Below are 246,105 nucleotides of genomic sequence, written 5' to 3'. Positions count from 1 at the left end.
TTATTCTTGTTCTTCAGATGGGAATGGCAGCGGACTTAATAGAGTTTGACAAAGGCCAGATTGTAATGGCCGGACGACTGGGGCATTTTTTTTGTTTTCATTTATTAATTACACAATATACAGTCTCAATATTATGTACATCAAAGTATATACATGATTTATATACAAGATATATTTACATATAATTATATGCTCTGCCCATATCATTAAACACTCGTGTGTGTGTTCTTTAATTAGGGTAGCTCCCAGTCATAAGCCCAACTCTGCCTTGAGAACTTGTAAATATATAGTCTTTACAAAGCAGTCCTGGAAAAGTATGTTGAATTACCTGGGTCTGATTTTACTGTAGCGCAATTCGCGCATGAAATCCTGCACCCAATGGAGGTAGTGCAATACCAGTGAGTGCCTGCGCCCTAGGTTGCCCATACCAGAGAGCCAGCAGGGAAAAAAATATATATATATAATAAAACAACAACAATAATATTCAATAGTCTGGATGGCACAACCATAAACTTGAAAAATTACAGTTCGACTGAATATTTCCTCATTTGCTGTTCTGCATGCACTAGAACCTCCAAACCCAATAAAGGTACTGTCCAGTAAATCTCCAAGTATATGACATGGATAATAGAACCATTAGAGCACCAGACTCGACAATGAATCAGGTCCAGAAGAGAGTATTCATGATCGCAGCACAAAAGACAACTAACCAGACTCAACACCGTGAATCAGGTCCAGCACTCCAGCTGCTAGCCAGAGGTAGAAACGAATAGTAAAACTCCATGAAAACAATCCAGTCACCAGGTTTGCCTCTCAAAGAGAGGCTCTGACAACACTTCTTGCAAAAACAATAAGTAAATGTGCTGTATCAAACGATAAGCTGGGAATATGTGCCATCAAAGTATTTGGTCTTCATACTCCCGCCATAAAAAAATTACATGCATCCAAGTCTCCTGTTCGCTGCATGTACAGAAAGGATCTGCCTCTAATCCTCTCTCATATAATTTGGCCCTAAGTGAGCCATGTCCTGTTAACAAAAAAGAAGTATACATAGAAGGTGCAAACCAAGATGCCATGGTTTTTGATAATGCATAGTTCACCTGGGGACTATATTTCCTCGTTACAGCTCCAACATCACCACTTTCCCATTTGCTCTGCTATAAATCCATTAATTTATTCCATCTTCGTTGTTTTTCTTTAATATTATTCTCCAAATCGATTGTGATACCCAAAAACGTTAACAACATACTCTTTTTCAATTTGTACAAAAAAACCTCTGTTGACAATAAATAAATCCAATTGCATAGTACTAGCAAATACCTGTAGCGTGTTTGTAGACGCTATATGCCACTATCTGGAGAAAAATTGTCTTATAATACAATGACAACACCCTTTTATTCAATCCGCAATCCTTGTGAGAAGTCCTAGCAATGGAGGCTGTAATGTGTCTTACTTTTACATTCAGGTGTGAAATATGTGGCAAAAAGGAAAGTTTGCCATCTGTGATTAATCCCAAATACTTAGTTTTAGCAAATAAGGAATCTGAACTCCACCTAAAAGAACTCTTGGAGGTGTGCCGTAATCAAATTGTTTCTTAAAAACCATAAAAAAGTCTTACTTGCAGAGATCTTCAATTTGTTCAATTCCGCCCACCGCATTAAATTATTTAAAACTGACTATTTTTCCTTCCAATATAAGTCTGGAGCGCCCAGCATCTCCAATCACAAGGTCATCAGCATAGGTTATCATAACGAACTCTGTACCTTCCTTAACAAGCCACTGATCTAAAACTGCATTCCAAAAGAGAGGTCCCAAAACCGAACCTTGAGGACAACCTCTTGAGACACCGGCACTATATGACAGATAACATGCACGCACAATAATAAATCTGTCCTCAAAATATGACCTTATAGTGTTAAATATGTAACTATTACACTGTGCAAGCACAAGAGATCGAATGCCACTTTCCCACCATACCGAATCAAATGCTCCTTCAAAGTTTATAAAGTCCATAAGAACATATTTATCAGAAGAATCCTTGTAGTTTAAAAGGGATGTTATGGCGTTCTCTGTAGAGTGCCCCTTCTTAAATCCATGTTGATCAGCAGAACACAGATGCTTATCCTCTAACATCGCAGAAATTCTAGAGCAAGTAACCTTTCATAAACCTTACCCATGTTCGCCACGAGAGAAATTGGTCTGTATGCTGTCGAATCAGTCCTAGGCTTATGCAATATCTTCATCAGTGCCATGGTCTTGGAAAAGTACCCTCAATGAAACATTTATTAAATAAGTTTAACGTAATTTGAGGAACATAACCATAAAACTTAATGATTACTTGATTTTCAATTAAGTCCAAACCTGGACATTTCTTAACGTTCAATTTAGCTACTGCTGCACCCAACTCCACCAAACTGAACATTTCAGCATCAGAGTCACCTGCTCCTGTAAACTCAGAGTTCATCCGGTGGATCTCCGCTTGTTCAGGTGAATCATCTTGAGGAAGATTCTGAGTAAATAGTCTTCTAACAATCGTTTCCACAGTAGAAGACCAATCCGATGTCTCATCATTATTGTTCAATACAGTGTTGAACAAAGCAATTTATTACGAGAAATTTTATACACGAGACCCTAGGGATTTGTGTTACCAACCTCATTAACCAAATTTTGCCAACAAGTTCTCTTGCTCTCAGTAAAGTAATAGCCTTATGAAAAGCCTTGCTTCTCTCTTTATAGGCATTTTTAAATGATTCCACATCAACACTAGAGAGAGAGATGTCTATTTCTTTGGTATACTTTCCTAGCCTGGCATACCTGAGATCTCAGAGTAGACAAAGCAGGAGTCCACCACGCCACAGACAACTTTTTATTCTGGTGGAGTGCACACAAGCCTGGAAAATATGATACTGTACATAGTTTACATATTCATAAGCTGAACTCTCTCCAGGTATCTCACTATTATCACTATCGAAAACTGTAGTCAAATAATTTTTAAAATTGTTCCAGTTAATACGGTCCATACAAAATCTAGACAGATCACTCGTAGCGAAGCTCTTTTCCCCTACTTCGAAACAGTGACCAAATGAAATTGGGCCGCAGTGATCACTATTTACTAAGCAGAATTGACTTCCCAATTCAGAATAGAATCGCATATTTTAGGAAGGATGTCGATTTGCTTGCGTGTGTACAGAGAAGGGCAACAAGAGTGGTGAGGGGAATGAAGGGATCCTCTTACCAAGAGAGGCTTAAGTTCTGAAAATTGCAGTGGCTGGAGATCAGACACCTGCGCGGTGATCTGATTGAGGTGTATAAGGCCTTGAATTGGTTGAGCACGCTGAATTCTGATGGGATCCTTCCACTTGTTCATATTACGAACCTAAGGGGGCATAAATTCAAATTAAGAAAAGACAGATGTAGAATAGATGTGCGGAAATTTGCCTTTAGCCAGCGGGTGGTTCATCGCTGGAACAAACTTCCATCTGTCGTTGTGGAAGTTGATAGGGTGAATAAATTTAAGGAGGAACTAGACAGGCATTTGGAGGGAATGGTGTGATTTTTTTTTTTTTTTTGGCTGATGCTGCATAAGCTCGTACACTTGCTTTCTTGCATCACATGCCACTACTACATATGAAGAGATGTCACAGTAACGTCAATATTAGACTCTCCATTTACGTTTGTGAACGGCTTATTTGGAAGGTTTTGAAGAACTAGATTATGAGATAAGAGGTCTTCAAATTGGTTCCCTCTCACATCAGTATATCCCACTGTGCCAAAAATGTGATTTTGCATTAAAATCAGCAGTCAAAGTGAGATTATGGGATGCATATCTTAAACAAATATTTTCCAAATTATGAAGCGCTAGCTGAATATCTTTAGATGGAGGGCAATACAGTGACACAAGGCAGAAAGAAGAAACTTGTGAAGACACAAGCATTCTAGCCATACACACTGAGCACAAACCCGTGAATGGTGTTACAACAAGGTCTTGATTAAAAATTACAATAGCGGATTTTGGAGGAACATCCACAGCTGCTACTATTCTAGTAGAAGAAGGAAAACCCATAATCTTATGGGCTGCCCCTCCCACTTGTGAGGAATAAAATGGCTCCTGGAGACTGGGTCAAGGTGTGTTTGTTTTAATTGCGGTCTCCAGGGTTCCCCCTATATGCCGCTGTAGCATCTGCAAAGGCCAGGCCGGCAAGTGTATATATATAGGTGTGTAAGTATGTGTCTTGTTATTGTGAGACTCTTACTAGCGCTATCAGGCAAGCCTGGGAGCCCAAGGTATTTAAAGAAAGGAAAAGGGATATAGGAGTAGTATAGAAAATGGATAGAAAGCAAGGGGACGAGAGAAATAGGCATCCCCGGAAAAGAAGCAAAGTAGGAAGAAAGGAGTAAAGTTATTAATGAAAAGACAATTTTTAAACTAAGAAATTAATCTTATAGAGCAATAACTGTCTACCTGACAGCAGTACTAAGAAAATTAACGTCACAGCTGCAACAATCAAATACCAAGACATAATTTTCAATTGACTTGGTTAAAACTGTTAACATTAAGTCTTGATATTATTATTAACACAAGACCATGTAGTGAAGAAAAGACAAGAGGTTAAGGTACTAGCTAATGGAGATTTCCCCAGCCAGTAAGAAAGAAATTTATGCAATTGAAAACATCCAATTATTATACTGAACACGCAGCAACAACTACGTTAAACCAGAAATCACTGTCTTGTGATAATCGAATAACCTCTTTATCCCCATCACTACAGGTCAACTCGATTGAAATTTGATCTCAATCTAAGATATAAATTTGTCAACAAACAGCTCAATATCTCTAACAAAATTTCACAGTGATCTGAATTTCAATTTAGCAAGTCAGAAATCCTGATCTCACAACAAGAAAATGGTAAGTCAGATAATAGACCATACCCAAAATACTACAACCAATCTAAGATTTCAGCAATATGAAGCTGCAAGGCAATATTTTCTTTCCAAGATCTGTCATCATCCCGCGTGGGAAGTCAGTTCAAGTAAATTATGTCCAGAGCCACCCAGATACACAAGAACAACCATTTACAAAAGGCCAACTGCATGAGCACACAAGGTACTCATTTTAACATTTTCATAGGTTCAATATATACAGGGCGATTCACTACCAGTGCGACAAACTTGCAGGAGGTGTAGGGGGCACAAAGACGAATCGGAATCACATAGCACTGCAGGGTCCGAAATGCCTTCGTCATGCGGTAGAGGACGTTGAACGGGAGGTCGCGTGAACAGCGATCCTGCTGGAAGTCAGCATTTGCGAACCGTTTCTGTTGAAGAAACCAAGTAGCATAAGTCCTTCGGAGTGGATAATCGGCAGGCTCCAATGATTGGACGCGTTGCAGATGGTATGAACTCATTTGGTTTGTTGACAGTATCCTCCATACAGTGGACTGGGAAATACCCAATCGTTGGCCTATCGCTCGAGTACTCGTACTCGGATTGCCTTCTGAAAGACGTAGGACATTCTCCTCATTGTCTGGCGTCCTCGTCGTTCGCTCTCGATTCATGGTACTTCTCGTGAAACAACCAGTCTCCCGTAACCTTCTGTGCACAGGTGCGAAAATCGTATGATGAGGAACATGCCTGTGCGGGAAACGTTCCTGGTACAAGCGAGAGCGGCGCGCCCGTTACAGTCCGCAGCTCCATACACGAGTCGCATGTCGTGTATGGAGCTGCGGACTGTAACGGCATACACGAGTTGCATGTCGGCCAGTTCAACGTTTGAGTACTCGTCCATCCTACTGCCTCAGGAACCGGTTCACAAATGCTGACTTCCAGAGGGATCGCTGTTCACGCGACCTCCCGTTCAACATCCTCTACTGCATGACGAAGGCATTTTGGACCCTGCAATGCTATGTGATTCCGATTCGTCTTTGTGCCCCCTACACCTCCTGCAAGTTTGTCCCACTGGTAGTGAATCACCCTGTATTTTATCACCAATCTTTAATTGACTTGATCCAGTCTTGTCTATAATTAAGCAAAATTCAAAATTGCTGAAAACCTCAGTAATGAAAGCTTTATCATTACTTTCTAATTGAGACAGTCTCAATTTTGTTTTTTTTTTTTATACACAATTTTTCCCAAGTCTGTTGAGGAATCAAAATACCAAGCACAACCTCTGTGCTCAGTACAAACATAATAGAGAACATCATGTTGTTCTCAAGGGACACAATTGTTTTTGCTAAGGATTAGTTCCATTCAGTCTTTTCCTTCGCCTAAAGATCTTATCTGCAAATTCCGCCAAAGCAAGACTGGGTCAGAGCATATCCAAAACCGCACAGCTGGTGGGTGCTCGTGGTTAGTACGGTATCTACCAAAAGTGGTCTGAGGAGGGAAAACCCACAAACCGCTGGCAAGGTGTTAGACAACTACAGCTCATCGATGCTCGATGTGAGCGAAGGCTCTCCCGGATGGTACGTGGCTACAGAAGTGCGACTGTGACCCAACTCGCCGGTAATTGGAATGCTGGTGACGGGAGTAATGTGTCACAAAACAGTACATTGAACCCTGCTGAAAATGGGGCTGCATAGCCGCAGGCCACTCAGAGTGCCCATGGTTCACGGCGACAGCGCACACAATGGGTACGCGAGCATCGAAACTGGACCTTGAGTGATTGGAAGAAGGTCGCCTGGTCCGATGAATCACGTTTCCTGTTGCACCATGTGGACGACCGGGTACGTGTGCGTCGTTTACCTGGGGCAGTGATGGTGCCTGGATGCACCATATGATGAAAACAAGCCAGTGGCGGCGGTGTCATGCTTTGGACGATGTTCTGCTGGGATACCCTGGGTCCAGTCATCCATGTGCCAGGCACTCTGACATCTAACACCTACCTAAACATCATCAAGAGCCAATATGGCAGCCTTACTAGTCGGACGTGCTGATCAACGCTCATGAAAAATCTGCTTAAATATGCGTTTTAATTATAGTTATTGCCCCAAAAAAGTGTTCTCACCTAAAGAAGTCAACTAGTGGACTCCCATGGTAAGAAATTTTTAAATTTCAATTGGGAATTTAGCAGGCTATTTGCGTTATCATCTGTATCTTTTGTTTGCGAGACCGCAGTGGTCACCATGTGGCTGGCAGCAAGGATATAAAGAGGCGCCAATATAAAGCGGCGGCCACGTAAATACCCTGCATTTAACTGGGGAGGTGCCCCAACTTGTGCCAAACCCGAGCTGCAAGAGTGCTCCATCATCTGGGCTGAATTACCTTTACTGTGCTAGTGAAACATGTATTTTGTGTCTTCCCCCCCTCTGCAATAAACATACTGTGGACAGAATGGATCTTAGCAAATATACGTGTAGTGCAAAAACTGATGTCACCAGTGTTATCGACGCCAACAAAAATCCCCAAAGAAAGTAATCCCGTTTTCCTAGGTCCACTTATATACTAGGCTGTCCCCCCCCAGTCGATACTGCCAGTGGGGGATAGCCCAAATCTTCGCCTGCAGATCACACGGCAACAAATATACCCACGGACTAGTGGTTTATATCCTCCAACAGCTCTCAGAGCCCTCTAACAAAATAACGCGTCTAGAACTCACTAATACGGATAACTTCGAAAATCCGAAATGTATACAAACATGGTGGGAGAACCACACAAAAAAGACTGTGACCAGCCTGAGATGCCACAACTTGATTCTGACTGCGAACAATTTAACAATGAACATCAATTCCATACTCAAGAAGTTAAACCGACACCTCTGGCTAAAAGAAAAAATAAAAATCAAATAGTCTCTAATTCGGACAGACCAACTAGGAGCCAGAGCCAACCAAAGGACGCTCATAATGATCCTGGCTCCCTACAACCAGGAAAACAAGTTGAAACCAAGTCGAAGGATTCCCCCCTGGACCCTACACTCCCAGAGGGATCCCCCTTGGATCAAGCACGCACTCTCAAGACAGCCCTAGAAGACCTATTTAGGGACCAGAGCAATAGAATCTCTGCAGGCCTCAGAGGCCAAATTGTTACTTTATGGAATAAAATGGAGTCCGTTTTATTCCAAACATACTTAGAATCCGAAATAGCCACAGCTAAACTGGAGGCTTATAAGGTAGGGGGAGCAAAAAATATGCCACAGCGCGCTCCCTCCTATGCAGATGCGCTGAGGACACCGGCTCAGTGTGACCACACAGCCACTCAACCAATACAAGCCAAGGAGAAATCCACCACTCGGCCACCTAACCTTGTAGTGTTGATACCCCTTAATAAAGAGGACAAACATTCTAGTGAAGGTATTAAGCAGGCAATAATTGATAAACTCTCCGATGACTTAAGGACCACGAAAATAAAATTGGTGCGAAAGACAAGGAATCCAAGCGTGGTCATCGAAACAGAGACTACAGAGGAAATAAACAAAATAATAGCCAACCCCAAGGTCGCAACCCTGGGGCTCAGAGCTGAACCCCCAAGAAGGAAGGGGCCCTCCATCCTTATATACGACCTAGATAAGGATATCAAACCCGAGGAGGTCGCAAGAGAATTGTTTGGCAGAAATCTGTCCAAACATTTGCCAGATCAAAATCTAAATGATCATGTGACACACCATGAAGACCAAGTCCTCGAGCACAGTCAACTGGTCTGTAGAACTGAGCCCGATAGCTTGAAAAATACTTATAAATCAGATTAGAGTTTATATACATTGGGGTGGCCACCGATTCCGCGAACATGGGGCTGTCATCAAATGCTACAACTGCTGCAAGTTCGGACACGTCACACATATTCTTCCAGGCTGTGCGAACCTGCGGCCACTGCGCTGGCAACAGCCACAACTTCACCGACTACCCAAATAAGAGCACAGACGCCGTTTGTGCTAACTGCAGAAGTCAGAAAATGGATGCCTCCCATTCCCTCAGAGAGAGCATGTGTCCCATATACCAAAAATACAAGAGCTGGACCCAATCCAGAGCAGATTATGGCACCATCATCTGTGCTGAATTACCTTTACTGTGCTAGTGAAACATGTATTTTGTGTCTTCCCCCCCTCTGCAATAGACATACTGTGGACAGAATGGATCTTAGCAAATATACGTGTAGTGCAAAAACTGATGTCACCAGTGTTATCGACGCCAACAAAAATCCCCAAAGAAAGTAATCCCGTTTTCCTAGGTCCACTTATATACTAGGCTGTCCCCCCCCAGTCGATACTGCCAGTGGGGGATAGCCCAAATCTTCGCCTGCAGATCACACGGCAACAAATATACCCACGGACTAGTGGTTTATATCCTCCAACAGCTCTCAGAGCCCTCTAACAAAATAACGCGTCTAGAACTCACTAATACGGATAACTTCGAAAATCCGAAAAACAATTCATAAACAATTCAACACTAAAGTAATCAAATTCTTCCAGCTAAACGCTCATAGAACCAGGACAGTGGCCGACCAGGTCAAGATGAAAGCCGACGACGAAAATATAGATATCATCATACTCCAAGAACCACACGCAGCTGCCAATCAAGTAAGGGGATACCCCCTACAATACAAGATCATACAGCCTGAAAATGAAATCCCCCTGGGCCGCTATTGTGGTCAGAAACCCAGATATAACAGTTACCAGGATCACTCACCTCTGCACGGCCTGGGCAGTCTCTGCACATCTTATCTCAGCACTGGGAGCCTTCTGTGTCGTAGCCCTTTATTGCCGCCCTGGAGAGGACATAACAATGGCTACCAGATACCTAGAACATGTAACAAATATCCTCCCTGACCAGAAACTAATAATAGAAGCGGACATGAACTGCAGGTCACCAGCTTGGTACAGTCATACCCCCGGACAGGCAGGGGACAAGGAATGGGCAGCGCCTGGAGGAATTCCTAGCAATATCAACGATAACAGTGCTAAACCAACCTAATCAACTACGGACTTACTGCAACCTACAATGGGAATCAACCATCAATGTCTCTCTAGCCACTAGGAACATTGTTGGCAATATAACAGACTGGACGGTTCAGGATGCCTGGATAACATCCGACCACAGGATCCTGATCTTCCAACTCAACAGAGACCATGAGGGACAATATCCTGAGAGAAAAATGCTGCACAGATATGTGCTGAACACTGCAAACTGGAACCAATTCAGAGACACTCTAATAGCAGAAAAAGATACACAGCAAGCTGTAATTCAAACAACCCAAGACCCTGACCAACTCCCAAAAACAGTCACAGCGATCATCACTAAAGCAGCGAATGCTGCCATAAAACGAAGAAAACTTGCTTCAGGTGCTGTACCATGGTGGAGTCTGGAGCTCTAGAGGCTCCGAAGAGAAGTCCAGGACAAACGAAAAGCATTCCAGAGAGCCACGCTCTTGGCCTGCCCCTGAAGTGGATGCACTGCGTGAGATCTAGGAGGCCAGAAACCAGTACACCTCGTTCATACGCAGAAGTAAACAACTCTCGTAGGAAAATCTGATCGCAACCACTGGCAACACTGACCCCTGGGTCTACAAAGTAACCACTAATAAACTCCCCAGGGGAGAGGTAATTTCAACCACCATAACACCACAGGGAGATGCTACCATTTCTTGGGAGGCATCTGTTAACAATATTTTGGACGCAACCTTCCACCCTCATGTAGACCTGCAGACACCCCAACAAATAAAGATGTGCACAGAGAATGACGAATGCCGAACACAGGGAACCGGATTTCACAATAGAGGAATTACAAGCGGCTGCGCACCTTATTAAAAGTAAGAAATGTCTGGGTCCGGACCTCTTGGAACCGGAAATCATCAGGAAGGTGGTGGAGATAGCCCCTGATATGCTACTGAACCTCTTCAATCTATGTCTCCAAACTGGGACCCATCCGAAGGACTGGTCCTTCGGATAGGTCCATAATTAAAAACCCGACAAAACGACCAGACCAACTGACTTCCTACAGACCGATGGCCCTACTAACAGTCTGCAGTAAACTCTTGGAACGACTCCTGTTAACCAGAATATAGGCTGCAAACCTAATGTTCCCAAACCAGTACGGCTTTAGACCGGGAACGTCGACTGTAGATGCCCTGAAGAACCTCCTTGCACGTGCAGCTGCCACAGAAAACAAATATTTCCTGGCTATCTCTACCGACTTCGCTGGGGCGTTCGACACCCTTTGGTGGCCAAGCGTCCTGGCCCAGCTCCGGGGGTGTGGGATGCCAGGCAACCTCTATCGAGTAATCCAAAGCTACCTCTCCAGTAGACTCATCATGGTGAATGCTCCACATGAAATACTCATCAGAAAAAATCAACAGAGGCTGTCCACAGGGCTCCGTTTTAGGACCCACGTTATGGAACATCGTCTTGGATGAATTCCTAAATACCGATATTGGAGAGGTGTCTTAACAAGTCTTTGCAGACGACCTCATCCTGATGATATAGGCAAACAGCAGAATCCAGCTGGAAAGAAAGGAAATCATGCCCTTAAAATCCTACAAGAGTGGACCAATATCCACTTCCTTAGGATCTTTGCAACCAAAACGGACTCCATTCTCCTCAAGGGTGCCCTAGATTACAGGAGACCCCCACTAGATTAAGACTGGTGGTATCACACTATGACTGTCCAAGGAATTTAGATACCTGGGAGTAATACTGGACCCCACTCTCTCCTTCCAGACACACTTGAAATACATCCGTAAGAAGACACGGGGCTATACAGCCCTTGTTACCAGAGTCGCAAAAAAGGGACTGGGGATTGAAAAAGAAGACCCTCAAGCTGTTTTACAAAGCCACCTTCCTGCCGATAGCTACCTATGCTTCCAGAGCATGGTACCCTAAAGTCACCTTGGCTGTAAATTGCAGAATCCTCAACTCTATCCATAGAGCCATGCTGCTCGCCATAACCCAGGCCTGCAGCACAGTTAGCACCCACGTGCTGCAGGTGTCGGCGGGAACCCTACCTTTAGACCTCGAAGTAGCTAAATGTGGAGTATTATATGAACTCTCCAAGGGAAGAGCCTGTGGCTTCGACGCAGATTCTACCACAAACCGTTTGACTGAGAAAAAGAGACTTACAAATCACCTCTTGCAAACCTGGCAAACCAGATGGGAGAATTCCCCAAAGGGAGAAGTCACCAAACGATTCTTCCCCAACGTTGGAAAACTCTATCCAATGGCTCCAGCATGGTTCACACCGGGTCTCCACACGACCTTCCTGGTAACAGGACATGGTGCCTTTAAGGGCTAAACTTACAGCTCTGGGCATTACAGATGACCCTACTTGCTGCTGTGGAGAGTTGGAGAGCTGGCACCACCTCATGCATGAATGCCAGCTTTATGATGACCTCCGCTGCCAGCTCATCACCCGGATCACCTTTTTGCCCAGAGATAGAGACAAACACCTCCTGGACGGGAGGCAGGAATATATTGCCTTCTCAAAGTTCGCTGAAGCTTTATATAGAAGAGGGGACCTGAATGCACACTAGCCGCATAATGGCTAGAAGGACGCATAGCAGCCGTTCTGGCGGCCTGAGCCAAGCACTAGCCTGGCTCTCCTTTAATACCCCTTCCTGGCAGGAGCACGAGACGACCAGTCGCCTCTTCCCCCCGCTACCCCACCTTTCCTTCTGGTGAGGCATGGGCATGCCTCACTGACCACCTGGGGGAATCTCCTCTGTGTCCCCCATACTTCTGCCTTTCCCCCAAACTTCTTCCTTCCCTTCTGGTGAGGCATGGGCATGTCTCACTGACCACCTGGGGGAATCTCCTCCGTGTCCCCCAAACTTCTTCCCTCCCTCCCCCACTCTATCTATACATGACGCGAGCGCCCTACACATTAAATTTAATCTAGCCCAAAAATAATCTTCGTCCAGTCTCGGCCTAATTATCCTACGCACTGCCCTACTCCTGCCATATGAATGCATGCACACATGCTGTATGCAAACATCCAAAGTAATTACGACTGCATGGATGTGTATATATTATGTATCACTGTTGTGTATATGTGCATATATATGTATGTTCTTATATGTGTATGTGTACGTAAGTTTTTTTTTTTTTTTTTTTTTAGGTCCTAGCCGCTGAAATCTCAGGAAATTACGCGGCAGGACCTGCCAAAGTAACTTAAGTCTACTGGGTTCCTGGTCTGCCTCCACGGGGCGAAGGCGGGGTAATACTGGGCTCCAGCAGGGGTACAGCGGCTAAATGACCAGATGAACAACGGTACACGACATTACACAGGTACAATACCCACACACTTTTAAACCTCTGGCATTCCCAGGAAACTGGTACACCCACAAAGAAAGCAACACGGAGATGGGGGAAGCCCCTGGTGCCGCATGACAACAATATACCTTACACCTTACCTAAACATCATTGCCATATTACAAGAAGAAATGAAGCGGCTAATGGGAGAAACTCCAGGCTGCGCTCAGGCAACCCAACACACACCTAAACATCATTGCTGACCAGGTACACCCTTTCATGGCAACGGTCTTCCCCTCTGGCGGTGTCGTCTTTCAGCAGGATAATGCGCCATGCCACGCCACACCACTCGGATTGTTCGAGACTAGTTCGTGGAACATGAGGAAAACTTCCAAGTATTGCCTAGCCTCCAAATTCCCCAGACTTCAATCCCATCAAGTATCTGTGGATTGTGTTGAAACAGCAACTGCGATCTGCGGCGTCTCAGATCGGAGTTGCTGACCTTACAGGAATTAAAGGATCTGCTGGTTACGTGTTGGTACCAGATACCACAAGACACATTTAGATATCTTGTAGCGTCCATGCCTCGCTGAGTAGAGCTGTTTTGGCTACACGTGGAGGACCAACATCATATTAGGTAGGTGGTCATAATGTTTTGGCTCGTCGGTGTATATGTATATAAATGGATATACAGTACTAACATTGGTTCTGTTCATATACCGGCACTACAATAACCGTTTTAAATACCATAAAATTTTGTCTAATTTCCATCTGCATAATCGGACCTCAACTTAAAAGGAAATATTAAGTCAACTAGCAATTGCGAACCGTTGAAATCAATTCCAGTGAATTCAGATCAAGGACTGCAAGAAAACATTAAATTTTGGGGCAGAGTATTGCCTAAAGTCTTACAGAAATGCTTATCTACATTTTTTCCCGATAAAAATTCAAAGATAAAAGAGATTTCGCTGTCCTTAGAATCTTATTAAAAGCGATATTTGAGTACAATTTTCCGTAATTGAGAGCGTTGATGTTATGCTAATAAAAGTGGGCATTAAAATATGTAATAATCTTGAACAACTTTATTTTTCTATGTTGTAAGGCTGAAAGGCAGTGATGCTTCTAAGCATTCATATCGGGGGGAAGGGGGATAACGGCGTAGACTGAGAGAGCTGTTCTGCTTAGATGTAATGCAACAGAATTTGCATTATAGTACTATAGAAACCTCAAAACCTCACAGCCTGGTTCCAGCTTTAAAACACCAATTTAAATTGAACGTATAGTTTTCCTCCCTTTTATTTTAACGAAGTTGAATCCTGTGCTGTTCAATCAGCATGGATTGATTGAGGGTCGGGAATCTAGAATAATTATGGACACGGATAATCTATGGGGGAAAAAGCAAAAGATAAGTTTATTACATTATAAGGTTAAAGGGGTTAAAAGCCAACTTCCCTTTATGATCAAAATGAGGTTGCTGGGTTTTTTTTTCTATTACCGCTACATGATGATTTTCCTAAACACTGATTTAGACCCCTTCCCTTAAAACCACTCCTCCCTAGAATCGATAAACCAGTGCCACAATTAACAACGAACCGTGCTGTTTGAAGTAGTGTACTGATTCGATCGTGCAATATGCACATTCTGACTATGTATATTATTACAGAGCCACCACCTGTCCTGTTAAATAACTTTAACAGTACGCTGACCTATAGATCCTGTACAGATATTTAAACATCAGGAAGAATGCATCTTCTTTACGTTTGTTTTGTTTCCGTTTGTGATAACGGTGGTGTAGTAGTAGCAGTAGTATAGCTGTGAACAGCCTGGTGACCTACATTCTTGCAATTGGCACAAGCAAGCAGAAAAACTCCCCTTAATGACGTGACATTGTAGGACTTGAATGGATCCTGTTATCTCACTTGTGGCTGCAGTTGTGTGGAGCAAAATGACTTGTCAGGTTCATTGCACTTTCGTTATTCAGCGTGCGAATTATTTATCCAGTTTTCAGCGGTGAGTATTTCCTAGTCGGGAAATAGAACTTTATAAAGAAGACTAGATTTCATATTGTCTGTCACACTTATCTCACCCTACTTAGTTCAATACATTTAAATTCTGGATGTTAGAAATCAGCAGGATTATCCAGTAATTTTCATACTATAATAACTATGATAGACAAGCAAGTGCGAGAAATTTTCCATTATGACAGATTAACATGAAATTTATCGAACGTAAGTAAAGATTCCCGAGTTACCCTGAGAGAGAGAAGTAGAAGAGAATCACCAAGAAAGAGAAGAATGATGATATCCAGCTCAGGACCCTGGGTGTGTCAAGCCCATTAGTTATTATCTAAGTAATAAATTACGTATCACTTAGCAGCAGTTATCAGTTATACTTTACCGTTAAGTTGACCTGTTATCCTTATAAAACACGAACTGTCTTTCTCTAGCGACAGTGGGCAAATAATGTTATATACAGCTAGTGACGTACCGGAAATAGGTATTTGGGAGGAATACAGGCGGGTCATAAATTACTTAACACTCCTTTCAAAAGAGTGTTAAGTAATTTATGACCTTCCATGCCTATAATATCTGGACGCCTTCATATCTATAACTTACAGGAAAACTAATAAGATGTGCTGCAATCTTTAGCCTTTGTCACCTCTAGTCTTAGTGATATATTTACCACTAGTGTGTTTTTATTTTTTTGTAAATTTCTTCGGATATTTTCAGCCTTCAAAGCGGCGACCAGTTTAGCTCTGCATTTTGAATAATCTCTCCTCACACGCATCCGACGATCCAATTCATCCCAGAGGTTCTCTATAGGATTTAGGTCAGAGATTTAGGATGGACATTCTAATTTTTCGACGCTCATGTCCTCAAACCAGTTCGTCGAAATACGAGCAGTATGTCATGGAGCATTGTCCTGCTAATACAAGTGGGGGCGGGCCTTCCCCGACCTGCTATCATAACATAAAGCAATGTTCCAGGAAGTCTAGACAAAACTCAGCATTCATAGTTTTGTCCAAAACAATCAATTTCCCAGGCCGAACAATGAGAAACATCCTCAGACCATCACGCTTCCTCTGCCAAACTTCATGGTGGACGAGAAGATAGCGTTCTCTGGGCATCCTCACACCCAGGAATGTCAGTCAGGTATGGTAGACTATGTACCACGACGTGTACTCTAAAGCATAGCTTTCCATTGGATCCAAGAACAGGGCCTTATACCAAGTTAGCCTAACATCTGGCATTAGTCGGGGTGACTATTGGTCTGTAGACGGCTGTCCGATCGTGGTAACCCATATCATGCAGCGTCTGCGCATTGTACTGGTGCTGACATGTCATAATCTGAAGAAATACTGCTGTAAATAAAGGAATACAGCTAGACGTGGCTGTAAATACTGAGAGAACGGGCATATTCCCTGCTTGACTTCCATTGCGTGGAGAATCTTGGAAGAAGTCTATGTTGGATAAATTGAAATTTCTGAAGAAACTGTTAAGGGGAGTATGCTTCGTGATATCAGAGTTTGAAGAGGAGACGTGAAATGTAGTTATATTCTGAACTCTTCTTGAGGGCACATGGATACTTACTTTATAGAGGACGTCAGGGAACCTTATGCCCCTGAAAATACTTTTGTCAAAAGTTTGTTTCGGCTGTTATTTTTCTGATGTTTAGAGGTGTCAGACTAAATTATCGTGTAGTAAATCGTGTGGTAAAAAACAAAGCAGGTTCCTGGAGGTTAAATAGTGAACAAAGTTTTTTTGTACTGCTTCAGTTTTGTCAGAATGTGTTTTCCGGTGGGGGATTCCAGACAGGAGAGGCAAACTCAATAATTCTGTAGAGAATAACAGCACAAATCTGAACGTGTTTCCTCTTGAACCTCTGGACTTTTAGAACCGTTGGTTCTAAAACATAATAAGAAGTTAGTTTATTATGTGCTTTTATCTATCACTAAACTTATTACAAAAGTAACGTTTCAAGTTCCTTGCCATCATTTTAGTTCGAAATTATAAAAACTTGTAACTTACTGTGAACTTCGTACCTCGTTACTTAAACAAGAACTTTTTTTTTTTTTTTTAATAAACTAACTTCATATTATCCTCATGTTGAAAGATTAGTTCATTTCTTGTAAAAGTAAAGGATTCACGTTATGTGAATTCGGAAGTGACCCATATACGTATCCTTAACAAAACTAAATCTAAATTAAAAATTAATTTATTATTAGCCATATAGTGCAAGGAAGCCTGAGGCTTATGCTGCACTGACCAAAGAAAATTTTCCGAGTTACCCAGAGAGAGAGAGAGAGAGAGAGAGAGAGAGAGAGAGAGAGGAATCACCAAGAAAGAGAAGAATGATGATATCCAGCTCAGGACCCTGGGTGTGCTAAGCCCATACTCACCAGATGTGAGTTCCCTGGAGTTAACAGCTTATCAAATAATTAGCGGGTATTAGAGTTTCATGAGGCTTTTGCCCTAAACTTCTTAAGTTATAATATTTGAAAGTAACTTATTTATTTATCTGAAATTACTTAAAAGTTGTTCTGAGAAAACAGCCAACTTTAAGTGAAGTCAAAATTACGTCATACTAGTTTGTTTATTGGCTGCAGAATTGAAACCCAACAGGGAATTCACCTCCCATTGCTTTGAAACTAAAGAGATATTTGTTTTAAAACTGATTAAAATATTTGAGGCAAATTTTATGATAAATAAAAAAATGTTTTTAAACACTATGTATTACAACTTATTTGTTGTATAGTTCTTTGTAAAAAGCACCGATAATTGAGTAGGCAATATTTCGAATCCCTTCCTATACTGAGGGCAATATTTCGAATCCCTTCCTACTTACACTTATGTTCATGAACATCAAAGATCTTGTATGAAACTTTTAAGTCCTTATGCAGAAAGCAACGCACACTCGTGTTTTAATATGTTAAACGTTATTGCATGCCTGACAGCAGAACACTGGACTTCGTTCAACAAATACTCTCATTCTCTCAACCTTTATGGGACACGTGCTGTAGTTGCTTATCAAGGTTTTTATTTCATTGCGGAAGCAATTCCCTGGATGTTCTGAACTCATATCTTTATTCGAGACGATATACACTGGTGTTCAAAGAAAGTGCATCACCCCTTAAAATTGTAATTGTCGTCTGAATAACGTAGGTATATGGTAATATTTCGTAGATCGCATGAGATAAGATTGACACGCGTAGGCGTTGACGTAATATTGCATCAGCTGTTACTTTCAGCTATATAAGCACGTTCTGCAAGAGTTACATTCCTTGCTTGTGTCAGGATGGCGAGTTACGTTCAGTTGAGGCCACGAAGAAAGAGTGCTATTGTTGCTTTATGTGAGGAAGGATGGTCTTCTCGTCATATTGCTTATAGAGTGTCTTGTAATCAGTCAACAGTGGGTAGATTTCTTTCCAAACTCAAGAATACTGGTACTGCTGATAGGGAAAAAAGGAACCGGACGCAAACGAGTCTCTATACCAAAACAGGACCGCATTTTGAAGCCCTTATGCCTTAAAAACCGTAAAGCTGCTTCGTCTGAGCTGAAAAGACAATGAGAAGAACATACAAGAGTGGTAGCAAGTGCAGTAACAGTCAGAAGACGCCTCTTCAAAATGGACTTGTAGCCCGTCATCCTAAGAAGAAGCCCCGCCTCACACAAAAAAATGAAAAAGGCCCGATTAATTTGGTGTAAGGAGCATGTCAAATGGACCCCTGAGCAGTGGAAGTCAGTTATTTTCTCGGATGAGAAGAAATTCAACCTGCAGGGCTCTGATGGGAGACAAACGATTCGCCGTAGACGTGGTAAAGAATACCATTCAGCTGTATGGTATCTACAGTGAAATTCCCTACCAGCTAAATGATATGGGAGTGCATTTCGTATCGCAGAGTAGGCCACCTGAAGTTTATAAAATGTTCCGTAAATGCCAATAGATATTTGGCTATATTGGAAGGCAAATTGCTGCCAACCATTAGAGACCATTTCAAACTGCCAAGTAACTGCATCTTTCAGGACGACTGTGCTCCTTGTCATCGGGCGAAAAGTGTAAGTAGGCACTTCTGCAGTTACTTTAGCTTCATTTCTGCATTAGAGGTTCGACAGTAATGTGTTTACATTTGTTACAGTAAAAAAATGGTTGGAAGAACGGTCCATTACAACTCTTAGCTGACCAGGAAACAGCCCAGACCCGAATCCTATAGAGAACTGTTGGCATCGTGTGGAATCTGCAGTTGCCAGTAAGAACCCAAAGACCCTTCGTGAACTTCAGGAAGCCATAATTTGTGTTTGAAATCACGAACTATCTTTCTTCACGATTCTATCACGATTATCTTCAGAAATTGAGCTTGTCAATGCCTTAACGGTGTGCTGCTGTCATCAGGGTCAGAGGCGATTCAACTAAATATTAGTTTGCACCTGGTGAACTTTTCATTTTCTTTTCCATTTAAAATGATAATCTGAAGCAAATTGATGGCTTCTGATAACATTTCAGCCATAATTGTCGTGTTTACCAAAACTGTTGTAGAAAGGTTGAAATGCTCATTTTGGAATATTTTGAGAGCATCTGTCAAATATTTCTTAGCTTTGCCTTAACTATTAATAAATATCTTTTGTTTATATTTCTATTTGTGATGCTAGTCATTAATGTAACATACCATCCTTAAAAAGGGTTAGAAATGTGAAATTCCAGGGTGATGCACTTTCTTTGAACACTAGTGTAGGTCTATCAAAAAAAAAAAAAAAAAAAAACAATTTTTATGCGCGAACCGAGAAAATTTCGTTTGTGCGCATGCACCACATTCCCCATTCATTTCTACAATCAGCTCACGGCAACAAACATGATATCCAGTGCTTCAGCTACAGTATAGGGCACATAGATAGCCTATGTGATATGTATGAAACAAAAAATAATAATAAATGATAATTTCCGGATTTCTATTGGTCTGATTTTAATGAAATTTGGGAATGTCAGACAAAGGGTTCTAACAGAGCGAAAATTAAAATTTCATGAAACTCCATCCACTGGGAGTATAGTTGCGTGCACATATCATTAGAGTTTAATATGCGGATGGACATAATGAAAACAATAGGCGCATTATGCATTTATACTAACAAGCCTAAAAAGTGGAGGAACTATGCTAATACATATCGCATGTTATCATCTAAACAGATAAATTACTGATTTTTTGTAAATGAATGCACTTGTATATTTTTTATGATTCTCCTCTTCAACAGACTCGATTAACCGACCAACACCGATCCTGATCACATCGGATAAGTGAGCTTCTACTATACTATAAAAGTAAGTTTACGAGGCTAATTCGAAAATTAAAAGCAATTTATATATTAAACTCTGATAATATGTGGGAACTCGTTCTTATGAACTTCATGTGTACTTCTAGGCAAATTTAAACACATGATGTTGGGTTACAGTTTGTTTAGTGTGGCTTGTGTTGCTATGACTTGAACATGTCGAGGCCGATTTCAATTTTTTTTTTGGTCTGAGAGAGTGAAATCTTTGCAAATTCACAGCCAAACGTTAGCTCAGTAAGGGATAAAAACGTATTACGCAAAGAAAGGTGTGTGTGGGTGGAAAGATTCAAAAGTTGCAGAACAAGTGCGGTCGGCAAGCGTGTGTTGGAACACGTTCGGCCTTCGTTAACCACACTTGTTCTGCCACTTTTACTATAGCAAAGCTTCCCCTTATACAATTGGTAATTAGGTCTTCAACTTGCACCTCAACATTTACACGCGTACCGTATGAGGTTTTCATAGTTCAACTTCCACTTTTTTTCCTGTGTTTGAGGTCTAACTACGCAACTCCAATTTGTATATGGACCACTACTGATGTAGGCTAATAGTTTCAATTTAAATCAGGGAGTCCATATTAACAATACGATTTTCCTTGCCCCAATAACTCTAGATATAATCAAAATATTCAGTAAAACCTTTCTATCTGACAAAACACAATCGGTGTTTTTTTCCGACTGGGTGAGGGGAAGGAGGATATAATCTTATACTCAAATTAGATTAATAACACATATCGTTACAGTCATGGAAATAACTTTCATGCCTCTAAAAAGTCGAAAGATGGAGTTTATTTTTTAAACAATTCATTTCTCAATTAAAAAATAAATGTGATTTGTCATTTTTCACCTGGAAACTGAATTACTTAAAGTACCTAGATTTAATAAATGATCCTCTGATTTTGATACTTTCGCCTCTTTAGTTTTTTATTCTTTTTTTTAAGAAGAAAAAAGAAAAAAGCAGTTGTAGAGGTATTAAGAGCTGCGTGAATATATGTAAAATAATTTTGAAACTTAATCGATTAAAAAAAAATAGTTAAAATTTGGCACATTGAACAAAAGTTCAACCTATGCCCATTCCGTATAAGGTTTCAAACGAAAATTCCGTTGATTATCAAATCTGTAAAGACTGGAGGTAGCAAGGAGGAAAATAAATTACGCAGTTACTCACCTTTATGTTGCGCAATAAGTTCAACGAATTCTACGTTCTTCTTAACTGGAGGCGATGAATGACCTTTTTGTTTCGCATCGGTAAGATTGATAACGAACGCATACAAGTTCAAAGTGATTGGGATACAGAGATAACCTGAACTGTTGATGATCATTCAAAGAAGGTGCAAGCAAATTTTCACAGTGCAGCAAGCTACAAAATATTCAATAGAAAAGAAAAGGGAAGAAATATTTAGGAAATATCATGAGGTTCACAAACTATCTCTAAAGATGTTATTCTAGCTACAACGGTTCTAATCATTCCATGAACAGACACAATCGGTTTTTCCCACATTCTTGAGGGCAACGGTTGGTATAAGCTGCTGTTCAAGAATAGGAGGTAGGGGGCTCCGGATTCTCAGTTGCGCCTCTACTCCAGTTTGTAAAGCAAGGGAACGGGTGTGATAAAATGAACATAATTTTTTCATAAGAAAAAAGAATTATGTGATCTTCGTTTCATTATGTAATGATCGAAGATTGGCATTAGCAGGGCACATGATGCATGAAAACAAGCTTATATAGCATCAGCTAAAAAAAAAAACAAAAAAAAAAACAGACCCCTTCTCATTTCACCCATCCACTCACTCCAAATTTTTGTTTAGTTCTGACTTGAATCTGTTTAAGCTATCAACTTCTAAGCTATAGATGGAAGTTTGTTCCAGCAATCAACCACCCTCTGGCTAAAGGCAAACTTTCGCACATCTATCCTACAACTCTTTCCTCAATTTGAATTTATGCCCTCTCAGGCGATTATTTTGAGAAAGAGGAAGAATCCCATCAGCATTGAGTAAGCTCAAACCATTCAAAGCTTTATACACCTCAATCAGGTCATCTCGCAAGGTCCTGGTCTCCAGACTGTAATTTGCAAAGCTTAAGCCTTTCTTCGTAAGAGCAACCTTTTGTTCCATTCACCAATCTTGTTGCCCTTCTCTGTACTCGTTCCAACAGCTCTACATCCTTCTTAAAATGAGGCCTCCAGACCTGTATACAGTACTCAAGGTAATAATGAGGAAAGGGGATTTTCTGAGCTATTGTTATGAAATGTTACTGGGGGAGTTTAAAGATAACTTTTCGTAATTTATGAATAGCCTAATATTGGCCATTGGCTTAGGCTAGTATCACTTTAACTAGAAAATATATAAAGTTTATAAGGTTAAATTTCAGTAATGTATTTCTTAGTCAATGGAACAAGGTGCTAAATCAAGCCTGCTATTGTGACAGGATTGGTTTTGGGGTTTTCTTCCGGTCCTATAGAAAACATGAATGGAAAGTGAAAACACAACAGCATCCAAAAAAACTTGAATAAATGGCGGGCTTAATTGTTTTCAGAATGGCCTAATATTGATATAAACTATATTTAAAGAATCATGAATCCCTACCAACGAGAATTCGTTTTTGTTATATTATATTATATTTTAAAATGTAAATTTTATTTAATAGAAAAGGCAAATTCATATATAAATAAGGCATAATTCATATAAAAAAAAAATACTGAATTTCAAAACTTGAAACCATATGCTACACGATTGGTTACATTTGCGCTTGGCGTTGAAGAGGACGCCTCTTTAGCAGCAGACAAGTGTGAGTGACGTAATGCGTTTAATGACGTAACCTTTACGTATTTAATGTCATTACGTTTTCTTAGTATGAATTTTCGCAGAACCAGGCACAAGTTTACTACGAAAGATTGAGCATGACATTTCTTTTTCATGTTTTCAGCTTACAATGCTGACATCTACCAATCTTTACTGTGGGAGTAAATACTGAAAACTACTAAGTAAATAATTCTCTATTTAAAAAATAACATAATTTGGCTCTCATTGTACCTAACCTTTTTATGGAAGGAGTCAATTACGCATTGCAAAATTTAGAACATTTTGGACATGTCCTAAATTTCTTCAACCACTTAAGAGATCGTATTTTTAGAATTTCATCGGGTGATTATCGTTTATTACGCAACCAAACAGAATGACATAAGCTCAATACAGATTGATATATATGTGGCTGTAGAAGTGGTCATCCTAGTTTTTAACAACTCGTTGGATTATTCTTTATATGCTTTGTAAGACGAAAAACCTGGAATACTTAACGAAAGAAACTTCATTCTCTGCCTGATATTTGTTAACTGCAGTCCCGTGCGAAAAGGCCTTTTAGAATTGGCTGTCATCGATAGTATTTGAATTCGTTAACATCTGAATAAAAATGTTAACAATTAAGTTCATATAACTAATAGTAACCAATTAATACAAAATAATAAAAAATAAATACAAACGGACTTTCTGTATAATCTGAAAAACTTTTACTAAGGTCAGATTGAACCGAGATGCAATGGTGCAGTTGCTCCAGGGCCCAGGTCGTGGAGAGTCCCTTATTTTAGGCATATAAAAATATATGCACTAAGGCTCCCCGACTACTTAAATCTGACTCCGGTTGGCTGACGGTGGTAAAATCGTCTGAAACTCCTGGAGAAAATATTACTACCAGCTTAATTGGCACATCTATTCCCATTGCAGCCATCGGAGATTCATTATACCTTCAAAAACAGCGACCATAAAGAATCAGCCGAATTTACTTCAGATCACCAACGAGGTTTATAAGCAAATATCAAAATAATAATGAAACGTCCTACTATTAGTTTTATTACTATCCGCTTTAAGATCCCATAAAAAAATAAAAGGAAACTAGATTTAGGTTACTAAGTTAAAATTCAAGCTGACGTTTTGTTGGGCAAAGATAAATACAATAATGTACAAACAGCAAATATACGCTAAGTGGACAGAAATCATGGGATGTCTACCCAGTAACAGGTAAGCTCACCTTTCGCCCAGATAAGGATAATCACAGAACGAGGCATTGAGTCCCCTAGTTCACGATAGCGTTCCGCAGGTATTTCTTAGCATGCTTGCTGCACCGCTGTTCATAATTCTGTCGCATTCCTGGGTGGAGGATCCAAAGCTCAAACGGACCTTTCCACAGCATCCCAAAGATGCTCCACAGGGTTCATGTCCGATGAACGGGAAGGCCATTCCATGCTGATAAAATCTACGGAATGCTCTTCAAACCATATTCTAGTTACCACGGCTCTGGGGAGGCACATTGGCCTGCTGAAAGAGCCCATTGCCCTCTGTCTTGGTGGAGACGTTCCTGGCACTCCCTCGTTGAAGTCAGCGTTGATTTGTGCCACTGTCGCTCTCCGGTTGGCTGAAACAATGCGAGACAGACGTCGACGTCCACGTTCATCCACCACTTTTCTCCCTCCAAAGCGCTGTCCACGATGAGATGTCATTCCGGAAACGGCATATTCCCGATACACTCTTGATACTGTCGAATGGGGATGGTGCAATTTCTGTACCACCCCCGCAATAAAGTGACCCATGTGCCTGACACCATTATCACCCCTCTTTCAAAGTCGGTTAACTTGCAAATGGAATGGGCAAGTAAGCGTCAATGCCTTATTATGGGTGATTTCAATTTGCCTCTAATTGATTGGAGTAAACGGGAAGGAAACTCGACATGGGGAACAAAATTTTTAAATCAACTAGATGACTGTTATTTGTATCAACATGTCAGGGAAAGTACTAGAGAAAAGAATATCCTAGACCTCATCATCACACATGAATCAGATGACATAACAGGGCTGACAGTAGAGGAACCAGTAGCAGGAAGTGATCACGGAGTTCTACGGTGGATGATGACGAGAGAGGTAGCAGAAGTAAAAGGCAAAGGAATGGGTTTTAATTTCAGAAAAGGAAATTATGATGCCTTAAGATACTACATGGCTTCTATTAACTGGGTAGATATCGCGCTGAGAATAAATACAATTGAACTGTGGTACGCTTTTAAAACATTAATCACAGATGCCTTGAATGCGTATATACCATTAAAAAAATACTCCACGAGAAGGGTTCCAAGTTGGATGAATAGTGAAGTTTCCACATTACTTGAGCAGAAAAAGGTGGCATGGAAAGGTTACAGAGCAATAAAAAGTACTGAAGCCTATAACAGCTACAAGGTGATGTGTAATAGAGCCACAGAAAAGGTTCGACAGGCAAAGGCAGTTTATGAGAAATCACTAGCAAACAGAGCAAAGAGGGGGGATAAAGAATTCTTCACATATATAAATGCCAAGAAGAGCAGGACAAACCAGATCGGACCTTTACGTAAGGGAAAGGGGATAGTAATAAATACACCAGCTGCCGTTGCAAATGAACTCAACAGTTATTTTGCATCGATATTTACAAATGAAAAGCCTTTTGTGGCAATGGGAAATTGTGGGAGCGAAGTTAAAAAATATGTAATTAATGATATTGAAATTTCGCAAGATTATTTAATGAAAAAACTTTCGAGCCTACAGACCAGTAAAGCTCCTGGAGTTGATGGTGTGGGGGGGGATATTTTTTTTTATCTTATCTTCTTTATTTTTTATATTTTAGACCTTATTTTTTTATCTATCCCTTAGCTATTTCTTTCCCCCTTTTTCTTGGAACCATAAAGGCTGTTGTTGTTATTTTCTTTATTCCTTTAAACAGGAGGGTCCTCACTTCCCTTCCAAGACCCACAAGCTATCTGCTGCGCAGTTAATCGGCACCCTTCTTACTCACTCCCTTGTCATTAAGGTTTTTTTGTATCAGAAGATCCAAGTTGGAGGAAATACTAATTTTCTCTTATTTGTGTTATTATCTCCCCGTGCTAGAATAGTTCCCGTGACTTACAGTTAATGCTTGGTGTCAATATCACACATAAAGCTCAAGATAAAACAAACTAGATTTATTTACTTATTTATACAAGATATTTACACACACTATATAATTCATAATATCCAATTTCTTACAACTAATTATTAATATACAAGGGGTGATTCAATTAAGTTTCACCTTCATCCTATATACTCTAGAGAGGAATATTCTACAGAATAAATATTATACACTGTTATTACTAGTTATACATTCCATAAACTTGACCCTTTTCAGGTTTAACAACTTTCCTTATTTTTCAGATACTTCTAATCACAGATGAGTAACACTCACACACTTTCTTTCTCTCTTTCTCCCTAGTTAGTGACTTTAATTTCTATCACTTACGATAGTGTTCATCTGGTTTCAGTTCTTTACTGACTGTCCTGTCCATTACTTTTTCTTTCGTTTATTTCTTTATAACACCGTTTCTGTTAATAAATATTTTACATAAACTTATTTGCTTTCCTTTTCTACCACCTGGATGAGTTTTCCTTCTTTGTTTCTTCCGCTATTTCTTCGCTGGACTTGGCCACCGCAAACTCGCTAGATGTGCTCCCGGCTCGACCTCAGACGTTCCTATTGCACACAGGATCTTCTTCCAGGACTGTTGCTTTTTTCCTCAGTGGATAACTCGAACGACCTTCCTTACTCTGACCCTTCCGCCCTTTTTTTTTTTACTATTATTCTACCCACTATACTTTCATTTTTTCGGAACTTTCTATATGCGCTCCCCGCACTCCCAAAAATATCTTTCCGCCACTCTCACGCCTCTCCCCGGAATTTCCTCCGGATTTTTCCCTTCCAGGCTTTGGGACTCTGACTTTCGGGCTCTGGCTCCGTCTTCTTCCTGCATCTGAGTTTTGTTTTCAACTCTCCCTTATTTTTCGTCCAATCATAGTTTTCTCTCCCTCTTCATCTTTAATTTCATTCGCTTATTTTTTTTCTCGTCGTCCGGACCCGCGTCTGGTAGGTCGAGCTCCCTTCTTTGTGTCGAGAACATCTGGGCACTAAGCAATCTGTAGAATTATCTTTGGGATGCCCGCTACCACTTACCTCTTCCTTCACGCTTCCTTCCAAGACACCGCCTGTGAAATTTGTGAGAGTGCCTCCCGTGTCGGCCTGTTTGTACTTTGTTTACAGCACGGACACGGTGAGCTCTCTGATCTGGGTCTTCCCTTTGGATGGAGTACCGAACCACTTTAGGGGTGTGGGCCTTCTTTTGTCCCCCGCTACCGTCAGTAGCCACATCCCTTTTTCTGTACACATGAACTGTGTCAAACTGGCCTACCCATTGTATCACAGTTCGGTCAGCGTCCCCCCTGCTGTTAAGCTAATCTCTCAGTATTGAAAGGTGCACCGCACAAGCAAATCTGCTGAGTGCTTATCTGTTAAAAACATTAGATATTGTAAATTATAAATTCCAAAAAAATATATGTAAGAATAGTTCTTACAATGGAATATACCCTATAATCTTAAGAGAGGCGGCAAGCGAGTGCATTGAACCACTGAGGCTAATTATGCGAGCATCACTAGACTCTGGGGAGATTCCGTTGGATTGGAAAAGTGCAAATGTATCTCCCATACATAAGGGTGGCTCTAAAAGTGAAGTTGGAAATTATCGACCTGTCAGTCTGACTTCAGTAGTAGGGAAAATCATGGAGGCAATGATCATGGGTGGAATTCAGGATCATTTGGATTGAATTGAAATTCTCAAGGATACTCAGCATGGTATTGTAAAGGGAAAATCATGTTTAACAAATCTGGTTCGCTATTTTGAAAGGGTCACTCACGAGCTGGATTTAGGGAATAATTTCGACATTGTTTATTTAGATTTCAGCAAAGCTTTTGACTCAGTCCCACATGAGCGGTTGCTTTATAAGCTGGAACAGGTTGGAATCACTGGGAAAATCCTTAGATGGATAGAAGGGTGGCTTCAGGGCAGGAGGCAGAGGGTTGTGATAAATGGCTATTCCTCAGATTGGGTTGATGTAAGAAGTGGGGTTCTCCAAGGACCACTGTTGTTTTTAATTTTCATAAACGACATTGATGAAGGGATAGAGGGCGTGATGTCTAAATTTGCAGATGATGTTAAAATTGGTAGAGTAGTTAATGATCACTGTCAAGCTGAGCTTCTTCAGAGAGACCTAGATAGACTTCACCACCAAGTGAATAAGGCAAAATGGCAGCTGTGCTTTAATCCAACAAAGTGTAAGGTATTACACCTGGGAAACAGTAATCCCAAAAAAACTTATTCACTTGGTGGTGTTCAACTAAACCCAGTACTGGAGGAAAGGGACTTGGGTGTTATGATACGTTCAGACATGAAATTCTCTGAGCATTGTAAACAGGTTGCAAGGAAGGCCCATGGTGTCCTATCGATGATCTATCGAACCTTTGCAAGTAGAGATAGGGACGTGATAATCCCATTATATAAGGCCTATGTTAGACCACACTTGGAATACTGTGTTCAAGTATGGAGACCGTACCTAAAGAAAGACATCGAGCTTCTTGAAAGGGTGCAAAGAAGGGTAACTCGCCTGGTGAGATCGGCAAAAGGGCGTCCTTATGAAGAAAAACTTCGAATATGTGGGTTGCAGAGTTTGGAAACTAGACACCTTAGAGGAGATTTGATTGAGGTGTTTAAGGCTCTGAGAGGCATCAGTAAAATGAATGAGGACAAAATTTTCAAGATTATAAATTATGCTAGAACTAGGGGACATAAATTCAAGTTACGGGGGGGGGGATGTTTAGATTGGACTGCAGGAAGTTTTATTTTAGCCAGCAAGTTATAAATTACTGGAATAAGTTGCCTTCATGGGTGGTAGAGGCCGAAAGTTTGGGGAAATTCAAAGGTCATCTGGATAGTACTTTCGGGTAAAGGAAGCGCATTTATTTTATTTTATTTTATTTTTTTTTTTATTTATCAGTTATTATTATTTATTTATTTATTTATTTTTTGTTTTTATCATTGTTATGTTCGGATTTTTTTTTTTTTTTTTTTTTGGCTGGTGCAGCATAAGCCATAGGCTTTCTTGCACCATGCGGCCGTTACTAATACTAATACTAACTTACGGCGTTGATCCATACTGTCATTGAATTTCCGTCTACGTGAATGCAGTGTACCTGTATATCTTCCAAGATGTGGTTTCGTCCGCTAGCGAGAGGGGTGATAGCATCGCGTTGCCCAGGAACCAGGTATTATTATTATTATTAGCTATATGGTGCAAGGAAGCCTGAGGCTTATGCTGCACCAGCCAAAAAAAATTTCTCAATTACCCTCTCAGAGAGAGAGAGAGAGAGAGAGAGAGAGAGAGAGAGAGAGAGATTGTTATTTGGTTTTTAGGAATGTATAATTTATAAAGACTGATTTGTAAAAATTATAAATAGATAATTATGTATAACGTATATTTGTATATATGAATGTGCACCCCCTGGTTAATAGCTGTAAGCGGGTGTCTCTTAGGAGAAAATAAAGATAATAAAATATGCGGTGGTCATTCCCTGACCTTTCCGCATCCTCCGTATTTGGTGGTCACGGGCTCGAGGTCTATTCAAGAAGCATGTGCTGCTCCTGACCACCTGGCTACGGAGGCGCCGAGAGAGGGAGAGGGGGGAAATCACTAAGAAAGAGAAGAATGATGATATCCAGCTCAGGACCCTGGGTGTGCCAAGCCCATACTCACCAGATATGAGCCCCTGGGGTTTCCCATGAATTCCTTTCAGTGTACATACACTGCGCACGTGTAAGAATTTCTGGTTGTGTCTCTGCAAGTAGAGATCCACATAATCGTTTAGTTTCAAGTTTATCTTCGTATGACACTGACAAATAGGATTTTTTTTTATTGCTATTTTAATAAATTATCTTATTCAGTGCGAAAATCATTAGCAGAAGCACGCGCGACTAAAAACGGGAACCAGTCTTGCTGTGGCGCATTCATTCATTCCTTAAAATGAAAGTACAGTAGTTCTAAAGCATCGCTGTACGCTCATGAGTCATTTATTAGCTTCTCTACACAATGAGAACCAATTTTAAAGTGGATTTGCTTTTAGCTGTTACTAATATGTTATGTAACACTCAATCATTTATACCATAATAAATCAGTTTGTAGTAATTACAAAAAAAAATATTTACTTTTTTCACTGATATTAATGTGGCAATGCTATAGCTCAAAGGCAATTAATAGCCAGCCGCCACTGCCTATACCTACTTGCAGACAAGTTATACAGGGAGGGTTATCTGTTCTGCAGACTCGGCTATTAATTCCCAGCATGTCTCAGCTGTTTATTCGAAAACTCCATGTTTCATTTGATCGATCTTAATATTTAAATCTAGCAAAGTGTGTCACCTCAGGACAACTACAAAATTCAAGATTTGTAGGAAATAATGTAAATACTGCTCTTTTGGAATTCCTTATTCAAAAAAATAATACTATTTAACGGGCTCCTGCAAACATGAAAAGTTTTTATAAATTAAGTATCCTAATTTTTTTTTTTTTATCCAGGAGTGGATAAGCGATCAGAACTGTTATACAAGGTGCTAAACTGAATAAAGTTTGGCTTAAAATAATGATTTATAATATGCTAAAGTTAGAAGTTGAATAAAAGAATTATGGATATCCATAATACGTGAAATAGTGATAATCAGTTGTCCATGTGAAAGAATTGTCCGTGTGCACCATTCTGTTTCGCCGAACTGTTCTTTCTACAAGTCTGCCAGCATTCCCGTCGACCAACTGTCAGATGTGCCTAGCATCGATCCTTACAGATGAAAATCCTTTTATGGTGAGGAGAAACTGTGCTAGTGGACTTGAACACTATAAACTTGGCGGTATAGAATTACAATAGCTTGTTTACTATAAAAACTCTTGAGGATGAAGGTAAGGTCCCACTTATTTTAGGAAAGCAGCGAGGAAGTGCATCAGACTGGTTAATTATGAGGGCTTCGTTGGACTGCGGAGTTCCTTGTATTCGAGAAGCGCGGAGTTATCATCAGTACATAAAAGTGGTACAAAAAATTAATACAAACTAAAGAATGTGAGTAGCTAAAGAATGGTCACTCTAATTTCAGTGGTAAAGAAAATCATGAGAAGGTCATTTAGAATGATATATGATATTCTAGGAAACGCAACATGGTTTTGTAAAGGGAAAATCTTGATTAACTTACCTGGTAAACTATTAGGAAAGTATCTCTCATGAACTGTATATAAGAAATAACTTTTGATATTGCTTATTCGTACTTGAGCAAAACTCTGTTGACAGCAGGGGGGAGGTTATGAGTTTTAAATTTAACTCAGTTAACTGAAAAAATACATATTTTACCATATGTGAAATTGTATAAGTGATTTATCGAAATTTAACATCTCAGTACAAACTTAATACAAGGTATTTTAAACTGGTTTGATTCTTTTTCTCAAATATTAAAGAGGCAAATAACGTATTTAGTGAATTTTTAAGTAGGCCTAACTCATTCGATAGTTTTGCATAATACTTGTATGAATTCAATCTCGAATGAAACCCAGTTCATCTAAAATGAAAGACAGTTCGTTTAAAATTAAAGACAATTGGTTATTTCAGCTTTCATTTGATGTTGTTTCAGTCAATGACATAAAAAACTTGAAGTTGTAAGCCATTAGTCTGTTTCAAAAAATAAAATCATGCTGGTTAGAAACTTCTTTTAATATTTATGAATTCAAAACTACTGTTAGTAAACAAACATAACTAATGTTGCTATGGTTATGAAACGAAACGAAGGCCGACCATGGAGGTTACAGCAGCTATTTTAAGATGTCCTCGTGTGTAGTTTCAAGGATTGCCAGCAAGGTTAATTTAGTTGCGTATTAAATATATTGGACATCCTCATAAACTGAACACAGGTTTGGAGTACGCATTTTATACAATGACAGGCAAACAGGTCAATAAAAAATAATAAGTTACAAAAACAGAATAAAAAATGAATAAATCAATAGCTTATCTTTTTGATCTTGTTTTATTAGGACAAATGATAGTTTTGAGCATTAATGTGCAGTTGAATGTACTTTATTTACTGACCAAAGTCTCTAAAACAAGAGTCTTTCCCTATAAATAATTATCCAAAACCTGTACAAGCAATTGCTAATAAGAGTGCATATAACTATTAAAAATTGTATACACTCAAATAATATATCACATATATATCTCATGAATATCGCAAATATTGCAAAATATTACCAATTTTGAATCTATATGAATATTTAGCTTAGATTTTTATGGCTATTAGTCGATGATCCAAATTTATTGTAGGCCCAACCGGCGGCGATCGTCACTCGGCTGCCTGGGGCAGTCCGCCCATGTATGGGGAAAGGATACTAAGGTAGCTAAAGCCACGAGGTATCAGCATATTGGGTTTGTATTTGATAATTCGATGTTAGGTCTCTATTTGGATCTTATGTTAGAACTCATTACTACTATGGTAGTGACAGGGCACGGCTTAAAATGCAGACTGAGTGAGTTAGGGGGTTGAAGGAAACGCTGATTATGCTTGTGTAATGTTGGAGGACACTGGATAAAAAGCATTGCGTTTTATATGAGGATTTAAGTATAATATTTCTCCAGAAAATTGGCACTGAATTTGTGGAGGTGCAGGAGCTCTTTAAGGAAAGAGTGAAGTATGAGATGTTTCTGGACTTCTGAGGAGTCGTTTGTCTGAGAAAAAAGAATGCCCTCGTTATAAATAAATATGTAAATAGTGTATATATCTGTCTGAGTTTTATAGTTTAAAAATTTTATGTATATTGATGTATTTATGGTTTTAGTTTTACGTAGTTTGAGAGTTTAAAGTTTTTTTCGATCCAGAAGAGTTGAAGATTCCACTAGATGTTTTGGTAAAAGAATCAAATTTTTAAGTTATGTTAGTAGAGATCCGTCTCTTCTAGCGGATTTCTAATATTTAACACTTCTTACTCTACTTAAATATTTTTAACAGTATTGCTCCTAATGACATTGAACCATAAAGCATGATGACGAATACAAGCAAAATCTTCACATTTCATGTCCACTCATAATAGCATTTTTACGAAATCTCTAAATGTCCATCCTTAGTAGGAACAAGGATGTTCGAGCAGCTGTACCAACATATAAATGTTCAAAAGCCAGCCAATACTGAGCGAGTAAGAAATCATGATTTAGCAGTGTTATAAACGGCAAGTCATGCCACCCCATCGATAATAACAGTTGTGCCTGAGGGAATAATTTTATTTTTATTATGGGTTTGATGTTTAGTAATGCGAATGTATTGTATGCAGTAATCAGGTTTATGCACCTTGAAAAAAAAAAGATTATTTCAGATAATATTCTTTGGAGAAGAAGGAACTTCCAACGGCAGAACAAGGCAGAAATTTCGCTTGACTACTGAACAAACAGGAAGTCACGTGGTAGGACTGGTAAAGATTTACCAAGCACGAAACGATATCTGATCCTTCCTGCACTAAAAAGGAGAACGCGCATTTCATAAATGTCCAATTTAGTTTTCATCTCCGATTAAATATCAAAAATGAATACAATGATAAATATAGAGGAAATGGCGTATTTAAGGTTAAAACGGATAAACAATGGAAATTTAATTATTAAAATTGATAGTCCATAAGCTAGGAATATCAGATTTTCGCGAATAGTCAAAGGAATAATTTTGCATGTTTATTTATTTGATGATTTATAAATCCCAAGTTATTCTTAATAATACATAGTATAGGTCAACAGTAGTAAATTAGGGTTGCAAAACAGTAATCTGTATGCACGTCATGTAGTTCTACTATTAAGACATAGTACGAATGATATTTGATTATACTTTTAAAAATATGAACTATATCATGACTGGGAACTGTTATGTTTACATCGTAGATTAATTAAAGAAACAAAATGTACTTAATAAATATTAGTGCATGTGTATGCATGGACTAATTGGATTATTAATTAATATAACTGATCCCCCATTTCACTAAATGCCTCGGAAATGTTGTTATCGGCGTCAGAGTGTGATAAGAACAAACTCTTGAGTCATGGAATATTGGATTCTGCATTGGCTGAGCAGATAAGGGGAAATCCAGTCACCCATCTTACAGGCCAACATGGAAATGCTCAATGGAGACGGTGATACTTATTACGAGTCTACTTATACTCGTAAAACTTCTGGGGTTGCTAGGTACGTCCCCTCAGCGAACAATATCATGGGTCAAGCTATGATGCTGGTCATCATGGACTAGGATCAAAGACCAGCCAACAGATGTCAACCCATCTAGTCACGCAGCTGTACATACAGGAGATGAAAACCAGATTAATAAACGTTACTCTCCGACACATCCTAAAAACCAGAGATACCTGAATGAAATATTCCTCGCAAATATCATCAGCTTGGTCAGTTATCTAGGCATCGATGCTTACAAGTATGTCGAGAACAAAAAGTTTCCGCGGCCTAATCTCAAATGTACTGCTCTACAAAATTAACAGAACAAAATGTTTTTCATGAATATTTTACTGTGAACAGTGTCGTCGAATATTTGATGTAATAGGCATGTGCGTGTTCTGCTAATTTCGTCAAGCAGTGTATATATATGCTCAACAACCAGAGGCAAAACTCTGAGAGATTTTCAAATGGACTCTAAGCGATCTCTAACAACCACACAAAATCAGCTATCGGAAATCTTGACTCTTCGAGTGCCTCCATGGTGGCAGACCTAGCAGTATTTCAATTTCGCCACTGTCAACAACCCGTAAACCAATTAAACATATATCATAGCTAATCTTATTGTCAACTTTTCGCAGTTTTAAAACCGGACACATTGATCTGGATGATTTTAAAAATCTACCATCGACCTGAAATGGTCATCATTTTCATAGAAATCATCTACTTTTTTTCTTTTCTTTTTTTTTTTTTTTTTTTTTTTTTTTTTTTGAGTAGAGACAAAAGAATTTTCTAGTAGAGACAGAAGCATCCAACTGGAAATAAATCAATCCTGGAACTAAATATACACGTATACAGATGCATGAGAGCATTCACTGAATTTTATTTTTCCAATTTTATGACATTGTCATTTATGCTAAATCAAAAAAATTACTTTGCAAAATTTGAGGTCTAATTTAGCCAAGTGGCCAATATGGGAGTGTTTTAGTGGTAGCAGAACACACATTTGAGTTGACCGTGGTCTTCGCTTAATTAATTGCTAAATACGTAATTTACAGTTTAATGATATGGTACGCTCTGGGGAGACGCCTAGCGGCACGTCCACACCCACCAGAAAATGTTCACCAGCTGAAGATGGCGCTGACAGAGGAATGGATGATGTTACCGCAAGAACTTATGAACAACATTGTTCTAAGTACGGACAGGGGGTGCAAAGTCTGCATCGACATTAGGGGTGGCCATATCTCCTGCCGAGGACCACCTCTTCCCTTTGTTGCTTTGGCAGTGATGCAAAATCACTATCATGGCAGCCAGTGCTATGTTGCCATTTTTGAATGAAGTCCCTCTGTACCGTTTTGTTTCCGTTGTTGTGTCGGTGTTGCTTCCTTCATCATTTCTGAACCTCACGAGGTTCCTTTGGTATGCTTTTCCCATATCCAGGCCACTCCTATGAGAAGCTACAGATGAAAACCTGACTGGTCCTTAAATTTTGCACAAAATCCTTGTTTTATAACTAAAACAAGGATCGCATTTGATGAAGATTGCAAATAAACAAAAAAATGCCAAAAATATGGAATTTTTATTTCTTATTATGGTTACGCAACGAATTTTTAGCCTTTTAATCCCGTATGTGGTAAACTGTAAAGTGTTCATCTCCGTGATGTGTACTCTGTTTGTGAAACACAGAACACTGTGAAAGCCAGAGATTTAAAAAGTGTAAGGTTGTTGTGTTGTTTCTCTGACCTAGTGGTTCCCAACGGGGTCGATGAAAATTTGAAAGGGTTCAATGAACTATTACGGGTCGATTAAATAAGATCTATGTTGTATTATTATATTTAATTTTTTTATACATTTGTCTTAACTAAATTCATTTATTTTAAAAATTTAATATTGTTCAGAAGTCTGGTTTAGTATTTTGTGCAGCTAGCAAGTTGTACAATGTAATACGGGCCCTTTAGGCCCGCCTACTGTTCACGTGAACACTACGTGACCATCACGTGCAATTTCTCTTGTTTCAGTGACCAGAGTTATAGTAAGGGTTTCGAGTGCAACGAGTAAGGTCGAAATTCAAACATACATTAGTTTTATATTTATTTTATGGTAGATGCAGTTTATAAAAATACATTAATTTGTGCGAATAGTTGTAAGTATATATATTATAATTTTTTGTCAGACGTGAGCGCTTCATTATTTTTGATTATTTTTATTTAATTTTAAGGAATTTAAATAAATATGTCAGTACCAAAAAGAAAGCGCCGGCAGTATTCCCAAGAATATTTAAGCTCAGGTTTTATTTCTACGCCAGGAAATAATACAATGCCACTTTTAATTGCAAAAGGAGGATATCCTCATACAAGTTGGTGAAAAATTAATTTTACCTGCTGTAAGAGAGGTAATAACTACTGTAATGAAGATAGACCCAGAAGTCAGATCTAATATTAAAAAATATTCTGCTGAGTAATAACACAGTGCAACGTCACGTCGATGAAATGGCCGATGTTATTAAAAAAGTCTTTATTATTTGATCTACAAACAAATAAATTTGCCATTCATTTAGACGAGGCAACTTTCAGAAGAATGAGCATATTGATGATTTATGTTGGCTATTATAGCCCAAGAAAAGAAGAAATAACAGAAGGATTTCTTACTGCTGAGCAGTTAAAGACTTACACGACAGGTGAAATTATTTTTGATTGTTTTGAAAAATTTTTATACAAATATAAAATACCTATTTCCAATGTAATTGCGGCGGCTTATGATGGAGCGCCTGCAATGATTGGAAAATATAGAGAATTTCTAGCTCATCTGAAGAAAAGAGTCCAGAACGTTCGAAGTGCATTGTTTTCCACAGACAACATTTAGTTGCAAAAATAATTAATGAAAAACTTCATGATGTTCTAGATTTGTGCATAAAAACTATAAATATTTTAAAATCGAAATGTTTAAATGATCGTATTTTTTGCACAATTGTGTGATAGCAATGACGAAATATATAATTTGTTGTTTCACTCACATGTGAGCTGGCTGTTTACAGAGATTAGTAGAAATTTTCGATACAGTTGTAGAATTTCTCCTTCAAATTGATGAACTTATGGGAATGCAATTATTAGATTTAAAAATGCATATATTTTACTTAGCAGATATGTTTTCCCAATTTAACAATATCCAAAATAAGTTACAAGGAAAAGAATTGATCTTTTTTTATCCACACTAAACCAATCGGATTTTCGTTATTTTGGAAATTTAAGACAACTATCTATTCTCGAAAAAGATAATTTCTGCTGCCGATACACTATAACTTACCGATTATTTAAAAAAAATTGAAAGAAGATATGAATGTTTGCTTTAAAGATCTCAAACTTGGACGTACCATCATGGATTGTTGAGCCATTTGAATGTGTCAACCGGAATAGATATTTCTTTACAAGAATTAATTGAAATTAGAGAAGATCTCGAATTAAAAGTTTTGTTCAAAACAAATGGATATGCAAAATTTTGGAATTCAAAAAATATACGGCAAAAAAAAATGCCCAGGATTAAAACATATACTTGAACCCTTATTGGGTTCAGAGTTCTTATTTATTGGAAGCAGATTTTAGCCACCTGAATAATTTATTAAGAAAAAGTAGAAGTAGATTAAATATATCAGAACGCGGTGATTTACCAATAATATTAAGTAATTTTAAATCAAACATTATATCTAAACATCAAACCAAACCATCTCATTAATGATATAAATATGATATTATTTTCTTTTATTTTTATATACTTTTTGTACTATTGTTCATAAATATTTTTTTTACGTTTACTATTATTGACTTCATACTTGTATGTAATATTATTGGAACATTTTTGCTTATTTCAATCAGTCGAACAAAATTTTATTAGAGATAATATAATATACCACTGATTAAAAAATCCAAACACTTATCATAATTATCTTGAAATTTTTAACAATATGTGTTTTGGGGTGCTATATAGAGGGAAATGCCCACTCTAAGAATCCTGTTTGTTTCCGTTTAAGATAATTAGGCATTAAAAATAGTCAACAATTTTGTGTTGAAGACTAAAAAAAAAGTTTATAAAATTCTACTCGTACGTAGATTGTCCTTCCATCTGAATAAAATCTAAATTCAGGGGGTCGATGGAAATTTTTTTTTTCTTGTAAGGGGTCGATGCTTGAAAAAGGTTGGGAACTCCTGCTCTGACCTTTTAGCCGTTGGGCCCCTAGTGGGACCCCTCGTTGTGCGGTTTATAAGTTAAATCGAAGGATTTTTTATTTTCGGACGCTACACATCTTTCAATTAACAAATTTTACGCGGACTGCCAATGTCTTTTACACCTTAGGTTTTACTTAAATCTAGGTAAAAAGCCCCAAGCTATGAAAGCTATAAAAAGTCAATGTACATGACAGGCATAGCCTATTTCTGTACATAGCTTTGAGCAAACTGGGTTTGCTACTTAGTGCATCGATCTCATATTGTAGAGGTATTTCGCCAGGAGTTTCCTTGGTATTGCACTACTCTAAATAAAAGGCACTGCTCCAATGGAGAAGTATACTGCTGTTTACTTAAAGTATATACCGTTACCCGCACCAATGTTTAGATCCTGATTGGAATCTCTTCAGTATGTAGGCAGGTACTGTGACCACCAGAACAGCCCAGTGACTAGATAAATCCATTTAGGTGAGATTCAGGACAGTGCAATAAATGAAGTAGGCATAATTATGGCTAGGGCAAAATCTGTAGGCTATGAAAGCTATAAAACTGTACTGTACATGTCCGGTTGGTTGGTTGATTGATTTAGATTTTTATTGGCGCATTAGCATCTAAGGCTATAATGCGCCAAGACCAGGTAATAGTACATGTCCGGCATACCCTCTTTCTGTACATATCTTTTAGCTACTCCACTGAACTGCTTTTAATTTGCAGACATAATGTGTATTATGTTTGTAAATTGTCGATATTATGTCTGGTCGTATTGGTTGCTTTGCTTGGCTTTGCTGGATTAGGGAAACCCGGGATTACGAGAGAAAAGTCCTTGCCCGAGACCGACTATCTCAACCACGAATATGAAAAAGACCCATAAAAGTTTCCTTGCGTCCTTGACGGGATTCATATCCACACTTTTTACCACACAGTGTGTGGGGAGGACGCTGATTATAACCACTGTGCTACTACCACCGAGGGCCTTTTAAAAACAAATGCTGCAAACTTTCTATATCCGTAAACTGATTCTACTTTTCCTAAAAAAAGAAAAAGTAGAATCAGTTTACGGATCTTTGATTAACCTGCTAAGTGCTCGCGGACTAAGAAACTGTCTTAGATCATGAATGATGATGCATTTTATCTTTAGGCAACTGTGCAGCAGCCTGTAAATTTTCAACATCTTGAAAAAAACTGACTTTAGGGAATTTCGTATTAAGTAAGAATCGTAAAAGCAAATGCAAATGTTTTTAAAATAGCTATATTTTTATTATATTTAATATACATTACATAGGGTAATTTATTTGCTTGATTTGCATTTATCTTTATTCTCAAAACAAAAGAACTACTTCTCAAGACACTAGAACAAAATCATTTCTCTGTTTCCTTTTATTTTTTGTTGTTTTTGTTTAGTAATAACCACTAAAAAAAAAGTAAGAAAGAAAACAGGGAAAAGACCATTTTACAGACAGCTTAATTACAACAGCTCATAGTTGTTTGCCTTTATGGCACGAAAGCGTGACAGGCAATTACTTCCTCAAAGAGAAGAAATGTAAAGTCGGCCACCTAACTTTACAAACCATAAAGTATTTAAAAACAAAAAATACTTTCTTATCTAATCTTTCATATATTTTTAGATTATTAACTCTTTACACGTAAAGATTAAATTATATTGCACAGACATTTTTAGAATTTAATATTGTGCTATTTATGTCGTATATACAGAAAACTCAGAAATCAGGACCATTTTACAAAAAGACAAAAAAAAAAAAAAAAAAAAAAAAACCGTCATTTTGCAATTCTGAAATACTATAAAAAAAAAAAAAAAAAAAGCAGTTAGGCACTTGTATCATATTTTATATTTAAGAATCCAAAAAAAAGGTGCCATTTATTTATTTAAAAACAAAACACTGAAAGAACAGAACTCATGGGACACCTGGTTCTTGGGGAACGCGACGCTGTCATCTCTCTCGCCAGTGGAAGAACCCACCTTTTGGAACGTATATAGGTACACTGCTTCACTGCTTCACTGCATTCACGTAGACGGTAATTCGATGTGATAAACGTTGTGAGTTAACCGACTTTGAAAGAAGGATGATAGTGGGTGCCCGACGCTTAGGTCACTCAATATTGGAAGTGGTACAGAAAAGGCACTATCTCCGTTCGACATTATCAACAGTGTATCGGGAATACTGTACTCCATTTCCGGAATAACAACTCATCGTGGACAGCACTGTGGATGGAGAAAGGTGCTGGATGAACGTGGCCGTCTGTCTCGCATTGTTTCAGCCAACCAGAGAGCGACAGTGGCACAAAAATCACCGCCGACTTCAACGAGGGAGGTGTCAGAAACGTCTCCACCAAGACCAGCAAGCTATCATCAGGCAGCAATAGGTTATGGGAGCCGTCGACCAACCAGAGTTCCATTGCTAACACCACGACACAGGACTCTACGCCTCAACTGGAGAAATAACATATAACATCGGCACTAGACTTGGATGATTGGAGACGGGTCTCCTAGTCCGATGAGTCCCGTTTCCAGTTATTTTGAGCGGACGGGAGGGTGCGTATCTGGCGGAAACTGCACGAAGCTATGCACCCGTCATGTTAACAAGGAACTGTTCAGGCAGATCGGTAATGGTCTGGGCGTGTTCAACTGTCACACGTTGGACCTCTGGTACGTCTAGACGCATCTCTGAACGGTCGAGGTTACGTGTCCATCCTTGCATCCGTTCATAGTCATCATGAACCCACAGGGCAATGGACTTTTCCAGCAGGACAATGCGCGTCCCCACAGAGCCGTGGTGACTAGGACATGGTTCGAAGAGAATCCGCAGATTTTACCACCATGGAATGGCCTCCCCGTTCACCGGAATGAACTCCGTGGAGCATCTTTGGGATGCTGTGGAAAGTTCGTTCGAATTTTGGATGCTCCACCCAAGAATGAGACGGAATTATGGACACCACTGCAGCAAACATGGATGGAAAAACTTGGGGAAAGTTTTCGTAAACTATTGGAATCAATTCCTCGCCGTGTGACTGCCCTTATTCGTGCGAAAGGTGGGCCTACCAGTTACTAGGTAGGTATCCCATGATTTCTGTCCACTCAGTGTACATACACAACAGTGAAACCAATAACAGTATATGTTTAAAAAAAACTCAATACAGTTTCACATTTTTAAGTCAATTTAAAAATTGAAGGAAAAAAGAAAAAGAAATAATCAGTTAATTAAAATTAGAAGAGATAAACAAAAAAAAAAAAAAAAAAAAAATAGAAGTAGACGTGGCAGTCAGCTCCACTGGAAATACTGAGAGAACTGGCATATTCACTGATAGAGACTTGCACTATGTGAGGATCTTTTTGCGTGAAGTCTACGTGTAATGAATTTGGCATTTCTGAAGAGTCTGTTAAGGATACTGTGCTTCATGATGTTAGAATTTCAAGAGGAGTAGGGGCGGTGCTATCATTAGGCCAACTGAGCAGCCACCTAGGGCGCAGACCTCAGAGGGCGCAGTACTGACCCTTGAGGAGCACAGTTTTATAGAGATTAGTTTTTTTTAACTCGTGTAAAAATGCAACTTACAAAATTTATATTTTTTATTTCAGGATAAATACCACAATAGTGCTATGAATTATAATTAATTATAAAGACTTATAAAAAAATTTCTATACTCTGCTTTTTTATTTATCCTTTTTATATGTTGTTCTATTTTTCTTTTTGAAATTTAATGAAATTTGGCAAAGACAAAAAATTTTATATTCCTCTTAGTTGGCAAAGTGTTGTTTACAGCTGAATACGTTACGTCATGCTGTTGTTGAGTAACAGCGTGTTTGTGCAATTTTCGCGTAATTTTTGTTATATCTTATAAATTTCTGATAATATTTTACTTTTATTTTATATTTTGAAGAATTTTATTATTTTTGAAGGCGATATCAATTGGACATGCCCAAGCTTCAGCACTTTACCTGAAGGAATTGGTGACAAAATTTGCAAAGGAAAAGGCACGCAAAGTGAGATTATGCCTGAAATTGAAACTTTTAAGAGACTTAAAGTTTAACATCACAATTCACAAGGTTATTCAAAATGATTTGTGTGCTAAAATAACTTCTTTTGTATGAGAGAAAGATAATCAAAAATTGTTGTATTACTTATTCTTGCAATTTAAAATAAATTTAGCAGCTTCAAGTTTTGTGTTTTTCACATTTTATACAAGACATCTGTTTTTGAAAATTCAAGTTGGCAATTTTTTGTGGGTGTGCAAGTAATTAGCCTTACCTATGACGCAAAATAGTCGGCACTGAAGAGGAGACATGAAATTTATTATTATTATTATCGTAATTGTATTGTATTTGTATCGTTATTGTATTGTATTGTATTATATTATTAGCCATATGGTGCAAAGAAGCCCGAGGCGTTTGCTTCACCACCAAAAAAAAAAAAAAAAAAAATGCTGAATTATTCTAAAAGAGAAAAAGAGTCAGAAGTAGAAGGGAATCAGGACCCTGGGTGTGATAAGCTCATACTCACCAGATGTGAGCCCCTGGGGTTAATGTAGTTATATTCCGAACGTTTCTTGAGGACACATGGAAGTTTACTTTATGGAGGACTTCATGGCATCACAAGCTCCTGATAATACTTGAAGTTTCAGACTATACTGGTCTCAGTTCATTTGAATCCATTTAGGCCTGTATCTTGAACAGTATTTTTTAGTTGGTATGAAAAGCCTAGTAGCTTCTATGATTGATTCCTTGAATGCTTCCCATCTAAAATTTGCTCATGGTAACATCATCAGTTGGTAACACTGTATAGAATTTAAAAACTGTCTGAGACCGCTGTAGTCAACTAGTCAACTTTACGAAAGCAAAAACCCTTCCCTTTACCCTTGATGGTAGTTGCATCTTTAAGTAAATCCCACTGCTGATAATCCGATCAAGAGTATTACTCCCTCTTGCTGCCTCTCGAACATGCTGCTCTAGAAAACAATCATCCAATAAATCCACAAAAGTCTTGTTGTGTGCCAGTGACCAATCACAAGTTCTTCAAATTCTGCTCGTTCCAATAGAAGCAGTGCAAGAATCACTTTCACCCTTGCCTCCGGCAATTGTTAATCTACAGTATCAAACTGTGTATACCCCCAAGCTAGCAGTTTTCCGACCCACCTAACACTGCCTCGATCACATCAGCTTCCTGCGCCCTTTCTATTTAAGTGTATCCTTTTTCTCTAGAAGTAGTCTGATCTGTGAACAAGCACAGACCACTCTGAAAAAAATTCTACCCAATGAGACGTGCATTCTCTCCAGAACCGCATGGATTGAGAAGGCTCTCATCATTCCCTCCTATCGTGTCTGGGCAGAATTGTAGACACCTTCAAATTTAATCATATATCGCGACGTTTTAAAGTGAAAACATCTTTGGCGGCACCTACTAAATTTCGGACTGATGTAAAACTAATGTCACGAAAATGTGAAACGGAAATGACGCAAATTACGTATTTCCGTTTCACATTTTCGCGACGAATTCGGTACATATTCGTAACAAATTCGGAATTGATTCACGTTGATTCGGTAGAGTAAGTAGCGGGCTCACGCCAGCTACTTACTCTACCGAATCAACGTTAGTGACTGCATTAGCGTCATTTAGAAAGGGATGTCATGTGATTCATTTCCGTCTCGTCACATTTTCGTCAAAGATGTTTTCACCTAAAACACCTTTCGTGCGTACAGGGTAAACACGCACTTTTTTTTTTTTCCTCAAAAGAACCAATTTTAATGTAAAATTCAAAAACTTTGGCGGAAATATGACAAAAAAAAAAAAAAATAGGCTCAGACAACATCAAATAGCCTAAAAATAAGCAAGATGGATCCTGGTGACAGTTAAGTGAAATATCCTGGTTACATACAGCAGTGACGCATTATCATATAGGCAAAAACAAAAAAGACATCTGCCTATGGCTCCGATCAGAGGGGGCCCTCCAAAATTGTTGTTTTTTTTTTCTAATATTTTAAGTGATTTTTATCGGGAACTGAATTTTCTACTTGCTAAGGTCAATGAACTTTAAGATTAACTTGAAAATTACGTTTTTTTCAAAAAATGATTTTACCTATTTTGATGTAATTTTATATTTAGTTCTTATATCATATAATTTGTTTGTATTGTTGTCCCAATAAAATGAAATCGAAAATGTTCTTTATTAGTTTTTTATTTATATGTGGCCCCCAAATTCCATTTTGCCTCGGGTTCCATGAAGGTATAAATGGGGCCCCAAAATTTCATTTTGCCTTTTGTCCCCATGAAGGATTAACGCGCCACTGACTCAGTGTATATACAGCAGTGTTCAAAAAAGTTGCGTTACCCTAATTTTTTTAAGTTGTTTGTCTTTATATTGGCAGCTAATCTTTTAGAAATAGCTGAAAGGACATAAGTAATAACAATGAGCATATGAAACTATTAATTGAATTGCAGCAAAATTTACTTTTATGCCTTTATGTGTAAATTTACAATGAAATAAAGTACTCTTCTTTAAAAAAACAGCGTGTTACTTGTGTTTCCTATAATAACAAAAAAATCTTTGAAAGCAATGCTTTTTTTTTTCATTACTTTGCTCATACTAAGACGACAGGCAGCTATAAAAACTAAAAAAACAATAACATTCACACTAATATTTTGTGTTTTGTTATTGAAAATTAGTGACACACCGGATACTGATACTCAGTCCATAGTGCTCCAGTTCCAGACCCATCTCTTGCTTTGATAACTGTTGCACATTGTTGTAGTATCGACTGGTAAGGTTCTGAATGTATTCCTGAAATTTCATGGTACCAAACAATTTTCAATTGGATTTACATCTGGACTGTTCTCAGGCCATGCTATTGTGCTAACTGATTAATCCTTTAACCATTTATGTGCCTGTGGATAGTAAAGATAATGAAACAAATTACATTTTATTTAAGCAAGAGTACGAGGTTTTATAAATTTAAAACCTTTGCTAATCCTATGAAGTAGTAGTTACGGTTTTGGCTCTATGACATGGAGCAGAGTTGTCCTTAAAAATGCAATTGACAGCATCCCAATAGTGATCTCTAATTGTAGGAACTAATTTTGGCTCAAGGATGTCCTTGTTCACCTTAGTGTTCACTGTACAATTCTTTGCGGAGGGAGCAGGGCGATCATCGTGAATTATTCCGGGTTTTCAGTTCGCACAACATGCATGTCAGCCAGAGGATTGTCGGGGTAGGGTTGGGGTAAGGAAATAAGCTTTTGCGGACAGGGACATCATGAAAGGGAGCAGAATTTGGGTCCGTGCTATATATATGGGAAGAATCGCTGACCGGCCTATTGAAGCTGCTTTTTACAGGGCCTGTGTTACTCTCGACAGCTCTGGTCAGTCGAGAACTTACACTTCTATAGACAAAATATAATACAAATCGTAACAAGTGGAGTATCATTGGAACTGGAGCACTATGGCCTGAGTATCAGTATCCAGTGTGTCACTAATTTTCAATATGAAGTACAAGGCTCATGGTTATCAAAGGTAATATAAACGAGACTGCCAGTCTTTCTCACATTTTTGTGATCATGTCATGAGCCTTCTTCCATGATGTAGAACTCTGCTGTTTGGTCCTTGTTTCTGGATCATAATGGTTGCACCGTGATTCATCTCCAGCAACAATCTGCTGGTGGAAGTCAATCTGTCTCTCTTACTTGTAATGCAAAACATGTTGCAAGCAGAGAATGAGAAAGACGCCCAGAATTATGAATCAACCTTTACATTATTCTGGCAGTCTGTAAGCAAATTTTGAACACTTATTTGCGATAATGCAAGTGTCGTGCACTGTCTCTGCTAATAACTTGCATTTGACAAAAAAATGTCTCACAAAATACACTCCCACTACTACCAGAAACTGCGTTGCAACATTTTATGCTAAGTTTGACGGATCTATTTTGTGTAATCAACCTTACAAATCGTTACCACGCTTCACATACTACGCTCCACGCTATACTGAACCAATATATGAATTTCTAGCATGTACATATGGGGCTTCTCCGTTCGACAAACGTTCCTTTTACAATCCCCAATTCATTAGAGTAATTCTTATATTAGCTTACTAGTGACGTTGTTTCAGCATAAAATTCCTTCAAGCTAATTATCGAGAATTGGTTAGCCAAAATTTATTCATCAAGAATGAATTAGCCAAAATTCCTTTAGGCTGTTTATCAAGAATTAGCTTAAGCGTTGTATACTGAATAGAACAGCCTAACTATTTGTAGCTATGCCTATAATGCAGAAGATAGCACGAAGCGTAATGAATTTAAGCAAAAAGAAACGAATGGTGATTCTTGCTATATTACAAAACCTAACTGTCCTTCACTGGTTATCAAAATGATTGCTTCTTTGAATACGGCCATGAGCTTCCATCCAGGAACTTAGGTTTGTAGATGTATGTGAGCGACAACGCACTGATACCTTCCAGCAATAATAACTTTAAGTAGCGAGACTGGGTTACTCAGATATGTACGTTGGGTGAATATTTAGGCCAATGCTCTCTAGATGAACTGTTATTCCCTAGGTAAGCTCAATAATAAGAACAAAAGTGCGTCTGTGGAAATCTGCTCGAGTAGTTTATTAGACTGTCAGCATACCGCATCTTGAAAGTATCTAGGCCAAGAAACAGTTTGGATGAACTGGAGACACAATTAGTCACGGATTTCTAGTTGAGATGTATGTAAAATGCTCGATACATCTGTTAATCTTTCAAGTGAAAATGATCACACAAGATAATAATGAATAAGACGTAAAACTTTAGGCATTATATATACTGCATTTATAAAATATAATTATCTTAAACTGAGACTGTTTAAATTTCATACACTATCTGAACTTAACTTTCTTTTGATAACACATTAGTACAGATATACGTGGCCTTACTTCTCTAAATATGTGACTAAATTTTTTAGAATGAATAATGCATTTATATCGAAATCAGTTTATTTTTCTAAGAAGATATTGCAACACATTGCAATATATTTAAGATTCAAATATCAAGAGAGAGAGAGAGAAGGAAACGCTTTCCTGGGATTCGAATAGAAAGAAAAAACTGGATTGGCGGGTGGACGACACCTTGGAGCGAAAGCTAACCATAAACAAACTGGGGACGTTGGGGATGATAAATATGAATTTTTCTGTTGATATGATTAATCATGGTAATTATGATTCAGAATGCTTCAGTACAGCCTTACAGAGGCAGGGAGAGCTTATAGCATTTATAATAACGGGAAAGAAAACGTTCTGCCCAAGTTACTACACTATTTTGAATCTCGCCACATATTACAGTTTCAGTATAATTGGCGTGAATTCTGCAAAATTTACTGACTGAATAAATATCAAACAGTGGCCGATAGGTATTTGTTGTAATTTTAAATCATTGCTGTAGAAATAATTCCTCTAATTTTTTTCCAACAATGAGAGTGGTAGACTACGCTCCGTATGATAATATGCATCCTGCAGTGGTTGTAGACTACGCTTTTCACATGTATTGTAGAGTGTACACGATTGTTAAATTTCTTTAAAATTTGGCAGATTTTATTAGATATATCAGTGGACCCAATCCATTCTATGAGAACATTCTCCTCACAATTATTCTTCCTTCCGCACTTTGTGAAGAGAAGGGGCAGATGGCGAACCCATCGCATCATGAAGGTTGCCTTCACATTATTCCTACCGCCTGTATAAAAGAATGTAAAAGAGTGTAAACTGTTTCCAATTCTCGCCAGTCTAGTCGGGTCGACTCAAATACCACTAAAGATTTTATTTCAGATTTTGACTAAAACAAACCTTTTACTTATTGGGTGATGGCTACTGAAAACGGTTTCCTAAGAAAACGGATGTCCTTTCTCAGCTACTCTTTTTTTTAATTCTGGATATTGTAACACTTTTCAATCCCGTGATTTTCATAGTGGGTCCATCATTTTGCGCATCAACAACAAACCTTATATTGAAAATCAGTTATATCATTAGTCATGTCAAGTTTAGGTTGATGCTAATGCTAATGTCCTCGTGTAGCACAGTGTCTGAAATTATTGTCGTCCTCACACAAGGTGAAAATGCCCAAGTTCGAATTCTGTCAATGAGGCGAGGAACTTTTATAGGCTTTTTGCATTCCGTGGCTGAGTTAGTCGGTCTCAGACCAGAACAACAAGGGTTTTTCCACAGGAGATACTCGGGTTTTTTTCGTCCAGAATGGCAGGCAAACCGATCAGAGAATATACTCATTTTATGGACATAATACGCATGAGTGTATGAGTTTCTTCTCGGTAATCCTAATGACATTTTTTAAATGCTAATGCTATTGGTACAGTCATCAAATATATTAGAATATATAAGAAAATTCGAAACTTAAGTTAAAGAAATTTAATAAGTTTAAGCAGAAAGAACAGTTTGAGTCCTGTTTTATTTCAAAACTTGGCCGTTCTTCATATATGGCCGATTGTGTAATTCCCTGATATTAATATATTACCTTGCACTATTCAATGCAAATAGGATAGAGTGCCTAATATTTTGGTTGGGCATATATTACGAACGTTTATTCTTTGCCATTTTTCGGTATAATAAATATAACTGAGTAGAGAAAAATGCATTTTTCGATTAGAGAAAAGCCTGAGATGATGTAACGGAATAGTAATAATAGAGGCATGTGATGCAAGAAAGCAAGCGTATGAACTTATGTAGCATTAGCCAAGAAAAATAAAAAATAATTTCACAGATCCATTCCCTCTAAAAGTTTGTCCAGTTCCTTCTTGAATTTATTGAAGCTATCAACTTCCAGAACGACAGATGGAAGTTTGTTCCAGCAATAACTAAATGCAAATTTCCGCACATCCATTCTACAATTATCTTTCCTCAATTTGAATTTATGTCCCCTCAGGTTCGTAATCTGAGCAAGCGGAAGAAACCCATCAGAATTCAGCGTGCTCAACCCATTTAAAGCCTTATATACCTCCTAGTCTCCAACCGCTGCAATTTGCAGAACTTAAGCCTTTCTTGGTAAGAAGATCCCCCTTCGCTCCCCTCACCAATCTTGTTGCCCTTCTCTATACACGCTCAAGCAACTCTACATCCTTCCTAAAACGAAAATGCATATTATTTATTAAACTAGAACTTTATCCTTTTTCAATCTGTCTATGAAATATTGAAAAAATAGTTAGAAACACGCATCTTGTTAGCTGTTCAATTGAAACGGTTAGTGGTATGATAACAATGGCCTGCAAATCTGAAACAACAACAACAACAACATTGTTTTCATTCCATACGTTACTTCCCAGAGTTATGTACTGCTGATTTTAATTTACCAGGAATATTGCTAGCAGTCGGTCAAGCTAGCACGAACCAATTGTTTGATTTTAGATGATTCGATTCCTCTATTAAGATAGCGGCAAAATTAGTTGGTATCAGTTAGCGAGGCAGTTGATAATTTTCGCAAGTCCTCTGTCAGTTGACTGCCAACTCACCGCTGGTTATTACTACCTCTACTCAAGGAAGTTTCTATCGAAAACTAGAAGAGGCTGCATCTCAAGGGTGACAAAAGGAACCCATCCCTTTCATGTGTGTGATGGAGCAGCAAAAAACTGAACACTGATACCTTTATTTATTTATATATATATATATTTTTTTTTTTTTGGAGAAGGTGTAGCACATTTATTTATTTATTATCATTTTTTTTTTTTTTCGTCGCCGAGTTCAGTGTACAAATTCTTCTTTGCATCTCGGTGATTAAAAGTCTTGACACAATATATATTTCGTCTTTAAGTACAGTCGGTCCTCGTATAACACGTGTTTGCATTACACGAATTCGATCATACACGATTTATAAATAGGGGAACGTTATCTTATATAACACGAACCGAATTCGCTTATACACGATTCGCCTTTGTGTTTACAAGAAATGGCAGTCGAACGCGGAATCACCCCAACTGAACGCAACACGATAGGAATAAAGAAGATTCTGAAAATGTATTTATGTGTTTTATATCAGTGAAGGGGAAACACATTTCACCATAATAACGTAAAAACCAACACAATTCCAGCTATCGATATAATCGCAAATGCAATTAGATGGAGTTTACTACCAGTTTATAACAGGTTCCACTAGCAGAAACGCAACTGGAAATTGTTTTTATTGTTTTATGGTAGTAACCCCTAGAAATGTGCTTTAGTAAAATGTGAGGTGCTAATAGTGTATCTCTGCCTTTATGGTGTTGTTTATTCAGTTGCTACACCCGCGCAGCTTTGTTTATGTATATCAAGCGTGCCTCCTCGTTTTGTAATTGTGCTTTATTCCCTAAAAATGAGTAAAATACTTAAAAGGTGTTAAAAGGAAACGTCCTGGTGAAGACACTGCAGATTCAGAGAGAAAAAGAAAAGCAATATCGATAAACAGAGGCGGACTGGGTCAAAAATTCTTACCCGGGAAAATTTATAGTGGCCTCACACTACGGTTTATGGCCAAAATCACACCGGCCTCCGGCCCACCGTGGTTTCCCCCGTAAGGCTTATGGCCAGTCCGCTTCTGTCAATAGAGAAAAAATATGAAATTGTGAAACACTTTGAGTGAAATGAAAGACCATGTGATATTGCACGTGCTACAGACATAAATGAAGCAACGCCGAGAATTACAAAGAATGCAGAGAAAATAAAAACAACTTTTATAGCGGGAACAACTCAAAGGGTAATTAAAATCCATTAGATTAAGACACAAGAATTGGAAGAGATGGAACGGCTGTCATCTCTTTGGATAGAAAATCAAACAAAAAGCAAGTTTGCTTACGATAGAAGCAAAAGCATTAGCAATATTTTATTACGACTTACGTATTATAATTTATACTTACGTATTATAAAATACGTAAGTATTTTATTACGACTATTTTATTTAATATAATAAATTTTTTACGAATAAAATACGTATTTTATTCGTAAAAAATACTTTTTTAGTATTAAAAAATACTAAAAATACTTTATTATAATATAATATTATTTTTATTACGTATTTTAATCGTTATAAAATACGTAAGTATTTTATAACGATTAAAATTACCCGATTATTTATTGTGTTTGGTAATGTTTTGGTTCCAAATGTGTGTTCAATCTTGGGTGGTCGGCACCTAACCCCACTTTTCCAATAGGGCCTGTTGTTTATATTGCACGATTTTGCATTGCACGAGGATTTCTAGGAACGCAACTATCGTGCTATACGAGGACAGACTGTATTCGATTTCGATTCTAACTTTTTTAAAAAAAGTATGTGAAATTGTTTACAAAATTGTGAAGTATTTTTCTGCCTTTGATTTTATTACAAATATTGTTTGTAAAAAAATTCAAAAAATTCTTTACCAGTCAGCCTGTTTTTAAAAACTTTATTGTAAATAACCTTATCTGTTTATAAATAAACCAGTCAAGTATACATAACAAACAATTAGCGAATTCTAGAAAGTATTCCTGCAGTCTGTGCCAGAGACTGTACTTTCTACATCTGAAAGTATGTATATCCTGAAAGTAGCCTGTCTCTGGTTAGGAGTTAAGTAAAACAAAATAGGGACTTGCACTGATGACCTGTCTTTGGCATCTTACTGTCGCTGTCTATGTATGATTATTTATTTTTTATGTTCTCTTCAACTAGCGTTTAATATTAATGTTGCAGAAATGTTGGCTAATCTTTGACGCTCTTACCTTATCTAAATTACCTTCGCTGCTCTTATTCTAGATAGCAGTATGTTTCAATTTTAACTGATTACGAAAATAACAACAAAAGAGAAGTGTATCAGAGCAAATGCGCAGAGTTTCTGCGCATTGATAGTAATGTCTTGTACAGTTTACAAACAAACAGTCGAGTATAACATGCCAGTTTGACCTACTTTCCGAACCGGTAAGCAGTATTTTATTTTATTTATTTATTTATTATTATTATTTTTTTAGTTGTAGAGATTAGCGCACGAATTCTACTTTGTATAACACCTCCATCTAGTGAGCAGAGATGAAAACGTTGTGGTTCTGCTATTCGAATTCCGTGATATTGCCTGCAGTTCGAAAAAAAAGAAGCAACGTCATATTGCATTCTCGAAACCTATTACATTTTATATTTTATACAGGTCAGCCGTCAGAATTAGTAAGATGATTAACTTTTATATGAGTTTTACAATATAGCGCTAACGTTTTGTTTATTTACTATGTAAGGGATATTATTTATTTATATATTTGCTAAGATGCATTTAGGGCTAAAGCCTCAAGTTGCGAGCAAATTTAGACTATGTATATATTAAGTACACTTAATATATACATAGTTTATATACAGTATTTGCTTAATCAGTTTTTTACCCATCCAGTAAGGGTTTACCGCCTGGAAATATTGGGATTTAGAGGTGAGGATTCAAAAGAATGAATTTTTCTTTAAAAATCGAATGAATCATTAACACATGTAATGATTCATTCGATTTTTAAAGAAAAGCATATGGGGATATAACCCCTATCCTAAAAGGCATATTCTTTTATTTATTTTTCCCAGCTTTTTTATCAACCCCCTGGACAGCTCACACGCCAGAAGGGTGTATATGGCGCTCCTCCCTTATTTCAACTGCCTCCATAAGCTTTGCAACAATGATATAAGGCGCAATTGATATACCCCAGTTACAAGTATGCCTGGTATACCACGTAACGTCTAAATTATGCATATACGAGTACTATGTACGTGTATAATGAAAAATAAGGTTGGTCAATCTTTTCAAGCAGCAGATCAACTGTTGGAAATGACCTCGCGCGTGCCACCTAGGGGAAGATCCAGAAGCTACTGAAATCAAAAATATATTCCCCTTGACGGATCCGCGCATAGCGCCACTAAATGTTGGTAACTATGCAAAGGAATTTTACACTAAGCTCTTGGAATAAAAATATTAAAACGATTTTATGCTCATAAAATAAATTTAATATAGATTAATAAAGTCAATGATCGTCCATACAGAATCGGTGTTAAGAGGATCTCACTAAATCTCCTTCTTTGTAGCATTAAATTAACCCTAGATATGTACTGTGGCTCACGTCACGTTGAAACCCGGGTTATACCTGTTGGCAATTAAAATGGAATTTAAGCTGTATGTGTTTGTCTCCATTTATGATTTTTAAAATCAGTTGTATAATTTTTTACGTTTAATTTCCGCAAATCTAGAGGCTGGCCACTTGTGACACGCCTCTCGCAAGTTGCCCATCCTTTATTCTATAAAGTTTTAGTTGTGATTTGGCTGATGCAAATCAGTTGTTGATATGCTAACTTATGATTTTATACATCAAGAAATATATATATATAATAGGAATATAGTATTTATATACTAAATACAATAAATAATGATATTCTGGATATTATAGTAGTGCGCAAAAAAATTCCATCACCACGTTTTTTGGTTGTTTGTGTTTATTACGGCAGCTAATCTTTTAGAAATAGCTGAAAGAACATAAATAAGTGATGATAATAATACATATCTGAAACTATTAATTGCAGAAATTTACTTTTAAGCTTCACGGATAAAATATATCATGAAATAAGCACTTTTCTCCAAAATAACAGCATGTTACTTATGTTTCATATAATAATTCTAAATACTTATGTTTCATAAGTATTCAGAATTAATAATACTTATGTTTTATATAATAAAATATTAATAAGTATTAATCATAAATATTAATACTGCTTATGTTATATATAATAAAAATTCTGTGAGAGCAGTGTTTTTTTTTTTTTTTTTTTTTTTTTTTTTCATTCATGACTTTGTGCATACTAGACAGGCAGCTATATATACAGTGGCTGACAGAAAAACTGCATCACCTTAAAAAAAGTAACATTTGTAGTGAAACGTATAAGATATTGTTTGATTACAGTCATTTTATTTGTCGCAAAGCAACGGTGCATCAGATAAAGCTTCTATTGCATCAGACAGTAATTGCAAGGTATTGCATCAGCAGTTTCAATAAATACGGCGTTGGAAGGGTATACACGCTCATTAGTATCCTGTTTTGCGGAGGTGTAAGCATGGCTTCATATGTTCAGTTAATATGAACACTGCAAGAAAAAAAAGTGTAGCTGTTGCTCTGTCCCAGGAAGGGCTTTCTGCGCGTGCTATCGCTGATAAAATAGGCTGCCACCAGTCAACAGTATCCCGGGTGCTGAAATTAAAGCGTGAAACCGGTGATGTGAAGAGAAGACCAGGATCAGGCCATAAGAGAATGACTATGCCTTCCCAAGATTGATATTTGAAATGGCTATGCCTTCGTAATCGCCGTGCTAGTGCTCCTGATCTAAAACTGGACTTTGAGACGGCCTCTGGTGTTGAAACAAGTGCACGAACTATCCAAAGACGGCTTTCGGAATGTGGTGTGCATACCTATCGGCCCAAGAAGAAGCCTTTGTTGACCCAACAAATGAGGAAGAAGCGACTTGCTTGGGCTAAAACGCATGTTTCATGGACAAAAGACCAATGGGACACAGTCATCTTTTCTGACGAATCGAAATTCAACCTGCATGGCTCGGATGGGAAGCAATATGTCAGAAGACGAAAATCTGAGGCATATCATCCTGCCTGCATAACACCGACTGTAAAGTTCCCCGCCGGTCATATGGTCTGGGGATGCATAACAAGAAAAGGGATGGAGCGAATTAAGTTTATTAACGGAAAGGTGAATGCAGACTGCTATGTTGAAGAAGTGCCTGAAACCCGTTATTAGGGATCACCACACAGTCGTCCAAAACTGCATTTTTCAACAGGACTCAGCACCTTGCTACACAGCAAAATTGGTAAGTTTTATACTATTTAGATTTAATGATGAGTTTGTCTTCTTGTCTCACAAGGCTTAAAACATACTAACACCAATGTTTTCCCTCGTTTTTCTCCCTTAAGGTGCAGTCATACCTCAAAAATGCTGGCATTAGAACCCTATTGAAAATTGCTGGTACATAATGCCATCTAAAATTTCTCAGAAAAAGCCAACAAGTAAGATTCAGCTGCAGGAGAGCATTATAAGGGTGTGGTACCACGACATTGGGCAACCGTATATCCAGAAGTTGATTAACTCTATGCCAGATCATTGCAAGGCTGTAAATGCAGCTTGAGGAACAACAACAAAATCTTGACGACTATTACGTTAACATGTAAATGTAAATGCAATAAAATGTAGTAGTAGTGGAAGTAGTGGCATGTGATACAAGAAAGCAAGTGTATGAGCTTATGCAGCATCAGCCAAAAAAAAAAAAAAAAAAAAAAAATCACACCATTCCCTCCAATGCCTGTCCAGTTCCTCCTTAAATTTATTTAACCAATCAACTTCCATAACGACAGATGGAAGTTTGTTCCAGCAATTAACCACCCACTAGCTAAAGGCAAATTTCCGCACATCTGTTCTACATCTGTCTTTTCTTAATTTGAATTTATGCCCCCTTAGGTTCGTAATCTGAAGTGGAAGGATCCCATCAGAATTCAGCGTGCTCAACCCATTCAAGGCCTTATACACCTCAATCAGATCACTTCTTCAACCACTTCTTAGCCCATCTGCCCAAATGCTTGGTCTAGTCTGGTCTCCAGCCACTGCAATTTGCAGAACTTAAGCTTCTCTTGATAAGAGGATCCCTTCATTCCCCTCACCAATCTTGTTGCCCTTCTCTGTACACCCTCAAGCAAATCTACATCCTTCCTAAAATGAGACCTCCAGACCTGTACGCAGTGCTCAAGGCGTGGCCTGACCATTGCCTTATACAGAGGGACAATCACCTCCTTTTCCCTGCTAGCAAAATTCCTATATATCATTGACAAAACCCCATGACCTGCCCTGGCAGACTGTCTGCATTGCTCAGAAAACTTCATATCTGACTGCACAATTACTCCCAGGTCTTTTTCATTTTCTACCACCTTAAGTGTAGTACCACAGAGTTGATACGTTTCTCCGGGGTTACTTCTACCCATATGCAATACTTTGCATTTGTCAAGGTTAAACTTCAGTTGCCACTTCTTAGCCCATCTGCCCAAATTATCTAGATCCTGTTGCAGTAGCACACTGCCATTACTGTCATTAACAATCCTGCCAATCTTTGTATCATCTTCAAACTTCGACACTAAGCCTGATATACCTCATCAATATCACTGATAAATATACAAAACAACAGTGGACCCAACACCAAACCCTGTGGGACTCCACTAATAACATTAGTCCACGAAGAGCAGCACCCATTGATTACCACCCTCCGTCTTCTCCCACTCAATCATCCTTTTATCCATTGTAGCAACTTTCCCTTAATGCCATTCTGCTGCAATTTGTACAATAGTCTTCCATGCGCAACAGTCAAAAGCTTTCCTGAAATCTAAATATATGATTTCAAAATTATTTTTTGCATCCAGCTCCTTTGTAACCACATCATACCATGCTGTGTCTGAATTATTGCTGCAGTCTTGTCTAGATGATCCTGCAATGCATCATTAACCAGTGACTCTATTATTTTACCCGGAACAGAAGTTACACTAACTGGTCTGTAATTACTCGTGTCACCCTTCGATCCCCCTTTGTGAATTGGGGATACATTTGCACATCTCCAGTCCGTGGGGACCTCCCCTGAGTCCAAGGATGCTCTCATAATTATGGCTAATGGTTTGCTTAGTTGCTTTGCCGCGTCCTTTAATATAACTGGATAGATCCCATCCACCCCAGGTGCCTTTCTTATGTTTAACTTCAACTATTTCTCCTCCACTTTGCTCTTAGTTATTACAAAATCATTAAGCCCCCGCTACAATTTGATAACCTTCTGCCATTTTCAAAACTTTACTCCTCATGTCTCAATGTAGATGCAAAATACTCATTCAGTTTGTTTGCTATCTGAGCAGGATCATCAACAGTCGAACCATCGATGTCAAGTGGACCAATTAGATTCATCCCATTCCTTTTAGAGTTTATATAAGTAAAGAAATCCTTGCTATTTTTCTTAGCATCCTTTGCCAAACATTTCTCGTAATCTGCCTTCGCCTGCCTAACCTCCTTTGTGACCTGATTACAGACTAGCATTATATCTGCCGTAGGCTTCTGAATCGCTTGATAATTTATATGCATCCCATGCATTTTTCTTCTCTGTTACGAGTCTCATTAGTTCATTTAATAACCATTTCGGCCTAAACCTTGAACAATATTTCTTAATAGGTATGAAACTTTTAGTATGTGTGTTTGGTTGTTATGAATTCCATTTGCATGATTTCTCATATTTTCATTAATTACTAATTTTACCCTTTTTGGAAGATATTTATGGCAATTAGGTATATCAGGTGCAGTCTTTTTATTGGATTTCATTCACAGAGATATACAGTATATTCCATCTAACAAATGCATTTCGAACATTTCTACAATCTACAATGCAGCGCAAAACATTTGCAAAATTCACAAGTGATCCAGTTTTTTTTGTCCGCCACTGTAACTAAAAAAAAACGCAAAAAAATGCATACTAATATTTAGTTGGCCCCCTCCTTACTTTGATGACTGCTATACTTGCTGTGGCATCGATTGGATAATGTTCTGAATGTATTCTTGGGAAATCTTATGGTACCAAACAATTTTCAATTGGATTGCGGTATGGACTGTGCCCAGCTATGTTATTGTGATAACTGATTTAATCCTTCACCATTTTTGTACCTGTGGATAGTAAAGACAGCGAAGTAAATTACATTTATTTAAGCAAGAGTGCGACGTTTCGTAAATTTAAAACTCTTGCTAATTTTATGAAGCAGTAGTTGTTGTAGTGGGATTTTAGGAGCATCGGCGACTAAGGCCATATTGCTTCATGTATATTTTCTGTAATTTGCGTGTGTTCTGAGGTCGATTTTTTGTTTGTTGAACAAAACCCCGAGTTTCCGGAAAAAAACCGTGCTGTCCTCACCTGAGGCCGACTAACTCAGCCACGATGTGAAAAGGCCCAAAAAATTCCTCACGTCATCGAAATAGGTCTTTTCGATCCGGTGTAGAGAGAGGACGGCGATTCTACCAACTGTGCTACCCACGGGGGCATATGAAGTGGTAGCTACAGTTGTGGCTCTGTGCCATGGAGCAGAGTCGTCTTGAAAAATGAAATTGGCAACATCCTCATAGTGATCTCTAATTTTGGGATGTAATTTTGGCTCAAGAATGTCTTTGTACACTGTACAGTTCAAAAATTCAGGACGACCAACTCTATGGGAAATACAGCCCTATACCAGAATGTTTCACTGGAGATGATACAGTGAGGATGAAATTATTCTCCTTTTCTTCATCTAACAGTCTTCTGGACGACTGGAAAAGAGTCGCCCAGTCTTATGAATCAAAGTTCGAGCTCCATCATGCCGATGAACGGGTGTTATTTGAAGGTGAGTAAGTGAGCAGCTGCAATCAGACTGCACGGCTGGACGAAAACAGGCCGACAGCAGTGGTGTCATGGTTTGGAGGTTGTTTTCACGGATGTCACTTGTCTCCTGGATGTGAGGAGGTACTCATTTCTATTAATAATTTCCACCCCTTCAAACGCTCTGCGATGCTGATTTTATTCGTAGGAAGATCTTCAACTCCAATTTTAATGCAAGCAATCGAATTGAAAACACATTATAAATGTAAACACAACCTGTTGCCTCGTCTGTCGTTTCGATGACCTAATAAACAAAATTTTTGCTGCTTTTTCAAGAACATGCCAAGAAGGTTTTTAACAAATGCTGCATTTCTCTGTTTTCTCCTTTATTAAGCTTCTCCGCAGCCCAGTCCTGTAGTACTACCATCAGCAACTAGTGAATTCTGATATCAGTCCAGATTAACTGATTTACATTTTGAACTTGTTATTCCTTGCTGGACTGATTTTTTGGATAATTTTCCTGCTGTTATTTAATTGAAGTTTTACCCTTTGTTGCCCAAAATTATACTTTGGGCAACGCTAGACGAAGAAACGGTCGTGCAGTATCCTTTCTCGTATTCCACTTTCTTTCTTTTTTTTTTTTTTTTCTTTTATGCTATTTTCTTCTTTTTTCATTTTCGGCTGTCCTGTGTCCTGAGTGAAAGGGAATGATTGTGTGTGTCTGCTGGTGCTGGCTTTCTGATATGAATTTTTGTTATGGTTATAAGCTCGCTTTGGACATTCAGTGCGTGATAGTCGAGGTTGGCCACGGTACATGTGTGGTTGTGGCCCATCTTGAGGTGTAGACAGGCAGGCTTTTCAAGTGGTCACCTTCTGGTGGCAAAGTGGTAGAATCAAATAATACAACAACACTAATACTTTGCAAGCATAATATTACACATTTTTCCAGGCTGAGTTGAACTGACGTTCAGGTGCCACACCACACGAGATACTATACAAGTCGACCAGCGTCACTGGATCCCCATTGAACACAACCTCACTCAAAAAAAATTCAAATTATTTTATTAGAATCACCCAGAATTTCTATATACTCATTTATGTAATATTCTGTAAATTGCGTGTGTTCTCTGTTCGATTTGCCTTTTTTGCTGGACGAAAAACCCCAATTTCTGGGGAAAAAGCTTGCTGTCCACTCCCGAGACCTACTAACTCAGTCACGAAGTGAAAAAAGCCCATTAAAGTTTCTAGCGTAATCGACAGGATTTGAACCCGGGCCTTTTCCACCCGGTGTGGGAAGGACAGTGACGATGCCACTGTGTTACCTGCGCAGACTAACACACCCTCACTGTCATATGCTACCTCGGCATTGTTTCAGACCAAGTTCTCACCTACGTGGTGACTGAGTATTCAGATACTCTTTCAACAAGATAAGTTCATTATCCCCTTGTATAAGGCAATGGTCAGGCCACACCTTGAGTTCTGCGTACAGGTGTGGAAACCTCATTTTAGGAAGGATGTAGAGTTGCTAGAGCGCGTACAGAGAAGGGCAAGAAGACTGGTGAAGGGAACAAAGAGGTGCTCTTATGAAGAAGGGCTTAAGTTCTGCAAATTACAGCTTCTCAGACTAGGCACCTGCGTGGCGATCTGATTGAAGTGTATAAGGCCTTGAATGGATTGAGCAGGCTTAATGCTAATGGGATTCTTCCTTTTGCTCAGATTACAAACCTGAGGGGCCGTAGATTTAAACTGAGGAAAGACAGTTGTAGAACAGATGTGTGGAGATTTGCCTTTAGCCAGCAGGTAGTTGATTGCCAGAACAAACTTCCATCTGTTCTTGTGGAAGTTGATAGCTTAAATAAATTCAAGGTAGAATTAGACAAACATTTGAAATGAATGGATCAGTTAAAGGAGAAGTTTTTTTTTTTTTGGCTGATGCTGTATAAGCTTGCTTTCTTGCATCATGTGCTTCTGCTAATGCTAACCTAAACTCACTTAATGCTGCTGAGTTAGCTTCAGGGATCTTTATTTAGAGCTCTTGACTTTTCTGCAGAGATGAAGGTAAGAAGACCTACTCAATTCTCAAGGTTGTCTACTGAATTAAATCATTTAAAGAAACAAGTTAACAGTGTGCAGAAACATTTGCAGCGTAACTGTTGCTAGCCGGAAGATGAAGTGACAATTCCTAAAAATGTCTATAAGGACAAGAGGAAGGCTTAGTTTAATGCAATTTTAGAACACAAACTGAATTCCTGCCAGAATCTAGTCTCCCAAGTTCGTAATTCTGATCCTTGTGGGTTGGTGTGGACATGTGGACATGTGTATATGTAAAGGGCGGCTCGTAGAACGTTTGTTCAACTCCGCCTCGTATCTCTGTGAAGAACAGTAGCACTACAAATGGGCCAGATATGTGTGTGACGTCGGTTTGTGTGTATTATGTGTGTGTTTTGTTGTTCTGTTCTGGCCGCTTGGCTACCCAGAAGCATCAGTCACCTGGACAGATGATTCTGGGTACTTGTCCACACCACGGGAAGGTGGGCCAGTCCATGTAAAACACGTACTGTCTCAAGAGAGACTCTGACCCACCTAATGTTGTCAGAAGGTAGGCCACGATCCTCTGGGGGCCCATTCCAGAGGGAAAAAAAAATGATCACCCGTGGTGCTGGATTTGGAACCAAAATTATTAAAATAAAACATTTATATAAATAAAAAATAAAATAAATAAAATTAAATTAAAAAATATATAAATAAAAATAAATAAATAAATAAATAAAATTAAAAAAAAAAAAAAGGAAGAAAGCACTTAATTTTGTCTGCAGGCCGAGGAAAATTTCATTTCTTGAGGATTTCAGTTTATGTATTATTAAAGGAGATCTAACCAGCTATGCATCAGCAGGACCGTTGTGCTGCATCCTGTTGAGATCTGTCGACACTGAACGCCTTCGAAGAAATACGCCTTGAGCGAAAGTCTGAAGAATCTAAAATGACTCCGAGCTTTGAAGCAGAGACGACTCCTGTCCTGATTGAAAATTAGGAAGTGCTTGAAGAGGAAGTCTGAGATCGTCATACAGGGAGCAATGAAACAAGATGTGATCCCAACTCTCTGGCGATCCACACAAACAGAGGTCTGTTTGTGATAAATTGAACCTAAGAAGACTCTGGTTCATCGATCCATGTCCTGTCAACAGGTACGACGTGAATATGTCCATGCAGAACCACAATCGAACACTTTTATCAAGGAGAAATGAAACTTGTGGTATAAATTTTCTCGTTGTTGCACCAACGGGAGCTGTATCCCATCGAGACTGCCAAATGTTTACTAACTCGTTCCACAGTCTCCTTCTTTCTCTTTTAGCATCATCTTGAAGGTTGATGGTTATTCCAAGAAATTCGGTCTCAATCTGCCTTTTCAGTCTGTATAAAAAGCCTCTATAAGTAACTTGCAAGTCTAAAGGTAATGTTCCGGCTAGTACTTGCAGAGCTTGCGTCGAGACTGTCCTGCATGCCTTAACTAAACACCGCAAAATGGTTCTCTGCAATGAGGCGAGTTTTGTAATGAAGTGTTTGAGCCGTGCCCTGTGAAACCATGCACCGGCAGCATACGTGATTAGAGGGAGGAAAACTGCATTGTAATAAATCCTTAAAGTTTTTCTGGAGAGCCCCCATTCAACACGGGACACCCTAACAATTGCACCAGTAAATCTACGTATTTTAGATGATAAGTTTGTCAAATGAGGAATAAAATTGAGACTGGAATCAATTACCACTCCTAGAACCTTGTACTCTTTAACTATGGGGAGACGAATGTTGTTGATCTTGACCAACGGAGGACGAGTGATATCCAACTTTGATCCAAGAATCATCATCTTTGTTTTTGACAAGCTGATTTTAAGCTTATTGGCCACAGTCCAATCGTAGAGATCCCGGAGAACAAAATTTGCGGTATTTTCAAGATCGGCCCTAGAGTTACCATTTACCAAGATGGTGAGATCGTCTGCATACGCTATTATTTTGACGTTACCGAAAGATCGGGAGAGCCACTGCTGCAGCACCATGTTCCATGTAAAAGGACCCAATATAGAGCCTTGTGGGCACCCTCTAGATACTGATCTTGATACTTGCCTATGTTTAGCCTTGACTATTATGGTTCTATTGGCAAAGTAATTGCGGATTAAAAGGTAAAGGTGGTTGGAGCACCTAGCCGATCGCAGACGCTCCAGGACGCTCTCCCACCAAAGGGAGTCGAAGGCACCCTCGAAGTCGATGAAAACGGCCAGGGTATATTTATGTACCGAGTTTTGAACTGAAGAGACAAAGTCCACAAGAGCATCCTCGCAGGAACGTCCGGGACAGAACCCATATTGACTTCTTGAAAGCAGATATGGGTTCTGTCCCGGACGTTCCTGCGAGGATGCTCTTGTGGACTTTGTCTCTTCAGTTCAAAACTCGGTTGGTGTATAAAATCATCTTTCAAAATAAGATCGAAAGTAATGACATTTTTAACACAGTACACTCAATAATCTGGAATCCACTGATTGGCTTTCAGCCATTGTGTGCAACAACCTTTCCCAGAAGATATCCGGCTTCTACATTTTCTGGCACAAGCTGAGATACGAATTGAAAATGAAAACATATCAAGCACAAACTGAATCAGATCTATTTACTATTAATGAACTGAAATTGCAGTTTTCAAGTAGATACCCAAAAATTCCATGATATTGGTTTTATTGAGAACGCTGCAATTAAAAAGAATATATATCTGATCCTTCCGCATATTCGTTAAACTTATGCAACAAATGTCTACTTGACGGAACATTTCCAAACATCTTGAAGATTGCTTTTGAAAATTCTTCACAAACTGGGAAAGCCATCAACTGACCCAAAGGCATATGTGCCAATTTCCCTACTTGCCAACATTGGAAAACAATACGAACGGGCTTATTGCTTTCCGTCTTCAGACGTTATTGCAGTCCCAAGTTATTTATACTGAAAAAAAAAAACTATTATATTTAGACTACCTGAATAATTAAATTCATCTGCCGTGCATTGTGTATTATGTCTGTATTCTATGGTCGATTTGCCTGTTTTGTTGGACGAAAATCCCCAAGTTTCTGGGGGGAGGAACCTTGCTATCTACTTCTGAGACTGACTAACTCAGCGACGGAGTGAAAAAAGTCCATTAAATTCATCAGATTCCTCGCGTCATCGACTGGATTCGAACCCGGGCCTTTTCCACCTAGTGTGGGAAGGACGGTGATGATAGCACTGTGCTACCCACCCAGACAAGTTATTTATACTACCAACCAGTTTGGTTTTAAACAGGGGTGCTCAGTGGAAGGCACCACTCCTTGTGCATCACATTAATCACTGAAAACAATCGACAACTGTCGATTCTTATGTGTATGAAATGATTATCTTTATTGACTTTGATGGCATTTTCGACTCCCTTGGAAGTCGAAAATGCCATCAAAGAGTGGAAGAGCCCTCTCGGATCAGTTCACAATGCCGACTGTGACCTGCAATTATTTCAAGTCATTAGATACAATTTTTAATATCATATAATCAAAGTTGTAGCCCAACATAATTCATTCACTAAATCTATTTCCAGAGGATACCCTCAAGGATCTGTCCTTGGACCTCTCCTCTGGAATGTTATTCTAGACCAGTGGATCTGAAGAAGATTTTAATATTCATTTAGTGTTACTTATGTTGATGAATCACTTATAAGTTTATCAAGTGGAAATCTGCTGTACACCAATGGAAACAGTGAAAGGAGTGAAGGTGGAGTTGGGTTTCTGGTCCATAAAGATTTTAAAAACAACATTTTGGAATTCAAAAGTACATCACCAAGGGTGTCAAGACTAATACTCAAGATTTCTAAGAGGTACAAGCTAAAGATTATAATGATTTATGCACCAACATCGAGCCATGATGATGAAGAGGTTGAAGGAATGTACACCGAAATTGAGAGTCTTCTAGATGAGCAGAAAACCCACTACACTATTATTATGGGGGACTTCAATGCTAAGGTTGGAAAAAGGCAAAACAGCACAGAAAGAGGAACTATAGGAAATTTTGGAATTGGTGAAAGAAATAAAAGAGGTGAAAGACTTGTGGAATTTGCAGAATCTCAAGGAATGTCAGTAATGAACACTTTTTTCAAGAAAAGGGTGAACAGAAAGTGGACATGGAAGAGTCCAAATGGATTAACAACTAATGAAATCGACTTCATCCTCACTAACAGAAGATATATTGTGAATGATGTTACCGTCCTGAATAAGGTAAATATTGGAAGTGATCACAGAATGGTAAGATGTACACTTGATATAGATGTAGGAAAGGAAAGGAAAAAACTGACTCGAGTAAATAATACAAAGGTCTTTGAAATAACAGAGGAGGAGAAAAAGCAGTATGTACTGGAACTTAAGAACAAGTTTGAGCTTCTGCAGACTGCTCAGGACCAAGATATTGATGAGGAATATTACAACTTTCTGAAAGTGATAAAGCCCAAGAAACCTATAGGGAAACAGAAATCCAAAGAAGAAAAAATTAGTCAAGAAACACTTGTCATGATGAACCAAAGACGACAAATGAAGAGCAAGAAAAACACTGACAGGGAGAAAATTGAGTATACTGAGTTATGCAAAGCCATTAGAAAGAGACTCAGAGCGGACATAAGAAGATTTAACACAAGAAAAGTAGAACAAGCATTAAGGGAAAACAAAGGATTTAAATCAGCAGCCATGAGCAGTAATACAGAAAGACAAATGATACTGAAACTGAAGAATAGCGATGGTGTACTTATAAACAGCAGAGAAGGCATAATTCAAATAGCAGAAGACTACTATAGAGAACTATACAAGGAGCGAGGGAATGATACCAGCAGTGGGGAAGATGGATTGCAAAGTAGCAACACATACGACATACCCGATATTCTTCCTGATGAGGTAGAACATGCATTGAAGAAAATGAAGAATCGGAAAGCCCCGGGGGAAGATGAAGTTACTGTAGAGTTGTTAAAATTGGGAGGAAGAGACATAACACAAAAACTGGCAAGGCTCTTCACAAAGTGCATTAGAAAAGGTGTGATGCCTAAGCAGTGGAATAATGCAATCATAGTTTTGCTGCATAAGAAAGGAGATAAATCAGAAATTGGAAATTATAGACCAGTTAGCTTGTTATCCCATATCTACAAGTTGTTCACAAGGGTCATTACTAACAGATTAGAAAGAATACTTGATGAGAATCAACCGAAAGAGCAAGCTGGCTTTAGGACGGGTTTCTCAACTATGGATCACCTTCACGTAATATCACAGCTAATGGAGAAAGCAAATGAATATAAAACACCATTATGCCTGGCATTTGTGGATTATGAAAAGGCATTTGACTCCATACAGCATAAGGCAATGTTTCGGGCACTGGAAAGACAAGGCATAGATACTCCATATATTATGATTTTGAAGAAAATATATGAGAGTGCTACATCCTTTATTAGACTAGACAAAGACAGTAGCAAATTTAAAATCGAGAAAGGAGTTCGACAAGGAGACACAATATCTCCGAAGCTGTTTACTGCTGCCCTTGAGGAAGCTTTCAGAAGATTAGACTGGTCGCAGAAAGGAGTCAATGTGAACGGAGAGTACCTAAACCATTTACGATTTGCAGATGACATTGTGGTCATAAGCCACGATCCCAAAGAATTAGAGGAAAATCTTAATCAGTTATGCACAGTTAGTAAGGAATTTGGACTAAAGATGAATATGGCTAAAACAAAAGTAATGATGAACAAGTATGCCACGGAAAGGGAAATAATGATTGATGGAGCAGTAATTGAAAAGGTGGAGTCATATACTTATCTGGGACAAGTTATTAGCTGTAATAATGATAAATGGCTGGAAGTCAAGAGAAGAATAAATTTTGGATGGATAGCATTCAGGAAATATAGTCACATACTGAAGAGCAATATCCCACTTTGTCTGAAACGTAAAATAATGAATCAATGTATACTCCCCACCATGACTTATGGAAGTGAAACTTGGGCACTCACCAAAAGAATGGAAGAGAAGCTAAGAACTACACAGCGAAGAATGGAACGAATTATATTGGGAATCAGACTGTTAGATAAGAAGAGAAACACATGGATTAGGCAGCAAACTCAAATAAAGGACATTCTTATCAAAACTAAAGAACTAAAATGGTCTTGGGCAGGACACATAGCTCGAAGACATGATGACAGATGGACTAAGAAAATAACAGAATGGTACCCAAGAGGAGCTAGAAGAAAACCTGGAAGACAAAGGCGGAGATGGATAGATGAAATTCATGAGTTTTTGAGTAGTAAATGGATGGCCAGTGCTCAAAACAGAAGGAACTGGAAAGTTGCTGGAGAGGCCTTCATCCTGCAGTGGATTGAAAATGGCTGATGATGATGATGATGATGTTGATGACTCGGTCATTTGTGTTTCAGAACGGTTTAGGAAAACTAGAGGAACGTGCACAACCTTGTCCTCCATGATTTATTGGATTGGACTTCTGTCAACAAATTAAAAATTTCCTCAAGTAAGACAAAACTCATGATTTTGAACGGAAAATTAGTTTACAGAAGGGCAACAGAATCCAAATTGACGGAAAAGAAGTACCTTTTGTGTCTCAGACGAAAAACCTCGGGATTCTTTCCAATTTGACAAGCTAACAAACCAAATAGAGAATTTCGTGGCATTTGTTATTAGAATATCTCGTTCAGAATGGGGTCTGAACAAGAGAACATTAGCACTTTATTACAAAGCCATATTCTTGCCCATTGTTTCGTATGCTTCAGAAATTGGTTCCACGAAATAGTCAACGTCAAGATACAAGCTAAACTTATTTCAGACAACTAATAATGCTATGGAGCACAGTTGGTAGGATCACCGTCCTTCCCACTCCGGGTGGAAAAGAGCTGAGTTCGAGTCCCGTCGATGACGTGGAATTTTTATGGGCTTTTTCACAACGTGGCTGAGTTAGTCTCAGGGAAAAAAAGGACCATGGTTTTTTCTCCCGGAAACTGGAGTTTTACCTCTAGAAAAACAGAAAATCGATCACAGAACACAATATACACAAAGCAATATGGGTCAGTGGCTGATGCTCATAAAACCCTACTATAAGCCTAACGTATGTTCTATGGTTGGTGATGATCTCTTTCCTGGACGAAAATGCCGATTTTCCCGGATAAAACCCATGCTACCCCTACTGCGTAGTGAAAAAACCACAAGAATTCCTTGCGCCATTGATGGGATTGGAACTCAGCTCTTTTCTGCCCGGTGTGGAGAGAACGGCGATTCTACCAACTGTGCTAACCACGAGGGCTTTGACCTTAACTACAAGATGTTATGAATATACTGTATTAACTAAATTTTCCATTCATCGGGGCGCAGTGTTTTAAATTGATGTTGGTTATGTCGACGAAAACTGCTCCCTTTCATGAGAAGGGTAGGTGTGCCTAAAATCGGCCGATCGCTGTAGACTCCGGAGTCTGCGCGTTTAGCATAGTGGTATCGTCACCGTCCTCCCCATACCGAGTGGAAAAGGCTCGGGTTCGAATCCCGTCGATGACGCGAGGAACTTTAAGGGCTTTTTTCACTTCGTGGCTGAGTTAGTCGGTCTCAGGCGTAGATAGCAAGGGTTTTTCCCCAGAAACTGGGGTTTTTCGTCCAGAAAACAGAGAAATCGACCATAGAACACACGCAATTAACAGACGTAAGACACAGCATGGCAGATGAATTAGATTATTCGGGTGGCCTAAATATAATAATTTTGTTTTTCTTGTAGACTCTGCGAGATTTAATTGCTTAATCACTACATACATCACTACACTGCTCCACAAAATTAACAGAACATGTAGAAAACATGGCTTATCTCGCACATCTTGCGATGAAATGGGACAAAATTTCGTATGGTGGTGTGCCATAGGATACCAATGAAATGAGGAGACAGCAAGAAACTTCGGATGGGTATAAGAGACGTTTATAGGGGTTGTATAGGAATTACCAAAAATGTCACATTACAGAAGTCGACACACGATGCTCGAAAATATAGTCACGTGACATCAATACTGAGTGTGATCTCCAATGGCTAAACAGGCCAGACAGCAATGAACCATGCTTGATAAAGGTATCTATAGATTTCTTGGCAACAAATCCCATTCTTCCACTAGTGCAGACCTTGCTCACCAAGTGACCGTGTCGGCGCGCAATGCAGCACCGAAGGGCGTCTCACTCAGGTTCGATCGGATTTAAGTCTGATGATCGCGATGGCCACGGAAGTCGTTGGAAATCTGCAGTTTCAAGATATTTTTCACCACTTGGGCTCTGTGTGCAGTGACATTGTCGTGCATGAATAGAAAATCTGGGCCAAATGCACCCCTAAAAATTGGCATATAGGGTTCGAAGAGTTCTCAGTAACTCTACGCAGTTACAGTACCCTATCAAAAACATTAAGATGGGTGCGTCGTTGATCATTATTCCGCCCCATACGAGAACATCTCCTTCCACCGTAAGTATCCCATTCTTTGATGTTGAAGAATGGTACCGCATTCCTCGTTATCTCCAGATTAAATAACGTCTAGAGTCTCTTTGTAGGCTAAAAAGGGACTCAACAGAGAATAGAACTATACTCCATTTGTCAGGGCTCCATGTCACATGTTCATGGGGCCAGTTTCGACGAGCTCTGTGATGGTTTAGATTTAATAGGATTCAAAAAATTCAAATTACATTACACTAATGTTGCCCGTAATTTAATATATAAACCCGTATTTCTGTCTGTAAAAATTGCGCGTTCTCGGGTCGATTTGCCTGTTTTGCTGGTCGTAAAAACCCCAGTTTCTGGGGGAAAAAACGTGCTATCTACGCCTGAGGCCTACTAACTCAGCCACTGGGCGAAAAAAGCCCATTAAAGTTCCTCGCCTCATCGACAGGATTGGAACCCGGGCATTTTCTACCCCGGTGTGTGGACGGTGACAATACCACTGTACTACACGCGCAGACAGATTTAATGAGATCAAATAAAAAAAAATAATAATCAGATTATTATATTAGGGCCACCTGTAATTTCTTACATATACCTGTGTATGTATTATGTGTTTGCGTGGATAGCACAGTGCTATCATCACCGTCCTCAACACACCGGGTGTAAAAGGCCTGGGTTCGAATCCCGTCGAAGATGTTAGGAACTTTAATGGGCTTTTTTCACTCCGTGGCTGAATTAGTCGGTCTCAGGCGTAGATAGCAGGGTTCTCCCCCTTAGAAACTGGGGATGTTTGTCCAGCAAAACAGGCAAATCGACGACGGAACACACACAATTTATAGACAGAACGCATAAATGGGTACATATAATGATTTTCCAGAGACCCTAATATAATAATTTGATTTTTTTTTTTGTATGGATAATGTCTGTAAATTGCATGTGTTCTCTGGTCGATTTGCCTGTTTATCTGGGAGAAAAACCTTGCTATCTACGCCCGAGACCGACTAACTCAGCGACGAGATTTAATGGGATACAAACTACTGACTTCCCTGCATAGAGTCCACTTGAATAGATCCTTCTGAACACATTCCAGTTGTTTTCACCTGTGGCTGCAGCAATCTCAAGAGACAGTTGATGACAGCGTATGCCCTGTGGGGCATACGCTGGCGGGCAGATAGAGAGGGAGAGGAGACTGAAGACTGGGGGGGGGGAGAAAGACAGAAGAAATGGGATCAATAGAGGAGACTACCCCATTACAAGTCAGTGGGGCATTCTGAGCCCCATCTGGAGGAAATCTGGGTTGACTAGGAGGGGAGGAGGCAGAAGAGACAGCCTCCTGCTCTTCCCCTACTGCCGAGGGTGGGGGAAAGAAAGATGGGTCCAGCAAGAGTGCTGGCATCGATTGCCATTATGGCTGGAATATGAAGAACGTTCTGCGGTCTCATTGGGCTAGTTGGAATTCAGCTGAGTAGAAAATCACTCATGAGGCTGCGTCCCGTCCGGGCGAGGTCGTCATATGGTTATGCATTTCATGGTTGTTGCTGTTGTGGTGGTGGATGCAGGAGAGTGCGTCTTCTTGTGAGCGGTGTTGTGCATATTGAGTGAAGGCACTATAGGTATCTTTTTCAGTTAGTATCAGATATTCCTGGTCTCGTAGCATTATTTGGGTGGTAGTTATAAATCGGCAGCGGAGATCCTTGTACAGTGGGCAGTCGTACATCAAATTCCCCCATGTCTCGCTTAGACCGCAGTGGCATGGGGGGGGGGTGTCACTTAATCCGAATCCATGGAGTTTTTCTCTTATGGCGCCATGGCCGGTCAACAGGTAGGTGGTGAGAAGTCCAGGAGAAAGCCAAGGTGGATAGTTTGGGTACACCAGTTGGATATTGGGAATAAATTTTTTGGTGATTTCACCTTTGGTTGATGTCTGCGTTCCACTTTGTGGTTGGTTTCAGGGTTCATGGTGAAGTTCAGGTGGTTAGCCTCTCGTCCCTTGGAGAGTTGATACGTTAGGCCGCGGAAGACTATTTCCAGGTCTAGGGGAAGAGTCCCCGTCAGGCCTGGAGAGCGTGCGTGCTTACAATATTGCAAGCTCTTGTTATTGTAAGTAATATATATATACCACTGCATGGTGTCCATTTTTCTTCTGTTGACAGCCGTGGTGCCCTTCCGGTACCACACGCCAGCGGCATACGTTATGGCAAGCAGGAATACGGTTTTATAGAATAGCTTGAGGGATCTCCTCCGCAGGCCCCAATCCTTGCGGGAGACCCTCATGAACAGAGCAGAGTATCTTCTGATCTTTTTCTGTATGTAGGTCAGATGAGGGTGAATGAGAGGTTATTTTCTAGGACAACCCCGAGGTGTTTCAATTCCTTTGTGAGCTTAATTGTTGTGCCTTGGATGCGGATTTGGGGTGGTCTCCTGATGTCCAGGGTACATTTTAGCAGTACTGAGTTGGTCTTCATTGAGGATATGCAGAGATTGTTATCATCGGTCCAATTCTGTAAGGTGTCAACACGAGTAGCAGAAGTTTCTAGCATGGCTCTGCTGTCCTCTCGCAGTACCAGGGTCAAGTCGTCCGCATATGCCTGAGTTGCCACACGACCTAGGTCTAGGTTTAGAAAACCGTCGAGAACCAACCATGTTCCAGAAGAGCGAAGACAAGACTGAGCCCTGTTGGCAGTCTCTGAAGATCTGTCTGGTAATAGAACGATATAGAGTTTCTATGACAACCATTCTGTTGCCAAAATATGTTTTGATGCATTGGTATAGGTTAGCCGGGATGTTGGCCTTCCGGAGTCTGCCAAGGACACTTGGCCACCATAGGGTGTCAAATTCCCTGGCAAAACCTATTGCGATTACAAGTAGATATTTATGGTTTGTTGTTTCAGCAGCTCTGGTAATGTTTTCCAGGGCATCCAGAGTGGAGCAGCCCCTTCTAAAGCCGAATTGATTCTGTGATTGAAGGCCTGCAGCCATGTCGCAGGTTTCGATTCTATCTTTGAGGAGGTGTTCAAAGAGTTTACTTAGTACTGAGAGAAGGACTATCGGTCGGTATGACTCCGGAAGGTCCTGTTGCTTGTTTGGTCTTTTTAGGATTAAGCGAAATTGGCAGTTCTCCAAGCTTGTGGAAAGCATCTCTTATTAAGGCAGTGATTAAAGAGGGTGTGGTCTCGATGGCTTGACGATTTTAGGCTACAGTAGGTCGATACCCGGTGATTTCTTGTTGCGCAATTTTGCTGCAGCAGTGTGAAGTTCAATGATAGTCAGCGGTTCTTCCTTATTGGTGGTAGTATTGGTATCATTGTCTTGACATAATTGTTGCTGTTCTGGTGTAGTGGGAGTAATATGTCCAAGATGTTGTTATTATCTTGCCAGGTCTTGGTATAAGTCCCTAGCGGCGTCTTTGTTGCGGGGATGACTTCTCCCCTGGGGAGTTTATTTGTTGTTATTCTGTATACAACCCCCCAGGGGTGAATTAGAGCCAACCCAAAGGTCGCGGGTTCGAATTCCGCCTCGGGCTTGGATCAGAGTAAAATACAAAAACTTTGGGAAGTGTATTATGGCCACAGAAGCCGATGCGACAGCAACTAACAAAAAAAAAAAAAAAAAAAAAAAAAGACAGGACATCGTAGGGGTCCATCTTGCTGTTAGAGCCAGATAGCAGTGTGTTCTGGTTGACGTAGCCCTCTGGCGACCTTGATCAGCTCTTCTTGGAATGGTTACTGTCTCCTGAAACTGCTTCCACAGTGCCCTGATGACATTGCATGTCACATTAAATCAATGTACCACCTCTGCCTGCGACTGCCCAGCTTCAAGTCGCCGAACTGCCTGCCATTTCAAAGAATCATCTAAACGACGATGACTGGGCATCCTGAATATTGGAGATGTGGCTACCCACTGAGCAAGCGAAAAAACGGGAATGAAATGATGTGTATTATGCTGCACCAGCCAAAAAAAAAAAAAAAAAAAATACGCATTACCCTGAGAGAGAGAGAGAAAGAGAAGCATGATGATATCCAGCTCAGGATCCTGGGTTTGCCAAGCCCATAGAGGGCGCGGTACTTTAATGTATTTGTTGATGATAATCGGTATTCTCTTTAAATCAGTTTATTTATTTATAGAAGCCTACGAGTAGTGTAACTACACTATAAAATTAATGAAAGCCTACATTATAAATTAATGAAAGCCTTATGTTCAGTAATTGAATTATAGAAGCCTCATGATTACACAAATTAACAATTTAAAAAACTGAAGTTAGAGATGATGGAAAAACATGTGGACAGTTGCAGCATCAAATAAGAAGTTCAAAGGGTAAATAAATAGCAATGCAATAAAATAACATTTTTTTACTGTTTGCTTGCTCTTGATGCCTCTCTCTTTTTTGTTGCAGTTTGCTGTGTATTAAGATTTGATATATTTCTTGCCGTAGTTTGTGGTAATATATATGATATATCGCTCACTGGCTGGAATAGTGGCACAACTAAAAAATTCTTAATTTTTGAGTTGATGCAACTAATGAAGTTGGGATAGTGGACTCTACATTTATGCAATAACAGTACAAAGTGAGTCGATATTTCCTCGCTAATTGGCACAAGTGTCGTTATGCCGTTGTAGTTTTTACAGCATCGAGAAGCGTCGACAGTGGTACTTCTTCAGTGTGCCCCCTACCTTGGGACTGAATAGAGCGCGGTCTGTGTACAGCAGTGACCATTTTTGAGTTGTGCCAGTATTGCAGTGTAATAGGACCTTCTTGCTTATAATATCAGTTGCCATTATTGTACTCAAAGTAGTTTACGTTATTTTGTGCTACTTAGTTTTATTCAGACAACTGTGGGGGGGGGGGAGAACAACAGAAGAACATATTTATTATAACTGCCTATTTGTATGCTGTGGCAAACTTTCGAATTAAAACCATTGCATACAAATATCGTGTTGTAGCTCATACGCAAAACGAGGGTGACTGTGCACACTCATTAATAAAGAGTGTGCACTGTATTCATCCCATCACAATATGTTACATTAGCTAGAACTGCCAGAAGGATAGGAAACCCTTTCAAGGTGACAGAGAAGGGTGATGACAATTTTTACAACCTGAAAGATTTGGCCCGACATACTTCTATGAAATTTAACGAAAATGCTGATGAAGCTATGAATGTAATGACATTGCTATCTTTAAAGTAGAAAAACCTCTTTCTTTTATAAAACATCATACAAACAGAACGATTATAAATCAGTTAATATTAAAGCTAGTAAAACAAGAAAACCTTGTGGAGTCATTTGTAGATTTTGAATTGAAAAAAGCCTACAAGAATTACATTCCAATTTCAAAAAAGAAGCACAGCGAATTCCAATGTTTGCCAAACAATAACACAGTTCCCAAATGTCATGCTGGTTTTTATAAGTCTAAAAGTTAATTTATGGAAGGATTAAATTTTTCTAAGAATGACTATAAATTTTTCCAAATTTTTGCTTGTTTGTACACCAATAATTTCATACTAACTTCTTGTTCTTATTTATGCTTTACCACAATTATGTTCTCAAAGATTAAAGTGTAGTCGTACATGTTCCCGAGTTTAGGAATATAAACAAAGTTCTTGTTTAATGTTTTTTTTTTTTTTTTTTTTTTTTTGTTCTGTTCTTCATCCTAATTACCTTCTACCTTGAGGAGACTCAAGTCATAAATTTTGAGTGTTTGTTGATGCAGTAGTGGCACAATTCAAAAGGGGGGTTAAATTTTTGAAATTCTGGTTACCCATAAGGGAATCAACATTCCCTTATGGGTAACCTTGATCAACATTCCTAGGGGAATGTTGATCAAGCCATCCCAATTTTGAGTATCACTGAGTATGATGAGATGAATCACAATATATTTCAGCAATCACATAATTTCTTTGTTTCTAAGGAAACTCATTTTAAAAGCCAAATTTTTCTCATAGATTATCTCAGAATTGCGATTTTTGAGTAATGCTCTATTGCAGCCAGTGAGTGATGTGTGTGTGTATCTATATATCATGGAGTATTTTTTGAAATTTAAAATTTAATGAGCAAGTTAATCCATGTACCACAGTGCGATGGTACACAAAACGTTTTGTAATTTCGAAGAAAGAGGTCTATCAGGATAACAGATTAAATGTATGATAACAAAATGAAGTAAACAAAAAAAAAAAAAAAAAAGAAAAAAGACAGTTGGATTCCAGTCATGATGAGCTAGGATATGTGTGTATCCTGTTTCTATATTTGCTGTCTTAGAACTTTTTTTATACTAGAGTTCTGTACTGTATACTGTTTGCCAGTCATGTACTCAATGAAACTGGTTCAATATTTAAAATTTGATAAGTTTATGTTTATTAATCTCTAATTTTTTTTTTTACATAATTAACCGAGATTCTTTTGCTTTTTTATGCTAATTGGTAAGATCAAAGGTGTCATCGATATCAGAAAGCACATTCAAAATATTGGGATTAGAATGCTGAACAGGTTTTTAGAGATGGGGTTAGCAGAAGTATATCAAAATTTGCTTGGGGGTTAAATGATTTTATAATAACAAAAAGTAAGATGGAAGAGAAATTACAGTAGTTAAAAGTGAACAAAGTATCTGGAGATAGATTCTATTCAGTCATATTAAAATAAGATGTGGAGGTAATTAAACCCTTAGCCATAACGATGAGTGCATTCCTAGATTCAGGAGAAGCCCCTATCGATTGGAGAAGTGCAAATCTTATCTCCTATTCACAACAGCAGTTTTGAAGGGTGAAGTGAGTAACAACATACCTGTAAGTTTGACCTCTCTGCCAAGTAAAATAATGGAATCAATAATTAAAGAAGTATTGCAAGATCATCTTGATAGGAGTGGAACCATAAAACAATCACAGCATTGGATTGTTAAAAGTAAATCATGCCTGATTCTGATTAGCTACTGATGTCATGACGAAGGAACTGTATCGAAAAAATAATTTTGACAACGCTGACTCCTATGGTGTTGTATGACAACACCATAGGAGTCGGTGTTGGGAGTCCCTTACTGTTTTTAATATTTATTAATGACATTGATGTAGGCATTTCAAGTTTTATGTATAAATTTGCTGATGATACAAAGATGGGTATAATGGTTAATGACAGTAATCAGGGAATGCACTTCAAGAAGATCTGGATAGACATAAGTAGATGGGCTGAAAAATGGCAATTAAGTTTTAATATTGATAAATATAAAACACTGCAGTTGGATAGCAATAATCCCAGAATAACTTACCATTTGGGTTGTACCAAACTCAAAGTAATTTATAAGAAAAAAAACCTAGGGGTAATTGTACAATTTCTTTATTTTTTTATTATGAAAACCCCAAACACGAGAGGTATTAGACCCTCTCGTGTTTGGGGTATTAGAACCTATATGTGCATGGGTTGGAGGTTGAGAAGATGAAAGAAGGTATAAAATACATCTTCTTTCATAAAATATAAAAAAAGATATATTTGACACAAAATTCTCTGAATAGTGCAAACAGGCAGTGAGGTATTTTCCTGACCAACACTATTTCTAAAGGTTACAACCACAACTTCTTTACTTAAGGTACTCTTTACTGATGAGAGTAGATTCAGTCTCAGCAGCGATTCTGGACGTCAGCTAATCTGGCAAGAGGTTAGCACACGGTATCACCCTGCAAACATCACTGAAAGGGATCGATATGGTGGTCGAGGTGTTCTCATCTGGGGAGGTGTTATCTTGGATAGACATACACAACTCCAGATACTGGAAAGTGGTACTGTAACTGGTGCACGCTACTGTACTGAGGTAATCCTTCCCCATGTGCATCTGTTCTGAGGTGCCATTGCCCCGAGTTCGTGTTTATGGATGATAACGCCACACCCCATTGCACTGCAGCTGTTGAGCTTTTGGAAAGTGAGGACATTGTTTGTATGGATTGGCCTGCCTGTTCCACCGATCTAAATCCCATCGAACACATATGGTATGCTCTGGGAAGATGCCTAGCGGCACGTCCACACCCACCAGAAAATGTTCACCAGCTGAAGATAGCGCTGACAGAGGAATGGATGATGTTATGCAAGAACTTATCAACAACATTGTTCTAAGTATGGACAGGCAGTGCAAAGCCTGCCTTGACATTAGGGGTGGCCATATCTCCTACTGAGGACCACCTCTTCCCTTTGTTCCATCTTTGGCAGGGATGCATCCGTATCATGAAGCCAGTGCTATGTTGCCATTTTTGAATAAAATCCCTCCATGCTGTTTTGTTTCCATTGTTGTTTCTTTCATCATTTCTGTACCTCATGAGGTTCCTTTGGTATGCTTTTCCCATATCCAGGTCACTCCTATGAGAAGCTACAGATGAAAATCTGACTGGTCCTTAAATTTTGCACACCAGTGTATAATAATGGTACACTATTTTCAGGTTATGCAATGGCAATAAATACTATTTTAGGTTATGTTATGTAGTTATGTTATCAAATCACATTTGCATTGCTAGAAATTTATAGTTTATAAAGTTAAAGGAACGTTTTTTATAATTAATTAATATTAATTAATTATACTCCTAAGGGATTATATAGAACAATACCAAATAGTATTTATATCGTTTTACTTTAATATTTGAAAAAAATATTAATTTTTGAATTGTGTTTAGAATTTGCTAATGCTTGACCTTCTACCAGTAGGTAGCAATGCTTATTAATGTTATTTCTGCATTATTTTAATAATAATTGAAATTTTGTGTTTGTTTTTTGGCCACTAAAAGTACTGATTAGTTTTAATTAAAAAAAAAAAGTTTATTAATTATACTTAAATTTTCAGAAAAATGTTTGTAGCATAGAACAGAAACATGAAACGATTAATCTCTGTCATATTTAAATTTGTGTAGGCATTTGCTAATGCTTGACTAATTGAACAAAACTTCAACATTACTCCAACAAAATAAATTGAGCCAGTATTTAAAAAAAAAAATCTTGAAATTAATGTGTTTCAGTGAAAAAGAAATAATAAATTTATATTAATTCTGTTTATGTATATAATGTGTATTAAAAACATGAAATTCAAACAAGATAACAAGATAAACAAGGTTTTTCCCCTTAAATTAAATGTATACAGGGTGTTTCAAAAGCGATGATCAATAATTTAAAGGTGAACTATACAGATTACAATATGCAAAAAAACCTAGTAAACATGGATTCTTAAGTGAATCGTTTTTGAGATATTGCACATTTCTAGTTAGGATCCACCACTGACAAGGTGAACTGTACAGAGTTGGGATCCACCACTGACTTGTTTGTTTAGGTTAGGTTATGCTCATTCTCTCCCTTTCCCCTCTCTCAACACTCTGAGACGTAGCAGGCATACTAGTACTTGTCAAAGGATAGTCAACGTGGAAAGAGGTTACAGCAATGAAGAGTATGTGGACATGCACTTCATGTATGGTAAAGCCAATGGCAGTGCACTTGAGGCTGCATGTTTGTACCAAGAAGCATTTTCCTGCGGAAGGCAGCCCAACAGGCTCACATTCATCAGGGTACATCAACCTTAGAGAACATGGGCACTTTGCACATGAAGTACGAGCAGGTAAGCCCAGAAGCATAACACCTAATGTCGAGGAAAGGGTGTTAGAAAGAATAAAACAAAATCCAGGAATTTCGACAAGGAGGGTTGCTCTGCAAGAGTGTGTGCTGAGTCATAGCAGCATGTGGTGAATTTTACATCGCCAGTTACTGTATCCCTACCATATCCAGCGTGTAGAAGAACTCAGCAATACAGACTACCCTTCCAGAGTCAGTGGCAGATCTTAACAGAAAATGTGCATTATCTCGAAAATGGTTCATTTGCTGCCCAACGTTCACTGGGACTTTTTTGCTTATTTTAGTTTGTACTTTTCACCTTTAAATTATTGACCATCATTTTTGAAACACCCTGTATAATGTATATTAAATTTAGACATGAAATTAGCATTAGTAGAGGCATATGATGCAAGAAAGCAAGCTTATGCAGCATCAGCCAAAAAAAAACAAAAAAAAAAACCACTTCCATTTCACCCCTCCGTTCATTCGAAATACCTGTCCAGCTCAGCCTTAAATTTATTTAGGCTATCAACTTCCACAACAAGGGATGGAAGTCTGTTCCACCAACCAACTACCCGCTGGCTAAAGGCAAATTTTCGCACATCTATCCTACATCTGTCTTTCCTCAATCTGAATTTATGCCCTCTCAGGTGATTATTCTGAGCAAGAGGAAGAATCCCATCAGCATTGAGCATGCTCAAACCATTCAAGGCTTTATACACCTCTAGCAGATCACCTCACCGGTGTCTAGTCTCCAGACACTGTAATTTGCAAAACTTAAGCCTTTTTTTGTAAGAGCAACCCTCTGTTCCATTCACTAATCTTGTTGCCCTTCTCTGCACTCATTCCAGCAGCTCTATATCCTTCTTGAAATGAGGCCTCCAGACCTGTATACAGTACTCAAGGTGTGGCCTGACCATTGCCTTATACAAGGGAATAATCATCTCCTTATCCCTGCTAGAAAAATTCCTGTATATCATTGACAAGACACCATGAGCTACTCTTGCAGCCCATCTGCACTGCTCAGAGAACTTCATATCTGCCTGCACAATTACCCCCAGATCCTTTTCATTCTCTACCACTGTCAGTGTAGTACCACAGAGTTGATACATTGCTCTGGGGTTGCTGTTTCCCATATGTAGTACTTTACATTTGTCAATGTTAAACTTCATTTGCCTCCTCTCAGCCCATCTGCTCAACCTTTCCAGACCCTGTTGCAGCAGCATAGCGTCAGTAGTGTCCTTAACAATTCTGCCAACCTTCGTATCGTCTGCAAACTTGGACATTAAGCTTGATATACCATCATCAATATCATTTATAAATACAGAAAACAATAATGGACCCAACACTGAACCCTGAGGGACTCCACTAATAACATTAGTCCACGATGAGCAGTGTAAACAAGATAGCATTTAGCATTAGCATTAGTAGAGGCATTTGATGCAAGAAAGCAAGCTTATGCAGCATCAGCCAAAAAAAAAAAAAAAAAAAAAAACCCACTTCCACTTCACCCCTCTGTTCGTTCAAAATACCTGTCCAGCTGAGCCTTAAACTTATTTAGGCTATCAACCTCCACCACAAGGGATGGCAGTCTGTTCCACCAACCAACCACCCGCTGGCTAAAGGCAAATTTCCGCATGTCTATCCTACATCTGTCTTTCCTCAATTTGAATTTATGCCCTCTCAGGTGATTTTTCTGAGCTAGAGGAAGAATCCCATCAGCATTGAGCATGCTTAAACCATTCAAGGCTTTATACACCTCTATCAGATCCCCTCGCTGGTGCCTAGTCTCCAGACACTGTAATTTGCAAAACTTAAGCCTTTCTTCGTAAGAGCACCCCTTTGTTCCATTCACTAATCTTGTTGCCCTTCTCTGTACTCGTTCCAGCAGCTCTACATCCTTCTTGAAATGAGGCCTCCAGACCTGTATACAGTACTCTAGGTGTGGCCTGACCATTGCCTTATACAATGGAATGATCACCTCCTTATCCCTGCTGGAAAAATTCCTGTATATCATTGACAATACTCCATGAGCTACTCTTGCAGCCCGTCTGCACTGCTCAGAGAACTTCATATCTGCCTGCACAATCACCCCCAAGTCCCTTTCATTCTCTACCACTGTCAGTGTAGTACCACAGAGTTGATACGTTGCTCTGGGGTTGCTTTTTCCCATGTGTAGTACTTTACATTTGTCAATGTTAAACTTCATTTGCCACCTCTCAGCCCATCTGCTCAACCTTTCCAGATCCTGTTGCAGCAGCATAGTGTCAGTAGTGTCCTTGACAACCCTGCCAACCTTTGTATCATCTGCAAACTTGGACATTAAGCTTGATATACCATCATCAATATCATTTATAAATACAGAAAACAATAATGGACCCAACACTGAGCCCTGAGGGACTCCACTAATAACATTAGTCCACGATGAGCAGTGTCCATTGATTACCACTCTCTGTCTTCTCCCCCTCAACCACCCCTTTATCCATAGCAGCAATTTGCCTCCAATGTCACACTGCTCCAATTTGTGTAGCAGTCTTCCATGTGCAACAGTATCAAAAGCCTTTCTAAGATCCAAGTATATAATATCAAAGTTATTCCCTGCATCCAGTTCTTTTGTGACTGCATCATAGTATCCAATCAAGTTGGTCAGGCAAGACTTCCCCTTAACAAAACCATGCTGTGTCTGAGCTATAACTGAAGTCTTGTCTAAATCTAAATGATCCTGCAGTGCTTCTTTAACCAGTGCCTCCATTAATTTTCCTGGAACAGAAGTTAAGCTCACAGGTCTATAATTACTTGTGTCAGCCTTTGATCCTCCTTTGTGAATTGGGGTCACATTTGCACATTTCCAGTCTATGGGTACCTCCCCTGAGTCCAAGGAAGCTCTCATAATTATGGCTAAGGGTTTGCTTACTTCCTTTGCTGCCTCCTTTAATATAACTGGATAGATCCCATCCACCCCGGGTGCCTTTCTTGTGTTTATCTTCAACAGTTTCTCCTCCACTTTACTCCCAGTTATTTCAAGATTCTGTAGCTTACTGCTAGAGTTGAATACACCTCTGGCATTCCCCTTGCTGAATAACTCCTCATGTGTGAATGTCGATGCAAAATGTTCATTTAGTTTGTTAGCTACCTGAGCAGGATCATCAACAGTTGACCCATCAATATCAAGTGGACCAATCTGATTCATCCCCTTCCTTCTAGAGTTTACATAAGTAAAGAACTCTTTGCTGTTTTTCTTTGCATCCCTTGCCAAGGATTTCTCGTAATCTGCCTTCGCCTGCCTAACCTCCTTTGTAACTTGGTTGCATATCAACTTGTATCTATCATAGGCTTCTGTGTCATGTGTTAATTTGTAAGTATCCCATGCATTTTTCTTCTCTGCCATATGCCTCATTAGTTCATCTGACATCCATTTTGGCCTAAACCTTGAACAATATTTTTTAGTTGGTATGTAAAGCCTAGTAGCTTCCAAGATAAGTTCTTTGAATGCTTCCCATTTTGAATTTGCTGTTGGTAACATCATCAGTTGGTCCCACTGTATAGAATTTAAATACTGTCTCAGTCCATCGTAGTCGCCTTTACGGAAGCAATAACCCTTCCCTTTACCCCTAATGGTAGTTACCTCTTTCAGTAAATCCCACTTCAGCACACTGTGATCACTGCCACCTAGTGGTTCATTTATCTGCAGATTCTTAATGCATGAAGAATCACTGCTGATAATCAAATCAAGAGTATTACTCCCTCTAGTTGCCTCCCGAACATGCTGATGTAGAAAACAATCATCCAATAAATCCACAAAAGCCCTGCTAGTGTGTGAGTAACCAGCCCCCAAATTCCAGTCAATATCTGGGAAATTAAAATCTCCCATTATAAGACTCTCTGATTTACTGGCCCACTCTATTTCCCTGTACAGTTCCTTATTATACTCATCAGAGTCATTAGGCCTATAGCACACTCCTACTCTCAATTTTGATCTCCCAATGCTTATGTCACACCAAACTGACTCAACACTGCACTGTCCAGCGATGTCGACTGGCTTCACTTCCTTGGTTTTTATGTGTTTCTTAACTAATAGCATAACCCCTCCCCCCTTCCTATCCTGTCTATCCTTTCTGTAGACGTTGTACTCCCCAAATTGCATTTCTGCATCCCTTATATCTGTGTGACACCACGTCTCTGATATCCCAACAATATCGGCCTTTGATGTTTTGAGCAATACCTCAAATTCATCAAATTTATTTACTAAACTCCTAGCATTGGTGTACACGCAAGTATACCTGCACCTGTTTCTATTCTTAGCTACCCTAACACAACCCATGTGTTTACTTGTACTGCAATGGCTCCCAGCAGTCTCTGAAATACCATGCATCTTGTTTTTCAGGCTTCTGCTCATTCTAATAGAAGCAGTGCAAGAATCTCTCATAGCATTCATATCCTTTTTTTCTAAGGTTCTTGTAACATTAATTCTATGAAAATTCTCTGGGGTTAACTGAGTTGCTGTTTTTGGTAACAAACTGTACTGGAATTTCTCTTAGTTTCTGCAATAATACCCACATAGCCAAGTGTTGAACTTTGAGTAGCTTTTGGATTGTAGAAAACCTGCCATTGTGATGAAAAGCAGTTTTTCACTATATTTTTATTATTATTATTATTATTAGCTGCATGGTGCAAGGAACCTTGAGGCTTATGCTGCACCAGCCAAAAAAAAAAAAAAAAAAATCCTGAGTTACCCTGAGAGAGAGAGTGAGAGTGAGTGAGTGAGTGAGGTATGAGGTATTGAGGGTCTAGCGGCTCCTGGGATTTCTCCCATCTCCGCGAATGTTCTATGTATCGGTGACAGTACCCTGTCAAAGCCAGAGATTTAGAAGTGTGTGGGTCATGAGTAGTGTTATATGTTGTGCCCATTGTTTCTCCGGCTTATTGGCCGCCAGGCCCCTAATGGGACCAGACGTTGCCCATACCTCGCCACGTGGAGGCTAGCCGGGTGTTACCATTGAGTCAATTGTACTCTGGCAGGTCCTGCCACTTACTTTCCTGGGATTTTAGTGGCTAGGACCTAAAATAAAATTGGAACGACCGCGGTTGATTTTAAATCACTTACATTAAAGCACTAATATGGGGTTTGACGCTGAAAGCCTGTTCTAAAGTGCCTAAAAGGTTGGGCGAAAATTTTTGGTGTATTTTAAATTTGGACGTGTAGGGCTATACGCTGTGCAAGAAAAAGTGCTGGGAGGGGAGAGTGAAGGCTGGGGGGTGAAATAGGAAGAAGAGGGTCGATAGGGTAGGTGACCCCCAATTTTTCAGTGAGGCATGCCCATGCCCCACCAGAGGGAAGAAATGGTGTGGCAGGGAAGAGAGGCGACAGCAAGCCGTCACCTCCCTCCCCTGCCGGGAGTGGGAGTAAAAGAATTGCACTGCACAAGAGAGTGCAGAGCATAGAGCCAATATGGCTCCGTTGAGGCAGCAACTTGGAGTTTCTCTATCTTCGTTGGTCTTCTCTGTCATTGATAGCCATATTTTTCCTCAGCTAGGAACACTGGTCAGGTCCATTGTTGGTCTGTTAGCTATGGCTGTGGTTCTCTTCATCATGGAAAGATCCGCAGCTCCATGGGGTTATTCTTGCGATAGCTGGTTTTAGATGATTAGTAGTAAGCAGGTTCCTGGGCGAGGTTCTCCTTGAGTCATCTCCACGCGTGTTCTGTGTCTCCTTTTTTTTTTTTTTTTTTTTTATCTTCTTCTGTAGATGGCTATCAGTGTTTTACGCCTACCAAATAGTTTTTGGGCATATTCCTTTAGCTCCCTGTATTCCTCAAGTGAGTCCAATAGATGTGATTCCAAGTTCTTGGGGAGGTAGTGTATTGCAGTGATCAGTCTGCACCTGAGGTCCTCATAATGGTTGCAATCATACATAATGTGCTCCCAGCACTCAAGCTCCCCACAGGAACATCTCGGATCCACCTCAATCCCCAGCGCTGCCAGCTTGGCTTTAAAGGCCCCGTGACCAGTCAATAAATAGGTGGTATATAAGCCAGGTTGAAACCAAGTTGGGGGACTGGGGTACATCCTGTCGATTTTCGGAATGAATTTCCTGGTGATATTTCCCTTATTTGAGTTGGCCCAACGCTCCTGCCAAACTTGCATCAGGTGTTTTTGCAGCCTTGTCTTTTCATTTTTTTGTGGTGCATTAACGTCCACAGTATAGCCATGGTATGTACAAGGTATTCCTTTCTCTATGTGGTAGTTCATTCCCCTACGCATGATCTCTAAGTCAAGGGGAAGAGCTCCGGCCAAGACCTGCAGCGCGTGGGTACTGGTTGTCCTACAAGCACGTGTAACTGTCAGTAGGATTGTTCTTTGCGTTGCATCAAGGATGCGTCGGTTTACTACAGTTCCTGTTTTGGAAAACCATATTGCTGAGGCGTAAGTGATGATCGGTAGGAAGGTTGTTTTATAAAACAATGACAGGGTGCGTTGGTTTAACCCCCAGTCCCGCCTGACGATCCTAGCCACCAATCCAGAGTATCTTTTGATTTTGGCTCTGATATAAGTTAGATGGTGTTTAAAGGTAAGATTACCATCCAGTATAACTCCTAAATATTTTAACTGGGTCACTAATTTTATTGTGGTAGGTCCCACCTTTATTTGTGGCGGTCTACGTATATCAAGCTTGCCTTTTAGCAGGACGGAGGACGTCTTTGTTGTTGATATCGTCAGGCAGTGGAGTGAGTGAGTGTGTGTGTGTGTATCAAAAGTAGAAGGGAATTACCAAGAAAGGGAAGAATGATGATATCCAGCCAGCTCAGGACCCTGGGTGCACCAAGCCCATACTCACCAGATGTGAGCCCCTGGTGTTATGTCTCATAGCCTCACAGGTCCTCTAGTTTATACAAAGTGAACAAAAATATAAACAGACAAAAAAAAAAAAAAAAAGCACTTAGAAGACTAAAGACACCATTAAGAAAGTATAAAAGTAACAACTACTAATTCCTGACCATCATACTCATATTTCTGTTCTCATTTTTCCTTATTTGTTGTGTGAGTCAGCAGGATTAAATATTTTTCCCACAGGGCTTGTCAGGTAATGCAATACTACTGCCAGGTTAAAAACAAATTACATGTCTGTTTTTTTTTTTTTTTTTTAAATTTTCTATGCATTCTTGTCAGGATATTTTTACTAAAACATAACCAAAATATTAACATATAATATTAACAAATTATTTGTAGGCCATGAAAAATGGAAAAGATTTATTTTGTTGTATGTGTTGTAGTCTGTTAATTATTCCTACTGTAACTATGAAAATTTGATGATATTAATATACAGTATTTGATAATTCATGCTAATAAGATTTCACAGTTCATGTGATGAAATTGTTCAAAAGCCAGTTATCAACAAGTGTGAAATACACTGCACATGTATATAATTTTAGTAAATTTTAATATTTTTCTATATATATATATATATATATATATGTGTGTGTGTGTGTGTGTATGTGCTCTCATATTTCTTTTTTGTTGTGTAGACCACTTGGATCATATAATAGCTTGACAGATCAGCATCTTGCTCGTTATTTTAGCAGTCCTACTATCAGATCCCATCTCCTGAAAGTGGGATTGGTATGTATTATTGTTGTTTACTTATGATTGTTTGCTATGTAAACCAAACAAGTCAGTTAATGTACACTATATGTTAAATTTCTGGTGTGTTCCATTTTTTTTTCTTTAAATTAAATGATTTTTTTCATTTTCTGTGATTAATAGAAATGAAAAATAAATTTAGTTATCTCCTTATCAATTAATTACTAATAATAGAAATTAATTTTTCTGTTAATAACAATTAATAGAAAGATTATAACTCTATAGACCATTTGATAAAACTCCAAGTTTATGTTCTCTAAACTTAGCCATTTAATTAAATTACAGATGTATAATATTTATTACTCTCCTTCCATATCTCCTTTTATTTTTTTTTAAGTCTCTTTTCTCTCTTTTTTCCTTTCTCTCTTCACAAGTGACGTCACATCCATGAATTCATAACAGTACACATGAAGCATGCACAGATTGTTTAAAGCTAACAATATTGCATTAAAACTGCATTTAGCCTATGAATTTCTTTTTCAATACAAAGTTTATGGAAAAAATAAATAATAATTGCCAGAATTCTGTTTGCTGATTTTAGTGAAATTTGACGTAGCCTGACAAATATTTTTAACAAGCCCAAATACAAAATCCATCCTCTGAGAGTCCCTCTATTACATGCAGATGGACATGGTGAAGTCAGTAGGTGCATAGCATATATATATGTATATATGTGAGCATGCCTAAAAATAGATTCTCTTCTTAAATATATATTTTGTCAAATGATATATTAATGTTGAAATACTGAGTATAGAATATTATGAAGATTTTCTGGGTAACTGTTTGCTTTTTTCACAAGTTAAAGCAGTACCACTGCTTTGCTTGTTGGAGGTCATATTTGGACTCCAGAGGGGTTAATAACAAAAACAGACTAAGGAACTGACTTAACATATCTTTTGATCTTGATATAGTTTGTAATTGATGGATTTGTATTGTAATTTGGATATCTAATAACATATTAGGAAGGCTATATTTAGTTTTCTCTGTTGATTTTTAAAATTTTATAATCAGTTATATGTTATTATCACAGCCATTTTTGAATAAGTTTATCTACAGATACATTTATCTGTAGATAATACTAGTAATACAGTTGCATCTACAGATATGTTATTTGTAAGATATTAATGATGTTAACCAGAATTAAATCAGTTAATGCAAAATTAGCTAAATTGAATAGTTATTTTTATTGTCAAGTTGTGTGATTCACCTACTCACTGTTGTAACATGGCAGTAAAGCTAAATAAGGGAGTTATAAACAGTTTAGTAACAGGAAGCATAGTAGTACAGTGCAGGTAATGAGTTTAGCATTAGTAGTGGCATATGATGCAAGAAAGCAAGCTTATACAGCATCAGCCAAAAAAAATGAAAAAAACCTTCCCATTTCACCTATTCATTCGCTCCAAAAGTTTGTCCAGTTCTTCTTTGCATTTATTTAAGCTATCAACTCCCACAATGACAGATGGAAGTTTGTTCCAGCAATCAACCACCTACTAGCTAAAGGCAAATTTCCGTGTAATCTGAGCAAGAGGAAGAATCTCATCAGCATTGGGCTTGCTCAGACCATTCAAAGCCTCAATCAGATCACCTCATAGGTGTCTATTCTCCAGATACTGCAATTTGCAGAACTGAAGCCTTTCTTGGTAAGAGCACCCCTTTATTCCCTTCATCAATCTCATTGCCCTTTGTACTTTATTATTATTATTATTATTATTATTGCTAGCTATATGGTGCAAGGAAGCTTGAGGCTTATGCTGCACCAGCCAAAAAACAATTCCCGAGTTACCCTGAGAGAGAGAGAGAGAGAGAGAGAGAGAGTGTCAAAAGGAAATCACCAAGAAAGAGAAGAATGATGATATCCAGCTTAGGACCCTGGGTGTGCCAAGCCCATACTCACCAGATGTGAGCCTGTTCCAGCAGCTCTACATCCTTCCTAAAATGAGGCCTCCAGACCTGTATGCAGTACTCAAGGTGTGGCCTGAATATTGCCTTATACAAAGGGATAATCACCTCCTGATCCTTGCTAGTAAAGTTACTGTATATCATTGACAAGATCCCATCAGCTGCTCTGGCAGCCTGTCTGCACTGCTCTCTGAAACTTCATATCTGACTGTACAATTACCCCCAGGTCTTTTTCATTCTTCATTACCCCGAGTGTAGAATTGCACAGTTGGTACATTACTCTGGGGCTACTGCTACCCATATGCAGTACTTTGCATTTGTCAATGTTAAACTTCAGTTGCCACTTTTCAGCCCATTTGCCCAACTTTTCTATATTCTGTTGCAGCAGTGTACCATCAGTACTGTCATTAACAACCCTACCAACTTTTGTATCATTTGCAAACTTGGACATTAAGCCTGATATACCTTCATTAATATCATTGATAAATATAGAAAACAACAATGGGCCCAACACTGAACTCTAGGGGATCCACTAATAACATTTGTCCACAAAAAGCAATGTCCATTGAATACCACTTACTTTCTTCTTCCATGCAGCCATCCCTTTATCCATAGCAGCAATGCTATGGATAAAGGGATGGCTGCATAGCAGCAATGCTATGGATAATGTTGTTGTTGTTATTTGGTTTTTAGAGCATTAGCAACTAAGGCCATATTGCTCCGGGGATATGCGGTGGTCATTCCCTGACCTTTCCGCATCCTCCGTATTTGGTGGTCACAGGCTCAAACACCGGTCTAATCAAGAAGCGTGTGCTACGCACTGCTGTTCCTGTCCACCTGGCTACAGAGGCGCCTCAATGCTATGGATAAAGGGATGGCCTTAATGCCATAGTGCTCTGATTTGTACAAGCAGTCTTTTATGTGCAACAATATCAAAAGCTTTCCTGAAATTCAATACAAGCAATCCTTGTATAGCACTGTACTTCTACAACACAGTTTTTCTCCAACATGGTTTGAAAATTGCAGCAATCCTTGTACTTCTACAGCAAGGTTTCACTCTAATACGGTTTGAGAATTGCTGGAAATCTCGCATAGCATGGTATTTTTGAGCTTTTGTGTTGAGAAAACCCTGCTGTAATTTTCAATGTTAGATGTAATTTTCAACATTTCCATTCCTTTCTGTGAATCCCTGCTGTTGATTCGCTAGTTGTTATTGCCTTCGTGATATTTTTCTAAAGCACATTTCTGGAGGTCACTACCATAAAACAATAAAAACAATTTGCACTTTCCGGTTTATTGATCTTTTCTGTTAGTGTAATCAATTTAAATGGACAGTAAACTCGATCTCCTTGCATTTGCTATAGTACCGACAGCTGGAATTCTGTGGGTTTTCTTGTTATTGTGGTGAAATGTGTTTCCCCTTCCATGAAATATTCAAACATATTAAAAACATAAATAAATTTTCAGAAACTCATTACTCTGTATCGTATTTTTTGCAACTTGTTCATGCCATGTTCTTTGTTATTAATTGCTTATCATTTTTACTGTTTTCAATTTTACAACCAAAGGAAAAGAAAAAAAAAAGTCCGTAAACAGAAATATCAATTAGTATGTACATATTATAGTACATATTAATTAAGCTATGTATGTAAGGATAATTTATTTTTATTTTGCTAACTGGAAAATATTCTTCTGATCTCCACGTATCATTTAAAGTGGGGGTCCATTGTACAGTATTTTGTTGGGAGATCTCGTGGGTTCTGTGCTATTGAACTTGTGCTTGTTTGAGATCATAAAAAATAATTATGACTTTGAAGAGTGCAGTTCGTGACTTTTAAAGAGAGCAGCTGGTACACGAAATCTTGATGCTGCCGAAGAGATTGTGCTTAGCAGCGATGAAGAGGAAGAAAATTAAATGAACTTACATTATCTCACATATAAGTATCACAGTTTGTAAGGTTTGTTCAGTTATTACTATTTAAGTTCCTACTATTATAAAAATAAAGTTAAAATATTAAGTTATTACTACTATAAAAATTAAGTTTTCGATAGTTATAAAAAAAATGGCATATTTTTGTTAGATTTTGGAACGTAACCCCCCTTTTTGTACTGGTTCCTAGTCCCGTATAACACGGTTTTGCATTACACGAGATTTTGTACGAACCAAACTACCGTGTTATACAAGGGCTACCTGTATATGATATCAAAATTATTTTTTGCTTCTTGTTCCTTTGTGACGACATTTTACTATCCAATCAAATTGATCACACAAGATTTCCCATTAACTAACCCATGGTGTGTCTGAACTATAACTGCACTCTTGTTTAGATGATCTTGCATTACTTCTTTAACCAGTGATTCCGTTATTTTCCTCGGAATAGAAGTTAAACTAGCAGGTCTGTAATTACTTGTGTCACTCTTTTTATCCTGCTTTGTGAATTAGGGATACATTTGCACATCTCCAGTCAATGGGGACTTCTGTGGGATTTTTGTGCAGTGTAGTTGTTTCTTGGTTTACTAATTCAATTGTAGAAATTAAGCATTTCCTCCCTCCTTCTATTTTAATAAAATAGGAGTAGGAGGAAAAATAAAGGAGTGACAAATGAGAGAGATGAATGAGAAAGATTATCATTGGGAATAGAGACTATGTTAAAATGTAACACAATTTCATTATAACAAATAACTACACTATTCAAACAGTTTATGCAGAAATGCTGAATAACAATGTATATGGATTTGTGAAGGGCACAGCATGGGTAGATAAAATTTAAAGCCATAAAAACACAATTTCGTGTGATAAACAGTCATAATTATAGTTTATTGGTTCTTAAGTATAGTGCAGGCACACTATGAAGTAAGTTCCAAATAATCTTGCCCTAAATTGGATGACATTTTGAATCCTCTTTGGGCTCTGTCATCAAGTCTAAAATCAGTAAAAGAGAAGAAAGGAGGGATAATACAGGTGTTTAAAAGTAGTACAGACCTTAATTAAAAACAAAGCATTTTGATGTTTCTAATGTAACTAAATTATAAAACTAAAAAAATGAAGCAATTGGATTTCTTAAAATGGATCAAAAGGTTTATTGAGTGAATGCAATCTGCAGAAATTAATTAGCTCATTTACTAAATCTAAATAATAAGAAGAAAAACTTATCAGACACAATAACTGCAGTCAGGGCCACCACAAGTGGGTAGGGGAGGTATGTGTTACTTATGGTCGGCAGTTCAAGAGGATGCTGAAATTTTTTTCGATATTGTTTTCTGATTGGTTAACACTTAGTATTCAACATTTAAGGCAAATATTATTTTGCTTACTGGTGGCACACAGGAACGCAGCCCTACTAACTGCAATGGAATGCACCAACTGTCTATGACTGAAACTTTATTAAAATAAAACAAGACAGGATAAAATTTTGTTGTAAAAATAAAATACACTGACAACTGTAGAGTTAAAAGTGATAAAATTAAAATATATGAAATATTACAAATTAAAAGTGATAAAACAACAATAGCTTTCAAAGGCGACTGCTTCCTTTATCAACAGTAAAACTTGACTGTCGCAGTACATACTTAAGCTTGTAATAGTAGAGGCATGTGATGCAAGAAAGCAAGGCATCAGCCAAAAAAAAAAAAAAAATCCATTTCACACATCCATTACCCCTAAAAGTTTCTCCAGTTCCTCCTTGAATTTATTTAAGCTATCAACTTCCACAATGATAGATGGAAATTTGTTTGTTCCAGCAATCAACTACCCACTGGTTAAATGCAAATTTGCGCACATCTATTCTACAACTGTCTTTCCTCAATTTGAATTTATGCCCCCTCAGGTTCGTAATCTGAGCAAGAGGAAGAATCCCATCAGAATTGAGCCTGCTCAACCCATACAAGGCCTTATACACCTCAATCAGATCACCTCACAGGTGCCTAGTCTCCAAATGCTGCAATTTGCAGAACTAATTGAGCCTTTCTTGGTAAGAGGTCTCCTTTGTTCCCCTCAGTAATCTTGTTGCCCTTCTCTGTACTCACTGAAGTCTACATCCTTCCTAAAATGAGGCCTGCAGACCAGCATGCAGTACTCAAGGCATGGCCTGATAATTGCTTTATACAAAGGGATAATCACCTTTTTTTTTCCCTACTAGAAAAATCCCTGTATATCATTGACAATACTCCATGACATGCTCTGGCAGCCTGTCTGCACTGCTCAGAAAACTTCATATCTGACTGCACAATTACTTCCAGGTCTTTTTCATTTTCTACCACCCTAAGTATAGTACCACACAGTTGGTACGTTTCTCTGCGGTTATGTCTACTCATATGCAGTACTTTGTATTTGTCAATGTTAAACTTCATTTACCACTTCTCAGAAAATCTGCCCAATGTATCAAATTAGAATATCATTTTTGAAAAATTAGAAATTTTTAATTTGTATCACTCTTCTTGCAGATGAGCAAAATGTTCAGCAATTTACATCCACAAAGGCATATATAATTTTTGTGCACATTTACAATTTTCATATCAAGAAATCTGAAAATCTTAATGCTATCCTCTACAAAAATGCCACTGACACAGTTGCCTCTTGATCCCAATTCACTTCATTCATCATCATCATCATCAGCCATTTTGAATCCACTGCAGGATGAAGGCCTCTCCAGCAACTTTCCAGTTCCTTCTGTTTTGAGCACTGGCCATCCATTTACTACCCACAAACTCATGAATTTCATCTATCCATCTCCGCCTTTGTCTTTCAGGTTTTCTTCTAGCTCCTCTTGGATACAATTCTGTTATTTTCTTAGTCCATCTGTCATCATGTCTTTGAGCTATGCGTCCTGCCCAAGACCATTTTAGTTCTTTAGTTTTGATAAGAATGTCCTTTACTTGAGTTTGCTGCCTAATCCATGTGTTTCTCTTCTTATCTAACAGCCTGATTCCCAATATAATTCGTTCCATTCTTCACTGTGTAGTTCTCAGCTTCTCTTCCATTCTTTTGGTGAGTGCCCAAGTTTCACTTCCATAAGTCATAGTGGGGAGTATACATTGGTTCATTATTTTACGTTTCAGACAAACTGGGATATTGCTCTTCAGTATGTGACTATATTTCCTGAATGATATCCATCCAAAATTTATTCTTCTCTTGACTTCCATCCATTTATCATTATTACAGCTAATAACTTGTCCCAGATAAGTATATGACTCCACCTTTTCAATTACTGCTCCTTCAATCATTATTTCCCTTTCTGTGGCATACTTGTTCATCCTTACTTTTGTTTTAGCCATATTCATCTTTAGTCCAAAATCCTTACTAACTGTGCATAACTGATTAAGATTTTCCTCTAATTCTTTGGGATCGTGGCTTATGACCACAATGTCATCTGCAAATCGTAAATGGTTTAGGTATTCTCCATTCACAATGATTCTTTTTCCTTTCTGCGACCAGTCTAATCTTCTGAAAGCTTCCTCAAGAGCAGCAGTAAATAGCTTCGGAGATATTGTGTTCTCCTTGTCGAACTCCTTTCTCGATTTTAAATTTCCTACTGTCTTTGTCTAGTCTAATAAAGGAGGTAGCATTCTCATATATTTTCTTCAAAATCATAATATGTGGGATATCTATGCCTTGTCTTTCCAGTGCCCGAAACATTGCCTTATGCTATATGGAGTCAAATGCCTTTTCATAATCCACAAATGCCAAGCATAATGTTGTTTTATATTCATTTGCTTTCTCCATTAGCTGTGATATTACGTGAAGGTGATCCATAGTTGAGAATCCTGTCCTAAAGCCAGTTTGCTCTTTCGGTTGATTCTCATCAAGTATTCTTTCTAATCTGTTAGTAATGACCCTTGTGAACAACTTGTAGATGTGGGATAACAAGTTAATTGGTCTATAATTTCCAATTTCTGATTTATCTCCTTTCTTATGCAGCAAAACTATGATTGCATTATTCCACTGCTTAGGCATCACACCTTTTCTAATGCACTTTGTGAAGAGCCTTGCCAGTTTTTGTGTTATGTCTCTTCCTCCCAATTTTAACACTTCTACAGTAACTTCATCATTCCCTTGGGGCTTTCTGATTCTTCATTTTCTTCAATGCATGTTCTACCTCATCAGGAAGAATATCGGGTATGTTGTATGTGTTGCTAATTTGTAATCCATCTTCCCCACTGTTGGCATCATTCCCTCGCTCCTTGTATAATTCTCTATAATAGTCTTCTGCTATTTGAATTATGCCTTTTCTGCTGTTTATAAGTACACCATCGCTATTCTTCAGTTTGAGTATCATTTGTCTTTCTGTATTACTGCTCATGGCTGCTGATTTAAATCCTTTGTTTTCCCTTTATGCTTGTTCTACCTTTCTTGTGTTAAATCTTCTTATGTCCTCTCTGAGTCTCTTTCTAATGGCTTTGCATAACTCAGTATGCTCAATTTTCTCCTTGTCAGTGTTATTCACTTCATTATACAGCCTTATATTGTAGGCTCTTCTGGTGAGTTTGTTAGCTCTGCTAATAACTAAATATAGGGAGTTGGAGTTTTTTCAGAACAGGAAACACTAAAAATGTACATCATACAGTTGAATCTTCTGCATTATACATTAACTTGCACCACCCATTTTTTTTTACTATTTTTAGGAAAAGGGAGAATAAAGCAACCCATTGAAGAATCTGCAAATCTAAGTTGGGTACACCATTCATTAACGCTGCATACAGAGTTGATTGTTCGAGATGGATATTTCACTTTGCTACGTGGAGAAATTTGTTAAATGGTCACTGGATTGTCTACTTCTGAAGTATTAATGAACAAGGTTAGTGATTCACCGATCATTTGCAATGGAGAGATCAAACAGTTTATAAATACTGTGAGTTAGCATTAGCATTAGAATAGGCACATGATGCAAGAAAGCAAGCTTATACAGCATCAGCCAAAAAAAAACCCCTTATTTCACCCATCCACTCGCTCCAAATGTTTGTCAAGTTCTGCCTTGAATCTATTTAAGCTATCAACTTCTACAATGACAGATGGAAGTTTGTTCCAGCAATCAACCACCCACTGGCTAAAGGCAAACTTCTGCACATCTATCCTACAACCGTCTTTCCTCAATTTGAATTTATGCTCTCTCAGGTGATTACTCTGAGCAAGAGGAAGAATCCCATCAGCATTGAGCATGCTCAAACCATTCAAGGCTTTATACACCTCAATCAGATCACCTCGCAGGTGCCTAGTCTCCAGACACTGTAATTTGCAAAACTTAAGCCTTTCTTTGTAAGAGCAACCCTTTGTTCCATTCACTAATCTTGTTGCCCTTCTCTGTACTCGTTCCAACAGCTGTACATCCTTCTTAAAATGAGGCCTCCAGACATGTATACAGTACTCACGGTGTGGTCTGTCCATTGCCTTATACAAGGGAATAATCACCTCCTTATCCCTGCTAGAAAAATTCCTGTATATCATTGACAAGACACCATGAGCTACTCTTGCAGACCGTCTGCACTGCTCAGAGAACTTCATATCTGCCTGCACAATTACCCCCAGGTCTTTTTCATTCTCTACCACTGTCAGTGTGGTACCACAGAGTTGATACATTACTCTGGGATTACTGCTTCCCATATGTAGTACTTTACATTTGCAATGTTAAACTTCATTTGCCACCTCTCAGGGCTCCTCCATAGCCAGGTGGGAAGGAGCAGCAGTGCGTAGCACATGCTTCTTGATTAGATCGGGGTTCAAGCCCGTCACCACCAAATACGGAGAATGCGGAAAGGTCAGGGAATGACCACCGCATATTCCCGGAGCAATATGGCCTTAGTTGCTAATGCTCCTAAAAACCAAATAACAACAACAACAACAACAGCCACCTCTCAGTCCATCTGCTCAACTTTTTTAGATCCTGTTGCAGCAGTGTACTGTCATTAGTGTCATTAACAACCCTGCCGACCTTCGTATCGTCTGCAAACTTGGACATTAAGCCTGATATACCATCATCAATATCATTTATAAATACAGAAAACAACAATGGACCCAACACTGAACTCTGAGGGACTCCACTAATAACATTAGTCCACGATGCGCAGTGTCCATTGATTACCACTCTCTGTCTTCTCCCCCTCAACCATCCCTTTATCCATAGCAGCAATTTGCCTCCAATGCCACACTGCTCCAATTTGTGCAGCGGTCTTCCATGTGCAACAGTATCAAAAGCCTTTCTAAGATCCAAATATATAATATAAAAGTTATTCCCTGCATCCAGTTCTTTTGTGACTGCATCATAGTATCCAATCAAATTGGTCAGGCAAGACTTTCCCTTAACAAAACCATACTGTGTCCAAGCTATAACTGAAGTCTTGTCTAGATGATCCTGCAGTGCTTCTTTAACCAGTGCCTCCATTAATTTTCCTGGAACAGAAGTTAAACTCACAGGTCTATAGTTACTTGCGTCAGCCTTTTATCCTCCTTTGTGAATTGGGGTCACATTTGCACATCTCCGGTCTATGGGTACCTCCCATGAGTCCAAAGAAGCTCTCATAATTATAGCTAAGGGTTTGCTTACTTCCTTTGCTGCCTCCTTTAATATAACTGGATAGATCCCATCCACCCCGGGTGCCTTTTTTTATGTTTATCCTCAACAATTTCTCCTTCACTTTCCTCTCAGTTATTACAAAATCATCTAGCTCACTGCCAGAGTTTACTTCACCTCTGGCATTCCCCTACATTGAATAACTCCTCATGTGTGAATGTAGATGCAAAATACTCATTTAGTTTGTTAGCCACCTGAGCAGGATCCTCAACTGTTGAACCATCAATATCCAGTGGACCAATATGATTCGTCCCTTCCCTTCTAGAGTTTACATAGGTAAAGAACTCTTTTCTGTTTTTCTTTGCATCCTTTGCCAAGGATTTCTCATAATCTGCCTTTGCCTGCTTAATCTCCTTTGTGACTTGGTTACAGACTGGCTTATATCTATCATAGGCTTCCATGTCACCCATTAATTTATATGTATCCCATGCATTTTTCTTCTCTGCGATATGTCTCATTAGTTCATCTGACATCCATTTAGGCCTAAACCTTGAACAGTATTTCTTTGTTTGTATATAAAGCCTAGTAGCTTCCAAGATAAATTCTTTGAATGCTTCCCATTTTGAATTTGTTGTTGGTAACATCATCAGTTGGTCCCACTGTATAGAAGTTAAATACTGTCTCAGACCATCGTAGTCGCCTTTACGAAAGCAAAAACCCTTCCCTTTACCCCCGATGGTAGTTACCTCTTTGAGTAAATCCCACTTCAGCACACAAATGTGATCACTGCTACCTAGTGGTTCCTTTATCTGCAGATTCTTAATGCATGAAGAATCACTACTGATAATCAAATCAAGAGTATTACTCCCTCTAGTTGCATCCCGAACATGCTGGCACCTCCATAGCCAGGTGGGCAGGAGCGGCAGTGCATAGCACATGCTTCTTGATTAGACCAGAGTTCGAGCCCATGATCACCAAAAACGGAGGATGCAGAAAGGTCAGGGAATGACCACCACATATCCCGGAGCAATGTGGCCTTAGTTGCTAATGCTCCTAAAAACCAAATAACAACAACAACAACCCGAACATGCTGATGTAGAAAACAATCATCCAATAAATCCACAAAAGCCTTGCTAGTGTGTGAGTGACCAACCCACAAATTCCAGTCAATATCTGGGAAATTAAAATCCCCTATTATAAGACTCTGATTTAATGACCCACTCTATTTCCCTGTACAGTTTCTTATTATACTCATCAGAGTCATTAGGCCTATAGCACACTCCTACTCTCAATTTTGATCTCCCAATGCTTATGTCACACCAAACTGACTCGACACTGCACTGTCCAGCGATGTCGACTGGCTTCACTTCCTTTGATTTTATGTGTTTCTTAACAAATAGCATAACCCCCTCCTCCCTTCCTATCCTGTCTGTCCTTTCTGTACACATTGTACTTCCCAAATTCCACTTCTGCATTCCTTATATCTGTGTGACACCACTTCTCTGATATCCCAACAATATCTGCCTTTGATGTTTTGAGCAATACCTCAAATTCATCAAATTTATTTACCAAACTCCTAGCATTGGTGTACACGCAAGTATAGATGCACCTGTTCCTATTCTTAGCTACCCTAACACAACCCATGTTTTTTTCTTGTACCGCAGTGATTCCCAGCAGTCTCTGAAATATCCTGCATCTTGTTTTCCAGGCTGCTGCTCATTCTAATAGAAGCAGTGCAAGAATCACTTTCACCTCTGCCAGTGGCTACTCTTAATCTATTACAGAAAACAACAATGGACCCAACATTGAACCCCGAGGGACTCCACTAATAACATTAGTCCACGAAGAGCAGTGTTCACTGATTACCACTCTCTGTCTTCTCCCACTCAACCATCCCTTTATCCATAGCAGCAATTTGCTTCCAATGCCACACTGCTCCAATTTGTGCAGCAGTCTTCCGTGTGCAACAGTATCAAAGGCCTTTCTAATTTCCAAATGTATGATATCAAAGTTATTCTTTGCATCAAGTTCCTTTGTGACTACATCATAGTATCAAATCAAATTAGTCAGACAAGACTTCTCCTTAACAACCCATGCTGTATCCGAGCTGTAACTGAAGTCTTGTCTAGATGATCCTGCAATGCTTCTTTAACCAGTGCCTCCATTAATTTCCCTGGAACAGAAGTTAAACTAACAGGTCTGTAATTACCTGTGTCTTCCTTTGATCCTCCTTTGTGGATTGGGGTCACATTTGCCCATCTCCAGTCCATTGTAGCATAGTGTAACCAGTAGTGCCGAAGAATAGTAGGGTTTTAATTATTTCAATTATTATTATTATTATTTTAATTATTATTATTTCAATGAAATAAAAGAATAAATAAATAAATCATGCCCACCATGCTGTCGCCAAGGTCACAGCTGTCCGAAAGGCGCAAATGACAAGGATTGCGGAGACATTACCTCTGAAAGCTCTTCGGCATTTAATGCCTATGAAAAACAAAGGTGGTTGAATTAAATCACGCCCACTATCTTCCTTTTATCAAAGTTTCTCACTCATTCCTAACATAATATACTTAAAAATCAGTTGTCTCAGGGGAAAAACCCAATGAGAGAAATTAAACATTAAGGAATAAGATGTCATCAGGTAAGGATGAACTTTGGAGGGCCACAAACCATGCTATTACCAATGATTTTTGCCCCCCCCCCATTTGTTTTCTCTCCCATTGAGAATTCCTGTTTTAAGGGTACAAAGGGTGATATTGTTATACACATTGGCATTAATGACATTAAGAGTAGGAAATTTGCGGACTTACTTAACAAGTACAGGTCAATATTGAGAAAAAGTCACGAGTTAGAGTTAAATTTGAAAGTGCTTGCAATTCTGCCCAGACATGATAGGAGGGAGTATATGATTAGAGCTTTTGTCAATCAATTCGGCCCTGGAGAGATTGTGCAAGGCTCATGGGGTAGAATTTTTCTTTGCATGGTCTGTGCTTGTTAACAGAGGAGATTGTTTCTACAGGGATGGGGCACACTTAAATAGGAAGGATGCAAGAATATTTGCTGATGCTATCAAGCAGTGTTAGGTGGGTCAGAAAACTGCTAGCTTGGGGGGATTCATAGACTCATAGATTAATGGTTGCCACAGGCAGAGGTAACAGTGATTCTTGCACTGCTTCTGTTGGAATGAACAACAGCCTGGAAAGCGAGTTACTGGGGATTTCAACGGCCGCTGGGCGTCATCATGGAACAAATAAATACATGGATCGTGTTAGGGGACTAAGAGTAAGAACAAGTACATATATACTTGCATGTACACTAATGCTAGGAGTATAGTAAATAAATTTGATGAATTTGAGCTGCTGGTGAAGACATCAAACATGATGCTGTTGGGATATCAGAGGCATGGTGTCACACAGAGATAAGGAATGCAGAATTGGAATTTGGGGAGTACAGTGTGTACAGAAAGGACAGACAATATAGAAGGGAAGGAAGGGTGATGCAGTTAGTTAAGAAACACATAAAATCCGAGGAAGTGCATCTAGTTGATATGGGTGGAGTCAGATTGGTGTGATACGTATCAACTGGGTGATACTACACTTAGGATAGTGGAGAATGAAAAGGATCTGAAGGTAATTGTGCAGTCAGATATGAAGTTTTCTGAGCAGTGCAGATGGGCTGCAAGAGTAGGTCATCGTGTCTTGTCAGTGATATACAGGAATTTTGCTAGCAGGGATAAGGCAGTGGTTAGGCCACACCTTGAGTACTGTATACAAGTCTGGAGGCCTCATTTTAGGAAAGATGTAGAGCTGCTGGAACGAGTACAGAGAAGGGCAGTGAGATTCATGAGTGGAACAAAGGTTTGATGTTACCAAGAAAAACTTAAGTTCTGCAAATTGCAGCTTCTGGAGACTAGGCACCTGCAGGGTGATCTAATTGAGGTGTATAAGGCAATGGTTTGAGCATGCTCAATGCTGATAGGATTCTTCCTCTTGCTTAGATTACTCACCTGAGGGGACAAATTCAAATTGAGGAAAGACAATTATAAAATAGATGTGCGGAAATTTGTCTTTAGCCAGTGGGTGGTTGATAGTTAGAACAAACTTCCATCTTTTGTAGTGGAGGTGAACAACTTAAATAAGTTCAAGGCAGAACTAGACAAACATTTGGAGTGAATGGATGGGTGAAATGGGAAGTTTTTTTTTTTTTTTTTTGGCTGATGCTATATAAGCTTACTTTCTTGCATCATATGCCTCTACTAATGCTAATTCCACCAGACTGAGCTTGCTCAATCCATTCAAAGCCTTAAACACCGCAATCAGATTACTTCGCAGATGCTTAGTCTCCAGACGCTGCAATTTGCAAAACTGAAGCCTTTCTTGATAAGGGATACCCTCTTGCTCCCCCTCACCAATCTCATTACCCTTCTCTGCACCCATTACAGCAACTGTACATCCTTCCTACAGTGAGGCCTCCAGAGATATATGCAGTACCCAAGATGTGAAGTGACCATTGCTTTATACAATGGAATAATCAGCTCTTTATCCTTGCTACAAAATTCCTGTACATCATTGACAAAACGCCATGAGCTGTTCTGGCAGCCACCTTGCACTGCTCAGAAAACTTCATATCTGACTGCGCAATGAAATCCTACCCCCCCAGGTGTTTTTCATTTTTCGCTGTCCTGAGTGTAGTATCACACAGTTTGTATGTTACTCTGAGGTTACTGCTACCCTTATGCAATACTTTGCATTTGTCAATGCAGCGTACTGCAATATCAGTGTTAAACTTCAGTTGCCATTTCCTAGCTCATCTGCCTAATTTTTATAGATCATGTTGCAGTAGCATACCATCGTTGTTATTAACTACCCTATATCTGCAAACTTAGACATTAAACATGATATACCTACATCAATATCATTAATAAATATAGAATACAACAATGGGCTCACTACTGAACCATGGAGGACTCCACTAATAATATTAGTCCATGAAGAGCAATGTCTATTGATAACATTATCTGGCTTCTACATTTTCTGGCTACTAAACTTTATCCCTAGCAGTAACTTTTCCATATGCATATACATAAGTATATTTACATGTACATATATTTAAATGTATATTTAGAACATATACATTTTAATTTGTATAATTTGACGTACTTTTCTTTCATATTTACAGTGTTTCTGTTTTGTAATAAATTCTGTTTCATAGTTTTGTCTAATAATTTAGCTGTGCCTAATTACTTTTTTAGATCATATCTTTTTTCCAAAAAAATTATTTACAGATAACAGAAAATGGGGTTATTATACCAGAATCAGCTTACAAAATACAGACAGTTCATCAGGAACGAAGAAAGCAACTACACAAAATGTTGGCTACTGCTATTGTTCAGAAAACACTTCATCTGGAAAGAATACGACAAGCGGAAATTCAGTGTCATTTGGAAGACATGGCAAAGATAGAACTTGTAGAACGAGTCAAAGTAAGTCACTTTACCTCATTGACTTTTTGTCAGAAATATTTGCATTGCATGCTTATCACTGCAATATTTTTGTCTTTGTCTTTCTGCTCAAGAATTGTAAGTGTAAGTAACAGATTAATAGCAGAGTCTAAAATATTTATTATTTCAATGTAATTCTCCTGTAAGAACCTTCTCTGTTTTTTGATAGCAGAATTATTCAGTATAGTGAATTTTACTGAAAAAGCTATATTACAGTATAAATTTTATTGACAAATTTTTATTTCCTCAAAAATCTTTAAAAATTCCATGTATTTTATATGCAATTTTAAATGGTTTAAGTTTTTCTACTTTTCTCTAAAGTAGAAAAATTTAAACTATAGGCTTGCAAATTAAGGTTGTATAGGGAGTTTTGTAGTCTAGGGATGGGGGTCTCTTCACGTTTCTTCTCCCAACGTCTCTTTTCCCTAGAAATAAAATTCCTCTTACTACCTCAGTTTATGTGTGAACTTAGCTGAAACCTGTTACCTACTGAAGTGAATTTTTTTTTTATATTCTTAGGTGTTGTTTTCATCATTATGCATGGTTGTCTTATGAATTTTAGTTAGCTAACTTAAATCAGATCATTTGGTTCTAATTACGTAATTTAGTATGAATCTTCACATTCCTGTATTATTTTTTAGCTTTAGCTTATCAGATAGTGCATTAAAGCATCATTTTTATATGCAGTAAAATAAAAAAGAAAGAAAACCATTTCTTTTTTTAAAAAACAGCTTCATTAGTCTATCTCATATTGTGAAATCCTTCACACTGAGTTTCCTAGTCTTGCACTTAAATAAATAATGTTCCCAAAAGAGAAAGGTGTACTCAGTTATTCCCAGTCGGGTCCCACCAATCAGATGGTACTGTTTCAGGGAGTGTTATTACACACACACACACACACACACACACACACACACACACACACACACACACACACACACACATATAAAATAAATATAAAATATATTTATATTTATTTTCTTAATTTTCGTATTATATTTTGTACCTTTTTTTTTATTATTATTTTTTAACTATTTCATTATGCTAATATATATATAAAATATGTTGTACAGTCGGTCCTCGTATAACACGTGTTTGCATTACACGAATTCGATCATACACGATTTATAAATAGGGGAACGTTATCTTATATAACACGAACCGAATTCGCTTATACACGATTCGCCTTTGTGTTTACAAGAAATGGCAGTCGAACGCGGAATCACCCCAACTGAACGCAACACGATAGGAATAAAGAAGATTCTGAAAATGTATTTATGTGTTTTATATCAGTGAAGGGGAAACACATTTCACCATAATAACGTAAAAACCAACACAATTCCAGCTATCGATATAATCGCAAATGCAATTAGATGGAGTTTACTACCAGTTTATAACAGGTTCCACTAGCAGAAATGCAACTGGAAATTGTTTTTATTGTTTTATGGTAGTAACCCCTAGAAATGTGCTTTAGTAAAATGTGAGGTGCTAATAGTGTATCTCTGCCTTTATGGTGTTGTTTATTCAGTTGCTACACCCGCGCAGCTTTGTTTATGTATATCAAGCGTGCCTCCTCGTTTTGTAATTGTGCTTTATTCCCTAAAAATGAGTAAAATACTTAAAAGGTGTTAAAAGGAAACGTCCTGGTGAAGACACTGCAGATTCAGAGAGAAAAAGAAAAGCAATATCGATAAACAGAGGCGGACTGGGTCAAAAATTCTTACCCGGGAAAATTTATAGTGGCCTCACACTACGGTTTATGGCCAAAATCACACCGGCCTCCGGCCCACCGTGGTTTCCCCCGTAAGGCTTATGGCCAGTCCGCTTCTGTCAATAGAGAAAAAATATGAAATTGTGAAACACTTTGAGTGAAATGAAAGACCATGTGATATTGCACGTGCTACAGACATAAATGAAGCAACGCCGAGAATTACAAAGAATGCAGAGAAAATAAAAACAACTTTCATAGCGGGAACAACTCAAAGGGTAATTAAAATCCATTAGATTAAGACACAAGAATTGGAAGAGATGGAACGGCTGTCATCTCTTTGGATAGAAAATCAAACAAAAAGCAAGTTTGCTTACGATAGAAGCAAAAGCATTAGCAATATTTTATTACGACTTACGTATTATAATTTATACTTACGTATTATAAAATACGTAAGTATTTTATTACGACTATTTTATTTAATATAATAAATTTTTTACGAATAAAATACGTATTTTATTCGTAAAAAATACTTTTTTAGTATTAAAAAATACTAAAAATACTTTATTATAATATAATATTATTTTTATTACGTATTTTAATCGTTATAAAATACGTAAGTATTTTATAACGATTAAAATTACCCGATTATTTATTGTGTTTGGTAATGTTTTGGTTCCAAATGTGTGTTCAATCTTGGGTGGTCGGCACCTAACCCCACTTTTCCCATAGGGCCTGTTGTTTATATTGCACGATTTTGCATTGCACGAGGATTTCTAGGAACGCAACTATCGTGCTATACGAGGACAGACTGTATATAGCAATTAATATTGAAGACAATACCAAGATAGATTTATAGAAAATGTAAAGGATAAAGTAAGGTTAGTAGAAAAAAAAATTTATATACAAATAAAGGTGAAAGAAGAGAATATAAATTAAAATATATACACAAAACTTATTACTATTTACCCACAATCTAAATGACTTCGTCTGGGGCCAACTACCCAGATTTCAGCCTTGGTGGTTGGCTCAGACGAAGAAAATTTATATAAAAATATATAAATTTTTATATATATATATATATATATATATATATCACTCTACCAAGGTATACCATTTTATTACTGTTATATATTATGCTGTATAATTATATTCATAATGTTATTAACTTAGCTTATAGCCTTAGTAAAAAAACAGTAATTATGCTCCTATGGAACTACAAAAAAAAAGAATATGAAAAGGAATGCAAAATATCAGTGTGATTAACACTGATAATGTGATCAATGTGATTTCCCCCCCCCCTCTTCGACTCCTATTTTTAAGCAGGCACCTCTGTAGGCAGGTGGGCAGGAGCAGCAGTGCGTAGCACATGCTTCTTGATTAGACTGGGGTGCGAGCCCATGACCACCAAATACAGAGGATGTGGAAATCTCAGGGAATGACCATATCCCTGGAACAATATGGCCTTAGTTGCTAATGCTTCTAAACACCAAATAACAACAACAACATTTTTAAGCAATTTTACAGAGGCCAAGTAAGAAACAATTTTACCTGCTTTATCAAATAAGCACTGCCCACTACTACTAATTTTAAACAAAAGATAACAAAAAAACCCAATAATTTTTAACTAATAAAACATCAACTTAGCAGAGCTCAAATAATGGCCGTAGGCTTTCTCAGACCTGGTATCGTATGCTTTTCCTGTAAGTTCACACATAATACTGGTGTATTATGATATAATATAGTTCCAAATTTCTTTGACTTCCATCACTTATCTTGAACTTGCATTTTTGCCCATTGATATGTAAAACATACCAGTTATTACTATTTTATGTTATTATTATATAATATTATATTACTATTTTATGTTATTTTGATGTGACAAAGAAAATTTTTAGAAATTCTGTTATTCAAAATTGGTGGATATCCTGCCTTTTTCATTATTATCATTATTTGTTTTTTGCATATGGTTACGGTATCCATTTTTACATAGAAATTTTTTGACTGATAAGTAATAGTATTTTCAACTGCAGTTTAATTAGATTGTTTTGCTATATTATATTTGTTTTTTGCGATTTTCTAATCTCTGTTAATTGAAACAAATCATAAATTTTTCAGAGTGCAAGAAATAGGAGGAGGTCACGTTCATCACCTGCAGGATCTCACATGAGATCCCTGAGTAAGCAGAATATTAGACCACATTCTAGTCCACTGACTGGTATGACTTCTAGCAGTTTATTTCCTATTGATCACAGGTGGGGAAGCAGTAGTTTCCCTGTTAACTATGGTCTCCCTCATGATACATCTGATAATTATGACAGTGGATCAGATAGTAAGGTATTGTTTTCCTCTTAACTTGTGAAATATTTAATTGCTCTCTCTCTCTAATGAACCAATTGCTAAAAGCTAATATGGTAGTTGATCTTAACCTTCCATACGTTCCATGGCATAAAAAATACTCAACACTTTTTTTTGTTCCCATTGAATTTGAAAGTGGAATCATATATTCCCATAATTATAGTTATGTATGATGATGCAGTATTTTCTGTTTACCATTGATTATAAGGGGTTAATTATTTAGCTTTAATAAATGCCAATAACTGGTTCTGCCTATATTTTTTATATTTTTTAAGTGCAAGCACTGGTAATAAATAAACATGCCCTGAGTAGGTGGATAGATGACTAACAGAAAGACTCCCAAATATAATGGGCTTTCTTTGCTTAGGCTCGTGAATTATCCACTGTGCAGTGATTTTTCATCCTTCAAAAATTGTAGAAGGTAAAATCAAGCAAATGTTGAATAAAGATATAATTAGATGAATAAATGAAAAAACATGGCTGGAGAAATTTCAAGCATTGAGGAATGCAATAAATTTTGTAAATCATAATTAATAAAAGATAATTTATAATTTAATGAGAAATCCTAAAAGTTATATACTTGATTCATATGGTACTAAGGTTAAAATTTAGTGGACAGAAAGTTAAAATTTAAATATTGCTAACATTAAATTAGAATTTAAAATAAATTATTTTAACTTCATTGTGTTTCATTTAAAGAACATTTATTTTGTCTAGTTTCTAGCAAAAGTTCTTATGCTGCATATTACACTGCCCTCCCATTAATATCTGGACACCACTCTGTTGATTTTTGGTCATGTCCTACTGAAGCAACATGTGTCACACACAACTGTAAATGTGCTCATAGGCCTTTGAGAAGACAATAATATGATTATGAATGCAAGATACCACCATTGACTGAGTTAACAGACTTCCAGTATGGAATGATAATAGGGTGCCATATAAGCACACTCTGTATGTGACATTTCAATAACATGATTGCTAGGTAAAAGATTGGTAGTATGTGACTACAAATGGAAGTGTATTGGTGCTGAAACTGCTGAAAGACAGTTTCAGCAGCACCCCACAAACTTCCTAAGTTGACAGAAGATAGGAGAGTCCATAAAGAATTGTCTGCTTGAGATGCAGGTAGATTTGTTGCAGTATGCACAGGTCCTAAGTGAGATGATTAAAGTACATGTCATTACAGTGTGCGTGATATAGGTTACCATGTTTGTGAAGCTGTCAACAAACCACTAATCATCCTGACTAATGCCAGATGTCATCTAGCTTGGTGTAAGGCTCTCTGATCTTTGATTGTAGACCAATAGAAATCTGTTCTTTGGAGTGACAAGTTGTGGTACATGGTCTGCTGGACTGCATCACCCTGACAATGAAGTTTGACGGAGGCAGCATGATAGTCTGGGGTTGCTTTTCGATGTTTGGCCTAGTACCATTGGTTGTTTTGGATAAAGCAATGAATGTGGACATCTGTCTTGATGCCCTGGACAGTGTTACCTATGTTGTGTCAGCACATCAAGGAAAGACCCATACCTTATCAGCAGGATAGCAGTCCATGTTATAAGGCTCACATTGGATCAACAGATGTATGTGATGAGAGAGTGAATGGCAGAAAATATTGGAGGATATTTTAGCATTAAATCAGCTCACACACCAACCATAAGAATAAGTATTTACTGTAACTAAAATATTTACATATTAAAATAAAATAAATATATACAAAAACTGCTATTATATTAAATTAAATTATATACATGTAAAAAAAAAAAAAAAACATTAAAACTGTGATAAAATCCTTGAGATAAAATACACTAAAATAAACCGGATTAAAAGCGATAAAAATCTCTGGAGCTTTCGGAAGTATCGGCTTTCTTCCTCAGCAGTAACAAAACTTCCTGCAGCACGTCCATATATAACAGGCTCACGGTACCTATACATGTGGTGCAGTCGGCGCATGGTCTGAACTGGAAGTGGAAATAGCTCGGGAACGTGTTAAGCAAAACCGTTCATCCGTACTTAGGATGATAGTTTCAAACAGAGGATGCATACGCATACCTCTGTCCCTATTCATAATATTGTGGTCAGATGAACAGATTTGTAGGCTCTCGAGCCATTTACGGTTCCAGAACCCACGTGCTCGATCCACGATAACCGCATCCTCTGGAGAAATTTGATGCTGCTTCTCCCAAAAATGTTCGGCCACAGCAGACTTATTGTAATCAGCGGTTTTTATAGCATTTGCATGCTCCCCCAGACGATCCTTGAGCCGTCGTTTTGTCTCGCCCACATAATATTGGAGGATATTTATAGAAATTGATGGAGAGTGTTCCATGGAGACTAGAGGTTGATAAAGGCTGAAGGTTTCGATACCTGTTATTAATTTTGTTTAAATAAAGGTTGTAGGTATGCAGGTGTCTGGATATTAATTGTAGGCACTATATATCAGCATTGTAATATTAAAAATTTGGATACAGTACTATGTATATTACTATTAATAATAATCTAATTTTTCTATAATGGCCACTCTTATACCACGTGAATATTAAGATAGTTTATTTAGCTTTTTTAAAATTTATTTTTTATTTATATTATGTATTTATTATTTATTTTATTATATTATATTATTTATTTTATTATATTATGTTATTTATTTTATTATATTATATTATTTTATTTATTTATAAGAGTGGTCATTATAGAAAAACTAGTTTTCATGGAAAACCACCACCACATAATGTCCTTCTCCCAACTATATTAATAGTAATTTATTTGTTGATGACCAAATTCACATCATTGCCATAATAATGAAATAAAGAAACTAGTCAAAATAAATGTTCTTGAACTCCTAATCACTTTATTTTTGTCTATTTATCTCATAAATACAATATAATACAATATCCAGGATAAGAATCATAGTAAATATTCAATTGTAAGGTTTTTATTATTGAAAATCTACATCTGTGACCTCTTTAATTCATATGCAGGATAGCATGTTTCATTTTTTAAGGTTTGTGTAATTCCTGATGTCTAGAAAGTTATGGCTTAGTGTCAGTGTGAAAGAAAATGAATTTTTATATGGGATATATGAAATTAAAAAAAAAAAAACAAAAGAAAGGGGAAAAAAAAAAAACAGAGAAGGTAGGTAAAAGCAGTTACAAGCAGCATTCACATATGTACCAAATTTCTGGATTGTGTCTATTATAGTTTTACAGAAAGTTTACTTTTCTTCTGGATTTCAGTCAGATTTGTGTGTTGTTTTTAAATACTCATATACAGGGTGTTTCAAAACTGATGGTCAATAATTTAAAGATGAACTGTACAGACTACAACATGCAAAAAAAGCCTAGTAAACATGGGTCCTTAAGTGAATCGTTTTTGAGATATTGCACATTTCTAGTTGGGATCCACAACTGACAAGGTGAACTGTACAGAGTTGGGATCCACTACTGACTTGTTTGTTTAGGTTAGGTTAGGTTATGCTCATTCTCTCCCTTTCCCCTCTCTCAATGCTCTGAGATATAGCAGGCATACTAGTACTTGTCAAAGGATAGTCAACATGGAAAGAGGTTACAGCAACGAAGAGTATGTGGACATGCATTTCATGTATGGTAAAGCCAATGGCAGTGCACTCGGGACTGCAAGTTTGTACCAAGAAGTATTTCCCTGCTGAAGGCAGCCCAGCAGGTGCACATTCATCAGGGTACATCAATGCCTTAGAGAACATAGGCGCTTTGCCCCTGGGGTACGAGCAGGTAAACCCAGAAGCATAACATCTGGATATTGAGGAAAGTGTGTTAGAAAGAACATCCTGTAACAGATAACATCTGTAAAATCCTGTGGTGTTGAAACCAAAAATTAAAAATGTATTATCTTATGTTTAATAAAAGCAAAGCAAAACCAAAAATTAAAAATGTATTATCTTATGTTTAATAAAACCAAAGCAAAGGATTCACAGCTTTTTTGCTAAACTAGTGCTCTCATATCAGTGGCGGATCTTAACAGAAAATGTGCGTTCTCAAAAATGGTTCGTTTGCGGCTCAATGTTCACTGGGACTTTTTTGCTTATTTTAGTTTGTACTTTTCACCTTTAAATTATTGACCATCATTTTTGAAACACCCTCTATATATATATATATTATGCTTCTTAAATGCATAATTATTTTTATATTGCTTATTAATGATATGTGTTCAAAGCCACCATTAGGAGACTTTGAACCCATATTGATATAAGTGTGGTTCTGCTCATATTTAGTAAAGCAACAGTATATACCGATCACATGATCTTAGTAGATTATGTGCTCATTATATATTGTGGTTTCGGTCATTTGGTGCTTATTAGATAGTAGCATATCTCCTTGTTTTCCCTGATTCATTTATGTCCTTGTTTACTTGTCTATTTTTAAATGTCTAGTTTACTTGTCTAGTTTTTCTAAAATGTTATAGGTTAATTTACCTAATTATTTACTCTTGAAAAAAAAATATTGCTATCTTCAGATTCTCAGAGACCTACTTTGGGATAAAAATTCTTCTATTTCATAAGCAGAGAAATATGTTCTTTATCTTACAAATCACTCATTATTGATTGTTAAAAGTGAGTTTAAATATGAACAACAGTGCCTGGTTTTTAAGTACAGAAAATTAGATTGTTGCCACAAACGTAGTGAAGAGTTCCTGAAAAAAAATGAAGAAGATTACTGCTGCTCAACTGAAAATATGCTGTTAACTGCATTGGATAGGTAAAGCAATTATTAATCTTCTAGTATACACCATTTAAACTACATTAATAATAATGCCTTTAATAAAACTTGAGATTGCACTTAAGAAAAAAATACAAAACTATTACAGTGCAGCCTTGGACAAAAGGATCTATGATGCAACCAAGATCATTGAAAAACTGTGAAAAAAAATATTTAGTAGAGTGTCATTCAGGTCACATATTAATAGTTTTTTTTTTGTCTTTGGTCACATCATAGACTTGTTTTTGTCAGAAGCTGAAGTATGAAGTATAATAACTAAGAAATTAAAAGTTTTTCAAGTTTTTCTGTAAATCCATCTGAAGCTTTGTTGATGTTGTATTGTAAATGCAGTTCAACAGAAGCAGTAGAAGATTAATTGCTTTACCTTTTCAACAGGGTGTTCAATGTATTTTCAATTGAGTATTGTAATTCCTGTGTTATGTTGTTAAAATTATATATTAAGCTGTTGCTACTTTTTTAAAGTGTTCATATCAGGATTGTGAAGAAACATATCGTGTATTTTAACATGTTTTGACAGGTACATTGCTTATTTGTAGTGGATTTCCTTTATCAAAGATTTATATTTAAATTTTTTTTTGTCAGTAGCATTAATCAATCATTTTTGCCATTTTACATGCTATATATATTTCCAGTTTTTTTTTTTTTTTTTTTGAATGAAAAGAGATCTAGGGATGAAATGAATACTGTTTAATTGAACAAGAGACAAAAATAACTTTTAGAGCATATGATAAGAAAATAATTTTAAGGTATAGTTTGTTTATGTATTTAATTGTATGATTTATTTATTGATTTAATGTATTTTCATGTAAATATTTTTAATGTTTAATTTTAATGTTTTTATGTTTTTAATATTTAGTGTTAATTCTAGCCTTTCAGTATGTTCTCGAATCTAACATTCTAGAACTCCTTTCAGTATGTTCTGGCTGGAAGACTGATATGAATTAAAAGCTTTTGCCATTTTGATTTCTAAAAGTTGGCAGGTATACATTCATCTCATGGAGTAATAATTAATGGGTTTATCCAGTTGTACAATAGAATGAAGAACTTTCTTCTGAAGAAGATGATTAATATATAATTTACTAATAAAAAAGTTAATTTTTTATTAGTAAATTTTCCATTCTGTATTGTGATATGCTAAATTTACTATAATATTTATATTAACTTTTATATTTACTAATAGTAAATATTACATAAACTATTATTATTAAAAAATTATAAGAAACTTATAAAATTATAAAAAATTTATAAAAATAAATACTATTTACTATTAATTATGTTTACTTTATATTTTTCTATGTTGTATAAGCTTATTTTGTTTCCTTGTACTATTAATAATAATTAAGTAGAAAAGCAGGAATCATCATTAAAAAATAACTCTTTAATAAAATGCAAAGTATAGAATTAAATTCCAGTAATGTCTACAAATGCTGAATGTCATCATGTTGAACAAGTTCAAATAAGTATTTTTAGAATGTGGCACAGTGTGAAATAAGTAATAAATATGTTTTATGTTGAAAGAAACAAATATACAAGGGAATCACTTTGATGGTCTTTAACAACAAGAGCAAATATAAGGGCAGTGAACTGAACAGATTTTCCATAGCACTGATGTGTTAGAATGTCATTTAAGGACATCTGTTTTCACTGGCACCACTTAATGGGGCTTTTCACCTAGGGACCTATTCAGGTTAGTGCTAACTTTGTATAAGAGGTCATGTTAACGTAGAATGGGGGCATTAAATTCTGTTTGGGGGGGTAAACCGACCCAGTGTGTAAAATACTTAAGCTTACTAACATTATTAATACAAACTTTGCATTTCTTAACAAGGTATGATAAATGAATGATAATTTGATTTTAAAATAGTCAAGATGATTTGAAGCCTGGAAGACCATCCCTTACAAGATATCAAGTTCCCAAGTGTCTAGTGAAACAGTTCTGCCTTTTGGGAATATGCTGCTAACTGGCATCTTTTTTATGACAGTACTTTAGTACATGTCATAAAAAAGATATTGTTATTTGCACCTTCTTGACAAAAAGTCTTCATCGTAACAGTTAGTCCACCTTATTCACAATTTTTTTTTTTTTTTTTATCTTCAAACTTTGTTTTATTTGATAAAATCTCTGTTAAGATGATGTAAATATTGAACACGTTAAATATAACAAAAAAAAAAAAAAATTTTTTTTTTGCATTGTTTTGAAAATTTACAGGGATAGTAAAAGTTTATATTATCAGAATTTATTCTGATTACTAAATTAAATTATTGCAAGTTTAAGGATTTCCTTACACAGGTTTGATATTTAACTCCACCTGATACACATATATACATTTATGTTTAAAAATAACTAAAAATAAGATGATTTTATTTTTTGTTCTACAATGTTTCATTAAATTTTAAAGGATGAAATAACTAGATCTCCTTCCCCACTAATTGGACAAGTTGATGAGACAGAATTCTATAGGGACAAGTCATCAACTGATAACTTAAGTGGATTAGGTAGGTCTTTAAGGCCAAAATCTGCTGGGCCCAGAAGATATAGGCAACGGGTAAGTAGGCTTATTTCTTTTAGGTAAATTATTTGGCTAAAGCTTGGTATTTAATTTTATTATTAATGTTTAGAATAATTTATTAATTGAATGAATGTAATACTGACATTAATTATAGCACATGTGTGCTAGTTACTTTGTCTTACTAATCCATTAAAAATAGCAAGAATATCTTTTGCTATTTTTAATATTAGATTAATTTAATTTCTGACAGTTGTCTCACTGCTTTATTTCAAGACTAGAGTACACAAGAAATTCTTTAGCTGTTAACTTGTTTTCCCATGATTTACCTGATTATTCTGGGATTTTTCAAGCTGATTTTATATTTTTATTTACTTATTTTATTCAGAGGGAAATGTTCTGGAATAATTAAATTATAATTTAAATATTTAGTTAATTATATAGTGTAAATAGGCCATCAAGTAAAGGAACTTCTTAAATTCAGGTAATGCTTTTTTCTTAAACTGTTTCATTGAAATAGTTTGAGGCAGTGGTCTTTAAACTTTCAACATCTATGAAACCCTTGTTTCTAAATATCATTTCTGTGGACTCCTACTCAGTTAATATGTGTTTTTAGGTACATGCATGGTACGCACATAGGTACGTACTACTGAATAAATGAGTTTATATTTAAATAACATTACCAAGTAGGCGAATCTGTTATTCATAAAACCCTGTCATTCTACCATCATTAGGTCATCATTAGATAGTAGTCAGTTCCATTAGTAACTTTGTGCTGAGGTGCATAAAAGTATGATTTACTATGTCTTACTAATCTAATCTTAAAAATAGCATGAATTTTGTTTTGATATTTTTAATATTAGATTAATTTAATGAATTTAATTGCTGACAGTTGTCCCATTGATATATCCAAGATTTAGAGTACACAATAAATTCTTTAATTTCTTGTTTAATTTAAATTCAGAATAACAAAAATCTGATTGAAAATGTTTCTGATTGAGAACATAACTTTTGTTACATTTTCAATGAGCGGTTTTTCTTGTGAACACTGCATTGCGGCTCATTTTGATTCAATATGTTTATTTGATTCTTCTTTCTCTGTGGAATTTGAAAAAGAAGAATTCTTGGAATGTCATTCTGGTATAATTAAGATTGGTAGACAATGCAAAAACAACATTAAAGTTCCATTCCAATGCACGCAGCTTGAATCAGATCCACTATTCCATACTGTATATCCTTAGCATGTTCACTTTGCCTTGTCTTGAATCCTCTGTAAAAATCCTCATGTGTACCTGGCTACACCCACAGGTGAACTGATATATGGGACCTGTTGGGTTATCAATGGACTATTTAGCTTATTGGAAGATTTTTTAGAGACTTTGAACCTGTAAAGTATGTGGTGATGTTGAATACTTTAGTTTCTGTGGCTGTCTTCTGGTTAATGAATGGAACATATGGTATAGTGATAATTCTTGATGGTGGGTATGTGTTAATTTTTTCATTTTCAGTTATTTATATCTTTCTGCTTTCTTTAAACTTAATAATGGAGTCCACAGAGGATCTGAAATGTCCTCAAAGTAGGACAGGATTATTTAGTTATTAGAATTTATTTCATTGATGCTGTGCTATTCTTAGGAACTAGTAAACTTTTATTTTGTTTTTTTATCTTATGGAGTTAAATGCTTTTCACAACTGTAATTTAAATTTATCTACACATCATGTGTTCCACCCAAGATTTCCTTTAAATTTAGTAAGTAAAACTTGTGTGGTAAATTCCTCTTAAGGCCGAGGTTCCTACAGTGTGGGGCACACCCTCCTCACGGTCACACTTGATTTTTTGGAGATATGTGTTGTCTGTATGAAGCATTTTTTTTAAACAAAATATGGACAAATGTTTTGTTTTTTAAATACTCTGCTGGGTTGATGTTGTTTGGTTAACTGTATTGAAGTGTGTGTTAATTTATGAAAGAATGTATATAAATATAGCTAAATTTATGTATACAAGGGGGGTATCAAAAAAGTTCGTACCCTGACCTAGTTAAACATCAGTAGGAAGATGCCATTTTTAATATAAGTTGTCTACATATTCAATAACTAACATGTGAAATTTCATTCCTGTAGGTGATCGTACACCAGAGGTGGAGCCTCAAATCTGAGGAAGGATGCTATGGTTAACAAAGTGGAGTATCAAGCAGTGATCAAGTTCCTGCATTTGCAGGGCAAGAAAGCTCAGGAATTGACGAAGAAATGAAAGCTGTGTATGGGCAGAATTGTCCATCCTATGACACTGTAAAAAAGTGGAAACAGGAGTTCCAGTGCGGTCGTACAAGTGTCTTTGATGAGCCAAGAGAAAGAAGTCCAACATCCACAGACAGTGAGATGGTTGCAAAGGTTGAGCAGCTGGTGCTGAGTGACAGACGTGTGACAGTTCATTTCATTGCAAATGCAGTGGGAATTAATTATGGGTCTGCTCACAGCATTTTACATGACCATCTGCATGTGTCTTAGGTTTCCACACGATGGGTTCCAAGATTGCTGACGCTTTTGCAGAAGCAATATCGAATGCAATGTTCTCGCCAACATACAGTTGGCGAGAATATTGCATATCGATATTGCATTCGATATTTGTGTAATGCGGATGTTGAGAACTTTTTTGATCGGTTGGCAACAAATGACGAATACTGGGTGTACTAGTTGATGATGTTTGGTTTTTAGGAGCATTAGCAACTAAGGCCATCTGCTCCAGAGATATGCGGTGGTCATTTCATGACCTTTCCGCATCCTCCGTATTTGGTAGTCACGGGCTCGAATGCCAGTCTAATCAAGAAGCGTGTGCTAGGCACTGCTGCTCCTGCCTGCCTGGCTGCGGAAGTGCCTTTGGGTGTACTAGTAAGAGTGTACTCAGGTGTACACCCTTACTGATACTCTGGGTGTACACAGGAAGTCATCAATGAAGTGGAATTGTGGTTTCAGGCAAAAAGTGTGGAGGTCTATGATCAAGACATTAAACAACTGATCCACAGATGGGAGAAATGTGTTAGTATACATGAAGAGTACATAAAAAGGATTAAAGTTCCTTTGAAGTTTCACCTTTCTAGGGCTATTATTTCTAGGTAAGGGTATGAACTTTTGGATACTTCCTTGTATATAGCTATATAGCTATTTAGCTATATATACAGGGTGTCTGAAAAATATTGGTACAAACGTTTAGGGGAGGTAGGTAACATCTAAAGGAATGTGAATCTCATAGGAACCCATAACCAGAAACTTCACGGGAAAGTAGTAGCAGAGGCACAAGAAGCAGAAATGACACAAGACAGTAATTAGTGGCAAACATTTATTTGACATAATATTAACAATGGAGTATGAGATGGATGCATTTCATGACGTTACAACAGATGCTTGAAGGTTCCACCATGAGACGCGATGCTTGTGTCACACCGACGCAGCATGGATTGGCGGACACGGTTGAACACACCTGGAGTTTCTTTGACAGTAGCAGCAGCATAGATGAATCTCACCACAAGATCCATTTCCGTCTCCACAGACGATTCATACACGATAGATTTGAGGGCCCCCCACAGAAAGAAATCAAGGCTCGATAAATCAGGTGAGCGCGGGGGCTAGGCAACGGGTCCACCACGGCCAATCCATCGACGCCCAAAATGCCTGTTCAAATGGTCACGAACACACCTTCCATAATGGGCAGGCGCCCGTCATGTTGAAATCAAATGTTGCGTCTCACATTTGCTGGAGCATCGTCAAGTAACCCTGGTAGAATTTGTTCAAGAAAGATCTGATATTTAGCGGATTTCATGCAGGATGGTAACAGGTATGGGCCGACTAAGCAGTCACCGACCATACCTGCCCACACATTTATTGCGAAGCAATGTTGTGCCACATGGGGGCGCAACATGAGCATTGTGCTGATTGAATAAGCCTTCCCGAGTGAAATAAGCCTTATCCGTGAACAGAACATAGGCTGAAAAATTCAAGTCTTGAACACTTTCTTGGAGAAACCACTGCGCAAAAGCCACACATGCACGATTATCTTGGGGAGCAGTAACTGAACCCTTTGTGAGATGAAAGGGGTGTAAGGAATCGTCGTGCCAGACATGCTGTACACTGCAACGAGACACTCCAAAGGCAGAGGCAACGGCACATATGCTGGTAGTAGGATTATTCTGGATGGCATTCAACATACTTTCTTCCATGGCGGGAGTTTGCATCGAACGTGGTCTGCCCGCACTACTCCTGTTATCTCTAAATGACCCATAATCGCACAAATTTTGATGCACAAACACAAACAAACGGTGGTCCTGTACATGTCTGTCTGGGACGCGTTCTCCATAAATTTGTTGAGCGGCTCGTCCATTGCCCTCTGCTAATCCATACACTAGGTGCATGTACATGTCTGCCAGCTCACAGTTCGTTAATCGATGCATGCTCTTCGTGCGGGCACCTCCGTAGCCAGGTGGGCAGGAGCAGCAGTGCATAGCACACACTTCTCGATTAGACCGGGGTTCAAGCCTGTGCCCCACCAAATACAGAGGATGCGGAAAGGTCAGGGAATGACCACAGCATATCCCCGGAGCAATATGCCCTTAGTTGCTAATGCTCCTAAAAACCAAATAACAACAGCTCTTCGTGCGGTGAGTACCGCGCCGTCTACCGACTTACGGTGACGTTTACGGTTATGGGTTCCTATGCGATTCACATTCCTTTAGATGTTACCTACTTCCCCTAAACGTATGTACCAATATTTTTGAGACACCCTGTATATAGCTAAATTTTTGTATCAGATATTTAGCAATGAGTATAAATTTTTATTTGTACTTGTTCTGGGATGGGGTATGAGATTTATGAAATATTTTCAGAAGGTGTAAAAGTTGGGAACCTCTGTTCTAAGCCATGTTAAATTTTGGATAGTTATATGTGATGAGCAGTTATTTTCAATTAGCACTTAATTGATATGCATGCATCATTTCTCTAAGGAGGTGCAAAATATATAGCATTTGGACTTTAATAAAGAACAGAGTGGATATCAGTTAGGCTACTTTCAGTTTAAAGTGATTTACTCCTGTTTACGGGTTAGATCCTGCATATATTTTACTGTGTTATAACATCTGTTGGATATTAGCATTAGCATTAGCAGAGGCATATGATGCAAGAAAGCAAGCTTATTCAGCATCAGCCAAAAAAAAAAAAAAAAAAAAAAACCCACTCCCATTTCACCCCTCCATTCGTTCTAAATACCTGTCCAGTTGAGCTTTAAATTTGTTTAGGCTATCAACTTCAACAACAAGTGATGGAAGTCGGTTCCACCAACCAACCACCCGCTGTCCAAAGGCAAATTTCCGCACATCTATCCGACATCCGTCCTTCCTCAATTTGAATTTATGCCCTCTGAGGTGATTATTCTGAGAAAGATGAAGAATCCCATTGGCATTGAGCATGCTCAAACCATTCAAAGCCTTATACACCTCTATCAGATCACCTCGCCGGTGCCTAGTCTCCAAACTCTGTAATTTGCAAAACTTAAGCCTTTCTTCGTAAGAGCAACCCTTTGTTCCATTTACTAATCTTGTTGCCCTTCTCTGTACCCGTTCCAGCAGCTCTACATCCTTCTTGAAATGAGACCTCCAGACCTGTATACAGTACTCAAGATGTGGCCTTACCATTGCCTTATACAAGGGAATAATCACCTCCTTATCCCTGCTAGAAAAATTCCTGTATATCATTGACAAGACACCATGAGCTACTCTTGCAGCTCGTCTGCACTGCTCAGAGAACTTCATATCTGCCTGCACAATTACCCCCAGGTCCTTTTCATTCTCCACCACTGTCAGTGCAGTACCGCAGAGTTGATACATTGCTCTGGGGTTACTGTTTCCCATATGCAGCACTTTACATTTGTCGATGTTAAACCTCATTTGCCACCTCTCAGCCCATCTGTTCAACCTTTCCAGATCCTGTTGCAGCAGCATAGCGTCAGTATTGTCCTTAACGACCCTGCCAACCTTTGTATCATCTGCAAACTTGGACATTAAACTTGATATCCCATCATCAATATCATTCATAAACACCGAAAACAACAACGGACCCAACACTGAACCCTGAGGAACTCCACTAATAACATTAGTCCACGTTGAGCAGTGTCCATTGATTACCACTCTCTGTCTTCTGCCACTCAACCATCCCCTTATCCATAGCAGCAATTTGCCTCCAATGCCACACTGCTCCAATTTGTGCAGCAGTCTTCCATGTGCAACAGTATCAAAAGCCTTTCTAAGATCCAAATATATAATATCAAAGTTATTCCCTGCATCCAGTTCTTTTGTGACTACATCATAGTATCCAATCAAATTGGTCAGGCAAGACCTGCCCTTAACAAAACCATGCTGCGTCTGAGCTATAACTGAATTCTTGTCTAGATGATCCTGCAGTGCTTCTTTAACCAGTGCCTCCATTAATTTACCTGGAACAGAAGTTAAACTAACAGGTCTATAATTACTTCTGTCAGCCTTTGATCCTCCTTTGTGAATTGGGGTTACATTTGCACATCTCCAGTCTATGGGTACCTCCCCTGAGTCCAAAGAAGCTCTCATAATTATGGCTAGGGGTTTGCATACTTCCTTTGCTGCCTCCTTTAATATAACTGGATAGATCCCATCCACCCCAGGTGCCTTTTTTATGTTTATCCTCAACAATCTCTCCTCCACTTTCCTCTCAGTTATTACAAAATCATCCAGCTCACTGCCAATGTTTACTTTACCTACATCATTCTCCTTCCTGAATAACTCCTGATGCGTGAATGTAGATGCAAAATACTCGTTTAGATTGTTAGCCACCTGAGCAGGATCCTCAACTGTTGAACCATCAATATCCAGTGGACCAATCTGATTCATCCCTTTCCTTTTCGAGTTCAAGTATGTAAAGAACTCTTTTCTGTTTTTCTTTGCATCCTTTGCCAAGGATTTTTCATAGTCTGCCTTTGCCTGCCTAATCTCCTTTGTGACTTGGTTACAGACCAACTTATATCTATCATAGGCTTCCATGTCACCCATTAATTTGTATGTATCCCATGCATTTTTCTTCTCTGCCACATGTCTCATTAGTTCATCTGACAACCATTTAGGCCTAAACCTTGAACAATATTTCTTAGTTGGTATGTAAAGCCTGGTAGCCTCCAAGATTAGTTCCTTGAATGCTTCCCATTTTGAGTTTGCTGTTGGTAACATCATCAGTTGGTCCCACTGTATAGAATTTAAATACTGTCTCAGACCATCATAGTCGCCTTTACGAAAACAAAAACCCTTCCCTTTACCTCTGATGGTAGTTACCTCCTTGAGTAAATCCCACTTCAACACACTGTGATCACTGCCACCTAGTGGTTCATTTATCTGCAGGTTCTTAATGCATGAAGAATCACTACTGATAATCAGATCAAGAGTATTGCTCCCTCTTGTTGCCTCACGAACATGCTGATGTAGAAAACAATCATCCAATAAATCCACAAAAGCCTTGCTAGTGTGCGAGTGACCAACCCACAAATTCCAGTCAATATCTGGGAAATTAAAGTCCCCCATTATAAGACTCTCTGATTTACTGGCCCACTCTATTTCCCTGTACAATATCTTATTATACTCATCAGAGTCATTAGGCCTATAGCACACTCCTACTCTTAATTTTGATTTCCCTATGCTTATGTCACACCAAACTGACTCGACACTGCCCTGTCCATCGATGTCGACTGGCTTCACTTCCTTGGACTTTATGTGTTTCTTAATTAATAGCATAACCCCTCCTCCCCTCCTGTCCTGTCTATCCCTTCTATACACATTGTATTCCCCAAATTCCAGTTCCGCATTACTTATATCTGTGTGACACCACGTCTCTGATATCCCAACAATATCTGCCTTTGATGTTTTGAGCAATACCTCAAATTCATCAAATTTATTTACCAAACTCCTAGCATTGGTGTACACGCAGGTATACATGCACCTGTTTCTATTCTTAGCTACTCTAACACAACCCATGTGTTTACTTGTACCGCAATGACTACCAGCAGTCTCTGAAATATCCTGCATCTTGTTTTTCAGACTTCTGCTCATTTCAATAGAAGCAGTGCAAGAATCACTTCCACCTCTGCCACTGGCTACTGTTAATCTATTAGTCCTTGTATCCCCCCCAACTAGCAGTTTTCCGACCCACCTAACACTGCCTCGACAGCATCAGCAAAAATTCTTGCACCCTTTCTATTTAAGTGTATCCCATCCCTGTAGAAGCAATCTCTCCTGTTAACAAGTACAGTCCAGGCTGAAAAAAATTCTACCCCTTGAGCCTTGCACAATCCCTCCAGGGCCGAATTGATCGACAAGGCTCTCATCATATACTCCCTCCTATCGTGTCTGGGCAGAATTGCAGACACTTTCAAGTTCAACCCTAATTCACGGCTTTTTTTCAACAGTGACCTGTACTTGCTAAGTAATTCCGCCGGTCTCCTACTCTTAATATCATTAGTGCCAACGTGTACAACTATATCACCTTTTGTGCCCTTAAAAGATGATATCCGCTCTACAACGTCATCAACCTTTGCCCCTGGCAGACATACCCTGGTCCTATTCCACCTATCCTTTTTACAAAGTATGTTCCCCGTTTCCCTGACAATAGAGTCACCAACAACTACTAGTTCCTGTGGGACCAGCGCATTCTGCCTAGGGGGCTGCTTCTGTGTTGCCTGATGACCAAGTGCAAGCTCTGGCGTTGATGTGGGCAGCTGAGAGCTTGATGGGCCCCTCAATTTATTACCTTCGAGGGCATCCACCCTGTCCTTCAAGCTCTCATAAAGGCCCATAACAACGCTGAGTTGTCGCCTGATTTCCTTGCACTCCTTACATCGTGCACACACAAAGACATCCCCCTTGGCAGTATCATGTCCCGTACCCGACTGCTCCGCAAACATCAAGCAAACATATTGTGATATGTGTCATTGCATGTAATAGTCAGATCAAGGAACTCACTGTAAAGCTCTGCTTGCTGACTCAAATTAAATTCCTTGAAATATTTGTTAAGACTACAGTTTTTATCCTGATATTCAGACATGAAGTTCTCTGAGCAGTACAGATGGACTGCTAGTACAGCTCATGTGGTTTTGTCAATGATGTACAAGGATTTTGCCAATAGGGATAAAGAGGTGAGTATTTTCTTGTATAAGGCAGTGGTTAGGCTACATCTTGAATACTGCATACAGGTTTGGAAGCATCACTTTAGGAAGGACGTGGATCTGTTAAAACAGATGCAGAAAAGAGGAACAAAAGGTTGGTTGTACCAAGAAAGTTGTGCAAATTGTATCTGGAAACTAGGCACCTGCGAGGAGATCTGATTGAGGTGTTTAAGGCTTTGAATGGATTGAGTAAGCTCAATGCTGATGGTATCTTACCTCTTGTTCAGACTACACATAAAAAGGTAAAAGGTAAACTGCAACCATTATAAATCCAATGCAGGATGGAAGCCTCCTCAACAATTCATGTTGAGGGAAATGGACCACAATCTGCCATGCTGGTCTAGTGCAGGTTGGCAGATTGACCATATTTACCAGTCTGGGGCTTGAACCCTAGTCTATTCAAAGAGAATGTGCTATTGCACTCTTGCTCCTGACCATTTGGCTATGGAGGCTACCATCTGTACAGACCATCTGTTCAAATTGAGGAAGAATGGTTGCAGGATTGCTAAAATTTGTTTTCAGTCAGTGGGTAGTTGATTGTTGGAACAAACATCCATCTGGTGTTGTGAAAGTGAGGTGAGACGAACTATTACAGGGGATAGACGAGTTTTGGGGCATTGTTTTTTTTTTTTTTTTGGATGATGCTGTATAAGCTTGCTTTCTTGCAACATTTGCCACTACTAATAATACTAATATTCTTATATTGTACTGTTCCATAGAGAAAAATATGTTTATCATTACTGCGAAAATTTAGGCTGATCTTTTATTTGTAAGTAGTTTTTATTATCATAAAATTTTAAAAAATGTCAGAAATAAATTATTTATTAGAAACATGTTTTTTTCTTTTCTTTTTTTTTTTTTTTTTTTAAATTAGCTTTCCCGTTCTCTTGGGTCTCTTCATCGTCTACCTTATCAGACAGCAAAATCAATGCTTCCTTGTCCATTATCTCCTTATCTTCTGACTTATCCTTCTGTGGAAGGTTTCCATGTCATGAGACCTATTTCAAGGCAGAGGCATCAGTCAGCTGATATTCTCTGCAGTGCTCATAGATCTAGATCTGCACGTAAGGGAATTAAAAGTGCATCTTCAGTAATACAAAGAAGAAGGTGGAATAAATCCCAAAATCCTAATACTTTTGTGTACAAGCAAAGATTATCCAGTTCAAGTGAACGAGATGATAGTAGTTCTGAAGAGACAACCATACGTAGGAAGCATAAAAAGGTGAGAATTTAAATTTGAATTCAAGTTACAAGAAATCTCCTGTTTATAAAAATAGAATCTTTGAGTAGTGAATGCGAAAACATAAAATTATATAAAGTATATTTGCCAGTTCACATGTTAATTTCACATGTCATATCAAGTCACAGCAACAGCACTGCTCATCATCGTTATGGTTTTCTTTCAAGTTATATAACAAATTATTTTAAAAAGTACTATATATTCTAAATTGATCTATCCTTTTCGTAACATTATGTGGAAGCTTTGAAAGTATTAAGCACATGCATGGGGAAGAAGTAAAGAGATTATTAAATTTATCTGTCCTTATCAGTACTTTGTCAACTTATACTGTATCCACTTTGAATACAACTTTGAGAGCTGTATATATGCATATCCCGACCCAGTGTTAGGTGGGTCAGAAAACTGCTATCTTGGGGGATTCACAGATTAAAAGATTAACAGCAGCCACAGGCAGGGGTGAAAGTGATTCTTGCACTGCTTCTATTGGAATGAGCAGCAGCCTAGAGAGCAAGTTGCTGGGGATTTCAAGAACTGCTGGGAGTCATCACGGAACAAATAAATACATGGGCTGTGTTAGGGTAACTAAGAGTAAGAACAGGTGCTATTTTATTCTTATTTTTGGTTTTTAGGAGCATTAGCAACTAAGGCCATATTGCTCTGGGAATATGTGGTGGTCATTCCCTGACCTTTCCACATCCTCCGTATTTGGTGGTGACAGGCTCGAACCCCGGTCTAATCAAGAAGCATGTGCTACACACTGCTGCTCCTTCCCACCTGGCTACGGAAGCGCCTAAGAACAGGTGCATGTACACAGATGAGCCAAAACATTATGACCACCTACCTAATATGATGGTAGCACATGGATTAGTCCTCTACGTGCAGCCAAAACAGCTCTTACCCGGCGAGGCATGGATCCTACAAGATTTCTAAATGTGTCTTGTGGTATCTGGTACCAACACATAACCAGCAGATCCTTTAACTCCTGTATGGTCTGTGGTTGAGATGCTGCAGATCGGAGTTGCTGCTCCAACACAAACCACAGATGCTCGATGCGATTGATGTCTGAGGAATTTGGAGGCCCAGGCAATTACCTGGAAGTCTTCCTCATGTTCCACGAACCAGTCTTGAACAATCCGGATGGTGTGGCATGCTGCATTATTCTGCTGAAAGACGGCATTGCCAGAGGGTAAGACCGTTGCCATGAAAGGGTGTACTTGGTCAGCAATGATGTTTAGGTAAGTGTAAAGTGTATTCGTGTAAAACAGCTCCAGGGGTTCCCCCCATCTCTGCGTGGTTTTCTTTGTGGGTGTAACAGATCACTGTTAAGGCCAGAGATTTAAAAGTGTATGGGATTTGGAAGTATTGTGTTGTGTATCGTTGTTCCTCTGGCCATTTAGCTGCTAGACCCCTGCTGGGGCAAAATGTTGCCCACACTAAGCCCCGTGGAGGTAGACCAGGTATACCAGTATTATAGTCATTTACTCTGGCAGGCCCTGCCACCTAATTTCCTGAGATTTCAGTGGCTAGGGCCTTAAAAATAATAATAATCAGAATGCAATTTTAAGGGGTGGTTTGCTAATGAGGTTAAATTTTGGAATTGATGCACGATTTGGTGGTTAGAATTTGGAAGTTTATTTAAGTTTTTGTTATGTGTGGCATACACTGTGATGTATAGAGAGAGTGGGGGAAAAGACAGAAGTATGGGGTCAGTAGGGAAGACGACCCCAGATTGTCAGTGTGGCATGCCCATGCTGCACCAGGAGAATTAAACAGGGGAACTATCCCCCACCAGGATAGGGAAAGAAAGTGGGCCAGATTAAGTGTCCAACCCAGATTGCCAAAAGACGAGGCGGCAGCATAGCTGTGTGGTCACAGTCGTGGTTTTTGGTTGTCCAGTTCAGAATCACTTCAGGTGGGTTACTGCGGTCACAGTCATATTTTTAGATGTCCAGTTCAGTATCACTTGAGATAGGTCACAGTCTTGGTTCAGTGTCACTTCAGGTAGGTCACAGTCTTGGTTCAGTGTCTCAAGTCTCGTGTTCTTCTTATGAGGTCAGGGAGAGGAGTGATGACTCTGGTCAGTTTGTAGTACTGCTTTGATGTCAATTCAGGTAGTCATATTCATTGAGAGCATCAGTCCTGGCCTTTTGCACCAGATCACGAATGGAGAGGTATCTTTGTTGGTCATTTCCTCTGATCGGTTGTAGTCATGCGGTATGTCCATTTTTGTATGTCCATGCTGTAGTTTCGAATCTCTCATCCTTGGTTAGTTTCAATGGAGTTCTTCTTTTCGGATGTTTCCATATTGTTGCGATAGTGATTTCCATTCTCCGTCTGTTATAGATGTCTTGGGTGTGCGGCTGAACGTGGTGTACTCATCTGCTGAATCCAGGAGGTGATGCTCGTTGTCTTTTGGTATGAACTTTATCCTGGTGTTGAGTACTGATATTTGTTCCTCATAGCATTCACATTTGTGCATGATATGTTGCCAGGTCTCCATATTGCCACAGGTGCAAGTTGGATCCTTGGTCAGTCTGAGTTCATTCAGTTTTGTGTTAAACGGCCCATGGTCTGTCAGGAGGAAGGTGGTGTTCATTCCCGGGTAGAACCATTTGGGGGCCTTTGGATAGGTCTTGTCTACGTAGGGTATAAATTTCCGTGTGACTTTATCCTTGGTCGTCTCTTGCCATCTCCTCTGCCAAGTTTCTTTCAGGTGTTCCATGATTTACTGTTTTTCCATTCGGTAGTTGTTTTTAGGGTCCAGTGTAAAAGTGTCAAATGTGATTGGTGTTCCCTTTGCCAGATAGTACTCTCATCTCGCCACCTCCAGGTCCAGAGGGAGAGCTCCCGCCAGGACCTGTAGCATACAGGTACTCACCATGTTACACGCCCTTGTAATGGTGAGGAGTATTTTTCGCTGTATTCTTTTGAGGATTCTTTTATTTATGGGGATTTTTTCCTTGCAAAGTCTGTCAAGGACGCTTGGCCACCAGAGGGTGTCGAATGCCCTGGCGAAGTCAACCACAATTACCAGGAAGTACTTTTTGTTACATTGTGCTGTGCTTTCTAGGAGGTTCTGAGTTTCCTCAATGGTGGAGAGTCCGAGTTTGAACCCATATTGTCTGGGTGACTCCAGGTTTGCTTCTTTGTAGTGGCTGAGTATTCTTCGATGTAGTATTCTCTCCAGGAGTTTACTTGTTGTTGATAACAGCGCTATAGGATGGTAAGAGTTTGGTTGTTCAGGTGGTTTAGTCGGGTTTTTCAGGATGAGCTTGAGATATGCTGTTTTCCAGCTGGTTGGGAAACTGCCCACTTGACACAGCAGTTGAAGAGGTGCAGAAGGGGGTTCTGGTATGTGCTCCAACCGCCCTCTTAACGAGTTCTGGGTCCAGGAGGTCAGGGCCAGGGCATTTCTTGTTGTGCATTTGTGTTGCGGTTTCCTGTAGCTCATCCATGGTAATTGGTGGCTCTGTTTGTTGGGTGTTATAGGTCTTGTTTACCTGTATGATGGCTTGTTGGTCTTCCATGAGTATATTCGGTGGGTCTTTTATAATGGTATTCAAAATGTTGGCCACTAAGTCTTCCCATGTTATGGTGAGGGTGCGTTGCAGCGTTATAGTTGCTGTGGTTATCCCCCCCCCCTCGGGAGTGTATTTGTTGTGACCTTGTAGACCACTCCCCAGGGGTCTCATGACTAGTTGAGACCAGTCATTCCCAGGAGGATTTTTTACTTTTCATTATACTCTCAGTATAAGTATTTCTCAGTACTGTATATTGTCGACACAGGTAAGTGATCTCAGCGGGCCGCCACGATCTCCATGCTCTCTGATATTCCTTCCTTTTTTTGTTGGACTAATTTCCATTGTCATTGCTGTTCTGGGATCCACCAGGGCTTTGCTCGAAGGCATTTTTCTTTTTATGGCAACTTCAGCTACCTCTGAAGGCGCCATAAAAAGATCCTGTGTCCCGCTAGGGTAGTTTGGACATCCTGGATATATGTAATGGCGAAGTCAATCTCGACACCGGGTCTGCAGTAGAGAGAGACTGCATATAAGCAGCCGACAGAGCTGATTACATGAGTACATGCTGCCTAATGTGTGCATAACTACGGGATCTTGGTTACTGTAATTTCTGGGTTGCGGACTATAATTGCTGCCCATGGCATATCTTCGTCACTCTGTACTATTTTAAACCTGAGCAGGTATCCCCGAACTTGCTTCATGTGAGTGTAGGGCTGTTGAATAAGGATGAGATCCGCATTGTCTTCTTCTGCTTTTAGGTAGGTGGTAGACGTCAGAATGCCTGGCACATGGATAACTGGACCCAGGGTATCCCAGAAGAACATCAGCCAAAGCATGACACTGCCACCACCAGCTTGTTTTCGTCTCATGGTGCATCTAGGCGCCATCACTTTCCCAGGTAAACAACGCTCATGTACCCGGTCGTCCACGTGGTGCAACAGGAAATGCGATTCATCGGACCAGACGACCTTCTTCCAATCACTCAATGTCCAATTTCAATGCTCGCGTTCCCATTGTAGGCGCTGTCGCTGGTGAACTGTGGTTAGCATGGGCATGCAGAGTGGCCTGCGGCTACGCAGCCTCATTTTCAGCAGAGTTCGATGTACTCTGTGTTGTGACACATTACTCCCGTCACCAGCATTCCATTTGCCGGCAACTTCTGCCACAGTCGCACTTCTGTTGCCCCGTACCGTCCGGAAGAGCCTTCGCTCACCTCGAGCATTGATGAAACGTGGTCATCCAACACCTCGTCGGTGGTTCATGGGTTTCCCATCCTCGGACCACTTTTGATAGGTACTAACCATGGCTGACCGTGAGCATCCCAACAGCCATGCTGTTGGTGTCAGAGACTGGGTCAGAGCATGGATATGCTCTGACCCAGTCATCTGGCTGTTACAATTTGGCCTTTGTCAAACTCGCTTAACTCCGCTGCCTTTCCCATTTGAAGAACAAGAGTAACACTGATGAACAGAGCTCAGTATCGGTTGTTTTCTTTTACCATGTCCTGACCCGCACGATAGTTCACCTGCAGTTGCTTCGATTTGCATAACGACTCGCTGGTCATAATGTTTTGGCTCATTAGTGTATACTTGCATGTACACCAATGCTAGAAGTATAGTAAATAAATTTGATGAATTTGAGGTGCTGGTGAAGACTTCAAAGGCTGATGTTTTTGGGATATCAGAGACATAGTGTCACACAGAGATCAGGAATGCAGAATTGGAATTTGGGGAGTATAATGTGTACAGAAAGGATAGACAGGGTAGGAAGGAAGGAGGGTTATACTGTTAGTTAAGAAACACACAAAATCTAAGGCAGTGCATCCATTTGACATTGGATAAAGAAGTGTTGCAGTATCATCTAGATAAGGCTGCAGTAATAGTTCAGACACAGCATGAGTTTGTTAAGGGGGAGGTCTTGTCTGACCAATCTGATTGGATACTACGATGTGGTCACAAAGGAACTGGATGCAAAAAATAATTTTGATATCATATACTTGGATTTCAGGAAAGCTTTTGATACCTTTGCACATGGAAGATTGCTGTACAAATTGGAGCAGTATGGCATTAAGGGCAAGTTACTACAATGGGTAAAGGGATGGTTCAGTGAGAGACTACAGAGAGTGGTAATAAATGGACACTGCTGTTCATGGACTAATGTTATTAGTGGAGTTATCCAGGGTTTAGTGCTGCACCATTGTTGTTTTGTGTATTTATCAATGATATTGATGAAGGTATATCAGGTTTAATGTCCAAGTTTACAGATGATACAAAGGTTTGCAGGGTTGTTAATGACAGTAAAGACAGTATGCTACTGCAACAGGATCTAGAAAAGTTGGGCAGATGGGCTGAGAAGTGGCAACTGAAGTTTAACTTTGACAAATGCAAAGTACTGCATATGGGTTGCAGTAACCCAAGAGAGATGTATCAACTGTATGGTACTACACTCAGGGAAGTGGAGAATGAAAAAGACCTGAGGGTAATTGTGTAGTCAGATATGAAGTTCTCTGAGCAGTGCAGATTGGCTGCCAGAGCAGATCATGTAGCCTTGTCAATGATATACAGCAGGCCCCCTTTATAACGTGGTTTGCTTAATGCTGATTCGCTATAACACTGTTGTGCTCGACATTCACAGACCACCGCAAATAAAGATAGCAGGAGCAACCATCAAACTTGCAAAACAAATACGATACTTAGGGATTACAATCGACAGTAATTTATCCTTCACCCCTCACATCATCCACCTGAAAGAAAAACTAAGAAATTACGCAGCATTAATAGCAAGAGTCTCACGCAGGGACTGGGGATTAAACAGAAAAACCGTGTCCCTGTACTACAAAGCAATTTTCATCCCAGCCATTACCTACGGATCCCCGATATGGTACAAAAAAGCAGGGACAGTAGTAAATAAAAGACACCTGGACACAATCCAACGTAGCATTATGCTCATTATCTCTCGTGCATGCAGAACAGTGAGCACGCATGCCCTCCAGGTCTTGACAGGAGTCCTCCCACTGGACCTGGAGGTGACTCGCTGCGGGCTGATGTACCACCTGTCTAAGGGAACACCCACTACAATCTATGGGCTCACCCTAGAACCAAACAACAACCGCAAAAGCAGAAAAGCATAGAATCGTGGCTCACCTGCTACAGCTGTGGCAGGACAGATGGACAGCATCAAACAAAGGCGAAGTGACGAAGAGATTCGTACCACTGGTTGCCAAGACTTATCCAAAAGCCCCCCTGTGGTTTAACCCGGGGTTAAATGCAACCTACTTACTAACGGGCCATGGCCCATTCAAGGCAAAATTGAACATGCTGGGTATAACGGAGGAGCTAACTTGCACCTGTGGTGAGCCTGAAACATGGCATCATATAATGCACGACTGTGAGTATTATGAGGAACACAGAAGCGTGCTAATAACTAAAATAAAGTACATACCGAAAAACAAAGAACACCATCTCTTGGACACAGAAGACGACTGCGTTGCTTTCAGCAAATTTGCACAAGAAGTCTTCGACCGAAGAAGAACAGAAATTGCCATCCACAATGAATGAAAGTAAATTACATACTCGAAGAAAATCGACCACCCCACAAGACTGCAAAGAGCAAGAGGAAATCAAAATGAGCGTGGAAGAAGACAACCCCGACCAACGTGAGGCCACAAACGGGTCAAAGGACCCAACAGGACCCTACAAAGATCAAGAAAATAGCAAAGTGACAAGGAACCTGGTCAGACACAGCCACTGGAACTACTCGACGAAGATGAGTACAGGCAAACAAACCAAGTGACAAAAAACCCGGACTGGACATAAATGCAGGAACTACTTGCAGTACGCCATATGGCAGTCTGAATAGGACACCCTAGTCCTATTCACCTTTAATTCCCAATCCTCAGGCAGGGGGAGACGGTTTCCTGTTCCCTCCCCTGCCACTCCCTGCTTCTCTACTCCTGGTGGGGCATGGGCCTGCCCCACTGCTTTTGGGGACACCTACTCTATTGTCCCCATACTTCTGGCTTTTCCCCCCAGTCTTTAGTCTCCCTCCCTTACTCTGTCTATACACCAGCGCATGTCCCACACAATGTTAAAAATTAAAATATGTCCAAATTCAAACTGCGCACGCAAAACTCTTTCGGTTTAAACCTTTTAAAAATATATATATAATAATAAAATATATATTTTATTATTATATATATATTTTTTTTTTATTATTTTTTTTAGGCACTAGCCACTGAAATCTCAGGAAACTAGGTGGCAGGGCCTGCCAGGGTAAAATATCAACTACTGGGTACCTGGTCTGCCTCCATGAGGCTAAGTGTGGACAACGTTGGGCCCCAGTAGGGGTCTAGCGGCTAAATGGCCAGAAGAACAACGATACACAACACTACACTTACAAAATCCATACACTTTTAAATCTCTGGCCTTTACAGTGAACTGTTACACCTACAATGAAAGCAACGCGGAGTTGGGGGAAACCCCCGGTGCCGCTAGACACGAATACACTTTACACTTAACACTTTTGTTCTTATATTATAACCCGTATCTGACTATAACGCTGTCACAGATCACTATAATGGTCTTTTACAGATTGCATTTTTGGCATATTTAATGAAATCGTTTCATTTGATGGAGTCGATAGCTTGAAAATGAATATCAAAACAGCATTAAAACGTTTCCCATGCCGACTGGAGAAATTTTCCCATGCTCAGTGATATTTTCTCGCATGCTAATTTAATTGCAGAGTGACTTGTTACGTAGTTCTGAGATCAACATTTTAAAAAATGATCAAGTATATTGCTTGAAATATTTGCGTTATATGCATTTATCCGAAGTCTAGTCATCATTCAGTACAGTATTAGACATCGTGCGTAACGGACAGTTTACTCGAACATTGTATCATAATTAATGCAACCAACACAGTTACATTTTCGAAGAGTTAATAATGGTGGATAAGAATGAAAAAGCAACAACATCTGGGCGCAGTATGAAAACTATAAATGTAAGAAAAAGACTGAATTTGAAAATTAAATTAGACGTTTTGAAGCGAGTCGATTCCGGTCAAAGACAAGCGGATGTGTGCCATAATTTAGGACTTGCAAGTTTAACTGTAAGAACAATTATAAAAAAATAAAGAATTAATTTTAGCAGTGGGAAAGATAGCTGTTCCATTGCAAGCAAGTAGGGCTAGGCTGGCTATTAGGATTTTATTGAAGATAATATCCAGTGCAGAATTCAGTTAAGTTAAATATTATAAAAAAAAAAAAAAAAAAAGAGAGAGAGAGAGAGATAGAGAGATTAGCCAATATGATGATCAGAAGAAAACTCACCTAAAAAAAAAAATGTGGAACCATTTAAAACTAGTAAGGGCTGGTTGAATAGATTTAAAATCCAGGGAGAAGCTGCAAGTGCAGATTAAGGAGCCGAAACTTTCAAAAAAGAACTTGTTAAATTATTGAAGAGGAATATTATGTGTTATACTTCTCAACAAGTTTTTAACATAGATGAAGCAGGACTTTTGTGGAAACGAATGCCTAAAAGAAGTTTCATATTGAAACTTCTTTTAGGCATTAACATGCCAGGTTTCAAAGCAGCGAAGGATTGATTGACTTTATTGTTGGGTGGTAATGCTGTGGGAGATTTAAAATTAATACCCCTTTTAGTTTATTTGGAAGAGTTACATTTACAAAATCGTTACATTTTTCTTGATTAAATTCATCAATTAAATTAAATCAATTTAGATCAATTAAATTCATGATTTTAATTGGAATTTTAAGTTTAATTTTGATACGTAAGTAGTTACCATATAATTATATACGTATGTAATGCAGAATTATTTTATATGCAAATATTTGAATATTAAATATTTTGACCGACATTTGTGCATCTTTTCACTACCATTTATTATTGATTAGGAAATATCCTATGGCACCGACCGCAACTCACAAATACATATGTTACCTTATGGGAATGCAGCGCTCGCTTAGCGCAGACTCACTTAGCGCTCTGTTTTTCTGGAACGAATTATCAGCGTTAAGCGGAGGTCACCTGTATAAGAATTTTGCTAGCAGAGACAAGGAGGTGATTATCCCCTTGTATGAGGCAATAGTCAAGTCACACCTTGAGTACTGCGTACAAGTCTGGAAGCCTCATTTTAGGAATGATGTAGAGTTGCTAGAATGAGTACAAAGAAGAACAACAATACACTTACGAAGAAAGGCTTAAGTTGTGCAAGTTGCAGCATCTGGAGACTAGGCACCTGCAAGGTGATCTTATTGAGGTGTATAAAGCTTTGAATGTTTTGAACAGGCTCAATGCTGATGAGATTCTTCTGCATGCTTAGATGACGAGCCTGAGGGGGCATAGATTCAAATTGAGGAATGACATTTGCAGAATAGATGTGCGCAGGTTTGCCTTTAGCCAGCGGGTAGTTGATTGCTGGAACAGACTTCCATCTGTTGTTTGGAAGTTGATAGCTTAAATAAATTTAAGGCTGAACTAGACAAGCATTTGGAGTGGCCAGATGGGTGAAATGGGATGGTGTGTTTTTTTTTTTAAAAAGTTTTTTGTTGGAACAAACTTCCGTGTGGTTTTGTAGAGATGGATAGTTTTAATAAATTCGAGAAAGAACTAGACAAACTGTTAGAGGAGATGGACAGGTGATATGGAAAGGGTGGTTTTTTTTTGTCTGATGCTGTATAAGCTTGCTTTCCTGCATAATTTGTCTAGTTCTTTCTTGAATTGCTATGTTAATTCCTATGTTCCTAATAGTACAATTGCATTATTATATATAAATTTATTGTTTCACTTTGTAAGCTCAGTGTTTCTCAAACATCAGTAACCTGAGGACTCCCTTTTCATTAAAAAAACATGAAAATCTCCAAAATGCAACAGTTTTTTTAGTTCGATTAAAAATTTAATAATATATAAAATTTATTGATGAATTTAATAATATTGTTGTTAATATGAGATATTAGTAGGTAAATTAAATACGATTTTGTCTGGAATTTTTTAAAAATAAGTTTCATTTAAATCATAAAGCTTAATTTATAAGAAATAAAAATAATGATATATGAACCAGGACAAATTTTATGTTAATATCAAAGTGGTCAGTTTTTATCATTGCTGACCACTCTCACTACACTTTACAGTAATAATTAATGTTAAGAGCAGCATTGCTCTGCCAACTCTAAATTACTAATGTTGAGTTTAATAGAAGAAAGACAGTCTTAGGTCCAACTCGCTGTATATTTTTGAAAATCTGTTTCTGTATTTTGACTTTAGTAATAACTAGAATACCAGTGGTGAATATTTTGTTAAAACTTTCAGAGAAGTAAAGATTAATGTCAAAGTAATTACAAAAACCTTTCCCTTGGCTCCTTTCACTGCTAGTTAAGGTGTCAATGGGACAGACTTGAAATGCATTTTGATAATTTTTTAAATGTATAATTATATTGTTCTTTAAAAAAAATTACAAGTGTTTTCTCTTCAAAGCATAGCAAGTTAGTTTCACTGGGAGCTAAATCAGTTCTTTGGATTGGAAAATTGGTCAGAAAATATTTTGGATTTTTATTTTTTTTTCTCAGTTTTACTGCTAAATAAAACCTATTGCAAAAGGAATCAGGTCAAAAGCTTGTTTAGTCTTTGAGTTATTCAAGCTCAAAGAGCATTTCGGACAGAGAGAGAGAGAGAGGTACATAAGTAAATTATTATATAGATGCAAAGAATACCTTTTCACATAACTATAGTACAACATGGCATTAAATACTTCAAAGCTTTGATAATGAGGGATAATCAGACATCAGATTAATACTGAAAATCAGTTTCAGTGAGATATCACATGATAGCTTAAGGTTGTCTTGTTGAAATTAAGTTATCATTTCTGTGTTATTCAAAACTGTATTCAATGGGTATCTAATCTAATTGCAGCAGACTCTCGATTTACAGGGATTGGATTAACTGGGACTCTTCAAGACTCCAAATTAAAAAAAAAAAAAAAAAAAAAAAACAACCAGAAATCATAAAAAATTCAAGTAATAGCTGGAAGAGATGTTATAAGTCGTCATTGGGAGATTAATGTGCCTATTATCTTGCAACCCCCGCTGTCTTTACACCTGCTGCTCAAAAAAAAAAGAAGACAAATGTTTAGTTTGTTTTAGTGTGTCGCGTTGATTGTTGTGTTCTCTCACACCGCAAAAAGATATTTTGTTTCATTCAGGGATGTCAAAATTTTTTTTATAGTAAATATTTTTTTTTTGTTTAGAAATCGTGAAAATGATGGGTAAACACAAAAGAGTTGCGCTTTCAGTTAAACAAAGACTTGAAATTATTCAAAAGTTTGAAAACGGTGCATCCGTTAAATCTCTAAAGAACCGTTATAATGTTGGTGACCAAACCATATGCGACACTGTAAAAAATAAAGGGAAACATCATATTGGACACACGAGTAGTGTGTGGTAAGTCCTTTATCTAACGACCTACTTTTTAAGTAGGATGCTGAACATTTTTCGACACAGTAAGTCCCCGACTTACACAACTACAGATTTACGTATATTTTTTTTCACTCAATTTTTTTTTATTTTTTATTTTTAGGATTGTAAAATTTAAAAAAAAACAAAAAAATAATAATAATAAGCAATCAATAACGATGATCACGGCCCACACAAATTGTACAAGTGACAATTTGTAACAAGCAAAAGAATAGGAAATAAAAGAGGATTCTTACAATTATTTGTGGTTTTTTTTTATATGACTAAAGATTTCAGTGAGGGACACACACACACACACGCGCGCGCGCGCACACACACACACACACGCACATACACACACACATACACACACACACACACACTTCACCATAATAACTTAAAAACCCACAGAATTCCAGCTATCGGTATTATCACAAATGCAATAAGATCGAGTTTACTACCAGTTTATAATAGATTTTGCTAACAGAAATGCCCAATAAAACAGAAAATGCAAATTGTTTTATTGTTTTGTGGCAGTTACCTCCAGAAATGTGCTTTAGTAAAATGTGAGCTCGTGTGGGGGGGTGATAATAGTGAGTTTTTGCCTTAACTCTGTGAAGTTCTTTACAGAAAATTTCATTTTCACTGTTATCATGGTGCCGACTAAGAGATAAGTGACAGCAATTCTAGTAAATCTATGAAGAAAAGGAAAGCGATCGAGTTAGATCAGAAAATTAAAATAATAAGGATGTATGAAAATGGCCAAACATTAAGGTATTGCACTGAATTCAGATTTGTCAATAATAATATAGTAGCAATATGTTACTAGTCATTCCCGAGTTACGTAAAACTCGACGAAGTAAGAAGTCCTGGAATGTAACTCTTATGTATGTTGGGGACTTCTGTATTTTTGGATTAACCGGGAAATCGATTATCCGGGATTTGTTTTTTACCATCTATCCTGGAAAATCGAGAGTCTACTGTATTACTAAAATCAGGAATGGGAAAATAATCCTGGAAGTTTATTTTTAATTATTGTAAATTGAATTTCTATTTTTGGCAGTAAGTTCATCAATGGACATTTCAAGGAAATCTTTAAATACTGTAAATGATTTATACATATGATTTTGAAAATGATTTCATCATAAAGTTTTTTTATCATTTCACCTTGTAAGCTTGAAATTCATTTAAAATAAAAATATCAGCTAAATATGTAAACACAACTAAGCATGTAAAATTGTTTATATACTTAGTTAATTGAAATGTAAGACTTAAAAATATTCTTATTTTATTACATAATTCAAAAATAATATGCAAGTACTTTTCTGAGATAGTTTATTTTAGAATGTAATAAAAACTGCCTGTGATCACTGTCTATTGCTTCTGCTTCACTGGGAATTGATTGGATGAACTTTAATAAAGTTGGAAATTTTGATCCCTTCTTCCAGCATTGTCTTCAATATTTCTGGCTGCTAATGATACTGTGTATGCAGCATTGATACCATTTAATTGTTGGTATGAGTGTTTTTATCTGCACACAAGTCTGATATATTTTCTTGCATAGCACCAGCTCCATCTGTATTTATTGTTACACAATAGTACCATTGAGTTTTATTCATTAATATAAATTCATCCAAATTTTTAAATACTTCAAATTTTTAAATACGGTAGTAATTTGTGTTGACGGTGAATGGCAGGATAGTAAATCTTAAAAAATTTTAACCTCAAATTCATACCAAATGAATGCAAGCAAATTAGCATTATTTGATACATCTGTGATTTCATCTAATTATACTGATCTCAGATTAAAACATGGTGCATTATTAGAGTAATTTAAGTCACAGAAGAAAACAGGTGCTTTCCCTAAGAGACAAGTGTAACTTCACTCAATGGGGACTCAAGATTCTGGTAATTTGCCAAGTGTTGTATCCCTGATTCTGGCTCAAGAACGTAATAATCAAGTGCATACTGCCCTGGTTCAAAAGGATTTAGTTTTATTAGGGGATTCCATTGTCAGGAAAATGAATAACATTTTTTGTAATAAGGATATGTGGACTAGAACTAGAGTATGTCTGCTAGGAGTAACAATTAATGATGTCACTAACAGATTGTCAGATTTTAAACTGGGGAGTAAAGAGAGCATTATTATTCATTAGGGACACATGAATAATAATTCTCTCTTTACTCTCCACACACACATGAATAACAGATTGTCAGATTTTAAAGTGAGGAGTAAAGAGAACACTATTATTCATGTGGGGACTAGTGATATTAAGCACTCATAGACTGATGATTTGTTGGATAAATGTAGGACCATGCTGAAAAAATGCTGTGAGTTAGTCGGAATGTCTACGTGTCTACAGTTCTATTCAGGCACGATAGTAGGAACTATATATAACTCAAGACTTGAGGGCTCTACAAAGGTTTTGGGGGAAAAATTTTAATGGCATGGCTTACACCTGGAGGTAGATGGAATCTATTTGATAGAGATGAGATACATTTGAACAAAGGTAGTGCAAGGGTTTTTGCCAGTATCGCTGAGTTTACCTTAAGGGTTCAGGGGAACTGCTAGTTCTATCTTGTTTCTATCTAGAACTGCTAGATAGAAACAGAATAATATCGATACACTTTTATCTATAATATGGGTCAAAGTAATGTTTGCACAAATCTGAAGAATTCTTGTTTGTTGCCACAACAGCTGATATTGGCAAGATGTCTTGAGAGTAGTGATGTTTTAAATGAGCAGGAAGCTAATGCTAGGGAAGTAAGCTTAAATTACTTTAAGGGGTATGTTAGGATAGTAACTATGTATACAGTAAAGTTAGGAGTATTATCAATAAAATGCATGAATTCAACTCCTGATTAAGACAAGTAATGCTGACATAATAGGTCTAATGGAAACATGGTACTACCCAGAAATAGAGGAGGAGTTTCACTATGGTATGTATTAGGAAGGATAGGGAAGATAGAAGGGATGGGGTCATGCTTCTTATCAAAAGCAGTGAATGTGACAAAAGCTTTCTCAGATCCAGAATTCATTCATGCTAATGTAGAATCTGTGTGAGTTAGTTGAAAGCAAAGGTATAATGAGATTAGCGTAATCTGCAGAACAGAAGGTTCTGAAGATTATAATGAGAGCCTCTACATGCAAGTGTGGATTCTTGTTATGGGTAATTTCAGTTTGCCTCTAATTGATCAGAATGAATGGAAGGGAAAGTCACCATGGGAAACTAATGTTCAGTCACCTAGATCAGTGTTTCTCAAAGTGTGGTATGCATACCCCTAGGGGTATGTGAAAGGGTTTTAAAGGATACATGGCAGAATTTTTTTATCTTACTTTATCATAGTTTTTTATCTGCAGTAAACAATTCAATGAAATTTAGTACAGCGGGTCTCGCTTAATAAAAAAGAATCACTGGTTAATTGAATCAGCCATTTTATTGAATCAAAACTTGTTAACCCTTTATACATTATAGTGTATAAAATTCTTCTCTTATTATAATCACAATTTCATTTGATTAAATCATAAAAGATGGTAGAACTATATAATCTGTCATATTTTGAGTTTTCTTTTCTTTTTTTTCTTCTTTCATCTAATTTCATTGGAATACACTCTTAAGTGATCTGATATATGTGTATTAGCTCACTGTGTGTTTGTGTGTGTTGTTTACATGTAGTGATCCGAGCAACGTTTTACCGGACATCTGTGGGAAGTAATCACATGTTAATTATGCTGTTTATTTACTGCTTGTTGTCTCCCCTTTCTGCAAATGAACTCTACTGTGTTGCATGTATGAACAGTAACTGGGTTAATTTTAGAATGCTGGTGATCCTTTCTTACTCAGTGAAAGTTGCCATGTAAAATGTTAAAAACAGTGCTTGGTATGTAACAATTTAATCTTCCTTTAAATTTATACATTTTAATACCAGTTTCAATTTCGATACCAAAATAGTAAGTATTAAAGACGTGCTTTCTTCACTAGCAAACATATATGTACTTTAATTTCAGACTGGTACGAATCCACCATATATATATCTATGCTATCCTGTCAGAATGTTTGTGATTTTTATTATTATTATTATTTCTCTGTATAGTATATGTGTATAGCTTTTATTATATGTTAATGAATGAATACCATATATTGTATTGTATTTGCTCTGGTCCCAATAAAATATTATGATTAAAACTACTCACAAATTATCTTCAGCTGAGAGGGGGGGGGATATGCTGGTAAGACTAAACTCTCAAAAGGGGTACATGATTATTGTAAGTTTGGAAAACAGTGACTTAGATGATTGTTATTTATATTAGCATGTTAGGGAATATTGGGGCACGAATATTCTATATGTGATTGATCATCACCCACAGACCAGATAATATCATAGGACTGACAGTACAGGAACCATTAGCAAGTTGTGATCACTGGGATGTATGTTGGATGATGAGGACAGAGGTAGCAGTTATTAAAGGGAAGGAGATTATGACAACTGAAGGTGCTACGTGTTTTCTGTTAACTAGAGAGATAGCTCACAGAGTGTGAATATATTAGAATTAGGGTATAACTTTAAAGCTGTAGTCATACTAGCTTGAATGCTTACATACCATTAAGAAAATAAAGTTGTTAATATTAATTTGATATTAACAACTTTACAGCATATTTCAAGAAAAAACAGGAAAAATTACCAGCCTCGCTGTCAAGTAACTCTCTTTTATCATGGAAAAAGAGTGCCTTGGTTATTAGGTGACTGGAGTGATAGAAAGCAGGAGATTGTTATTCAACAACAACATTGTGGAGGTAATCCTGTGTTGGTGTACAGAGGAAGATTGGGACCTGGAGGTAAATAAACTGTTATAAATATTATTTTATTAATCCTGTAGTTATTGGTGATTATTTCATAATAGATTCAGCTATGTAAATGAAATTGTACAACTGTGTAATTGAAATTGTTAATTTGTTTTCAGTTGATCAAACAGGAAGAAAAGGGAACCAAATTAATTTAGTTGGATACTTCTATATCTTGTCTCATCTACATGCCATAAACAATTTCATACCTCACCTTCCAACTTTACTGATATTAAACATCCTTGATTCGTATTACCTTGAAGAAGAGTATTTGGAATTAAGTATACCACATTTAAGTTCCATAAAATGGTAGAAAGCAACTACAATTTCCTTTACATTTTGAGGCAAATGTGATATTACTATATATTTCTTTTAGAATATGAGAGGGATTTGAAAAGTTTGTGGCCCAAGCATGAAAGAGTAGTGGTAGTACACTGTTAAAAATTTCTATATTTAGAATAGTAACTCACTAAGTTTCATGCAGTTTCATTTAATGTCTCTTTTTAATTACAGGTCCTGAAGTCAACAAATTTGTGTGAATGAGGAAAGATGGGCAAAATCAATCACTGCAGCCATCCCATATTTGAGAAAAAAAGGACTAATGCCAAAGGCAATTCATGAAGATATGGTTACAACATTCCCCTTCCTATTCCATGGTTAAGAAGTGGGCAGAATTAAATGAGGACAGGAGATCCTGAAAGATAAACCACACTGTGGAAGACCTGCAGTGTCCATCACACTGTTATTATGTGATATGCATGTTCAGAAGAGATTCCCAAGACACTAGCATTGGACAAAACTGTCATTCATTAATCACTTGATGAGTGATTAATGAATGACAGTTGACAGCGTGCATCACCAGATCATGCACGCTGTCAACACCTTAAGTTCAGGTGAACATTTGCATCATTTTCAAGCAGATCCAGCAAATTTCCTTGCAAGATTTATAACCATGGATGAGATGTGGGTCCATTACTTTCAGCCGGAGACAAAGCAGCAGTCCAAGTAGTGGAAACAACTCTTCTCCCCTCCAAAGAAAGTCAAGTTGATCCCTTCTGCTGACAAGATGATGGCATTGATTTTTTGGGATGCCGATGGAGTGTTACTAGTGGAGTTACCTTCCGAAATGCCAGACGGTCACAAGGGGCATATTATTATAAAAAAAAAAGAAAAAAAGAAAAAAAAAAAAACCCTTTTTCTCCTTTGTGAGATATTTTCTGCCTCATGACGGGTACTGATACCAAGTGCATGGGGTGGTTGGTTGTGTCTGGTTATTATTGTTACTGTTAGTTGAGGAACTCTCCTGTAATCTTACATTTGTTCACTAATTGCTTTCTGGAATTCCATATAGGTGTTCTCTGGGAGGAGCATTGTTGCTAGGTTTTTATGGAGGCTGTTTGGCACCATGCTGGTGGTTGACACAATGATCGGGATGATCATTACTAGTTCCACATGCCACATATCTTTGAATTCCTGTCTTAGGTCTGAGTACTTCCTGATCTTTTTCTTTTTGGGAAAAGGTGTTGGCACCACTATGTTGATCAGGTAGGTAGCCATTTCCTTCTTGTCGATGAGGGTTATGTCTGGTTGGTTGTGTAGGACCATTATTATGGCACAGTCCCACTATAGTCTGTGAGTAGAAGTCTTTAGTGTGGCCTGAGGCTCATACTTGTAATACAGTAAACTTTCTTTGATCAACTGGTATTTTTGAGCTAGCATTTGGTGTGTTATCCTGGCCATCTGGTCGTGTCTGTGAATGTAATCCATCTGGGTGATCACACTGCATCCTGCTGTGATGTGCTGGATTGTTTCTGGAGCCAGATGGCATTGTCAACATGTGTCATCTGTTACTTCTGGGTTGTTGGTGATGTATTTCCTGTAGTTCCTGGTGTTGACTACCTGGTCTTGGATAACCAGCATAAATCCTTTGGTCTCAGGGAAGAGTCTTCTGTTTGTGAGCCAAGTGTTTGGAAGCCATCGTATGTATGTAGTCTTCGTGGAGATCATTGTAGTGTCTGCCACGGAGAGTTGTCTTCTCTCATATTTCTGTTTTTGTTTCTTCTGTGTGTGTGTCAGTCTGGTCTCCTTATTGAGGTTGAGTGTTGTGTGCCATTTGTCTATCTTATAGCATGGAAGATTGGTGCTGTGTTTTCCTGGAAGTGACATGCAGGTTTTTAATCGCCTTCTTCTCTTGTTCAGTAAGATCAGTTAGTCCCCTCCCTCCTCCTCCTTTATGGGCTATGGTCAGTCTCTCGATGGTCGACTCTGGTGTGTTGGCGGCTCTTGATCATCATTATTCTGGTCAGTCTCATGACTCCTCCAGCCTAGTGTTGGTCCAGTGTATGATTCCAAAGGAGTACGTTAGTACTGGGACTCTGTAAGTTTTTATGGCTGTGACCATGTTTCCGACATTCAGCTTTGATTTTATCAGGCTTCTCAGTCTCTGATGGTATTTCTTATTCAGGTGGGTCTTGATCTCCTTGTGTTCTAACTGGTGGGCCTGCATCATCCTCAGATATTTGTATGTCTATCCCTCTGTCATGGCTTCAATCTCTTAACTGGTCTTCAGCTGGTAGTTTTGTCTGACTGGATTCTCTTGGTGCATTCCATGGGTCTTGCTTTTGTCCAGGCAAATTACATCCTGATGTCAGTGCTGAACTCTTTGGTGATTTTAAGTAGCTGTTGAAGTTGATTCTCGATTGCAGCACACAGTTTGATGTCATCCACGTACATCAGGTAAGAGAGGGTGTACAGGTTATTCCCCCCCCTCTTCTTTTAGGGTATACTCATACTTGCTGTTATTGAGCATGGTGGACAGTAGATTGAGGTTTTAGACAGAACCATAGTGAGATCAGTGCATCTCCTTGAAAGATTCCTCTTCTGATGGGTATCGGTCCGATCATGATGTTTTCAACCTTGCCTCCATTTTGCCATGGTTGTTTCTAGGAAGTGTATTAGTGTTGGGTTGACTTTATAGATCTTCAGTGTGTCTATAAGCCAGCTATGGGGCATGCAATCGAAGGCCTTGTGGTTGTTGATCACATAGGGGCACCTGCGTAGCCAGGTGGGAAGGAGCAGCAGTGTGTAGCACATGCTTCTTGATTAGACCAGGGTTCAAGCCCGTCACCACCAAATACGGAGGATGCGGAAAGGTCAGGGAATGACCACCGCATATTACCGGAGCAATATGGCATTAGTTGCTAATGCTCCTAAAAACCAAATAACAAACAAACAAACAGCTGTGTATAGGTTGTGGTGCTTTATTGGCTTGCTTCATAACTGCAGCATCAGTGGTCAATTGCTCCTTGCATCCTCTGCTCACATCCCTTCTGCTGTTCAACCATGATGTTCTGTCTCTCCAATTGGTCTTATATCTTCTTAGTTATGCAGCTGGCCAGGATCTTGTTCATTGTTGGGAGACGTGATTGATCTGTACTTTGCTGGGTTTGTTGATGGCATTGGGATGCTGATGGAGTGTTACTAGTGTGATTACCTTCAGAAAGGTCTGACAGTCACAAGGGGCATATTATTATAAAAACATTTTCTCTTTTATAAGTTTTTTTTCAACCCAATACAGGTATCGTACCAAGTGCCTAGGGGGGAGTTGGTTGTGTCTGGTTAATGTTATTATTACTGTTGGTCAAGGAACTTTTACTATTCTGCAGGTGTTTGGGATATCAGCTTTATTATTATTATTATTATTATTATTATTATATTACTCTACCTTATGGGGGGGGTTCTGCCACATGATAGGTACTTGTACCTCAGAGTGGTTGTTATGTCTGGTATTACTGTTGGTTGAGGAACTCTCTGATGTTCAGGATTGCGACTTTCTGGATTTCCTTGTAAGTGTTATCTGGGAGACCTATTGCTGCTATGCTCTTGTGTAGGGTTTTTGGCACCATACCGGTGGTTGACTCGATGATTGGGGGTGCTAGCTTGTTGCATATGCCACATCTCTTTGATCTCCTGACTTAAGTCCGTCTACTTCCTGATCTTTTTCTTGTGGGTTTTCTGGAGGTTTCCCATGTTGTTGGGGCACTGCTATATCGATTAGATAGGTAGCCTTTTCCTTCTTGTCGACAAGGGTTATGTCCGGTCTGTTGTGCAGGATTGTCTTGTCCATTATTATTGTGTGGTCCCAGTACAGCTTGTGGGTCGGAGTCTCTAGTATGGCCTAGGGTTCTTACTTGTAATACAATACACACTCTTTCATCGACCGGTATTTTCTCACTAGTTTCTGATGTATTATCCTGGCTACCTGGTTGTGTCTATGGGTGATCACCCTGCATCCTGTGGAGATGCATTGTATTGTTTCTGAAGCCAGGTTTCATCATTGACATATGTCATCTATTGTCACTCCAGGATCCTTGGTGGTGTATTTTCTGTAGTTCCTGGTGTTGATTACCTGTTTTTGGATGATGAGCATGAATCCTTCAATCTTCAAGAAGAGCGTCCTGCTCATGAGCCATGCATTGGAAGTCATTTTTCTCTATGTAGTCTTGATGGAGGTCATTGTAGAGTTTACCATGGACTGAATGTGTCTTCTTTGCCCATCTTTCTATCTTTGTTTGTTTGGTCTGGATGTGAGGAGTCTCCTTGCATAGGTTGAGCAGGGTAAGCTGCTTGTCTGTCTTCCTTATGGCCTAGTAGTGTGGGGTTGTGTTTTCCTGGAAGTAATTCTTCGATGAGGTCTACAAAGCCCCATCCTGCTTTCCAAGCTGTTGTGAGTCTCTCCAAGGCTGTCTTCGGGTGGTGTTGGCAGTGCTTGTTCATCATTGTCCTTCTCTCTCTCTCTCTCTCTCTCTCTTTCCCTTGATATCCTCCAGCTCAGTGTTGGTCCAATTTATGAAGGAGTATGTTAGCACTGGGACGCATAGATGTTTATGGCTTTAACTGTGTTCCCTCTGTTCCGCTTTGTTTTGAGCAGGCTTCTGAGTCTCTGATGGTATTTTTCGGTCAGGCAGGCTTTGATCTCCTTGTGCTCTAACTGGTGAGCCTGCATTCATTCCCAGGTATTCTAGGTCTCTCCCCCTTGTCATGGCTTCGATCTTTTTACTAGTCTGCAGCTGGTAGTTTTGGCCAACTAATTTTCCCTGATGCAATCTGTGGGTGTTACATTTTATAATAATAATTATAATAATAATTATTATTATTATTATTAGTAGTAGTAGTAGTAATAGTAGTGGTAGTGATGACAAATGATGCAAGAAAGCAAGCTTATATAGTATTAGAGCTGTACTGTAGCTAGGGCTTTTGCCGCCCGGGGCGGTCCCTGAGTTTACCACCTCTCTCAATACACACCAAAAATACTACAAAAAGTCAAAATGACGTATAGGGAAATAAATTAAAATACTATGTTTATTTTTGAAGTAAAACTTTAATTCCAACATTTTAAAATGTTATTTTTCTTGATTTTTCTGTTAATTAAGTAATAAAAATTACTAAGTTAACATAAATAAAAGAATCGTCGAAAAATAAAATTGTGTCTCACGTGAAAAGTGCCGCCCGGGGCAGACCATCCCCTCCCCTAGCTACGCCACTGCATCAGAGCAAAAAAAAAAAAACTGACACTTTCCATTTTACCTTTTCATTCTCTCTAACAGTTTATATACTTCTTCCTTGAATTTATTCAAACTGCTCATTTCTACAACACCAGATTGAGTTTGTTCGAACTATCAACTACCCTCTGGCCAAAGGCAAATTTCCACATATCCAACCTGCAACCATCCTTCCACAATTTAACTTTATGTCCCCTCATGTGCATAGTGTGAGCAAGAGAAATGATTCCATCAACATTGAGCTTACTCAATCCATTCAAGGCCTTAAGCACCCCAATTAGATCTCTTTGCAGTTGCCTAGTCTCCAGATGCTGCAATTTGCAAGACTGAAGCCTTTCCTGGTAAGAGCACCCTTTTGCTCCCCTCACCAGTCTTGATGCTCTTCTCTGTACCCATTCTAACAGACCTGCGACCTTTCTAAAATGAGTCTTCTGGACCTGTATGCAGTACTTAAGGTGTGGCTTAACCATTGCCTTATACAATTGGATAATCACCTGCTTATTCCAACTGTCAAAATTCATGTACATTATTGACAAAACACCATGGGTTTTTCAGGCAGCTTGTTTGCACTGCTCAGAGAACTTCATAGCTGAATGCATAATTATCCTCGAGACTTTTTCATTCTCCACTGCCCCGAGTGTGGTTCTACACAGCTGGTACTTTAATCTGGGATTACTGTTCCTATATGAAGTACCTTGCATTTGTCAATATTAAACCTCATTTGGCACTTATCTGCCTAAATTGTCTAAATCTTATTGCAGTAGCATACCTTGATTACTATGATTAACTACCAACCTTTGTATTATCTATGGGCAACCATAGGCAACTTGCCTTTAATGTCACTGTAATTTGTATAGTAGTCTTTTATGTGCAACAGGATGAAAAGTTTTTCTGAAATTTAAGTGTATGATGTCAAAATTATTTTTTACCTCCAGTTCCTTTGCTGGTATTGTCATAGTATCTGATCAGATTAATCAGACAAGTTTTCTCCTCAAAAAAGTCGTGTTGTGACTGCAGTGTCACAGCATTTCTCTCTATATGATCCTGCATTACTTCTTTATCCAGTGACTCCATTATTTTCTGTGGAACAGAATTCAAGCTAACAGTCCTGTAATTGCTTATGATTCCCCCCCCCCGTCTTTATGAATTGGGATATATTTGCATATGTCCATTCTATAAGGACCTTCCCTGAATCCAAGGATGCTCTAATAACTATGGCTAAAAGGTTGCTTACCTCATTTTCTGCTTCTGTTAATATAATTGGAGAGATCCCAACCACCCCAGGTGCTTTTTTATGTTTAGCTTCAACGATTTCTCTTCCATTTTCTTCTTGGTTATCACAAAATTATTTAGCTCTCCGTTTGAAATTGACACACTTCTGGCTTAATAAAAAATTCTTCGTGTCCCTAAAAAATTCCTTGTGTGTGAACAGACATGAAAATATATATTCAGTATATCAGAAACCTGAGCAGATCATAATCAGTTAAACCATTCATAACAAATGAATATTATCAATAATGGAGTCCTCATAATAATTTTTTCCCTAATAAATGACATTTAAAAAATTAATTTTTTTAGTTTTAAAGCAACCTACAAATGCATATTTCATAAAAAAAATATGAGATTGCCTTCCCCATTTCTCCTTTCCAGAAATCATCGTTGGTTAAGAGATTTTGAAAAGGCAGTAATTGCTCTAGTTTCATGCTTTGCTTATTGTAAGTGTAACTATTTCTTCTGCTCACTGCTGGCCAATATTTAAACTACATTACATTTTTTAAAATTTTCTAAGAATTTTAGAAAGCTCCAACAAAAGTTACTTTATTACTGCTCAGATTCTCGTATCATCTGTGAGCTTTTGACATTCAAAAGTGTATGAAATTTGTAAAATAATTTGACAGCAAGCACTAAAAAAATACCTTGCAAACTACTGATATGTTTTTGCTCCCCTATCAATTACTAGGAAACCTTTGATAAGTGCAAAAATTTGCTATAAAATTGTAAACCTGAAAAAATTAAATGCATATCTCCAAATAGGCCTACAAGGCTGGGACAATTCATATTGAGCAATTAGACTTCACACCAGCCGGTATTTAAATAAACAAATTTCGATACTGCAATTAAAACACTTTATTCACAATAAAATAAAATAAAATTACGAGTATATAGAATAAATAAAAACGGAAATATAAGCTAAAACTAATGTGGTTTAATTTACAATAAAATATGAAATGTAAAATAAAATATGATGATAAAAGCGATAAAAACAGTGAAATAATATACTAAAATACCGTAACAACTAGCTTTCTCAACAGCATACTTCTGCTGTGCAGCACATAATTAAATAGCAGATCCACTGCACTCGTCACATGGTTCCTCAGGAATATGGTTGGAATTTCCCATTTGCGCACCGGAACCGGAATTGCCTCGGGAGCACACTAGCTGAAACCATTCATCTCGTCCAAGAACAGCGGTTTCAAAGAGGGATGTAAGCGTACACCCCTGTCTCTATTAATGGTACGGAGTATTTGAACAATTGGTAAATTGTTCGAACACTCCGTACACCACAGTTAATAAGTAACGATGAATAGTGATTACTACAATAAATAGTGACAGAAACTTTGAAGTAATGGGGGGAAGAGACTGAAAAAATAATAATAAAAGCAGCTTTTTACATTAAGCAATTTAGCTAGATGGCTTTAAACAGAAATACGGCAAGAAATATAGGGGAACTATGGAATAAGCTTTTCAACAATAAAATTAAATAGAGACTAATGGAGCATGGTGGAGAGTGCTGGGGAATGAGAGGCTGTGAGAATGCTAGACACTGGATTGGAGACGGCTCATGTGACATGATGTCAACAGTTAGAGAAAGGCTAATTTATAATTCTTGTTCCGGCTCATTTTGCATGTGAACAAGAACCTTGTAAAGGATTCCTAACATGATGTTCATTTATTAAAATGATTTACCATGGTGTATAAAGTGTTTGAATAGTTTATTTCTTGACTGAAGAAGGCTTGTAATTTTATTTTTATTGATAATACTCATAGTAAAATAAATAAATCCACAGTGTTAGCTGCACATATTGATAGCTTTATTGATCTCTATATCTTTCTATGGAGCAGGGTTTTTGAAGGAAATTTAAAATGCCATGAACACTAATGTAATGCAAAAGAAAACTGGAGAAACCACTTTGCAGATATGAAAACTATAATGTCCAGTTGATTTTGGTTTTTGTTTCAGTCATGACTGCTATGATCGCATGGCTAGTTTTCATTTGTTTTGATCAGAAATTGCATGTCTTCAAAGCAATGTTTTTACAATTTTCATACACGTTGAATTACAGTTTTCATGCTGTTTTAAGTTTTGCTTGAAAATGATATTGGGAAAGATGTTGATATATGCAGCTGTGTCTTTGCTATGGAAAAACATTTGTTGCATATTATTTGGAAAAAAAAGTGAAGGCTACTGGTACTTTAAAATATTCTTCATCTAGGCAGGAGGGGAAGAAATGTAATGATTGTTTTGCAGGTACATGTATTTGTTTATGCTTTATTTCTGTTAATATTGATGTATCTTTTTAAATTCAGAGTTTGTTTTCAGTATTAATAAATCATTTTTGCAATTTTTAGATCACAAAAATTTTCAATAACCAATGCATATGTAACTGAACAAAGAAAAAAAAAAGTTAAAATACTTTTAGAACTTATAAATAATGTAAATAACTTTAAAATATGGTTTATTGCAAGTCGAAATTATACATTCAATACACTGTAGTGATTAATTCATAAGGTGTGGTAATGTTTACTTTTATACAGTAATGAAATTGTTAACAAACCTGCATCATGCTTTCCACTCAACATAGAGGCATGTGATGCAAGAAAGCAAGCATATGAGCTTCTGCAGCTTCAGCTAAAAAAAAAAAAAAAAATTCACACAACCATTCCCTCTAAAAGTTTGTCCAGTTCCTCCTTGAATTTATTTAAGCTATCAACTTCCACAATGACAGAGGGAAGTTTGTTCCAACAATTAACCACACACTGGCTAAAGGTACATCTATTTTACAGCTCTTTCCTCAATTTGAATTTATGCCCCCTTAGGTTCGTAATCTGAGCAAGTGGAAGAACCCCATAAGAATTCAGTGTGCTCAACCCATTCAAGGCCTTATACACCTCAATTAGATCACCTCGCAGGTGCCTGGTCTCCAGCCATTACAATTTGCAGAACTTAAGCCTCTTTTGGTAAGGACCCCTTCGTTCCCCTCACCAACCTTGTTTCCCTTCTCTGTACATGCTCAAGCAAATCTACGTCCTTCCTAAAATGAGGCTTCAAGACCTGTATGCAGTACTCAAGGCGTGGCCTGACCATTGTCTTATACAAAGGGATAATCACCTCCTTTTCCCTGCTACCAAAATTGCTGTATATCATTGAAAAAACTCCATGACTTGCTCTGGCAGCCTGTCTACATTGCTCAGAAAACTTCATATCTGACTGCACAATTACTTCCAGGTCTGGTCTTTTTCATTTTCTACCACCCTAAGTGTAGTACCACACAGTTGGTACATTCCTCTGGGGTTACTTCTACCCATATGCAGTACTTTGCATTTGTCAAAGTTAAACTTCAGTTGCCACTTCTCAGCCCATCTGCCCAAATTTTCTAGATCCTGTTGCAGTAGCACACTGCCATTACTGTCATTAACAACCCTGCCAATCTTTGTATCATCTGCAAACTTCGACACTAAGCCTGATATATCTTCATCAATATCATTGATAAATATACAAAACAACAGTGGGCCCAACACCAAATCCTGTGGGACTTCGGTGGATGCTGCTCTTCCTGGACTAATAACATAGTCCATGAAGAGCAGCATCCATTGATTACTACTCTCTGTCTTCTCCCACTCAACCACCCTTTCATCCATTGTGGCAGTTTACCCTTAACACCATTCTGCTCCAATTTGTACAGTAGTCTTCCATGTGCAACAGTGTTAAAAGCTTTCCTGAAATCCAAGTATATGATATCAAAATTATTTTTTGCATCCAGTTCCTTTGTAACCACATCATAGTATTCAATCAGATTTGTCAGACAAGAGTTTCCCTTAAGAAACCCATGCTGTGTTTGAATCAGTGCTTTTTTTGGAATGGTATGCAACGGTACGGCTTACTGGCACCTCTATTAACAGTGACATTTGGAAGCAGTGCGCTCAAAATTTGTAATATTCCGTAAATTTTTTTCAAATGTTTCCTACTATTCAAATAGTTTAAAATTATTTAAATTTGCATTTTTCACTGCCTATTGTTAAGATGTTTTCTACTTAAAACTGTATAACCATTTTTATAATTCTATATTACTCAGTTGGACCTCTGTTTAATGAAGTCCTTTTATAACAATTAGTGAACAGATTAGGAGAGAATTAACTCGGTATGCACTGTTCGCATTTCTTGCCTTCAGGCAATTAGTGCTGCTGCGCGAATTAAGAGAGGTAAAGAGTTTACCATTCTACAACTTAGTGGTACCTGGTAAAATCTATCTGACCACCTGTCCCACATATGGAGAAGTCGCGCGGGTCAACAGTGAGCAGATCAGGGGGTATTCCCAATGGGCTCTGGTCCACCTTCTACTGCGGTGGCCGCCTCCGTAGCCAGGTGGGAAGGAGCAGCAGTGCGTAGCACACGCTTCTTGATTAGACCGGGGTTCGAGCCCGTCACCACCAAATACGGAGAATGCGGAAAGGTCAGGGAATGACCACCGCATATCTCCGGAGCAATATGGCCTTAGTTGCTAATGCTCCTAAAAACCAAACAACAACAACTACTCCGGTGGTGTCCAAACTTTTCCCGTACAGGGGCCATATTCAAAGTTAGATTTCTTTAGTGTGTTACATTTTCCATATCTTGTTGCTTGTAAAAGTAAAATTGAAAATATTGGAAAATTTTATTAAGTACAATACACAATTACATTTACTGAAAAAAAACATTTAATGAGAATTTTTTTGATACTTAACAAAATTTAAAATGCTGTTTTAGTTCACTTTCCAGTTGGGCCGTAGGTTCGACACCTCTGTGAATCAACTGTAAGCAAATTAGGAGAGAGTGATTTTCATATCATCTGTTGTTTCGCGGAAGTGCATTATTCATATATGTCCGTAAATTTTTACTATCTCTGTTTACATGGTTATAGTACCTGAATATCCAAATGACACTGATATTTTGGACAGTTTAAAAAAAAAAAAAAAAAAAAGGAAAAGAAAAGAAAAATATCAAATTTAAGAACTAGTGACGATGACGAGAGAGGGAAAACGAGGACAACAAACGTAATTAAACCTCTAAACATGAATTGTTGGCATTTGGTAAAAATAAAGTTAGAAAATTCAATAAGAAAATTACAGTTAAATGAAAGAGATATAATTCGTGGATTTCGGGAATACCTAATTGAAAAGATGGTTTCGGAAGAATTGAAGCATTTGATGGATGCCCTGAGTATGATATAAATTTCGAGTGAATATGAACGAGAATTTTCACAAATGAATCTGATTGCCAGCCCAACCAGAGCTTCATTGATGACAAAAACAGTTTCTTCACTACTGTTTCTTAAAGTTGTAGGCCCACTGCTAACCTGCTTCTACTTTAAAATCTCGTCCTTTATCTAAACCTTGGTTTTCCAATAAATGCTAAGGCTGTTCAAGAGAAGAACATTGCATATCATAATTGGCTTGTTTCTAATTCTTCAGTTTCATTTTCTGCCTACACCAAAGCTCGCAACAATTGTAAAGCAGTTATTAATCAGTCCAAACTAGAGTTTGAACAGGCTAAGAGTAGAAAACTTGCTTCTTGCCCTAATGGTAGCCGAGCATTCTGATCTCTTGCCAAAGCTATTGGCCGCAACTTTTGCCCATCTCTACTCCCACCTCTGTCCAAACCAGATGGTTCTATTGTCACTTCAGCCAAGGATAAAGCTAACCTACCAGCATCCCATTTTCCTTCCAACTCATGTATTAATGATCTTGGTAAAACACCCCCCCCACCATTCCCAACATGCTCCATTCAATGCCTCCTGTGGTCTTCCATCAAAATGATGTCAGAAGGATTTTGATGAATCTTGATGCTAAGAAAGCTCCAGGTCCCAATAGTATTTCTCCACTTGTTCTCAAAACCTGGGCTCCTGAACTTACTCCTATTGTTTGCCACCTTTTTTCACTTTCTTATTCCAAAGGTGTTTTTCCTTCTGCTTGGAAATTTGCTCATATCCAGCCAGTTCCTAAAAAGGGTGACAAATCCCTCCCATCCAATTATCATCCCATTGCAATTACTTCTACTCTTTCTAAAGTAATGGAGAAATCAATTAACCGCCAACTCTTAAACTACCTAAAAACCAACCTTCTGTCTGATCAACGATAGCCAGTATGGATTCTGTCAGTGTCGATCCACTCGTGATATTCTGGCTTATGTTACCCATTTATGGACTAACTCAATGGAAAGGTTCGGTGAAACACAAGTAGTTGCTCTTGACATCTCAAAGACTTTTGATCTTCGCATAAGGGTCTTCTAAACAAGCTTCCATCTTATGGGTTGCCAACTGTTTTTTTTAATTGGTTATCCAGTTTTCTCTCTGACTGCTCACTGAGGGTGATGGTAGATGGCTCTCTGTCTTCTAATTTCTCCGCTAATGCCAGTGTCTCCCAAGGTTCAGTTTCTCCCCTCCCCCACTCTTTTCCTCTTGTATATTAATGACCTTTTTCCATTGACTGGAAATCCTATCCATAGTTTTGCCGATGATAGCTTCAACTTCCAATCAGCTTCAACTTCTCGAAAATCTGCTACCAATTCCTTAAATGCGGATCTTCAGGTAATTCTCCAGTGGGGCAAAGACAACTTAGTTGATTTCAATCCTTCTAAAACTCAGTCTTGTCTTAATCTCGCAAAAAGGATTCTTCTACTCCTATGCTTATCTTTGGTGACACTCCAGTTTCTAGGCAAAATGATATATCTCTTTTGGGGATTACCCTGACTTCTAATCTCTCTCTTGGCACAAGCACATTACAAATATTGCTTCCTCTGCATCTAAAAAACTTGGTTTTCTCTTTTGCTCTCGGCGTTACTTTTCTTCCAAACAGCTGTTCACTCTGTATAAATCGCAAATCCACCCTACAATGGAATATTGTTCCCACATCTGGAGTGGTGCCCCCAAAACCTCTCTCAGGCTTCTTGATTCCATTCAGAAGAGGGCAGTTAGGTTAATTAATGATTCATCTCTAACAGAGTCTCTCCATTCGCTGTCTCATAGACATACTGTTTCTGCTGCATGCCTCTTCTACAGATATTTCCAATGGCACTGTTCTTCTGAATTGGCTTCTATAATTCCCGCTCTCTCTTTCAAAACAGTCCAAACATGTGCAGCCACCAGCCAACATCCATTTACTGTTTAACTTCAAACTCACAGAACTAACTTTTCATCTTCCTCGTTTATTCATTCAACTGCTGTTTTCTGGAACAACCTTCCTTCATACGTATTTCCTGAAAATTACAGTCTACAGAAGTTCAAGTCCAATGTCAACAAATATCTTCTTTCGTCTTCTCAACCTCCAACCCAAGCATGGTACTAAGTACTATAGGTTCTAATACCTCTTGTCTTTGGGGTTTACATAAAAAAAAAATATATATATATGTTATTTTAACTCTGTTGAGTTAAAACACATAAAGAGTTTCTATGTGTTTTGTAATTAGTTTTCATTAATTAATAAGATTGCTGAAATTATAAGATTAATAAGATTGCTTGATACATTATACATTATTTTGTGTTTAACATGCTAATAATGCATCAATGTAATAGTACTACATCAGTGTGTTACTACTACTGGGTTTTTTTCTGTGATTGATTTATGCTATTCATTTTTATTTTTATTTTATAGAGAAATTGGCATTTATATCTCGCCGTCATCATGACTATCCATTTAGTGTTACCATTTTCATAGATGGTTTAAAAGATTTAAGAATTAGTACTTGCTGTGAGTATCGTCATCAGACAGGAGGTCGACTTGGTGGCAAACATGGACATTTCACCTTATTAGAAGTTTCTGGTAGTGAGCCTTGTTACAGGTAAAATACAGATAAAACAGAAAAGTTGTGGTGTCATTTTCCTCTATTAGTTTTAAAAGGCTAATTATGGAATTTATTTATTTTTTATTTATTTTTTATTTATTTTTTTATGAAACTCCCAAATGGTGGAATGCTGGAGACTAAACATGGGTTCCACCCAAAGTGGTGGAACCCATGTTTAGTCTCCAGAGCTAAATTCCAGTCAACCCTTCCCCATCTCTTCCATCATGCAGTATGGCTGATGACTTTTGAGGTTATGATGGACATCATGGCGAGATCCAATCTTACTTATATTTCGAGGGTACAGCTCTGAAACAGTGCTCACAGGCCGGCCGCTAGTTAGTACACTGGACCGAACCTGTTGGTAACTCTTTAGGAGGCTTCCAGATCAGCTAGTGTATAATCTTGCTACCTCTACTCTGCCAGATAGTGACTGGAGGGAGTCTGAGTTAGTGTGTATGAGGGGGGCATTGTAGAGGCCACTTTATGTCAAGGATCCAGGTATATTCTTACCATGTGTATGCCATATCCAAAAATTTCATTACTTCATACACTATGCCTCCCCCCCCCCTACTTTTTCTTACAATTGAATGCACCATGAATTGTCAAACTAGGCACCTCCATAGCCAGGTGGGCAGGAGCAGCAGTGCGTAGCACACGCTTCTTGATTAGACTATGATTCGAGCCCGTGACCACCAAATACGGAGGATGCGGAAAGGTCAGGGAATGACCACCGCATATCCCCGGAGCAATATGGCCTTAGTTGCTAATGCTCCTAAAAACTAAATAATAACAACAATTGTCAGACTAATAGAGTAAGCTTATCTGGGAAAAGATCTAAACCTCCCAAACATTTCCTAATTCATTTCACAAATAAATGTGGTCTCAGTTCTAAGCTCAGCCATGTCCATTTCCACTTGCAGTCTGCTAAACCCCATATACTTTTTCTGTCAGAATCTCAGTTATCGGTTGATTCAACTACTGCTCATCTCAGTTGCCCAAATTATTCGCTGTATGATTCCTTTCGCCTCAAAGGTGGTACTTTTGCATATTTCCATTCCGATATTCCCTGTCAGAGACTTGGTAATTTGGAATCTCCTCTTTTTGATCTTCTCTGGCTTAAAATCTCTCTACCTCATTCTGTCAAATTCATCTGTGTTGTCTCTACTGTTCTCCCAACTCCACTAATCGCTCAGAGCTATTTGACTTCCTCTCTTTGCAACTTGACTTTTTCCAGTCCAACTTCCCTAACAGTGAGATAATTTTCCTTGTTGATTTTAATGTTTACAAATCCAGCTGGCTTCCATTTTCTAGTCACACTGACCCAGCTGGTCGAGATGCTGAGGCTTTTGCAATTACTAATGACCTTGCACAGATTGTTCATTTACCTACAAGAATACCCGACAATCCTAACCATATAGCGAAAATGCTTGATCTTTTTCTCCCAAACAACCTTTCTAAGCATACGGTCGAAGTGAGTGGTCCTTTAGGCACCTTAGATCACAACTTGGTGATTGTCTCTTTTATCTCATGGCTTTTCCCAACATCGTGTTGTTTGGCATTACAGGAATGCAAAATGGGATGACCTGCGCGATTTCTTTTCCTTGGTTGGATTACTATTTCAAAACTTCTGATGTCAATGTTTGCTCGGATCGTGTCAGTTAAATTATTCTTGTAGAAATGGAATCCTTTATCCCACACTCCACTTTAAAATCTTAACCTTTATTTAAACCTTGGTTTTACAATAAATGTGCTAAGACTGTTCAAGAGAAGAATGTTGCATATCGTAATTGGCTTGTTTCTAATTCTTCAGTTTCATTTTCTGCCTACACCAAAGCTTGCAACAATTGTAAAGCAGTTATTAATCGGTCCAAACTAGATTTTGAACTGGCTAAGAGTAGAAAACTTGCTTCTTGCCCTAATGGTAGCCAAGCATTCTGGTCTCTTGCCAAAGCTATTGGCTGCAACTTTTGCCCATCTCTGCCCCCAACTCTGTCAAAACCAGATGGTTCTGTTGTCACTTCAGCCAAGGACAAAGCTGACCTGCTAGCATCCCATTTTTTTCTAACTCATGTATTAATGATCTTGGTAAAACACTTCCCACCATTCCCAACACACTCTTTTCAATCCCTCCTGTGTTCTTGCATCAAAAGGATGCAGAAGAATTTTGACGAATCTTGATGCTCAGAAAGCTCCAGGTCTTGATGGTATTTTTCCACTTGTTCTCAAAACCTGTGCTTCTGAACTTACTCCTGTTCTTTGCCGCCATTTTTCACTTTCTTATTCCAAAGGTGTTTTTCCTTCTGCTTGGAAATTTGCCCATATCAAGCCAGTTCCTAAAAAGAGTGACAAATCCCTCCCATTTAATTATCGTCCCATTACAATTACTTCTACTCTTTCTTAAGTAATGGAGAAATCAATTAACCACCAACTCTTAAACTACCTTGAAACTTTCTGTCTGATCAACAATTGCCAGTATATGCTTCTGAACTTACTCCTGTTCTTTGCCGCCATTTTTCACTTTCTTATTCTAAAGGTGTTTTTCCTTCTGCTTGGAAATTTGCTCACATCCAGCCAGTTCCTTAAAAGTCTGACAAATCCCTCCCATTTAATTATTGTCCCATTGCAATTACTTCTACTCTTTCTAAAGTAATGGAGAAATCAATTAACCACCAACTCTTAAACTTCCTTGAAACCTTCTGGCTGATCAACAATTTCCAGTATGGATTCTGTCAGTGTCGATCCACTGGTGATATTCTGGCTTATGTTACCCATTTGTGGACAAATTCAGTGGAAAAGTTTGGTGAAACACAAGCAGTTGCTCTTGACATCTCAAAGGCTTTTGATTGTGTTTGTCATAAAAGTCTTTGAAACAAGCTTCCATCTTATGGTTTGCCAACTGATTTTTGTAATTGGTTATCCAGTTTTCTCTGTGATCGCTCACTGAGGGTGTTGGTAGATGGCTCTCTGTCTTTCTAACTTCTCCACTAATGATTGTGTCCCCTAAGGTTCAGTTATTTTCCCCACTCTTTTCCTCTTGTATATTAATGACCTTCTTTCATTGACTGGAAATCCTATCCATAGTTTTGCTGATGATAGCACATTGCATTCCACTTTCCATTTTGAGAAACCTTGCGCTGCTCAATCAGCTTCAGCTTCTCGAATATCCACTACCAATTCCTTAAATGCCGATCTTCAGGTAATTCTCCAGTGGGGCAAAGATAACTTAGTTGATTTCAATCCTTCTAAAACTCAGTCTTGTCTTATATCTTGCAAAAAGGACTCTTCTGCTCCTATGCTTATCTTTGGTGACACTCCGATTTCTAGGCAAGATGATATATCTATTTTGGGGATTATCCTGACTTCTAATCTCTCTTGGCATAAGCACATTACAAATATTGCTTCCTCTGCATCTAAAAAACTTGGTTTTCTCTTTCGCTCTCGGCGTTACTTTTCTTCCAAACAGCTGTTCACTCTGTATAAATCGCAAATCTGCCCTGCCATGCAATATTGTTCCCACAACTGTGGTGGTGCCCCCAAAACCTCTCTCAGACTTCTAGATTCCGTTCAGAAGAGGACAGTTAGGTTAATTAATGACTCATCTCTAACAGAGTCTCTCTCTCTCCACTCGCTGTCTCATAGACGTACTGTTTCTGCTGCATGGCTTTTCTACAGATACTTCCATGGACACTGTTCTTCTGAATTGGCTCCTATAATTCCCACTCTCTCTTTCAAAACAGTCTGAACATGTTTCGCCACCACCCAACATCCATTTACTGTCCAACTTCAAACTCACAGAACCTACTTTTCATCTTGCTCGTTTATTCATTCAACTGCCATTTTCTGAAACAACCTTTCTTCGTACGTATTTCCTGAAAATTGCAGTCTACAGAAGTTCATCTGATGTCAACAAATATCTTTTTCATCTTCGCAACCTCCAACCCAATCACACAAGTACTGTAGGTTCTAATACCTCTCTTGTGTTTGGGGTTATAAAAAAAAAAAAAAAAAAAAAAAGAAACCACAAAAGGTGTTTCGTGTTTAAGAAAGTATGTAGTACCCTGCATGGGCTGAGGGTTTGAAAAACAGATGATACTTATTGACATAGACTTGAATTTTTATAGATTGTAATTTTTAGGAAATACTAGTGAAGAAGTTGTTCCAAAGAACAGAAGTAAAAGAGATAAATGTGAAAGAGAGAAAGTTAGTTCTGTTAATTTGGAGTTAGACAGTGAATGAATGTTGACTGGTTGAGGTATATATTTGGATTGGTTTGGATGAGAGCAGTGCAAATACAGAGATGCCAGTTCAGAAGGAAATGTGCACCCCTGGAGCATTATTAGATAAGGCATTCACCAGAAACTGAACATCACATCTGTAACAGAGAGAGAGAAAGTTTGTAAGAGTTGATTCATTAATCAACCTGATTGCTGGCTTTTGAATAAAGTCCTAAGAGCTAGAGAGCAGCTTTGGGGCATTGCCCCAGATGTAGGAACAGTTTTTGAGCTTCAGTTAACATCGTCCAATGTGCCGTTTGTAATGCCCATGTAGTTTGCATTGGTTTTCCCTCTTATTCTCGACTGAGCATTCAAAGTTGCTTCCAACACCATGTTTTAAGTGCTCGTCTAGTATATCCCTTCACCTGTTGAAAATCTAGTTCGGACTGATTAATAACCGACTTACAATTGTTGGGATCTTTGGTGTAAGCAGAAAATGAACCTGGAGATTTGGATGCAAGCTAGTTGCAATATGCAACATTTTTATCTTGAACAGCCATAGCACATTTATTGGAAAACCAAGGTTTAGATCTGTGTTGTTCAGCTTTTTTTTTCACAAAGAACAAACAACATTTTCAAATGTTGTTTGTTCTTTGTGAAAAAAAACATCATTTTCATTAGCAAACAACATTTTCACTGCATGAAAGTTTTCTGGGTTTTTTTTCAGGTTTAAAAAAATAAAAAAATAAAAATTGTAATGGAACATTTGCCACACACTTATCATCATTTTGCAACATGTGGCAAATGGCAGTGGGGTTGGACAACATGGGTTTAGATGAAGAACAAGATTTTAAAGTGTGTGAAATAAAGGATTTCATCCCTACAAGAATAATTTTATTGACACAATCTGAGCAAATATTAACATCAAAAGATTTAAAACAATAATCCAACCAGAGAAAGAAGAATATAAATTTCACAGATCATCCCATTTTGCACTCTTGTAATGCCAAACAACACGAGGCTGAGAATGGCCATGAGAGAAAGGCTCTTTTGTAAAAGAGATCATCCCTAAGTTGAGATCTGAGTTGTATAGAGGGCCACTCGACAATGTACTTGGAAGGGTTGTGTGTAAGAAAAAGATGGAGCATGTTTTTCGGTTATGATTTTCTGGTATTCTGGAAGTCAATGATTTCCAAATGAATAGTGGAATTTGGAGATTGATAGAGGCATCAGATGAATTTGACAGAATGGGGAAGACATATTTTAAGCCAGTGACAGTGACCCCCCCCAATGACAATGACCAGTTGACAATGATTCCCCCCCCCCCACCTACATACACACTACTCGGATTCCTTAAAAATCCTGGCAATCCCCCTCCCCTCATCATACACTAGCTGATCCAGTTGCCTCCTAGAAAATTACCAATAGGTTTTGTCTGGTGGACTATCTAGCAACCAACTTGCTGCAAACACTGTTTTAGAGCTGTACCCTCAAAATGTAAGGAAGATTGGATTGCCATGATGACCATTATAACCCCAAAAGAAAGAGGGGGGTTGCCAGGATTTTTGATGCTGAGGAAGCAATATTTGTGACATGCTTATTTCAAGAGAGATTAAAAGTCAGGGTAATCCCCAATAGAGATATGCAGTCTTGCTTGCTAGAAATCTGAATGCCATTAAAGACGAGCATGATAATGGTTTTTAAGTGGAAAAATAAGACAGACTGAGTTTTAGAAGGATTGAAGTTAACTAAGTTTTCTTCATCCCATTGGAGAATTACATGAAGATTGGCATTTATGAAATTGTTGGTGGATATTCAAAAGCTTTTTTTTTTTTTTTTTTGTTCAGGGCAAGGTTTCTCTAACTGGAAGGTGGAATGCCAAGAGAACATTAGCATTAATCGAGAAGTTAGAAGACAAATAGTCATCTGTCATAATCCACAGTGAGCAGTTGGAGAGGAAACTGGCTACTTAATTGGAAAAAAAAAACAGATGGCAGTCCATAAGATAGATACTTTTTTAGAATACCTTTATACCAAACATGGTCAAGATGCTTGGAAATGTTAAGAGCAACTGCTTGGATTTCTCTGAACTTTTTCCATCGAATTCGTTCAAATATAAATAACATGTTCAGTGGTTGGTGTCTAGTGGAACTTGTATTTGCAAACATTAATGAATGGGAGGTTTCAAGATAGTTTAAGAGTTGGCAGCTGATGGATTTCTCCATTACTTGGAAAAATTAAAGGTAATTGCATTAAGATGCTAATTTGAAAGGGAGAGATTTGTCACCCTTTTTAGGAACTGGCTAGATATTAGCAAATTTCCATGCAAAAGGGAAAACACTAGCTTAATAAGGAAGTGTGAAGAGATGACACAAGCCAGGAGCAAGTATAGGTTTTGAAAACAAGTGGGGCAATGCCATTAGGATCTGGAGCTTGCTTGTCATTAAGGTTGTTCAGAATTTTAATATCTTTGTGTTCGAAGGCCACAGGAGGCACTAAGTGGAGTGTGTTTAGTATTATAGTAGATGATTTACCAAGATCATGATAACAGTTAGAAGAAAAGTATGATACTAATAAGTTAGTTTTATCTTTAGCTGATCTTTCTGTTGCATTCTCAGCTTTATCTTTAATTGAAGATGCAATAGAATCATCAGATTGTAACAAAGTGTGAGTATAGATGGACAGAAGTTGCCGCCAATAACTTTGGCCAGAAACCAAAGACTTGACTACCGTTTGAATAAGGAACAGGTCTTAGCCTGTTCAAATTAAAGTTTGGATTGTTTAATAACTTTTTACTTACTTTAGTGTAGGCAAAAAATAAAGCTGGAGATTGGTTTTAATCCAGTCGTGATATGCTATGTTCTTATCTTCAACAACCTTAGCACATTTATTGGAAAACCAAGGTTTAGATAAAGGATGGGATTTTAGGATGGAATGAGGAATAAAGGAATTCTCCATACAAGAATAATTTCACTGACGTGATCTGAGCAAATATTAGGGTCTGAAGATATAAAACAGTAATCCAAGCAAGGACAAGAGGAATAGAAATCTCATAGATCATTCCATTTGCATTTTTGTAATGAAAAAAATGACTGAAGGCTGAGAGTGGCCATGGAAGAGAAGCACCATTGGAAGGAAGACCATCACCAGTTTATGGCCAGTTGTACCTAGAGCACTACTAACATTAACTGTGTACTTTGAAGAGTTGTTTTTGAGAAAAAGACTAAGGTGTTGGATGTGTGATTAGGATTGCTTAGTATTCTACTAGGTAGATGAACAAGTCGTGTTCATGTAAAAGCTTCAGCAGCTCTACCAGCTGTGTCTCATCATCAGTGTTTTGCCAAGAGAGGTCTAAATATACAACTCAACAACCACTTCTCCATATCTCTTTATCCTCAGTCCTCTGCTTCATCACCCTATATCCATCATTCCCCTCTCAGCTCATCAGTCATAGTTTTCTTAAGTCTTCCTCTGGGACTTTTCCCCTCCATTACATCCTTCATCATTCCTTCACCTTCAGTACATATCCAATCCAAATTTCTCTTCTGTCCAAAGGGTAATTGGAAGAGATATTCTTCCAACCCACCCTTCTCAAAACCTTGTAATTTCTCACTTTATTGACCCAGCTTATCTTTTACGACCTTCTCCATATCCACGTACAATCAAAACTTTCCTGTCTTCTGATATCTTTAATTTTCAATGTCCGTGTATCTGCTCCAAAAAATACCACACTCCATACCAGTTAAACTAATTCCTAATCTCCCACATAAATATTCTTTACTTCTCAAATGCTTTTTTACCCATTACTATTCTTATTTCTCTGCTGCTCTTTGCTTCTTTCACCATTAGGCTTCCCAAAAATATTTGCTCACCTGTGTCTGTTCTCTCTCTCTCTCTCTCTCTCTCTCTCTCTCCCTCCCCCCCCTCCTATTTCAACATTTAACTCATGTCTTTATCATTTCCTACTCTCATAACCTTTGTCATAGCAGTTGTCTTCTGTTTGAAAACCTGTCCTTTAGCCCAATTCTGCTCAAAGTGTGGTCCACGGTCCGGTGCCGGTCTGTGAACTGTGTGTTACCAGTCCCTGACAATTCATCCATTACCAGTCTGCAAGATTTGTATTTTACAAAAGTACTGGTCCATGAGGGATTGGAAATAAAAGAAACTGATCCTTCAACACAGCTAGTTTGAGAAACACTGCTTTAGCCTATTAATCAATTTCTGCAATCCTCAGAATCTGCCACCAATGTTACATCATCTGCAAATCTACACCCTCGATAACCTTTCTCCCATCCTAACCCATATTATTCATATTTCATTTATCAAATGCCTCCTTAACCATATTTTTCTATATTCATCCGTTACCAGTATAGCGAGAAAATGGGTATACATGAGAAATTAATGAGATAAGAAGCTAAGAGGAATGAATGCGAATTGGGGTGAAATGAAATAACATAAGATGAGGTGAAATGAAATAACATAAGATGAGGTGAAATGAAATAACATAAGATGAGGTGAAATGAAATACAATAAAGTGGATAACATATGATCATATAACTCATAATTTCAATGTCTTCATCAGAGGTCATCCATCAAAATTATGTGCATAACTGCAATATGTAGGCCTCTGTTTCCGACATGGTCTGTATGTTTGGATACACATGGTATGAAATAATTTTGAAAGTAAAGTAAGCCAAAAATATATTATGTGTAGAGCATACAGAACGTGGATAACCTTAGAGGTGGGTTCGAATCCTGCCTCGTGCTTGGGTCAAAGTACTGCAAAAACCTTGGGAGGTGCATTATGGCCACAGAAGCTAATGCACCAACAACTACCAAACAAACAAACCTTACAGAGGTGAGAAATGAACAGAAAAATTGAAGTTAAATAGAAAGTAGGAATGAACCAATAAGGAACTTATTGGTTCATTCCTACGTGTAGGGCAGAAAATGGTTAAGATAGCATCTATGTATATATTTATGTGTATGGGTACACTAGAGGTTCCTAGTGTTAGAAATCGGAGGTACAGATGAAAAAATGCTGAAAAGTTACTGAGAATATTGTTGAAAATTATATATATGTAATACTGGAAAGATGCATAAGTATATATAGAATTGCTGAAAGGACGTGTGGATATGATGTCTGTGATGATTAATGCAATTAAATGCATGAAGAACATACTGCCCAGGATAGTTAAGAATTGTAATAACTTACAAAATAGCAATGAATAGTGGCTAAAACTCTGTCAACGTGAAAAATTGATTGTGTAAAGGAGGAAGGTAGCATCTCGATGTTGCGTTCGTAAAACTAATGGCTCACAAGAAATAAGATGTAGGGACAAAGGAAAGCAGAAAGATAAATGATTAGATTAGTTAATTAGATGGACTCAGGGTAGTTTCAGGATGCAAATCCTGTTTCTGTAGTTAGGACCTTGAACATAGATCTGGGAGTGTGTTTCGTGTATTTAAGGTCAGTCATGTGGGTAAGAAAATAAAATAAAGATATAATAATGAAAATATAATTATTAAAATACAGGTAGCCCTCATTTTGCATCGGTCTGATTTTTACCGATTTGCAATAGCACCTGTCACCAACCACAAAGCCATTTTTGTTTTTATTTATTTATTTTTGCGATTTTTTTATAAATTGAAAGTTTAAAATTGTCAGGCAAAATTTATCGGTATCGTACTGTATTAAGTATCATGAACTGTTAACATGATCGAGGACAATCTAAGCCAATCAGCGATTAGTGCATCTGTATATAGCCACTCAGAGACGAGACAGCTTCTCGCCCTCAACATAACCACTTGTGGATATGGGTGGTAATTGTCCATGCAGTGAAGCATTCAGATGGTTGTTGTTTACCCCCATTTACACATGTTGGAAATTTATTACCCTAAATTTTTTTATTAATTGTGCTATTAATAAATTAAATAATAATCAGTAATAGTGATAGCTTGTGCAGTTTTTGCCAATTGTGTTATAAAGTTTTTAATTTAATAGAATAAAGAGACACCATGTCTGGTAAAAGAAGTTCAATGAATCCTAGTGCAAATGAAAGCATAAAAAGACATGTCGATCTATCACATTGGAAAATAAGATGGAGGTTATTCAGAGGATGGAAGCTGATGAAAGCAACCCTAATGTGTGTAGGGCTATGAATATGCCTCCATTGACTATTACTACAATTATGAAGAATGCTGATAAAATAAAACAATCGATGCAAAGTGGTAGGTAAAATTTTTGGTGCCCGGATCTAACCCTCCATGATATAAAGGGTCCCATTTGTGTCTGTTCCCCCCCCCAGGATGCTAACCCCGGCATAAATCGAGGGCTACCTGTATATACAAATATATAAAGAGTTAATTATATTGGTCAATTGGTGGGTGCAAATTTTCTAAGTATTATATTACAAATTTTCAGAGTCCAAGTGTATTATATATACACTATATACAGACCTGGTAGCTAAGGGGAGGGAAAAAAATATAAGTTTAAATATTGCTGAGTATATTATTTATATTTATGTGGTTGGGGATTAGATTTTTATATTTAATTTTATAATTAGGGCACTTGCTAAAGTGGTAGTGGAGATAAGCTGGAAGAAATTTTTTGTTAATCAGTTTTTTATAGAGCATTCTGATGTTATGAATAGTTATGTCCTTAATGTTACATATATTAGCTATCCTAATGCATTTTGACAGGCTGATGTTGGCATGCACTTTTTTTGATATGTTGGATTGCCAATGTGTGAGGTTGGCAACAATGAAATTAAATGCTTCTTGTTTGTTGTACAGGTTGATAGTTGCATTGCAGTTGTCTGTTTTAATATAGAGATCCATATAATTGGCTGCTCTATCATTGCTGTTAGTTTATTTCTAATGTGAGCTCAGTAGGATATTAGTGTCCATATTCAATGAGAAAATATGGGCAATTTATTATGATGAGGTCATCCTATACTTATTAAGTTCCTGTGGAAAAGAAGTTTCTGACCAATATAAATATAGGGTGGCTATTACACATGATGCAGGACTACCCATAGGTGTCCATTAATTTGTTGATAGACAGTACTGCCATCATATACAAAGTTATTGGAAACACATAGGTTGACTAAGTTGTTCCAGTAATTGGTATTACATTTTATAGCGTGTTTATATGTTTTGTATAATTCATTTAGCACAGTTTTTAATTTGATTTGTTTGATACTGGTAAACAAACTTTTGAAGTCAAATGTTTGTATATTTGAAATATTTCCTTTATGTAAGACTTCCAGCACAGGTAGATTATTGCTTATAATTTTACTATTTGGCTTATAATGCTTAATAAGGGTTTCAGTAAAAGCTCCAAGGTTTTGCCAAGTTTATGTGCATAACTATTCTTACACGAGGTTATAAATCTGAATCGTTGTATTTCATACCACATATATCCAAGCATACAGATCATGTTGGAAACAGAGGCCTACATATTGCTGTTATTCACATAATTTTGATGGATGAACTCTGATGAAGACATTGAAATTGTGAGTTATAAGATGACACGTTATCCAGTTTATTTTATTTTAGCTCCTTACCTCATTAATGTGTATGTATATATATATATATATATATATAAGTTGTAATAATATTAATTTAATTAAGTATGCATAAATGGATATGAAAGTTACACAAGGTGCCAGTAACTATAAGGGTGAGGAAAGTAGAAAAAGAAGAGTAGTAGATTAGTGAAAGGTCAAAGAATGTTAATATCCTAGAGGTTATTATGAATTAAGTAAATTATGGGCTGCATTGCCAAGCCAATATAAAGTGGGGGAACTGTAAAGTAAAATTAGTATAACAAAATACTAATAAAATGCAAATAAAGTAAAATGAAAATGGTATAGCTGTCATCAGATATGGGGGGAACATATTTAGTAAATGGTCTAATGTAGGTAATGCAAAAAATGCTTGATCTGATGTCAACTGAAATAAATATTGATACATTATTATTATTATTATTATTATTATTATTATTATTAGCCATATGGTGCAAGGAAGCCTGAGGCTTATGCTGCACCAGCCTGATTTACCCTGAGAAAGAGAGAGAGAGAAGTAGAAGGAATCACTAAGAAAAAGAAGAATGATGATATCCAGCTTAGGACCCTGGGTGTGCCAAGCTCATACTCACCAGATGTGAGCCCCTGGAGTTTAATTATCAGGTATTTCATCAGGGGACTACACCTGACCATGTATTAGGAACTGCATTTCTATACTTGTCCATGGTAGTAGAAGAAAAGTGAAAGGCCAAAAGGGAATGAAAAGAAATTAGCAGTTTCTAATACAGTATGGACAAGGTAGTCCCAACATAGTGTAATTTATTTAGGTAAAAATTAACTCAGATGATGCAGAAGTATCGAGTTGGGATAAAAATGGTTAATATCAATATGTTTAATATAAGTATCGAGTTGGGATAAACATATTTTTCCTTTCAATACAAGCATTTGGTATTAGCTCCCTTTTATACTAGCACTTACAAATGCCAGAGCCCTTACTACAAGGTTGGGCTTCACAACCCCAGCAAGCTTAGTGTTATTCAATAACTTTTTCTATACTTTTTATCTTACTGCTGTCTAATTCTAAAGCTCTTCCCGTTCATTAAACTATTAGTGTAATACAAGGGTGAAACGAATGCTCCTACTGTCCTACTTCTATTGCTATTTTTCGTCTTTATTTATTTAAATAATCCTTTTTCCCCTTCCCAATCCTCAAGTTAATACCTCACCCTTATACCATTTGCTTGTTCCAAATTTATTTTGTAAAATACTTTGATTTCTTATCTTTACAAAATTAAATCTTACACTAAATTCCACATATTTATATTAAACATATTGATATTAACCATTTTTATCCCAACTCTATACAGTCAGTCCTCGTATAGCATGATAGTTGTGTTCCTAGAAACCCTCATGCAATGCAAAATCGTGCAATATAAACAACAGGCCCTATGGGAAAAATAGGGTTAGGTGCCGACCACTCAAGATTGAACACACATTTGTAACCAAAACATTACCAAACACAATAAATTATCTTAATAAAATACTTACATATTTTATTACAACTATTACATAATAAAATATTGCTAATGCTTTTGCTTCTATTGTAAGCAAACTTGTTTTTTGTTTCATTTTCTATCCAAACAGATGACTGCCGTTCCATCTCTTCCAATTCTTTGTGTCTTAATCTAATGGATTTGTTTTACACTTTGAGTTGTTCCTGCTATGAAAGTTGTTTTTATTTTCTCTGCATTCTTCGTGATTCTCGGCGTTGCCTCATTTAGGCCTGTAGCACGTGCAATATCAAATGATCTTTCATTTCGCTCAAAGCGTTTCACAATTTCATATTTTTTCTCTATCGACAGAGGTGGACTGGCCATAAGCCTTACCGGGGAAACCTCAGAGGACGGTGTGATTTTGGCCATAAACGCTAGTATGAGGCCACTACAAATTTTCCCGGGTAAGAATTTTTGACCCAGCCCACCTCTGTTTATCGATATAGCTTTTCTTTTTCTCTCTAAATCTGTAGTGTCTTCACCAGGATGCTTCCTTTTCACACCTTTTAAGTATTTTACTCATTTTTTAGGAAATAAAGCACAATTACAAAATGAGGAGGCACGCTTGATACACATAAACAAAGCTGCACGCGTGTAGCAACTGAATAAACAACACCGTAAAGGCAGAGACACACTATGAACACCTCACTAGCTCACATTTTACTAAAGCACATTTCTGGGGGTTACTACCATAAAACAATAAAAACAATTTCCACCTGCGTTCCTGCTAGTGGAATCTGTTATAAACTGGTAGTAAACTCGATCTAATTGCATTTGTGATAATACCAATAGCTGAAATTGTGTGGGTTTTTAAGTTATTATGTCAAATGTGTTTCCTCTTCGCTGATATAAAAAACATAAATACATTTTCAGAATCTTCTCTTCATTCCTATCGTGTTGCGTTCAGTTGGGATGATTCCGCATTCGACTGCCATTTTCTTGTAAACACAAAGGCGAATCATGCATAAGCGAATTTGGTTCGTGTTATATACGATATTGTTCCCCTATTTATAAATCCTGTATGATTGAATTTGTGCAGTGTAAACACGTGTTATACGAGGACTGACTGTACTTATATTAAACATATTGACATTAACCATTTTTATCCCAACTTGATACTTATTTTTACCTCAATTAATTTTTATGTAAATAAATTACACTGTGTTGGGACTACCTTGTCCATACTGTATTAGAAAATGCTAATTTCTTTTCATTCCTTTTTGACTTTTCACTTTTCTTCTACTACTATGGACAAGTATAGCAATTCTTGATACATGGTCAGGTGTAGTTCCCTGATGAAATACTTGATCATGTATCAATATTTATTTCAGCTGACATCAGGATCAAGCATTTTTTGCATTACCGATATTAGACCATTTACTAAATATGTTCCCCCTCATATCTGATGACAGCTATACCATTTTCATTTTATTTTTATTTTATTTGCATTTTATTGGTATTTTGTTGTACTAATTTTACTTTACAGTTAGCAGCTGGGTATGGTACAACTTTGATTATTCATCTGGTCATCCCTTAAAATCTTCTGGCTATTCTGTAAGTTACAGCATTTGAAAATGAGTCATCTGCAGGATGACTACTTGATTGAGGTGTTACTGATTTTAAAAAGCTAAATAAATTAAATGCTGATGACATCTTTATATTTAATCAAGTGGCATACACAAGGGAGTATAAATTTAAATTGAGAAGGGATAATTGAAGCATAGATGTTTGAAAATTTTCCTTTGTAATGAATACCCACGTGCTCTTGGCAGAGATTGGAAGCTTTTCTAAATTTAAAAAAGGATTGTATAAGTGCTTGAAATAAATATGTAAATGAAGTGAACAGAAGGTGACATTGGTTGCAGTTTTTTTTTTTTGCTAATTCTATATAAACTTGTTTCTTACCAGTACCATTTCGCCAAGACTAATATTATTATTACTGGTATTTGAGTAACTGCTGTTAAAAAAAAAAAAAAAAAAAAAAACTCTTTCAGAAATTGAGTTATATAGTTTTTTTTTATTTTTGCCTCATCTCAATTTAGTTGCCAGCTTGAGAAAACCTTACAGCTGCATCGACCTCGAAATCCTATAGCACCTCATTATTCTCCTCGTCAGGCCCAGCAACCTCATTCTATCCGTCCACAAAAAATAGCTAAAATAAAACAATCTGGTGAACAAACAGTATGGGATGCTTCAGTTTTACAGAATACATTCCTTTTATCTGTTGAAGGAGATGAAAAGACTAGAGGAAATGATATATATGGTATTTGGTATTTTTTTGTATTATGAATTTAACCATTTGACCAATTTAATTATAATTATGAGACCAAATTATGTTCAACCAGATTAATATTAATTTTTATATTTATGTGACCAGTATTTTTAATTTAATTTTTATGTATACAGTCAGCCTTGGTTAAAGTATCCTTAGATGTCACGAGAACTTGGTTATAACAGTGCAGTTAAGTCATTTAAAAAATCTCCATATAAATTGGGCCATTTTACTTTGGTTACAGCATAATTTCAAATAGCATAGTTCTGCTATACGAGAGATGTTCAAAAAGTTTGTATTGTAACCTACCCACTTCTGGTGAATATGATTATGCATTATTTTTTGAGCAGGTAGTACACCTTCTTGTACATCACTGTACCAAATCTCAGTTTAATTTTTTTTTTTTTTTGTGAACTAAGTGGTACTAAGGTATAGAAAATTTTCAAAATGGAGAAAAGAGAACTATGTGCAGTGATAAAATATCTGCCTTTGCAAGGAATGTCCCCACAGGAGGATCATGCTGATATGGTGCAGATGTTGGGAGATAAGGTTCTTGCTTATTCCACATTTGTAAAGTGACACAGAAAATTTCATTGTGGTATGGAATTGTGCGATAAAGCAGATTGTTCTGGATGACCATCCACATCCACCTGAGGAAAACATTAACCTTGTGTATGACATAGTGATGCAAGACAGATGACTGTTCCACCTTAGGTGTATAGCTGAGTCTGTAGGCATTTCAGTCGACAGTGTTGATTCACTCCTGACAAAATCTTTGAAGATGAAAAAGGTTTGTGCTTGATGGTCCCATAAATGATAATAGATGAGCAAAAGGCATGCAGCAAACAAATGTGCGTCACCAACTTTGAACATTCTTCATGAGGATGGATCCACAAAATTTCTGGTCCTGGATTGTTACATTGTTACATTATATTGTCCTGAAACATGGGTTCATCACTTTGACCCAGAGACTGAAAAACAAAGTATAATATGGAAGCATCCATGGTCTTGTCTTTGTTTCTTAAGAAGTTTCATGTTGCACTGTCAGCTGGCAAGGGGAAGGCGCCTCCGTAGCCAGGTGGGAAGGAGCAGCAGTGCGTAGCACACGCTTCTTGATTAGACCGGGGTTCGAGCCCGTCACCACCAAATACGGAGGATGCGGAAAGGTCAGGGAATGACCACCGCATATCCCGGAGCAATATGGCCTTAGTTGCTAATGCTCTCCTAAAAACCAAATAACAAACAAACAAACTGGCAAGGGGATGACTTCAGTTTTTTTGGGATGCAGAAGGCATCATGATTGACTATCTGGAAAAGGGCCACTGTCACTGTGCATACTACGGCAACCTCATAAGGCAATTTCGTGAAGCTATCAAAGAAAGGCGGTGTGGAAAACTGCAAAGAAATGTCTTGCTTCTTCACGACAATGCACCCAGTCACACCTCCCAAATTGAAATGGATGCCATACAGACTCGGGATTTTGGATGCTTCAGCACCCACCTTATTTTCAGATCTTGTCTTGAGTGTCTTTTATTTGTTCCCCAATCTGAAGGATAACATCTGTTGGAAGAGATATGCCTCCGACTCTGAGGCAGTTGCAGTTGTAGGTGTGTGGTTGGAGGCATGGGCGTCCCCAGAAACTTTTCGGGGGGGGGGGGGGGCAAAGTTTGGAGACAAATAATTACATCAATAAATCTTTATTTAATTATACAAGTAGATTATAGAATACAGTATTGCATCAATACAAAAATGCATACATAATGTATATAAATTTAAAATATAAAGGAAACAAGAATTAATATATATATATATATATATATATATATATATAGAATATTAAGGATAATAGAAAATAATAGAAAAAGTAAATCAATCAAATAATAATACACTGTACTATCAATAATAATAATACTATCAAATAATAATAATAATACTAAATATTAGTTACAGTTACTGTCGTTTTAACTTTCTTTTCTTTTTTAATCACTAATATAATTATAAATATATAGATAGATAGATAATAATTTCAATAATCACGTATCGTATAAGAATTGAATTCTCTGTCTATCGCTTGCAAACCTATTGATGATGAGATTTTCAATAAATTTCTTCTTTACCGCTTCCTCTTCTAGTTTCTTCCTGTGCACACCAATCATACATAAACCTGATAAGTGAGTTTCTGAGACAGTGGACACCTTAACCATGTTTTAACACTGCTCAAGGTGCTGAAACTTCTTTCAATGGTATAGGTCATAACAGGTAATGTCATACCAATAGTTATTGCTGAATTAATAGAAGGGGAATAGTCGCAATGTTCCAAAACTTCTGGTAAAGTTTGGGGAATATCAGTCGATGAACCAAAAACAGGAACACGTGTTTTATTGTTGCAATAGATGAAACATGTGTTCTATGGTTACCCCGCCAAGGGCCGAAACCAGCCAACCCGGAGTAAAATTTTAAGGCAGACAAAGCGTCCCATGGTCCAGGGTGTAAGGTTACATAGCTCAATAACTTTTACGATTATAATTTGTGGAATTTTTTACTCGATTTCAGGGAGGGGCAAGTGCCCCATTTGTCCCCCTCTGCGGACGCTCATGGTTGGAGGACCAAGATAAAGATTTTTTTTCCAATGGGATCACGGTGCTAGAGCATCAGTGGGAGAAGGGCATTGCAGTGGCTGGGGACCATATTTAAAAATAAAAAGAGAATCATAATGGTATGGCTTCCCTATATATGTTAGAATATGAACTTTTTGAACTACACTTGTAATGTTAAATTTTCCAGTGAACTGATCAGCAGTATATATTTTAGAATGTGTAAAGCATTCTGCATTGTCCATTGGTTTTGTATTTCAACTGATAATTTAGGGTAGCATGTCTCAGATACTGTACAAAGCTGAGATCATGCATTAAACAATGCACTGTTGCTTTCAGTAACATAAGTAACTCATACAATAATTTATTAGCTTATTTTTAAATGCCATTGGTAGCATTCTCTGTGTTATTTACTGTTTAAATTTTGCTCTTGTTGTCTTTCCTCATTCTATACACTGAAGCTCTTGAGAAGTGAATAAATTTTCCTGTTACTTCAGTGAGCTTGCTTCTTAGGATAAAGTGCAAATAATTTGTTGTAAACATTTATTACAACCTTTTCAATTGGTTATGTAGCTGTTCCTCTGGCATTTTTTTTTAGCAATGACAGAATGCCATTACAGTACAGTACTGAAACACAGAATATTGTTATTAATTAAGATTATTTAAACAATAACTAAAAAACTATTTCTTTTTCTTTATACAGTGTAGTGGATATTAATCGCTTTACGATATTAATCCGTTCCAGAGACACCATCGTATCATGAAAATATCGTAATGTGAACCTAATAACATTGTTTTTTTGGTAATTTGTTCCTCGGAAGTTGAAATTTTTGCTATATAACTAATCTATTTATCTTTCCAAAAGGTGATTTTTATAATGGAAATTGTACATATTGATTAAAATAATTTATTATAACTAATATATTGATTAAAGCACAACATAAAAAATCACTTCAACTAAAGGATGCAAAAAGAAAAAACACGTGGCCAAAACATTTACAAATGCTGCTGTTGGCTGAGATGAAGGACCACATGATCCGGTTGGAGACAATTGTAAGCCCATCCCATTGTAAAGTGAAATAAGTAGGCGCTGGTTAACATGATCACTGGTTAGTGGAATCAGCCACTTTAATTTCAAAAAACCAATTCAGATCATTAAAATGCACTACACTTTCATCGTTATCATATGTTCGGTTATAAGAATCAAATTTAAATGCCTTTGTGATATTTTTCTAAAGCACCTTTCTGGAGATCACTACCATAAAACAATTTGCAGTTTCCAGTTTATTGGACTTTTCTGTTAGTGAAATCTATTATAAACGGGTAGTAAACTTGATCTTATTACATTTGTGATAATACCCATAGCTGGAATTCTGTGGGTTTTTATGTTATTATGGTGAAATGTGTTTCCCCTTCCATGAAATGTTGTTTGTTTGTTATTTGGTTTTTAGGAGCATTAGCAACTAAGGCCATATTGCTCCGGAGGTATGCGGTGGTCATTCCCTGACCTTTCTGCATCCTCCGTATTTGGTGGGCACGGGCTCGAACCCCAGTCTAATCAAGAAGCGTGTGCTACGCACTGCTGCTTCTACACACCTGGCTATGGAGGCACCGTCCACGAAATCTTCAATCATATAGAAAACAAATAAATTTTCAGAATCTTCTCTTCATTCCTATTTTTTTTAAACTTTGTAAACTTGTTACTCCGTATCTCACTTGTGCATATCATATTAGTTACAATTTGTGTATATTAGTTACAATTTGTGTATGCCACATTCTTTGTTGTTGATTGCTTATCTTTTTTACTGTTTTAAATTGTACAACCCCCCCCCCCAAATGTCAGTAAACAGAAATATCAACTAGTTAGTATATACGGGGGTCCGCCGGTATCTGAGTATTCATTATCTGAGGATTTGAAAATTAAAGAATTAAAGCTTTTTCCCTTGAGAAAATTGACCAAGCACTTGAATATTTTTTGTGAGAATGATCTTCATGATCGTGCAACAAAAGTTAAGTGCAAAGTTAAAGATATAACTAAATGCTATGACACAATTTTATCTGAAAAAATACACCAAAAAAACAAACAAACTCTGGATTCATTCTCTATTCATGCAACTGAAAAGTAGTGTAACTTCAATTAACTTTACTTAAACTTACATTGTGCAACATATAATAAAACATGTCTAATAAAATAATTTTCTCATTTTTCAGTTCCTTCATCCATTTTTTACTATGTACAAGTACATAATAAACATGAAAATTTGGTTCCTGTTTTAAGTGGAATTTTCTGGAACCAATTATATATGTACTGGGGATCCTTGTTATCCGACAAAGATTCCCAGTACATATTACAATACATATTAATTAAGCTATGTACATAAGCATACATTTATTTTTATTTTGCTAACCTGTGAAAAATATTCTTCCAATTTTCACATATCATTTAATTTTGTTAATTGGTAATGTAATAAAGTGTAAATTTGTGATCTTTACTTTTATAGCCTGTGGATAATATTCCTCCTATTTTTGCATATTAGAATCAGCATTTAATAGAATTAAAATTCAATTCACAAACCTGATCACAATGACCACGTTTGTAGGTTATTACATAAGTAATAACCTATAAAATCTCTATCTAAATTCAAAATAAAGTAAGTAGCATTACTAGGTCTATAAAGCTACTTCTAGAAGATAAATTAATATGCCAATTAAGTTAATAAAACGGCAGAAAAATTTAAGGACAACTTAGGTTTGCTTTTGTACAGAATTTTCTAATAATTCATTCTTAACAAACTATTCTAATTGATCAATATGCCCAAACATTTCATAATTTGAATACGCCTTCAAGTAGTGATGCACACCACCCAATATTGAAAGAATATCCACAGTGATAGGAACTGGTACTACTTTGCATTTGTTATTTTTGATTTGGTCATTGTCATCACTACTGTCACCTATGATACTACTAGGTCACATTGTATCTACAGCGTTACTGTCCATCAGCATCTGCTTACTTAATAACATTTTCATCCACTGTTACATATTCATTTAATGAAGATGAGATGTTTAATAGTTTTGATATATGATTGAACATCAAGTGTTAGCTCCATTTTGTTTTCTTCAGAAAGTTCAGCCGTTGAGTAGAACAAAATACAGTGCAAATAAAAGTTTTTTTTATTATTTCAGATGGTATTTGACTCTGTGCAGCACATAGCAAGTGGCAGACAATATTTAATATATAATGATGACTCCCAAACCTTGTTTTGAGTGCAGTCATATATTTTCTTAGAAGTAATTTTCTGGAGTGGATTTTTGAATTTTGTATTATGCCCTGGTTGCAGAGCTGTGGGATACTGACATATTTGGTGGGATTAGAACCTGGTTTAATAGCTGTTAATTCAATAATTGTAGATTACTTAAAATACCATTTATAATTGACTTAATATGATAGCATAGCTTAATTTATTATGGTACTCACCTTTTTTTATAATCTGCAATTGATGTTTGAATAGGGTGGATGATAATTTTAATTTAAATTAGGAGTAAGTAAGTTGGGGTTTAAAAATCGAAGTTAAAATATGTGCAAGGAAGTAGAAGTGCACGTCTTCGTCCTTGGTTGTCAATATTAAAGTTGAAAATAAATGGTTAATACTGGAGGCCAATAGCCATAACAAGTGGCTTTCCTTATCCACGTCTTCAGTTGGCAATGATGGGTTGAAAGTGAACGTGTATATTTAAGAAAGCTAAGTTCCCATGATGCTCCTGGTTACATGTGGAAATCTCAGGTGCATGAGATTCCAAGCCGGTGCAATGTTGTAAGGTAGTTTGGTATTTAATACTTGGAGATTGGAATGGTGGCGGAACCGTTCTATGACTAGGGCTTCATATTGGAAGGTTTTAAAACTGGATTTTAATTTGATAATGGGAATGTCTGAGTCTACTAAGGGGGTGTGATTGTGAGATTGAACATGTGATGCTAGTTCTGTATTGGTTTGGCCTGTCTTAAAACTATTGTAGTGGTAGTACGCACGTGTTTTTGATGTTTTAATAGAATCATATTTTGAAGTTGTGCTACCAATGTAACATGCATTGCAGTTAGGTTTGACATTTTATTAGGTAAATAATATTGTTCATATTGCTGATATGATATTTTTGTGTGTCTTTGTATGAATTAAATAATGAGCCAAGTTTATTATAAGTTGAGAATGTGAGGGTGATGTCGGTACCTTTGAATGTGCGGCGGAACTGATTGTAAAAATTACTATGGTATGGTAGGATAATACATAGATTATTATTAGAGGTGTGTTTGGGTGGATTGTTAATATTATTTTGGACGGTGAAAATGTTTTGTTGAATTAATTGAGTAGGGTACCTTCTAGATATGAATTTTGTTGTAAGATATTGAAGTTAATGATTGAGATCGTTTTGTGTAGAACTGTGTTTTATAGCATTGTAAATCTGATTATAAAGAACGGCTTTTTTTATTATTTTTTTTTATGTTAAGGGGGTGGTGCGAATCAAAATCTAGAACTTACAACCTTTTTATTAAATGCTAGATATTTTCGATTTCTCAATCAGATATACCAGCAAATATACGGATTACCTATGGGATTGGGGATCTCAGGCCCCCTTTCTGAAATTTACCTAGCTTCAATAGAAAACTATGTACTACAACCATACCCCCCCCCAGATATAAAATTATTTATAAGATATGCAGATGACATTCTTTTAATAGGACCAAAATCCACAATAGACGATCTTTTCATTAAATTCAATTCAGTACACAATAGATTAAAATAAACCTTAGAACTTGAAGAAAATGGACAAATTAATTTTCTGAACCTCACCATATATAGGAATGACACCAAACTAGGAACAAGAATTTTTAGAAAAAATACCCATACTGGCAAGTACCTACAATTTGATTCGCACCACCCCCTTAACATAAAAAAAGCCGTTCTTTATAATCAGATTTACAATGCTATAAAATACAGTTCTGCACAAAATGATCTCAATCATGAACTTCAATATCTTACAACAAAATTCATATCTAGAAGGTACCCTACTCAATTAATTCAACAAACCATTTTTGCCATCCAAAATAATATTAACAATCCACCCAAACACACCTCTAATAATAATCTACGTATTATCCTACCATACCATTGTAATTTTTACAATCAGTTCCAATAGTTTCATAATTTTTTAGGGTTTTATCCCTGTTTTTTTTATTATGGATAAAATAGTTTTGGTATGCTCAATTTTTTAAAAAAATTTCAGTTTTTGAATAATTGCTTTCATCAACAGCCTTGAAAAGTTCCATTTTAGTCTTAAAGGGCAAATCATTTTGCTTGAGCACCTTTCTTTCCATTTCTCAGGTCTTGTTTCCTGTAAAAAATAAGAATTTTAAAAAACTGTGCCACTTCCACAAAGTCAGTTGTACTTTTACACTACAGAAATACCATGATAAAACATGACTAATACATGCTCCGCAGGCTGTATGAATCAGCACTCTACACAGACTTTGTAACCTTCTGAAAAGGCAAAGCGCAAATGAGTTTAAGGCTCATAAAAACTGTTGTTAACTCTTACCAGATAAATTTCATGGTGGTTATTAATCCTAGTACTGATTCAGAACTGGGAAAAATACTTGGTAATAGTGCTTTTTTGCACTGTTCCTGCTAAGGCTGCAATCCCCTTTTCATGATATTAGGATGTTTCGAGTGAATTTTAATTCTTGAGTCCAAAAAACTTTTCATCTTATCTGATGTTTTACAGTTATCTGGTGCATTTTAACCATATTAAATGTAATGGTGAAGTATCCATTTCCAATGGGACTCTGAAAATATTTCATTTTAACCAATTTTTTGTGTTAAATGTTTTCTCTGTAGTTTGTGGAATATGAGTAAAATTACCATAAAGTGCCCAGTTTAGTATATATTTTTTTACAGGTACAGTGAGCTTCCTAACTGGTGTTTTATCCAGAACTTATCTTCTCTGCAGATCATATTAATTTAGTATTAATTTGGTATTAAACTGATCATTAACACCATTGAAAAACTGTTGTTGTTTTTTTTTTATTTTTGAGGGTTAAATCAAAGGGAGAGGTGTGTGTTTTTGTGTGTATTGAAATAAGAGCATCTACTTGCTTTTGCAGTCTATTTTGGCATGCCATCATATGCTTATAATTGGCAGTGCTAATTAAACCATTTTACAGTGGTTAAAATTGCTTATTAATTAATTATAATTAGCAGTGATAATTAAACTGTTTTACAGTGGTTAAAAATTGCTTATCTTAAAATTGAACCATTTTACAATGGTTTGATTTTAAGATAATCATTTTGTGATTGTGTATAAAGAACATCCTTGCAAAAAAATTATTGGATTTTTTAGTTTCTATAAGTAAAAGTAATTTTCTCTTGTGGGTAAAAGTAATTTTCTCTTGTGGGTAAAAGTAATTTTCTCTTGGAGTGACAGGATTTTGATATTTAATAGTATTTGTTTTTGTGGCCACTATTATTCAATTTAGCAGGCTCTTTCAATACCAAAATTACATTATTCAATCTCAAGTCTAAAGAAGTATAATTGCTCAAAGAAATAATTATGTAATTAGTTTTCACCCAGTTAATTTCCAGACCAAAAGATTTGGCATAATTTAGGAATAAAAAGAAATCAGTTGTCTTTGAAACCTGTACTAAACTTAGCTTAATATCATCCACAAATATTGAATAACCACATGAAAAACCACATCATCATCATCATTAGCATACAAGATAATGCCTTGTTACTTCATAAAATATACTAAAGTTGCTGAAAAGAAACTGACCATGGTTAACTTTACAGAATTCCTATTAAACTTTTTATGCAAAATTGAAATATTAGTGGCAAAGTGTAAAGAAGCAAGTTTATACGGCATCAGCCAAAACAAAAAAATATCCCACCTCATCTGTGCATCCCCTCTAATAATTTGTCTACTCCTTAAACTTATTTACACTAACCACTTCCACCACACCAGATGTAATTTTGTTTCACTAGTCAGTTACTCTCTAGCTGAAAGCAGATTTTCACACATCTGTCTTGCAACCAACCTTTTTCAGTTTAAATTTATGATTTATGTTCCCTTATGTGTGTTGTCTGAGAAAACTCTTTCTCAGTGTGCCATTCCATTTAAAGCCCTAAACACTTCAGTCATATCTCTTTGCAGGTGTCTAGTTTAGAAACACTACAGTTTGCAGAACTGAAGTTTTTCACAGTAAGAATACCCTTTTGTATCCTTGACTTATCACTCTCTCCTAATTCTTTGATAGGATGCTTATGGTGGAAAATAGGTTGACCAGAGCCAATGCCCACGTTGGGAATATGCCTTAATCTTTGCCAGTGGCTGTGGATAGCCTACCAACGAGACTTCTCAGCATAGTAGTGCATAAATTGTATAGGTTTTACTTCTTTTTAGCCATTGCTGACCCACTGCTGGGCAATGCCTCTCCAAAATTTCCACCTTTTTCTATCCAGTGCCATGGTTGGCCAGTTTCCTCCTTCAGAGTTTTACAGGCACCATTAAATTATAAAATGTTTTAGCTCTTAATTCATGCAATTAAAGCCTTTAGCTCTTAATTCGTGCTTTCTACAACATCAACTTTATTGTCTAAAGGCCAGAGGTGCGAACAAAATCTCTCGAAATCAGTTCTTTCTATGGAAATATTGTTCGTTATATGGAAACTATTTTCAATGTAATACCAAGGGGAAATCAAAAAAGTTCACTACATAGAAAATTTCGCTATATGGAAGTTTGTTAAAGAGAGGTCCGACTGTATTTATTATAAATAAATTACCAATGTATCTATTATAACATGTACATTACAAAAAAGATTTAAGAAGAGTTAGAAACCTGCAGACTGTAAAGGACAGACAGAGAGAGAGAGTGAGAGATGAATAATAAGTTGTTCATCTAACTAACTAGAACAAATGAGAGAAAGTGGTAGAAGTTTTTAGGGGTAAAAAGACAACTGTGAAAATAAAACCCAAAGTGTTCTGACAGTAATTAGCCTTATAGTATTGTATGGGACAGAAGTAAGTGATTGCTTTCATTTTATGATGTAATAAAAAACCACTCATTCTAATGAGAGATGAGAGAAAGTGGTAGAAGTTTTTAGGGGTAAAAAGACAACTGTGAAAATAAAACCCAAAGTGTTCTGACAGTAATTAGCCTTATAGTATTGTATGGGACAGAAGTAAGTGATTGCTTTCATTTTATGATGTAATAAAAAAACCACTCATTCTAAAATCAGTTTGTTTTTAGGTAACTTGGCCTTTTGTGACATGTTGACAAATAATTTTAATCATTAATAACTTAACAGAAGATTGTTAAGATTCACTTTCCCTCCTCCTCCTTTTTAAAGTAGTTTTGATAAACTAAATTCACATATCATGAGTGTGTTATTAATTTTATTTCTACTCTTCTATGCTCTTTTCATCGTTATTTACCATGAATTTTATGAGTGACATAAAAAAGCCTATAAAATAACCATGCTATTGAGTACTTATATTATTAAAATAATTGAAATTAAATTCTTATTTATGTATGTTTAGTTGCATCATTTTTATTTTAATCTTCTGAATCATACAAATTAAAAAACTTTGTTTCTTCAGGAATGCCATTTTTGAAAGCTACTTTTGGGATTGCTATATATGTCGAAAACATTTTTTTTTTTTTTTTTTTTCTGGTGAAATCTCCCTTAGAGGCAGACTTTGTTGGCTCTGACTTACTACATCAGTTTTATAGTAGTTATGCCCAAAGTGGCTTTTAAAAATAAGGATCATCAGTTTTATAGTAGTGGCTTTTAAAAATAAGGAATGTTGCAAAAAGAATGCAAAGAACACTACCTGAAAGATATTTTTATTATTTTTAAGAAAAGCAAATTTGTTTCAAATAACATAAAAAGATACAATATAAAACATTGAAATCCTTTCAAATATTATATGTGTATATTAATGTGTTGTACTGATACTGTTTTTGCATTCTTTTTTGTTTTCCCTTATCCCTGTTTGATTACAGGTTTAACTGAAAATCTTGCTTCTGAGCATGACAGCCAGTCTGCTGATGAAAGTATGAAATCAGAAATTAAAGAAAAAGCGAATATTATTTTAGAATTCACTGACCAGGTAAACATGAGTTGAATATACTTTCATATTTATATACAAAGTAGGTCTTCTAGAAATCCATTTGAGAGCACTTGCCTCTGATCTGTTAGGCTGATTTACACATCTTATTGTTTTACTTAGTGCATGATATATGTGTAGAATTCCTTCAGCTGCAGGTGAAATCAATCACAGTTAATCTGTGCTACATATCAGTGCCCGTTGAAATTGGCATCCCTCTTTTAGAGATCCAAAGATAAAAAAAATTTCATGTTTGCCAATATGTACATGCATTTGGTTCTGGATAAAATCAAAAGAAATTCTGCTGCAGCTCAGTGGCTTTATGCAGAAAAACATACTTGTCATACTTGTAAATTGGATGCCAGGTATTTTCGAAATAGGAAATAAGTAAAAGTCGGATGGTGCTAGATCTGGTGAATTGGGGTGTGATCCAGAATTTCAAAGTCGCACTCATGCAGTGCAGCCATGGCAGTGTGAGTAGGTGCATTGTCCAGGTGGAACAAGACTCCTTTGCAGAATTTTTCTTGGTGTTTGTCTTTGATGTTTTTATGCAAACACCACACAAGGTCTATGTAATATGACTCTGTGGCTATCTGACCTTCAGAAAGGTCAGATAGTCTCAGAGGCATATACACAGACCTTGTGAGGTGTTTGCAACTTCATTAGCAACACTCGATCATCATTCAAAAAACTGATGCCCTCACCATACCAGCAATCAACTGGGTTTTTATTTTTTAGGAGATCTGTGTTTTCACTGTTTGGACTGCTCCTTTGTCTCTGGCTGGCTGATGGATCCACATCTCCTCCTCGGTCAGAAACAGGCAGAGGGTAGCTGATTGTTGGAACAAACTCCCATTTGGTGCTGTTGGGGTCAGTAGTTTGAATAAATTCAAGGAAGAACTGGACAAACAGTTAGAGAGGATGGAACAGGTGAAATGGGGTACATACATTAGCATTAGCATTAGTAGAGGCATTTGATGCAAGAAAGCAAGCTTATGCAGCATCAGCCAAAAAAAAAAAAAAAAAAAAAAACCCACTTCCACTTCACCCCTCTGTTCGTTCAAAATACCTGTCCAGCTGAGCCTTAAACTTATTTAGGCTATCAACCTCCACCACAAGGGATGGGAGTCTGTTCCACCAACCAACCACCCGCTGGCTAAAGGCAAATTTCCGCACGTCTATCCTACATCTGTTTTTCCTCAATTTGAATTTATGCCCTCTCAGGTGATTTTTCTGAGCTAGAGGAAGAATCCCATCAGCATTGAGCATGCTTAAACCATTCAAGGCTTTATACACCTCTATCAGATCACCTCGCTGGTGCCTAGTCTCCAGACACTGTAATTTGCAAAACTTAAGCCTTTCTTCGTAAGAGCACCCCTTTGTTCCATTCACTAATCTTGTTGCCCTTCTCTGTACTCGTTCGAGCAGCTCTACATCCTTCTTGAAATGAGGCCTCCAGACCTGTATACAGTACTCTAGGTGTGGCCTGACCATCGCCTTATACAATGGAATAATCACCTCCTTATCCCTGCTGGAAAAATTCCTGTATATCATTGACAATACTCCATGAGCTACTCTTGCAGCCCGTCTGCACTGCTCAGAGAACTTCATATCTGCCTGCACAACCACCCCCAAGTCCCTTTCATTCTCTACCACTGTCAGTCTAGTACCACAGAGTTGATACATTGCTCTGGGGTTGCTGTTTCCCATGTGTAGTACTTTACATTTGTCAATGTTAAACTTCATTTGCCACCTCTCAGCCCATCTGCTCAACCTTTCCAGATCCTGTTGCAGCAGCATAGTGTCAGTAGTGTCCTTGACAACCCTGCCAACCTTTGTATCATCTGCAAACTTGGACATTAAGCTTGATATACCATCATCAATATCATTTATAAATACAGAAAACAATAATGGACCCAACACTGAGCCCTGAGGGACTCCACTAATAACATTAGTCCACGATGAGCAGTGTCCATTAATTACCACTCTCTGTCTTCTCCCCCTCAACCACCCCTTTATCCATAGCAGCAATTTGCCTCCAATGTCACACTGCTCCAATTTGTGTAGCAGTCTTCCATGTGCAACAGTATCAAAAGCCTTTCTAAGATCCAAGTATATAATATCAAAGTTATTCCCTGCATCCAGTTCTTTTGTGACTGCATCATAGTTACTGCATCATCATCATGCATTACCTACTTCAGTGGAGGAAGTTGATGTGCAAGTTGATGAAATGGAAGGAGAAGCTGAAAGAACTGAAGAAGAACAGGAGCACTTGGAGGAAGAAGAAAAAGAACAGCACTTTCATGATGGCCAACTTGAAGAACTTGAAAATCAAGAAGCTGAAGCAGTTCAAGAAGTTGTAATAATTAAAGATGAAGAAAATGGAATATGCAAAGAGCAAGGAACTGATGATGATAACAAGGAAGGAAAAATTATGACAAATCAGACAGAGAAGAACCACCATGATCCTGAATCTAAAGAGGCAAATGTTTTGGAAATTGAAAATGAACACGATCTGGTAATCACAGTGTGTTGGTTTTTTTTTTTTTTTCACTGATGATGTATAAGCTTTTTTTCTTGCATCGTTTGCCACTACTACTACTAATAATAATAATAATTTTAATAATCATTTGCCTCTACTGCTACTAATAATAATTTTAATATTCATTTGACACTATTACTACTAATACTAATAATTTTAATAATCTTTTGACACTACTACTACTAATAATAATAACCTTGCAAGGAAATTTGCTGGATCTGTTTGAAAACAATTCAAGTGTTCACCTGATTTGACTTTTGTGTGTTTTTGATCTTCTGTCAACTACTTTGGGACCCATCATTCTAGCACCTTTTTCATATTGAGAACTTCTGTTATTATGTGTTATGTCAAACTGAGGAAAGACAGTTGTAGAATAGGTGTGTGGAAGTTTGTCTTTAGCCAGCGAGTAGTTGATAGCTTAAATAAATTCCAGGCAGAACTAGACAAACATTTGGAATGAATGGATCAGTGAAATAGGAATGGTTTTTTTTTTTTTTTTTTGGCTGATGCTGTATAAGCTTGCTTTCTTGCATCATGTGCCTCTACTAATGCTAATGTGTATTCAGAGGAGATGCCCAAGATTCTGGCAATATACCGAATTATCACTCATCACCAGATCATACACACTGTCAACTTCTAGAGAGATGGACCTTGCAGGTCTTCCACAGTTTGGCACATCTTCCAGGCTTTCCCTTACTCATTCAAAATTCTGCTGCCCACTTCTTAACCATAGAATTGGAAGGGGAAATCCCCCCCCCAATTGTTGCCACCATATCCTCATGAATTGCCTTTGATGTTAGTCCCCTTTTTTTCCCATTATTGGATGACTGCTTGGTGATTGATTTTGTCCATCTTTCCTCATTCACACACTCTGCTGACTTCAAAACTTGTAATTAAAAAAAAGATGTTATTGAAACTGCTTAAAACTTGGTGGGTTACTATTTGAAGTGTTATGCATTAAGTATAGAAAGTATAGATACCTTTCATACTCATGCCATTTTAAAATGCTCTTTGTATTATCACTCAGTAAAGCACATTCTATCAGGATGTAATCATTTATAGGATTTCAGCCGTGAAATCTCTCTCTCTCTATCTAAATTATAGGAACCTTTAACTCTACTTCATCTCTTAAGTGGTGAAGCTAACTTGCCAGAGCTATTTCAATACTTAAAGTGAATTCAGCTATTTGATAAATTATAAATGAAATCTTTGAATGCATAATTTTCCACATTATCATGTAAGACAAGGCACAATTTGGCCCTGGCAGCCTTTATTCCACCACTACCATCTTTCCCTCCACTGAAGTCAGGCTTGCTGGTCTATAGTTGCCTATCACATTTTTCACACTTCCTTTGTAGATTGGGGATACATTAGTGCTTCTCCACTGTAGGAGGATCATCCCAGAGTCTAGTGATGATTTCATTAACATTCCCAACGGGATGATGTACTCGCATAACAGTCTCTTTTAACATAATGGGATATATACCACCAACTCATGGTCTTACCTTCTCTGAACTTTGTTTGCTTTTCTAATAGATCTCCAAGATTGTTATATTACTTAATTTATAGCAGTCTGATCCCTTGCCACTGTTCCTTCATGATTCAGTGGTCTTTCAACTGTAAAGACTATTGTAAATTCAACTGATCTGCTAATTCTGATGGGCTTTCTGTGAGTTTTCCGTTTAAATCAGATAAGGGTCCTGTTTAACTCTCGTCTTTTTGTATTCAAGTACAAAAATTCCTTGTCTCCATTTTTAGCTCTCTTTTCTAATGATTTCTTATGTTATTAATCTATTTCTCATTAGATTCATATTAAAAAGGAACTCCAGTTATAAAGATACTGATCTGTATAATTCTTATATAGATTAGTATCTTGCAATAGTTTGTAACTATCCCAAGCAGTTCAGTTAAACCTTTTTCTAAAGGTTGGCAGGTATACTGTCACAGTTTCCTATATAGTATCCCTTCTAATCGTTCTTCAGACTACTGAGGAAAGTACCAAAATAGAAGCCGAAACGTCACTATCCTTTGATAAACAAGGCTTTAAGTGCTTCTTAGTTCATTTCTGTGAACTATTACAGAATTAAATATCTTCTTACATGAGGCCAAGTATGCATCTTTTTACTTTCAATTAGTTTAATTTTAGCTTACATATGCCATGCAGAATACATGCAAACTTCCACAACTTATTTGCAAGAATAAGTTTTGAAAGTTGATATTAAAAATTATGACTTTTAATGCTAACTGGTCCATTTTTTTTTTCCTTTTGGCAAATTGTACTATAATAATTGTAATATATTAATATGCTGTATTTCTTTTCTTTTTTTTAATTCATACTTAATAGTGGTTTGTGATTAGAAAAAACTTAAATTAATCCTGTATTTATAGAGTGTGACTCATTTATGATAATTATATCTTAATTCATTTATTTATTCAGAGAATTGTATTTGAAGAAGAAGTGGAAGAACTTACGGAAGAAGTGGAAGAACTTACGGAAGAAGTGGAAGAACAAATTCCGGAAGTTGAAGCAGAATATATTGATGAAACAGAGTTGCTAGAGGAGGTTCAAGAGCTTGATTTAGAACACTCTGTTGAAATGCCAGTGGAGGAAGTTGATGAGCTAGTTGATGAAATAGAAGGAGAAGCCGAAAGAACTGAAGAAGAACAGGAGCACTTGGAGGAAGAAGAAAAAGAACAGCACTTTCATGATGGCCAACTTGAAGAACTTGAAAATCAAGAAGCTGAAGCAGTTCAAGAAGTTGTAATAATTAAAGATGAGGAAAATGGAACATGCAAAGAACAAGAAACTGATGATGATAACAAGGAAGGAAAAATTATGACAAATCAGACAGAGAAGAAGAACCATGATCCTGAATCTAAAGAGGCAAATGTTTTGGAAATTGGAAATGAACAAGATCTGGTAATCACAGAAAAGCAGATTCAAGGTGTTGAAAAATTCCAAAGTCATGAAGAGGAAATTGAAGTTCAAGGAAGGGAAACAGAAATCCAAGAACAGGAAGCAGAGATTCAAGGAGAGGAAAAAATCCAAGAACAGGAAGCAGAGATTCAAGGAAAGGAAGAAATCCAAGAACAGGAAGCAGAGATCCAAGGAGAGGAAGAAATCCAAGAACAGGAAGGAGAGAAAGAAGAAATACAGGATAATGAAACAGAAGCCAAAGAAGAGAAAATTCTTCAGGAAATTGAAGAACCACAAGAACAAGCCAAAGAGGAGACTGATAAACAGGCATTTGAACAGCCACAAGAACAGCAAACTGACAGAACTAACAGTGAGGAAATTCAAGAATCCCATGATATAGAAAACCCAGATTCTTATGGAACCCAAGACCAGCAAACTGAAGAAATAATTTTAAGTCCAGATGATAAAGATATGCAGGAAAAAGAAACTAATACAGAGCATGCTCAAGATAAAGATCAACAGTTGCATATCACTGGGAGCACAGAGCAATTTCATGAAAACAATATAACTAGAACAGAAAAAGCTACAGATTCAGGTGATGGCCAGGCTCAAGGAGATGATATGAAAGCATGTGAAGTAGAAACAAATATTAAACAGGAGCGTAATGGAAACATAGATGATGACCTGTCTCACACAGTTAATGACAAGGCTAAAGGAGATAAAGAACAAGTTAAAGATGCTGAAGTTATTGAAATGGTTCAAAAAGATAAAGATGTAGTGGAAGCTCAGGCATCCCATGAAGCACAACTGATTTGTGAGACTGAGGTGGAAAATCTTGAAGAAACTCAATTGAAATCAGAGGAGAATAAAGAGGAAAGAAAAATGGACATATCATATGAGGGTATGTTAGTGAATTGATTTATTACCTTCTTCGTTATATGTATATGCATTTTTATTTTATTTTATTGGTAGTAATTATAAACAGCATCTTCATTTATTTTATTTTCCAAAACGGTACTAGAAGTAAATTGAACAGTATTTATACTTTCCTTTTGGAAGTACTATAGAGGCCCCCTTATCTAATGTGATGAGGAGCAATAGTTGGTCAGTTAATTTAAAAGTTGATTAAAGTGAGGAGTTGTGAAAAAAATATACATATGTGCCTTAAAAATTTTATTTTCACTTAAAATATACATACATGTACATTCATTTATATAAAATCAGTCATTTTCTCCTGTTTAGATAATGAAATAATGAACATTTTGCATCATAATCCTCTACTTTTTTTTTTTTTTTATAAGTATCACATTGTCAACTGTTCAATCACTGTTGCTCAATAGAATGTTATGTTATATTAAACAACAGAATGATTCAGTAGTCAACAATGTGATATTTTATATGCTGTGTTATAAACACACCTTTGAGCTGTATCTGAAGTGTTTTTGCCTGCTCTGTGAGAAATTTTTGGCCCTGAATTTGATTCAATCTCTTTTTCATATTTTGATCTGCCTTTTCCTTCATGGTGTGTATGCATTTTGCATTGTCCATATTTAATTTTCCAACAGTTGAATCCATTGCTCTTGCTGAAAACCTTTAGAATCTTCAATTTTTCTGAAATCAGTTAATAAGCTGTGTTATTCACCATCTTCTTGTAGTTGTTGAGGAGGCGCCTCCATGGGCAGGAGCAGCGGTGCATAGCATACGCCTCTTGATTAGACTGGGGTTCGAGCCCGTGACCACCAAATACGGAGGATGCGGAAAGGTCAGGGAATGACCACTGCATATCCCCGGAGCAATATTAGATTCTAATGCTCCTAAAAACCAAATAACAACAATAAGTTGTTGAGGACTTTCATTAGTGTTGTCAATCTTGGATCAGAGTTTTCTCTAAAATTTAGTAAATATTGAATTTAGAATTTCATTCCATGTTAGTACTATATTGTAGACACATCTTGGATATTAATGAATTTTAGTGATTCTGTAAGAACTATATTCATGTCTTCTTTTATTTTTTTTAATTAACTCTTTTTAATTAAATTTTGACTCAGTCATTCATCTATTTAGACATTATAGAACCCCTTGATCAATAGGCTGGATCAGGGGGATGAATAGTAAAAGCATGGCCTTCTTTAAGTTATTCACAGTTGAGATTAATAAATCTGATTGATAAATGAGATAAACAAATAAATTAATAATATGTGAAGGAGTATCCAGAAATCTCATAGTCATAGCCTTTTCAGTTAAGCTTATTTTCTTCAAATACATGACAAATTCATGAAAACACAAATTCATGCAGAGTTCATCCATGCTGATTTTTGAGAGTAAAGTGATAAAGATGAAAAATTGACATTTTTAAAAGCTTTAGGATTAGTTTATTTATCAACAACAAAAAGCAGGAATTTGTGAGTTCCACTTACAACAAACTACAATTCTCTCTGGTGGTTACTACAATTCTCTCTGGTTTTATTTGTAACCTGGCACTGCAGACTCTACTTTTTGCCATCATTTTTGTAGGTAATATCTAATTTAGGCCTGTGTTATCCATATTCTAAAATTGTTTTCCAATCCAATTTTCTCTGATAAATTGATAAGTGAAAATTGATAAGTGACTTAAGGTCACTTATCAATTTTCTGATAAGTGACCTTAAGTCTTATTTTTGAGCATCAGGCTGATCAGGGGATAATCTCACTCACATTCAATTCATCAGTCACTTGCGGTAAAACTTTTTATCCCATCAATCTTTTGAAGGCTAAAACCTTTCTTCCAATGCTGCTTTTAATCTGGTGATTGGCGTTTTGCGTTGCTTTCTTGCATAAACTATAATCATAATGCATTGTCTGCTATCTCTAATGTTGGTTTCTTTGTAGTGGAGCGAGAACTTAACAACCCTTGTGAAACAAGGGTGGTAGAATATGAAAAAGACCTGGGAGTGATTGTACAGTCAGATATGAAGTTTTCTGAGCAGTTTGGACAGGCTGCCAGAGTAGGTCATGGTGTATTGTCAATGATATACAGGAATTTTGCTAGCAGGGAAAAGGAGATGATTATCCTTTTGTATAAGGCAATGGTCAGGCCATGCCTTGAATACTGCATACAGGTCTGGAGGCCTCATTTTAAGAAGGATGTAGAGTTGCTTGAGCATGTACAGAGAAGGACAACAAGATTGGTGAGGAGAATGAAGGGATCCTCTTACCAAGAAAGGCTTAATTCTGCAAATTTCAGCGGCTGGAGACTAGGCACCTGCGAGCACAGTTATAGAATAGATGTGTGGAAATTTGCCTTTAGTCAGTGGTGGTTAATTGCTGGAACAAACTTCCATCTGTCATTGTGAAAGTTGATAGCTAAATAAATTCAAGGAGGAACTGGACTAACTTTTAGAGGGAATGGTTGTGTGAAATTGTTTTTTTTTTTTTTTTTGGCTGATGCTACATAAGCTCATACGCTTGCTTTCTTGCATCACATGCCTCTATTACTAATGTAAAATCCTAGTTTATGATTTTTTCCAATCGTTTACAATTGTCTTACTCACCTAATTCAACACTAATTTTTTTTATAGATTCACCTTTTTTGAGTCTTTTAAGAGCATCCAGCTTAGTTTTCATAGAAACAACTTTCCTTTCTCCCCCACATTTCATTAATTTATGTAATATTTAATTAATTTACCGTAATTACATAATAAATAATTTTACTGGTGTGCAGACATGATTTGGAACAAACACATAACTGACCTCTTGAGATTTTTTTTTTTTTTTTGGTAGTTGTTGGCACATCGGCTTCTGTGGCCATAATGCACCTCCCCAAGGTTTTTGCAGTACTTTGAGCCCGAGGCAGGATTCAAACCCGCAACCTTTGGGTTGCTAGGCAGGCACTTTACCCACCCTGCTAGCCTGGTTGGCCCTCTTGAGATGCATACAACTCAATGGGGAGGCATGGTGTGCTACACTAGCCTATGAGCTGTAAGCATACTGGACCAGTGTCCATGGCACAGTGCAGTGTGTTAGGAATTAGACAGTATGGTTTAAAGGGGGAAGCATCAGTTAATTCAGCAAATCAATTAAGCAGAGGTCAGTTACAAGGGTTTCTACTGTATTCTGTATATACCTATTTTCTCATATAAAAGAAAATGTTCAATATTTTTGTCATGTGGTTTTGGAATAGTAACAATGAAGAAAGTTAATCAGGCCAAATGATTCAAGGAAACAGATCTATTCTACTACTGCCAAAAAAGAATAATAATTAAAAAAAAACAAACAAACAAAAAAACTCTGAATCAGCTATAATTTGTCCATTGCTAAAAAGGAACTATCGAATTCTGCCTAGATCATAAAGATGTTTGCCAGACTCTACCTAAAACTACCTTGGGAGGCAACTTATTCTCTGGCACCTCTGTAGCCAGGTGGGCAGGAGCAGCGGTGCATAGCACACGCTTCTTGATTAGACCGGGGTTGGAGCCTGTGACCACCAAATACGGAAGATGCAGAAAGGTCAGGGAATGACCACAGCATATCCCCAGAGCAATATGGCCTTAGTTTCTAATGCTCCTAAAAACCAAATAACAACAACAGCAGCAACTTATTCTATTAATAAACAGCATATTACCTGAAAGTGAACTTTTTGAGATCTAATCTTTATACCAAAAATTTTATACTTGTGCCCCCTTGTTTTAGTTTCACTTGCCATTGCAAATATACCTCCCTCATTCATTCTGCTTATTTCTTGTAAGTGTCTTACAAGGAATAAGCCCTGAGGTGTCTGTAGTCTCCAAGCTTTACAGCAGATGTTAAAACTTCTAAGACGTAGTAGTAGTAGTGGCATGTGATGCAAGAAAGCAACTGTATGAGCTTATGCAGCATCAACCAAAAAAATAAAAAATAAAAATAAAATAAAAATAAAAAAATCACACCATTCCCTCCAAATGCCTGTCCAGTTCCTCCTTAAATTTATTTAACCTGTCAACTTCCACAACGACAGATGGAAGTTTGTTCCAGCAATTAACCACCCGCTGGCTAAAGGCAAATTTCCGCACATCTATTCTACATCTGTCTTTTCTTAATTTGAATTTATGCCCCCTTAGGTTCGTAATCTGAACAAGTGGAAGGATCCCATCAGAATTCAGCGTGCTCAACCCATTCAAGGCCTTATATACCTTGATCAGATCACCGGCAGGTGCCTAGTCTCCAGCCACTGCAATTCGCAGAACTTAAGCCTCTCTTGGAAAGAGGATCCCTTCATTCCCCTCACCAATCTTGTTGCCCTTCTCTGTACACGCTCAAGTAAATCTACATCCTTCCTAAAATGAGGCCTTCAGACCTGTACGCAGTACTCAAGGCGTGGCCTGACCATTGCCTTATACAGAGGGACAATCACCTCCTTCTCCCTGCTAGCAAAATTTCTATATATCATTGACAAAACCCCATGACCTGCCCTGGCAGCCTGTCTGCATTGCTCAGAAAACTTCATATCTTACTGCACAATTACTCCCAGGTCTTTTTCATTTTCTACCACCTTAAGTGTAGTACCACACAGTTGGTACGTTTCTCTGGGGTTACTTCTACCCATATGCAGTACTTTGCATTTGTCAAGGTTAAACTTCAGTTGCCACTTCTTGGCCCATCTGTCCAAATTATCTAGATCCTGTTGCAGTAGGACACTGCAATTACTGTCATTAACAACCCTGCCAACCTTTGTATCATCTGCAAACTTCGACATTAAGCCTAATATACCTTCATCAATATCATTGATAAATATACAGAACAACAGTGGAACTAACACCGAACCCTGTGGGACTCCACTAATAATATTAGTCCACGAAGAGCAGCACCCATTGATTACCACCCTCTGTCTTCTCCCACTTAACCATCCTTTTATCCATTGTAGCAACTTACCCTTAATACCATTCTGCTCCAATTTGTACAATAGTCTTGCATGCGCAACAGTGTCAAAAGCTTTCCTGAAATCCAAATATATGATATCAAAATTATTTTTTGCATCCAGTTCCTTTGTAACCACATCATAATATCCTATCAAATTTGTCAGACAAGACTTTCCCTTAACAAACCCATGCTGTGTCTGAATTATTGCTGCAGTCTTGTCTAGATGATCCTGCAATGCATCTTGTAACATTCCTTACAAGGATAATCCTTACACTCCCAATCAGCAATTTTCCCTTCTTTAGACCCACTCCGGAAGTTGTGTGCGCTTTTTAGGTGAGGCCTTAGGTCTGAATATAATATTATCTCACTACTATATTATAAAGAGGAATAATCACATCCTTCTCCATGCTGAAAAAGGTTCTATAGACTATTGATGTTACAAAAACCTGGTTTTTAGTTATTAATTTCTTGCCACATTTGAACATCTTAAGGAAGAGGTTAAAATGTATGGTTTTGTTTAAGTTAGTATATATAGGTTTCAAAAATTTAATAAGTTCTTAAATTAGCATTAGTACAGGCATACGATGCAAGAAAGCAAGCTTATGCAGCACCAACCAAAAAAAAAAAAAAAAAACCCTCCCATTTCATCCCTCCATTCATTCTAAATGCCTGTCCAGCTCAGCCTTAAATTTATTTAGGCTATCAACTTCCACAACAAAAGATAGAAGTCAGTTCCACCAATCAACTGCCTGCTGGCTAAAGGCAAATTTCCGCACATCTATTCTACAACTGTCTTTCCTCAATTTGAAACTGTAACACCTCAGGTTCTTAATCTGAACAAGAGGAAGAATCCCATCAGCATTCAGCTTGCTGAACCCAGTCAAGACTTTATACACCTCAATTAGATCACCTCGCAGGTGCCTACTCTCCAGGTGCTGCAATTTGCAGAACTTAAGCCTTTCTTGGTAAGAGCACCCCTTTGTTCCCCTCAGAAATCTTGTTGCCCTTCTTTGTTGCCCTTCCTAAAATGAGGAGTCCAGACCTGTACACCGTACTCTAGGTGTGGCCTGACCATTGCCTTGTATAACGGGATAATCACCTCCCTATCCCTGCTAGCAGAATTCCTATATATCATTGACAAGACTCCATTACCTGCCCTGGCAGCCCGTCTGCACTGCTCAGCGAATTTCATATTTTCATAGTGGTTAATGCACAATTACCCCCAGGTATTTTTCACTTTCCACTTCCTTGAGTGTAGTACCACACAGTTGGTAAGTTTCTCTTCGGTTATTGCAACCCATATGCAATACTTTGCATTTGTCAATGTTAAACTTCAGTTGCCACTTCTCAGCCAATTTGCCCAACTTGTCTAGATCCATTTGGAGTAGCATACTGTCTTTACTGTTGTTAACAACTCTGCGAACCTTTGTATCATCTGCAAACTTGGATATTAAATCTGATATACCTTCATCAATATCATTGATAAATATACAAAACAACAATGGGCCCAACACCGAACCCTGGGCAACTCCACTAATAACATTTGTCCACGACAGATGTTATTAGTGGTTAATGACATCCACATATTATACAATATTTATTGTATAAAGATAATGGATTTTGTGGTCGGAAAGTATATTAGAATACTCTTCAGACTTCTACAGTTTTTCAGCATTACTTTTCTTCAGTGTCATATATCAGAACTAAGTATACCAAGGTTAAATATCAGGATGAGAGAGGTGCCTCCATGGTTCGATACCAGGACCTAATATGTGGAATATAGCTCTGGATGAGTTTTTATAACAGATGATTGATGAGATGGATATGTGGATGGCTTGGTCTCTTGATTCTTGGAGATTCCAAGTCATATTGAAAGTAAAGCATCCACAGTATTGCAGCGAGATACATAAACTTAAGATTTTGGAGCAAGATACATAAACTTGAAATTTATTAAACAAGGACAGTAATATTGTTGCTGAAAGACAGGCTTAGTTGTAACCTGGTCCCCAGCAGTTTGGTGTGGGAGTGGTTTGCTTCAAAGTGTGATTAAGATAAAATATTTAGTCTTGTACCTAGAGGAACAATATTTTTTACAGTGCATGTGAAGTATTTGAAGACAAAAATCAAGAAGCTCTATTTGATCTGATTTGGGAATAAATGGAAGTAAATTTATTGTACAAGTGCCAATTTGTCTCGTACACTGCTTGTTCTCTGTGTAAAAAAAAAACTGTAAATAGTATTTTGAAAAAGCACATAAGCTCTTCTGGTGATTACTCATACTTGTCAGACTACACATAACTACACATAACCAACACATTGCAAAGTTATGGCAGGTAAATTGCTCGCTTATCTGTTGATAGTAAGGTCTGGATTGATATATGCTGTGAGGTGAGGTATCTCTGTGGAGCTGCTCATGCTTTGATTGTGTTTGAATTTCAGTGCAGTTGGTGATGTGGCTGTACAAAGAAAACAAATTTTTAAAGAAATTACAGGTGTGTTAATGGAGATGGTGTGATTTAGAGAAAGGCCAAGGTACATATAATTTTCTGCTAGATGTAACAATTGTATGGACCATAGTTGCAGTTTGGTCTCATTGTCTCTATGGCCTCTATGTTGGTGTCTGGGCATGGTCACTCTTGACCATTGTATTTGTGGGGAAGTAGACGCCTCCCTCCACATAACGCTGCAGTGTCAGAACTATGTTGACTACAGGTCCGGTTTGGAGAGGGCCACCTGTAATCTTAGTAATCAGAATTTGAATGCATTATTTGCAGATATATATTTTGGTGATTCCTATGAATATGTCAGCAAATTATTTAAAAGAAGATTAAATCTATTAATAGAGCATGCATAAATAAATTATGGCTCAGAGTGCTAGATGGTAGAGGTTTGCTTCCCAGCGGAACTACTGTTAATAGAAATTTTATTTCACTTGGAAGAGGCTAAGAAACCAATGTTGTTTGCCACTTTTAAATTTGTTTGGATTTTAAGCCTTATTCTCATTTAACCAAGCAGCAGTTACATTATTGTTTGTAACAAACAGTCATGTGGAACTTTACAGGTGCCCAACTTTGTTGGCGTCTCCATAGCCAGGTGGGCAGGAGAAGCAGTATATAGCACACGCTTCTTGATTAGACCGGGGTTCGAGCCCGTGACCACCAAATACGGAGGATGCGGAAAGGTCAGGGAATGACCACCGCATATCCCCGGAGCAATATGGCCTTAGTTGCTAATGCTCCTAAAAACAAATAACAGCCCAACTTTGTTTTTTATTTGTGGTAGAATTTTTTTTAAAATTGTACTTATTGTATACCAATATTTTTTCCTTAATGAATTGCAGTACTTATTTCATCATATTATTTTTTTTAAAATTTTAATCAAAAATTTAAATATTTAAAAAATGCTTGCTTTTTACTTGTTTAAAAAGAATAATTTTGTTGAAAATAAAAAATGAAAGTTACAGTCATAAAAAATAAACTTAAACTAATAGTGACTTTCATTTTCCAGTTCAGAGAAAATTTAATAATGTAAAATTTCAAAGTTACGATTTCATAAATAAAGGAATAAACAGATAAATAATAATAATTGAAGCAAGAAATCGTTTTACAGCAGTCATAATAATCAAAGAAAGAAACAAAGCCATTTTTAATTCAATAATAAGAATCAAAACAAGAAACTATTTTATATTAATAATAATAATTATTAAGTTAAAAATGCATTTTGTTCAATGGTTAAACACGAAATAAAGAGGGACTACTTTTGTAGCAGATGCCCCCGCCACATATCAGTCAACGCACCAATTTCATTTTAACACTAGTGAGCAATGTGTTGTTTGTGAGACACCAAAAGCACTTTGAAGTGAAAGGCAAAAATAATAAATAGTTAATGCATGGGACCTGTCAGAATCTTTGCATATTATTTCAAGTAAACAATAATTTTTCACTTCCAAGCCATATCAAATAAAATTTTGACTGTATTTAACAAGGTAGAAAGTAATTCAGGTTTTTAATCATTAATTAATGATTAATGTTCAACAGTTATTTTTGAGATGGTCTTATCAGGTCCTGCATGACTGTTGTCAGATTAAAAAAAAAAAATTACATTTTGAGTTATGTGTGGGACAGGCTGTAGCCTGAGCAGAATATTGGAGGTGTGTTCTCTTAAAATGAATATGAATTTAAAAAATATTTTGCATCAGTTATTATGGATAACATAAAACCTCATAAGAATGACATTGCCAACTTTATTTTAAACGTTCACTTATGCGTAACTTATAATTCTGTTGACACGAATAAGTTTTAGATTTTGTTAAAACCTTTCAGATTATCCATGAAACCTCTTAATTTAATTTAATTCATTTTATTTATTATTATAAATTTAACTTAACAATTGTGGGCACTATGTAATCTTCAGTGATTCATTAGTCTTAAAAGTTTCACTTTTTAACTTACCCCTTATGTATGATTTTATAATGTATATTGGCAATGTGTAGCCTGTAGATGATGAACATTGTGGAATCTTTCATATATTTTAATTTACTTAAACTTCTTTATTGCATACTTTTATATGGGAGGATTAACTAACATTTTGGTGCCTCTGTAGCCAGGTGGGAAGGAGCAGCAGTGCATAGCACACGCCTCTTGATTAGACCAGGGTTTGAGCCCGTCACCACCAAATACGGAGGATGCGGCTGCAATTGCCTCTGTCTGCTTTTAACAAACCACACATGAAATTTCAATTAATAAATCCATATAGCCACATGTTTAAAAAAGTTAAATTGGATGTGACGTCATTGTGCTATGGTTCTGACATGGTCTTTAATGAAATATCAAGTTACATTAGATAAATACAATAAATAGAAAGTGTCAAGACATTAGATAAAATATAAAATTTGTATTTTTGAATTTATTTATAAGGTTATAGTTTTTTTTTAAAAAAAACTTTTATTCGTGGTGTATTCCTCTTTGAAATAATGTTCATATTATAAATAAACAAATATTTATGCATTCTTCTACAGTATATATATATTTTTTAGGCCACAGTTCTGAGAGTGATGATGACATCAATTATCCAAATCCGTCCATGTCATTTGAATATAATGGAGAGTCTGATAGTGAAGCATCTGGCAGTCCTGTTATTGTTACTCATCATGACACTTCAGCAAGATCTATATCAGGAGAGTATTCCTCAGAAGCAGCAGCAGCAGTAGATGATGGAAGTAAAGAAGAAACAGAAAGTGCTCCTGAAAATGTAAAAGCTTCAGAGAGAGAATCTAATGAGAATTCATTAGAAGATTCAAAACCATGTAACTTTTCTTCAGATGATGAGCCGAAGGAAAGAGGAGGTCAGCAGGTTGTTGCGGTAGATGTTCATGCCGTATCTTCTAGTATTGATCTGAGAAGTGGGGATTCAGGTTCAGCTTTAGATTCTAACACACCTGAACCTCTTGATGGCCGAAGTGAGTTATCTTTTATCGGGATTGCTCTAGACTTAGTTGTTTTAATCAATGCCATTTTATTATTTATTAATTCCATTAAGTAAATTTTTATGTATGTGGTTGATAAGAGAAAGCAAATTGTGAAAATTTCTCCATATATTTCTTATGATAGAAAAAACATTTTTAAGCATGGAGAGAATTTTGAAAGCCTTCTTTTCTTCTTAACTGTACTTCAGTTTATTTAATTTTTTGTTTCACAAAAAAACTTATAGCTCTGCTTACTGTATGAAGTGGCCTTTTTTTTCCATAAAAATTAAATCACCATACTTTCTTTATGCATGCACTATATAAAAGAAAATCACATTTCCATATGTAAAGGAGCTACTTTACACCTTAAGGCTGGCCCAGTTATATAATTCAGACTGGTGTGCAGATCCATTGATAACCTACAGTTCCTGATAAAATCAAGACATACCTGCCATAAATGTATACACTATCAAGGAATAATATTGTATAATAGTTTCCTTGTGCTCTTAATGCCATGTTTATGTTGGAATACAGTGGTTACGATCGCTGTCCTTCCACACTATGTAGAAAAGTTGGATTTGAAGCCCATCAACTATTTCTGCCAGCTAAAATGAAACATGTAGTACATTTGTTTGCTCAACCAGCCAGTTGCTTGAAGTCAGAATAACAATGCAGAAAAATGGTATCAATTTTGATTATAATAGCTTTATGAGTTACTCTTGTGATTTAAAGCTGAGAATTTCCAACCAACCTTTGAGTTCACCGTAATTGATTCGGCCATAACCACTCTTACCATTATTTATTGCAAAAGAACTTTCCATCAAAACATAACCAGCTTTCCATCTGTAACCCTTATCATATTTCAGCTATAAGGAATATTTCAAAAACTATAAGTTAAAATATGATATTCTTTCTCTGTTCCCTTTCACTGCTGTTTCCTTTTCTGTTCCCTTTTCACATTAATTGTTATTTGATAAACATGTTTTTTCTTTATTTGATTAGTTTTCATTAATCCTCATTTTTACCATATTCAGCAGAGCAGAGTTCTGGTGAGTATGGTCAAAATGAGAGTTTTGACCATACTGATTGACCATACAGAGTGATTTTGTAGTTTAAAAGAGATTTAGTGACCTTCATACAACTGCCAATAGATTAACCTTCATTAACCATTGACTCATTAGATTGTATGACCTACTTTTTTGTCTAATTTCTCCCCATGCACTCTTTTATTTATTCTCTTTCAAATTTTAGAAAAATATAGAATCATGGAAAACTTTTTGAGGCAAATAAAAAGTTTGTGTAATATGACAAATCTGCATTGAAGGCTTAAGGAAGCATTTGAAAAACCTGGAGTGGGGCAGGGCTGTACCTTATCACCACTTTTTATTTTCATGGATGATTTAATATAAGTTACTGACGAAGTTTAGTGTGGGAAATGTGAAAATTGGATCATTACTAAATGTAGATGATAATGTTTCTGTTAAATAGTAGCATGCATGATCATCAGGAATCTGTGAATAAAATAAAGCTTGTAGAAAATTTGTCATGAAAATTAGCCACACAAAAAAAAAGTTATGAAAATTGGGAGACAAGGAAAATTTAGAATGTAACTGAATGTGGTATGAGCAGGTGGAAAGAATGGGACAAGGGAGATTAGTCAAACCAATCTTTAAAACACAAATGAATGGCAGTAGGTCCAGAAACAGATCAAGATGCAGGTCGGTCATTAATGTTAAGCAAGAACAGAAGACAGAGAATTTACTTTGCCTGTGGCTAAGTAGCTAAAAATCTAATTGAAAATAGGATAGCATGTTAAAAATAGTGAAAGGAAGATTAATAGTCCAGAAGTATTTATTTGAACAACTATAGTGACATATACTCCAGTCACTATAGTGATTGGATTAGCAGATTTGCTAATTAACAAATTAGCACATTAGCAGATTTGGATGATGTTATATTAGTATTAAAATGACAGAATTATGCAAGGAAGCAAAGCTTATATTACCATATTCAGCAGAGCAGAGTTCTGGTGAGTATTTGTAGCATCTGTTAGCAATAAAATATAATAATAAAATAAAAACGAGTAAAAGAAAATGTCTCCTAAGTTTTATACTGAAAATATTTTCAGGTTTTCACTATGTGAAAAATCTTAACTGCATGTCTTTAGTATTCATGTTTATCAGAACATATACACAATACATTAGAGATTACATTCACTAGTAAAGGGTGCCAAATTTAGAAAGAATCTTGAGTGAACTTGGCAGTTTCTGTCATGGGTAAGGATAGGTGACAAATAAATGTATGCTATTACTCACAATCTTTCATTTCCATTGATCAGTAAAAAATATCTTTGTTATTATCTGTCTGTTCTACATTTGTCAAAACTCACACAATACTGATATGTGAATGAATCATGGAAATAAGAATGTACATGATAGGTATACACTGGAAACAGGAATGAGTATATTACATGATGAGTATATTACTGATGAGTATATTACTGGAAACAGGAGTGTACATGATGAGTATACACTGGAAACAGGAGTGTACATGATGAGTATGGTGCTAATAAAAAATTCATGATGAATTTTTTATGCAGCACATTCCAGATTGCATTTTAATAAATATCTGTAATAATTAAAATACTCCTTTTAGGCTGTGGGTAGATGGGTGAATAAAAGTGCTGAAGTCTATAAAAAATTGTAGCATTTTTATTTGCTCATCTGGCAAAGATTCAGATTAAATTCACAAAAAAATAAGCCACACAACCATATTTTTGGTTCCATTTTTTTTAGAAAAAGTGCATGGGGATATTCAAGAAAATACAATTTATTTCATGACTTTTAATCTTTGTCCATTCGTATTATCCTAGAAAGATAAAATATGTCTTCATTTGTAAATTTGTTCAACTGCTTTTTATAGTTTTAAACACTCAGTTTGATCTCTACTCAGTTGCTTAGTTTCCAAACTTTTGTAGCTCACAGAACTAGTCTCTTTCTGTATGATTATCTTTTTGCATCCCCACATTGGGAAGCTCTCAACAATTGCGATTTCCAGCTGGCTGTGGACCTCATGACCAGGTGGATCCGGACCATTGCCAATTACGGAGTGACAAAGACTGTCTGCATCACTCCCCGTTCAAGAGTTTGGTGGATACTTGCACTGAACAAAACCTTCCAAGAAAAACAAAATCTGCATAAGAGATGGAAAGGGTCAGGCGTTGTACTAGATCGGATTGCCTTCTCCAGAGCAAGGGCAGTGTTCAACCACCATAAATCGTCTGCAATCAAAAACATCTAAAAGCAACCCTACAAAAAGGGAAACCATTTTATGACTCTCGGCACACAGGAATTCCTAAAGCACTGGATCTTGAACTGTGGATGGACCACATTGCACAGTTCTCGAACAATGTGGCCCCGACATCCAGGCAACTTAACTGCCAACAACGTTCCAACGGATATGCTCACCACCGTTTGCATCACCAGGAAGCAGCCTATAACTGCTATAAATGGATTGCCACCCACCGCAGGCCCCGACCTTGTGCCACAATTCATGATCAAGTGTCTCAGCACGTTTATCATCGATCCACTACTCTCAATTTTTAACCGTGTCTTAACGCAGCACTACTTTCCCCCTCTCTGGAACAGATATGCTGTGAGGCCACATCTTAAATGCCAATCTGCATCCTTCATTAAACAGTTCAGGCCAATCTCTCGCTCTTCCAGTCTCTTGAAACTTATGGAGAAGGCATTACTTTCAACCATCACCAATCAAATCATGTCTCAAACCCCCCACGAATTCACTATGCCATCCCCGGAAGATCCACAGTGACCAATTTAACATCCATAACCAGCACCATTCTCAGAGCACTAGAAGCTAAAGCAGAACTTGCCGTCACGTACGTCGACCTGGAAGCTGCCTTCAACTCAATCAGCATTCCCTCGCTCGTTCCTCTCCTAGAAAATTACTTTCATATAAAAAGTGACAAGTTGTGGTTTATCACAACCCTGCTATCAGACAGAATCATTGTTCTGACAGTGGATCAAGATATAATCTCAAGAAAAATCATTGCAGAAGTTCCCCAAGGCGGAGTCCTCTCCGGAGAATTATTTACTGCAGTCATTATTCCGTTTGTGCAAGAGAGAGAAGACATAATCTGCTATGCCGATGATATTAAGCCACACACACAAATTAACCAGGGTGAACATATCTCAAAAATTAATGAAAAGATCAATCGAAAGCTACATGACTTAAGATCCTATCTCCATCAATTTGGACTACTTATTAATCCTGCAAAATCAGCTCAAATTGTCTTTTCTTTGAAGCACCAACCCACTGAAGTCCAAGCTTCTCTAGATGGCATTCTCCTTCCATGTGGTAAATATACATATGGACTTGGGAGTCTTCTTCTATTGCAAACTGACCTTCAATCCCCACATTGACAAGCTCATAACAAAATTCTGCAAAATGCGATGGATTACCAAACAACAACTACTCCACGTTAAGGATCTGGATGTGACTCGGTGGTATGTATACACCTCTGTATACTCCATCATGTTATACACCTCAGAAATATGGGCATCTGCAGCCCCCACGAATATCAAGCATGTGTACTCCTCCAAATACTGGCTCCTTCGTTGGATCACACATAAACATCATCGTCAACCCCAGCAAAGAACAACTGCGATGGCAACCACACTGAACTTTGCCCGACTGCCAAACCTTATAATGGAAAGACGCCTCACGCTAACTGCCAAAATGACCACTGGAATAATAACATATGGGAACTGTGCAGCTGAAGAATCCCTCAACCTGGACTGAAGTCAGCTCCGACACTTATAGCCAATCATAATAGACTAGCCTTTAGTGACCACTTTCTCCCCAATCAGATGCTTATCACAGTCCAAGCAATCGAAGGCGATCTCTACAAATTTGTCAAGGATCACAAATATCGGAGAGAGAGATCCTTGATGACCTAAACTCAACCAGGCAAACTGCACAGTAATGTTGCAATATAATAAATTTAAAAAAGGATGGCTGTATAATATTGTATATAATGTCAAAAGTACTGTATAATATCTTTATGAATATATTGTGAATAATTTAACTGAAACTTATTATATTGTTGGCCCTGGGGGATGAACCCGAATTTCAATGTGGGCCCTGTCCTCAAGGCCACCGGCCAATGTGAAGCCCCTGGCATTCCTGCCGTGAAGGGTACATTGTATACATCCTTTTATACACAATAAAGATTATATTTATTTATAATCCAAAACAGCATCGTGAATCAGCCGACCTGGCTAGCCAGGTGGGTAAAGTGCCTGCCTGGCAACCAAAAGGTTGCGGGTTCGAATCCCGCCTCTGGCTTGGATCAGAGTAAAATGCAAAAACTTTGGGAGGTGCATTATGGCCACAGAAGCCGATGCCCAAAAAAAAAAAAAAAAAAAAAATCGTGACTCAACATTGGCACAGGAGAGATGAAATTTGGTTATATCACTACACAAAACAATGTAGTTAGAAGAGCTTTTGTATCTGCTGAGCCGATTTGGATTAAACAGTACCGCATTCATAAATATTTGATCAGGTAAATCCTTATATATACCAAATTATATGAAAAATTTTGCATACAGCATGTATAAAATTATAGAAATGATTGATGCATAACAAGCTTCTGCATTTTTAACATGGCAACTAATTCTATGAATTGCATTCTGTTAAAAGTTTTCAGTGAATTCTGAATGACTTTGGATTTGTTTATGGTAAAATAAACATACATCTACTTTAATTGAACGAGATGATATCATCGTTTGGAGATGAAAATACCTTCATGACATTAATCAGTATTGAGTTAAAGGGAGAAAAATATATATTTTTAGATGAAACCTGGGTTAATGCTGATCATACAAAAACCGGAGTATGTTAGGACTCAACCATGAAAGATGGGAAAAATGCCTTTTTGATAGGATTATCTATAGGATTGAAGGCTCCATCAGGCTTAGGTGGGAGGTTTATATTGACACAGACTTGAAGCGAATCAGGTTTTGTTACTGATGGAAATGCATTTTCATGCCAAAAGCAGCTCTGGTGATTACCATAATGAAATGGATTGCTTGTGTTTGAAGAAATGGTTTGAAGAAAAATTATTAAGCAACATTCAGCCAAATAGTGTAATGGTATTAGACAATGCTCCATACCACTTTGTTTGTCTTGAAGCTATACTGGTGAAATCAATGTGGAAAGCAGATATACAAGCTTGGTTAATATCAAAAAATTTGGCATGGCATCCTGATAGACTTAAGCCAGAATTACTGGAAATTGTTTATTCAGTAAAGGATCAGTTTCAGCTTATTTCAGCTTCATTAGTTAGTCACATGGTCCTTCACTTATCTCCACATCACTGTAAACTTAATACAATTGAACATGTATTGAGTCAAGTAAAAGGATACATAGTATCAGAGAAGAGATCATGTACAATGGCGGAAGTCGAACGACACATTCCAGATGCATTGGACAAATGTTACAGCAGACAATTGGCTACACTATGTTTAGCATGAACAAAATACAGAAAAAGAAGCATAGCAAGCTGATGGTATAACTGATAATGTCATTGAGAAGTTTGTTATCAGTATTTCAGACGACAGTGCAACTGAATCCTATAGCGATTTAAGGAATAGAATAATTGGCTTAATACCTTCAAGCTTATGAACTTTACTTTCTACAGTCAGAGTAAAAGGTTTAGCATATAGAGAAATTTCCTCGTGGACTTTTCTGTGTTGTTGCATGAACCAACAATAACAATAAAAAATATTTTTTGCTGTGCCGACATACAAGGACAAACCCTATGAAAGAAACTTAAATACAATATAAGCAAGTAAATTGCAATGTGATTTTTAATCTTGATGTTAAAATATACAGTGTGTATGTGTGTGTATTGACTTACACACACTATAAATAAATAATTAAATTTATATATACTGCTGTAAATATATTTCCATTTGAAAAATCCAATCAAGTAGGTAAACTGTCTGAACAGTCTACCCTTCGCTGCAGAAAATCTGTGTGCATTAATACATTTGGAACTAGGTAAATAGGATGCTTCCATAGACACAACATTGACTCACAGCACTGTTGCGAATTATAGTTTTGTTTCTCCTTTGTATCATTTCACTATCTTTCCTGAAATCAGGCCTCATGTATACACTGTGTGGTCTGACCATTAATTTGTATAATGGAATAATTATCTATCTCTACTAGCAAAATTCCTATATATCATTGACTGTCCTTGCATACCTGTTATACTGTTGAGAGAATGTCATATCAGATTGTAATACAATCTAAAGGTCATTTGCATTCTTCAAGTATTGAATATGTTACCCCCAATTGATAATTTAACTTGGGTTTTTTGCTATTACCAAGCTGTAGAATCTTTCATTTACTATTATTAATGTTATTTAATTGGTGTTTTTTTTTTTGTTTTTTTTTGCACCAGTTAAATAATTTGTTTCCTTGTAGATTGGTGTACTTGATCTACAGATGTCAAATGCTGTTGCACTTCAGCTAAAGTTTTAGTGTTAAGTTTTAATTTAGCAGTAATGCTCAGTTCTTTTTGTTAGAAATCCTGTCCAACATAAATTTTGACGTACGTGGAACTTATGATGCTACCATCAGAGTCATTAATGAAAATAGAAAACAAGGTCTCTAGTGTGGAATCCTGATGGACCCAATTCATAGTGCCATTCCGTTCAGTGTTGCTCATTTATAACCAATCTTTGTCTTCTACTAGTTATCTGTTATTTCTTTTATCTACTATAGCACCTTACCTCTCCAATTTATGCACAAGATATTACTTCATATTTCTATGTCAAATTACTATGTCAAAAGTATTTATAAAATATAAATAAATTATATCAGTTATTCTCCGCATCCCGTTTTTTCTTTGTGACTACCTCATAATATCTTACTAGGTTGGGCATACACAGTCTTCACCCAACCAAACTATGTAGTGGCTCTTTTATAATATTATTACTGTTGAGATGTTCCTATACTGCATTATTAATTAGAGTATGTTTCCTGTAATCACTCATGGATTCCCCCCTGTGTATGGGGGAGATTATTTTAGCAATCTTTTGGAACTTGAGCCAATTCTGAGCCAATTATTATAAACAGGGGGGTTTAATGACCACTTTAGCTGCTTTTTTCAGTATAGCCAAATAGATATACTGATACCAGTTCCTTTTACTTTTTTCACTTTTATACCCAATAATTTCTCATCACAAATTCATTTTGTGCTGTATAATATTTATCTGAACTAACTGTCTTCACTCCTTGAAAAGTATATTCTTTGTGAATACCAACTGAAAGAACTTGTTTAGCCCATCAGCAATCTGCTTGGTATTGTCTATACTGATACCTCTGTTTACCTGTAGTGGGGCAATATAGTTCCTTTTGATGTTCAGATATGCAAATATTTCTCTCTTTCTTGGACCTCTTTGCAAAATTCTATTTAAGATACTATTTGGGAAGCATCACCCCAGAAATTAGACAATATTCCATGATAGGATAGATTCATAATTTGTACAGAATAAGGATTTGTTTAGAAAGACAGTTGCTTTTAACTCTCTCCTTCACAGGATAGTAAGTTTTGTGATTACTACTCAGGCTCTTGCTTCCTCCTGAGACAATTTTACCAAAAAAAGGCTACATATCTGATATTATGTGCTGCTTTTTTTACTATCATGATGTAACCAATCTTCCATTTTTCATTCTACTTTTCATTATATATGAAATCAATAGCCCCAGTACTCATGTAAGTAAAATTTCTGCTTTTTTAAGAACTAGCAGAAATTCTTATTCCTTTTTAAGGAATAGGACCTGAAAGGAACAGAATCATCATCATCATCATGCAGTTCTTTCTTGCACCCAGATACCGAAAGTGCAAAATGCTATGACATACTTTCCCATAAGATTGTAAATTTCTTGTATATGATTTAATGTTATACATTACATAATTTACTCTATATTTTAATGAATATTTCCAGAAATACCAGTGGTGTATGTTATATGAAAATGTGTATTGCAGAATTATTTTATGTGATGTGATGTTTTATACAGATTGATATTTCATTTCTGAATTACTTTTTCAGGTTACAAATCAGAGAAAAGCCAAAGTCAAGAGCTTTCCTTAGATGATCCATCTGCAGCTCCCATTGATGATATCAATGAAGAAGAATATACAGACCCTAAAGAAAGCAGTTCCCATCTCAGTAGTTCTCAAGATGATAGAAGCAAAAGTGAGTTAATGTATGCTGTTGATTTAATTTTAAAAATTGCATTTTTAAAATATGGATATTTAAATTTACATGGTATAACAGCCCCTAGTACAATACCTGTGTTGTATGCCACAGGCCAAAAACTGTATGTAGTTGTTCTTCCTTTTTATAATATTAATTATAATGAGATATTAAAAGTTATTAATAGATTTTTTGAATATAACTAAAGTTTTTAATTCTAAATCCACTGAAGAAGAGCTGTTGGATTGTGTGCTATTTCTGAATTTAAGCTTAAAATTTAATGAACCATTTCTTTAAAACCAATGCATTGGTTTTAAAGTGTTTCCGTTTGCAAGCTCTCCCCATCCTACATACATTAAACCATGCCTTTCAGTGAACACAATTTGCAAAAATTTTAGCTCTTGCTCTCAAAATTACAGGTATATATAACTTAATGGCAGTTTTTTTTGTTATGATACTTGAATTACTTCCAGTATTTGGTTTGCAACATCCCTCACATCTTATTTTATAATATTGTGTGTATGAGTGAGAATCATTATCAGTGAAAATATGTGGGGTATCTGAGCAGGATATGCATTAAAATATTTTGAGAAACACTGGTCTTTTTATAAAAAGGCTGGTGTTTCTCATTAAATATATTTAATCAGAGATTTTGCAGTTTATTTAAGAATTTATTATTTTTTTTGTGCAAATTATTTAAACATTGTTAGAAGTTTGAAATATTTGAAAGAGGTAGTTGAGATATTGGTGACAACTTTTGTTTAAGAAATACTATAGCCCTCCTATCTACTGGGAGAAAAATTGAATTCAGAATCACTTAACATTTGATTAAGATAAATAAATCAAACAAGCTAATTCATTTCTGATGTGTGGAGTGAATATATACCCTCCAAAATATTTAATTATTGTTTTACTTTTTTGAATCTGTCATGTATTTTTCTTATATTCAGTTGATGAACATATTTAAGCAGCTCATAATAATTTAAGCAATCTGAAGATCATATTATGAAAATTTTTGTTTGTGAGTTTTGTTTGAACTCCTTATTGATATTTTTGATTTAATTTTGTAGCTATATATGACCATATTCACTTTCTATTCATCATCATCAACATCATCGGCCCCAAGTGCCAAGCGAGTGATCTAGCGATTTACAAAGCGAATTTGAAAGCGTTTTTCTAAAGACAAGTTGTTAAAGAGATTTCCAAAGGCCTTACTTTCAAAGTTATTTATTTTCTGGCTCTTTTTAAATAAAGAGGGAAGCTTCCTATAAGAAAGGAAAGTCGCCTTTCTTTTGTGTATATATATATATATAATTACTTTTCTAACACACTAACCACTAACTTCTTATCGTTTGTCACTGGTGGCACCGCTCCTGCCTCCACGTGGCAGGGCCGGTAACCTGGGGGATAAATCAACCCTCGGGGCTAAAAGGAGCAGAAATGGAAACCAGTGAATTTCCTCGTCTAGAGCTCAAGCGTGCTCAATATGAAAACCATGAAACAGACTATGACCTCTACCTCGAAGAGAATGAAAAAAGATACAGGTAGACAGGAATCACCAGCCTTCCTAATTATCTATTCTCTGTCGGCACAGCCTGTTAGCAAGCTTTCCCCTTTCATCATACAATGATGCCTGAAACATGCAGCAGCATCACCAAAAATGGTGAAACATCTTCAATCCGGGGACTTGCTAATAGAGACTTCTCTCCCAAGTCACTCTGAACAATTATTAAAACTCACTACTTTAAGTGGAATTGCAATACAAGTCACTCCACATAGCACCCTGAATTCGTCCAAGGGAGTGATCACTGAGTGGGATCTGTTGAACGTTTCTGAAGAAGAAATAGTACAGGAACTAAAGGAACAAAATGTAACTCAAGCAAAAAGAATCATGATAAGAAAAGATGGTACCTTAGTCCCAACACGTAACATAATTCTAACCTTCAATACACCGAATCTACCAGCTTCAGTCAAAGCAGGTTACTTAAGTTGCCGTGTTCGACCCTTTATCCCAAATCCCCTAAGATGCTACAAATACCAGAAATTTTGGTCACTCCCAGACAGCATGCTGTGGCGTTTCAACATGTCCAAACTGTGGCTCTACAACTCATATCCAGTCAGAAAGCAAGGCACAAACTCCGCAGTGTCCTAATTGCAGGGGCAACCATCCAGCATACTCTAAAGAATGTGATCTCTGGAAGATAGGCAAAAAATCACAAAAATATAAGTCTGAAAATAAAGTCTCATATCAAGAAGCTAGGAAACAAATTAAACTAATTATGCCAAAAAGCTCTTATGCCTCGGCTATCCTCTCTCTCTCACCAATCAGTAGCATGTATCAAACGGAAAGTATCACTCTCTCTCCAGATAAATCAATAGCAGACTGGGCTCGATCAGTTCTATCGACCCAGTTTACATCTAAGGCAAAGACAATAGATCAAAATAACAATACACCTCTCACAGTTCCAACACAAAACATAACCCACAGTAAAGTAACAGAAAAACTGCAAAAATCAGATCCTGTTGAGGTTAATCAACCCCCCCCACTCTCAACAAGGATGGATACTGATGATATGATCACCCAAGATATTCTTGAATTATATGCAGATGTGAAATGGAAGATAACAATGATTCAACACGCCCAAACTTCCCCAGAAAAGAAAAATCTAAATTAGATCGTCACAAGCAAACCACTTATAAAAAGCGGCCAGATTCATCTCCCTCTGACAAATCCAAATAATGGAACATATCATTCAATGGAACTGTAGAGGCCTTTGCAGTAACATCGATGATATCCATGAATTAATTCACTACCACAGACCTCTTGCAATGTGCTTGCAGGAAACGAATTTGACACCTCAGATCTCAATTACAATAAAAAATTATACTATGTTCAGACAAGACAGAGCTGGAATTAACAGTGCCCATGGAGGAGTAGCAATACTCGTGGATTCAAACATCCCCTCCAGACGCATTTCTTTACAAACTGTCTTAGAAGCTGTTGCCACTCGTGTTGTAAATGGTATTACTCTGACACTGGTTTCAATCGATCTGCCGCCAAATCATGACTATACTATTCAAGAAATCAAAGATCTTGTTTTGCAGTTACCACTCCATGTTTTTTTACTAAGAGACTTTAATGCGCACCACCCACTATGGGATTTCCCTATTTCAGACAGACGAGGGAAGCTTATTGAAATGTTGATCAACAGACAGAATTTAACTTTACTAAATACTGGCACTCCTGTGTATATCCATCTCCCTACAGGTTCAACATCTGCAATAGACCTTTCCATTTGTTCCCCAATCCCCTTTCCAAGTATAGATTGGGTATCTCTGAGTGATCCTTATAGCAGCGATCATTATCTGATAATCTGCAAAATTCAAACATCCTGTTCTTTCCCAACAGAAAATCCAATTAAATGGAAATTTTCAAGGGCTGACTGGACAAAATACAGATATCATATGACAACTATATCATTCAGTCCTGTTCCATCAACAGCGTCTCTGAGCACATCACAAATCAAATTCTGACAGCCACATCCGCTGCCATTCCTCAATATCAAGTAAGAAATAGCTGAAAATTAAATTACTGGTGGAATTGAAGACTGCAACTGTGCAAAAAAAGAGAAAAACAAAGTGTGGAACCTTTTCCGCAAACATCCAACCACCTCCAATCTTATTAATTACAAACGTCTTAGAGCAAAAGCTCATTACATCAGACGTAAAGCAAAAAAAGAAAATTGGATTAAATTCGCCTCGTCAGTAAATAAAAATACCAATATCAGATTAATCTGGAGAAAAATAAAATGTTTAAACAGTAAATTTCCTCCTTTATCCACCCCACTACTGAACTGGAATGGGCAGGAGCTTTCTACTCCTACAGAAATATCAAATGCACTGGGGATTGTATTTTCCCAGTTGTCCTCTTCTATCGCCTATGATCAAACATTTCAAAAACTTAAAACAGTTGTAGAGAAATCCAGACTAAATTTCATTGACAATTCCACTTTACCTTATAATAAACCATTTACCATGCTTGAACTGCAGCAATCCCTTAACAACTCAAGAAATAGTGCTGCTAGCCCTGATGGGATGTACTATGTAATGCTTCGAAATTTGGATCAATGCTCACTCTCCTTGCTGCTCATATTTTTCAATTGAATATTTTCCTAGCATACCTTCCCAAGTCCTTGGCGTCATTCTTATGTACCAGCAATTGCAAAGCCCAGTAAAGATCATTCTGTTCCACAAAATTACAGGCCGATATCCCTTACCAGCTGTCTCAGCAAAACCCTCGAGAAAAATGTTACATCGCCGTCTTACTTGGTTCCTGGAGTCCTAAAATTTGATTAACAACAACCAATTTGGATTCCAGAAAAACTGATCTTCGTTGGATCTTATGATCAAAACAGGGACTAACATTAGAAATTCTTTCATCAAGAAGGAACATCTCGCCATGGTCTGTCTTGACGTTGAGAAAGCCTTTGACTACATGGCGTTTTGGCATCTTAAAAGATCTACATTCTCTTGGCCTGAGAGGTAATTTACCATACTTTATCCAAAATTTTCTTCAACAGAGATCCTTTCAAGTCCGTTACCGGAGAACCCTCTCTAAGATCTTTACCCAAGAAGAAGGAATTCCGCAAGGGTCTGTTCTCAGTGCCACTTTGTTTGCAATGAGAATGGACCATATAATTGAACTCATTCCAAAAACTGTGAATTCGTACCTTTTCGCAGACGATCTCTCAATTTCCTGTCATTCTCAAAACATGCATTACATTGAATGCCAACTACAAATATCAATTAATTGTATCCTGACATAGATGACACATAATGGTTATAGACTATCCAGCCAGAAATCTTCTGCCATTCACTTCTGTACGCCATGCATCTTGAACCTGAACTCCACTTGAATAACCATCCTCTTCTCATAGCTAATAGTATTCGTCTACTAGGATTATTTTTTGACCGTAAGTTAAACTTCCAAAAGCACATTGAATATCTCCGGACTAATTGTCAAAGAAAACAACATATTCAGAGTCTTATCAGCGACAACATGGGGAACAGATCGTTACAGCCTGATTCACTTATACAGAACCATAATTAGATCACGCCTGGACTACGGTGTGCCTGTTTTCGATTCTGCTAGGGAGAGTGTTTCATCTCGCCTCAACCCTATTCAACATTCAGCTCTTAGAACACCACTTGGTGCGTTCAGAACATCTCCAGTGCAAAGTTTATATGTTGAAGCCCATGAACCTCCTCTAAATATCAGGAGAAAGATGTTGCTGTTGAACTATGCGATCAAGATCCAAATCCAGGTGACCCATCCTATCCTGAAAGAGGCCTCTGAGGTCGGGAAAACTCATATCTAGGAAATAAACTCATACACCGACGATGAATAAAATTTTAGTGTAACTAAAATTTTACAAATAACATAAAAATAATAATATAAAATCAAAAACAAATTATTTACAATGATTGTATATTGCAGAATACTAAAAACTGTAATAAAAGATCATTTACAATAAAATAAGCTAAAATATAAAATTAAAAGCGCTAAAAACCTGGAGCTTTCGAGAGCGTCAGCTCTCTTCTTCAACAGTAATATGACTTCCTGCAACATCTCCTTAAATAGCAGGTTCACGGTACCTCCACACGTGGTATTTCTCCACATGGTTCAATCGGCACATGGTAAGAACCGGAAGCGGAAATGTCTCGGGTGCGTGGCAAAAAAAATCGTTCATCCGAACTTAATACAATTGCTTCAAAAATGGGATGAATACGCATGCCTCTATCTCTGTTCATGGTATTCTTATTGGATGAGCCAATCCGTAAACCCTCGAGCCATTTACGCTCCCAGTATCCGTGTGCACGATCCAAAATGATAGCGTCCTCCGGGGAGATTTGATGCTGCTTCTCCCAAAAATGTTCGGCCACGGCAGACTTATTGTAATCAGCGGTTCTTATGGCATTTAAATGTTCCCCCAGACGATCCCTAAGCCGTCGTTTTGTTTCCCCCCACATAACACTCCCCACAATCCGGGCATTCTATTCTATAAATAACTCCGCTACTGAGATCTTTTGGTATACGGTCTTTGACCTGAGACACAGCTGTGCACAGCCTCCGCCCAGGAAGCTGTACACAGCGCGTCTTATAACCCTGTAAGACGCGCTGTGTACAGCTTCCTGGGCGGAGGCTGTGCACAGCTGTGTCTCAGGTCAAAGACCGTATACCAAAAGATCTCAGTAGCGGAGTTATTTATAGAATAGAATGCCCGGATTGTGGGGAGTGTTATGTGGGGGGAAACAAAACGACGGCTTAGGGATCGTCTGGGGGAACATTTAAATGCCATAAGAACCGCTGATTACAATAAGTCTGCCGTGGCCGAACATTTTTGGGAGAAGCAGCATCAAATCTCCCCGGAGGACGCTATCATTTTGGATCGTGCACACGGATACTGGGAGCGTAAATGGCTCGAGGGTTTACGGATTGGCTCATCCAATAAGAATACCATGAACAGAGATAGAGGCATGCGTATTCATCCCATTTTTGAAGCAATTGTATTAAGTTCGGATGAATGATTTTTTTTGCCACGCACCCGAGACATTTCCGCTTCCGGTTCTGACCATGTGCCGATTGAACCATGTGGAGAAATACCACGTGTGGAGGTACCGTGAACCTGCTATTTAAGGAGATGTTGCAGGAAGTCATATTACTGTTGAAGAAGAGAGCTGACGCTCTCGAAAGCTCCAGGTTTTTAGCGCTTTTAATTTTATATTTTAGCTTATTTTATTGTAAATGATCTTTTATTACAGTTTTTAGTATTCCGCAATACACAATCATTGTAAATAATTTGTTTTTGATTTTATATTATTATTTTTATATTATTTGTAAAATTTTAGTTACAGTAAAATTTTATTCATGGTCGGTGTATGAGTTTATTTCCTAGATATGACCCATCCTAATTGGTCAATACTTTATGATCCGCAGTATATGACCTTTTATAGAAACAAACCACAGACAGTTTGGCCTGCTGGTATTAGACTAAAGCAACAAATAGGATTGTATAGCTGTTTTTAACTTCTACTAAATGAACAAGGGACAAGGGACAAGGTATTCTTGTATTGATTGCGGCCTCCAGGGTTACCCCTATATACCGCTGTAGCATCTGTAGGTTATTTATAGCCGGCAAGTGTGTGTAAGTGTGTGTGTGTGTGAGTATATATGTGTGTTGTGATGGTTGTTGTTTGCCGGCCCTGGAGTCTTAGCAGCCGGGAGGCAGGGAGCAAGCTACCTGCGTCCCGACTCCCGTCCCTAGCCACGTGGAGGCGCTCCAGGAACTATCTAAATTACACTTAGTGGGATTCCAACAAGTGGAATCCCGGTTATAGTAAATAATGAATAGGGAGGATAAAGTAGGAGAAAAGAAAGTAGAAGAAGAAATGAGAGCAAAACACTCTCTCAGGAAAAAGAAGAAACAGGAAAGAGGAAAACACTAGTTGGAAAATCTAACAAGCGAGAGAGCTTGAAGAGGTAAAATTTTGAAGCCTGAAGGCTTGTACATTTGAAAGAAAGATTCCCCTAGCCGGGAAGGAAGCCCAACTTGCACCGACAAGGGGAAAAAGAAAAGTCTCAAGGAAAGAACATAGGTAATGTACAAGTGGCTATTAGATAGCCACTTAAAAGAATAAATTAAGATAAATAATAAATACTTATGTCACCGATATGAAACATAGCAGTAAACATATTAACAAATTACACTGCATAAGCAGAGAGTAAAATATACAATATTTACAAAATAAGTAATTAAAATCTTGGCTGAAAAATTAGTCAACCAAGAAATTAACAGAAATAGTCAACCAGAAGAAATGTAGAAACATATATACAAAACACAGAGACAAACAGAACTCACCCAAGGCAAAGATATGCCAAAGGCAAAAACAATAAATACTGTACAAATAAATTAGTTAACCGAATCAAAAGCAATTCTAAATTTAAATCTAAGTATAACAGATCAAAATAATAAGTTAAGTATTAAACAATAATTAATTAATATGCAGAGAAAATGTCTCTGCACAAGTGATCTAATCTATAAACATATGTACATAACCAGCAAGTGCAAAGCTGCTACCACAAGCTGCGAAAAACAAAACTTGTTTCAAATAACAAGACACGTAGAATTAACAATAATGCATAGGTAAGCATTAAAAAAAAAAAAAAAAAAAATGGATGTCAATTGCCAACAAAGCAATTGGATCTGAGAGGGCGGGGAGAGGTCCATCCCACCCCTCAGAACCAAAACCCATTTACAACTAAAAATGCTAGACTAAGAACTATATGGTACTAGCAAAAACCCAACTGATTGCAGCTGCAATCAGGCAGGAAAGAAAAATACAACAAATAATCAGCCCCGCAGGAAAACAAAATTAAATCAAAACACAAGCAGCAAGAGAAGCAGCCAGCAGTAAGACAGGCTAGAGAGGAAAATCATCTCACTCAACCAGAATAGCCAACTGAAGGTTGGATCTGAGGGAGCAGGGAGAGGTCCATCCCACTCCTCAGAGCCAAACAGACAACGCAAGAAGAGAAAAACTGTCTCTTCAACATAATAATGAGCTAACTACACAAGTAATGTACAATATAAACATTTAAGATTAACTGCTGATTTAAAACACAATAAAATCAGTTACTCTCAATTCTGAGAGCAAACAACAAATCAAACAAAAGCACCATGATATTAACAAGATAATTACAGTATTTACAAAATACATACAATTTAACACAGAAAATCATTTCAGGCAACCCGGACAGAGTTCGAAGTGGGAGAGGGGAGGTCCATATCTCTCCCACTCGGCCAGGCAAAAACCTGAAACAAGTCTCCAGAAAAAGACGCAAAAACTCTGCGTCCAAAACACAAGACAATTTAGGCAAGGAAGAAACTCCTCTCAAAAAAGAAAAAAAAAAATCAATACAGTAATATATATAAATATTAAGAACAAATAACGAAATCAAGGGTTATTCCTTGATAAAGCCGCTCTTCTCCGGAAGACACTATTAGCAAAAGAAGAGAAGGCAGAAAGAGAGTCCGCCGACCCAACCAGGCGCCAAAAATCATCTAAATTATATACATTTGTACAGATAGACAATTGTTGTCTTAAATCCACATATAAATTACAATGTAGGACAATATGTTCAACCGTCTCCTCAGAGCCACAAGAGCAGAGAGGAGAGGGGACGAGTCCAAATCTATACAAACGAGAATTAATTCCATGTCCCGTGATTAAGAAAGTGGGAAATAACCCAAGTTGAAGCCAGTTAAAATTTTTATCTTTAATAAAAACACGAGGAAAGAAAGCGTATGTGATTCTGCCGAGAGAGGAATCATCCCAAGAGTGTTGCCACTCTTCCAAAGCAAGATTGGAAAGTCTGGCCAGATCAACATTTGTAGAGTTCTCATAATTATTAGCAAAATCTCCCACCGAGGCAGGAGAGAGAGATTTCCTATGGTAAGACAAGAAATGCAATATAATTTCCAGGTAGATAGGGAGACGACCATTAATAACAAGCAGGGCATCAGTAGAAACAGTTCTACATGCCCTGCAAGTATAGAGAAGGAAGGACCGTTGCGCCTGCAGAAGGTATTTTTGGACCAGTGAATTAAGAATTCTGAAGCCCCAAGCGCCAGCACCATAGCAGACGATGGGGATGAAGATACACTTGTAGTAAAGACCAAGAGAATACGACTTAAGATTCCAGAGGGAATGGGCAAGACGCAACAGCCAGCCGGTAAGAGAACGGATTTTCTGCCGAAGGTACTTACAATGGGGAATGAAAGATAAACGATCATCAATCACCACCCCAAGGTATTTATATTCACTTACCAATTTAACAGCCTGGTCAAGAATTTTAACCACAGGTGGACGATTACGATTCAGTAGGCCTTTCAGAAGAACCTGTTTAGTTTTAGGGACTGAAATGGAGAGTTTATGGAGGGAACACCACATGTGAAGATCATCCAAGATGTGGTTTGCTTTAATTTCCAATTCTAGACGAGAATTCCCAGGTACAAGCAAGGCAAGATCGTCGGCGTAGGCAATGTTGACAATATCATCATGAGGGGCATTTAGCCATCCATCAGGGACCACATTCCAGCAAACAGGGCCAAGAATGGATCCCTGAGGACAACCCCTAGAAACCGGCCTCGTAATCGAGCAAAAACCGGAGGAGACCACAAGGCTTCTATTATCAAAATAACTAGAAATTAGTTTGTAGATAGGACAGGAGACCTCGGCCTCCCGAAACCTCGCCGGGACACTCTACCACCATAAGGTGTCAAAGGCCCCTTTGAAGTCTACAAAGAGACCGAGAACGTATTTAGAAGGAGATGCTCGAACAGTGCTCAGGAGAAGATTAATTGCATCTGTAGTTGATTTACCTTGCGTGAAACCAAACTGGGAAGAAGAACAAAGATTTTTTGAGTTATAGTAACCCTTGAAACGTGAAACCAGAAGTTTTTCCAACAACTTGCCAAGAAAAGGAAGAAGGGAAATTGGACGATAAGAAGAAGGAGAGGCAACTGGATTGCCAGGACTCTTGGGAAGGATTTTTAAGTTGGCAATTTTCCAGCGATCAGGGAAAACACCCAACCGAAGGCAAGAATTCATTAGGATAGAAATAAGGATAGGTTTGATTTTCCAGATTCTTTTAATCACAGAAACCTCCATGAGGTCCAGACCTGGACTTTTGCCAATAGTAAGGGTATTAATGGCAGAATCAATTTCTATATTAGTGAAGGGATCCTCAGAAGAAGAGCCTTCAAACACAAGATGCTGTAATCTAAAAAGAGTTTGTTCATTGCTCTCAGGAACAGAGATGTCCCTGAGAAGCAATTCATCCAAGATGGCATCAACAGATGCCGACCAAGTTAAAGTTTCAGTGGAATTTGGAACATGGATCGAGGTCTGAGGAATATGTGGGTGGAGTTTAGAGGCAATGACTTTATAGGGTAAACCCCAAGGATCTGATTTAATAGTTCTTTCCACGAGACGAGCCCAAGCCTGGGCCTTCTCCTCTCTAATACTGTTAAAATATCTGTTGCGAGCTGCCTTATACAAGTCAGCAAGCCTATTTACTTCAATTGGTGGCCTGTTATTCCTTCTAGCTCTATTAAGGTTTCGCCTGGTAGTCCTAAGATCTCTTCTAAGAGAGGAAAGACCATCAGACCACCAGGGAACAGAATTGATTCGACGAGATTTTTTAAGAAAACTAAGGTCAGAGACCTCAGTAATAATTCCAGTTATCTTTTCTTCCAGGGAATTTGGATCCAATTCAGAAAGATTAGAGATGAAATCCTCATTAACCAAACTCAAAAGATTAGAGTCGAAAATGCTCCAGTCAGAACCCTTAGTTTTATAGCGAGGGAAATCATGATTAACTCGAGGGGAAGAAGGCCTAACAGTGGTGACCAGGTCAAAAGTGATAGGGTGATGGTCACTGCTCGACCAAGAAGTACGAACCGACCAATTATTTATACCGAAAGAAAAAGCACGATTTGAAAGTGTGATGTCAATGTAAGATTGACCCTGCGAACTGGAAAAAGTTGGGGGATGACCCTGGACATTGTGGACAATTAAGTTTTTTGCAACGATGAAATCCTCAAGGAGATCACCCTTGGGGTTAGAAGTAGGGCTTCCCCAAAGGGGAGAAGAAGCATTAGAATCCGTCATAATGATTAACGGAAGACCAGAAAGTCTGGTTAACAACAGTTCCAGGTAATTTAAGAACGGCTCAATAGGCTGTGCATACTGCGAACATCGCATGTACAAAGAGACGGCATAAATCCTACCGAAGGAACCCTCAAGACAGGCACAAGCAGCAAACTTGGAGCAGAGACTATTGATCTTAGTAACCGTGATCAGAGGGTCCACGATAACCAGAGCAGCCCAAACCCTAGTCACCGCGTTGCCTCCAACCCCAGACGTATCAGGGATAGATTGAACTAACTGAGATTGACAGGGCAAGCCCTTAATCACACCTTTATAGGAGTATGGCTCCTGGAGAGCCAAAACAGAAAATTTATGTAAAGAAATTAAACTAGATACATCATTAATAACAGATAAACTTCGCTGACAATTTAATTGAAGGAATTTTACACTCATATTTACAACTGTAGTATGGGTACTATTCATAAGATGTCCTGAACCTCACCTGGTCTTGGGCCCTGAGATATTCGGGACAGGAAATGTCCTTGTAAGAATGGTCAGCTTTGCGTTTCCTAATTTTACAGTTGGGACAAACTATGGGGGAAGATTTACTGGGGCAATCAGAAATTTGATGGCCCTGACAACCGCAGTGCCCACAGGTGTGTTCAGGTGACCTACAATTTTTAGATGAGTGGCCATAGCCCAGGCATTTGAAACATCTAGAAGATATTATGAAATCCTTAATACCATGGACTGACCACCCAATATAAATTCTATTATTATTTTGTAACAAAATATGCCTGATAGGGCCATGGACCTCAATCACCCAGTGCTGGCAGTCCTTTTGCTTGGAATTCATCTTAAATCGAAATTTAACTAATTTCTTAAGATCCTCAAGGGAATAATCAGTGCCAATGAAGTTCTTATCATGAAGATCCTGGATGAAATCATCTTCAGAAGTGTCTTTACCAATGTCGTAGATAACTACCGTAGGATTTAATTTCTTTGGAGTGTCAAGAGAAAATTTTAAGTCTTTGAACTTCTGACACGATTGCAGGGAAACAAGGTCGGCTTTAGAAGCTGTTTCGATCACAATACCACGGTCCCGGACCTTGCGGACCGCCTTAATTTTAATCTTTCTAAATTCGTCCCTGAATTGAGTAGTAATTTCTTTCTTTACTTCCTCACTAGTTTTTAAATCCGAAGATTCAGAAGCTCGAACGATGATTATGTGTTGCGGCTGAATTGGACGCTGAGAAGATTGGGCCGGTGCCGTAGATGCCATGCTGGCATAGGTATTGGAAGGCAATGGAAGAGAAGCCAAAGGTGCACTGACAGAAGGAGCTGACCTTAAGGCACAAACATCCAGGTACTTGTGTTCCAAAACGTTAAAGATCTTAGTAACTTCAATCACAGTGGTTGCAGAAATATTACGATCTGACTCCAAGACGCGAGTCAGCAGGTCCCGCAAACCAAAAACCGTGTCCACAGAAACCTTCACAGTAGGGTGAGAGGGAGTAGAAGAAGTAGAACCCCTCTCATTACAAAACATATCAGGGAAATCTTTACCAATGTCACTAACCATAAGTATGGGATTCATATCAGCTCTCAATTCCACAGGGCCAATAGACAGGTTAGGAGGAGAGGACAAAGTATAGGTAGAGTCAAATTCTTGTGCACTTGAAGAGTCCATTTTAATCACTCAATGACGAACAACACTATAATAACCAAAGCTGGCACACTGAAAAATATGGTAGGGAACAGTCCTCACACCAAAATCAGTCAGAAACGCCCAATAGAACAGGTATTATGGACAACTCAAAACGTTACCACTAGAGGGCGCTGTAAAAATTCCAGAAATTAAGTAATTGAATTTTAAGTATTCTCCCAAAGAATGAGCTTTATTTAGAAAAATGCAGCAGGAAAATTTTGTTTGATCTCAGTAAAAAATCAAGAGAAGAAATCGCACTAAAATGAAAGTAATCCTTTAGTTCCCAGAACTGGCCACCAGGTGGCAGTGTCAAACCGAATAACAGGCTGGGAAAAGGCTGTATACTAAATTTCACTTAAATCGGTTAAATAGGGGCTGAGATATGCCTCCTAAACGATTTCACATAAAAATGACAATTTCCTGGGATGAAAATAGGGTTTTGGTGAACTGGTAATATCTCCGGTAATTATTAGTCTATAGAGATGAAACTTCGTGGGTAGTAAGAAATGTCTGTCTTCATTACATATATGCAGTTTCCAGAGGAATAGAGTCACTAGTTGAGGAGATATTTTAGATCTCGTGAGCTGACCACCAGAGGGCGCTGGCGATCACTCCAGAAGAAAGAGGACAGTCTAAATTTGTCATTGAAAGAAAAACCAGGATGGTAGGGTCCATAGGAGCTGAGAAATATCCAGTTTGATAAACAGCCCAAAATAGCCCAAAGTCAATACTTAGGCCTAAGCAGATGAGGGTTGAGCTATGTCATCAATATATAAGTCACACGAATGTTGGAACACTTCTTACCTGTTTCTGAGGTAAAGTTAACTCAAGTCTCACCTAAACGTTTTTCACCTCAGTATACATAAAAAATAAAAACATCTTAAAATTAGAAAAGCAAAGTGGGTTTCTAATAATATGCACCTTAGTATAGTTATAAATGCAATTAGACAAGTCACTATGATTTCTTGCACCCCAGTGTATATAGAAAACTTAGTGCAAGGCAGTATCTACTCTAAGAAAGTACCCATGCTGCATCGAGAAATGGTGCTACTAATATTTTTTCGCAAAGATACAGTTAGGCCTTACCAAAACCATAACCATAAACACTCAAAATGGCGGATACCATAGAAATCTATATTCACACTTTAAAATGGCAGCCTCCACTGTAGGCAGCCATTAAACTAAACAAGATGTCAGCCTGCATAATAAAAGTTCCCTCCAAAATAACCGGTAGTGATCGGTCATTGGCTGACCGAACGAAGAAGACGCAATGGCGTCAAGTCGAAACCAAAACTAAAAATCTGAGGGCAAAGCCAAGTAAATACAGTTCTCTTTTATGGCTGGCTATTGACACATAAAAAAGTTATCACCATATCCCCAGTGTCACCATCAGCCACCCTAAAGTTCCAAAATTGCGCAAAAACCCTTAATACCCCTACCACAGAGGGTCAAAGGCCAAACACAAGAAAAGTAATCTGACAGCAGAGGAGACAATGTTAATTAGCAGCCATTTTACCATGTTAAAACCTGTTCCAGTAACGCTAATTTTAAGAAATACAAGGACAGTTAGCAGAGCGCTACCCCTGTGCTGACAGACAAACTGAAGGTGTCAACAAACTCACCACAACTTCTTCTAACAGAGGACATACTTTTAACTTGGGGGGTGGCCTGAAAACACATTTTTAAAAATAAAATCCAGGAGACTCTGAAAACACGTCAACACAATGGAAGGAAAGCGGGAAAAATGAACAAACGCAGGCAGCATGCACCACTTCCATAAGTGCAATATGGCCTAAGTAGCCCTTGCACTTAAAACCCCCATCAACATCATCATTAGCCATTTTCAATCCACTGCAGGATGAAGGCCTTTCCAGCAACTTTCCAGTTCCTTCTGTTTTATGCAATGGCCATCCATTTACTACCCATGGACTTGTGAATTTCATCTGCCCATCTCCGTTGTTATCTTCCAGCTCCTCTTGGGTATACCATTCTGTTATTTTCTTAGTCCATCTGTCATCATGTCTTCGAGCTGTGTGTCCTGCCCAAGACCATTTTAGTTCTTTAGTTTTGATAAGAATGTCCTTTACTTGAGTTTGCTGCCTAATCTATGTGTTCACTTTCTATTATCATATATTAATTCATGTGATTGTGCATTTTAAAGTTTTTCCATTATTTTGTTTATATTGAGCAGTTATAAATTTTAGTCAGGTGCTGTAACCAAAGATTGACTGTTTTGAACAAAAGTGATTATTTGTGACTGAACTAGCATTAGATTAAAAATAATTCTGCACAAACCTATTTTTAGGCACCCCTATTTATCTGTTTATTTGTATTCCCTATGTTCCTGTTTTCCAACCTGTGGTCTGGTCAGCTGTGTTATTAGGATGTAGTTTAGTTCATTATAATCAACTTGCCATAGATTTGTGTATCTTATGACTGTACATGTATGTGTTCTCAGGTCAATTTTCATATTGTACAGGCTAAAAAAAAAGCCTCTGGAAATTCCTCCAGTCATAGAACCCAGCTCTCCAAGTGAGTGGCAAGATACTATATCTGGGGAAGACCAGATATCTTCTATAACTTATTTATTGTAATGTAATGAGACATGGAGTGAACACCATAGAAATGAATGACATTTGCACCTAGCATGAAATAATATAACTCTTTATATTTAAGACTGACCAATTCAAATATAAAATGGTTTTGCTGTAGAAACCAATAAACAATAAAAAGTTGGGATTTTTGTGCCAAAGAAGGCACTTAACAAAATGTGGGAAGAATTTTTTTTTTTTATCTCCTATTTTCTTATTTGTATTTTATATATATATATATATATATATATATGTATATATAATATATATATATAATTATTACGAATAATAAAATTAAAAATAAATAGAGAAGTCGGATTTGAAGTGCGATAATATGGATTATGGATCAGGGACACTGCAAGAGCAAAGGTACCCTACAACCATAATATATACATAAAATTATTTTTATTGTTATGTGTAGAATGTAGTAGGTATATATATAAGTATAGAATTTAACTAGTGCTAATAATGAAAATACCATGTATCCTGGTAGCGATATATGTGTTGAACAAAGGGTGGAAAGAAGGAAAAGAAAAAGTGTAACGATATAAAAAAGATTGTAACAATATAAAAAGAAACAAATTTTGAAAAAACGACCAATGTGGAAATAGCATTGCAGTATTTTTCATAATTTTTGTGTCTTCGTCAGAGGTCACAAAATTTATGAAACACAATTTATGGTTGTAGGGTACCTTTGCTCTTTTTATATTGTGTCTTCTATAATAAAAAATTTATTTATTATAGAAGACACAAAAATTATGAAAAATACTGCAATGCTATTTCCACATTGGTCGTTGTTTTTTCAAAATTTGTTTCTTTTTATATCGTTACATTCTTTTTTATATCGTTACACTCTTTTATATCATTACACTTTTTCTTTTCCTTCTTTCCACCCTTTTTTCAACACATATATCGCTACCAGGATACACGGTATTTTCATTATTAGCACTAGTTAAATTCTATACTTATATATATACCTACTACATTCTACACATAACAATAAAAATAATTTTATGTATATATTATGGTTGTAGGGTACCTTTGCTCTTGCAGTGTCCCTGATCCATAATCCATATTATCGCACTTCAAATCCGACTTCTCTATTTATTTTTAATTTTATTATTCGTAATAATTATTATCCTAAGCTTTATCCAGGTTGAGCTCACACCGCCTAGAACAGCTTATATACACTTGCTATTTCTTTTTTCTACCCGATTTTTATATATTCACCATCCTATCCTATTTATTTTTAATTTTTATTATTCGTAATTAATATATATATATATAAATTAATTCATTGCCAAATTCTCTAAAAAAATTTAAAAAACAGGTGGTACCCTGGTACAGGCACATCTAAAGGGGCTTACAATAAGAACGATACATCATAAGGCAGATGGTACTAAATAAAAATTACATAAAGTTGCTAGTGACAAAAGAATTCATATATCTTTTACGGGACTTTAAGGAAAAGTGCATATTTAGCATTTATAAATTGATAATAGTTATAAGTTAGTGTGAGATACTGCTGTCAGTTAATTCTTAAACATTGCTTTGGAAAGCAACAAGTTTTTTAATTTTCAGTACTTTTATATCATCTAGTTATATTATTAAACCATATCTTGTTTTGGTAGGGAGTACCTCATGAAGCTCAGACAGTTCAAGATCTGCTGCAGAAGAATTGCTATTTGGTTAAAAATGCCAGTGGCAATGTTTGCAATTTTTTTATTACATTACAATTTTGTTTCCTTTTAGACAGAACATTAGCATTTATTGTGCAAGTAGATTTTGTATATATCATGTATAACTATTTTTGTAATCTGCCTTTGGAACTGGCTGTTGAACATCCAGAAATACAAGTAAAATTTGTATCTGAAAAGTGTTTAGCAACTAAAATTTATTTTCTTTATAGCATAATGTCTCTTTACATTGTTTTATTTATAATTATTTTATTTATACTTTATGTTTATAACATGTTCTACGTGTAAATGTGAAGTGTAAGTAAATGTATTTCTGTGTTTACTTACATATATCAGTGCCTATCTGTGAGATTTTATTATTATTATTTTTTAATCTATAGAATTTGGAATTGGAGGATTAAAATTTGTCAAATAGATTTATTTATATGTTTTTACTCCAAGAAGTTTTTCTTTTTTCTTTTTTTTATTTTATAATAATTCCATTATAACTACAATTTGCACTAAGGTCAGTATCTGTAATTTTGTACTATTTTTGTCATTTTGCCTAAAAACAAAATTATATTTTTATATCAATTTTTGCCTATGTGTTAAATTCATCTATAAATTGTCAGCTAATTTTTCAGAGAAGAAAACAGTCTTTATTTTTATGATTCTGCTTCAGAGAAGGCTTGTTTCCTTAGTGAAGTCAGATGGGGAATAACTATTATAGCTGAACTTTGTGTATTATGGCTTGCTAATATGCTATAAAAAATCAAACCACTGTAGTTCTGAGATTATTTATATTAATTTATCAAGTAATCACAGCAGTATTCAAGCATGTACTTGTGTGAACACACATACACATGGTTTACAGTAAAAAGTACTGTAAATCATGTGTATGGTTTTCAGTACCTTTAAATGATTATTGTTAATTATTGCATTTAATATTAAATGCAATAATTAACAATAAAGAATTAACAGCATAAAATTTTTTATAGCTTTAACATAAAGTTTTGTAAAAATTATAACATTCTTAATGTATTAGCTATTTGGTAAAAATGAGCATAGTTAATATATTAAGAATGTTAACAATACAAAGGATTAGAGAATGAACAAGACAAGAAAATGTGCTAAAAGCACACTTTCTTGTTCATTAACACAGTTATCTTGGTTAAGAATTGTGTTTAATAGTTGGTGTTTAAAATGAATCTGTTGAAAATTGTAGTTCAAAGTAGTTGTATTTATAACTCGGTAATTTTTAAGTTATCATTTTATTTATAATTAATTCAATTGGAATTAATTATAAATGCATATTTAAAAGTGCAATATGTTCATACACAAACCTTTGGTATGACATGTGTTGTGTCTGCGTATTCAGAAGTTTTATGAATTATGCATATTTATACACTAAATGTGACATTAGCATTTGATAATTTAGTAGTTATTAAATTATTGATATTTAAAATGGTAGATTTTTGACAGCAAAACTGGATGCTTAAGAATATGATGTAGGCCTATATTGTCAAGAATTTTGTACTTTTTTATTTCTTGTAACTTAAATATTTTATAACATAAACAATAATTAGCTGTTAGTTAGCAGTCACTTTTCTTTAAGATAAAATGTAGATGACTGATAGAATACTGTCAAGTTTTAAATATGTCTTGACTGCAGTGATTATAGTTAAATGTTTAAAAATTAAAAAGAAATACTGGTAATGTGAATTAGAAAACTTTTCGTGAATGATTATGTAATTATATTAATGAAAATTATATAATTATGTTAACACAATTACATAATTATGTTAATGAAAAATAAGTTCTTAATAAGTAACCTGATAGGCTTTATGGTGTGTGCTCAGAGTACTGATTGAATCTCTTTCTATGTGAATTTAATTAGTTAGCTGAATTTCAGGTTCAAAGTGGTTGTATTTAAAACTCAGTAATTTTTAAGTTATCATTTTACCTATGCTGTTAATATTGTTTATTCTGAATAGTATATAGTAATTTATCTTAATAAGTAACCTGATCTATGGTCCATTTAACATGTGTGCTGCTGCACTCTTATGCTCGACTACCCAGCTATGTCAGGCCTCTGGTGTCTTCATCATATGCATTTTGGGCACATGGTGAAGCCATATCTTTTCAGGCCAAATAACTTTTTGAAAAGTAAAATTGGAAATATATAATTTTTGATATGAAAGAAATACAATAAATCATTTTTTACACATTTCAGATGCAGCAAAATGTGATTTTGCATATTTATTCAGATTTTCTGACAGTGATCTGTAATTAATGTTTTATGTCATGCTGACATAAAGTGACTAGATCATTTGGAGTCTAAAGTGAGATATCTTAATATAATGTAGCTACATAATGAGGTGTAAAAATATCCCCTCCATTAATTTATGTTACAAAAATTTTTCATTTTTTTAGATAACTGCCATTATGAATATGAAATCTTAAAAGTGCTATGGACTATGCCACCATCAGGTTGAGTTCAAAAAATGTAATACAGTGTATCGTGCTTATTGTGATCATAGATAATGGTTATCATTCATGTAATGTTATCACTTTTATGAAGTCCCATTCAATTTGTCTTGGTGCATAATAATCTTTGTTGCTAATGTGACAATAAAATCATAAACCTAAATCCAATAAGATATATACTAATACATAGGCAAAACATTATTTATTGTAATTAATAAAATTTAGAGAAATTTACCTCTATTTATCTCTTCAAGTGAAGCGAGGTCTGCCTTGCTTGCCTACATTTTGTTCGTAAAATTTGCTTATAACAGTCACTAAAAAAAGCCTTTTCTGAATCCAGCTTGTTCCACAGGTTGATTCTTCAGCAAGTGGGAAATATGCTCTTGAGTTATCTTTATAATTTTGCAAAATCGGGCTGATGGGGAGGGTAGTGATATCTGATTTACTGCCTTTCTTGTGGAGAAGTATTATATGAGACATTAGCCACCTGTGCTGGTAAGAAATTTGTTTACAGTATTTTATTGTGAAGTAGTTTTAAATATGGAAGTATTTCTTTATATCCAAATTTTATCATTTCCTCTGTAATGCTGTCTGGACCCAGACTTTTATTGCTTTTTAAATTCTTCAGTGAATGTTGTATTTCTGTCTCTGTTATTGGTAGAACTTCAATATCTCTTTCTTTCTTCTTTTGTCTGATAATTTTCGTGAATATCATTGTCAGTATTATCATCATATTTTGCCAGTATCATTGCTCCATAAAAGAAAGTACTGTATCTATACTCCTGCCAGCATGACTGTTTTACAGTTGATTATTAACCCTTTTTTAATTTTGAATTTTATTATTTTTCTTTATTTGTTTTTAATGGTTTATATGGACTTCAGAAACGTTACGACGGTTTCTTTTTATTGACGAATTTCTCAAAGAAATATTGAATATTAAAGTATTATATTGCTTGATATTAATGTTTTCTTTCTGTCCACTTCACCTTTTTATGTACACATTTCCACTCTGAATCAGTAAACAATGTTGAACTGCTGCATTCTTGTTCTGTCAGTTATTTTTATTAGTTTAGCTAAGTCCCAAAGTAATCACAGTAAGTGACATCCACTGTATGTCAATTGCTTATATATGTTGTATATAAATATATGTAGAAAGAGAAATAAAGCACTTAAACCTAGGTTAGAATTCTGTTTATTTTCAGTTGGAAATTACATGCAGAAGGGAATCAGATGTTTCGTGTTATATTCTAACCACTTCATCAGTGATTGCTGACATTGCTACTTCACCATTACATAGGTCAGAAAGACCTAAGGTTTGACATAAGGATTAATGTTAGAACTAACTTCAGTTCATAAGACTAATCTTTAGTCTTTCTGTGTAATAGTGAAGTAGCAATGACAGCAATCACTGATCAAGTGGTAAGAATATACCATGCAATTTCCAACTAGAAATAAACAGATATTCTAATGTAGGTTGAAGTGCTTTATTCCTCTTTTGACAAGTTTACATTACTTATGTAAACATTACTTATGTAAACTTATGCAAACATTACTTATGTAAAATGAAAACACTACTTATCAACAAAACTTAAGTTATCATGGTTATTAGTTTTTTTTTTTTTAATCCCCTATAGGACAAAAACAAATTATTTAAGGTTGTGTTAGGAGTGACAGTTCACATATTACATTAAAAAAGTGTATATATATATACATATATATATATATCCACTTTTTATAGTCAGATTGTTCATTTCAAAAATACATATACTGACTGGAAAGGGTACTAAATTTTTCTTATCTTAATATTTCACAAGGTAAAATATTTTACTGGTATGCACTTTCTCCAATGATTTTTGATTTAAAAGATAACCATGCAAGACCCACTGTACAATATGGAACATTTTTCCCGACACTTAAATCCAGGACTATTCTTTATTGTCCAGGATGTCCGGTCATTTTATATTAGCAGATTATTGATTTAGAGTGTAATACCAATAGTGATATGAATGTCTTTATCAATATTGAGGGCTTACTATAATGGGAATTGCAGACCATCACTTATTATCTGAATTAGTTAATTAGCATAAAATGTAAAATTGTAATTTTTATTGATAATTACCATTTTACATTTTAGTAATAATTGTTAAAAAAATTATTAAATCTATGTTTTCATTTACTGTGTTCTATGCAGGTAGCATATATAAAGAATTTGTTTCCTAGTGATTTAGTTTTATGATCACTTTTTATATTAAAAAAATGCATTGTAAAGTAGAATTTTTTCCTTTCTAGTCACATTCTGTGTTGGTACTTTATATATAATCTTAAGTTAGATGATTGATGCTGTGCTACCATGTTTTTAATAGCAAGAAACATTTTTCTAGTTTCTTATTAAGCATATACTGTATAATGATTAAGTGATATTGCCTTATTTCTTTACTCTAAAAAATCTAGTTATTGTGAAAACAATACATACACATTTATAAATTTCATATGTACATTGAGTTCATCATTTGCATATATTTCTAAGTAGTCATTTTGTATGTTTTGCTCTAGTCATAAGTTGTGTGCTGTGCAATATATAAATATATTACTCAACAGTTAACGGCATGTATTTGATGTGAATTTCATTTATATAGATAAACTGTGATATTAACTATTGAATATGGAGAGATTCAAAATAAGTGAGTAAATAACTTTCATTTGATTCAAAAGGGATAGGAAGGTAAATATCTGAAAAAAAGTTTCTTTAAGATTATTACTGTATTTAATACCACTCTCATACCACATGAAATTAATAATATAGTTTATTAAGCTATTCGCCTAAACTACTATACATTAAGGTGACGTTTCAGGTATCTTACCGATACCCATCATCAGACCAGTCTGATGACAGACTTCACTTGCCGATGCTCCCAGGAGTCTGTCAGCAGAATTGTTGATGATGGGTATTGGGAAGATACCTGAAACATCACCACAGAGGTTCCCAAACTTTCTCGGTTCACGGCGCCCTTAGTGTCCCAGTAATTTTTTCACAGCACCCCTAGGCCAAAATAAATACCTAACACAGTGGTTTTCGACCTTTTAACATATACCTATATAATAATTTTATTCTTTATATAGAGGTACTAAATAAAGATCAATTATAAATCACCACAAAATTAAAAAAATAAGGTACAATGGATACCGTACACCTTTTTATAATGAAATAAATGTATACATTTCGAAAAAAAAAATAATAATAATAATAACTTTAAGTAATTTAAACCCAAATTACACGGCACCCCAAGAATGTTGTTGCGGCACCCCGGTTGAAAATCACTGCCTTAACATATAGTAGTTTAGGCAAATAGCTTTATAAACTATATTATTAATTTCATATGGTATGAAAGTGGTATTAAATATAGTAATAATCTTAATGGAAAACAACCACGTAACATCCTTCCCTAACTATATTAGTTTTTCTTTCTTTTCTCAGTTTTTCCAATGTTAAGAACTGTCCAGGGCTTTTGTGATTGCTTTACTGAAAAACAAACCAAGATATATAATAGAAGGGCTTTTGCCATTGTTCTTTTTTTTAAACTAGCTAATCTGTTATTTGTCATTATATTTTTAAAATGACATTGAATAGTAATAATATTAGAGAGAAGAGTTATAGACAAGATTGTAGGAAGTTTTCCTTTAGCCATCAAGTTATTAATTATTGGAATAAGTTGCTTCCATGTGTAGTTGAGGCTTAGTTAATTTCAAAAGCTAACTGGATCGATATCTGTGAAAGAGCAACACATATAACACAAGAATAGGGTGTTTTTTTTTTTTTTTTTTTGCCTGGTGCAGTAAAAGCCTGGTTTGTACATTTATTATTATTAACAGTCATAAACAAGGGAGATTCAACTGAACAACTACATACAATGCATGAATGATGATAACTGTCTGAGCATATTTAATAAGTGAATATAGTTCCTATGGCGTCCAATTCACTTTCCAAAATTTGATATCTGGACCTAACTGAATATCTGGCTTTTACTGGAAGAGTCATAACCAGAGATAGCAAATAACAAGTTTTTCTTAATATTTATAATAACAAAAACAACAACAACAAAAAAAAGATTCATTATATCTGTAGATAAAATGTCCCTAAAGGACATCTACAAAATTTTGTTTAAAATGGGATAGGCCATATAAATCTGGTTCCACTGTTTTGCATACCTACCCATATCACAATTTATAAGACACTGAAATTGCCTAGTTACCAATGTATTGCAAGTAGATGCTGTAATGGTCATCTGAGTAAGCACACATAATGAATAAAAAGCTACATACTTTTCCTTTAGGAGCAGTGCTATTGAGTTCATGACATGAGATTGACATGTCTTTTAGGAACCTTAGTTTGCTCTCTTTGTTGCATAAATGTGTGCAAGTGCAAACTGGTGCACTTGCACTAGTAATACAACCAAGTTGTATCAATTCCATTATTTGGAGCTCTTGAGCTCTCAATTTTTTTTTAAGATTTATACCCTACATTTAAATTTCCCAATACATTTTGCTGCTGCTAAATAACAATATGCTATTGGATGGTACAGAATGCTATCATGTTTTAAACATAAGCATTTTTATGAAATCAAGTAGCTTCCATCTTTCAGTCTTTACTTTTTTCTTGCATTATTTTCACTTGTAAGATTTGTAAAATAATCTAAAAAAAGTTTTACATCATCAAATTAAAATTCTTTGATTATGGCATAAAAAAAGATATTTCTGACCCATTAAAATATTTCTAACCTTTGAAATACATTGTGATAATGTTGTTGAATGACCGGTTTTGCACTTGGTCAGCACTGGCAATTTTAGACGGCCAAAATCTTTTAAGGATATAAATTTTAGTGACTATCTTGAATGTAAATGTTGATACTGAACTTTAAAAACATAATAGTTTATTACGAATCTTCCTATCTCACAACCGTGAAATTTTTATAATTAATCATAATCATAATGATTATTGGCAAGTGAAAAATTCTATGACTAGAATTTTTCTCTTGCTAATATTCATTACTATTTTTAACTTGGTATCTGTAGTTCAAAAATATGTTAATATTTAAGCTATGGTTAGTATGGTTTAAATCTCTATAGAAACAGTTTTAAATTAAATTAACTAAAGATTTCAAAATAACTTGAAAGAATAAAGACATCGAACTTCTTGAAAGGATCCTAAAAAATGACTTATAGCTTCTTGACAGAATCCAAAGATGGGTAATTCATCTGGTGAGATCAGCAAACGGGCATCCATATGAGGAAAGACTTCGAATATATGGGTTACATAGCTTGGAAACTAGGCACCTTAGTGGAGACCTGATTGAGGTTTAGTCAGAAAATTATAAATTATTGGAATAAGTTACCTAGATGGGTGGTTGAGGCTTGTTCCCTCCTATGGGAAGAGGGAAATGCATAGGGTGTCTATTTACTTTTTTGTTTTTTATTATTATTTTATTCCCTTTTTTTTTTGGCTGGTATAGCATAAGCCTTATGCTTACTTGCAACATATGGCCATTACCAATACTAATAAAAAAATAAAATAAATATATATATATATACTGTCTATGTGCAGAATTTAAAGGTATTTTTGTTTCTGTGTTATTTGTTATCTTAACTGTTTTCCCAAGCCAAGAACCATTCAACTGACTATGCAATTACAGTGAATCATATAATTGTTAAATAGTTACTGTAATTATCAATATTGAATTCATTACCTGTTCTTAGTATTTATATGCTTAATTCAACAGACTTGTTAAAGTCTTCCTACTCCCTAAAGAAATATATGACCAAGGCAGTTATTAATATTTAGCAATTATTTAATTCCTAACCCACATATCTAATGAAAATCAAAGAACAAATTTCTGCACATGTTTGAATGAAAAGATAGGTTTTTTATGAAAATTTATATGTGACAGTTGGTATAGCAATGAAACTGTGTGCCCTGTAATTCTGAAAAACAGGTATTTTTTTATAAAGTACCACTTAAGTGGTAAAAGTATGCTCGAGACAAGTTGTCAAATGTTTGTTATATTTTAGCCTGTTTACCTTTTAACGTGACATTACCTAGTGTTTTACAATTTGTAAAAATTAGAAGTTGTGAACAAATCTGATTGTATTATTAATTTGCCATGTTTTTATGCAAGAGATCTATTTTGATGTTATTTGCAATTTAAAATGATTATTTCTAGTTGGTTAACTGTTACACGGGTAACACTGTGATATAGTTGCACATTTTTTATTTAATAAAAGTTTTTGCACTTGTGTTATGGTTTGAATTATGTTTACAGACAGCATATTTGATATACAGGACTTGCACAAGCCAAAAAGAGATATGTATAGCAATTTTACAAGTGATTTTAGATTTTTGATAAAAGACTTGGATTTTAAATTTTTAAGGCACCAAGAAAACTGAACATAAAATTGCAACTAATTCTATTCCAAAAAGTTAAAAAACAATACAGTACATCAATAATACTGCTCTACATAGATTTTGATGTTTTCATGAGTTTCTGGGTATACTTTTAGTACTTTATCTTTTAGATAATTATAAAATTCCAAAGCATTTTTACCTATCACCTACAGCTTTATTACAAACAGTAAGATAAGAATTGTTTTCTTATATACACATTCCATGTATCGGTGATATGCATACTACTTTTTTTTGTAACTGATATAGACAAGCCCAGATGTATTTAGAATGTTGAGGCCTGCAAGTCGGATAGATATATAAACCTATGAAGTGTTTCTTCCATATTCAGTTGTTTTCTGGTGCAGTCAGTGCTAACTAGTATCTGCCTCTAGTGTGATTTTCATATTCTGTCTTTGACAATGGTGAATCATTGTGCAAATCACTGTTAATATAAGCATAGAAGTCTTTGCTGCTGTTGTTTGCCACAGAACTTTGTAATCTGCTTTAGCTTGCTTAACCTCCCTCATGACTTGATTATAGACTATTTTATATCTACAGGCTTCTATATTATCTGAGCATTTATATTCATTCCACACGTTTTTCTTCTGTGCCACAAGTCTCATCAGTACATCTAACAACTATTTAGGCTTTGAACACGATATCTTAGTTGTTATGAAAAGCTTAGTTGCTTTTATGTTTATTTCCCCAAATGCTTCCAATTTAGAATTTTCTGTGGATAATGTCATCAGTCACTGCCTGAATTTAAAAACTGACTGAAACCACCATAATCACCCTTACAGAAGCAAAAGCCTTTACCATAGTTGTCTTTAAGTAAATTCCATATCAGTACACTGTGATCACTGCCAGCGGGTCTTTTTTACTTGTAGATTCTTAATTAATGAAGAATCACTGGTGATAACCATTTCAGGAGTATTGCTTCCACTTGTTGCCTCTCTGACATGCTGCTATAGAAAACAGTCATACAATAAATCCAAAAGTCTTGCTCGTATCTGAGTAAACAAACAATCAACATATGGAAAGTTAAAATCCCCCATTATAAGACATTCTGATTTACTAGCCCACTCCATTTCTCTATATAGTTGTTTGGTATATTCATCACAGGCATTAGTAACTTCATAACTAAGAGCATAATTCCCCCCCCCCATACTATCTGTCATTACTGTATACATTGTACTCTCCATATTCAAATTCAGCATTGCTTATGTCTGGGTGACACCATGTGTCCGAAATCCCTACAATACCTGCATTTGATGACTTAATCAGTACTTCAAATTCATCAAATTTATTTAGTGCTCCTAGCATTGGTGTACATGCACCAGTTCTCACTCTTAGTTACCCTAATATAGTCAATGCATTTACTTGTTCCATGACAACACATAGCAGAGCTTGAAATCTGTGACACATTGCTTTCCAGGCTGCTGGATGTTACAACAGAAGCAATGCAAGAATCATTTTACCTCTGCCTGTGACTCCAGTTAATCTAATATTGCAGGTCACCATTATTAGCTTAAATAATTTTATATTTGGTAATTAAACCATGGCTCAAAAAGCCATTCTGGTTTGTCATACATCATAATTTCATGTGGATTCTTAATTACTAAAAATAAGATATTTTCCGACTTTGAGTATTCCACTTCACTTCTAAATCATGCAAAATTTCCTACAATGAGAGTGGAAGGGCTTGCAGTTTATCAGTGCTTCAGTGTTTTCAATCTTATGCTTGATAGGGTATTATTTGATTGAAAAGTTGACAACCATGTTGCTTGCTATGATGCTGAGACTTATTTTCTTATTTTGGATTTGTGACCCCCTCTTAGTGGTTTGGTTACTGTAATAAGAATCATAATGGCATATAAAATCAAATAAGTACTGGCAGAAAAGGAAAGAATAGTGTCACATTCTCTTTTTATCCAAGCAGGATTGTGCAACAATATACAGGATACACTGCTCCAATTTGTTCAGTGGTCTATTATGTGCAACAGTATCAAAAGCTTTCCTGAAATCCAAGTATATGATACAAAAATTATTTTTTTCATCCAGTTCCTTTGTTACTGCTTCATAGAATCCAGTCAAATTGGTCAGACAAGATCATCCCTTGATAAACACATGCTGTTATTGAAGTATAACTGCACTCCTGTGTTGATGGTCCTGCATTACTTCTCTAACCAGTGATTCCATTATTTTCCATTGAACAGGAGTTAAGCTAACAGGTCTATAATTACACATATCACCTTTTGATCCCACTTTGTAAATTAGGAATACATTCAAACATCTCTAGTCTACAGGGACCTCCCCTGTATCCAAGAATGCTCTCATAATTATGCTTAACATTTGCTTTTTTTTTTTTTTTTATGTGAACCCCAAACACGAGAGGTATTAGAACCTATAGTACTTAGTACCGTGCTTGGGTTGGAGGTTGAGAAGACGAAAGAAGATATTTGTTGACATTGGACTTGAACTTCTGTAGATTGTAATTTTCAGGAAATACGTATGAAGGAAGGTTGTTGCAGAAAACGGCAGTTGAATGAATAAATGAGGAAGATGAAAAGTTGGTTCTGTGGGTTTGAAGTTGGACAGTAAATGGATGTTGGCTGGTGGTGACACGTGTTCGGGCTGTTTTGAAAGAGAGAGCGGGAATTATAGAAGCAAATTAAGAACAGTGCCCATGGAAGTATCTGTAGAATAGGTATGCAGCAGAAACTGTGCGTCTATGAGACAGCGAGTGGAGAGACTCTGTTAGAGATGAATCATTAATTAACCTAACTGCCCTCTTCTGAATGGAATCAAGAAGCCTGAGAGAGGTTTTGGGGGCACCACCCCAGATGTGGGAACAATATTTCATGGCAGGGCGGATTTGCGATTTATACAGAGTGAGCAGCTGTTTGGAAGAAAAGTAACGCCGAGAGCGAAAGAGAAAACCAAGTTTTTTAGATGCAGAGGAAGCAATATTTGTAATGTGTGCTTGTGCCAAGAGAGATTAGAAGTCAGGGCAATCCCCAAAAGAGATATATCCTTTTGCCTAGAAATTGGAGTGTCACTAAAGATAAGCATAGGAACAGAAGAATCCTTTTTGCGAGATATAAGACAAGACTGAGTTTTAGAAGGGTTGAAATCAACTAAGTTGTCTTTGCCCCACTGGAGAATTACCTGAAGATCGGCATTGAAGGAATTGGTAGCAGATTTTCGAGAAGTTGAAGCTGATTGAGCAGGACAAGGTTTCTCAAAATGGAAAGTTGAATGCAATGTGCTATCATCGGCAAAACTATGGATAGGATTTCCAGTCAATGGAAGAAGGTCATTGATATACAAGAGGAAAAGAGTGGGGGAAAGAACTGAACCTTGGGGGGACACCGGCATTAGTGGAGAAGTTAGAAGACAGAGAGCAATCAACCATCACCCTCAGTGAGCGATCAGAGAGAAAACTGGATAACCAATTACTAAAAACAGTTGGCAAACCATAAGATGGAAGCTTGTTTAGAAGACCTTTATGTTAAACATGATCAAAAGCCTTTGAGATGTCAAGAGCAACTACTTGGGTTTCACCGAACCTTTCCATTGAATTAGTCCATAAATGGGTAACATAAGCCAGAATATCCCCAGTGGATCGACACTGACGGAATCCATACTGGTGATTGTTGATCACACGGAAGGTTTCTAGGTAGTTTAAGAGTTGGCGGTTCATTGATTTCTCCATTACTTTAGAAAGAGTAGAAGTAATTGCAATGGGACGATAATTGGATGGGAGGGATTTGTCACCCTTTTTTTGGGAACTGGCTGGATATGAGCAAATTTCCAAGCAGAAGGAAAAACACTTTAGAATAAGAAAGTGAAAAAAGGCGGCAAAGAATAGGAGTAAGTTCAGGAGCACAGATTTTGAGAACAAGTGGAGAAATACCATCAGGACCTGGAGCTTTCTTAGCATCAAGATTCATCAAAATCCTTCTGATATCCTTTTGACGGAAGACCACAGGAGGCATTGAATGGACCGTGTTGGGAATGGTGGGAGGTGTTTTACCAAGTTCATTAATACATGAGCTGGAAGAAAAATGGGATGCTAGCAGGTCAGCTTTATCCATGGCTGAAGTGACAACAGAACCAACTGGTTTGGACAGAGGTGGAAGCAGAGATTGGCAAAAGTTGCGGCCAATAGCTTTGGCAAGAGACCAGAATGCTCGGCTACCATTAGGGCAAGAAGCAAGTTTTCTACTCTTAGCTTGTTCAAACTCTAGTTTGGACTGATTAATAACTGCTTTACAATTATTGATAGCTTTGGTGTAGGCAGAAAATGAAACTGAAGAATTAGAAACAAGCCAATTACGATATGCAACATTCTTCTCTTGAACAGCCTTAGCACATTTATTGGAAAACCAAGGTTTAGATAAAGGATGAGATTTTAAAGTGGAGTGTGGGATAAAGGATTCCATTCCTGCAAGAATAATTTCACTGACACGATCTGAGCAAATGTTGACATCAGAAGTTTTGAAACAGTAATCCGACCAAGGAAAAGAAGAAAAGAAGTCACGCAGGTCATCCCATTTTGCATTCTTGTAATGCCAAACAACACGAGGTTGGGAATAGCCATGAGATAAAGGTTCCATTGGAGAAGAGACAATCACCAAGTTGTGATCTGAAGTGCCTAAAGGACCTCTCACTTCGACCGTGTACTTAGAAGGGTTGTTTGTGAGAAAAAGATCAAGCGTATTGGCTGTATGATTCGGATTGTCCGGTATTCTTGTAGGTAAATGAACAATCTGTGCTAGGTCATTAGTAATTGCAAAAGCCTCAGCATCTCGACCTGATGGGTCGGTGTGACTAGAAAACGGAAGCCAGCTGGAGTTGTGAACATTAAAATCACCAAGGAAAATTACCTCACTGTTAGGAAAGTTGGACTGGAGAAAGTCAAGTTGCAACGAGAGGAAGTCAAAGAGCTCCAAGTGATTAGTGGAGTTGGGAGAACGGTAGAGACAACAGATGAATTTAACACAATGAGGTGAGAGATTTTAAGCCAGAGAAGATCGAAGAGAGGAGATTCCAAATTGCCAAGTCTCTGACAGGGAATATCAGAACGGACGTATGCACAAGTACCACCTTTGAGGCGAAAGGAATCATACAGCGAATAATTTGGGCATCTGAGATGAGCAGTAGTTGAATCAACCGATAACTGAGATTCTGTCAGAAAAAGTACATGTGGTTTGGCAGACTGCAAGTGGAAATGGACATCGTTGAGATTAGAATTGAGACCACGTATATTTGTGAAATGAATTAGGAAGTCCTTGGGAGGTTTAGATCTTTTCGCAGATAAGCTTGTTCTATTAGTTTCACAATTCATGGTGTATTCAATAGTAAGAAAAAGTGGGTGGGACATGCTGTATGAAGTAATGAAATTTTTGGATATGGCGTACATGTGGTAAGAATATACCCAGATCCTTGACATAACGTGGCCTCGACAATGCTCCCCGCATACACACTACTCGGACTCCCTCCAGTCACTATCTGGCAGAGTAGAGGTAGCAAGATTATACACTAGCTGATCCGAAAGCCTCCTAGAGAGTTACCAATAGGTTCGGTCCGGTGTACTAACTAGCGGCTGGCCTGCGAAAACCGTTTTAGAGCTGTACCCTCGAAATGTAAGGAATATTGGATCTCGCCACGACGTTCATCATAACCTCAAAAGTCATCAGTCATACTGCATGATGGAAGAGATAGGGAAGGGTTGACCGGAACTTAGCTCTAGAGACTAAACATGGGTTCCACCACTTCAAGCCTCCAATAAGCAAAGTGGTGGTATTTCACTGGTTGATGAGAGTCATCTACCACCTAGTACTGCCTGGTAACATAGAGGGGCGGCGTTCCTCCATGTGGTGTGGGCGCCACACCTCGACCCCTGCTTACGTTGGTTCACACCTGGGTGGTCACCCACCATGTGCTTGTGCATGGAGGTTATACCCAGGATTACTAACAGTCCCACCATCGTGAAGGTGCAAGCAGAGGATTTGGCTGTCACAGACTGTCCGGACTTCGCCGAAATTGGGTCCACTTGACTTGAGTGTCACCCGAATATCAGTTCCATCAGTGTTTTAGACTCCCAGGTAGCAAGTACAGCTTGTCTGGCATATCTGAGAGAATGTCTGTGACAACCTCAAGGACCACTTTCTCGCTTACTTTCTTCTCTGCCCCTCTTAATATAACTGGATAGATACCACCCGCTCCAGGTGCTTTTATGTTTAACTTCAACAATTTATTCAAACAGGCCTCTGGGGTTGGGTAAATTCATATTGTGATTTTAAATGTTTCTCACCAACCACGTATTATTTTAATACGTAGTTGGTGAGAAATTCCAGTCCCAGTACACAGGAGAATAGAACACGTGGTAATGAAACATGAAACACGTGATTTAGACCATGAACCTGCTGGTACTTAAGATGCACCGCAGTACAAGGAAGCTACTGCTGAAGAAGAAGGCAGGAGCCTTTGAAAGCTATGGTCGGTTTTATCGCTCTTAACCCGGTATTTTAATGTATTTTATTCGATGTATATATATATATTTTATCCTTTTTAGTTGTAAAGTTATTTTAATTGTAAATATAGTAGTAAACACATAGTTTTTTTTAAAATTCCAGTTTCCGTATCTTATTTTAATACGTGGTTGGTGAGGAACATTTAAAATCACAATATTTCAACAACTTCTCTTCCACTTATGTCTCAGTTATTGCAAAATCATTTAGCTTCCTGTTAGAGTTTTATGAACTTCTGGTATCTGCCCCTTAAAGAATTCCTCATGTGTGAATGCAGATGCAGAATACTCATTCAGTTTGTCAGGAACCTGAGCAGGATCAACAGTCAAACCATCAATATCGAATGGAGTTTGCTGGGGTTTTTTTTTTTTTTTTTTTGCATCCGTTGCCAAAGATTTTTCGTAATCTGCCTTCGCATGCCTGATCTCCTTTATGGCTTGATTACAGACTAGTTTTTATCTACCACAGGCTTCTAAGTTGTCCGGTAATTTATGTGCATCCTGTGCACTTTTCGTCTCTGCCACAAGTTTCATCGATTCATCCAACATATATTTAGACCTAAACCTTGAACAATATTTCTTAGTTGGTATGAAAATCATAGTAGCTTCTAAAATTAATTCATTGAATGCTTCCCATTTAGAATTTACTGGTGATGACATAAGTTGGTTGCGCTGTATAGAAATTAAACTGTCTGAGACCACCATAATCACCTTTACGAAAACAAAAACCTCTCCCCTTACTCTTGATGGTAGTTATATCTTTTAAGTAAATCCCAAATCAATACATGTGATCACTGCCACCTAGTGGTTCTTTCATCTGCAGATTCTTAATGCATGAATAATCAGTGATGATAATCAGATCATGAGTATTACTATCTCTTGTTCTCTAACATGCTGTTGTAGAAAACAGTCATCCAATAAATCCACAGCCGTTCATTGTACTCATCAGAGTCATCGAGCCTATATAACACTCCTCATTTTTTGCTTTTTCCAGTGCTTGTCACACCAAACTGACTCAACATTGCACTGGCCACACATGTCAATTGGATGCACTGCCTCAGATTTTATGCTTCTTAACAAAAAGCATAACCCCTCTTATCCTGTCCTTTCTGTATACGTTTTATTCCCCATATTCAGTCTGCATCCCATATATTTGAGTGACATCACATCTCTGAAATCTCAACAATGTCTGTATTTTGATGTCTTGACTAGCCTTTCAAATTCATCAAATTTATTGACTATGCAAGTATACATGCACCTGTTCTTACTCTTAGTTACCCTAAAACAGCCCATGTATTTACTTATTTCATGATGACCCAGTATTTCTCAAAATCCCCAGTGCCTTGCTTACAAGGCTTCTCATTCCAATAAAATAATGAAATTTTGAACTTGCCATCCTTTTACTCAGGCCACCATGCACCACCTATATCACTAAGTAATGCAAATCATTTTAATTATTTTGATTTAGCTAATCAGAGTAATACCAATGCTACCATTTTTGGTAGGTCCAAATTATGATCTTTATGCAAACATGTTATAATTTTGAAAACACAATATTCAAAACGAAATGTAGTTTTGAAATCTAATTGAATATATACAACCCCAGGGACTCACATCTGGTGAGTATGGGCTTGGCACACCCAGGGTCCTGAGCTGGATATCATTCTTCTCTTTCTTGGTGATTCCCTTTTACTTCTGATTCTCTCTCTCTTGCCTGGTACAGCATAAGCCTTAGGCTTACTTGTACTATATGGCTAATAATAATATGTCAGGCATTTTTAATGAAAAAAACAAATTAAAATTGTTCAAAGTCGTAAATAGTTGCATGTTATTGTTATTATGCATAATAGCAAACAATCGGAATAATAGCTTCAATTTTGATTTTAATTATAGTTTTCCCATTAAAAATGCCTCAATTATTTTGAACTTCATGTTGTCAACTAGATTTCAAAATTACATTTCATTTAGAATATTGCATTTTCAAAATGTTTGGATAAAGATCAGAATTCGGGTCTAGCAAAAATGATAGCATTAGTATTGCAATGATCGGCTACATCTAAATAATTAAAACGGACATGTGAAAAGGGGGTGGCATGCCATCTGCACAAAAGGGTGCCATGTTTAAACTTTAGTTCCTTTTATTGCCATGAACTGTTGGGTCGAGATTCTGAAAAATGGTCTTAAATCTGTCTTAATTTATGTATGTATGTGAAGCTTTGTTTCCTTACTCCAGTTTAATCTAGTAAAGATAAAATTTATATAGATTATCAAATTGGCTATGTAGTAACTGCAAATTTAAACATCTAAATTCATAATAATTAATAGTAGTAATTCTAATAATGACTGAGTAAAACTGAACAAGGAGAACATATGCATTATATTTTATTAATTTCTTTTGAATATTGATCCAGTCAAAGCTCCTGATGAGTGTGGATTAATGTTCATGTGAACAAAAGCTTGTTATTGTCTTATCTGATATACAGGGTGTTTCATAAGTACAAAGATGTCTGTTTTCCTGCCTATTCAAGATCTGGTGATAATATCTGTTGTTTCTATTTGCTTGTTTGTTTTTCAGTGTTTCTTTTTTGCTTGTTTAAGGTAACATGACAGATACCAGTCCATTTATAGTGGAAGAAAGCATATACTCTACAGAAAATATCACTGGTGTGGTAGCATGAGAGCGCACACACAAAGAAGACAATAAAACAGGTGCAAGAATGCTTCGAAGAGCGATTTGGAAAGATGGTGCTGTCCAAATCAAAGCTTCATCATTGGAAAAAGAAGGTATTTCATACTGGATATGAAAATTTGTCATCTGGGAATGCAAAATATTCAAAAACATCATTACGAAAATGGTCTGCAGAGTTGGATGTTTTGCAAACATCATTCATGTTTCATGGCATATCCTTGCCAACACTTCTGTGGCTAGCCTGCAGTCCTGACTTGACCACTTGTGACAATGCCTTGTGGGGGTATGTCAAAGCTAAGGTTGTGGGAACATTGCATGGCATCTGTTATGAACTGAAACGAATTTCAGGATGCTTTTGTAATGAAAACACAGAATGTTGCAACAGCTTTTGCATCATATGTGGAGAATTATCATGCCATAATAGCAGACATCATTCTGACACTTAATGTACTATTGTAATGATTTGAGGTAATATGTAGCAGGAGTGGGTGTATTATGTGCAACGTCCTGAGACTCATGGTATACCCTATATTGTATATTACAATGCAAAAGTAGGTCAATTTATTTCAATTTAGCTCAGTAAGAGCAATCAAAATATAGTAAAATACATTTGACTCAGTTCCTTGTGGGTAGCACAATTGGTAGGATCACCATCCTCCTCACTCCAGGTGGAAAAGACCCGAGTTAAAGTCCTGTTGACAGGAGGAATTTTTATGGATTTTTTCACAACATGGCTGAGTTAGTCTGTGACAGCTGAGGACAGCATGGTTTTTTCTCCCTGAAACTTGGGTTTT

At 37.1% G+C, this 246,105-nt stretch overlaps 1 protein-coding gene across 1 annotated transcript; it reads left to right on the top strand.

Annotated features, from left to right (window-relative positions):
* Nucleotides 1-73,929: 73,929 nt before the first annotated feature.
* LOC150076907 (uncharacterized) lies at nucleotides 73,930-227,224 on the top strand. The gene is made up of 14 exons (XM_090385727.1): nucleotides 73,930-73,989; nucleotides 86,763-86,856; nucleotides 102,568-102,765; nucleotides 106,610-106,828; nucleotides 114,006-114,152; nucleotides 124,214-124,561; nucleotides 141,222-141,405; nucleotides 155,880-156,066; nucleotides 171,408-171,628; nucleotides 183,287-183,393; nucleotides 188,370-189,750; nucleotides 199,759-200,181; nucleotides 209,331-209,477; nucleotides 227,120-227,224. The coding sequence occupies exons 1-14, from the start codon at nucleotides 73,952-73,954 to the stop codon at nucleotides 227,131-227,133; spliced, it is 3,708 nt and encodes a 1,235-aa protein (XP_090241853.1). The 5' UTR covers nucleotides 73,930-73,951; the 3' UTR covers nucleotides 227,134-227,224.
* The last annotated feature ends 18,881 nt before the right edge of the window (nucleotides 227,225-246,105 follow it).

Source organism: Mastigoproctus giganteus, chromosome 12 (genome assembly GCF_048544385.1).
Source record: "Mastigoproctus giganteus isolate SK-2022 chromosome 12, ASM4854438v1, whole genome shotgun sequence".
Taxonomy (NCBI): Eukaryota; Metazoa; Arthropoda; class Arachnida; order Uropygi; family Thelyphonidae; genus Mastigoproctus; species Mastigoproctus giganteus.
The sequence above is the reverse complement of the archived record's forward strand: the minus strand, read 5'-3'. Positions and strand labels throughout refer to the sequence as shown.

Coding starts and splice junctions, on each gene's coding strand:
- LOC150076907 (XM_090385727.1), top strand. CDS start 73,952: ATGTGGACAGTTGCAGCATCAAATAAGAAGTTCAAAGG. Junction 124,562..141,221: donor TACGTAGGAAGCATAAAAAG/GTGAGAATTTAA, acceptor ACAACTTTACAG/CATATTTCAAGAAAAAACAG. Junction 156,067..171,407: donor GGTAGTGAGCCTTGTTACAG/GTAAAATACAGA, acceptor ATCTCAATTTAG/TTGCCAGCTTGAGAAAACCT.